Source organism: Lynx canadensis, chromosome B2 (genome assembly GCF_007474595.2).
Source record: "Lynx canadensis isolate LIC74 chromosome B2, mLynCan4.pri.v2, whole genome shotgun sequence".
In the NCBI taxonomy this organism is placed as follows: domain Eukaryota; kingdom Metazoa; phylum Chordata; class Mammalia; order Carnivora; family Felidae; genus Lynx; species Lynx canadensis.
The window spans coordinates 96,330,255-96,618,612 of record NC_044307.1 but is presented as its reverse complement, the minus strand read 5'-3'; the positions used below and the strand labels follow the sequence as shown (position 1 = coordinate 96,618,612).

The window sequence follows — 288,358 nt, the reverse complement described above, 5'->3', positions numbered from 1 at the left end:
AAGGAAAGCTCACCAATTAACTTTACGAGTCTCGTATATCTTTGATATCCAAAGCAGAAATGGGTTATAAAGTAAAGAACTATGGGCCAATCTCAATTATAGGCATAGTTATAAAAATGCTAAATAAAATAGTAGCAAAATGAATTGTTCAATGTGTAAAAAATATATCTTCACCAAGAATAATTTATCCCAGGAATTCCACCCTGGTTTAACATTAGACATACTATTAATATAACACAGGAGAGTAACAGATTGAAGGAGAAAAACTGTATGGTTTCCTCAATATACACAGAAAAATATCTTGATAAAATTCAATAGCCATTCATGTCAAAATCCTCTAGCAAACCAAATAAAGAAATTCTTATTGGGAGAGGCAGTCTGCCATGGGTTCCAAACATCCTTACACACCCTTTCTGAGTGAGTGGGTCAAACCTGAAGGCTTTAACCAGCCTGTCCTTGAGCCATTTCTGTAGCTAGCTACATAGGCAATGACATAGGTAAACGCAATGATAACATGACTACACTGTCACCACTCGCTCTACAGGGAAGGAGGATTGCCTTGCTCATTGCTTGGTATAAAAGGTGCTGAGCCCCTAGCTTTGGATTCCCTAGCTGTGGCACACTGGGCCATCACATCACACCATGGGAATTGGGGTAAATAGAACTACTGTTACCATGCTTATGCCCATGCTGTTTTCTCTGGTGAGAATAAAAAACTGTCTTCCTCTGATCCATTATCTCCTTCTAGCATCTATAGCATTATAGCAAGGCAATCTGCTGGCATGTGTCTGTCTCTTTTGGAGTCTTATTGGTTTTTGTAATTCTCAGTAAGGTTGGAGTTCTTCTCTGGAAAAACATATCACAAAAAAGCACACAGTGAGCATGATACAATAGCGAAATTTTAGGAACAGACTCTTTAAAGCTAAGAATAAAGCAATCATACCTTCTATCACTGTTACCTATTTATCAATGAACTGGAGTTTCTAGCTACTGCAAAAGATAAAAACAAGAAATGTAGTATAAAGATTAGAATGAAAGAAATAAAATTGTCCTTATTCATAGATTAAATGATTACCTAAGAAAATCCAAGGCAATCTACAAACTATTAAAAGTAAGAGAACCTATCAAGGTCACTATAGTAAAGATCAATGTAGAAAATCAGTAGTGCTTCTATATACCAAAAACTATAATTAGAGAATGTAAAAAAAGTTAAATCCTATTCACAACAACAAAAAAACTAAAGGTACCAGGATATTTAAAGAACAGATAGTTAAGGTCTTCAAGAATAAAATTATACTCTTTCCTAAAGGACATGAGTCAAGGCCTAAAATAATAAAGAGATATAATTATGGATAAGAATAATTCACATCATAAAGAGGTCAATTTTCAACCAAATTAGTCTATAAAATCCACTGCTTTCTAGTAGAGATACCATTAGATCTTTTCAATAAACTTATAAGGCTTACCCTAAATTTATACTGGAAGAGTAAAAGGCCAAAAATAGCACAGGCAATATGGGGAAGACTAAAAAGAAATCTCACAGGGAGATATTGATAAATGTTATTACATTTAAAAATGTAAACTTCATACACATAAATAAACTCAAAATGGATGAAAGACCTAAATGTAAGACAGAAAGCCATCAAAATCCTAGAGGAGAGAGCAGGTAAAAACCTCTTTGACCTCAGCCACAGCAACTTCTTACTCAACACATCTCTGGAAGCAAGGGAAACAAAAGCAAAAATGAACTATTGGGACCTCATGAAGATAAAAAGCTTCTGCACCATGAAGGAAACAATCAGCAAAACTAAAAGGCAACCTGCAGACTGGGAGAAGATATTTGCAAATGACATATCAGATAAAGGATTAGTATCCAAAATCTATAAAGAACTTATCGAACTCAACACCCAAAAGACAAATAATCCAGTGAAGAAATGGGCAAAAGACATGAATAGACACTTCTCCAAAGAAGACATCCAGATGGCTAACAGACACATGAAAACATGCTCAACATCACTCACCATCAGGGAACTACAAATCAAAACCACAATGAGATACCACCTCACACCTGTCAGAATGCCTAACATTAACAATTCAGACAACAACAAATGTTGGCGAGGATGCAGAGAAAGAGGATCTCTTTTGCACTGCTGGTGGGAATGCAAACTGGTGCAGCCACTCTGGAAAACAGTATGGAGGTTCCTCAAAAAATTAAAAATAGAACTACCCTACAACCCAATAATTGCACAACTAGGTATTTGTCCAAGGGATACAAGTGTACTGTTTCAAAGGGGCACATGCACCCCAATGTGTATAGCAGCGCTATCAACAATAGCCAAAGTATGGAAAGAGCCCAAATGTCCATTGATGGATGAATGGATAAAGAAGATGTGGTATGTATATATATGAGGGAGTATTACTCGGCAATCAAAAAGAATGAAGTCTTGCCATTTTTAACTACATGGATGGAACTGGAGGGTATTACGCTAAGTGAAATTAGTCCGTCAGGGAAAGATACATATCGTATGACTTCACTCATATGAGGACTTTAAGAGACAAAATAGATGAACATAAGGGAAGGGAAACAAAAATAATATAAAAACAGGGAGGTGGACAAAACGTAAGAGACTCTTAAATATGAAGAAGAAACAGAGGGTTGCTGGAGGGGTTGTGGGAGGGTAGATGAGCTAAATGGGTAAGAGGCATTAAGCAATCTACTCCTGAAATCATTGTTGCACTATATGCTAACTAACTTGGATGTAAATTTAAAAATTAATTAATTAATTAATTAAAGGTAAAAAATGCAAACTTCAGTGAACACTGAGCAATGTATAGAATTGCTGAATCATGTTATGCACCAGAAATTAATATAACACTGTATGTTAATTATACTTTAACAAAAAATTGCAAACTTCTACATTACATAAGGAATCACTAAAAAGTTAAACAAAAAAATGCTTAAAAAAGTTAAACAATAACAACAAAAATGCTATAGAGAGGAGCTATTTACAGTACATATAACAAGTAAAGGATTAGTGTTAGAATATAGGAATAACTTAATAAGGACAACTCAGTAGAAAAATGGGCAAAGGATAATTAATTCACAGAAGAGGATGTTTCTATAACTAATACACATAGTAAAAGATTTCAACGTTACAACATGTAGATTAAACTACATTAAAATTCAAAATGAAGAACATTCCACGAAAACATGAGGATTGTATTCTCCAAAAGAAAGACTGAGTGAAAGGAGACTAAAGACGTGCAGCAATCAAATGCTACACATGGTCTTGAATTGGATCCTGGGCTGGGGAGAAGAATGATATAAAGGACATGATTAGTCAATGGACAAAATTGTGGGTGGTAGATTAAAGTATTGTATGTCCAATTAATTGTCCTGAAGTGGACATTGTACTTGGATAATATAAGAGATGTTTTTATTCATAGAACATACACATTGAAATATTCAGGTATAAGGGGGCAGAATGCACACAGCTTAACCTGAAGTGATTCAGAAAAATACACACATATATATATATATATATATATATATATATATATATAAACATAAATAAAATGAGGCAAGGGGCCCCTTAGTGGCTCAGCTGGTTGAGCATCGACTTCAGCTCAAGTCATGATCTCACAGTTCATCAGTTCGAGTCCCATGTAGGGCTCTGTGCTGACAGCTCAGAGCCTGAAGCCCGCTGCAGATTCAGTGTCTCCCTCTCTCTCTACCCCTCCCCCGCTTGCACTCTGTTTCAAAAATAAACATTTTTTTAAAATGAGGCAAAATGTTAATAATTGATGGATCTGGATAAAGAGTATCTGAAAGTTCTTTGTACTATTTTTCCAACTTTTCCACAAATTTGAAAATATTCACACATAAAAAGTTTAAATAAAAATCCAACAACTATACTCTGATAACATTTTTCATGCATCATGTTGGCAAAAATTTAAGAGTTGGATAATACCAAATGTTGGTGAGGATGTAAAAGGTGGGAACTCGGACCTTTTGATAAATTTACATTGGAGAAGAATTTCATACTTTCTAATAAGGTTAAAAATTCAATATTCTATTACCTAGCAAGTCTACTTCTAGGTAAAAACCCTAGAGAAACTTTTATACTGTAAGGAGAGACAGACAAGGGTGCTCACTGCCACACTGTTTGCACATTTGGTCAAAAGGCAGTCCCTTAAACTTGACCTCTCCAATGACCCACACTAACGAGTGGCATTCAGAGATTTTAGGTGCTTTTTTTCATCACTTTGGAGCTAAAGTTGTCAAAGAGGATAAATGAATCCTTTCTGAAATGCTGGAACTGAAATTAGATATTCTGGCAAAATTGTAGAATTCTCCTTTGCTAGAAATTGGTTAAGTCAAACACATACAGATGATAATACCAAAATTACTTGATGTTTAAATGTGGAAGGATTGTGATGTGTTCTTTACTTCACACTGAATTTATGAATTCATTCGGTGTTCACACTCAAATAGAGTAGTATTTTCATATAGTGAAAAATTACAAAAACAGAAAAAACTGTATATCTATCAATTAGGGATTGGATAAAAAAAGTATGGCTTGCATAAAATGTAAATCTCTATAGCAGTTAAATAGATTAGACATGCTTATATCATCATAGATAAATCTCAAAACCCATAACATTAAGAATTTTAAAAAGCAGATTGTGAAAGATGGACAAAAGCAATATGATACTATTTATGAAACTTAAAAAACTTTTAAACAATAATATATATCATTTATGGGAACATACACATGCAATAAAAACATGAGTGGAAAGGATACACAATGATTTCAGTTTAATAGTAGCAGCTAGAAAGAGAGGAAAGGGAATGGACCAGATGAGGGCACTCTTAAAACAATTCTGTATTAATTTTTTTCTTAAAAAAAAAGGAGACAGATATGGAAAATTAACAAACTATTTTTTGTGTGTGAAATGCATAATGAATAATTTAAAAGAAAAAAATTTTAATTATTTTATTTCATTAAAAAATTAAAAAAATTTTTTTGTTTCTATTTATTTTTGAGACAGAGAGAGAGCATGAGTGGGGTAAGGGCAGAGAGAGAGGGAGACACAGACTCTGAAGCAGGCTCCAGGCTCTGAGCTGTCAGCATAGAGCCTGATGCAGGGCTTGAACTCACAAGCCGGGAGATCATGACCTGAGCCAAAGGTGGATGCTTAACCAACTGAGTCACCCAGGCACTCCTAATTTTTTTATTTTAGAGGGGGAGAGAGAGATTGAGTATGAGTGGGGGAGAGGGGCAGAGAGAGGAAGAGAGAGAGAAAGAGAGAGAGAGAGAGAGAGAGAGAGAGAGAGAGAATCTTAAGCAGGCTCCACACTCAGCGCAGAGCCCAGTGTGGGGCCCTACCCCCTGACCCTGGGATCATGACTTGAGCCGAAATAAAAAAATTGGATGCCTAACCAAATGAACCAGCCAGACACTCCTAAAAGAATTTTATTTTATTTTATTTTATTTTAATTTTTATTTTTAATGTTTATTTATTTTTGAGAGACAGAGACAGAGTGTGAGTGGGGGAGGGCCAGAGAGAGAGGGAGACACAGAATCCGAAGCAGGCTCCAGGCTCTGAGCTGTCAGCACAGAACCCGACACGGGGCTCGAACTCACAAGCCGTGAGATCATGACCTGAGCCGAAGTCAGATGCTTAACCTACTGAGCCATCCAGGCACCCCAAGAAAAGAATTTTAAAGAAAGACATGGATGTATATTAGCACTCTTTGGAACTTAACAGCATATCCATAATTTCAAAGGAGATCCCATATTTAAAGCTCTCCTAAAACAATAATATAATAGTAATAAGTAATAATTTTTCACATCTCTAGCAAGAATAACTCAAGGAAATAAAACTTTTTAGGTTTACTCTTTCAGAAGTTGATACAGGGAATTCTTTTTTCCTTAAATTGTTCTTTATAAATCATCAGGTATACACTGACCTACATTTAAGGTTTTAGTCAGATCTCAAGTGCTTCTGCACTTTTCCTTTGGAGTGTAAATATTTTCAGAAGGAGCATGTCAAAATATGATGAGTATCGATTATTGTTGTGTGTATTTAACACACGATTGCTATAAATTCCCTAAGGCATTGCACTTCCAATTGGGAGATATTCTTTGTGTTTTTTTCTTCTTTGAAAGATAAAGCCTGCCAAGTTTTTTTTTTAAACAATTCTTGCTTTTAAATGTAACATCCATAAGCAGAAATTACATGGTTCATTTAACTTGGATGCCCTATCATGAAACAAACTTAACTTGTTTAGAAACTGGTTTGCTTTCAAAAACAAGCTTATATTTTGGAAATAATTCATAATCACTTTGTTCATTTTTGCTAGACAGAATGCTTAACAAAGTCAGGAATGAAAATCAAGGTGTCGTGATGTCCAGTTTCCCTAGATTTAGCCTCTAAAAAAAAAAATCCCTTAATAACAACTTTAAGATAATCTTACAAAAACATAGGGGAAGCTTGGAAGTTGAAAGAAAAAATGTTGCAGAGCCTAGGTGGCTCAGTCACTTAAGCAACTGGTTCTTGGTTTCAGCTCAGGTCACAATGTCATGGTTCGTGAATTCAAACCCCACATTGGGCTCTGCACTGGAATTCTCGCCTGCTTGGAATTCTCGCCCTTTCTCCCTCTCTAAAATAAATAAGTAAACTTTAAAAAAAAAGAAAAAAATGTTTACCAATATGTTTTTAATTATCTGTGATAAATGTAAATGGACATGATACAGAAAACAATGATATTTAGTAAATGCTTAATGGGTAACAAAACCCTATGAGAGTAAGACACTGTTTTGTATGTGTAAGAAAGGTAGGGGGCGCCTGGGTGGCGCAGTCGGTTAAGTGTCCGACTTCAGCCAGGTCACGATCTTGCGGTCCGTGAGTTCGAGCCCCGCGTCGGGCTCTGGGCTGATGGCTCAGAGCCTGGAGCCTGTTTCCGGTTCTGTGTCTCCCTCTCTCTCTGCCCCTCCCCCATTCATGCTCTGTCTCTCTCTGTCCCAAAAATAAATAAACGTTGAAAAAAAAATTTAAAAAAAAAAGAAAGGTAGAAAAAAATGGAAAACGCTCCTTCAGAACCTGCAGAGAACATGACAGTAAGAGGACAAGGAGAAGGTTAAACAATGTTAGAGACACTTATTAACAAGCTATGTTCAGAGATGCCAACAATATATAGTGTCAGAGAAGCTGAATCAAGTGTACCTAAGGCTTTGTGGCCTGGATGAATTTTAATTTGTATGTGTTAGAGACTATTTCAGGCAGTTCTACAACCCAATATTGGTCAGATACCCTTGTACTGAATTTCTGATAAAAGTGCTATAGATCGGTAATCAAATATCTTGTTTTTAATTTTTAAAAATTTTTTTAGTGTTTATTTTTGAGAGAGAGAGAGAGAGAGAGAGAGAGAGAGAGAGAGAGAGAGAGAATCCAAAGCAGGCTCCAGGCTCTGAGCTGTCAGCACAGAACCTGACATGGGGCTTGAACCCATGAACCTGGAGACCATGACCTGAGCTGAAGTTGGACGCTCAACCAACTGAGCCACCCAGGTGCCCCGGTAATCAAATATCTTATAGGCAGGAAAAGACAAAAAGGAAGAGGAAAAGGAGCAGCAACATAAGGAGGTACAGCTTTATTATACACAAATGGAATGAGGAGGTAATCAACAAAGAGCAATAAATCTTTAGGTCTGAGAGCAGTGGTGATAGTGAAAACACTTAGCCCAGGTAAGGATTCAGCACCGTGCAATCCCTGCCAATCCTTGCAGGGTTCAGGCGCTGCAGGGACCCTTGCAGTGCCAGTGCAGGGAAGGTCAAGGAAATGGGGTGCAGAAGGAGCCCCCAGAGGGCTCTGGACAGCATCTGCTAGCTCAGGGGTGTGGTAGTGTGACAGTATCTTAACAGTGAGGCTGCACAGGTGCACACAGGTGGATGCTACCTGCCCCAACTAAAGGGGCTTTAGAGAGTACTTCTTCCTGCACTCCCCAGGCAGCATCATTCTGTGTCACCAGGCCTTGCTTTCTAGACAAAGGACCATAGCTCTGCTGGTCTCCCTCTCAGAATTCTGAGGAGATGGACCAATGTCTACAGTTTAGAAACTTTTGGCATATTCTTGAACTAGAGCAATACCTGTGAACAAACCAGATTCTGGTATAGAGACTTTGCTACTCTGAAACCTAAAAATTGCCAATGTGGTTTAAACAAAAAATTCAGTCATTAAATTACTATATAGCACTACAGAAGTCTTAGCAGTAAACATAAGCAAGCTAGTCAATGATAAAGAAAATGAATGGGGGAGGTACCTACTGTCCACTAATGTTCAGCATACAAAAGAATGACAATTATAATATTCATTTGACAAAAATAGTATAGTAACCTCACCTAATCAGTTTTCAGGGCTAGAATTATTCTGCATAGCTGTTTTTATTTTTTTTATTTTTTATTTTTAAAAAAAATTTTTTTTTAACGTTTATTTATTTTTGGGACAGAGAGAGACAGAGCATGAATGGGGGAGGGGCAGAGAGAGAGGGAGACACAGAATCGGAAGCAGGCTCCAGGCTCTGAGCCATCAGCCCAGAGCCCGACGCGGGGCTCGAACTCACGAACTGCGAGATCGTGACCTGAGCTGAAGTCAGACGCTTAACCGACTGAGCCACCCAGGCGCCCCTGCATAGCTGTTTTTAAAACAGATTTAAAAAAAATTTTTAATGTTTATTTTTGAGAGAGAGAGAGAGAGACCACAAAGCACAAGTGGGGGAGGGGCAGAGAAGGGGGAGACACAGAATCTAAAGCAGGCTCCAGGCTCTGAGCTGTCAGCACAGGGGCTCAAACCCACAAACCTGTGAGATCATGACCTGAGACGAAGTTAGATGCTTAACCCACTGAGCCACCCAGGCGCAACTTAAAACAGATTTTTTTAAAAAAACAGGCAATTGGGCATCTGGGTGGATCAGTCTGTTTAGCATCTGACTTTGGTTCAGGTCATGATCTCACCATTTACGAGTTTGAGTCCTGCAACGGGTGAACACGAGCCCTACTTTGGGTGAGCACGAGCCTCATTTCAGGTGAGCCCCTCTTCTCTCTCTCTCACGCTCTCTCTCTCTCTGCCCCTCATAGGATTCTCTCTCTCCCTCTCTGTCTCCACCCTTACTCACTTGCACCTTCTCTCTCTCAAAACAAAATTAAATTAAATTAAATTAAAAAAAAAACAGTCTATTACCCTGTCAGAATGGCTAAAATCAACAACACAGGAAACAACATGCGTTGGCAAGGATGTGGAGAAAGGGGAAGGAACCCTCTTGCACTGTTGGCAGGAATGCAGACTCTTGCCTCCACTCTGGAAAACAGTATGGAGTTTTCTCAAAAAGTTAAAAATAGAACTACCGTAGGACCCAGCAATTGTACTACTAGGCATTTACCCAAAGAACACAAAAATACTAATTCAAAGGGATACATGTACTCCTATGTTTATAGCAGCATTATCTATAATAGCCAAATTATGGAAACAGCCCAAGTGTCCATTGACTGATGAATAGATAAAGAAGATGTAGTACACACACACACACACACACACACACACACACACACACATACACAATGGGATATTAGTCATAAAAAAGAATGAAATCTTGCCATGTGCAACAACATGGACGGAGCTAAAGAGTATAATGCTAAGCGAAATAAGTCAGCCAAAGACAAATACATGATTTCACTCATATGTGGAATTTAAGAAATAAAACAAATGAGCAAAAGAAAAAATGAGAGAGACAACCAAAAAACAGACTCTTAACTATTGAGAACAAACTGCTGGTTATACAGGGAGGTAGGCAGGGGGAGAGTGAAATTGATGGTGGGGATTCTGGAATGTGCTTGCTGTGATGAGCACCATCAAGGGACGCTATCCAGAGAGTAGAGAAGCTATAAACTGGGAAAGCACATATACAGTCACGGCATATTTTTGCACATGCTTTCTTTATGCATATGTATCATTTATATTACAAAAGGGTATAATTTTATAAATATTAATGTGTATAATCAATAATTTGTAAAGAAGAAAGTTTCTTTTCTAAAATAGGTAAAATATTTAAACAATCACTTCACCAAAAAAGGATATCAAATAGTCAATAAGTTTATGAAAAGGTATTCAACATCATTAGTTAAAGATAAACATCATTAGGGAAAGATAAACCAGGGCGCCTGGGGGACTGTTGGTTAAGAGTCTGACTTCGGCTCAGGTCATGATCTCACAATTTGTGGGTTCGAGCCCTGTATCAGGCTCTCTGCTGTCAGCATTCAGCCTGCTTTGGATCCTCTGTTCCACTCTGTCTCTGCCCCTTCCCTGCTCAATCTTTCTCTCCCTCTCAAAATAAATAAATAAACTTATTTTAAAAAGATGAACCATGATGAGATACATCATCAACCATCAGTGCACACCAGAATGGCTAAAATTAGAAGGACTGATGAGCAACCGGAATCTAATATACTACTGATAGGAGTGTAAATGGGTATGGTCACTCTGGAAAATAGTTTGGAAGTATCCACTAAATGAAGCATATGTTTGCCATATGTCCCAGAAATTTATTTTTTTTTCAACGTTTTTTATTTATTTTTGGGACAGAGAGAGACAGAGCATGAACGGGGGAGGGGCAGAGAGAGAGGGAGACACAGAATCGGAAACAGGCTCCAGGCTCCGAGCCATCAGCCCAGAGCCTGACGCGGGGCTCGAACTCACGGACCGCGAGATCGTGGCCTGGCTGAAGTCGGACGCTTAACTGACTGCGCCACCCAGGCGCCCCTGTCCCAGAAATTTAAATTCTGTGTATACCCAACAAAAATGAATACATATTTGTGTTCCCCAAAGACATATATAAGAATGTTCATAAAAACTTCATTCATAATAGTATGAAACCGGAAACAATCCAAAGGTCCAATTACAATAGAATGTATAAATTATGACACAGTTGCATAACAGAATATTACACAGCAATAAACTACTATTTTGCAAAATATGGATAACTCTCATAGATGCAATACTGTGTGAAAGAAGCCAGATATATCCCATATGATTCTGATGATTTGAAGATAAAGATAGCAAAATTAACCCATAATAAACATAGGTCAGAAGAGTAGTTACTTTTATGATGGAGGGGGCAAGGACAGTGCACAAGAACGCTGTCTGGGCGTGCCTGGGTCGCTCAGTGGGTTAAGCATCCAACTTTGGCTCAGGTCATGATCTCGTGGTTTGTGAGTTGGAGTCCCATGTCGGGCTCTGTGCTTACAGCTGAGAGCCTGGAGCCTGCTTTGGATTCTGTCTCTGTCTCTGTCTCTCTCTTTCTCTCTCTCTCTCAAAAATAAATAAATAAACTTTAAATAAAACCTAAAAAAAAAGAAAGCTGTCTGGAGTGATGGTATTCTGTATTATCTGGGTTGTGGTCACATGGGTATATACATATATAAAAATTAATTGAGTTGTGCAATTAATATTTTTGCACTTTGCTCTGTGTAAGCTATACCACAATTAGAAATGAAAGGAAGGGGGCACTTGGGTGGCTTAGTCGGTTAAGCACCCGACTTCAGCTCAGGTCATGATCTTCTGGTACGTGGGTTCTGTCTCTGCTTCTCTCTCTCTCTCTCAAAGGTAAATAAACATTAAAAAAAAAAAAGAAAGGAAAGGAAGGAAGAGGAGAGGGAAGTGAAAGAGGAGCAATGGAGGTAAGGGAGGAGAGAGGAGAGATCAGACCTATTATATCATGCCATTGCTTTAGACACTGTGATTTCATAAGGAAGCACCAAAGAACCTAAAATAATATCATAATATTTTCAGCTTTGTTAACAAGTCTCCAACACCCAGCATTTCCAAACAGTAGAACATTTTTTCTTTGGTAGGTCTGAGCAGAACACAGTTTTCTTTACAGGTCCATCCTACAGGTGATTCATCTTAATGCTATTTGTCCTTGAACAACAACTGGCTTTATGGATAAAATTAATTAAACTATTTACCTAGACCTAGGGATTATTTTCAATTAAAATAAACTGCAGACATAAAATAACAATTTACTCAAAGGTTGCCTCAAAAATGTATCCTCTGCCAAAAGAATAGGCACCTAAGTTATTTTCATAGCTATTATAAAATAGTCATTAATGACAAGTTATAGCAGCTGAAAAAAGCCAAAATATCACAATCCAACAGAAACTTACCTCTCCTTATAGGACTCAATTAGACTAGAAAATTATGTAAAAACATAAAAGTGATAAAATATGCTTTTATGTTGTACATATTCATAAAAGGAAATGTCAGAAAAGACTCAACTGTCTCTATCACAGACAAAGATATCCAGCTAACATACGTTGCGTAAGTTACTTCAAATTCCTGCTCAAGAAAGAAAACCCACACTTCTGAAACAGGTAAATAATTATTATGTTCTGAAATATGACTTAAGAAGACAAACTAAAAAAAATGAGATTTCTGTTTTACCAGAATTCTTTGAATTTTGAAACAACTGATCACTTTATTTCATAGTATATTTTTTTTTAATTTTTTTTCAACGTTTTTTTATTTATTTTTGGGACAGAGAGAGACACAGCATGAACGGGGGAGGGGCAGAGAGAGAGGGAGACACAGAATCTGAAACAGGCTCCAGGCTCTGAGCCATCAGCCCAGAGCCCAACTCGGGGCTCGAACTCACGGACCGCGAGATCGTGACCTGGCTGAAGTCGGACTCTCAACCGACTGCGCCACCCAGGCGCCCCCATAGTATATTTTTAAAGAATAAATTAACTTTGACAAAATTTGGAACATTACTACGGTTGATAAATTTTTTATCAGGCATATACAATTGGATTTTGTAAAAAAAAAAAAAAAAAAGCAGTTCTACTTACTATCTTAAGAAAAAGCATATTGCCAATTAATACCCTCTACCCACTTTAATTTCATTCCAGAGTGCTAACAAATCAATAAGAAAACACAAACACACCAATATTAAAATGAGCAAGGGGCATTCGACAAAGGAAGAAACACAAATACATAGCCAATAGGCAATATCTACTTCCCTAGTAATCGAACAAATATAAATCATACGGCAAAAAGCAAATTTTTACCTAAAAAAGTGGGAGAGATTTTTAAAATTATCAAAGTTACAGATGCAACTATGAAGGGAGACTTGGGGAAAGGAATTTCAATTCCAAGTGTAACCTCAGGACTGAGCCGAGGATAAAAAGGTAAGCAGAAACTCAAACTAAACTCTGGCAATTTAGAAATCGATAAAATTGGTACCAGTTTTATGCCAGTGTTTACTTTTCTGCTTAGGTATTCTCTTTTTTAAAAGTTTAGATGCACTACAGCGCCTGGGTGGCTCAGTTGGTGAAGTGTCCAACTTCACCTCAGGTCATGATCTCGTGGTTCGAAAGCTCGAGCCCGGTGTTGGGCTCTGTGCTGACAGATTGAGAGCCGGGAGCCAGCTTTGGATTCTGTGTCTCCCTCTCTCTGTTCTCTCTCTTTCCCCCACTCGCACTCTGTCTCTCTCTGTCTCTCTCTCAAAAATAAATAAACAGAAGAGAAAATTTTTGTTAAGTTTAGAAGTACTAACTATTCCTAATTATCATGATAAGGAATTCTGTGTTTCTTTCAAAATGGATAGAACTGTCAAAAGCACTGGTTTTTCTCTTAGCTAGCCACCTCTATGGTATACAGCTAGTATTTTTACAAGATGGCTACAACCCAAATACTGTTGCTTATGTGGTGGCATCTTATTCTGATTGTCAGGAGAATACATAAAAAGAAGTGACTTGAGAAATAAATTTGCCAGTCTGAACTATAAAGTGAAAAGTGTAATTTACATGACCATATATCAGATGGTACTTTTCTCTGCACACTGATGGTTGATGCCAGAAATGACTATTCTACTATAGAAATGAAGTAGAATTGTTCCCCCTTTTCAAGAGGATACTGCTTAAAATGAAACTTTTTAATACGTATAAAATTCTAGATTCAACATATTTTTAAACCATAAGAGCCTTTGCTCTCTAATTGCTAATAACAGAATTAGAGGGAAGTAATTCAATGAAATAATCTCCCAACAATTCATGAAGAATACTTAGGTCCTAGGCTGGGCTGGAGGGAAGGGGCAGATGGGAAAAGGGATCAAATCTCTCTTCCTTTCTTCACATTTTAAGTGCAATGCAGAAACACACAATGATCTTGCATTAGCCCCAAGATTGTTCAGGACCCGGAAATATTTGGAGGTGCAAAGACAGAGATATCAAGAATATCCACAAAGTGATTTTCAGACTTTTAGGGAAGTTTTTCAATATATGCAGGAAAGAAGTGCATGTAATTTAACACTCTACCAACATGGCAGCAGGGGCTTGAGTTTAAACTCAGAAAAAGCAGTCACAGTGAACGGTCAGGTTCATGGTGGGGTGACCTTATAATTTGTTGTCCAAACAAGGATCTATTCAGAGTAAAAGAGGATGCTAGTAATGAGTGCCAGGTAGGAGGGGAGGGAGGGTGCAGGGGTCAGCTGTGACTGTAGGGGATGGTACCATAGACCTTTGCTCCATGCCCCAAGATGAAAGTGAGACCTCTTCCATCTCTCCAGCACACCAGAAAAAGGTTACGAGTTTATCTTCCTCAGCCTTTTCCCTTCCTCACCTCTCCTAGGTATTTACATCAAAACGTTTCTTTCCATCTAGAGTTCAAGGCATTTTGCAATTCCAATGATAATTAATCTCACTGTTGTGGAAAATTTGAAAGTTCAACCAACTCTTTAAATCCCTACAACTTCATGTTGCTATTTTATTAACTTGCATATCAATTCCTAGATGGCATCACATTGGCCCCCTGCAGACCGGCCTTAACTAAATTATATTCCAAGTTAATATTAGGAGCTATAAAAAGCACCCCCAAGAAATTTGTTAGTCTATTTTAAGAAATTCTCAAAACATTGTTCCTTAGATCATAGAATTCTCTTTATAAAGGTGCCTGAGGGAAAATTCTGATGTGAGTACAAAGAAGCGTTGTAACCCTCCTGATGGCTCTGTGCTTATCTTAAAGACTCAACTGAGTAACTTAGACCATTTCTTGTTTTACTGAGAGCATTAGAAAAGTTAGTGCCAGATTCGAGATACAGTCATTATGACCAGCAGATGTAGCCTTATCGCTTATTAACTTGGGTTCCAACTTTATTTTTTCTTTGTTGTTTTCTATATTTGCAAATTGCACTATACTACTTTGGCATATTTTATGTCCCCTGGAAAGCCCCCTGCAATCCTTGCTGGATTAAGACACAGTTCTAAGAATAAGACGGGAAGGGAAGAGAGGAGACAAAAGTAGAGCTACTGTTTCCAAGTTCTATTTTTACTTTAATCAAGGTCAAAATCAACCCTGTCCCAACTGCCTTTTCCAAAGAGGGCGTGGGTGCCCTGTGGCAGCTCCTGAAGGGCCAGTGGGTCACCGAGGAATCTCTGCAGACTTGTTCTGGGTCAGAGTTTAAACTCCTGCAGTTTCCCACCCTAAATAAAGGTGACACTAACCTCCCACCATCCGCAGGGAGTGCCCTGCAGGTTGCCTCCTCTTAGAGGTGATGTGTGTGCTAAGCTGAGCAACACACTGGCTCTCACCTGCTTCCTACGTGGCCAATACTGCACGTCTTCAGGAAGACCTGCCTTGTGAGAAGGGCTGTTTATGAACAAGGAAGTACCTTTTTTTGCTTTGTGCAAAATTGACTGACCACAAACAGAAATGAGAACCACAATCATGGCTTCATTAGTCCTAAGTACTAATCATGAAAACTCACCAGCTCAGACAATCATCAACTATCTGGCTCTAAGCAGTGTATTCACTGGTTGGAACATGTAGGAGACTGAATATGAAGAACTACAGGAGGAACTTAGGAACTTATCTGTGGCAAACTTGCCAAATATGAAACAATAGATGTGGAAATGAAGAAGTGATCAGAGAAAAAATATGTATGACAAACCATATGATACATTTATATCAGAGACTTGTTAGAAATCCATTCATACCAGAACTTTTCATTTGCTGTGTTGTGTGGTTTTGTTTGTTTTGTTTTGTTTTGTTTTGTTTTGTTTTGTTTTTTAGGACATAAAGCCCAGCCTTGCAAAATGATTCTTATGCTAGTCTGCATAAATTTTACTTACGTACTTACATATATAAAAGGTTTGAGTCTTTATACATCTGCTATATTTGGTACTGTAGTAAATGATTACTTATCATTACTTATGCAAGATATAAGTTTGGGATATAAATTCAAATATTTATAAAAATTATAAACATAATGTAAAGAAATGAACTTAAAACTTGGGAGACCTGGGTTTGGCCCCAGATCTGTCACCAGACATCTGGATGCTTTTGGGAAGATCCTCATGAGATTTCTGTATCTTAATCTCCACTGGGCTAGAGCCATGGTTCTCAAACTTTGATTACTTTAAAAAGAGGTTGATTAAAATGCAAACTCCTAGGCCCTACTCAAAACCTACCAAATTTCCATTTCTGGAGGTGGGGAAAGGAATCTGTTTTTTTCTCCAGGTGATTTTGATTTGGATATTTAAGCAACACATTTTGAGAAACCACAGACCTCTTCTTTTAAAGGCCCATAAAATTTTCATTCCATGATTAGGTCAAGTTGAATTTTCAACATCCTTTCCCCAAAAAGCTACTTAAAGAGTCCACCTACCTTTCATGGACATGGAGACAAAAGAAAATGATTGCAGGATTTCTGATTAGCTTTCCTGGATATCAATAATTTTGTAGAGTAACTGGTTACTTAATAGCAATATAATCATTGTGCCTTAACTATAATTTTCTTTTGCAATATGGCTAATTCAAGGACAATGATTCACCAGGTCATATTATTATTTTTTTTAATGTTTATTTTTGAGAGAGAGATAGAGCATGAGTGGGGGAGAGGTAGAGAGAGAGGGAGACACAGAATCTGAAGCAGGCTCCAGGCTCTGAGCTGTCAGCACAGAGCCTGATGCAAGGCTCAAACTCGCCAACCACGAGATCATGACCTGAGCCGAAGTTGGATGCTTAACTGCCTGAGCCACCCAGGCACCCCCATATTATTGTTAATAATACCTTTAAAAAAATAATAATCACAAGTGCACAGATTATCAAAGGTTTTCTGCTAGCTTCTGCATATCAGTAGTACAGAAACCATTTCTAAACACTTAGCTTTTAATTGTGGCATAAATATTAAAAATTAAGTCTAAATTATTTAAAAATATTAAACAAAGTTATATTTCTAACACATCTTTTCCACTGTATAAATAGCAATCCATAGAAAGATCCATTTTTAGAAGCCAATTTCACCAAGTTTGTATAAAACCTCGGGGGATGCTGAAGGAACAAAACCTCAGTGCTCACACCAAACATTCTATTTCAAATCTCAGACATTTCAAAATCTGTCAAGGATGTTACTGACAGCTAGTCTGATCCTACAGAGGAATTGATAGAAAATTCTGCATCTACTAACATGCTTTTACAACACATCAGAGAATTTTCTTTATAAAAAGAAGAGTTTCTACAAAATATAATCTATATTCCTCATGGAGTGTCACCCTTTGCATCACAAACACGAAGTCCTCATGGATGCTACTCTCTAGACGTGGCCAGCAATTAAGCCTGCAATTTTGACTCCACTGACTGCACGTGTACTGTCAACATGACTTTTTGCAACATCCATATCTTGCCTCCCAGAGCTAAGGCTAATAGGCACGGGAGCCTGCCCCTCCCTGGCTGCTACATGCCATTGTGTTTAGAGATAGACAGGAAGTTGCTGCAGCTGAGGACTGCTCATTGCTTCCTGCGGTACTGCTTCAGTGTCCCTTAGTGGTATTTCCTTCTAAGTGTGAATGCATAACTACCTTTAGTTGGTCACCACAGTGCAGTAGTTTGGATGTACTGCTCTGGCTATACTGCTGTAACCAGATTATACGAGCACTGTAACTGTCCATATCCACTCAGGACATTGTAGCCTGGGACTGATGAACTTCCAAGCACATGCGGGCTTCCTGGCCAGCAGGGGCCCATACTGTGGGAGGCAGGAAATACCAGGGAAACAGTGCCTACAGGAGCAGCCCTCAACCCATGACTGGCAGTACTAAAAGTTCTAATACAATACCCCTATTCCTCTCTCCAATGGATGGCATAGCTCTAACTTCTACAATGACATTCAGAATTTCCCATGGGGACTAACCTCCATTTAACCACAGTGGAAACTGGCGTGATAATTCCCCCTTTATAGGCTGGCTTATCTTTTCTTCTCACTTCCTATGAGTATTTCCTGAATTCCGTCCGTACTTAAATCTTTGTCATAGATTCTGCTTCTGGGAGAACCCATCTAAGACACCATCTTGTAGGCTGTCATCATCCTCATTAAAACAATCTTTCACTGGGCATGTATTTCTTTTAAAGTAATCTCTGTGAGCAACATAGGGCTTGAACTCAAAACTTCAAGATCAAGAGTTACATACTCTACCAACTAAGCTAGCCAGGTGCCCCACACTGAATGTGGTTTTTAAAATTTAGGATTGGATGGTATGTAACTGTTGGACATAACATTTGTCTTTGCTAATGCCCTTCAACCTCCCCAGGAGCCAGTTAGAATCTCTAGACAAATAGAATATAAAATCTGGAAAGACATTGATAAATATCACTTCATCCTTTCACTGGTTCATTTTTCATATTTTAGGGAAATGATTCACTTCCAAAGAGGTGAAGTGATTTACCTAAGGTAACACAATCAGAAAGTGGCTGAACCAGGAGCAGAATTTAGATATTTTGGCCACAAGCTCAGGGCTGAAGAGACTATGCTTCAATCCGGTAAAGAAACCAATATGCTCTTTTATTAAATCAAAGATATATCATGACTCTAGAAGCCAGACATCTTTCTCTAAATCTTTGCTTTCCCCTAAATTTTCCTCATTAGTAAGACCTTCTAAGCTGCAAAATAGTATGTGCACGTATCTTAGTTTAAATTTTATGATCCTATGCTGAATTAGTAAAACGATGATTGAACATAAAGACATAGATGTATATATCTTAAAAAAGTCCTCAAAACAGCACTTATATGTCTATGTCTTCACATTATATGTGTGAACTAACTTTTATAGTTTTCTCCTTTTATCTTTTGCAATTGTCCAAGTGGTGCAAGGTTTCTACTGGAAGTTTAAAAACCCTAACTTTGCCAACCTACTTCATGACTGTGATGGCTTTAACGTTTCACCAACAGACATTCCCAGTAAAAAGGGTGGAAACAACTACTTCACATTAGAACTAGTTCAGTTTCCAAATGCATTAGACATCACTATTTATTGTACTTACACCCTGACCAACTTTGCTGGAAAAGTTATAAACTCAAATCTGTGATCCGGTGGACTTTGACAAGAACAAATCTCGCCCCTCCTACTATAATTGAGGAATCTAAGCCCCAAGGAAATCAAGTGATTTTACTGGGTTAACATTGCTAGTAAGTAGAGATCCAATTCTTCAGATTTCTGGTTTACTTCTCTCCCCAAATTGTTATTATCAATCTTTTTTTTTCTGAAGTCATCTACAAAACTCCCGAAGGTTATGGGGCTATGATAGGAATAGCTATATCACCTGCTCACACTCCCCTCTCTGTGCTAATAAACCACCAACAAGCCCTCTGACCCATCACCAAGCTTTGATGCCTCAGGGAACTTGGATTGTAGCTACTGTGGGTTCCTGCCCCATGCCCAAGCCTTGGCTTTGGGGCACCAGAATCTCTTGATAATTTAATCAGAGACCTTTTCAAATCACAAGGGCCAAAAGGAAATTACCCTAGGGATATTTTTGAATTGTTCAATATTTAAATTTCTTAAATACATTGTGTTCAACGTTACTCAAATTTCCACTTAAGAAATAAAAGGCGGGGGCGCCTGGGTGGCTCAGTCGGTTGGGCGTCCGACTTCGGCTCAGGTCACGATCTCGTGGTCCGTGAGTTAGAGCCCCGCGTCGGGCTCTGGGCTGATGGCTCAGAGCCTGGAGCCTGCTTCAGATGCTGTGACTCCCTCTCTCTCTCTGCCCCTCCCCCGTTCATGCTGTCTCTCTCTGTCTCAAAAATAAATAAAGCGTTAAAAAATTAAAAAAAAAAAAGAAATGGAAGGTGCGTGCATGTTAGGACCTGAACATGAATAGCTCTGATGGAAAAAGTGTCTCGTGGGGTAACAATTGCTGGGGTTTTGCTCCACCAAAGTCGCACAAGTCAGGACAGTGTCTGTGGTTATCAAACTCCAAATATTGAAATGCCCTAGAGACAACTGTCTTTCAAAAGAACATAAAATAGGTAAGAGTCAAAGTTGAGAATTCAATAGTCGGCCATTTGTCACTAACAAAAATCCATTATTTTCTAGATACAGAATTTTCTTAGAAATGTATTAAAATTTTAATAGTCATAGTAGTGTTGTGCAAATGGGGGAGAGGCAGAGAGAGAGAGAGAGAGAGAGAGAGAGAGAGAGAGAGAGAAGTCCAAGCAGACTCTGTGTGGTCAGTGCAGAACCTGACTCAGGACTTTATCCCAGAAACCATGAGCTCATGACCTGAGCTGAAATCAAGAGTTGGACGCTTAATTGACTAAGCCACCCAGGTGCCCCAGTAGTGTGATCTTTAGAATGTAAAGATCAGTATCTTACTCTACTAATCAAATAAATATTTTCAATTTCCTCTTCTACTTCAATGTCATTTTACTCCATTAACATATAATAGAGTGTTAAATTTAAAAAAGGGAAGAAGAATAAAGGACATTGCAATAAATCAGTAAAGCTACAAAAGATTTTTTTTTCAATTTCTGTCTATTCTGGTGGTATATTTGTGGGTGTTATAAAGGAAAGAGGATTGGCTAAAATTCAAGAGTCCTGGGATATAGTCCTGACTCTCATTAAACAACTTCATGTCTCAATTACTTAATCTGCAAAACAGAGACATTCAAACCCGACTACCTCCCTGAATTCTCTGGGAAGCCCATATGAGCTTCCTCTGTGCAATAAATTGCATCTGTAAGAGAAAGGCAACCTGATGGCAGTGGCTGGGGAGGAAATATGGGCATGTCCATCCAGCTAAACAATTCCCACAGACATAAAAGGTAGTAGAAGACTCAGGCAAGTGGGGAAGAAAGCAGAGAAAGAGGGGGCCATGCAGAGCAGCAGCAACAGGGTCCACAGAGCCCCCCTCTTTCAACCCATTGCTTTGTGCAGGGACATGATGGGAGGGCCCCAGACCAGCTGCCAACCAGAATTCCAGAGATAAGGAGGAATGCACAGAGAGGAGATGAAGGTGGAGAAAAGACTGGGAAAAGCAAATATTGCCAGGTATCCACTCACTTCTGAAAAGACCACAGGAAGAAAGAAAAGAATGTACAAGGCTTCCAGAAAAGTAGTGGTGAGAGCCAGAGATGAGTCAAGGGGTGATGGAGCTCCCTCGACCTCATGGCTTCACAGTTCTCACTGGTCACTCAGATTGTTTCAAAGGAGCCTCTCAACAGTTTGGTTAGAGGGAGGGGCAGGCAGGTTGGCGGCATCCCCATCTTGTTCATAAGTACCATGAGGCACAAAGAGCTTAGATAATTTGCCCCAAGTCACCTAATTTGTAACTGACAAATCCAGGATTAAAACCCAGGCCCTCTCATTTCTATTTACCAGTGGATTTTTGTTTTCATTTTTTTTCTTTTCTGCTCTCAATGGTCATTGGTAAGTGGTAAGAATGTTATATATTGAATTTTAAGTGAATTATCCTTATCTTATACTTGCAGTAGAATAGTAATTGGCATTTTTAAGAGCTGAAATATAACCTATCAGATCAACAAGAACACTTCCTAAAATAGATAAAATTTATTTTAAAATGACACAAAACAAGGACTGGGCCTTTTGAGCAACCCAGTGAGTCCTTGGATAAGCCTCAATATTCTATCAGTCAGGGATCCTGTCAGTGATGACCCAGTAAGTGTAAAAAAACAGTATCATTCGATTTAAGTAATCTGTGAAATATTAACAACCAATCCCTGATTGCTTTGACTGCTTTGGCATTTATTCTGGAAAATTATAGACTTCGATATCTAGAATTGAAACAAACGCAAATGAAGTTAACTGCTACATGCTTTTTACTCTTCATTTAAAGATTAGGGGCGCCTGGGTGGCTCAGTCGGTTAAGCGTCCGACTTCAGCTCAGGTCATGATCTCACGGTCCGTGAGTTCGAGCCCCGCGTCGGGCTCTGGGCTGATGATGGCCCAGAGCCTGGAGCCTGCTTCTGATTCTGTGTCTCCCTCTCTCTCTGACCCTCCCTCGTTCATGCTCTGCCTCTCTCTGTCTCAAAAATAAATAAACGTTAAAAAAAATTTAATAAACAAATAAATAAAATAAAGATTAAGAGAAAGTTATCATTCACAAATGGAGGAGTGCCAAAAACATGGTAGTATCCATTCAGCTCACAAAATCCCGAGTGTGCATTCTATGAGGAAGAGGTTGTAAGAGGTTGTAAGCAAACGTATAAAGAAGGAATATATAAGAAGGAATATATGTATATATGAATATGCAAACTGCCAAGAACAGAAGGAAAAACATTAGGGGTTAGCCACAATGAAAAGAAATGAAACAATCGAACCAAGAATATCTAAATGAAACAAAACTGGGAACATGTGGCAGCTGAGGTATCCTTATCTATGAAGCACAGGAGTCCAGCAAGGTGTGGGGAAGAGTTTATTGCTCCCTTCTTTCTGTTCCAACGGCAACTTGTTGATACCTCCATGAGAGTACTTTAATTCAATCTATGGCCATTCTTTGCTAAGACCAGCTCAGACCTGACATAACTTAATGCCCCTGCCCAACTCTGAGTGGTCTTTTACCCTTCTGCAGTACAAAGACTCAAGCACAAAATGAAATAAAAAGAGCATACCACTTAGATTTAGATGATGTCGGTCAGCCAGAATCCCAGCAGGGAACAGATGGCACGGACAATAGAGATGATTGAGAAATGTTTAAAGAACTGACAGTTTACGAGATGTGGGCAGGTGAGGGGATATCAGTAGGAATAGTGGAGCAGCCAGGGCTCTCCACAGCAGGAAGCCTACCACCCCTGAATGAGGAGGCTAGGCGGGGAGAAGGTGCTGCAACTAGTGAGATCGGAGCTGTAGAAGAGGTCCACCCATCAGAGGCTGTAGCCTTGAGTGTCAGACTGAAACCTCCACCATGCTCCACATAAACTCCTGCTCCCGTCCTCTCCTCTAGAGCCTCCCATTGCCTAAACCAAACTAGAAATCAGAGGGCAAGCGAGCTTCGCCCATGCAGTCTCTAAATACAGTTCTCGGGAGCGCAGAGAAGGGTGAAGAGTGGACCTGGAAGGGCAGATAGAAAATATCCAGAGACTGAGGTTGCCCACAGTGCTGTTCACTGAAGTATTATTTATGATGGTGAAAAATTAGGAAGAACCCAAATGTCCATCAAGCAGGGCATGAGTAAAAAAAATATTTTACATACTTTAATGAGGTGAGAAAATGCTAATGATATAATACTAAATGAAAAATAAAGCAGGGGGTACCTGGGTGACTGAGTCAGTTGGGCGGCTGACTTTGGCCCAGGTCATTTTCCCATGCTTTGTGGGTTCGAGCCCCGCATCGGGCTCTGTTCTGACAGCTCAGAGCCTGGAGCCGGCTTCAGATTCTGTGTCTCCCTCTCTCTCTCTGTTCCTCCTCCACTTGCACAGTCTCTCTCTGTCTCTCTCTCTGTCTCTCTCTCAAACATAAATAAACATTAAAAAAATCTAAAAAAGAAAAAGAAAGCAGGATACAAAAGGCATCTAAATTGCTGCCTTTGTGGTGTCATCTTTAGTGCTAACTTATATGAAAATACACACAGAAAAAGAACAGAATGTTAATAGTGTTATTCACAGATAGTGAGATTATGGATTATTACAACTATATGGTAAAACTGCTAAAATAGCTAAGATAACGGCAAACTACATCAATCAATAAAATGAGAATCTCAATTATAAAAGAACAATCCCTCAGAATGTTCACTGCTCTGACCACCTCTATAAAAGTGGCATCAACCTGGGGCACCTGACTGGCTCAGTTGGTTAAGTGTCCAACTCTTGATTTCAGCTCAGGTCATGGCCTCACAAGGCCTTTCATGGGTTCAAGTCCCACATCTGGCTCTGTGCTGACTCTGCAGAGCCTGCTTGGGATTCCCACCCCCCCCCGCAACCTCTCCAGCTCATGCTCTTTCTGTCTCTCTCAAAATAAATAAATAAACTTAAATAAAATAAATAAATTCTAAATCTTAAAACAAAATTTAAATACATTGAAATAGCATTAATCTCCAGGCATATTCTGATTTTTTCCCTCTCTCTCTCATCCCTGCTTTGCTAATGTTGTAAAAACATGCTTAATTTAACAAGTGGGTAATCTAGCACAGAATACATATTCGGATCTTCCTCAATTTATGATGGGGTCACATCTCAATAAGCCTATCTTAAGTTGAAAATATAATGTCAGAATTGCATTTTTGTTGTCATTGTTAGAGAGAGAGAGAGCATGTGAGCAGGGGAGAGGGGAAGAGGGAGAAAGAGAGAATCTTAAGCACGCTTCATGCTCAGCATGGAGTCCAACACGGGGCTCTCTCCCATGACCCTGGGATCATGACCTGAGCTGAAATCAAGAGTCTGACACTCAACAGACCGAGCCATTCAGGTGTCTCAGAAATGCATTTAATAAACCTAATCTACCAAACATCATAGCTTAGCCTAGCCTACCTTAAACATGCTCAGAACACTTACGTTAACTGACAGGCAAAATCGTCTAACAATATAAAGCCTGTTTCATAATAAAGTATTGAATGTGTCATGTAATTTATGGAATACTGTACTGAGAGTGAAAACCAGAATGACCATGGGTGCAGAGTGGTTGTAGGCGCATGGGTTGTTTACCCTTGTGATCACGTGGCTGACCGGAGGCTGTACCTGCCCGGGGTCCCAAGAGAGTATCACACCCTGCACTGCTAGTCCAGAAAAGATCCAAATTCAAAATCTGATATACAGTTTCTACTGAATGCAGATCACTTTCACACCATCGTAAAACTGAGAAATCATAAGTCAGAAAAATCATAAACTGAACCATTCGTTGTAAACTGAGGACCACCTATATAAGTAAAATACTTCAGTGTTGGAATGCATGTGTGCATACAAATATAAATATAACCATCAATTTGGAGATTTTATATACCTTAACTGGATCGTGAGTATACACACATACCACAAATGTTAGCAGGCGTTCTTTGGAATACCATGATCAGTGATGGGGTGGAGAGCTCTCAGGGATTATAAATTCTCCATATCCTCGGAGGTTTAACCCACTGTATCTCTCAGCCTTTTCTTGTACCTGTTTGAATATTTTCTTCCTTATTAATAACAGCAAGTGTGGAAACTTTTTTATTATTTTAATGGTGAATATTGCAGCTTCTCCAAAAGACACGAAAGTGAAACTCAGTTCCCAGAGATAGAGCCTGAACTGGTTTGCCTGCCCACGCGCCACCAGCCTCCCACACGGCAGGTGTCCATGAGTGTTTTTTAAATAAATGAGTTACACCCGTGCAGTTTATTGTAAATGTGGTGACACTCACATTTACTTACCTTCCTGAGTGTGACACAGTCACTAACAGCCATTCATCAAGACTGCTTTTGAGAGAGGTAACATCTGCTCAATTGGCTGAACCACAAATGGAAGAAGCAAACCTGAGGCTTCAATTACATGATCACTGAATAATTGTTTTTAATATTAGAGAAAGTCTACAACAAGCAGAACTGTGGTTTAAGATAAAGTGGCAAATTTTCGGTTGTACTCTAGAAATTGAGCAGTACTAATGACTATAAGTAATTTATGCCAGAGCATGTTTTTAGTCTAGCATAATGGAAAAAGAAATGTACTCTCTTCTATGACCTACTGTGAATTAGTTCTGTGCATTTAATAAAACTCATAGAAATTAATGCGCTTTCTTAAATATAATTTTTTAAGTTTATTTGGAGGGGAGGGGCAAAGAGGAGGGAGAGAGAATCTCAAGCAGATTCTGTGCTATCAGTCCCCAACTTGGGGCTCAATCCCACAAATGGTGAGATCTTGACCTGAGCCAAAACCAAGAGTCGGACGCTTAACCAACTGAGCCATCCAGGCACCCCTTAAATATAATTTTTTTTAATTCCTCAAATATATAAAAGTTAAAATAAAATTCTATTTTCAGAGAAATGGGCACTAAAGACAAACTTACTATTTCCTATAAAGATAATTTAAAGGATTTTCATAATCTTTTTACATCAAGCTCTCTGGAGCTGTGTCTTTCAAGCCAACAGTATCTCCTATAAATTTGGAGTTTGGGTCACCAGCAATTTCCTTCCTCTTTTAGAGCTGTGATTAACTTTTATGAAGAGTGAAGCCTCAACATTTTCACCTTAGATTCTTTTACATACTCTGTGAATCATGCCAGCAACAGGTAGTAAGACTCCGGCTTTTAGAGTAGTTTGGAAATCAGGAGCAACAAGTTTAGTTAACACTTCAAGGACTGAGTCACTGATTTTTGGCAGAATTATCTCAAGTCAAGGGTTCCCAGGAAAACAAGAGTGCCCCACTGACTTCCCAACACATATGAACTCTTCATTCTTAGATATTCCCCTTCTCACAATGAGACATTTTAAGGAGCATGATTCTATTTTGGTTTTTGAAAGGATGATAGCTCTGAAAGCAAGTGGATAATTACATTTGTGTTGGATACTTCCATTCTGCAACTGACTACCTACCACACACAGATACACACATTCTATCAACTACTACTCATTCAAAGCTTTAGTTTTCTCATGGTTTGGTGAAAATATTATGAGCTTTGGAGTTAGAAAGACCTGGATTCAAATACTGCTCTATCACTTACTGACACTGTCAGATTCTATTTTCTCGATTGTAAATATGGGGGGGGGGTAAAACGACTTACTTAGCAGAGCTTTTATGAAGGTTAAATGAGATAGTGCTCGCTTCGGCAGCACATATACTGAAGGTTAAATGAGATACACTGAATATGAAAGCAACTGTCACATAATAGGTACTCAATTCATTAGTTCCTTTGTCTTAGTTATTCTTGAAAAAGGTTTTCTCGTGTTTACTTAACCCACAGGAGAGGTTAGAAATTAGGTGACTAAAAAGAATTCCCCTCGCCCATATCCCCATGCCACACCCATTTTCCTCAGAAAACATACCCCCTTCCCGCCCCCACACAAAAAAAGGAAACATGCCAAACCCAACTGGCTGTTACTTTTGTTGTTTGTTGATCAATTATTGAGTGACATTAAGATAAAAATTGGTGTTCCTCCTTGTTTAACATCTGCTGGCTGTGTACATTTATGGATGTGTAACCAGGGTGTAATTACACACTGAGGAAAGCAACCTTGTGAGCAAGGAAGTTGATGCATAAATTCCTGAGGGGCTTCTCTGTAGGAAGAAACTGCTTGATGATGAAGGACCCAAAGCCTCAATGCATCTTCAGCAGTTATCACCTAGATCTAGGGCTGGTTGTCCCCTTATGGGTATAAAAAAAGCTTTTAATAGAAGTGAAATAACAAGGGTACAATTCACTGCCAGCAATGTACTGGCTACTAAGATTTCTGGGTCAAAGTTCTTAAAACTTCTTATAGGATGATATTAGGACAATCACAAAATCAAATTGGTAAAAGTCAAAACTTGAGCAAGTGCCAGAAATTCAGTCATACTTTATTTTTATCTTGAAAAAAATCCAAAATCTAGTTTTAGGCTAGCTTGTTTAAACATGTTTACTGACACATACAGGAATACAAATGCTGTTGTTTCAATCTAAAGTATGCTCCAGTGAAAGACTCAGGACCGATGAGTGAATCTCTTTCAGACAAAATTGTTTTGGGTAGTTAGTACTAGGAGAGACTAGTTCTGCAATCCCACCTAGGAACAACTACATTTTCTTGTTGTGCAGACAACAACAACCTCTTAGTTCCTGGGAGCTAAACAGTGGGGAAGAAAGCCAACATTTGCAAGGCTGTAGAGCCAAGAAAGTCTGGCAATGCCTGGGGAGCCTCCACTGCACAGGCTTGAAAAGGACCAGTTCTTAGGTTTGCACGTGGCATTCAAGATAAAGGAGGCACTGTATTTCAACCTGAATGTCAACAGTTTGCTTCAACTGTTATGTCTTTTTCAAATAGCAGATGCAAATACAATCAAACTATGCTTTCATAAGATATTTATAAATCTACCGGTATTATCAAAACATTTAAATGACAAATGATGAATAAAGTATATTACATGTCATAGTACCAGCATTACTTCAAGCCCCATTAAGGGAGTCCTTGCTTGGGTATAATAGGAATAGACCTTATAATTTCAAATTGACATTTTGTTGTTATAAAATATGGCTGTGCAAGTTAAAAATATTTTTGTGAGAACAGGAATTCAGTTATTTTTAGTGGGGTGTTTTGGTAGTCGGTGAAATACTAATTCTAGCAGAAACTCTGAAAGTAATTGATATGTCAATAACCACACTATAGTGTATATACACTAGCTGAATAACTCGTAACTCAATCTTGCAATCCATCTCATGGTTGTTGGCTTATGAAACAAGGGGAAGATTTCCAGGGGAATAGTCATCACGAAGTTAGATGAATCAGCTGGGCTCCTATCAAAGGTGGTTACAGGCCAGGAACAGGGAGGCACAGTCTACAATCCAAGAGAACCAAAAACAACAGCTGCCCAGAAATCAGAAAACCTGTTTCAGGCCCACCTCCTTCACCAGCATTGCATGTTTTGAACTTCAATCTCCTCATGTTTAAAATGTGGTCATGGGCCTACTGCACAGAGCCATTATGAGCTTCAGGTGGGTTAAAATACCCGTAATGGTTTATAACCCTTCAAGTGTAGAGCCAAGATAAGGTAAAACTTGAATTCGTTGTCAGGGACCCCTCAGTGATAAGTCAGGAAGTAAAACCAAAGGATTCAAGCAGCAGGACTTCTGGAGACCAAAAGTTAGAAGTGCTCCTTGCAGCTCAGCTTGAGGAATTCTGATATACCCCCTTGGCCTGGGCAGCAACTGTAAATTTTGAGGGTCGCCTGCCTTGCCTTGTACTGCTTGAGCCAAGACTTTGGGAGATGAAGGAGGGTATACAAACTAGGCCTACATCTTGGTTATGTTGTTTCCTGACAAAGGCTGGGCAGAAGCCCCAAAAGCAGGATCTAGACACATTACTTTTGTATTACATACACTTTAAAATTTCTGCTTTAAAATTGTTTTTTTCTGGGGCACCTGGGTGGCTCAGTCAGTTAAGCATCCAACTCTTGGTTTCGGCTCAGGTCATGATCTCACAGTTCATGAGTTCAAGCCCTGCATCAGGCTCAGTGCTGACAGTGCGGAGTCTGCTTGGGATTCTCTCTCTCTCCCTCTCTGTCTCTGCCCCTGCCCTGCTCGTGCTATCTCTGTCTCTCTCAAAATAAATAAATAAGCTTAAAAATTGTTTTTTCTTCCAAGGTTTTAATGTACTTATATTTCTATGAATTTACATATTTCTCTCTCTACTACTTAACATAAAAATTGTCTAGTACCAAAATTAACTTGATTTCCAATATATATTACAATTTCTTCTTGTGAAACCAAAGGCCTAAATATACTCATTGTGGGAATATAAAGGAGGCAGCATCAACCACAGTGATTTCAATTTGCAGTGATTAACCTCAGGACTCAAGACCACCAGGTGAAGAATCCCAGCCCCAGATCTTATGAGCTCTGTGATGCTGACTAAATTACCATACCCTCGTGTGCCTCATTTTTCCTCAAAATGGGACAGTAATAGTACCTACCTCCCAGGGATGTTATTAATTAATTGCAGTGAGTTAATATTTGTAAAGCACTTAGAACAGGGTCTAATATATACCACGTATGTTAAATAAACTGCATCAAATCTTGATGGAAGACAATGTTTTCACAGACATGGTCTGAAGTTGTTATTATAAACCAAATGCTCCCTCTCATTTCTTATTTTATTTGGCATATGTTATTTTGTCTATTGACTCCAGTCACAAGATTAAAGAACATCCAACTAGAGAATCCAAAGAACTATCAGGAGCTTATGCCACTCATTCACTAATTTGAAAAAGATGAGAAGGTGTATTATGTATGGTGTCTTTATATAACTATTAGCCAACTCTCTTGTACAAGCTGTTGATACTAACTTCAGGATGCCATAACCCTAATTTCTAATAAATGAGATTCAGTTAGGGTTGCTGGTTTGAAATGGCAACAATACTAAATACAGCCAACACCCACTTTCTTCACCACAGAATATTTTGCCAAGCTTAACAGCAACTTACTTTTACTTGTTTAGTTGCCATCTATGGGAAGGCAAAAAACAAAAGGCACTTGTTAATTCTGTGTTTCATTTTTCCGAGTTAGCTACAGGTTCAGCCTTGTCTATAACTTGTTGGTGAGAGGAGCTGGGGACACCACAATGGACTTTGGATTCTCTGAGTCACTTGTACGTCCTTGGGGTCTCCTGGCACTTTGTCAAAATGTTCCCTTGTTATGAAGGGTCTCTGGTATTGCTTCATTTCCACTGAACAGGCCCATCCAGGAGATGTGCAGTGCCGTAAAGACAGCACTAAGCAAGTACTCATTCTCTAGAATAAGACTTTTCATAAATCTGAATCCTTGGAGGTATTATGATGAGGCATCTGAGTCAGCCCAATGCAGCTGTATTCTAAGGGAGCTACAAATGGCTTTTCTTACCACCCCCCACACATGTCAGACATTCATACACACTTTATCTTTAAAACTTACTTTGGGATAAGATTTTGAATTCACATTTCAATTCCATCTTCGGAAAAAGCTGAGAATTCATTTTTCTGAAGTGAATATGTGGAAAGACAGCTGTTGGATGTGCCAGGCAATTTAGTATGAAAATAAAGATATTGTGTGTGTGTGTGTGTGTGTGTGTGTGTGCGCGCGTGTGTGTGTTTTAAGGAAGAACACCTGCTTTGAGAAAATAGGCAATGCTGGACTCTCCTTGAAAGAGACTCCAGAATCTCTTGACAAAGATTGAGTAGACACCAGGTTAGCTCTTTGGATCTGTAAATCTATCTAAAGAATGTTAAGAACCACTTATTTTCAGTCTATAATTTTAGAATGTCAACATCATGTTTACTTATAATTTCAGCCAAGGTTTCAAATGAGTATGTCACATTTCAAGCCCAATCTTTCTTCCTAGATGTCAAAATATGACAGAAGAGCTGAAATAATACAGTCTCAGGCTCTAGATATTTTAAGGAACTGGAGAAAATTATTTAAGCATAATCCGGAATACATGATTCTCTTTGTCTTAAATGCTACTATGAAGATAAAAGTTTCCATGAGCACTGGGTATAGTTTAAGATGATTATAACCTCAAGAAGATTTGGAGCCTCTGATGATCTTCATATCAGAGGGAAAAAATTTGTCATTAATTATTCAATATGAGTAAAACATCTCCATCAGAGAAAAAAATTTCTGCTTCTTCAAATTTCTGATCCTTCTTCTGACCTCAGGACATTTGATTAAATCTTATTTTAAAACTTATTTTTGACAGAGAGAGAAAGCTGGGAAGGGGCAGAGAGAGAGGGGGGGAGAGAATCCTAAGCAGGCTCTGCGCTGTCAGCAAAGAGCCCAACATGGGGCTCAATCTCAAAACTATGAGATCATGACCTGAGCTGAAATCGAGTTGGACACTCAACCGACTGAGCCACCCACTTGCCCCTAAATCTTCTATTTCTGCCCTTCATGCATCACCATATGCTACTTTATTCATTTTCATCTGTATGCTCCATTCTCCACTAGTGTGCAAGTTTCTTAGGAACTATGACCACTTCTGATCTCATTGTTCTATTTCGCAGTACCTGATATAGAATAAGTGCTCTGTAAGTGTTTGTTGATCATAAGAAACTTCTCTAGAATTTGATTGGTAAACATTTCAATAAGAAGATACAAAAAGGGGCACCTGGGTGGCTCAGTTGGTTAAGCAGTGGACTCTTGATCATGGTTTGGGCCATGGTCTCACGGTTCATGGGATTGAGCCCATGTCAGGCTCTGTGCTGACAGCATGGAGCCTGCTGGGGATTCTCTCTCTACCTCTCTCTCTGCCCCTTCCCGGCATGTGCACACACACTCTTGCACTCTCTCTCTAAATAAATAAAAATTTTAAAAATTATCATTTGATTTAAAAAAAAAAAAGAAGATGCAGAAGGGAATTTGTGCCAGAGAATAACCTATCATTAATCCTAGAAAAATGATTTCATGAACAGAATCTGTAAATCTTTTGTACAGTAAGTACAACATGAAATGGAGATTAAGCATTATTTGATAAAAATTTCAAGGTAAACAGAAATACATGCAATTCAAGATTCAAATTGTCTTACCAGAAATCATTGTTTTAAATAAATAGATCAACTTTTTCTGCATGGACATCCCTGAAACACACTGACCCCTTAGGTGAACTCAACTTTAAGACAGACATGTGTTTTTCATATTCATAGTAAGATGGGCATTTTGAATGAATATTTGGAGTTAGAAAACGAATTTCAATATCTAGTATGTTTGCTGCATTGCTTTAATCATGGATGAATAGTAAAGCAGAGATTTACTGTCTTGTCCTTCCAAATAAGATTTATAACTACAAGCTAAAAAAGAAAAAGGAAGTGAACCCAAGCCCAGCAGTTCTAAAGGTCTCCAAGAGCATGTACATCACTTACATATGGACTAAGAAGATCATGACTGAAAGTATAGAAATGGATAAAGTACTACAACAACAGAGAGAAGGGGGAAAGAGTTAGTCTATACTGAACTCTGATGCCAAAATCACTTCAGGAGAAACTCCTCTAACTTCAAGTATAAAGTTTACCTTTTGCTTCCTCACTCAGAGGTATTAAGACTTTTAAGTCACCGAATGCATAAAGGGCCACTCTTTTATAGACTAACAGGCACATCCAGATATCCAAAGGTACTTCAGGGATTGACAGACCTAGTTACAACTCCTGGGCCTCTTAAGTTGCTTGACTCTACTTACAGTGTGAAAACAGATCTGTTAATGCTGCCTCCATTGCTCTGAAGACAAGAATCACAGCCATCACGGCCCTTGTCGCTCTAGCTTCTACCACCTTTCATCTGTCCAGTACCTGCCTTGGGCTAGGCCCTGTGCCCCGTTTTACATGTATGATATCTAATCCTCTGAAAGCCCCATAAGGGAAGTGCTGGCATCTCCGTTTCACAGGTGAGGAGGCTGAGGCTTCAGGAAACTTGGATCCAAATGGCAGAGGCAGACTTGAAACAGTCTGTCCAACACCACAGTCTCTGCCTTTTCCACTGCAGAGCTACTATTTTTAAGATATATATTTAAAAAAAATTATTTTTATTTTTTAGAGAGAGTGGGGCAGGGGAAAGGAGCAGAGGGAGAGAAAATCTCAAGCAGGCTCCATGCTGAGTGTGGAGCCCTACACAGGGCTCGATCCCACAATCCTGGGATCGTGACCTGAGCCGAAATCAATGGTGGGACACTCAATCGACTGAGCCACCCAGGCGCCCCTCAGAGCCACTATTTATTGGGCATCTATTCTCTTCCAGGCACCATGCCAGTTGCTGAAAATATATTAAGTCTCAAAAACAATGCTCAGAGGTAGGTTGCAGATCATGGACACTGAAGTTAGACCAGAGAAGTAACTTCCCAAGAAGCTCACAGCTAGTAAATGACGGAGCTCAAATTTAAATTCCCGGCTCATCAGTGGTGAAATAAAACCTATAATTTCAAATTCTTGCCTTTGGCATAAGCTAAATAAGAAAAGTAACCCAGTATTAACCGGTTTAGATATAACATTGGATAACACCGAACCAAACTAGCCATGTCCTTTATGTTAGAAAATAATTAAACCTGTTTAGAGTCCTAAACACCAACCCAGCCATAAAAGACTGAAAACTAGAATCCACTTTAAGTCATGAAGACTAACACTCTACAGTTCCGGAGTGCTTTCAAATAACATTTTAAATAATTGTTCCTTTTCTGAAGGAATCAAACATCACTTTATCCTCACAACATTCTAGTGATATATCAGGAAATAAGTTGTTTTCTCTCCAGAGAAGGGAAAGGTCCATTGAAGTACAGAAAAATGGGACTGTGTACTATCCAGAAACTTGAGCCCGCAAACCCTGACTTGGAGGTAGGTCTGTGCCCACCCAGTGAGGATGCTCTGCCCTCAGGCACTGGCTGCATTTTTCCTCCAAAGGAAATGAGGTCTGCAGATTTTCAGAGGATTACGAGGCTCCCCACCACTTGAGTTGGCTCTTTGGCAGACAGCATTAATGCTTGCTTCTAGGTTTGGGGTTCAGTTTAGTTTAAGGGTAATCATTTTCACTTCACTGCATTGACCTTTAGCTAAGAGCTAAATAAAGGAAATTATAGAAGGAAGCACCATTTCCATCATATAGCAGAAAATAAACACATAAAATTACTACAGACAAGGAGGTATAGGCAAGATAGTAGTTAGAAAAAAGAGAAACAACCTTCCATTTACTGAGTGCTCAAGATGTGCCACTCACTGTTCTGAGCACTTGACATGTATCAACTTGTTCATTTTTATAACAACTCTTATTATGCCCCTTTTATGGATGACAAAACCAAGGCACAACTTGCCCAGGATGACATGGCTGTTACACTAAGTAGATGAACAGGGATTTAAACCCAGATAGAGAATCCACACGCTGAACAAACTGTTTAAAAAATGGAGTATAATTCCAAACTTGATAAACACGTGCCACTAATGGCTGCTAAGGTTAAGTCCTGCCACAGGTCGCCACACCCTATCCATATCCTCTCCACTGGACCTTTTAAGGCAAGACAATAATGGACTAGACAGGGGATGGGCTGCCCTGGAGCAGGAGGGCAACAGCTCTATTTCTATGAAAAAGAACATATTAACAGGGGCGCCTGGGTGGCTCAGTCGGTTAAGCGGCCGACTTCGTCTCAGGTCATGATCTCGCGGTCCGTGAGTTCGAGCCCCGTGTCGGGCTCTGGGCTGATGGCTCAGAGCCTGGAGCCTGTTTCAGATTCTGTGTCTCCCTCTCTCTCACCCTCCCCGCTCCATGCTCTGTCTCTCTCTGTCTCAAAAATAAATAAACGTTAAAAAAATTTAAAAAAAAAAGAACATATTAACATGTTTTACCAAAAACAAGCTGAAAAAAAGGGTGAATTTTAGGAAGAGAGGCAGCGATGTTCAAATTATTTGACATTAAAGAAAATGACCATCATTGGTTTTTAGAACATCTACACTAAAAGCTGAAAATATTGGCAGAATACAGAAATCTGACCACAATAGACTTTAAACCTTCTTTGGAGTGGTAAGCTCTTCCGGGAGGGGAAGCATTTTTTTCCCCCACCAAACCTTATTTTTTTCTATTTCTTCCACTAAGATCTTGGCATTTATAATGATGATGATGATGACGATGATGATTTTACATTTACTGAGTTTCTACTTTGTATCCAGAAATGTGATAAAAGTTTCACATTTAAAACATAAACTCATCTGATACAACAGCTCTCCATAATCACTATTAACATTTTTCCATTTTCTGAATGAAGAAACTGAGACTCAGAAAGGTGAAGCAACTTGCACAAAGTCACATAGCCAGGATACAAATTCATTCTTGTTTGTTCTAAAAGCCCATAATAGTAATCATATATGTCCAGCAAAAACATGCGGCCACCTGACTGTCCCATCCCCATATAGAGACAAAGGCCACAGTGAGCGCTGCACAATTCGCTGAGTTCCACCACCTCAAGTCCTGGACAGAAGTGAACGGATGTGGTCCAGACGGCTCAAGAGAGCCACGTTGGCCAAGACTGACCAGAAACCTAAGTGTGCCTTAGACTAGAAACAGGTACACTCTCTCAGAAGTAAATACAATATTTATGGAGATGATCTAACTAGGAAAACATCCCAAAGACAGACCAGTATGTTTAGTTTGGGGAACATTTGTTAGTACAAAGTTCATCGCAGCTCTGAGGGAAAGAATAAAGCGCTTCAAGACTGAATGAAAATACAAGCTACTTGAGAAGAGAAGCAAAAGCTCCTATTTTAAGTTTTAGTCTAAAATGGATTTGCATTTGGGGCGCCTGGGTGGCGCAGTCGGTTAAGCGTCCGACTTCAGCCAGGTCACGATCTCGCGGTCCGTGAGTTCGAGCCCCGCGTCAGGCTCTGGGCTGATGGCTCAGAGCCTGGAGCCTGTTTCCGATTCTGTGTCTGCCTCTCTCTCTGCCCCTCCCCCGTTCATGCTCTGTCTCTCTCTGTCCCAAAAATAAATAAAAAACGTTGAAAAAAAATTAAAAATAAATAAATAAATAAAATGGATTTGCATTTGAAAATATTGCCTATGGCTGTGTATGATTCCATTTTGATAGACAGGAAATGATGGGAGCATGTCAGAGGGAAAAAACCATCAAGGAAATGTTTGAAGTATCTATGGAGGTAATTGGAAAAACACTTCAATGATGGGTACATCGTTATTAAGTAACATTTTTTCTAAAGAAATTTCAATTCGTAAGTGAGCACAGGAATTTTTCTTTGAATAAAGAAAAATATGTTCTATGACAACGAATTGTCACCGTGGATGATAAAAATATGAGCAAAAATAAAATGCCTTCTCTCTCAGCACTCCTCTCCCATCCCCTCCCTCACACATACTCAGAACATCCTGAACCACTTGGACTTCTCAGCAAGTGTCATGGTCTTCCCAGTGTTGGTGATGCTTATAGTGCATCCTCAGCCTGGAAGTCGTGGCTCCTCCCCTTTTCTGTCTGATTAAACTACTCAGCCTTCCTCCTCCAGGAAGCCTTCCTGGGTCCCCTCTTCTGTGCTAACATCTATCATAGGATTCATCCCACTGTTTACTTGTCAGTCTCCACAAGAGACTAAGAATCCTTTGATTACAGAGATCACTCTCATTGCTTTTTATATCCCAGCACTTAGTTAAGGCGCCCAACACAGTTTTACTAAGCCAAAAAAAAATACATTGCAAAGTTAAGACTCTTTTAGAAATGAAAGGAAAATATATCTAAAATGCGAATTTTGCACTATTTTATTCTGGCCCTCATAGTTCCTAAGGGTGTACTGAAAAAATACGCACAGCAGGATTTACTGGATATTGCCAACCGTCCTTCATTAAAACTATTTTATACCCCCAAACCACAGAAACATATTGGTACTTCAAACAGATTATTGTTCAACGAATGGATCAATTCACATAGTATAACAGTAATCATACAAAGTGTTGATAAAAATTTAAAGAGCATAGTGGCAGTTATTTTAAATAACTAGGTGCTGCCTAGAGCTGCCTAGTTCTGACACTGATTCCAATGGGGACAAGCCATTCACCTTTTGGTTTCAGGTTCTCCACCCATAAAAATGGGGATAATATCACTGCCACTTCCTCCTCCTTTCAGGTCCTATGAGGCCAATGGAGGTCTGTAAGAGTGGAGATCTTCACTATTAATAAAGGCACCATTATCAAGGTTCCTATTCACTCAGGTGGCAATAATCCTTCACTACCGCACCCCTTCTTAGCAGGTTAATAAAGTCTTTTCTTGCATAAAGTCTTTGCCAGTCAAAACAAAAGGCACATGGGTGGGCACAAGTTCCTCTCGCTGGTGCTTGGTCTGAGCCAGAAGCCATGAGGAACCGGAGGCCATGAGGACCCCGCAGAGGCCGCGTCTGTGCCCCTCTGGACCCCGTTACACCCCTGCCGGGTGAAACGGACTCTGGGCCTTTCCCCCGCTCCGGGTGGGGAAGAGCGCGGCTGCCGGTGGAGACGACTCGTGTCATGGGTCATCATAGCCCGGAGTAGCTTGGGGGAAAGGTCGTGCGACTCTAGGGCGCGGGAGAGGAGCTTACCTGGCTTCGCAGAGAGGCGCCGGGGGCGGGTGTGGAACGAACACCCCACAGTCCGACGGCGGAGGCTGCTGCTTCTTCTTGGAGCGCCAGATATGGAAAGGCGTGTGCTTCTTGGGGGTCCTGGACGGACCGGACTCCGCGTGGTCGCCCCGAGGTGGCGGCGACAGTGGCATCTTCTTGTCCGCCTCCTCCGCCGCCCGGCCCTTGTGGAAGAACATACCTGGGCGCCAGCTCGCCCGCCTTTCCCAGCGCGCCGTCGGACCCCGCCCCCTCGTCGCCGGTGCGGGGGACGGCAGAGGGTTAGAGGACGAGGATCGAGCAGCGCGCGAGCAGCCCAGCAGCCCGAGCCCTCCGGGCTCGGGCGACTGCTTGGCCGCGGCACAACGCCCCCACGCGGCGAGGGCGGCACCCGGCGCGAACCCAGGTGCGGCGCGCGCGGTGGGAGCCACAGGTGGAGTCGACACGCCCCCTGTTCCCACCCTGGGGACGCCCGGCAGCCGTGGAGCAGCGACACCTGCTGGACTCCCTGGGAACTACCTCTCCTGACACGGCATCGCCGGCTCTGGGCTGGGAGCCAGAGCTGGGTAGGATTTCGACGGCGCCCCTGGTACACGGGCCATCCGTCGCCTGCGGAATTGTTGGCCACTTGCGGCCTGTGTCAGGCTGGCGGGATGAGTGGCTTACCCAGGAGCCCCGCCTGAAGAAGGATGGGAGAGGCGCATCCCGTGGCCGGGCCACCCGGCAATTAGGACTGTTCCACTCTGACCTTTGGGTGGCTTGGGCAATGTCACATGTTGGCTGGCTTCCGTTCTTTTTTTGTAAACACGCGTGCCAACTCCTCTCCTCTCCCTTCAAGAGTCTAAGTAATTAATTTGTATTTGCATCTCATAAATCGCAAAAGGATTAAAAACAGAAGGGAATTGGGTATATTCCCCAGTTCCCAAAGGGCTCCCTCACGGTGAATTAAATGCCAGTCCCAGGAGGTTGTCATTATCTGCTTTACTGTTAATGGCTTTTCTTTTCTTAACCTCACAATTGTGCTTAAATAGCAAAGAACTGATGTTTAAGCAAAGGAAGCGCATGAGCAATTATTAGGGGGCACTATTAGAGTATAAAGAGCTCAAGAACCAAGCATTGCTGCTTAAAAATTAAATGCAGTTCCAGTCGTCCCTCTTATACTTCAATACCTTCTTTTCTCTTTACGGACCCAACTCATTCACTCCCTCCTTCATTCATTCACTCATTCTATTCAAGGAACATTTATTTTTATTTAGGTTTTAAATACATTCTTATCAAGAAACAACCTACATACGGTAAAGCAAACGCACAGATCGTAAGTATATAGCTCAAATGTTTACATATTATGTGGTTGGGGGTGTAAAATGATTTTAGTGAAGGACAGTTAACCTTGTCTCAGAAAATCCTTCTGTGTGTGGCTTTTAAATATACCATTATAAAAATATAGAGTATTTCCAAAACTTCAGAAGTCTCTTCTGTCACCTTCTAGTGCCTTAGTGTCTGTCTTACTTCTGCAAAAGATAACCATCATTCTAAACTTCATCACCAGAGGTTAATTTTGCCTCTTCTGGAAGTTCATATAAGTGGCATCACAATATGTACTTTTCTTGTGTCCAATTTCTTTTGCTCAGTATTAGTCTATAAGAATCATCCATATTGTTGCATGTAGTTTTTCATTTTGAATAAAAAATATTGTGCACTATTCTGTGATATGAATAGACCACAATTAATGTATCCAATCTGTGGTTGGGCATTTAGGTTGTTTGGGACTATTATGAATAAAGCTGATATAACATAAGCACTTTGGGGGGGATATATATCTAAGAGTTCAATCTCTGTGTTACAGGGTATGCGAATGTGAACATGTGTAAATTTTTTTGCTAATGCTCAACATTACTAAAGTTTGCCAAGTAATTTTCCAAAAAGGTTGTCAGTTTATATTCCTTTCAGCAATGTTTGAAATTTACAGTTTTTCCACATTTTCATTAACACCTAATATTATCAATCCTTTTTATTTTGGCCATTCTGATGAGGGCGTAGTGGTTTCTCATTGCAATTTAAATTTATGTTTCCTCAAAAAACATTTATTGAGTTTATTTCATGCTGATTAAATGCCCAGCCCTGACTTGGCATGAGTTGAGTGAGACTGACAGGTACACAGATGACATACATCAAAAGGAAAGAGAATTAGCAGAGGAATGTACAAAGCGTTACGGGAGTTTGGAAACATTACTAACACAGCCTGGGAATCTGGGAGGGAGGAAGAGGAGTGGTCTGCCGAGATTTATTATAAAAATGGTCCTTGAATTGATACTTAAAGGGCAAAGGGAACAGCAAGGAAAGGGGAAGAGAAGGAAAGAAGGAAGAAAAGGAAAGGGAAGCAAAGAGGGAGAAGGGAAGAGGGAAAAAGAGGAAATCTCATGCACAGTTGTTCAAATATTTTCAAGTTCAGAGATTCCATCTTTTATTCCTGACTCCCCCAAACAGCATTCTTCAAGCCACTCCCCCTTTGAGCCACCAGTTCCAGATTTGGTGGAACCAAATATTTTGGTTAACACATTGTGCACAATGTGTGCACATTATTTATTTATATATCTGTGTCTCATAGTAGCCTGAGAGAAACTTAAGGACATTTCTCATTAATTTTTATATTTTCAGGACATAAATGCTCATTAATTGAAATAATTACTCAAATAAATTGGTACACTAACTTAATTGGATACTTAGAATGTTTCAGGCACAGATCTTTTAGATTGTACACTTTGTTGTTTTCTTTTCTTTTTTTTCTTCAGGAGAGAGAGTGGGGGAAGGGGCAGAGAGAGAGGGAGAACGAGAGAATCCCAAGCAGTCTCCATGAGAGGCTTGAGCTCACGAACCGTGAGATGACTTGAGCTGAAATCAAGAATCGGACGCTTAACTGACTGAGCCACCCAGGCGCCCCTAGACTGTACACTTGGAAAAAGCAAAGATCCTGTGTGTCTTTTTCACTGTAATCTCTCCAATAACCAGCACAGTGCGTGGCACAGAGTAGGCACTCGATGTATAATTTTAGTTGAATCATTAAGAAATCAGGTCTATGCATAGAAGCATAACATACAGTACTCATGATGAATCTAATGAGGGAAGCAAGCACCTTCATACTATACAACTTGATTATATAAATTACAACTTGCACAATAAAACGCGCTAAGTGTTCTAACCAAAGTGCTTCACTGTTTTTCAGTCCTTGAAAAAAAGATCTACTTAGGCTTGTTTGGGCGACGAATTAATTTATCCCAGCATTTAGGTGGCTCATGGGATATCCCACAGAGCCAGAGAGCCAGACCTCCAGACCCTGAAACCCAGCCATGGCCAGCCACCACAGAGAGCCGGTCTAGCAACACTGCTCTCCCCTCTCAGCACAAGGAGCTTCACACAGACAGTGCTGTTCCTATCGCCCCAAGAATCAAAGGCCTGTTCCAATCACTCTCGATAGACGATCAGCCTCCCCCCCTCCCCCCACTTACACATGTACTGTGAAAGGAGTAAGAGTTTCTAAAAGAAGAGTTTTATGAAGGCATATCTGATGTGGGGGAGTCTGGGTCATTTAACAGCTTCCTAGCTGCAAGGGAAATTAAAGTTTTCTGGATTTTACTTCAGAGAGATGAAATTCATGTGGCTGAAAATCTGCCAAACGTAGCACATCCCATAGCACATAACACAGTCTAGGCCCCCAAAAGCATGAAAGATGGTCACTGCCAGAGGAAAGGGCAAAAGGCTATGGGAACACAGAAGTGACTAACTCTGTGTGGCTCAGGGAAGTCATTAGCAAGGAGGTGACTGGTTTATGAGCTGTGCTGATGAATAAGAATTTACCAGATGGAGAAGGAAGGGCTGGCAATCCAGGAAGAGTACACAACATGGGCCAAGTCCCAGGATTGTGAAAGGGCGTGCGTTGTTGGTGGGGAGTAGTGAGAAGCTTAGTGAGGTTGGGGAGAAGGAGGATGGGGTGGGGCAGGCAGAGTGGCAGGAGATGACGATGGTGGAATTAGGTGGGGCCAGATGGCTAAGCGCTCGTTAAGCCATGCTTTTAAGGAATTAGCTTTCAGGCAATAGGGACTGAGGATACATTTTTAAGTCGAGGAGTGACATAAACAAATTTGGGTTTTATAAAGTGTACCCTGAATGGAGTGGAGCAGGGTGAAACTAACTGAGGAAGACCAGATAGGAAGTTGCTACAAGAGGTCAGGTGAGGGCGATAGGAGCCCACGCCAAAGCAGTCGGGTGGGAATCGAGAGGAGGGTACGTGTAGGAGATGGAATCACTAGGAATTGTGACGAACAAAGAAGGAGAAGCAGTCACGGATGACTATGAAATTAGGTTTCCAGGTTAGGTAAACGGACGGAGGTGAAACCATTAACTAAAAAACAGTAAAACGGGAGAAAGAGTAGGTCATGAAAATAAATTTGGTTTTGAACATATTGAGGCTGAAGTGCTTGGTGGCTATATGAGCAGAGATTTCTAAGAACTCATTGAAAAAGATGGTTCTGGAGGTCACAGGTCGGAGCTACGCGTCATTGAACAGGTGGGAGTTGATGCCATGAAATTGAATAAGATCACCCAGGGCAAATGTGTAGAACAAGGAGGAACAAGGTCAAAACTCTGAATAATGCTAACATTTAACTAACACTAACATTAAGACGTAGGAGGATATCTGGCACAGAGTGTATCCCTTTGGCAAGGTCATGTTGTTTCTGTCTTTAGGATTTTACTGAATAGATAGAGGTGCGGTCCTCTTATCTATCTTATAATGCCCTTCACACTCCTCTCCCTCTATCCAGCAATTGGAGGTCCATCTCTAATCTCCTCTCACCCTCCAAGAGGCCAACTCCCTCTAACCTACAGAGATTATTTTTTTCTTTCTCTAGACTTCTGTTACACTTTCTATCTGATTTTAAGTTGACATTATGGTAGATTGTAAAAATGCCCACAATTCTCCACTCTTTCCATAAAGAAGCAGGGTCTCTTTTCTCACTCCCTAAATCTGGGTTGGCTGTGCCTTATTTTGGTAAATGAAACATTAGCACAAGTAATGCAAGGAGTACTTGAAAAGATCTTGCACACTGGGCTTACCTCCTTGCTTCTCTTGGAATCTTACTGCTATATGAACATGCCTAGATTAGCCTGCTAGATGATAAGAGATGCGTGGCGAAGTCACCCCCATCACTCCCTTCTAACAGAGAGCCACCTGTCACAAATGTGAGTGAGACCATTTGGGATCAGCCAGTCCCATTTAAATCACCAACTGGTCATTGACACATGGAAGAGACTATTAGAGATTAGTGGAAGCTGTCCCAGATCAGAACTGCCCAGCAGAATCATGAGCTAACCAAATGGTTGTTTTAAGCCACTAGGTGTTGTTGTTGTTTGTCTAAAAATATTCGTTGCAGAAAGAAAAAAAATAGTGACCTGGCATAAGGTCAGTAAAGAGCCAACTCAGTTGCAAACACCATTTGTATTTTAATGTCAGAGATATAAAATGAATGGAAGCTGTGGAAAATCCTGAGCTCTCACATAAATTAGATTCAATTATATTCAAACTACTTAGTAAGAAAATGCATCTCAGCCCAAAGCAGTCACAAAGTGTTTACTTGAATTGGACCGATTAAAATCTACTTAAAAATCATTTAAAGAGGTGGAACTGGGAATCCTCAAACTGGCCTTAATATCACCATTTTTACAGTACACTTGTACTATATTAGAAAGATAGTGTTCAATTAAGTCACTAAATTTTGAGGTAGTTTGCTATGCAGCAATAGGTAATAGAAAACTAATCAGATACTAGCAGATTAAAATCTGTTCCCTTCAACTACTATTTAGGTGAGGTCATATTCTTGAAGTCTCCAATGTACAAATTAGCTGTACTTTGTAAGTCAGTTATTTGAAATTTGGAATACATTGCCTCATGGAAACAGATTTATTTAGAGGTCCACTTCATACACTAGCCCACAGGAGTCAATTTAACATATGATGGAGCCCAAATACCTTATTTTAATGCAAAGCCATAGAACATAATTCCCTTATTAGTAGTGTTGACTTGGGGTGCCTGGGTGGCTTAATTGGTTAAGCATCTGATTCTTGATTTTGACTCAGGTCATGATCTCATGGTGGTGAGATCAAGTTCACACTAGGTAAGTGTCCATAAATAGTTGAATGGATAAAGAATATGTGGTATGTATACACAGTGGAATATCACTTAGCCATAAAAAGGAATGAGATCTTGCCATTCATGACAACCTGGCTGGACCTAGAGGGTATTATGCTGAGTGAAATAATTCAGGGAAACAACTACAAGATGATTTCACTTATATGTGGAATTTAAAAAACAGAACAAATGAGCAAGTAAACAAAAAACCAAAACAGAAACAAATTCATAAATACAGAGAACAAACTGATGGTTGCCAGAGGGGAAGGGGTGAGGAGGATAGACAAAGCAGGTAAAGGGATTAACAGGCACAAACTTCCAGTCATAAAATAAATAAGTTATGGGGATGAAAGGAAAGCATAGGGAATACAATAATATTGTAATAATTGTGTATAGTGAGATAGTAACTACACTTACCGTGATGAGCATTTTGTAATATAGTTGTCATCTCACTATGTTGTACACCTGAAACACAAATAATATTGTATGTCAACTATACTTCAGTAAAACAAAAAAAAACTTAGCACTCAACAAAATACAGTTTACAATGTTCTACATCCAGTAAAAATTACTAGACAGATAAAGAGGTAGGTAAATAAGGCTCATAAGCAGGGGAAAATTCAGTCAGTAGAAACTCATCCAGAAATGACAAAGACGATGGAAATAATATACAAAGCTTAAAACCATTATTGTAAATATTCCCAAGCATTTAAAGGAAAACATGAACATAACAAAAGAAAGGAAAAATAGAGAAAAGAATCAAATGAAATGTCTAAAGGTGAAAAAAAAATGTCATATCTAAAATGAAAAAACAGGGGCACCTGGATGGCTCAGTTGGTTGAGCGTCCAACTTCGGCTCAGGTCATGATCTCAGTTGGTGAGTTCGAGCCCGGCATTGGGCTCTGTGCTGACAGCTCAGAGCCTGGAGCCTGCTTCGGATTCTGTGTCTCCCTCTCTCTCTGCCCTTCCCCTGCTTGCACTCTGTTTCTGTCTCTCTCTCTCTCTCAAAAATAAATAAACATTAAAATAAAATTTAAGTGTAGAAAAAAAATGATTCACCTAGGATTTTTTATCCAGTGAAAATATTCTTTGAAAATGAAGACAAAAATTAAGATACACTTAGAGAAACAAAATCTGAGAGAATGTATCACCAGTAGACCTGCACTATAAAAAAATAAAAATATTAAAAATAATAAATAAATAAAATATCAAAGGAAGTTATTCAGCTGAAGGAAAATGATTATCAGACAGAACGTAGATCTGTGATTATCAGACAGAACATAGATCTATATGAAAGAATGAAAGCATATTAGAAATGATAACTATATGGGTAACTACAAAAGACTTTTTTCTCATTTAAAAATTTGTGCAAGAGAGCTGACTAGAGTAAAAATAATAGCAATGTACTGAGAAGTTTATGACATACTTAAAAGTAAAGTTAGGACAAAAATAGCACAAAGGAGCAGAGGTGGGAAATGGAGGCATGGGGGGAGGAGGAAGGGAGGAACAGAGAGAGAGAAAAGTACAATGAACCCCCATATACTTTTTACTCTGGCTCATCAGTTGTTCAAAATTTGCCACTTTTATTTTTTTCTCTCTCTCTCATGTGTTAATTCAGCAAATTTTCGTTGAATTATTTGAAGATAGTATGCTGACATGAAGATACTTCACCCATAAATACTTCAACGTGTGTCTCCTAAGTACACGGATAATCTTCTACATAACCATGATACAATTACCACACTCAGAAAATATAACATCATTATAATACTGTCATCTAATATAAGTTCATATTACATATTCCCAACTGTCCATAGACCACATGTTTTGAATCCAAAATTGAGAATCCCTCCCAGAAGGAAGTTCCCCAGGTGTCCATTTGCATTTATTTCTGTGACTTAATATTTATTTGGGTATTTCTTGGGTTACAGTCCACTTCTCCCATGAGAATGTTTCACAGGGTAGAGATTGTTTCCCTCTAACCTCAAATGTATTCCCAGAATTTAGCAAGTGTTTGTCACATAATAGGTGTTCAATAAATATTTTGGGAATGAATGAATGAATGAAGTGTTTAAGTTGGGGAAATACCTCTATTTCTTTTATGTTTCTCTGCATGCCATAGAAGGGGCCCTCCGTGGGAATGTAAAAGGTCCTTGTTAACAGAAAATATTCAACTGTTCAATTTCACTGTTCCTTTTGTACTTTCCTTCAACATTTAGAGAGCAGAAAAGGAATACAGGGAATATTGGATTTGATCTCCAAATCAGTACACCAAAATGTAAGAACTAGTTAACTATGGAGAGAACTTATTTCTGTGGCAAAGGAAGAAATTTTTTTTTCATAATATTGATATAGCCCTCTAGAACAATTATTTACTATGCATTTCCTAAGTGTCAAACACTGTGCTAAATACTTTACATGCATTTTCAAGTTTTATTGTTTTATTTTTTAAAGTCAGATTTATTGAAGTGTACTTGACATTCAGTAAAATTCATAGTTTTTTTTGTGTATACTTGTGTGAATTTTAACAACCTCACAAAGTTGTGTAACTATCATCTTAATCATCACCTCTTATGTCCCTTTTACACATGTTATTTAATCCTCCTGACTACTTTTTTTAGGTATTTATATTCACCATTCTTATTCTGGGAGGAAGAAAAACTAAGGCTAAATGCAACTGAGTAACTTATGTAGGATACATAGTAGGTGGCAGGGCTTGGACACCACACAAGGTCTGTTTGACTCTGAATCTCAGGATTCAAGTAGTCGGCGTGCCATTATTAACTTGTGGTATTCCATTTGTCCAGCGTTGAATTTCCCATTTTGTTATACAACGGAATGACCATAGAGCTGTGGCAACAAGAGGAAATTAAAGTGAACCTTTAAAACATACAAAGGATACAGTAAATGAATTACAAGATAAATATTATGTCAAATTAGAGATACACACTATCTTTTTAAAAAAAATTTTTTAATGTTTATTTTTAGAGAGAGGGAGAGCACACATACAACCGGGGGAGGGGCAGAGAGAAAGGGAGACAGAATTCGGGACAGGTTCCCTGCTGTCAGCACAAAGCCAGAAGCAGGGCTCGAATCCACAAATCCAGAGATCAAGACCTCAGCTGAAGGAGGATGCTCAACTGACTGAGCCCTCCAAGCGCCCCTGTATACTTTCTCTTCACACAAGATTAAAGCAAGTAAATTTTTAGCTCATTAATATGGTAGTAAACACTTGTTTAGTTTGAATTTTAACTTCACTTCACAATTGAGGACTCCATGAGTCCCTTGCATCTAGAAATGCGCTGGGATAAAATTTGGGGTTTGGTGACTGCCTGACATGTCGGACCCAGATAGTTCCTGTCCTCATGCAGCTTACTGTCAAGTTTCACAGATAAAATGATTATCTGCCTTATGACTTTATTCAGCATTCTGACATGATGGTAGTTATAGCTAGATCCTGGCTCTGCTCTGGACTCCCTGATTTCCAAAACCCTCTCTACCAACAGTGGCAGAAGTGAAAAAGCAGCGGAAGCCAGAGGTCAACCAGAAGGTCAGAGCCACCTTTATCACACCCTTGCATGACATCAGCCTCAAGCTGTCGGAAACAACTAAGTCGTTCACGGCTAAAACCTGGTCTGTTTTAGAAATACATAAGCTAATAATCCTTAAAACATGGAATATAAAATATGTTGTCCCTCCTCAAAGTTGAAACTCCAGAATGCCACACACTTGTTGAGCAACAATGTAATCACTCAGAGCATCAACAAAACTCTTTCTCAATTGCCTTTAAGCCTTTTATATTTTATCAAGAAAGCTTTTAACGCTAGAAGTAGACCAATATTTCCATTGCACGATCTAATGCCAAATATGTTGCCTTGAGCTAATTATATATCCATATTCAGCACATATGTTTGTACCTAGATGTTTGCTTATAGTCACAAAATTTTGTTATTCTCCAATCTCTTCTACATTCAATCAAGCCTCTGCGGTGTCTGGTGATGCTGTTATTACAAACATCATTGCCATTAACCGACTTTGAGTCCTAGGAGACGCCTGCTGAAGATTATCCCCTTCATTGGTATATTATGAATATTAATGCTAGAATAAATTTAAGAATGCCTAGAGAGAGTGGTTCATTAGTTAATCATAGACAATCCTCACTACATGAATAAAGCCTGAGTACATGATTTAGATATGGAGATTTAATGTAATAGAATGATCATACATCATGTTTATTTCAGTACATTTAGTGACAGCAAATTTATTTTTCAAGGATAATTTTTTTAACATAGAGTAGAGGTATCTAAAGCCAAAAATAGTTAATAAAGTAGATGACCCAAATAAGTTACTTGGTTTTTTTTTCCGGGGGGAGAGTATAAAAATTAGCTATGTTTATAAAGTAATGTGAATTGTTTTCCTTGTGCGTTTCTTTAACTAGGTTTAAAGGCAGTTGCAAAAGAGTTTTGTTGATGCTCTTAGAAATTTCATTATTGTTCAACAAGTAAGTTGTCTTCGGGAGTTTCAACTTTGCGAAAGGACAACATATTTTATATTGTTATGCTTGCTTGAAAAGGTCACCCAACTTTATAGTTATACCTTTTTTTTTTTTAAGTTTATTTATTTTGAGTGGGGGGGGGAGCAGAGAGAGAGGGAGAGAGATAATCCCAAGCAGACTCCATGCTGTCAGCATAGAGCCCAATGCAGGGCTTGATCTCATGAGCCATGAGATCATGACTTGAGTTGAAATTAAGGGTTGGACTCTTAACTGACTGAGCCACCCAAGTGCCCCTATAGTTATACCTTTAAGCTAATGGCCTTAATTCAAGAAACTAATTTTGTCTGTAAAGAGAATTGGGAACTTGGGAGTTAACCCTGGAATTTTTAATATATGCATCCTTAGTCAATCAATAAGCATGGTTCAGGGCACCATTAAGTGCTATGTGGGACCCAAAGTATCTTTTAGGAATTTGACATCTAGTTTAACATAGGACTAGTAAATATTAAATGATTTGATGACAAAATAAAGAAGTTGTTGCTTTGATGTGAGTTTTCAATTATTATTGTATCATTAGCTTTCTAGTCGAATGAATAAAACTAATAAATTTCATTTTTTTTTTCTATTCCTTGGGTGGACCTTGATCTACTATTACTCCTTCTCTCTTCCTTTCATGGCCTAAATAGCTAGTCAGGACAACACCCATACCTTATTTACTGAAACATTCAAATTGTTTGGACGAGGCCTATCCTGCAACTAACTAACATATGATAGATTTACATACCACATAGGTTAAGCATTGCCCTTCCATAGTAAATTGAGAACATTATGTAATTATTCCATATGAGTGAGGATTTTGCAAGAGAGGACATAATTATTATATGAAGAAATGAAATGAAAATAATACTTCTCATTTGTATTGCTTACTAACTTGTGTGAACTACATATTCCTGGATTTTTAATTCATATTTGCCATTTTCTGAAAAAGGATTTGAGACAGGTGAGTGAAGTGTAGATAATACATAAGCAATGGGCTGTGTAGGTTGGTTTCTGTACTCAGAACTTAGAATATAATTTTATACCTTATAGTAATAACATAATAAAAGTGGTTTAAATGTTTAAGCAACCACCTTCAAACACTGCCTACCTTGATAGTTGTGGGTAATATACATGAGTGAAGTTAATCCAGGAGTTTCTATAATTTCATGTCCAGAAAAATCCATATCAATGTGGGCTGATTGTTCTGACTAAAAGGACCAGGCAATTCAAAGCAAAAGTTAGTGTAATTGATTTTCCTCCTACTGAATTGACATTGGCTATGATGTACCAATTACCTAAATTATTGGACTCTGGATTCATGCCCATTATATCAGATCTGAAACAGGTTGTCATTTTGTTGTATTATTTTATAAAGATTTTTAATTTTTTTAAATGTTTATTGATTTTTGAGAGAGAGAGAGAGAGAGTTTGAGCTGGGGAGGGGCAGAGAGAGAGGAAGATACAGAATCAGAAACAGGCTCCAGGCTCTGAGCTGTCAGCACAGAGCCTGACATGGCGCTCGAACTCACGAACAAGGAGATCATGACCTGAGACACCTAGACACCCTAAGATTTTATTTTTAAGTAATTGCTGCCCCCAATGTTGGGCTCAAACTCACTATTCTGAGATCAAGAGTCACACGCTCCTCTGACTGAGCTAGCCAGGTGTCCCAGATTGTCATTTTAAAAAGTAGAATTAAAGGGCACCTGGGTGGCTGAGTCAGTTAAGTGTCCAAATTTGGCTCAGGTCATGATCTCACGGTTCGTGGGTTCGAGCTCCGTGTCAGTCTCTGTGTTGACAGCTCAAAGCCTGGGACCTGCTTCAGATTCTGGGTCTCCCTCTCTCTCTGTCCTTCCCCCACTGGTGCTCTGTCTCTCTCTTTCAAAAATAAATAAACATTTTTAAAAAAGTAGAATTTGGTGAGGTCATGTAGTAGACATGGTCATGTAGCCCAATATCCATGTTGCCTTCTTTAAAACATTACCCTGCTTATATCTGAGATCAGAAATGTACCCAACTAAAAATACTTGATATTCCAGTCTCTCTTCCAGATGGGAGTGTCCATTTGACACCATTTGGCCTAAGAGATACGGATGGATGCCCCTGGGCTGGGTTTGCCTTCCTAAATAAAGTAGTAAACCTTTAAGAGGAAAAAGTCTCTGGCCTGCATCCTTTTCATTTCCTTGTCTTCTTCCCTCCTGGGATATGAATGTTATGCCAAAGAAGCATCTTATAAATCCATCTTATGACCCAAGAGATGGTGGGGCGGGAAGACAGAAGTATCCTGCGACAATGATGCCATCATGGAGCCATTACCCCAGCCCTAGTTATTTACCTCTAGGTTTCTAATGTGAGAAATAATACATTTCTATTTTGGTTGAGTTTTCTGCCATCTTCAAATTACACAGGCTAAAAGCATAAGAGACTCTTAAAAACTGAGAACAAACTGAGGGTTGATGGGGGGTGGGAGGGAGGGGAGGGTGGGTGATGTGTATTGAGGAGGGCACCTTTTGGGATGAGCACTGGGTGTTGTATGGAAACCAATTTGACAATAAATTTCATATATTGAAAAAAAACAACAACAAATTACACAGGCTATAAAAGCGCCCTAACTGGTTGACCAAAAAATGGTAGCTATTCTCTGTGAGATTTGGTGAATAGGAAACATTTTAGGAAAGCTTTAATTAATTAATAAATTGATATGAAAACACGTGAGAGAGGGGAGGCTGGCTGGCTCAGCTGGTAGAGCATGTGACTCTTGATCTCAAGGTTGTGAGTTTGAGCCCCATGATGAGTGCAGAGATTACTTAAAAAATTAAAAAGGAAAAACAGGTGAGAGAATCTAATGGCAGGGAGGTAAAAGCAATGATATTATTAATAATTATTATTATAGTTAATCTTTATTGAGTGGTTACCATATGCCAGGCACTGTGTTACATGTTACATGTATGGTATCTATATCTCACTTATTACTTTCAGCAATCCTATGGGGTAGCACTAGAGTTATCCCTATTTTACAGGTAAGAGGAATGAAGCTTGGAAAAGTTAAATAATTTGCCTTCGGTTACACAGCTAATTGGTGGTAGGGCTGAGATTCTGGTTTTTTGTTTTGTTTATTAGTTTGTTTGTCAGGAGGTTGGTTCCATCTGAGACCTCTCATGGCTTCCTTCTCATTGTGTCCTCACATGTCATCTGTGTGTTTGTGTCCTAATATTCTCTACTAATTAGGATACCAGTCGTAGTGGATTAAGGCCCACCCTAAAGAACTCATGTTAACTTAATCCCCAAATAGTGTGTCACATCCTCAGGTACTGGGGGTTAGGGCTTCACCTGGCCTGGGATTCTTAACATCATGCTGTGTCTCTCCTTAATCTTCCCTACTTCCCACAACTCCATAGCCAGATGAGAAGATTATGCCCAAATATAAAGGGACAGGATGGGAATTTGAGTCAGTCCAGGAATAAGTGGGCAAAGATTAGTAGCAGAAGAGAGTTGCCCAAAAAGAAGTAGAGGAGAAAGCATTAGCTCACAAAACAACATCCTGCTTTCTAAATGAGTCTCAGATTATGATATGTAGGCAACAAAAAAGCAAGGCAGGAGCAATTCATGATGAACACAATTAACTGTTAATTCCTAAATGTGAGTAAATGAGTGCCAGGAACAAGAGAAATCTGAAAAGGAGGAGGAGTGGTCTGAAATCGTCACTAGGAGAGGCAAAGTTATAGACTGCCCTGCAGAGCTTCTTGATTGAGAAGGGTAGTTTACAGAGTTGGACTTGTACTTACACTGATGTGTATGCACTAAACGATAGTATGTGCTCACTAAAGTGTAGTTGTGACCAAGAGAATACCCCTCACAGACCTCTAGGTGTGAGTGAAAGTGGTTGACCAAGGGCCCAAGGTGAACTCTGAAATCCACATTTCCCACATGCTGCTCATGGCCAAGGCCAATGAATGAATGTGGCCCAGACTCTAAGGCAGTCCTAATCCTAGGAGACACCCTCTCCCCTGATTGATGACTTTGGCTTGAGGATTCTTCAACATTCTTTGCTATGCCTTCCTTAGTCTGCAATAGCTAACTGATGGCTTTCCAGGCCCCTTCCTGTGCCCCCTCCCCAATTTTCTATCGCAAGGATTTCTCCTCATAAAACCTTTGCAAATTTGATATCCTTTTATACTCTTTTGGTATCTGCCTCTGGGAGGACCAGACTAACACAAGTGATAAATGATTTCCTAAGAAAATGTCTTCAGTCTGGACTTAGCTCTCAAAATCTAGATGTCTTTAGATGTTACCAAAAATTTACACAAGGATTCTTCACAGGCAAGCTCCATTTTGTATGCTGTCTTGGCATGAACCATAACTGAAACCCCAGCCCCCCTCATACACACTCTCCATCTAATCAGTAACTATTTCTCCTTCCCATCCCACCCCCACTACCTTTCTTGTCATTTTTCAGTTGACCTTAGTAGCTTTTCAGGTGTTCCCATTGCCCCCAGAGGCATCTCTGTCAAAACACCCTTGGTGTTGTGGTCTGAGGAAGCTTCTAAAACCACAACTCTGATCATATCACGCCCTTAATTGAGACCCTTCAATACATCTCTGTGGTTACAGCGGCAGCTTTACAACCTTCTGGAGGTGACCCACTGGAAGAAAGAAATTCTACATCACAGCACAATGCACACATACTTATATAGGATATGCATGTATGTGCATAATATACTTGAAGTAGAAGTTTTATGAGAAAAATTTACCCTTGCTACTTGTGATGCACTCTGATATCTTCTATTTTGTGCTACTGTATTCTTTATAAAAATGTATTTCACACAAAAACAAGCATTGCAAACCACTAAATTGACCTCATTATCTACTAATAGATCATAACTTACAATTTGAAAAATCCTGGTCCAGAGGATAAAATCCTTATCTTGGTTTCAAGCCTTGTCCTGATAAAACCCCCCACAACAATTTTTAAAAAATATTTACTCATATTTGGGAGAGCACAAGCAGGAGGGAGGGAGAGACAGAGGGGGACAGAGGATCTGAAGTGGACAGGCTCAGTGCTGACAGGCTGACAGCAGGGAGCCAGATGCGGGGCTCAAACTCATGAACCACAAGATCATGACCTGAGCCGAAGTCAGAAGCTCAACCAACTGAGCCATCCAAGTGGCCCCGCAACAACAATTTTGGCTTCATTCATTTATTCATCTCACCAGTAAATAGCCTCCGAATGCCCACTACCTTTTAGGCACTATATGGGGAATTAAACAGTGAGTAAAGGCTCAGTGCCAACCAGAGAAGAGAGTATTTTGTGAAACACAGAGCAGTGAAAAGCCTATTAACATTCGATGATAAAATGAATGTTCGGGCAGCACATAGGAAGTGTTCTTAGGCCATTCCTGGGGGTGTAGAGAGCACTTCCCAGAAGAAAAGACACCTAACAAATTAAGTCAGAATTAGCCAGGCAAAGGGAGCAGTGAGAAGTAGTGTCCCGGGCAGAGGAAATAGCTTGCCTGTAGCCCCAGAGATGAAAGAGGGTAGGACATTTTTGAAGAGTGAAAAGTACCTCAGTGAGGCTGCCGGGCAGAGCCCATGGTAGGAGATGAAGATGGAAAGGCAGCTAACGACCCACAGACGCTGTTGAAAGCCACTCTTTCAGGTCAGGGTTTTCCAGATGTCTCGGAGATGCCTTGGGGACTGCAGAAAGACACAAGATAAAGGCCAAGCAGGTTGGGCTCTCCTTACCCCCTTCAACTTGAATAGCAGTGGCACAACATTAATATTGTAGGGGCCAATGGCAGGCCAGCCAAGACGTACCACAAGAGCCCGTTGATGATTTTGATTGAAGTTACTTAGGAGTCAACCAGGGCAAGGACCTTCAGCCCCTCCTCTACAGAACTCCCTCCCCGTACCCCCTCCCCCCCCTCAAAGCAGAAATCTTCCATATAAAGCACACCCTCCCTGTACTAAGAAGTAAAAGCACCAGATAGGAGCTTTGAAGCCAAGAAAACTACAAAACAAAAACAAAAACAAAAAAAAACTTGTTACTTTTTTGCTACTCTACAACCTCAGCCCAAACTCTAGTTAGAAGTCTTACTAATTGAAACTCCTAAACCCCTGTTTTCTTTTTTCTGTCACTTCCTCGTGAATATATTGTCTCTTTGTCTAAAAAGCATAAATACCACCTGTTTGGTCATTTCCTTAGGCCTCAATTTCATTACTGAGCTTCCATGCACACATAATAAGGCTGTTTTTTTTTTTTTTTTCCTGTCAATCTTCCTCAAGTAAATTTTAGTCCAGCTAGTAGACCTGGAAGGGTAGAGGAAGAATTTTTCCTTCATATAGCATTTGATATAGAACGTTCTGGAGGAAGTATGGGGAATGGATTGGAAAAGGGCCAGGTGGACAGGGGCCCCAAGCCAGGGTAGTGTCAGTAAGAGAGTAAGAGGAGAGAAGTGGAAAGAATTTAAAGTTGAGAAGAGAACTAGAGTGGGCTTGTGACAGAATTCTTGAACAAGCCTCATCATTTACACTTGCAGCATCTTCTGTTTCCTTTGCCGAGAACGTGGGTTCTTAACCTTATTTATTTATTCTTATTTTGGCGGTGGATCCCTTAGTCCAGTGAAGTCTATGGGGCCTTTCTCAGAAAAATATATTTAAATGCAGAAACATACATATTATTATAAAGAGACCCAATTATACTCATGTAAAATTATCCAAATATACAAAAAAAACCAAGTTTGTGTTATAGTATGTTTATTAAGGCAAGAAATAAGGTCTCACGGTGGGGTCTAAAACCTACTCTAATTTCAAAGTAATGATATGTGCAAATAATATTTCGAGACTATGAGTCAACTGCAATGTCAAGTTGACTGCATCTACGTTTCAATCAGTGGCAAGTTACAAGTATCGCTAATATTAACTTCAGTTTGTGGCCTGTATTTATGATTGAAGGAAATTCTAAATTTCAAAGGGAGGAGGTTAGTGAAAATAAAGATGTAGTGATCTTCCTATACAAATTCTTCAAACCCCTGAATTTGAACCACAGACTTCTTGGTTAAGAGCCCCTGGCTTAAAAATCCTTTGCTTCCTTGTCTACCTGTTGTATCCTATCTGTCCTGCAAGACTTCTTTTATACGTTGCTACTGGTTTGTTCTTGAAGCTAGGTTCCCATGATGGGTGTAAATAGTTCTATTACAGCCTGTTAGGGACTGTCGCAGTGATTTGTTTACTTATCAGTTCTCTGCCACACTGGAATGAGAGTTCTTTGAGGGAAGAAATTATTTCTGATGCGTCTTAGTATCCTGAGTACCTTGCATAGCTGCGCACAGGAAAGCCTACCCTAAATGAATGAACACATTGTTCTATGAGAAACACTCATCATTTTATAAATTGCTGGGAAAGCGTTGGGCGGGGGCGGGGGGGAGAGAAAATGATACTTTATTTGAATCTATCTTTCAGGAATACAAAAATTTCATGTTACGGTTAGTGGATGAAAAGAATGTTAGAAAATCTGCCTAGAAGAAGGCAGTGAATAGAATAAAGACGCATAAAAAAGTGCATGGAAATGTGGGGCAGGCAGGTGAAAGATTGCTGTTTAACTTTGCTCTTTGCTCTAATGGCAATCCAACAAACATGAACAGTTTTTCTAAGGAGAAGTTTAGATCATGGGCCGGAAGCAGTCTTGGATACCTGAGACAGGTGAAATATCAAACTACCTGAAGGCTACTTCTTAACTTCAGTCTCTGAATGGTTAAAGAAAGGATTTACAGGGAAGCTAAACTTTCAGAGCCCTACACTTGCATGAGCCCTTTCTGAGGCCATTCAATTTTGTATTTGTAAATTATTTATGAGCATGTGTGCTTTCTAAAGAGGACTTCCCAAACTGTATGAGCCTTGAGACCCTGGTTAGAATAGTAGAAAAATGTTACAGAATTGTGCCCAGCTCATGGTAAGCTCAGTCCTGTCAACTAACTAACCAGACAAATAATGGATACATGATGATGGTTCCAGCTTTCTGACATATAATATCTTACATTTGCAGAATAAAACACTCACGACACCCCAGCGTGACATGATTAGTTTGTCCCTGCTTTTGATCATTCTTTTATTCCTTTCCTGAAATACCTATGCCTTTTCCTTCTCTTTCAGGCTCTTAAGCCATGCCAGTTTTTTAAAGCCCAAGGTAATAGATGGATCTTAGAAACACAGTGATGGATAGAGAATGTTTCCGTTGTAGCGTTTAGAGAAACATGAAAAGTAAATCATGGCTTGTGTCTGGTAGTGAGAAGGCCAGAGGAGAAAGATAATGGAGAAAGATAAAGGAGGAAGGTGTGGGCTGGCTGTGCCATCAGATCTGGGAGGTGAATGCCAAAAGGTAATGATTATAAAGTGGACTTTTAAAAAATTCAGCACTTAAGCCACAACAAACTTTTTTTTTTTGAGGTAAACCTGAATACTTTAATTAAAAAAAGATTAGGTGGTTTAAACCATACTGCTTGTCCCTAAAATTCAGAGGGCCTTTAGAAACATACTATTTCTGGGATGGCAATTCTGACAATTAATGTATGTGGGCAAATTATCCCACAGAAAGGTCCCAGCACAATAGTTGTTGATACATCTGTATTAAATTTTACTTACATTTTAAAGCAAGAAAGTGAAATCATCTTAATATTCTGCTCTGTGTAGTTAAATGGCACTTATGCTTAACATTTAAAATTTTTATTTTAAAACATTGCACCTGAAAAGACTTGAAGGAAACTTAACTGCCTATTACTAAGTGAAAGAAGCCAATCTGAAAAGCCTACATGCTTTATGATTTCAACTCTATAACATCCTGGAAAAGAAAAAAATATTGAGACAAAAGGATCAGTGGTTGCCAGGGGTTGGGAGGAAACAGGGATGAAAAGGTGGAGCACAGAGGATTTTTAGGGCAGTAAAACTACTCTGTATGATACTGTAATGGTGGATACATGTCATAAATTTGGCCAAAACTATGGGATATACAACGCCAAAAGTGAACCATAATGTAAACTATGGACTTTAGGTGACAATGGAGTGTTAATATACGTTCATCAATTATAACAAATGTATCATTGCAGTGTAGGCTATCTGCCAATAAGGAAGAGACTGTGTATGTGTGTGTGCGTGTGTGTGTGTGTGTGTGTGTGTGTGTGTAGACAAGGGATGTATGTGTATATATATATGTATATAGATACACACACTCTCTGGACTTCCTGTTCAATATTGCTGTGAACCTAAAACTCCTCTAAAAAATAAAGTTAAGTAATTAAAAAAGATATATTACCTGCTCTTTAAAGTTGGGTAACCAAAGGCACAGGAAGGTCAGAGAGAGACCAGCCAGACAGGTGATGGGTAATGAAGCTGGAAAGCTGGATTAGGGTTAGACAGAGAAATTTGGATTTAAATCTGTTGGCAGCAAGGATTTGGTTTTTGTAAAAACAGGACAGAGGCATAATTAGAACTGTGCTAAAGAAGACAGCTCTGGAAGCAGATTGTAAAATGGGTTGGCAAGGAGGAATGGTATGTCCGACGAAGGACATAAAAACAACAGCTCCCATATGTTGAGAGCTCACTATGTGCCAAGCACTGTAGTAAATGTTTTATGTGCATCATCCTACTTAATCTTCACAATGAATCTCTGACGCAGGTGCTATCATTTTCCTCATTTCACCGCAAGGAAAACGGAGAAGTGGAAGCTTGGAGAAGTTATATAAGAGCCAGGTTCTCGGGCATGTGACCTCTTCAACTGCCCATCTCTTGGTTTAACCATCTGCTGTCGCCATCTTGTAATTCTTTTTTTAAACAAGAGGGCCTCATTTTGATCTTGCACTGGACATTGCAAATTATGTAACTAATCCCGGTTAAATCATTTTGTCTCTGACCACACGGGCAATAGCTGTACGATGTGGGATTTAAGAGCTCATGTCTCTGACTACTACACTAGTTTATGATCTAAGAACAAATAGAATGTGAAGGAGAGGAAATAGATTTGAAAGAGATTTTGTTTAGTACTGACAAGGCTTAGAAAGTGGGTTTTTTTCCTAATGAAAATAATTTTGTTGTGAAAATCTAAAAAGATTCGCAAGGTTTTCACAAGATCTCTTGACTAACCAGAGGTTTCCTGTTGGGAAACACTGTAACATCATTGAGGGTGCCCTTGACTGGCCCCACTGGCTAAGGAGCTCTGAGCTTCATGTCAGGTTGATTGTGACACCTGGTGACAGCAACGTGTTATTGCAAGGATTTATTTGCTGTTTCAAGAATCAGGCTGTGTGTGGGTTTTTTTGTTTTTTGTTTTTTGTTTTTTTACTTCCTCATAAGTTATACACTTCCCAGACTACTTTTCCTTCTGTACTCATTGAAAAATCATATTTAAAAAACTGATTTACTTGTCTGAGTTATTAATAAGAGCTTTTTATGGAAAAATATTCATATGGGAACAGCCAAATAATCTAATTCAAAGATTGTTTTAGAATAATATTAGTTTACGGGATGAAAAATTAGAACACAGATATGTATGAATTATGAGTATAAATATGTATATATTCTACAAAGAATATTTGACATATTGCTTTAATTCACTCCTGCAGAACTCATCTGTGTAGACAAGTAGATAGAGAGTTCTGAGTAACTGGAATCATACAGTCTTATAACACAATATTTTCAATAGAAATCTGCATTTTATCCATAGCGGTGATAGAATTACACACAGTAGTTATAGTTCACATGGTAGTCAGAAGAAAACTGTCCCAAACTGTGATTTTAAAATAAATTTTCATGAATGTATTTAAATTTGGGGGTCCCTGTAATGTTGTTCAAGAGGTTTTTTTTTTTAATTATTTTACCATGCACATGACAATGTAGCCTCATGAAATAGTTGATTGAATGAAGACTTGACACAGTGCATGAAAGGCTATCACTGGAGCAAAATGAGTCTATGTATCCAGCTCCTGGATAGATTTTAGAATGCCAGTGAAATAGATACAAATGGAATTCCCAGGATTGTTGAACACTGCAGGTCTTGAAATATTTGGATCCTCCAAATGCTTTCTCACTTCATAAGATAAGACATATATATATCTCCCAACTTTCAAACATATCTTTAGAATTGATTAAAAGTAAAATCTTAAAGCCATAAATATGATCATAATCACAATTAAATGTATGTTAAATTCTTCAGTGTAACATATTTTGTACTGGTTATTTAATTTTTTATTCAGCAACATTAATATCTATATGCAAAACTTGAGGTAGGCAGTGCCTTAGAAATATGACGAGCTATATAGGAGGATAAGCTCCAGTGCTTCCAGTGTCCGGGTAGGTAATCTAATGTCCACACAGGTGAGAGTGTGGAGACAATGGCGATGTGGGGAGGGCATGCCCAGCCCAAAAGGGGCCAGCTACTGCTCCACTCCAGCTCATGGTTGCCGTGTGGCAATGTGGGCCCACAATTGTCAGGTGCCAACATAAGCCAGAAGGCCAAATTGTTTGGTAAAAACTGTTACCATTAAATTTTTTTAGGGTTTTAAAAACATTTTAAGGGACAAAGAGAATGTATCTGCCACTATGGCTAACTGACAAAGACTAATTTGATCATGTATAACTCTTAGGTTCTTTTCCCTAGATAACTGTAGCCACCAGAGAAGCTGAGGTGGATAAGGATTAATTACTTTCCCAGAATCTGGATGTGAGATTATAATGTAAGCCAGTCTTAGACCAAGTTCCTTTGTTCATGCAGACATTTGTTAAACAAAATAGTACCTATAACCTGCTCTATAAGGTTGATGAGATCCCAACTCTCTGCCCTTTAAAGATGCTCTCATATCTCCTTGCAAGAAAGGTTCTCTTAAGGCAGGTATAACACCATTCCTGAGGTTGGATTCTATAACTTTTATAGAAGACATAAGAAAATTTATGGATCAAGCTTTAGGCTTCATGGATTTCTACAGTCTGTTCATCCAAGAGTGGTAAGAATCTCTAAAATATTTCAGTCCATCTACATATCCTAAGTACTGCTAATTTCATAAAGATCCCATTTCTAACACTTATCATACCTTTGAGCAAGCCAGAAATAAAAACCCAACTCTGACATTCACTATGCTAGCAAACCATGAGATGTTGATCAACATAGTGACAACAGACATCCTTGTGATACTTGCTCCTGGAGTGTGGTCTTTCCGATGTTGGTACCTGACCACCTCCGGAGCATGGAATTCTCAGTTTGGGCAATTAGAATTGAAACTTAACCTAGCACATGCATCTCGTCACAGTATGTATGCTAAGGTGAGAGTACATTCTAGCATCAAACCAGTGATCCAGTTCCAGCCTCTGGAACTCTGGTTTGTAGTCCTTCACATATAGGAGCTCATCCCTGCTTTCTAGGAGTTTCCATTCTAGAATCATTTGAGAGGAGTTATTTGAGTAAGGATAAAAACAGAAGAACAGAAATATGGTTGTGTTCTGGGAATACACTAGAGAGTGCGTAGTCAGATGGAGGAAGCAATGACACATTCCCCACACAGATCAGAAAACTGGCACAGAGACAGGATATGGCAGTGGTGGAGACCCTTACTGCCTGGTGACTGGGGGACACCCAATCTGCTGACAGCAGGGTGCCTTCATCACTTTCAACTTTCCTTGCTAATAATTTTGAAATTGGTAAAGTAATAAAGGAAACCACTTCTCTCTACTTAAACTCTAAGCTATGAGGAAGAATTTAGTTCCTCAGGTGACAGTGATGGCAATCATGGAAGAAAACCCATGTTCAGCTTAGTTTATTTCAACAAACATTTATTGAATCCCAGGCATCATGCTGTCATTAAGGATGCACGAAAAGATTGAGGAAAGTATGAAGAGTGCCTAACCCAGATTGGGTGGACCCGGGAAAACTCTCTCTTTTTTAATGTTTATTTAGTTATTTTTGAGACCGGGGTGGGAGGAGGGGCAGAAAGGGAAAGAGGAGAGAGAGGGAGAGAGAGAGAGAATCCCAAGTAGGCTCTGCATTGCCAGCGCAGAGCCCAATACAGGGCTTGAGCTCAAGAAACGTGAGATCAAATCAAGTCAGATACTTAATTGACTGAGCCACCCAGGTGCGCCTCCAACTCCCCACCGACCAGGAAACTTTCTAACACCTGAACAGAATGTTGGGGAATGAGTAGTGTATGGTAAATGGGGGAGAAGGGATCTGGGGGATAGAATTTTAGGGAAGAAGGGTCTGGTGGAGGATATCATTTCAGGCAGCAAGACAGAGGGATCAATGACACAGAAGCATGACATAGCCTGAGTGCACAGAACTGCAAAATGTTTGATACTATTAAAGTTTGAAGTGCAAGACAGGGAGTACTGGGAAAGGAAGGAAGGAACCAACTGATCATGCTAAGAAACCAGGAATTCGCCCAGAAGGAATCGTTAAAATGTTTAAGTATCAGAGTGACATGGTTAGAGTGCATAATAGTATATGGTAGTGCTCCCTTATCCGCAGTTTCAATTTTCAGTTTTGGTTACCAGCGGTCAGTTGAGGTCGGGAAGCAGATGATTCTCCTTCTGACATATTGTCAGAAGGTCAGCATAGGCCTAATATTACATCACAATGCCTGTGTCACTTCGTCTTGTCACGTAGGCCTTTTGTCATTTCATATCATTATGAGAAGGGTACTCACTACATGGAAGAAATTGAACAATTAAAAGTAGGTGCACTACTGTATGTTGAGAGAGACCACATTCACGTAACTTTTATTACAGTATAATTGTTCAATTTTATTATTAGTTATTGTTGTTAATCTCTTACTGTGCCTAATTTATAAATGAGACTTTATCATAGGTATGTATGTATAGGAAAAAACATAATATATATGAGACTTAGTACTATCTGTGGTTTCAGGTATCCGTGGGAGGGGTGGGTCTTGGGACGTATTCCCTGTGGATAAGTGGGGATGACTATAATCTACTCTGGTTGAAATCAAAGGCAAATACAGATGGAGCAAGGCTGGAATCAGGGAGACCAGTTAGGGAGGCTGTCTTAATTGTTTAAGTAAAAAGCGATGAAGGATTTTAATAGGAGGAGAGCACATTTGAACATGGCTATAGACTGAAGAAAGAAACCAGAAGTGAGGGAAATTGGGGAAGCAGGTCAATTGGTTGGGGCACAGTCAGAGGAGCTAGAGCTGAAGTAGAAGAACTAAATTTGGCTTAACTAATTCATCCTCTGAAACTAACAGGTTGAAGACAAAAGAGAGTAAATGAGACCTTTGAGCCAGAATGGCATGTTAGAGTTCATGGGGATAGTAGAGACAACCTAGAGTTTAGGAAAGCAAATTTAAGTAAATTTAGAGCAAAGAAATTTGTGATCCCATGGCTTTGAATCTTACAAGTTATGAGGCATACAAAAATAAAAACCAGACTTTACATGTGCAGACTATTATAGTGAGAAGAAAAGAAAACATGTTATTAACAGAGACTTCACTGGAATCTCTCCTTTCAATCAATAATTTTGGAGGACTTTATAAACAAGTTGACACAATTCGAAACAGCTGCCTGAGAATCATCCAGAATGAGTTGAGGTTTGGGGGAAATGGTAAGGTCAGCCAAAAAGAGCTCTTTAAAAGTTATCTTCATAGAACAAAATTTTGAAAGATATAGTGTCACTGACTGAGAGACAAGACATAATGTTAACCAATGGAAATGACAGGGAGCAAATATAGAATTCCTCTTATTTCCAAATTTTTGCTCAAGGAGAATAATCCTGAGATGGGAAAGAGTACAACTATTTAATAGGGACAGTGACAACTGGACCAGATCCAGAAGAGTGGTATGTCATGTGAATAATGGCTGAAAGAATCGACAGTTGTTAGCTCAAGTGAGTTATGGAGCATGAGAGCTATCTTTTAATATCTGAAGTGCTATTAGAGCAGGGGTTAGATATTTCTATTGCAGTTTGCAGGCACAAGGTTGGGAAAGGACAAGGGGAGAAAAGAAGAAAACAGGGTCAATACTTAAAAGTTACCGGAAGCTGAATTTCAGCTCAATGTAATAACTTTCTTCCTATTTGGTTCTCTTCTTTCTTCCTATGTGGGTTCTTCCCCACATTTTATTAGAAAAATTTTCAAACATATAGCAAAATTGAAAGCATCTTACAGTGAATGCCTATATACTCACCACCTAGATTCTATTATTAACATTTTACTGTACTTACTTGTATTATCACATATTTATCCATCTACCCATTCCTCTACCCATCCATAAATTCATCTAATATTTTGGATACATTTCAGAGTAAATTCCATACAATTTTGGCTATCATTGGGAAGGTGGGTGTTCTGTGAAAGGGAGGCATAGGCAAATGACCTCTAAAGTCTGAAGGAGCATTAAGACTGAAGAAAAAGGCCACAAGCCCAGCTTGATGAGAGATGGTTTATTAACGGATTTACTGACAGAAGTATGTCTTGTGTGGCTACAAGACCCCACCTCCTGTAAGACCTGCTTTTATAAACCTGGATTCCGGAGAGTATAGCATGATTAAACAAAAAGAAAGAATGTATGTGTGGAGAATATGCTCAAGAGGGCTTCAGGTCACAGAGTGGTCATCATGGTTGATTTGTCCAAGATGAGGTAAGTCTAGTTCACATGGTGGGACATCTCAATTCCAAGAGCTTTTTCACAAAAACTAATGGCTGACTACTGGGGATACTGTACAGGAGATTTCTGCATTAAGTAGGTGGAGTGGGCCAGACTATGGCTTCTAAATTTTTGGATTGTTATCCATACCAAGAAATGTATTTCGCATTCCTACCCAGTGTATGCATACTGAAGTAAAAAAATTCAGGAAACAAGCATGCCAGTATTTTCTACTATATTTCATTTAAAAATGCCAGTCATGACACACTAAATTAGATGACCCACCAATGGGTTGTGACTCATCATTCGAAATCAGTGGACTAGTCAATCTCCAAGATTTGTCGTTTTGAAAGAATCCTGTGGCTACTACTAGGATTTCCCTAATCTTTCTAATGATCAGGAACCTATTTTGAGTCCCAGCACAGTATTTACCTAACAGGTATGGCATGCATAATTACGAGAAAGACGTTAAATGCCCAATTAAATCTTATGGATAGATCAGATTCAAACGCTCTTTAGGAGTTTTTGAATTGTTTTTATTTTCACAAACAGAAAAGGTATAGATTTGGGTAGAGGACTTCAGTACTCATGCGTTTTAGTCTTCCTCTGTTAACTACGGCTATTAATCCCTGTTGTGGTTCCGCCAAAATTGAGAGGATCAAGAAGATCAAGTGAGAAAAGAGATAAGAAAACACGTTGATAACCAACATTTTATTACCATTATTCTGCGAAGCCAGGAAAGGGGAATGCTGCGGTCAACCTCTATGAGGCAGGGTCTCAGTATTTTTGAGACTCTCTACTTTTACAGCACTGTTACATTAGCCTCTCGAAATACCTAACCATGCAAAAGGCGTGAGCCTCCCCTAAAACGGAGTTAGCTGTAAAGTTGCCAGAGGCTCGACCCCCAAGCCACGCGCCCCGCTCCGTCTGCGCATGCTCTAGTGCAGCTCCCGCCTCCTCCCGGGGTTGGGCGGAACGCGGAAGGTGGGGCGCAGGCCACGTGGGTTCGGTGACGTCATCTCTGGGCGCCGAGGGTGACTGGACTTGCTGTGGGCTTCCAAGGCCCCGCGGCGCTGCGGGTTGTATTGGCAGGATACCGGAGGGCGGAAGTGCAGCAGAGATCGGCACCGACCTCCACGCCGCTGCCTTCTGCGGCTGCGCGGGCTCTCGGGACTCCAGGCTCCCGCGCCTCTGCGGGACAGTGTATCAAGCAGCCAGCGCCGCCGCCCTGCCAGAGCCCGGGATCCGAGCGTCTTCATCGGTGCAGGAAGCGGGAGAAGGAGCTGGCATTTCTGGTGAGTGTGAGTGTGCGTGTGCGTGTGTGTGTCTGTCTGTCTCCGTCTCCCTAGGGTGGGGAAATGCCCGGAGGAGAAGAGTTGGGGAGGTGCCAGGTAGGTGTGGTAAGAAGGAGGGGCGAGTGGTAGGCGAGAGGAGCGCTCCCCCGGGCGGCGGTGGCTGGTGAAGGTGGTTCCTCCGGGGTAGGTGGGGTTGGCCAGATGCCGCCCCCTGGGGACCTTGGGCAGGCCGGAGGGTGTAGCCTGTGTGATCTCTCTCCGGGAATCTGTCAGTTTCTTACTAAAGTAGGAAGCCTAGGGTCTTGTCGCAGGCTCTAGAGTTTATTTAGTTCAAGACGTGCATTTTTCGTGGAATAGTTATTTAAATCATAATTATTTCACAGGCACTTTGATTCTGTCCTAATTTGGTGGGTATTTTCTCCAGTTTATCTTCTCGATGGCATTCGTTAAATCTCATTTTAATAATAATATTTAGTGCTAACGAAGTCGTTTTCTGTTGGCAAAGAACTTTCACATCCTTTATACTTTGGATTATTTTGAAATCCTACCTGAAACTTGAGGAACGTAGGGAAACTGGATTGGTTCTAGTTTTTTCTGGTGAGACACAGCATGTCTTAAGCGACAGTCAGAACTCAAAGACTGTCAGACATCACTGAACTTCCAAGGCCTTCCAGAATCCACTTGATAAATCTCAAAGAGTCTTTTGGACTGGGTACTTGGATTTGAACTTACTTGTTTGTGATTTGCATAGATGGATTTGTTGGCTGAATTTAGAATTTGAAAATAAAGATATTGGGCTGAAGGTAGTAATTGAGGGGAATTTTATTTTATTTTTAGAGTTTTATGCTAGATTTGAGCATGTGCCATGATCTTCAAACGTATGCCGGTTAAAATTGGGGGAAAATGAGCAGAATGCTACTATCTGGCTCTGACTGTTTAGAATAATGTCCATACCTCAAGTGTAGGTTTGTTTTATTAATTTAGCAACTACCGAGTGCCTCTTATGTGCCAGGCACTGAACAAAAAGTAAATAAAACAATAAACAGTGAATAAAATAATAAAAACTCTTGCCATCATGAAGTTCACTTTGAGCATGTGACAGGAAAGACATTAATATAAAAATTAATTTAAAAATATGTCAGGTGGTGAAAGTGCTAGAGACAAAAAATAAAGTCATGAAGGGGAACAAGGACTGCTGATGGCCTGCGTAGGAAATTGCAGTGATGGCTTTAGAAAACATGATATTTGAACAGACACCTAAAAGTGATAAAGAAGGGTTTCATGTGGATGTAGTGAAATGAGGCATCAGACCTACTGCAAAGTCCCAAACGAGCATACCAGCTAGTCTGGCTGGAACTGAGTGAGCAAAAAGGGAGAGGAGTAGATAATCAGGTCAGAATGGGTCCAGGTCATATACCACCTTGTAGGCCTTTGTAAGAACTTTAGTTTTTACTTTGGATGAGCTGGTAGGGTTTGAGTAAAGGAGTAAATTGATCTGACTCATGTTTAGAGGGATCTTTCTGATTGCTATGTTGTCTGCAGCAAGGGCAAAAGTAGGCCATTTATCCAGGTGAAAGGTTAAGGTACCATGAATCAGTGTGGTAATAGTGCAGATGGTGAGAAATGGCCAGATTCTGGATTTGTGTCTAGGCTAGGGCAGTAAGGTATGAGGAAGGGTCAAGGATGACTCCAAGATTTATGGCCTTAGCAACTAAAGAATAGTTACCACTTAGTGATTTGGGGAAGACCACAGAGTAACAAGGGAGCTGAGGAAGGAAGGTCTGAAATCATTTTCTGTTTGGACGTGCTAAATTTTCAAATGAAATGTCAATATTGTGTGGTATATATAAAACTAGAGTTCAGAAGAGAAGTCTGGGTTGAAGACATAAATGGGGGAGTTGTTATTGTAGAAATGATATTTAAAGCCATGGGAGATCTCCAAAGATGTAGTTCAAGGACTGAGTCCAGGTGCACTTCAACATTTGGAAGAAGTTGGAGAGATTTAGGAACTATTCCCCCATGGAATTGGGCTGTTCATTAAAACCCGTTGATAACCACTGATCCTTAGTAACAGGATAGAAGGAAATAGAAAGCCAGTTCATTAGTTGCAAGAGAGTGAGGAAGGAGATATGAAAATTAGAGGAGAGAGGGGATATGAAATGGTGCTCTAGGATGTGGGAGAATAAATGGACTAGAGAAATGTAGGAACGCTGGCCAGTACTCAGGGCCTACTTTTGAGGTTAGTGTTCATGAATTTAAAAGGAGACCAGCCAGCATAGATTATTTTTAGATGTTTTCAAATTTACTACTAATGGTTATTTGATATTTTAAGTAATTTCTAGGTAGTTGGGGATTTTGTCAGCAGAATAGCTCCAGGTAATAGGTTAGCCTTTCTTGGTTTGTAGTGTGAAAGAGACTAATAATTGTACATTGTACCTTTGTCATATTGTGCTGTTTGCTAAATGTTGTTGGCTGGGCACCTGCTTTGTTCCAGGCTTTGAATTAGTTGCAGAGAATGCAGCAGTCAGGAAGTAGCCCCTGTCCTCCAGAGCTTACTTCTAGTAGACTGTGTGATGGGTTGTGATTTGTGTGCTTCCAAAACATTGCCTTCCAATTGGATGCATGGTGATGATAGTGTAGTGTATGTTTGAGAGGGGAAAATATTCTTGTAAAATAAGGAAGTTTGCTGAATTTAAAGTTTATTTATTTTGAGAGAGAGAGACACACAGAATGGGCACGCATGCGGTGTGCGAGCGGGGAAGGGGCAGAAAGAGAGAGAGCAAGAGAGAGAGAATCCTAAGCAGGTTCCGCGCCGATGCAGGGCTCAGTCCCACGAACCTCGAGATCATGACCTAAGCAGAAATCCAGAGTCACCAACTGAGCCACCCAGGCACCCCTGCAATTTTCCGAATTTAAAGTGTGATTATACTGATTTGGAGAAGAGTTTAGCTGGAAAAGTTTCTTAAGTAGCTAGTATTACTTTTCAGTTTATGAATTTTCTATATTTTCCAATCGTTTAATAAAAATTCCAGATTCTGCTATGTGCTAGTTATGCCAGTATTGAGGATTCAAAGTAAATATGACTCTATTTCTGCTGTTGGTGAACTCACAGTTCAATGTGGGGAGGGGCAAGAGGTGGATAAGATAAACATAACTGCAATGCACGGTTGTAACATGCTATTGTAGAAGTAATTAGACGGGAGATTGCTTAGTGGAAAGCTTCTCAAAAGGCTGATGTTAAGCTGACTCTTTTATTAAATTTTTTTTTCAACGTTTATTTATTTTTGGGACAGAGAGAGACAGAGCATGAACGGGGGAGGGGCAGAGAGAGAGGGAGACACAGAATCAGAAACAGGCTCCAGGCTCTGAGCCATCAGCCCAGAGCCTGACGCGGGGCTCGAACTCAGGGACCGCAAGACCGTGACCTGGCTGAAGTCGGACGCTTAACCGACTGCGCCACCCAGGCGCCCCTAAGCTGACTCTTAAAAGAGGATTGAGGGGGCGCCTGGGTGGCTCAGCTGGTTAAGTGTCGGACTTCGTCATGATCTCACAGTTAGTGAGTTCGAGCCCCGAATTGGGCTCTGTGCTGACAGCTCGGAGCTTGGACCCTGCTTTGGATTCTGTGTCTCCCTCTCTCTCTACCCTTTGCCCACTCAAACTCTGTCTTTCTCTCTCTCTCTCTCTCTCTCTCTCTCTCTCAAAAATAAACATTAAAAAAAAATTAAAAAAAAAAAAAGAGGGTTGAGAATTGACCAAAGAGGAGCAAAGGAGTTTAAACTGTCTGGACAAGGACGTATGAAGAAACCATGTATTAAATGCATATGCCATTTATTGAGTGGTTACCAGGTACTAAACACCCAACAGCCCTGTGAAATTAAAATTATTTTCAGTTTACAAATAGGTTCAAAGATGTCAGGTTTGTTATGCTAGGACACACAGCTTATAGCTGGAAGTCTGGGTGTAAACCCATGTCAGTCTGATTTCAAACCCCTTAACTATTTATCTGTATCGCCTGCTGTCAGCATTTAAATCTTCCCTGTCTTTGTTCTTTATCCCTCAGCCAGTTTTTCATCACCTTCTATTCATTCTTCCTTGGAAAGACTTCTTATCTGTCTCTTATCCATCTACTACTACGAGTCTAGGCCAGGCACTCATTATTATGCCTTAGTGCTGAAATTCCTTTCTGCCTACCCTCTCTTGGACGTGGGATCTCCTTTTGTGTACTACTAGGTAATTGTTTTTATTTCACCATTATCAAACCTTACAGGCTTTGTAGGTTGGATGAAATTGAGAACCCACAGTCTTCTGTTTGGTATGCTTCATGATCTAGTCTTATTTTACATTTACAGATTTGACATTAAAGGTATAATAATTGCTTTTATTTCCTACCACTTACTATGTGTCCAGTACCATGTCAAACACTTTGTAGATGTTTTCCCCCCTAGAACAACCTGGTGAATTTTATAGATAAGGAAATGTGACTTGCCTAGGATCACAGGTGATACTAAAACATGTCTCAGTGTCAGCTCTTTCATTATCTACTACTCAAAGTTTCCTAAAAAATTGGTACACATACTGCTTTTGCACATTTTCTGCCTCTGTTGATGTTCTTTTGCCCTACTTGTAATATTTGTCTTTATTCTCTATTCTATCTATGGAATATTCTACCCGTTCCGTGTATATTCATTCTTCTATATTCTATCCATTCTTCAAGTTCCATATCTTTTCAGTTCTCTGAACACCATAAGATATGTTAATATTTTTCTTCTCCCTTTCTACCTTCCTCCATTATGAAAGCTTTCATAAAATAGCACTTAATTATAACTATGGGCATTTGGAATTGGAAGGCATGTTGGCAACTGGTATGACATAAATGAAAGAATATGAGATTGGAAATCAGAGATAAAATTTTTTTTAATGTTTTAATTATTTTTGAGAGAGCGAAAGCGGTGGGGGGCGGGGGGGCAGAGAGAGGGAGACAGAAGATCCAGATCAGGCTCTGCGCTTCTTCCCTATGTGAGGCTTGAACCCATGAACCACAAGATCGTGACCTGAGCTGAAGTTGGACGCTCAGCCAACTGAGCCACCCGGGCGCCCCAAAAATCTTTACTCTAAGCCTGTAAGTATTGTAGTAGAGGAAAAGTAAAAGTGCAGTGAGGAAAGAGAGGTTTTACCTGAGTTATTCATAAAGGGTTATTCTGAGTTGGGTCCTAAAGGATATTTCAGTCAGAAGAAAAGGTAGGGAAGGCTACTTTAGGGTCAGGAACCACCAGCGTGAGGAAAGCCATGGAAAAGATGTGAAAGTGCGTGGTATGTTTAGTAAATTAAGAGACAGTATCTTCTGGACAATACCTGAGGTTTTAAAAAGTTGTTGTAATTGTTATTTTCACTACCATCATCATCTTATATGCTCTCAGCACCTGCCACAGAGCTGGGCATATCAAATGATCAAATATTTATTGACTCTGTATTGAGTGTTAATAGCAGTGTTCAATTCTGAGACATGCTCTTGTTTTGTAAATTATGATAGACACTTCGTAGTACTATATTAGAGGCATTATTCTAAGTGCTTTACGTGTATTAATTATCATATGTGTTTTATGGGGTAAGTGCTGTTATTCACATTTTACGGATGAGAAGACAGAGACACAGAGAAGTTGACTAACTTGAGGTCACAGAGTAAGTGATAAAGTGAATCCAGGCAATCTGACTCCATATTCTACATTTTGAATGTACTACTACCACATTGTAGTGCCTCTCAAGAGTTAAATTTTGATTTTCTGCCTCTATTTTAAAAAGGATGATTGAGGGAAACCTGGGTGGCTCAGTTGGTTAAGATTCTGACTTCAGCTCAAATCATGAACTTGTGGTTCATGAGTTCAAGTCCCGCATTGGGTTCTGTGCTGACAGCTTAGAGCCTGGAGCCTGCTTCAGATTCTGTGTCTCCCTCTCTCTCTCTGACCCTCCCCAAGTCTCTCTCTCACTCTCTCTCTCCAAAAGTAAATAAACATTAAAAAAATTTTGTTTGAATAAAAAGATGATTGAATATTTGCATCCTTTAGTTTTATCCATGTTTATCAGCTAGTTTTTTGGCACATTTTTTAGTTAAGTGTATTTGCATGCTTATATAATTCATTGTAGATGAATATTTGTTAATATTGAAAGACTAACATTTTATGATTCTATAAATTTAGACCTATTCTGAGGCTGTTAGTTGCCTTATTTGAAGTTTTCAGTAAATCTGTTTAGAAGTTTCTATGGTTTGGAAAATTTGTATTGACTACCACATTATACTTCAGCTGCTTTGGCTCAGTTAGTTCTTCCCTTGAGGTCCTGCGAGGAATATATACATAAGAAACAATGGTATATGGGAAATAAGATGCTGATTGATCTTTGACCAGTTTTGTACCTAAAATCTTACCTCAAAACTTTGGTAAAGTCTTCTGTTTCAGCCCAGTTTACCAAAATTCTGCAGTTGAATTTTAGGTACAGAACCAGTAAAAGATAAGCCCATGCTTCTATCACTGTTGGGCAGAGTCTCCCAGAAACAAAGAGAAAAGAGGGACATTTGCCATTTCTTTCTGTTGCTTCTGACACATGAAGAAGCAGAAGAACGTGACATGGAAAGAAATAGCAGCATGGTCAATGGCAGAGTAGAGGGGAGAGGAGGAAGCCATACCTAAATGCATGATATTTGTGTTTATGGTGACCCCTGCCTGTTAATAAACAAGGTTCAAATGGTGTCTTGGAATCTGACAAATCAGATTATTACTCTTTCTTGAGAGGACAGTGGCTGGAAAGAAGGGAAGTACTTGTAGAAATAGCCTTTCCTTAGGTGGCTGTACCCATTTTAATTTTTCATTTTCTTTTGAATTATACTGTCCACCTGTTTTTTCTGAGGCAGAAAAATTATCCAGTGTGACAATATTCGTAGTGACTTTCAACTTTAACATTGTATTTAAATGGTTTTAAAATCTTTTAGGAAAGTAGCTCTTTGCCTCATTTTTTTTGTAGGCAAGAGAGGAATTGAAGTTGTAGCTAATGGTTAATTGGGTGTGTCATGGTTACAGAAACCACTGCTTATCACCTTGTATTAGATTCAACTTTAGATTTACTTATTTGCCATAACTTAGATCTCGTTATTTCCTGTCACCAGTAAATTTATTCACAAAGAATGAAGTATTAATATAGTCAGGAGGTAGTGAGATGTTTTCTGTTTTCAGTGAGCTAATTGTACGTGATTTGTAAACTTGGGAATTTTCTGCAGAGAAACTCAGTGTATTGTTTGAATTTGAAGCCTATCAGGGTAGAATTATATGAAGTGTGAATGCTTGTATCATTTGCTTAAAATGGTGACTTTTATGGATATATGTCAGTAAAAATGAAAACATTGTTATATGTTGGAAAGAGCACTAGACTCGTTCAATAACTGTGACCAGAGTTGTTCTCCTGGTTTCACTGTTACTTAGTGGTCTTGTAATGTTTATCCTGGTTTGACTGTTATTTAGTGCTCTTGTAATGTTGGACAGAGTTTTTCACCTCTTTCGTTTATTTACCTGTAGATAACATTGCATCCATTTGACCTCCAACGCACATTTAAGTATAGTGATACAAGATTCAGAACTCTACTTGAGGTTTTCTGTCTTTGACTAATAAATTATGGTAGTCTTGATGTACTTGGTGTTGGTCAGTGGATGAGAAAAGAGAGAAAAAGCTCCTTGAATAATTCAGTGTTAGTAATTGGTATTTGGCTAAATTAATATGGTTATTTTAAATGTCTCCAAAGGATATGCCAACCTACGAAAGATAGGATATATATAAATAAATATATGAATACAAGGATACTGAGTCTCATTACTCAGGTACCAACAGGATCAATTCTGCATTTACTCATATGGTATATTGTATTGCTACCTAGTTGTGGAATATTAGTGCTGGAAGACACTTGGATATTACATAGGTCAAAAGCCATGTTCCTCTGTCATACCCAGACTATTTCAGTATGTGGTTTTAGTGCTATATGTGTGGTATAGGGAATATTTTAAGTTCACAGTAGAAGCATTTACTACTCATTGGGGCAGAGGATTGTGAGCTGGGTTTGCAGAGTGGGTAGGATTTGAACAGGTGAGAGATGAACATATTTGTCAGGGGGAATAGTAGAGAACAAGGTATTTAAGTTTCCAGTCTTGCTAGAGGGTTTGTAAAAAGAAATATAATGAGTAGGACTGGAAATATTGGTGGAATCAAACCATGGACACGATGAAATTTAGAATAGAAATAGGTCTATACAAACATTTTTTTTTTTTTTTTTCAGGGTGAGAGAGATTTTTTTTTTCCCCAGGAAGAGTGAACTATCTGGACAGAGTAGGAGAGGTTGAATACATTAGGTGGGGTAAGGATAATTGTGGGGATAATAGTTTAGAGTTGGACTATAAGAGACCATAAGATAGGGGAAGACTTCACTTTAGATGAGCAATAGACTCTTCTGGGACTTGAGAGAATGATACAAGTATAGCTTCACTTTGGCTGTGGTTCATTAGTTGCATAAGTTAGCATACATAATTTTGAACTGCTCACTTCTGTGATCCTTTTAAATAAATAATAGCTCTGCATTTAGAATTTGGTGTGCTGCTTTTGCATTCATTGTTAAGAATGCTGATCACACAAATTTTTTGAAATGAAAAATCTTTATGGCATTCAGTTTTTCCTAGAATCTTTGTTTTAGAGCAGGTTCATTTATCTTTGCAAGGATCTGACTAATGCTCTTCATTTTATTTTCAGTTTGGCTTTGGGTGAAAAAAGAATTTAGCCTATATGCACTGCTTTACCCACTGGAAGAATGACAGATGACAAAGATGTGCTTCGAGATGTATGGTTTGGGCGAATTCCAACTTGCTTCACCCTGTATCAGGATGAGATAACTGAACGGGAGGCAGAACCATATTATGTAAGTATGTTGATGGTAGAAAATGGGATATCTAACTTTGTCCATTTTTGTAAATAAACTCTAAGAACCTAAAGGCTGTTATCCAACATTTTATATACAATTAGTACTTGATTATTATGGAAAAAAATGAGAAAACACAGATCAACAAAGGAAAGGAAATAAAAAATTACCTCTAATCCTACTATCCAGACGGAGGAAAAAAATTGCTGTTGATATGTTGCTGTGGGACCTTCCTGACATTCTTTTTTCATGAATACATATGTATATAATTTGTGATAATGGAATCATAAGTTATGTGCTGTAGGAGTTATTTTGAAAATAATAGGTTCAGATTTGATTCTTCTGTATTTAAGTGGACCCAAGCAACTGTCAAATTCTTTTTTATAGCTCAATGAATATATAACATGTGTGTTTTCATCTGTTGATAAGCTAATATGTATTATATAAAACATATTATTTAATAACAGATTACTGTATGTAGACTTGTAGGTTTGAATTAGTGTCATTATCTGTTCTAAAAAAACAGTATCAAGTGTCTTCTGATTTTGGCCTGCTTTTTTTCCTTCTCTAAGTGCATGTATAATCCAAACATATGCATCTGTCAGTCAGAGATAATAATACTTTGCCTTTTTACAGAGTATTCAGGCCCTAAACAGCAAAGACGTTCTCAGTTGTCATTATTTTCGTTTTGTCGCAGATAGACAGAATATTGTGTACCTAGGGGGATCTGGAAAAGTGGAAATGTATTTGTGGTGTTGGACTTTCTTGTTTCACATGAGTAAAGCTTGCCCTTTGCTTTGTTTCTTGTCTGTGTGAGAGGTGGCACTGCTCCGTAGCCTGCTCTAGCCATGGGAAGTCAGGCTGGTGGAGGAAGCCACTTAAGGAGCCAACTCATTCACTATTTGGGTACAGGAGTGGTGTCATTTGCCTTTGTGTCTCCTCAGCACCTGGCATAGGTCATGCAAGTGGTGGTCACTCAGTGCATGAAAACCTCATGCATTCATGTTGGGATTTTGTTTTATATTTCTCTGTGGGTTTTCTCACTGAATATAATTTCAGAGAAATCAGGCAGCTTTTTGTTACTAGTACTCAGCTTATCATAACTGAATATATGCGTTTAAGTCATTTTAACTTTGGAAATCTTAACAGTTTTCTTTTCTGCCTTTAGAAGAACTTCCATAGTAAAAAAACAAAATGTGGTCACAGTTTATTTTTGGAAGAATTTCACTTGTTAGCTGTATTTTTTTTTTTTTTTTTTTTGCTTCTTCTGTGATATGGGTTAGGCTATCACTTATGTTTTATTTCCAAATTAGTTTCTGTTATTTTAATTCAAGCTCTTCACCTTAGGCAGCTTTCTAATAGTATCTAAACAAAGGAGTGTATGTGTCTCGTTGGTCAAAGTGGCAAAAATGAGAAATGTAATTTCAGCCTGTTTACTTTGAAATCAGAATATGATGGTTGACAGCATTCTGCAGTTAAAAAAATCTAAAGACTACAGTGTTTCTCCTTCTTTGTATATGAAACTTAAAGATGAAAAGATTGTTGTGAGAGTAGAGTGTAAGTTGTTTTCCAACAGTTTCTAATTGAATTGAAAATGGCAGCAAGTATTGGGGATGTCTGTAGGAGGAAGAAAATTGTTTTGTCTGATAATTGTTTTTTTTAATGTATTTTGCCCTAATTTTTCACCCAAAAGAAACTCATATGGTAATTATGATTATGTTTTTGAAAAGTGTTGGTTGACAGGCATATATACATTTTAAACAAAAACTACAGTTGAAAATCATGTAGCATAATCTAGATTTTGCTCTTTAAATACAAAAATACTTAAGCATAAGTTAATACATATGGGAAGAAAATATACAAAAACATGGTTAGTCTTAGAATTATAGGTGAGTAATGGTTAGTCTTAGAATTATAGGTGAGAATGGCAGTGACAGTATGGTTTTAGTTCACATGTGTTGTGGTTGTAAATTAAGCTTGAATATTTTTAATTGCTTTGGTTTATAATAATGATAATATTTTAAAGATCCTGGATAAAATGAGGTAAAAATACATAGCCTGAGGGCCAGTATGCCTCTTTCCTAGACATTCTCAAAACTCAGGTGAGGTGATATAACAGGATTGTTAGCATGGCCTGAAAAGTCCACTCATGTTGAAGTGGATGTGTGATAAGGATAGGTGAATGGGAATATACTTTGTTTTGTTTTGTTTTGTTTTATTATTTTTTTAAAGATTTTATTTTTAAGTAATCCCTATACCCAACGTAGGTCTAGAACTACAACCCTGAGATCAAGAGTCGCATGCTCCATGGACTGAGCCAGCCAGGCATCCCTACACTTTTCTTTTTATAACATTCATTCCTTATTTCTTAGAAACTAGATTTTAAATTATCTATTTCTACCACATTTATAAACTAAATTATTATTTAAAGAGTCTTTGCCATTGGAAAAGAATATTAATGTTAAATATATTCCTGTTTATTTCTGCATTTTGATTTATTACCTCTGCATAAATCTTTCAGCCTACATCCCATATCTATGTCAGAGAATTATATATTTTGCAGGGAATATAAGGAAGGAAATTTGTTGGAAACTAGGCAGTCTTTCATTCTGTTGTTGCTGTTGTATTCATTTAAACTGTTGCTTTTCATTTAGATTATCTAATATGAAAACATGATACTAATTTGCATTCATATTTTGTGACTTGTTACAAAAATCATGCAATTAGGCATATGGTCATAAATCTGAGTGGACTGTAAACATTACAGAGCAGTCCTTTTATGTTTCCTTAGTAAGCTTTCTCTATTCTTCTCCTCTATTTCTCTGAGGCCTGACCTTATTTTTCACTCTGAAGAGGTGACCTCACTTCTTGATTTCTTAACCTTCTGTCACCAAGTCTTCTAAACATATCTGCATTCACACATACTGACTTCTTCTTGTTTTAATGGAAGAGGTGTTCTTCCTCCTAGGCAAGCCCTATCCTTCTATCTGCTCTGGATCCCATCTGTAGTCTTCTCAGGAAGCTGGTGGTTTCTGATATTCTCCTACCTCTACCCCTGCCTTCTCTCTTTATTTTACTTTCAACTTCTACCTACTAGCTCCTTTTTTTTGCAGCATTTATATTATGTTAAATCCTTCCTATCCTGAAACCACCTTCTGTTGACTCCATCTCTCTTTCAACCTTTTGCTTTCCCTTCACAGCCAGACTTAGGAAAAAGGTGGTCTGTACTCATTGTCTCCTTCCCACCTTCCACTTATCTTACTGTAATCACATTTTCGCACTACTCCAACAGAATTGTTCTTGATAAAGTCACTGATGCCATCTTTTTTGTTAAACCTAGAGTCTGTTTTTGAATTTTCATTTGCTTGATCTCTCAGTGGTGTTTGCTATTGATTTGGATGTTTTCTCCACTTTGTGACATTGTTCTCTCTTGCTGTGCAGTGCCTCATAATCCTGGTTTTGCTTCTACTATTCTGTTTTTTTTTTTTTTTTTTTTTTTTCTGGTCTCCTTTGCCAGATCTCTCTCCTTTGCTTCTTCCTTAGTATTGGCATTCCTTGGAACTTTGCTTTTTTTTCCCCCTCCACTTCACTCTTTCCCCCCTGGAGCCACCATTTTAATCTCTTGTTGAGCATTTTCATCTTGACAACTCCCAAGATTTTTCTCCTGAGTTCTGTTCCTATATGTCTGTCTGCTGTATATCCTCACTGAGATGTCTTGAAGACACTCAAACTTTGTGTGTTTGAAACTGGACTCATCATCATTTCTTCCAGATAGCCTGGTCATCTGCCGTACTCCCTTCCTATTTGTGCAAGTAGATCTGTCACCCAGCTAATTAATTATTCTTACCAGTAATTAAGAAAGGACTCATCCTTTGTTGCTTCATTCTCTCATATCCCTGACATTCAGTTAGTAACTTAATCCATCTGATTTTACATCTCAAATATCTCTGAAATTTAGCCAGTTTCTTCCATACCCATTGCTACAGCCTAGTTAGGACTACAATTTATTTTTTTTCTTTTTTAAGTTTATTTAAATTCCAGTTAGTTAACATATAGTATAATATTAGCTTCAGTAGTAGAATTTTTTGATTCATCACTTAACATACTACACCCAGTACTCATCACAAGTGCCCTCCTTAATCCCCATCACCCAGTTAACCCATCCCCCCGTCCACTCTCCCTCCAGCAACCCTCAGTTTGTTCTCTACAGTTAAGAGTCTGTTTTATGATTTGCCTCTCTCTTTTTTCCCCTCATGTTCATCTGTTTCATTTCTTAAATTCCACATAATGAGTGAAATCATATGCTATTTGTTTTTTTCTAATGGACTTATTTCGCTTAGCATAATACATTCAAGCTCAATCCATGTTGTTGCAGATGGCTAGTTTCATTCTTTTTTGTGGCCGAGTAATAGTCCATTGTGTATGTATACCACATCTTTTTTATCTAGTCATCAGTTGATGGACATTTGGGTTCTTTACATACTTTGCTATTGTTGATAGCGCTGCTGTAGATATCAGGGTGCATGTGTCCCTTCGAATCAGTATTTTTGTAACTTTTGGGTAAATACCTGGTAGTGCAATTGCTGGGTTGCAGGGTAGTTCTATTTTTAACTTTTTGAGGACCCTCCATACTGTTTTCCAGAGTGGCTGCACCAGTTTGCATTTCCACCAACAGTGTAAGTGTATTCTCCTTTTTCTGCATTCTTGCCAACACTTGTTGTTTCCTGTGTTGTTAATTTTACCTATTCTGACAGATGTGAGGTGATCTCTTATTGTAGTTTTGATTTGTATTTCCCTGATGATGTGATGTTGAGCATCTTTTCATGTGTCTGTTGGCCATCTGGATGTCTTCTTTGAAAAAATGTCTATTCATGTCTTATGTACATTTTTTAAGTAGGTTATTTGTATTTTGGGTATTGAGTTTGATGAGTTCATTATAGATTTTGGATACTAACCCTTTATCAGTTACGTCGTTTGCAAATATCTTTTTGCATTCCAAAGGTTGCCTCTTACTTAGTCTTGTTGTTTCCTTCACTGTACGGAAGCTTTTTATTTTGATGAATGAAGTCCCAAAAGTTTATTTTTGCTTTTGTTTCCCTTACCTCAGGAGATGTATCTAGTAAGAATTTGCTATGGCTGACATCAGAGAGGTTGCTGCCTGTGTTCTCTAGGATTTTGATGGTTTCTTGTCTCATGTTTAGGTCTTTCATTCATTTTGATAATGAGTTTTTAAAAAATGTTTATTTATTTATTTTTGAGAGAGAGAGTGCACAAGCGGGGGGGGGGGGGGAGGCAGAGAGAGAGGGAGACACAGAATCCGAAGCAAGGCTCCAGGCTCTGAGCTGTCAGTGCAGAGCCCAACGCGGGGCTCGAACTCAAGAACCATGAATTCATGACCCAAGCCGTAGTTGGACGCTTAACCTTAGACTGAGCCACCCAGGTGCCCCTTTCATTCATTTTGAATTTATTTTCATGTGTGGTGTAAGAAAGTGGTCCAGTTTCATCCTTCTGCATGTCACTACCCAGTTTTCTCCGCACCATTTGGTGAAGAGACAGTCTTTTTTTCCCATTGTATATTCTTTCTTGCTTCTAAAAGATTAGTTGACCCTATAGTTGTGGGTCCGTTTCTGGGTTTTCTATTCTGTTCCACTGATCTGTATGTCTGTTTTGGTGCCAATGCTGTACCGTCTTGATCACTATTGCTTTGTAATATAAGTTGAAGTCTGGAATCATGATGCCTCTGGCTTTTATTTTCTTTTTCAAGATTGCTTTGGCTATTCTGGGTCTTTTGTGGTTCCATATAAATTTTAGGATTGTTCTAGCTCTGTGAAAAATGTGGCGGTATTTTGATAGGGATTGCATTAAATGTGTAGATTGCTTTGGGTAGTATAGACATTTTAACAGTGTTCTTCCATTCCATGAGCTTGGGATGCTTTTCCATTTCTTTGTGTCTTCAATTTCTTTCACAAGTGTTCTATAGTTCTCACAGTACGGATCTTTTACCTCTTTGGTTAGATTTATTCCTAGGTGTCTTGTGGTTTTTGATGCGGTTGCAAATGGGATAGATTCCTTGATTTCTCTTTCTGCTGCTTCATTATTGGTGTATAGAAAAGCCACAGATTTCTGTACGTTGATTTTATATACTGCGACTTTACTGAATTCGTGTATCAGTTCTAGAAATTTTTTGGTGGAGTCTTTCAGGTTTTTATATAGAGTATCATGTTGTCTGCAAATAGTGAAAGTTTGATTTCTTCCTAATGGTTTGGATGCCTTTTATTTCTTTTTGTTTTCTGATTGCTGAGGCTAAGACTTCAAGGACTGTGTTAAATAACAATTGTGAGAGTGGACATCCCTATCTAGTTCCTGACCGTAGAGGAAAAGCTCTCAGTTTTTCTCCATTGAGGATGATTAGCTGTGGGTTTTTCATAAATGGCTTTTATGATGTTGAGATATGTTTCCTGTATCTCTACTTTGTTGAGGATTTTTATTAAGAATGGTTGCTGTCCTTTGTCAGATGCTTTTTCTGCATCTAAGGAGAAGATCGTGTGGTTCTTACCCTTTCTTTTATTAATGTGGTGTATCACGATTGATTTGTGAATATCGAACCACCCTTGCAGCCCAGGAATAAATCCCATTCGATTATGGTGAGTGATTCTTTTAATGTACTGTTGGATTCGATTTGTTGGGAACAGACCACCATTTAAAAACTGATGGGATTTGATAATACTAATTTCCCTGTTTCATTCTTGCCCTCTTTCCATTTTTCAGTTTTTAGTTGGAATAAAACCTTTAGTAGCCTTTCCTCATCTTAAGATCCTTCCTGTAGTTTATCTGGTCCCTTCCTTATTCAGTACTCTGCTGTCTCAACCCTCTCTATTCCTGTCATATTCAACTTCTTATGGTTCCTCCAGCGTGCCAATCTTTGTCTTCTCATATTCACTTTATGGCTTCTTGTATTTCCTCTGTCTGGAATAAGCAGCAGTATCTCCTACTCCTACTCACAGCCAAACATTCACAGCACTCATGTTTGGTTCACTCCTGTTTACCTTCTGGCTGTTGCCTAAACATAGTTTCCTGTCATGGCTTTCCATAAGCCCCTAGATGAGGTTAAATTCCTTTGCTACTTGGTCTTGTAGCACTCTTTCCTTCCTCCTTGCATTTATCACATTTGTAATTTTGTTTTTGCTGACCATCTATCTAGCCTGTTAGTGCTGTGGGAGGAACTCTTGTCTCATTCAGTGCTCTGTCTTCATTGTCTGGTGTGATGCCTCATGCATTGAAATGGAACAGAATTCTAGTATATTTTAATTCTACTTTTGTTCTAGGTAAATAAGCCTCTAATTTTATAATTGAAAATTGTTGGACAAAATAGGATTTGGCACAAATAAATAATATTGCAGCTACCTTTTTCAAAAACATAAGTAATCTGTACAGCTATTCCTGTATTCCTTGCAAGCTGTATAGAAAAAAAAAATGAATCACTTGTGTAATACTCACTGAGTACTTGATAGTGCTACATGAGGAATAAGAGAATGATGGATTGATGCCATGTAGCTGACAGTTTCCCTAGAGAGGGATAATCCTTTTCATATTAAAAGAAGTTAACCTCAAAGACATTAATTAAAGTGAAATAAGCCAGATGCAAAAGGACAAATATTTTATGGTTCCACTTAGGCAAGGTACCTAGAATAGTCCAATTCAAAGAAACAAGTTAGGAAAGTGATTCCCAAGGGCCCGGGGAAGAGAAGAATAGGGGAGTTACTGTTTCATTGGTACAGAATTTGAGTTTGGGCTGATGAAAAATTCTTAAGATGGAGAGTGGTGATGGTTGCACAACAGTGTGAATGTATTTAATGCCAATGAACTATACACTGAAAAATGGCTAAAATGGCAAATTTTATGCAAGATATATTTTACCACAATTAAAAAGTAAACCAATGAAATACACCTAAGAAAATCAGTGAATGGTACAATCTGGATATAGAAGACAGGATTCTGTTATTTTACTGTTTTTTTTTTTCATTTTTTTAAATGTTTATTTTTGAAAAAGAGAGAGAGAGACACACACACAGAGAGCGAGTGCAGGAGGGGGAAAGAGAGAGGGAGACAGAGAACCTGAAGCAGGCTTCAGGTTTTGAGCTGTCAGCACAGAGCCCAACACGGGGCTCGAACCCGTGAACCGTGAGATCACGACCTGGGCCGAAGTTGGACGCTTAACCAACTAGTCACCCAGGTGCCCCTTTATTTTTACTTACTTAAATATTTACCAGATAAGTTGTATCTATACTTACTCTAATATAGCCATTCTCAAATCTTAGTGTCATTTTTTAGTGCTGCTGTAGATATTTATATTAGTTACAGATTACTCCCACAGACCAATTTAGAAAAGAAGATTCCAAGTACGTTTCGGTATAGATTCTGTCTTAAGAATGGGAATTCTTTATTAATTATCATTTTGGCTTTTTGTTACTTAACCTTTGGGATCTGTGTTTCATTCAGCAAATATATATAGTGTGCCTATTGTATAAAGCAGGCACTATTTTGGGCATTTGGAATGTAGCAGTGGACAGAACAAAAATCCCTGTATTATTGGAGCTTACATTCTAATACTCCTCATTCCTTATGTAAAGAAGTTTTCATTTCATGAAAATCATTTGTGAATTTTTCAGTAACTTTGAACCCTAGGCATGTGGTACGACACCCCAAAATCAGGAGATGATATCCGTGCTCATTAGTCCTGATGTGTTTTCTTTTCTTATAATATCCATAGGTTAATATTCTCTACAGAATAGATTATTACTTAATTACAACAGACATTTTAAATTAAAAGTTTTGGATTTACTAGTATAAAGCTTATTAGACTAATAGATTACAGTTGATTCTTACACAGGTTTGAACTGTGTGGGTCCACTTATATGCTGATCTGTTTTACAGTTCAGTGTTGTAAATGTATTTTCTTTTCCTTATGATTTTAATAACATTTTCTTAGCTTTCCTTATTTATTATAAGACTATATAATACATATAACATACAAAATATCTTGTTATTTGACTGTTTATGTTATTGGTAAGGCTTCCAGTCAAGAGACTATTAGTAGTTTAAGTTTTTGAGGAGACAAAAGTTATACATGGATTTTGAACCATGTGGGGGTTGACACCCCTAACTCCCACGTTGTTCAAGGGTCAATTCTGTACTTATTTATTTAAAACAATGGCTAATTTATTATGCTATTTTAATTTCTTAGAGATGCCCACATTACATTTGTATTTGATTCTGTGATTTCTGATTTTAATGAATCTTTTCTTTGCCATTTCTTTAATAGAATATGATTCTGCAAGTTGTTTAAACTGCATATAAAATAGAGTTGATAATTTCCTGTAAAACAACTAGTGTTTTTTCTTACATACTGTATTCATTTCCTTTTTCTTTTCTTCCCTAATCCACATTCTAGTTGTTTCTTTATAAAAGAGGAACTTAACATTTTGTTGAATCCACATTGCTATCCAAAAGCTTAGTTCTAGTATTAACAAGTACCTTCCATTCCATCCTGGAGCATGCCAGCTACCTCCTACCCCCTGTACCCTGTTGTCCCTAGGACCACTGTCATATTCTCTTACCCAGTTGGGGCTTGTTATCTTGATTTTCTGTGATTAAATATTAGTTCCTTTAACCAGAGTATTTCTCTTTGTATGTATTCCCCAGCCCAGTAGTTCTACTTGATTTACTAACCAAAAGACAACTTTTTCACTTAATTAATTAATTAATTAATTAATTTGTTTTCTTGAGAGAGAGTGTGTACATGTGCTCACAAGCAGGGGAGGGGCAGAGGAAGAGGAAGAGACAGAATCTTAAGCAGGCTCCACATCTCCTGAGGTTGAGATCATGACCTTAGCCAAAATCGAGAGTCAGATGCTTAACTGACTGAACCACCTGGGCACCCCCAAAAGACATAACTGAATAAACAGCATGAAAAATGCAGCAGAGTTAGCCTGTCAAAAGCAGCTGAAAGAGAATAACAATACAATTTTACCAGCAAAAGACAGAAGCTTAGAAAGTAAGAAATGGCTAGAGTATCTACTACAAAGGAGGGAAAAACATAAATTTTTGCCACTTTACTCCTTTAAAAAATTTTTTTTAACATTTATTCCTTTTTTGAGAGACAGAGTGTGAGTGGGGGAAGGACAGAGAGAGAGGGAGACACAAAATCCAAAGCAGGCTCCAGGCTCCAAGGTGTCAGCATAGAGTATGATGCAGGGCTCAAACTCACAAACCGTGAGATCATGACCTGAGCTGAAGTTGGATGCTTAATGACTGAGCCACCCAGGCGCCCCAGCCACTTTCCTCCTTTTATCCACTTGTGTGTTCTTCTTTATAAAAATTCTAACCAATTTTCTTACATACTATCATGTTTTCTTTCTGGGTATCTTTGGTGGGGGAAAAACAATGATGGCCATTATAACTATGCTGGTTGAAGGTTTACCTAGCCCAATATTCCCTCCCAGACTTTTCTTTCTCCAAAGTCCAAGTAGCCCCAGGCTCTGTGAAGACAGGATTGAAGGAGTTGATGGACAGTGGCAGGATCACCAGTCTACCGGCATTACATCTTAAGCTTGTGTCTTATTGCACTTCAAAGCTTTAGGGGTGCCTGGGTGGCTCAGTTGGTTAAGCATTGGACTTTGGCTCAGGTCATGATCCCATGGGTTCCTGGGTTCGTGCCCTGCATCGTGCTCTGTGCTGACAGCTCAGAACTTGGAGCCTGCTTCAGATTCTGTCTCCCCCTCTCTCTCTGCCCCTCCCTTGATTGCATGCTCGCTCTCTCTCTCTGTCTCTCAAAAATAAACATTAAAAAAAAATTAAAGATTTAAATGTGTACCTCAATAATCATCTTTAACTTGTTTTTCTCCTTCAGTTTTTTGATTAGTAGTAACCAAAATCTGTCTGACTGATTTCCAGACCTTTCTCACTTTTCCATTCCTTCATGCCCATCTCCTCATGTGATGTTTCCTTAACAGATTTCCAGTCTATAATCTTACCTTCTTTAAGTCTTTTATGTACAAACTGCTAGAATATTCCTCAAATACTGTTTCTCATTGTGCCATCCTTTTATTCATGCTATCATAGTGGGCCTCTCTTGTTCATTAAATGAGCTTCTATTTTACCTTTAAAGGCCTCTCTGTTGCTGCAATGAAGTATTTTTGTAAGTACTTCTTATGAATTTTTTTTTAGCCTCATATAGAAGAGGACAGATTATATCTTTGTCTTGGTGTTCTTCTTCATTGCGAGTAACCTAATACACAGTAGATTATCAAAACATGATGGACCAATTGAGAAGTCCTGATTGATAAGTCAAGATGTACATTAGGACTGAGTTGATTATCTTCTCAGAACAGTTTAATTAACTCAGGTGAATCATATTAATTTTTAAGTTAAATTTAATAGAAGTAAGAAGCATCCTAAATAGCATGACATCTGATTACATTGTATTTTTATTTGGAGAAAAGTATTACAGAAAGATTGTATGTAGATTGATTTGTGTTGTTTATTCTAGGTACTTATACTATAAGCTGTACTTTAAGTAATGACAAGAAATTTTAAAAGTTATTAACCTTTAGCCTATAAAGGGTTTGTTATAAAAAGCAGTTGACTTTGTGTGGAATATTCAAAATAATGCAAAAAACATGGCTGTTTTTCCTTAAGATTCAAAAACCTATTTAGTATATACATTTAAAAAAATAGTAAATAAATACGGTTTTACAAATTTTCATTTCAGTTGCTTTTGCCAAGAGTAAGTTATTTGACGTTGGTAACTGACAAAGTGAAAAAGCACTTTCAGAAGGTTATGAGACAAGAAGACATTAGTGAGATATGGTTTGAATATGAAGGCACACCACTGAAATGGTGAGTGAATTTTTCTGCATTTTTAAGCATTGAGTATATGCTAGCTTTAAGAAGGTATAGTGCCCTCTAGCAATTTTAAAAAAGTTATATAAAGAAATAAATCACTAGTCTAGCTCATATAATACAGTGCATTTTATTCAAATATTTTACTGAAAATATTTCTTCCTTCTGTTGGATGCATGGGAGACTGGACACATTTGTATATATTTTCAACAGTAGATTTTTCTATAGCATAATAGTAGTGTATTTGGTTATGCGGTTGGTTTTTTTTTTTCCTTTCTTCAGATACATTTAAGACTCCCCTAAGAATGTCACTCTGTGGCAGTATTCAATTTTGGTTCTATTTCCAAAGTTTTTATAATAGATCTTTATATGCACATGATTACCTAAAATGGCATCTTTCCAACTGATTGCCATATTTAGTTGATCACTGTGCCAATATGCACATTTTATCTAGCCTTGGTTTAGTATTAAAAATGTATTGATTTTCTTTTTATGTGAAAAATAATTTTGATACTATATCATTCTGAAGAAACATATTGAAAATAAATCCTAAATCTGGGCTTATCCATGTACAGATGATGTATTTTGTGCTTCCTCTGTTACTGTAGGGAGTTTTGTAAATTGTGCTTCCAAAAATGTTTAGTGAAACTGGAGAAATTACAGAGAGAGGCATATAAAAAAAAAAAGGTTCAAGGTATGCTGGGATATAGGTGTTGAAATGCTGCCATATGAACGTAGTTGAATGAAAAGATAATAGACTGAGTCAAGACTCGAAGGAAATATGAAACGTATAAATAGGTTAAAAGTAGACTTGGATTCTGAATCTCGGAGTAGTAAAATGAAGAGTTTAAAAAGAGTCTTATAAAAAAGGAAGCTAGTAGATGTTTAATAAGTGCAGTTGACTTAAATACAAGCATTACTTAGAAATAAGGAGTGAACTTTTGGAACTTACCTTGTGTTGATGAATTCCCACGAGTGAATAGATTTCTCATGATGGTTTAGAAACCTACAAGGTGATTTTGTATTGGGTTATGGTCACGTCTCCAACTTTTTGAGGCAATTCTGGGAAAGGATGACAAAGTTCTTTATAGCATTCATTTTTTAGTAAAAACCGTACTGATGAGCTTCATAGTCATATATCAGACTCATTATGACTCTTGACTAGTTCTAGATCTCAGACAGCACAGATAAGTCCATGTTTTCTGTTTCTTTTTATTTCTCAGAATTGGAGGTTTTGGAATGGGAAGGTGGCTTAGAAGAAGTGTAAGAGGAGCAAGGACCAGGAGAGTAGAGGGAAAGGAAGGAGGGGAAAAGATTGTGGCTGAGTAGCAATAGGATATATCTATATTCTTGGCAGTTCTATCTGTATTATAGTTGCGTATTGAAGTTACATTGCTTTATGTGTATTAGTTGCATACACATTATTGTAAGAATCCATGTGACTGACACTAGGCTTTTCAATTTTATCATTGTAAAGTAGGGCTTCTCAACAACAGCCCTGTTGACATTTTGACCCAGATAATTTTTTGTTGTGGAAGGGCTATCCTATACATTGCAGGATTTTTAGCAGCAGCCTTGACCTCTGCCTGCCAGTGCTAGTAATATTCCCTCTAGTCATGATTATAAAAAATGTTGCCAAATGTCCCGGGGTGGAGGGGTATAAAACCACCCCCAAATGAGAAACTCTGAAAGTGATGGGAAACCTCAATTTAACTTTTACAAGTAAATGAGTGCTTAGTCATCATCCTTCAGCTGCTTTTTAATCCATCCTGTATGGTGGTTGTTTTTGTATTTGATAGGATTTGTATTCTACACATTTATATTCTGTATCAGTAAATAATGTTTGGACCCATTTCTCCCTATTACTATGGAGTAATGATCTTGGCTTAAATATATCATGTCCTTACTTTGTCAGGATTTATCCCTTCTGAAAGTCTTTTATTAAAGAGTAAAATTAAAATTAGTTTTACTTTTAGAGAGCTTGTATGAAAGTAACTGTGGTCACATACTTCATTGTAGGTTTTGGGGTGATAACTTTTTATTATGCGTGATGTCACTCTCATAGTTATATGTCTTGTTGTAAGCTCATTGTGTTTAATGGCTTTTGTTAAAACTCTGCCTTTAGTGCAGTAGTCCCCCTTTATCCTGCGGTTTTGCTTCTGTAGTTTCATTTACCCTCAGTCAGCCGTGGTCTGGAAGCAGGTGATCTCCTCTGACGTATTGTCGGAAGGTGGTCCGTAGTAGCCTTACGCCGTGCCATAATGCGTATGTCATTCACCTCACTTCATCTCATCACGTAGGCATTTTATCATCTCACATCATCACAAGAAGAGTGGTGAGTACAGTACAGTAAGATATTTTGACGGACCACTTTATGTAACTTTTAATATAACTTAATGTAATTGTTCTATTATGTTATTGTTGTTAGTCCCTTACTGTGCCTAATTTATAAATGAAACGTTACCATAGGTACATTTAGGAAAAAATGTAAAATGTGTTGAGTTTGGTCCTATCTGTGGTTTCAGGCACCTGCTGGGGCAGTCTCGGAATATATCCCCTATAGATATGGGGGACTAACTACGATATTGTTAGGTACTCCATGTATTTGAGGAAGGAATAGCTTCCAGAGGTGTGAATGTAACCTAGGACCTCTGGGCTAAGTCTTAATCTTTTTCTCTTTTTCCTCCTAACTATTGCAGTTTTCTTCCACATTAAAGGAGTTATCTTCCCTGTGTTAAAGGAGTCATAGGGTATCAATATCTGGCATTTAAGCAGTGGGCTTCATATAGGATAATCATGTAGGGAAGCAGCTACCACTGAAGTTTTGTAGGACTTGGACTTTTGAGACCATGCAAGTGTCTTAAAGAGTAGAAGAACATGTATTTGAGTAGGATGATAACATCTTTCTTATACCTGATTCTTTGGAGTTTTAAATAAAGTCAAGTGAGAAAAAAATCAAACACAAGATAATTCATAAAAGAAGGAAGAAAGAGCATAAATTGATATTCTTTCTTACTCTAGAAGTCCTATTCGTATTTATTGTTATGATTGTTTAAATATCTGCACGAGATACTTCAGTATGGGCTTTGTACCTTAAGTAGCAGTACGTAAGAGGTGCTAAGTAAATGTTTGTTCACTGCATGAATGAATCTAAATTAAATTAGTCTCTTCTTTTTATTGAGAAAATGAGGCTCCAATCAATAAAATAACTTGCTCAAATGAGTAAGTAGGACCGGATTTTGAGTTCTCAGTTCAGGGCTCTTTCTACCACACCTGCTGATATTCTATTTGCTAGTTGTTGTTTTTTTAATTCTGTATGTTCTCTCTGCATTGCTTATGTTAATTGTCCGTCTTAGAATAGAAATATATTTAAGAGCAGTGGTATACACATAATGAATACTTAAGGTATTGTTGATTTATAGAGAGAATCCGAGGGGTCTTTATTTGATTAATGTTTTATCCTCTACAGTCCTTTGTTTTAAAAATTACATGGCAGGTGGAAAGTGCTGATCTAACTCAAATGTAAGGATCTTTTTTTTTTTTTTTTAAAGAGTGATTTGAGTTGATTAGTCAGCAGAGGGTGCTCTAACATTGCATTTTAAAAGGTGAAGTTACTTTTTACCATAAATCAAGTGTCCAAAGATTGTATTTGTTACTTTTGTATTAGACTTATTTTAAGAGAACAGTTTCTGGTTCTTCAAAAGAATACTTTGTTTGTATACCCTAATATTGGTTAGATCTTAGGCCTTCAGTATAAGTTTTAGAAAAAGTTTTCCTTTCTTATTATTATTATCTTAGGTAAACCGACTTATTTTCAGGACTGATTGTTGAAAGTAAGAAGTTGAAACTACCTTTTGAATAAAAAAAAAAAAAAAGCGGCACTGATTTTGATCCAAACATAAACGGAATGACCCAGAATTTAATACTATATCTGTGTGGTTTCAGAAGTAAATTTTAACAAAATGACATCTTAATCATAAACACTGTGCAGGCTTTTCTCTCTTATGGATAGTCATTTTTCTAAGGTTTTGAACTTCTAAAATTTTATACATTATTTTGTAAACTTGAATTTTGAAATGTGGCTTACTTAGCATTTTAGACATTTAGCATCCCCTTGGTTATTTTTGTAATTTTTCATGCATAAGAATAGGTTTAGAAAGCTGTGAAACACAGTGCTAGTCTACAGTTGTTTGTTCCATAGATGAAGCAGGGCAAAATTTATTGTAATCATTAAATTACTTTGGTGTACATTTGAGTTGTGCCCTTTTTTATTCAATGAAATGTAATCCTGTTTCTAGTGAAATCACTGTAACAGACTTATGAATAGGCTGCATTTATTTCAGTGACATGGAGTAGGATGACAGTTCTCTAGTATATGGGGAAGCTTTCTTTTGCTGCTGATGTTAGAATACTGCTTTATTATCCCACTGCAGATGTTTAGACTACTGTGAGCACCCTTGGCTGACTTAGGAACATATCCGTTATTGCTATACATGTGGCCAGTATGTGTGTATGTATTTTAGCAGTAATGAAAGGGTGAAGAAGAAACAGCTTATGCAAAGAATAATGAAAATATTACTCATTTTGAGAAATTGAATTTAGAAAAGACTAGATCAGTTTAAGGAAGAGAAAGAAAATGAATAAAATGTGAAAAATAGACCTCACACTAACTTCTGGCACAGTCAGTTGTTATGGGGCGGTAGATGGAACCTTTACTGTTGGGTCTCTTCTGGGATATATTCCAGGTTCATATCCTCACCGCTTCCTTTTCTGTTAAATTTAGGTTAGATTGGCAGGAGTAGCAACATAACAGATAAATGGCTACATTATGATTTACTTATAGTTATGGCTTATGTGGTTTCTGTGTTGTGGGTTAGCAGCCTCCTGACAAAACTATGTAGAATATCTATTTAGAGGAGTTGTACAAATTAGTACTTTTGAAACCCTTGATGTAAATCAGATTATAGTGTAAGAGAAATTCAGTACCTTTAATTTTTGCCAGTTCTGTTTTTGGTTATAGATTTTCTTGCATATTAATAAACTCATCAGAAATAAGCAGTCTTGGAACCAGTTAATTCAGATAGTATATTTGTTTGGAGGTGGTATCCTTGCATCAAAATCATTCTGACATAAACACCTGCTTTGAGCCGTATATAAGCTGTAGATGTTGACCAGACAGTATAAGGAAGTAGATAGTTTTTTTTTGGTGCAGTTTTATTTTTAAGGAGTGTTACAGGGTAGTTATTAGCTATTACATTTAGAATGCTTTTATATTAATACTTTACATACATTTATATTTAAATATAAGTATTAGGAACCATAATATTTAAATTTCATCCTAATATTTATCAGGATAAAGAGTCTTCACTTACCATCTGAGGAAGTGAACTTAGATAGATAGAGTCTTCATTTACCATCTGAGGAAGTGAACTTAGATAGATACACAGACAGACATATGTTTAAGTCATTTTATAAATAACTTAGAGACGAATAAAGGAATAGTGAATGACAACTTTATTAGAGATTTTAAGAAGTATTTAAATACAGCAAATTCAGATTTTCACTCCGTATTTTCCTGGTTTTGAAGGTACAGATACCTGAAATGGGCAGTGTCTTCTGAATGCAACTAACTACTCATTTGTTGTCATGTAAATAGACCTCTAAGAGGTTCTGGCTTATTGGTACTTTACAGCAATGCTTAAAGAAGTTTTTAAAACCTTTGACAGATCATGATTTTGTTGTAAAACTTGTGTTTACATTAGTAAGTACCAATTCGAATGATCAATACTTTTTCATTTCTACGTCATATGATTCCTTCCTGTCATCTTTGGTACAAATCTGCCTTTAGCACTTACCTGCTTCCTATCAGGTAAATTGCAGTGCACAAATAGCATACAAGATGTAAAAATACTATCACACATCTTTTTAGCAAAATGATCCAGATTCTTGTCATAAAATATTGTATAATGGAATTCTTGCTGTTGAACGACTAAGTGGATAAGAATGCCATCTCTTTAGAAATACATTGTTCAAAAACAGATGAACATAGGGGAAGGGAAGGAAAAATAAAATAATATAAAAACAGAGAAGGAGGAAAACCAGAAGAGACTCTAAAATACAAAGAGCAAACTGAGGGTTGCTGGAGGGGAGGTAGGTGGGGGGATGGGCTAAATGAGTGATGGGTATTAAGGGGGCACTTGTTGGGATGAGTGTTATATGTAAGTTGCTGAATCACTAAATTCTCCTAAAACCAACACTACACCATATGTTAACTAACTTGAATTTTAAAAATATGTATCTATCTATATAAGTATATACATACATATATATATATAACCAAAAAAATACATTGTTCATTAATTAGTTTTTGAATTCTTTAAAATTCGCCTAGAATATCATCTAATGACTCATAATCTGAGATTTCACTTAAATGATCAGTTTTACGGTCTAAAGTCTAAAGTACTGCTCTTTTTGTAAAAATCATCTGATTTATCCGATAATTGCATAACATCTTCCCTTGTCAGTGTTTCTTCTCTTTCCCACTATGCATGGAAAACAAGACATTTTTTTGCTTTCAGCCATGTTAATGATACCTAAAAGCAGATGGGGTCTGGATCCTTACTTTATGCTTTCTTGAAATATGATATTCTTGGTGAAACAGTGAGAAAATGGAAGGATGCATTATTGTATCATCCTTCTAGGCATGCCATTATTCTTCCAAATTGCTACTATTTCAGTCTTTGTTATCTTTAAAGCATAGATGGGAATAATTGATGAATAATGAAATAATTCCTAAAATGATGAACTAGAACTCCTAGAATAGAACTAACAGAGGTCTCTTTTGTAAAAATACAAGGCATTATATAGAGCTCATACAATTTAAGAAGTTCAGAGAGAAGGATGAGAATTGATAGAATCTGTAACTTGTCTATAAAGCAGCGTTTTTATTTTGTTTTTTTTAATTATTATTTTTATTTTAGTTTTTGGCAGGCTAGGGCTTTTTTTTTTTCTTTTTTTCTTTTTTCCCCTTCCATGGCTTCTGAAATGTTTCTGAAGGAAACGCTCTATTATTTAGGTAATCCAGAATTTCCTTCAGTACTCATACTTGGTTATGAAAGATTTGTGTTAGATGCTAACTTTCAAATAGAGACGTTCGGGGGTGTTATTAAGAGATATAACACATATGTGACTAAAACTACCTACTGTTTTATTTTACTAGCGGGGCATTCATTCTAAATTATTTCTAAATAAATACATGATCTCTAGTAATTGATGACTTTTTCACAGTTATGTTGTGTAGATGTAAGCAAACATAACTAGTATTAGTTAATATTTGAATCTTGGTTAGGCAATGTATTGGGTCACCATTTTGAGAGGAATTAGATGTATTTCCAAATTTTTCAGCTTTTAAATCTAGGCATAACTCACTGACATTCAAAGGACAGAACCGTATAGGATACCAGCTAGTCGTGTTTTTGCTTTTTTGGGGAGCATTATTTAATTCTATTTCATTATTTAAGCCACTTTAGATTCTTTGAAAGGATGATTTTAAAAATAAGGTTTGTTGAAATCTGCAAGGTTTGTATTATTAACCTTGTATTTATTGCTAAATAATTTGCTTCACTGTGAGTAAAGTTATATTAGGGAATGTTCTCTTATTTAGAAGTCCAGAATATATTTTTTCTTATTAAAAAAAATTTTTTTAATGTTTATTTTTGATAGAGAGAAAGAGACAGAACGTGAGCAGGGGAGGGGCAGAGTGAGAGGGAGACACAGAATCAGAAGCAGGCTCCAGGCTCTAAGCTGTCAACACAGAGCCCGATGGCGGGGCTCAAACTCATGAGCCTTAGAGCTGAGAGATCATGACCTGAACTGAAGTCAGCCGCTTAACCGACTGAGACACCCAGGTGCCCCATAGAATTTATTTTAAAAAGGGGAACCTGGGTAGCTCAATCGGTTGAGCGTCTGACTTCGGCTCAGGTCATGATCTCACAGTTCGTGGGTTTGAGCCCTGCGTTGAGCTCTGTGCTGACAGCTCAGAGCCTGGAGCCTGTTTCAGATTCTGTGTGTGTGTGTGTGTGTGTGTGTGTGTGTGTGTCTGCCCCTCCCGTGCTCACGCTCTGTTTCTGTCTCAAAAATAAACATTAAAAAAAAAAAACAACCCACTTTAGTTTGAGGTTGCAGAAAAATATTCAGTGACTTTGGAAAATGTTGACATGATGTTATATGAAAAAAGCAGGGTATAGTATTATGTAAAGGATAAGCTTAATCTATATTTAGATATGTATGCATAAATAGAAGGCTGGAAATTTATATGCTATAGTAATAACCAAAAATGGATGATTGTATGCTTTCTTAGGTGCTCTTCTTCTTAAAATTTTCTAAAATTTTAAGTTGTTTTAAAAATAAAAAAAGAAATTTAAATAAGCTTTAAAAAACTGGTTGCCCAATATGAACACTGGGATGATAATCAGGTATTGCAGTACTGTGATATAATAGTGGTCATGACTGATAAACGATGTTTTAGCACAATCCCATTATGTATATTGAGGCTTCGTTGGGGAATGAAATGGTTAGAAGAAGGACTAGTACCTGGCAACAATACCATATTAGCTTAGGCAAGTAACTGTGTAAAATGTTGTCTTCCTGTGATTTGTGGTTAAAGCCCCCTGATATTTGATGTTACAATATGTGCTGAAGTTTATTTTGTAGTTGTAGTTATAACTTTAAAATACTCTTTCTTAAAACGTACTCTTTTGTTTTTAGGCATTATCCAATTGGTTTGTTATTTGATCTTCTTGCATCAAGTTCAGCTCTTCCTTGGAACATCACAGTGCATTTTAAGGTATGGTTGAAGTAGCATTTCCCATTTATCCCACTTGTGGTATTTAGTAAGTAGACTTATGAGTAGAATTTTTGTTTTAAGCGAAGTTGTTTATTGCCTCTCCCATGATACTTTTTAATGCCTAAGCTGCCACTAGTGTTCATCCATATAGGTTTCGATTTATTCCTAACTCTTGGCAGATCCATTTAAACATCGTATGTATAAATGCCTATTTGTTGGAACTGAATGTACTACATTTAAAATCTGAAATATTTTGGAATATTTATATTCATTAAAAAAAAATCTCAAATAGGAAGAACAAAGTCCTGAGTTTAGATGTAGGCATAGGAGTAGGGAGGGATACAGCTTAACACTGTTGAGTAACTCTAAGGCTATTTTGATTGAATTGTGAGAAGGGTTAGGAGACAGAAGTCCAAAGACAAGATCTGAGTGTGTTTTGAGAAATTTTAATTCCTGTACTTTTTAAGACCAGTCCAGATTTATTGTAACTTAATTTTGTCCCAGTATTTTATAACATGGTCTGTCTTTCCCCTTAACCACCTTGATTTTTCAGCCCCTGCTCCCCAAGCAATTCACGAATACTATTGAAGGATTGAAATACCTCTATTAGTTGATCACTAGGCAGTGATTCTCAGAGGGTTATGGATTGTGGGAGGGAGGTATGTTAAAAGATTGAAAAGTCGTATTAAGTGTCTAATTTGCTTTCCTGTAAGCGGCACTCATTCAGAGTCACTGCCTAAAGGCTGCTCACCCATTCTTCCTAAGATGCTTTCCTTTCCATTTTACTAAAAGTGAGTGTGTGGGTCATTGGCGTTTATTTCCCTGTCATTTGCACTAATGTGCTTTGCACAGTACCATGTTACCACAGGTTTTATTACCACAGGACCATACAGAGTGAGGATATGGTTCTGATACGTGTGACTTTCAGTTACTATGGTACCATGCAAATCAAAGGCTGCCTGTATATATAATATTTTAAGTTTAGAATGGTCTGAAGATAAAACTACTCCAAGAATAATGAGGGTAAAGGTTCCATATTGCCTAACACATTAGTCTTTCCCATTATGTTGAAAAATAATTCCCATAATTAGATTATTTGCATGGGTGAGAAGGATGCACTCTAAGACTTTGAAATCTAGGTTAAAACATATCACAGCTACACTTTTATTTATTTATTCAGCAAATACCAGAAACCTGCTGTGTGCCAGCCAAACACTATTCTACAAACTTGAGGTACATGAGTGAATGACCCAGAGACGCTCGAAACACTCACACACTGTATGGTGCCCAGCTGGCACTACACACCAAGCCCTCTGTAATTACCCATTGAATGAATCAGTGGATTGTAATAATGATAGGAAAAGCTTCAAATTGTTATGATTGTTTTAGTGTAATGGTTCTCAAAGCAGTCTGTGGACCCATAGGGGTACCCGAAGCTCTTTGAAAAGATCCATGAGGGTAAATCTGTTTCTGTAGTAATAATAAGATGCTAGTTTCCCTTTCCTCTGTGTTTCCATTTGTACTCACCTGCAAAAGAGATGGTGGGTAAAACTGTGGTGCCATAGCACAAAGCCGGGCAGTGCACGCACCGCACTGTGCAAGTGGTTATCGTATTCCTCACTGCCACAGTCATTCACTTAAGACTATTCTGGATGAAGCAGTACAGGTTATTGATTATTATTGACTACATGCCTTTTCAATCTGCTTTGTGATGAAATGGAGAGTGTATATAAAGCACTTCTGCTGTATGTCAAAAATGATGGCTGTCTTAAGGAAAAGCACTTGTGCCCTTGTTTGAGGGCAGGCCAAACAAGTCACTTTGTTCGTGAAACACCATTTTTTTATTTGAAAGAGTGACTGACAGTGTGGTTATTCATATTTGGTCATTTGTAAGACAGTTTTTTAAAATAAATGAAGTGAATCTCTCATTGCAAGGACAGCAACTGACAATATTTGTTGCCAGTGATAACGTGAACTTTTAAGTGAAAATTGGAATTTTGGAAAACATATCTGCTACCATGAGCTCGACAGCTTTATTATTCTTAAAACAATTTTCTGATGAGATTGGTGGTCATTTTAACATCTGCTTTTTAAGAAATTTTATGTAAGAAATGTGTCAGCATTTGGAGATCTACATTAATTCAGTAAACAAATAATTCCCAAATGGTCAATGCATGATGTTACAAAATAATGATTGTGAAAAAGATCTGTTCAAAATACAAGGTCAGAATCAGGGATTTTAATGTCACAGATCAAAATGTTTATTGATATGTTTTCAGATTCCACATTAATGTTATAATAAACTGAAACTAGTAAGATAATTTATCTGTTTTCTACTAAGCCACACATTAAAAATATTTGTAAAACCATAAAACAGTGCCAGTATTCTCCCTAAGTTTTTATTGTTGTTGTTCTGGAAAATAGTTATTTTTCACAAAAAAAATGATTTTTGTGTTACATCTAATGGTATATTCTTGGTATTTTTAAATGAATTGCTTTTTGAGGTCTTTAGTAGGTCACACATTTTCTTCCCAGATGGGAAATTTATTAGAGAAATCCAAAAAAAGCGGAATCTTAGAGCTAATAAGGAAATTATGGAGGATGTTTTAAATTTGCTCAAACTACCAACGTGTTTCTCATAGCTGCCCTTTGTACACTTTCTGCCCCTAGCCTGTGTTGGAAGAAAATTATTGCCCAGATTTCTTTCTGTAAATTAAGTTCCCTTTATTTAGGGTTATAAAACTTAGCTTTCCTCAAAAGTTGTCCCTGAGTGTTTAATTGATGTGGTCCATTTCTGTTGCATTACTTTATGGCTTTTGATTGATTACAATAAAATTGAGTAAGCATTACATTTGCAGGTAGCAAAGCAGTGCTTTTAGAATGAGGGAGCAGAGTTTTGTTTTGTTTTTAGTTTCTAGATAATAGTTTATCAACAGATTGAATTTATCAAATAATAACTTTGTCAGTTGATATGAATGTATTTTATCTCTTATGATACTGCATTGAGTATGCCAGATGGTGTCTGTATTTTAACCATACAGTTTGCAATTTATTTCTTTTACAGTTGCTTTCAAAGATATTAATTGATTTTGATTAGGTTTTATGCAATAATAAGCTCTCCAAGAGACTCTGTCTGCATAAACACACACACACACACACACACACACACACACACACACACATATTGGATCATTTTGTAGTTCAGACTGAATTCTTGGTGGGGGAAATCTTTTAAAAAGCTTTCAGGTATTTTCTTTTTAACTGACTTTGATGCTTGTCATTTGAATAGATATATAATGTTCATAGTAAATGAGTTTTAATGTCTAGAGCAGTGCTCTTCAGACTTGTGCATACAAATTACCTGTGTGTCTTGTTAAGGTGAGGATTTTGATTCTGATTCTGTAGGTTTGGGCTGAAGGCAGAGGTTCTGCCTTTTTATTTTTTTAATTTATTTTTCTTTTTTTTCCATTGGATTTTTAGACTTTATTGCATGAGTTCATCATAACTTCACAGTCAGCATAGATGTTGACACATGAACATATTTTGTATCAGCTACCATAATGATTGCCGTTCCTACAAGAAAACGTATTTAGTTGACAAACCATCCTCCATGGAGGAAATATTAAATGATCACCAGCTGTACAATGAGCCTTATGTTTTATTTTCTTATTTACAGTAGGAGGTCTAGCAGGACTTAACTCTAGCTAATTGATCCTTGGGCCCTGTTCTTCATGATACATATTATGTAGTAGCATAATTTCATTACATCTTATCAATAGAAGCATTATTTGTCATTACAGGAGGATTTGTTCACTGACTCCCATTATTTTCAGGCTATACATTTAACTCAACCTGAGCAAAAATTTGTTTCACAACTGTATTTGTAGGTGTTAACATAACTTTCTTCCCACTACACTTTCTTGACTTTTCAAGAATGCCACCAGCTCACTTTGATTATCTAGATGCATATACAATATGAAATACTACCTCATCCATAGGTTCACTCATTTCATTAACAGCAGTGATATTAATAATTTTCTTAATTTTAGAGGAATTTGCATATAAACAAATACCAATAGTAGAATTAATAGCTACTTATCTCAAATGACTACATGGATGCCCCCCTCCCCCATATCATACATTTGAAGAATCTTCTTACATAAATGTAAAATAAGAAAGGAAGGAATCAAACCTGCTCAAACTGGTGTCAAGTCAGTATCATAACTCCTATGTCTTTCTAAATGAGTGAGGTATTAGTAAAAATTATATAACTTTGTCAAAGTGAAATTATAGGTTCAAACACTTTATATCTTGTTTTTATTTTAAGTTTATTTTGAGATAAAGTGTGCATGGGGGAGGGGCATAGAGAGAGGAAGAGAGAGAGGGACTCCCAAGCGGCCCTATGCTATCAATGTGAGCCCTCTGTCAGTGTGAGCCTGATCTGGGGCTTGATCTCCGTGAGATCATGACCTGAGCCGAAATCAAGAGTCAGACACTTAATGGGCTGAGCCACCCAGGTGCCCCTCAAACACCTCATATCTTGATGACATATCCATTCTGGCTTGGTTTCTAAGATGCAGCATCACCTATTGTACAATTTTTACACTTCATGATCATACATTATAATTGTTCTGAGTAGCTCCTTAGTGATTTACCTTATTTCATTGATGTTAACAGCTAACCTAACTCACATAAGTACAATAGACATGCAAGAAGTAGAAACAGCTTGAACTATTCTTCTAGCCATTATCCTAATCTTAGTTGTCCTGCCATCACTATGAATAGATGAAGTTAATAATTCTTGCCTTACTGTAAAGACTGTGGGTCATCAATGATATTGAAGCTATGAATATATACATTTTTATTTATTTTTCTCATCATGATAAATGTACTCTTGAATCCCCATCCCCTATTTCCCCCATCCCCTTACCCACCTCCCCTCTGGTAACCATCAGTTTGTTCTCTATAGTTAAATCTGCTTTTTGGTTTCTCTCTCTCCCTCTCTCCCTCTCTCCCTCTCTCTCTCTCTTTTTACTGGTTTGTTTTGTTTCTTAAATTCCACATGTGAGTGAAATCAAATGATTTATCTCTTTCTCTGACTGACATTTCATTTAGCATTATACTCTAGCTCTATCCATGTTGTTGACAAGGGCGAGATAATCATTCTTTTTTACGGCTGAATAATAATCCCATTGTATATTTGTGTGTGTGTGTGTGTGTGCATGTGTATGCACGCATGCACCACTTCTTCTTTATCCTTTCATCTATTGATATGGACACGTGGGCTGCTTCCATAGTATGGCTGTTGAGGTTCTGTATTTTTAACAAATTCACAGGTAATGTAATACTGTTGGTCCAGCAGACCACATGTGGAATAACATGAGTTTGGAGAACAGTGCAGATCTAAAAGTTAATGATATTGTGTAAAGAACCAAAAGGTTGTAAGGATGATTCAGAAAATTAAAATGTTTTTAGAAATTTTTACATTATTTTTGGAATTCTGAGAGAGAAATAATTACATAATTGTAAAGTGTTAACTGCTTTAAAACGTAGATCTGAATATTTACTTTGTTTTCTTTCTCTGTTTATCAAAACAAGAATGAAAATGGTAACTTCTTCAGACTTTTCTAATTAGCATCAAGAACATTTTTGATTCCTAAACTTCATTAGCTTATTGAGAAAATTATTTCTCTTCTTCACTTTTTTATTTAAAAAATTTAAATGTGTATTGGAAAAGTTGAGAGTTGTCAGGTGAACATCTACATATTTTTTTACCTGGATTTGCCAGTTGCTAACATTTTGCTACCTTTGCTTTATTTTTCTTTCTCTATGGTTTTTTTCATCTGAAATTTTCATTATTCCTATAGGCATACTGTTTGCAAAGCTGCATTATAATTAAAAAGTTGCTTACAGTGTGTGAAATTTTTAAAAATAAATTTGTAGTGTGATTCAAAAATATAGTAAGTAACATCAGGTGAAGATAGTGGGCTCTTTAAAATGCCCAGTTCTATTGCATATCCTAAGTAAGAGTTTCATGAGTAAACAAAGTCAACAGTAACTTGGTGTTTTTCTTTCTATCCTGATAATGTGGTACTAAATTGGTATAACTTGGTTCTGATAAGAGCACAAATTTTAATTCTGAATTTTGACCGTGATTATTAGGCGTAATGGTTCAAATTTGCTAGGTAAAAGAGGGTCAGCATTAAGGTAAGTGCTTCTGTGCAAACACTACAGAATGGTTGTGACTAGACAAAATTAGGTTTTTGGATCAAAGTATTCTCTATCTTTCCTACAATGCTTAAAAGGCACTACTATGGGTTTTGACTGTTCTTTAATTTGTATGACTGCCCCACACCCTTTTTCTGATGAACAGATCCTTTCTTGCTAGGCCAAGAGCCCCTCTGTCTCCCTGGGGAAATTTACTATATCTCTTGCTTCTTCACTATGTGTTGAAGACATAGGTCTGAGGTAGCTCTCCCTGTTCTTGAGTACACATCACAGTCAGCTTCTGCTGCAGGTACTTGCCAGCTCTAAATATTGGTGGTTGTTTCGTAGTATCTGTCAGTAGTGTATTATACTAGTTATTTGTTGCTGTGTAATACATCACCACAAATGTAGCAGTTTAAAACAACACAAATTTATTATCTCACAGTTTCTGGGGATCTTTCTTCTTAGGGTCTCACTGTAACCGTGGTGTTGGCTGAGCTACATTCTTGCCTGGAGACTGAGAATCTTCTTCCAGGCTCATTCATGTTGCTGGCAGATTTCATTTATTTGTGTTTGTAGGACTGAGGGCTCTTTCTTATGTTAGAAGCTGCACTGAGTATCTAAAGGCTGCTTGAAGTTCCTTGCCATGTGGACTTCCCTGGTATGGCAGCTTACTTCACTGAGTCAACAAGAAGTCTCTAGAGCTAGAGACATTGAAATTTTTTTAATGTTTATTTATTTTTGAAAGAGAGAGAGAAACAGACAGAGACAGAGTGTGTGGGGAAGGGCCAGAGAGAGAGGGAGACACAGAATCTGAAGCAGGCTCTAGGCTCTGAACTGTCAGCACAGAGCCTGATGCAGGGCTCAAACCCACGAACCATGAGATCATGACCTAAGCTGAAGTCGGATGCTCAACTGACTGAGCCACCCAGGCACCCTGTGATTGGAGTTTTATATAGCATGACTTAATCGTAGGAGTAAGATCCCATAGCCTTTGCCATATTCTTTTGGTTAAATGCAAATAAAAGTCTTGTCTATAGTCTAGGGGAAGGGATTGCAGAATGGTGTGAAGGAGGTGGAGATCATGGAGGGTCATGTATACTTAAAACTTTATAAAATATGGTTTGTTTAGCCATTAATTTATTCATTGAATATTTATTGAGGTTAACATCTGCTTTTCAGCTATGACAGAGTAATTGGATTGGATTTTTCCTCCAGCCATAAACAGCTATAAAACTGGACAAAATATATGAAGTAGAGCTCTTTTCAGGCACTGGACATTAGAGAGAAAGAACAAACAAGGTGAGCACCACATTTAGCCCATCTCTGTGCTTCAGGGCAGTTTCCTGACTGTGTCATGGGGAATGAAACTCAAATAGAGCAGGCAAGTCCTGATGAGTTAAGGATGCAGAAATTGGAGTTCTGAGCCACTGAAGCAGCTGGAATTTGCTAAGCAGGGTATCAAAGAAAGTATCAGTGTGACTTTCCCAAGAGTCCTTTACTGAGAGTTGGGCTAAACATGCATAGGCAATATTCCTTAAAGCCAACTAGAGAATGCATGTTAGATTGGGATAGGTCCCACTATACCTGGAGAGGTTGGATTCCAGCTCATCTGGAGAGAGACCTAGTTAACCTAACTAAACATTTATCTGAGACCAGAAAGACCATGCTATAGGAGTAAGAATTATATCTCAGAGCAAGATTAGCAGATTATGATCTGTGCTAAATCTGGCCTACTGATTGTTTTGTGTGGTTTGTGATCTAAGGATGGTTTTTATATTTTTTAGTGGCTGAAAAAATGATTACACAAGAAAAGTATTTTGTGAAGCTTGAAAATTATGTGGAATATACATTCTAGTGACCGCAAATAAATTTGTTTTAAAATGCAGCCATCAATGCTAATTCATTTACATATTACTTTTGGGCTATATGGGCAAAGTTGAGCACTTGCTATAGACACTGTATGGCCCACAAGTCTAATACTTTTACTGTCTAGCCTTTTACAGAAAAAGGGTGGCCAACTCCCATTAAAGAGCAAGGATTGCTTTGGATCTGTTCTAATAAAGCCTAAAATTAGGCCTTCTTGGGATCATACAGAGAGGCACGAGGCAGAACAAAACTCACCAAGAAAGACAATACAATCTAGAAAACCCACACCATATTTACAGGGTTCAGCATACAACTAATTATTACTATACATGCAAATAAACAGGAAAATTTGAACCATATCAAGGGGAAAAATGCTATCGATAGAAACTGGTCCTGAGATAACCCACATTTGAAATTCGGAAAAATGAATTAAAGCAACTATTAACTCAATGACTTAAAATAAGATTACACAATTATAGAACTGAAAAGAATAATATCTGAAATGAAAAATTCACTGGATGGGCTTAACGGTGAATTGGAGATGACACAAGATGGGTTCTGTGAACTTATAGTCAGATCCGTAGAAATTATCCAATATGAAGAATCAAAAGAAGAAAATCAGTGCTGGTGGTGGGGGAGACAGAGTTCCGATGACCTCTTGGATAATATCAAGCACTCTTACATATATGTACTTAGAGTCCTAGGAGGAGAGGAAAGAGGGAAGGATTCAGAAAAATGTTTTTAAGAAATAATGATTAGACTCCCATTTTTAGTTGTTTTTTTTTTTTTAATGTTTCCTTTATTTTTGAGAGAGAATGTGAACAGAGGAGGGGCAGAGAGAAAGGGAGACAGAACATCTGAATCGGGCGGTGTACTGATGGCAGAGAGCCCAGTGCAGGGCTTGAACTCATGAACTTTGAGATCATAACCTGAGGTGAAGTCTGATGCTTAACCAACTGAGACATCCAGGCTCCCCTTAACTGTTTTTTTAATGTTTATTTATTTTGAGAGAGAGAGCATGTGTACACGCGTTTGTGCAAGTGGGTGAAAGGCAGAGAGAGGGGGAGAGGGAGAATCCCAAAGCAGTCTCTGCACTGTGAGCACAGAACCTGACGTGTGGCTCAACTTCTCAAACCATGAGATCTGGGACCTGAGCCCAGATCCAGAGTCGGATGCTTGACTGACTTAGCTACCCAGGTGCCCCGATTAGACTCCCATTTCTTTATTTCAAAGCTACAGTAACCTAAACTCCATAGTATTGGCCTAAGGACAGACATAAATCAGTGGAGTAGAAGTGAGAGTCAAGACTAAAACATAAATTTGTGGGCAGTTGATTTTCTATATGGGTGCCAAGGCAGTTCAGTGAGGGAAAGAATAGTTTTTCAACAGATTGTGCTGGCAAACTGGATACCCACATGTAAGAGAATGAAAGTGACTGTATATTAAAAAAAAATAATACGTTGGAATGGATCAGAGACCTAAACGTAAGAACTAAAATTATTAAACTTTCAGAAAAATAAATAAATTTGTGACATTGGATTAGGCAGTGAATTATTGGGTATAACACTGAAACCAAAGCGGGGGGGGGGGCAGGTAAATTGGACTTGATCAAAATGGAAACCTTTGTGCTTCAAAGGACGTAAAAAGATAACCCATAAGAGAAAATATTTGCAAAATCATCTTATCTAAGAGGGGTCTAGTGTCCAGAATATATAAAGAACTCCTAGAATTCAATACTAAAAAGGTAAAGAGCCCAATTAAAAATGAGCAAAGTAAAAATGAACAAAAAAAAATGGGCAAAGTATTTGAGCAGACATTTCTCTAAAGAAGATATATAAATGGCCAACAAGCATGTGAAATGATGTTCAGAATAGTTATTAAAGAAGGGCAAAGAAAGACACCATTGAGTTTTCTCTTCGACCCACTAAGATAACTGTAATCAAAAAGCTGGATAATAACAGGTGTTAGAGTGTGGATTAATTGGTACTCTCATATGTTACATGTTACTATTAGAAATGTAAAATGATGTGGCTGCTTTGGAGACCAGTCTGACAGTTCCTCAAATGATTAAACATAGACTTGCCATATGACCCACCAATTCCAGTCATAGTTATTTACCCCAGGGAATTGAAAACATATGTCCACGTAAGAACTTGCACATGGATGTTCATAGCAGCATTAGTCATAATAGCCAAAAAATGGAAGCAACCCCAGTGCTTATCAACTGATGAATGAATAAACAAAATACATAGCCATACAATAGAATAACATGGATCAACATGTTCAAATAACATGTTCAAATAACAATTTGAAACAACATGGATTTGAACTGCGTGGGTCCACTTACATACAGGTTTTTTTTTTATATATATAAACATACTACAGTATTATAAATGTATTTTCTTTTCCTTATTATTTTCTATTCTCTAGCTCACTTTATAGTAAAATACAGTATAGAAAACATACATAAAATAGGTGATTGACTGTTTATGTTATTGTAAGGCTTCCAATCAGGTTATTCATAATTAAATTTCTGGGCAGTCAAAAGTTACATGTAGATTTTCAACTGCATAGGGAGGGATGTGAGTTGGCACTTCTAACCACTTGTTCAAGGGTCAACTCTATAATTTGGTCATGGAAAGGAATGAAGTATTGATCCATGCTATGGCATAGATGAACTTTGAAATGTCATGCTAAGTGAAAGAAGGAAGACACAAAAGACTGCATATTGTATACACATTGGGATGCATTTATATGAAATGTCCAGAATGTGCAAAATCTAGAGACAGAAAGTAAATTAGTGTGACTGCTCATAAATACGAGGTTTTTCTGGAGTTACATAATTTGATAGTAGTGATTGTTGTACAACCTTGTGAATATACTTAAAACTACTGAAATGTACTTTTTTAAATGGTGAATTTTAAGCAAATATCATCTGAATTATATCTCAGTTTCTAAAAAAGAAATAATGGTTAATGATTTTTTGTATTTGGGGGAGAAAACAATCTGTGTATTGGAAGAAGCTCAGGAAATTCTAAGCAAGTAAATATGTAGCATACCTAGGCATATCATAATCAAAATTCTGAAACCCAGTAATATATAGAAAATCTTGAAAGCTGCTACAAAAAAAGAAACATGACCTAAAAGAGAACAGTAAATGATGATGAATGATGGATGATGTCTTATGAGAAATCAAAATACAATACAGTGACATCTTAAGACACTCAAAGAAGCTACAGACAGGAGTGAAGAATACCAGAAATGGTTAATAAAATGGTAAATACAAAAGATTACCTCCTTTAACTGCTTTAAAAGGGATATGACTGTTTAAAATAAGAATGATAGAATTTTACAGAAGGGTTAATACTACCATTGAAATAAAATATATGACCACAGTTGTCTAAAGGATAGGGTCACTGAATCCTCAGTTAACTCTGGGTCAAAGAAGAAATCACAAGCGAAATTTAAAAATACTTCAAACTAAATGATAATGGAAACACAACATAATTAAAGTTTGTGAGCTTCGTATAAAACCAAGCTTAGAGGAACTTACAAACTTTCTGTAGTAGAAAACATAATTTATACTGATATCAGGAATGAAAAATGGAATATTACTACAGATCCTATAGCTATTAAGAGGATAGTGAGAAATAAGATGAACAACTTTATGCCAGCAAATTTGACAAATTGACATACTCAGTGAAAATACAATTTACTGAAACTGACACAATAAATAGCAGATGTGAATAACCCCTAAATGTGTATAGAAGTTGGATTTGTCATTAAAAAAACTTTCTTGTAAAGTGAAATTTGTAAAGTTTCGTTGGTGAATTCTATCGAATATTTAAGGAATAAATAGTACCAATCTTTACAGACTTTTTTTTCAGAAAATAGAAAGGGAGGGAATATTTCCCAGTTTGCTCAACAGGCCAGAGTAACTGATGCCAGAATGTGTAATGGGTATTAAAAGAAAAGAAAAAAAAAAAAAAAACAAAAACACAGACCAATATTCCTCATGAACATAAATGCAAAAACTCTCAAGAAAATACTAACAAACTGAATCTAGCAATATAGGAAAAGGACAATACACCACGACTGTGTTGAGGTTGTCCCAGAAATACAAGGGTGATTTAGCTTTCAAATATCAATGAATACATATAATTCAGCACATTTACAGACAAAGGTAGAAAAATCATACAGTCACATAGATCCTTGCTGAAAAAGGCTTTTGACAAAATTCAGTATCCATTTGTCCTCAAAACACTTAGCAAATTTAGGAATAGAAGGGAATTTCTTTGATTTGACACAGAGTAAGTATAAAAGCCTATAGCTAAAATCATGCTAAATGGTGGTTTACTGAATGTTTCACCCTAACATCAGGAAAAAGGCAAGGATGTCTATTCCCACCACTTCTACGGGCAGTTTCACTCTACTGCAAAATATGTATTCCTAAAAAGCAATATGCTGTTAAAAATCACAGGGCTTGGGGGAAAATTCATTAAGGGCACAAAACTGAAAACTTTATTAGTGACAAAAAAATACAGGGTCCTAATAAAAGCACAGTTTTACATATATTAAATGGTTAAGTACATAAATACTACAATAAATATGGCACTTTATATTGAAAAAGACTGGAAGTTTGGTTTGTAGAAATGAGCATTGGAAGAGTTCGCAGCCTGTCACTTATTGTGAAGTGGTGGAAGGAAAGTTGTCTCAAATCAGACAAAACCGTAACACCAGATGTGGATGAGTGTAGCTTGTAACGGGAATCGAGGAGGCAGGTGCATTGCCGAAGTGTGTGTGTTTTGTGTATTTTGTGGCTCAGTTTAGCTGGGTGCAGTTTCTTTATTCACCTAGTATTTCTGGTGGACAGTATTTACAAAAGTAAATATGAAGTTCACATTCCTCAAATTGTTCTCTAATATATCACTTGCTTTGGAACCAATCCAAAACACTTGAATGGTGTATATACACAAATGTGTATATACATACATGTAAATTATTCATATGTATTCACATAATATGTGTATGTGTATATATGAATAACCAATTAGCACATGAAAAGGCACTCAACACCTTTAGTCATCAGGGAAGTGCATATTAAAACCACAATGAATGCTTACTTTGGCAGTGTATAAATTGGAATTGGAATGAGAGGAGATAAGGATGACACACACAGTTGTGAAGCATTCCATATTTAAAACAAACAAAAAAAATGACTAAAATTAAAAAGACTGACTGCACCAAGTTTGAGGACATGGAATAACCAAAACTCTCATAACTTGGTGGTTGTGTAAAATTGTGATATCACCTTGGAAAATAATTTGGCAGTTTCTAAATAATGTTAACCATAAACTTATTCTGTGATCCAGCATTTCTGTTTTAAGGTAAATACCCAAGAAAAATGAAAACATGTTCACAAAATATTTGTACACTAAAGTTCACAGCAGCTTTCTTAATAATAGCTACAATCTGGATACAATCTTAATGTAAGATTTTTGGATGAACGGACCGGTTTAACAATTCAGTGGTATACTACTCCGCAGCAAAAAGGAACTATTTATACATGCAGTAACAGATGAATTTCAAAAGCATTGTGCTAAGTAAAAGATGCTGGATTATACAATACTGCATTTTATGATTCTATTTGTATGTGATTGTATTATAGGCAAAACTAATCTTGTGTTACAAATCAGACAAGCTGGGTCAAAATGAGGGGGAACTGATTGCAAAGGGCCCCAAAGAACTTTTTGGGTGTAGTGACGGTAATATTGTGTATCTTATTTGGGCAGATTTAACTGTTTATCTGTATACTTAAAATTTTTGCGTTTCACTCTGTGTGAATCAGTAACACTGACTTGATTTAAAAAGTTTACTGAGAAAGGACAGGTGAGAACAGTCATGGTCTCTGCCTTGTGGAGGTTAAAAGTGGTGTGACATAAGAACGTAAGTGACACAGAGTTAAGTATATGAACTTTGTGAACTTAACCCAGACTTGGGATGTAAAAAATTTCCTGGAGGAGGTGATGTAAATCTTAACCTGAAGAAGGAGGAGGATATTTTTGTAGTTGTGTAAGTGGTCAAGTGATAGGCAAGGAGAAAGAGGGTTCTAGGCAGAGGAGATGTTTTGTGTAGAGGCACAGAAATGAGGGAGTAAGGCTGAGAGAATGAGTAGGTGATGGATAATCAAGATCATTGGAGCAGAGAATATGTGTGTGGGAGAAGGGAAAGAGAATGGAGTATGTGAAGTGGGAGCAAGAGATTATGATGAAGAGGTTAGCAGAGATGTAAGTCTTTCAGAACCTCGAAGGCTTTGGGAGAAGTTTGATTTTTTTTCCTGAAAGTAGAGCAGAGCAGCTGAGTGTGAGAAGATCTGATTTGTATTTTAGGAAAATCACCGTGACTCCCAACGTGAAAATCGGATTAAAGGGCTTAGGACTTTGGGCATGAGACCCAGCTTCAAGGCTTCTCAGAAATATCAGATAGTTGTCAGTCTGTACTAGGAAAGCGGCTCTGGGGATGTTGAAAGTGAATGGATTCAGATCTATTGGGGATGTGGACTCAGTAGAACTTGACTGAATGTGGGAGGTGGGGAGGAGGAGTCAAGAGGACATTTCTTTTGGATTTGCTGAAGTCTCATATGCCTACTGATAATCTACTAGATTAATGAGCATATGCATCCTTGTCATGAGAAGGATCTTGGCTGGGACAGATATCAAGACTTATTAGTCCATAAATGATGTGGAAGTAGGAAAGCTTATGAGGGTGAGTATGGAATGAAAAAAGCAATGAGGTCCTAGGCTAGAAACTTGAAGAATACCAGCATTTAAGGAATGGTGCTGGAATAGGCTTTTTGCAAATGAGAATGAGAGAAGATCAGAGAAAAATGAGAAGTGTGGTATCACAGACTTGAGGATGACTGCTTCAAGGAGTGTATTCAAAGATGCTAGATGTTTGGTGAGAGCTTAAAACAAGGGCTGAAAGGTACCATTGCTGACCTTCAAGAGAGCAGTTTGCAAGAGTGGTGAGGGTAGCAGACAGATTACATGGATAATAAGAGCTGACTGCCAGCTTGGTCACCTTAAAGGTTAGTTCTGAAGGGAAGAAGAAAGAGGACTGTAACCAGAGGGAAGTTGGTTTTTTTTTTTTTTTTTTAATTTAAGTTTTATTTTATTATTATTATTTTAATTTTATTTTTTAATTTACATGTAAATAAGTTAGCATATAGTGTAACAATGATTTCAGGAGTAGATTCCTTAATGATTCCTACCCATTGAGCCCATCCCTCCTCCCACAACCCCTCCAGTAACCCTCTGTTTGTTCTCTATATTTAAGAGTCTGTTTTGTCCCCCTCCCTGTTTTTATATTATTTTTGCTTCCCTTCCCTTATGTTCATCTGTTTTCTTTTTTTTTTTTTTTTTTTAATTTTGCTTTGGGTGCATGTTTTATTTTTAGGAACAAATAATGGGAAACAGTGATTAGAGAGAAAATCGTTAAAAATGACTTCTAGGAAGAGGGGAATAATTAATTGCATTGAGTTTCAAAGATTCAAAAAGATGGGATATAGCAAATAGGGTGGTAGATACTCCTTAGATTGTACCAGGAGGGAAGGAGATGATTGGTTGAAGGTAAGTTTGTAGATTGGATTTGGTAAAATTAGAAGCTTTAAGGAAATTGGGGTGCCTGGCTGTCTCATTTGGTAGAATGTGCAACTCTTGATCTCGGGGTTGTGAGTTCAAGCCCCATGTTGGGTATAGAGATTACTTAAAAATAAAGTCTTTAAAAAGGTTTAAGAAAATCAAGAAAGTTTAACACATTTTAGTGCTGATTTTAGCATTGATTCCATTAACTTTCATGGCATATTCTTCTGTCATCCTGAAAATTATATTTTAAAAGATATATTTGAAAAATACCCTCCCTTTCGATCCCCACATGCACACACACCAAAGTGATCTTAGAAGGAAATTTTAAGATTTTATAAAAGTAAGTCTTTTAAACTATGGCCTTATATTTTCCCTGTAAGAATGCAGAGTGTGCTATTAGAGGTGACTCAACAGTCAAATAAAACAACATTGCTATGTATGTTATTTTGCCATAACAAAATACCACAGACTGAATGGCTTAAAAAGAGAAATTTATTTTCTCACACACGGTTCAGGAGGCTGGAAAATCCAAGATCAAAGTCCAGCAGGATTCAGTTTCTGGTGAGGGCTGTTTTCCTGGTGTGCAGATGGTTGCTTTCTCTCTGTGTCTTTATATGGCCTTTCCTCCTTGTGTGTGGAGAGTGAGTGAGCTCTGTGCTGTCTTTCTTATAAGGACACTAGTCCTGTTGGATCAGGGTCCCACCCATATGATTTCATTTAACCTTAATTGATTCCTTAGGGGCCCGTCTCCAAATACAGCCACATTGAGGATTAGGGCTTCAGCCTGAGAATATTAGGGGGACACAAACATTGAGTCTGTAACACTGTATTAGCAACTGCTGCATTTTTAAGGGGGTGTTTGATTCTTTTGGATCACATGGAGACTTTTTGTTTTCCTCTCTTGTCTTAATAGAGCTTACAGTATTTTTTAAAAATTGAGGTATAATTGACATATAGTATTATATTACTCTTGAGTGTGCAACATGATTCAGTATTTGTATAAGTTGCAAGAATATCACTAGTTAACATCTGTCACCATACATAGTTACAAATTTTTTCTTGTGATGAGAATTTTTAAAATTTACTCTCAGCAGCTTTCAAATATACAATACAGTATTTGTTTTGAGAGAGAGGGCGAGAGTGAGCAAGGGGCAGAGAGGGAGTGAGAGAGAGAATCCCATGAGAGGCAGAGAAAGAGAATCCCATGAGGGGCAGAGAGAGAGAGGGAGAGAGTGTGAATCCCACGCAGGCTCCACACTGTCAGAGCAGAGCCCGAAGTGAGGCTTGAAGCGGGGCTTGAACTCACAAACTGTGAGATCATGACCTGAGCCAAAGTCAGGTGCTTAACCGACTGAGCCACACAGGCACCCCTACAATACACTATTAGTGACTGTAGTTATCGAGCTGTACATTACACCCCCATGTAATTATTACTTATTTCATAACTGGAAGTTTTTATCTTTTGATCCCCTTCACTCTTTTTGTGTAATCCTCAACCACTGCCTCTGGCAACTACTAGTTTATGCTCTGTATCTGTGAGCTTTACCGCCCCCCGCCCCTTTTAGATTCCACATATAAGTGAGATCATTATGGTATGTGTGTTTCTCTTTCTGACTTACTTCACTTAGATAATGCCTCAAGGTCCATCCATGTCACAGATGCAGAGACCTTGTTCTTTTTAATGGCTGAATGGTATTCTATTATGTGTGTATATGTATGTGTATATATACATATACACATACCACATCTTCTTTACCCATTCATCTGTCCAAGGACAGTAATGTTGTTTCTATGTCCTGGCTACTATAAATAATGCTGCAGTGAGCATGGGAGTGCATATATCTTTCTGAGATAGTGATTTCATTTTTAAGTTTTGGAGAAACCTCCACATAGTATTTTCCATAGTGTCTGCACCAATTTATATTCCTGCTGTCAGTACAAAAGGGTTCTTTTTCTCAACATCCTCATCAACGTTTGTTATTTCTTGTCTTTTTGTTAATAGCCATTCTATTAGGAGTGCGTTGATATCTCACTGTGGTTTTGATTTGCATTTCTCTGATGATGAGTGATGTTGAGCATCTGTGTCTGTTTGTCGTATGTAGGTCTTCTTTGGAAAAATGTCTATTTTTTAATTGGATGGTTTGTTTTTTGTTGATGAGTTGTATGATTTTTTAAAATATATTTTGGATATTATTCCTTTACTAGATATATGATTTGCAGTTATTTTCTCCTCTTCCATAGATTGCCTTTTCATTTTGTTGATGGTTTTTGCTGTGCACAAGCTTTTTAGTTTGTTCTAGTCATACTTGTTTGTTTTTGCTTTTGTTGCCTTGGCTTTTGGTGTCAAGCTTGAAATATTAATAAGTTGAAAAGCCTTTTTTTTTTCACTTGTGAGTAGTTTCAGTTTAGTGTTGTTTGGTTATCTAATGTTTATGTATCTATTTTAGACCACCTAAATTGGATTAATATTTTAATTAAAGGACACTGACGATAATATCTAAGTAAGTGGTATTTTCCAGATTAGACTGGGATGCCTGGGTGGCTCAGTTGGTTAAGCATCCGACTTCAGCTCAGGTCATAATCTCACGGTTTATGGGTTCAAGTCCAGTGTTGGGCTCTGTGCTGATGGCTCGGAGCCTGGAGCCTGCTTCAGATTCTGTGTCTCCCTCTCTCTCTGTCCCTCCTCCACTCACTCTCTGTCTCTGTCTGTCTGTCTCTGTCTCTTTCAAAAATAAATGAACATTAAAAAAAATTTTTTAAGTGAAATTAGGTAAGTTTATCAGCCATTTTGACTTGAAAGATTAATGAAAGCAAGTAAACATGGTGTCAGACTCTACCTGTATTTGCAAGAATTTGTTTGGACTGAGAAGATAATACACTTATACACAACTGCTAATGTATGTAAGAAGATATTAGAAATGTAATGAATCAAGAATCTGTCTGGAATTTTATTGTGAAGCTTTTAAAAAAAGATTTCCCACCCCACCACAACCTAATCATGGAAGGAAGAACATCTCATGAGCAGGAGCTGAGGGGGCTTTGGCTGAAACATCTGTCACTTTATTCATTGCAATGATTGATTCAGTTGCTGTGACTGCCTGTGTAGATATTTCCTCTTTCTGTTACTGCTTTCATGTTTCCTTTGAGTTCATTTTATTAAATAGTTCCCTTTTCTCCTAGAGATATAGAATATTCTCTCGAAGCATACATATATAAAAACCTGCACTCTTGATAGACCCCTCATTTACAATAAAGACTAGTCATTTATGATTGTCAGCTATCAGTTATGGGTGTCTGCAAATTGGTTAAGTTTAGAAACATGCAGAACAATAGAAATCTGGGAAGAGCAAAGCTTCAGTATCTTTTCTGATTGCAGGAGCCATTGAGGGGATTAGCCGCCTATGCTGAAGCAACACTAGAAAATGGGGGATTTTTCCCTTTGATTTCTCAAACCATTGTTTTTGAGAGATCCTAACTCCTTTTTTCATAATCATATTGTACACAATTTTAAGAAATTCTAACACTATGTAAGCTTAAATAGGTCATAAATTCAAGCTACATGAAAGTAATATTTACTTTGGAGTATGAACTTTCTTATTTGCTGCCACTCATACATCACCAAAATGGACAGTTAGTGGCACAGAGAACTGTACAGTATCTGAAAAAGCCATTCTAAATTTAGAGACCAAATATAACAAAGTTAAAGTTTTCATAAATAGAAATAATTATTATAATGTTAATCCATTTGAATATCATAGCATTGATATGATGTACATTTTATTGTTTATCCTGGTCAGGAAACCAGGACAACTCCCTTCAATCTAGCCTAAGCAGAACAAATACAGTGGATTGTAAAGCTGATTAAGGCAGGGACCCTCCCTCTGCCATCCATACCCTCTCCCATCTTGTAGTGTTGCCTTTCTCTCTCTCCTATTCTCCTTTTGCCTTTTCATTTTTACAGAATTTTATATTTTCTCATCAGCTTTGCCTTTGTGTGCCTATGTCTGAAAATCCCTGTCTTTGTTCTTCATGGATCTCTGGTTCAATAGCACCATGAATCTAAAAATCCCTTTGTACCTAGAGAGACAATTTGATTGTCTCAGCTGGTCTCTTCTCCAGGCAGCTGTGACCAGTGGGGAGTTAAATAATGCCTTACCTTTTTACTCAGCAGATCTGTGCAGTCCAATTCTTATTAGAACAGGAGGTATGACTGACTATTTGCATTAAAAAAAATATATTTTAGGAAATATCAGTGGGTAGTAAGGTGCCTTTTCTTTTAGTAGGAGGGCATGTATTGTAAATTTCCTTGTCATTCAGGAGCTTTCCATGATTGGGGTAGTTGAATGTTGGCTGTTAATAGTATCCGAGTAGGCTATCGCTAAGTGCTTTTTTCTGCCATTATTACTTGTCTCAGGTTTTACCAAAGGACTCATACAACGACTTTTGGTAAAATAATGTTCGAATATAATCATTACCTTAAGTATTCAGGTCTTATGGAGGAAGTGGTATTGCATAGTGGTTAAAAACTGGGACTCTTGAGTCAGACTACTCCTCGCTTGACCACTTGCAAGCTGTGCGACTCTCTCTACTCCCTGATCTTTTTAATTAATTAGTTAATTAAAAATTTTTTAATCTGTGAAGTAGCAATAACAGTAGTTTTTACCTTAAGGGTGGTTATGAAGATTAAATTACATAGTCCATATGAAAAGTCTTGTACAATGTTTGTCACATAGTAAGTGTTCAATTAGTGTTGGCTCTTATTCTCTTTTTTTTTTTTTCAGTGAAAAGAACTGTAGTCATCTAATTCACATAACTGCTTATCTATCTAGTGATCTTTGCCTCACCTGCCTAAAAGATTCAGTGACATGTAGGATATAAATTTTGGTGTTGACCTTAAAAGCTGCATTTTAACCGTTTCATTAAGGTCTAATTGACATGCAGCAAACTGTACATATTAAAAATGTACACTTTGATAAGTTTATACTACAATTTATGTGTTCATTTACCTGTTGACGTCTAGGATGCTTCCTGGATTTTGGCTGTTAGAAATGAGACAACTGTGAATATTCACATGCAAGTCTTTGTATGGAAAAGTGTTTTTGTTTCTCTTAGGTAATTGCCTAGTTGTAGAATGACTGGATCAGATGGAAGGTGTATGTTTACTTTTCTAAAAAATGACCAAACTTTTCCAAAGTGATTGCACTGTTTTACATCCTCGCTAGCTGTGTATGCGAGTTGTAGTCCACATTCCTGTCAGCACTAGGTATGGCCAAGCCAGAAGGCTATTTTTGAAATTATTACTCTTTCAGAGCCTTCTTTTACGTTGTTTTAAACATAATGTTACATAAGGATTATTAGAAAAAGTACAAAATACACCAGGTAGCTAAATATTTTTAACTTAATTTAAAGAGTATTTGGAATTGTACTGAAATCTCTTCATTGGGAAGTTAACAGATGGTTTGCTAAAAATATTGGATAATTGAGGGAGATGCATTTCTTTATGAAGCTAATTTTGTAATATGTGTACCTGTTTTATATGTGTATTTTTTTCCTTCGATAGAGTTTTCCAGAAAAGGACCTTCTGCACTGTCCATCTAAGGATGCAATTGAAGCTCATTTTATGTCTTGTGTGAAAGAAGCTGATGCATTAAAGCATAAAAGTCAAGTAATCAATGAAATGCAGAAAAAAGATCATAAGCAGCTCTGGATGGGATTACAAAATGGTAAATATAACACCGTTTAATTTCAGAATACCACTTTTTAGAGTATGAAATAACTGTAACCCTGTGAATAGTTGGTGCGTTTTAGGATTGGTGGTACAAGTTTAAATTCCAGCCTCTACACACAAAATTTAGCTACAAAAGTAGCTGCCTTTACCCGTCCATAACATCGTATTCTTCCAACATCCTTCTCTTCATGGATTCGCTAGTATTGGGATGGTTACTTTGCCCATAACACCAGCTCGTATTACAAACCTCTTGTGTTTAGCTTCTGGAGAAAGTGCCCTCGTTGCTAGTCATCTTCCTGGAATTGCAACTGGACACCCTGTGTGCATACCAAAGTGCCTCCCCCTGCTAGGGCACAAACTCCAGCCCTTGCTTTCTCAGAGCAGTATGACTTGCTTCGTGCTTGCATTCTCTCTCCCCTGGCTGGGATTTAGAAAATACACTCAAGGAAAAAGCTGAGAGGAATCTGCAGCTCACCTCTGTATTCTCCCATCTTCTTAATCTTGCCTGCATTGATTGCCCCCCACAGTTGTCTTATTTACAGGCAGCCATTGTTTTGCATGGGTCCAGTAGTTAATATGCTTTAGTTAAATAATACTAGGTCCTTAACAATCTGGTTCAAATTTCACTTACTTTCATATAGTTACTGAAATTACATAAAGTACAAACTTTATTGCTAGCTCTTTAGTCCATGAATCATTTACCAGCACAGATGCATCATGATCAGAGACCAGTCACATCACTTCCTTCAGTGTCTGTCAGTGAATCATCATTACTCACTTGTTACTTAGTTTACTCACAGACAGCAAAGCATGTAGTTGTGTTCCCTCCTTGTCTCCAGTGATAAACCCATACATATAACATTTTGTAAAAGTGGATAATTGAAAGAGGGAATTGGCCAAGAAAGATCAAAGTGTAGCAAATCCACAAAAAGTGGTAATGTTGGTCGTGGGATTTTACAGGAATAATGGAATCGTAAAAGAAACAGCGGGCTGTGAGCGTGTTGACACTACCATCTTTTGAGATGCTAGATATGCAGCCACAGGAACTTGGCGAAGGTGAACGTTTCCGCGTAAATGGGGAAAGTGATTGTGACAAAAAGGGTGAATTTATCCCTGGCAAAATGATGCTGGCAAAAAACAGCATTACAGGAACGCTCACGTTTCATGACATTGGAAGTGCAAATGATGAAATGCAAATGATGAAGTCGATCCGGACCCAGAAAGGCATGTGACAGTTTGCCAAGGTTTAGGAAAGATGCTCGCTTGTAAGCTCTATGTCAAGAAAGCAAGCACTATTCAAACTGTGCTTTAGTTTTTTACAGAATAATAAATAAGATGCTGGAATTCTCAGCGTTTCTCATGTTTTAAATTCCAGTATACTAAATAAATTAATTTTGTTTACTTCATTTTCTTACGCATTTATAACTAAGAGAGTTTTTAATGTTTTGACAATTTTTAAAGACCACACCATTGATTATTAAGATCACTTTGCACGGTTTCATGGTGACTTTTCCAGTCCTGCACTACTATGCAAAGCAAGGCTTGCCTGTATTTGTCCATATAGTTGTTTTTAGATAGGAAATTAGTCCAAAATAAGCTGGAATTTAATGGCAATAATGAGAATAAAATAGAAGACCCACTTTCTCCCCCTGACTCCACCCTTGAAAACATAATTTTAGTAATTTTTAAAAACTGTGATCCATTTTTATCTTTGAGACTATACTATTACCATGGCAAAGAGGTGTTTGTTGTCATGTAGTATTTATTGAACTTTCATTATACAAAACAGGGCATTATCTGAGACTTCAGTAGTGCAAAAGGTACATACTTTATGACAGTGTGTATTGTAAATTAAATTTTGTCATTTCTCTTAATTTCTTAGATTTGAGTTACAATGAGTTGCTCCTTAGTTTTATATTTGTATGTTTGGTATTTCTTAATTAGATTGTAAGTTTTGCAAAGGCAGCCTTTCCCCTCCTTTATCTTACTGAGTATACAAATTCCTATTAAATATTTAAGAGAGTTTACAATCCCTTAAGATATATTTCTTCCTTTTTCTTGCTGGCTATTTGAAGATGAATTGAAATTGTAGGAGACTTGTGAATAAGAAGATAATCTAAGTCGAAGAAGCCTGGAATCTTGTCAAGAGAGCAGGGATCTGAGAATAATTTGGCTTCAGAATTGAAGTAAATAATTTAAATGGGCATTCAAGTAGGTGTTCTTGAAATCTGTTGCGAACTGGGTGAGCCTGCTGTAGAGAGAGCTCAAGGATTCAGCAGCGGATTCTAAAGATGATTAAAATGTTTCACTTGGGGCATTGGAGGCTTGGGTGTGAGGGGCTGGTTAGGAGTTGTTTAGTCTCAACTCTCCTAGCAGCTCCGTAGGGCAACTCATTCAATCCCTTTGAGCTTCAGTTTCTTTATATGTAAAACATGAGCATATCTGCTATGTTCTCTTATAGGTGTCTTTAGAGGCTTTAATGAAACACTTACACAGTTTATGGGAAAGTGTGTGAAAGGAAGTAAAGCTGTCTTGAAAAGAATTACTGAGAAGTCACTTTGAGACCCTAGAACAGGGGGTTGGCAGACTATGGTCATGGGTCAGCCACCAGTTTTTATAAAAACAGTCTTTATAATAAAGACTTATTAGAACCCTGCCACACCCGTTATTTGTGTATTGTCTGTGACAGCTTTCATGCTACAATGGCTAAGTTAATAGTTGTGACAGAGACCATGTGGCCCACAGCCTAAAATATTTACTCGCTCTGCCCGCTTTAGAAAGCATTTGCCAGCTCACAGAAGGTTGACTAAACCAACAGCTCGTATTTATCATTGACCTAAAGCATGACTCAGAATGTCACATTCAGAGTTTGGTATAACTTAATGTATCAGACTTAGTCTAATAACTGCCTTCATTGCTATTTTTTGGTGTAAAATACCTCTTTTCCTATTTTTGTCTTCGCTCATATTCTTTCTTGGACATATGACTGTTTTAAAGTTAGCTTTATTAAGTTAAATTTTATTAAATTACTTTTCAAATTAAATTTCATTAAATCTGACTGGAAATAGTATGTGGTTAAAATGTACTTTCTTCCATTTTTATTTTTAGTCCTAAATTATTTTTTGTAGCAATTATGTTTGGTCTGTCTTGCTTGTACTGGTAATGATTGAACTTACACTCAAAATCGTTTGTGTGGTATCCTGTGGGTACTGGAGACCTTGGTAGTTTATTTATTCTACTTTTTAAAATCTAAACTATTCATTTAAGAAATTTTTAGCTAAGTAAAGGCTGTTTGTAGGAAATCTATCTGGGGATAAAAGGCTGAATGTTACCTACATTAAAGTAAATTTATGAAAGATGGGTTTAGTAGTTCCTTCTGCCTAACATGCCCTTTCCTTCTCTTTTGCCTAATTCCTACTTGTGCTTTCGTGCTTATTTCTCTCATCACCTGCTATGTGAAGCCTTCTTTATTTTTTTAGCCAACAGATATTTAAAGAAGATCTAACGTGTTCCTGACACTACTAGGAGTTAGTGACCATCCAGCAGTGATAAAACAAACATGGACCCTGTCTGCATGAAGCTTATAGCCACATGGAGGCAGAACTACCCATGTTTTCATGTTGTCAGGGCTCCTTGTCTGTCCATATGCATTTTTGCTCTCCTATTTTATCATGCTCTGATACAGTTATGATTTATGTAATTCTGCTAGAATATAAATTTCTCTTGGTTGGAGTGTATTATACATTTTGTAATCCCTACCATCTAGTCCAGTCTTAGGCATAGAGCAGACAGAGTTAATATTGACTGAATGACTATTTATTCCTTTTTAATACTGTGAGGAAATAATATCAACAGGCTTTTATAAATAGTTTAATACTAGTGTAAAATGGAGGAAGTATTTTGTTTGAATTTATTTATGGAAATGGATTTTATGTTTAAGAACTTTTCCGTCCAAAAGAAGGTCCTATTAATTTGTGAAAACAAAGATATTTCACCTTTTGATTTGTATAATTGTAAATTGGTCAGAATTGAGACATAGCAGATGGTAAATGTATTTCATTCAGAACTGCACCTGTAGATCCTAACAACTAAACGATTTAAACAGTTTTTGAATACTTTCAAATGCTAATTTTAATTTTTCAGATCTGTGTGAAAGAGAAATAAGAAAAACTTTTGAAACCAAGAAAACTCATTTAAGACATACTGTGCCTTTCAGTGTTTTTTATGGGTTTTCATTTTAGATATAAGAGTATTTAACCTCCCTGTGAAACCACGTTAATGACCACAAAAAAGAAAAGAAAGTAACATTTTTATTATATATGAGGCTGTTGTCACTACATGTGCAGGCTATTTTCTATTAAATGTCAAGCTATTTTTCTTATAAGCTAGAGATTTTCTTATAAGCTAGAGATTTGAAGAAATCTCCAAAATATATTTTTAACATATGACTTAGTTTTCAGCATTGGTTTTTTGAGTACACTAAAAAAGAAAAGATAGCATTAAATAAATTCCATAGTCCTTCAAATAAATCTAAGTTTTGACTGCTAAATCTGTTGAAAATTTACATTGTTTCTGAAGTATGGTTAATCCTTTTGAGCTAAGTAATTTTTTAGAGTAATCCATTATTTGGTAGTGAGCCATTTTAACCTAAAACTGGTTTTTAAGAGGAAATAATGAATCCTGAAAGGTGATTTTTAAAACAAGTCATAATATTTTGGAAATACTTTTGTTTGGGGGCGCCTGGGTGGCTCAGTCAGTTAGGCGTCCGACTTCGCCTCAGGTCATGTCTCGAGGTCTGTGGGTTTGAGCCCTGCGTCGGGCTCTGTACTGATAGCTCAGAGCCTGAAGCCTGCTTCAGACTGTGTTTCCCTCTCTCTGCCCCTTCCTAGCTCATGCTCTGTCTGTCTCTCTCTCAAAAATAAATAAACATTAAAAAATTTTTTTAAAAAAAGAAAATACTTGTTTGGTAGGTGATGCAAAAGATAAATGCAATGGTTTTAACTCTTTGGAGGCTTGCATGATAGAGGCAGTTGGATTGTAATTGCATTGCTTTGTTTTTATCAGTTGCATGTAGTAGAATAAGTATTGGACTGAAGATCTGTTGGTCTGAGAAGGACCTGATCTTTATGTCTTATCAGTTGTGTGGTCTGGCAGATCACTTTCCTCTCTAAGCTGGAGTTCCTTATAAATGTGAATGCGGTAAGAGTTCACGAAACTCACATTCAAGGACTATAAAGTCGTAATCATATGTACCTGAATTCTCATGATTAGATCTTTTCAATTGATTCCAAAGGATTTCTTGGAAGGAGATTTACTATTGATGATCTCTCTCTCTTACCTCTCCTTCTTTCTTTCTTCCCCTTCCCTCCCCCTCTCTTTCTTCCCCTCCCCTCCCCCTCTCTTTCTTCCCCTCTTTCCCTTTTCCCTTCTTCCCTCTCCCTCCCTGTCCCTTTGAAGCAAGACTTGAGTGGAAGGTAACTTTCCAGAAATAAGTGTGGTGTCATAGAAAGAGTACTAAAGCAGAGAGAGAAGAGATTTTAAGATTGAGCTCTGTATCTTGAAGCTTCAATTTCTATGATGTTGTTACAGTGTCAGATGCTGTTCTAGGTGTAGGTGGTATGGAAGGAGGTTCCTAATAGGAGGCATAAGTACTTCTCTTGCACCTTTTGTCTGAACGAGAGGTCGATATTTGGTAAGCTTTCTGTTTGTCTTTAGCAAAATTCAGATTTTTACCACTTGTGAGAACACTGAGTTTACACTGTGTAAATAAGAGCAGAGTAAATAGTATAATGAGCCCCCACATACCTGTCACCCAGCCTCAGCAGTTATCAATACGTGGCCAATCTGTTTCCTCTATTACTTCTCATCCCTCCCCCACGTTCAGTTTATAGGAATTTTTATCCTTTCATACAGTGCCACAAATATTGTTTATAGATTTATATTCTTCATAGATTTTATACTCTGATATTTAATGAAGGCATGCAAACAACATTCATTATAGGAGAGTCATACCCAGATCCTGGTAGTTTGGTTCACCCAATTACAGGAACCTGTCATGTGCCTGGCACTACACTAGGCATAGGGGCCCCTGGGGTGGATGTGACAGGCAGAGTCCTTTCTTCAGAGCTTACAGTCTGTTAGACGAGCCAGACATTAAACGGATAGCCTTTAAATAATTATCACATTTATAAATTGAGTTGTGGAGGAAAGAGGAAGGGATAGAAAGCAGGGTGGTTGTGATGAAAGTGTTCCAGGCACAGGGAATGACCGGGTTGGGCAGAGAAGCAATAAAGAGCTTAATAAGTTCTGAGAGCTCAGGGAGGCCATTCTGACGAGAGCATGGTGATCAAGACCGAGAGTGGCTAGTAGGTAACAGTCCAAATTAGGCAGAGACCTGACAGTGCAAGTTAGCCGAGACCCTGTCTATTCAGGACCTTATAGGCTATTTTAATGATACGGAACTTAATCCCTAGAGAGTGAGGTGGGGTAGATAGGGGACCACTGAAAGATTTTAAGTAAGACTATAACAGATTTTCTTTTTAGAGGCATGTCTTTGAATGCAATGTGGTTAACGAATTAATTCCTGCTGTATAACTTGGTCCGTATTTTATGGGTATCATTTTCACGCTAATTCATTGAACAAGTAGTTAGTGAATCTATGCTGGTGATAAAACAGACTGAAATTCCTACCCTTATGCAGCCACAATTCTAGTGGGAGAGACCGACAAGAAGCATATATACATAAGTAAAATGCTTCATGTGACATATGATGATAAGCGCTGTGGGAGAAAAATAAAACAGGGAAAGGTGAGAGAGAACTGTGTGGGGATAGGGTGTTGTTATTTTAAATAGAATGGTTGTGGAAGGTGTCACTGATTGGGTGACATTAAATAAAGATCCAAAGCAGCATTATGCTTTATCTTGGGGTTAATACCTCCCTAGGCAGAGGGAACATCGAGGGCAAAGGCCCTGAGGTGAGAGAATGCTGGGCAGTTTCAAAGAATATAATCCTGTTTGTAGCTTTGAAATTACAGATAATGTAAGGGTTTTTTTTCTGGCATACCTCTTTTTCTCTAGCCTTCTTGTCTATTTTCCCTCTACCTTTATAGTCTCACTTTTGTTTTTTTCTGTGTAGCAAAAATGACACTCTTTTGTATCTACTTGTTTTCATAAGTCTCTTGGGATACAAAACATCCTTTTGGCAGTTGATTTTACACTATTTGAAAGCAATAAACAAAGTGTAAGAATGGATACCAGGAGGGATTGGACCTATTTATATTAAGGTGGTTAGGGAAGACCACTTTTAGGAGATGATATTTAACCTGAAGTCTTAAGGATGAGAACGAACGAACTGCCACTTCAGGAATAGCGTGCTTCAAGGACACGAGGCAACAAAGAGTTTGGTATGTTTTAAGGAACTGGAGGAAGGCCACTGTGTCGTGGATAATAGTGACCACGAGGGAAGGGTGACATGAGGTGGGGTTGGAGAGATGGGAAAGAGCTAGATGATGCAGGGCCTTGTATAGGCCAAGGAAAATAATTTAGATGTTACCTGCGATGGGAAGTCACTGGAGAATTTTTAAGCGGGAGAGTGATGAGATACAAAGAGGATGTAAGAACATTCTGGCTGCTGAATGGAGGATGGAAAAGAAGGAGCCAAGATTGGAAGTGGAGAGGCTGTAGTAGTAGGTCCAGGTATAAGATGAAATGGAGAAAAGCCGGTAAATTTGGGGTTTATTCTGGAGGTAGAATGGACAGAATCTGTTAGATTGGCTGTAATGTTGGGGTGAAAAAAAGGGAGAGAATCATTTCTGGATTCTGACTAGGACAGCTAGATGGATAGTGCTGCTTTATACTGTGATATGAAATAACTAGATGGGGAACAGGTTTGGGGCGGGGAACCAACCCTAACTGAGGAGGTCAGCTTTGAGGCTGAAAATCTGAGATGTCTCTGAGACATTCATGTGGAGCTGTGTTGTGTTAGCTATTGCTAGAGTTAGTTATTGCTACTGCGCGTGTGTGGCAGCGGATGGAGACGGCTTAATAAGTTTGCATTGAATGCCGCAGGTTCTCATTTCCTACTCGTTTACTTTTATGGGTGCCATCTTTATTATTTGTCCTTTAAGTCAGTGTCCCCAGTGACACACGGCCGCGAACTATGGAGCAGTTGCATGTATTCCTGATGTTTGGCAGTTCTTTATACCCACTAACCATTGTGTGCTTTCCTTTCTGCATACAGCTGACTTTGTCATTTCCAGTATTTTGCCCGCCATACAGTAAGGTGGGTAAGTTCAGCCTAAAGCTGTGTGTGTGGCATTCCAGAATCTACAACTTTGTGAGAAAGTTGCTTAAAGCAAATTTGTAACCTGCTTGAGCATTCAATTAAGTTTTACTGTGAAACAGTCAGGTATTTTTTACTCTATTATGTTACATCTTTTAAATCAGTCTCTCAGTGTTCTACTTTCTGCAATTAAAAATAATGATGGAAATCTAAAAAGGTTTTGTATTTGCGTTTTAATATAAAGCTATACAAATACTTTGTTAGGCTTTTGGAGAAAGATTGCTCAAGGAATTGCATGATTCCAATGAATAAATACATTTGGTAATAATTTGGATCATAGCCTCTTACAGTTCTTTGGGTAGTGTTGGCAGTGAATATCATGAATAGTAAAACTTGGTGAAAACATTTAGACAGTTACTTCATAATATCCTACAGATAATCCTAACAAAAGTTTTTGGCAACAGTCCATTAATAACAGTGAATGGTCATCTGTCCCAGCGTTCGTTGGTGGTAGAGAATACATGAGATGCAATTGATATATGATAAATCAATATGACTAGGTTAATTATCTAAACTCTGAATAATAATTGAAAATGTTTTGGTGAATTCCTAACATTATAGGAACACAAAGATTTAGTTTTTAATGCGCTTTTAAGTATAATTTCAAATCATCTACAATGAAATGATTGCTCTATCATCTCTTTTGTTTATATTTCGTCCAGTTAAAAAACTTTCTAAAAATTTATACCTGCTAACATACTATCATTTTTTTCCTATAATGTAAGTGTGGAAAGATTTAAGAAGCTTTTCCTCCACCATGTAGAGGAAATGCAAACAAACATCTGTCTCGTAAATGATTTTCACTTTTGGAGCCATGACCTGTCATTACTATTTGAATTTACAGCATGGTTTCTCTTGGAAAAAATGTATACACACACAATATATGCATATATAGTTCAACTTGTTTTTAAGTGAATGTTTTGTTTCGAAACTTAAGATATTTCATGACTTAAGAGAACAGAAAACCCCAGAGGTACTTACTTCCCTAACATTTTTTTGTTTTGTCCTTATCACTTTTCTTAAGAGTACTGTTTCTCAAAGTGTAGACACTTGGGTCCGAAGCATCAGCATTACCTAGGAACTAATTAGAAACGTACCCTAGACCAACTGAATCAGAAACTCTAGGGTTCCAACAAAAGGTCCCAGCAGTCTATGGATCCACAAGCCCTCCAGGTGATGGTGATGCACTGAAGTTTGAGAACCACTGCACTGGAGTGGGACTCCTCAGCCTTAGCACTATAGATATTTTGGAGTGGATAATTCTTGGTGTTGGGGCAGCGGCAGGGAGGGAGCTGTCTTATGCATTGTGAGCATTTGGCAGCATTCCTGGTCTTTCTCCCCACTCACTAGATGCCAGTAACACAGTACTCCCCACTCTCTATCATGACATTAAAAAATACCTCCAGACATTGCGAAATATTCCCTTGGGGGCAAAGTTGACCCATTTGAGAACCACTGCTCTAGAGAGAAGTGATGGATACAACTGCTTTTCCTTCAGAGTAGCATTGACCACTTATGGAATACCCAGTTTCTGTGCTGGGTACTTTACATGAATTATCATTGTCATCAGAGCAGCCTTGCAGGATATGTTTGAAGGTTCATAGCCTGGGCCAACCCGTTGATGAAGTTTCTCATCTGTTTCACCAGCCCAACCCTTGAGAACTATTATACTCAGTTGTTACAGGGACTCATTTAGGGTATATTTGGAACAAAAGGAATTTGGCATATAAATGAATTAAAGTTATTTTAACCAGTTAACTCTTCTTATCTATAAATTTATCTTTATATCTTTATAGATAAGATATCTTCTTATCTATAAACTTAACCATGCCCTATATATAAATTAAACTTAGCCCTACGTGTTTTTGGATGGCTCTCATTGTATTTTTGCTGTAGTGACTGTTAAGTGACAAATCAATCAATAGTATGCTGTCATTTCAGTAAGACTGAAGTGCTGACTTTTTTTAAATAACGTGTCTTCTATATTTTTCCTTTTCCCTCTTTTGCCTCCTTTCATCCCCCTCTCCACTGTGCAGCACTTGATCTAGTTCTGCATATCTTAGCCCTTTTTTCCTGTCTCTTCCCTCTCATTTAAATCGACCTAGTCTCTGACCCATTCCTTCATTATCTTTGTAGGGTCTGGATGGCCAGATTTACATTTTAGTTTAACAACTTGTAATTGCTACTGGCCAGTGTGTTACCTGTTTCCAGATACCTCTTTCATGCACTTTAAAAAAAAATTTTTTTTATGTTTATTCATTTTTGAAAGATAGAGAGAGACAGAGTACAAGCAGGGTTGGGGCGGAGAGAGAGGGGGACACAGAATCTGAAGCACACTCCAGTCTCTGAGCTGTCAGCTCAGACTCGACGCGGGGCTCGAACTCACGAACCGTGAGATCATGACCCGAGCCGAAGTCGGACACTCAACTGACTGAGCCACCCAGTCGCCCCTAACTTTTTTTAAATTTTTTTTTTTTCAACGTTTATTTATTTTTGGGACAGAGAGAGACAGAGCATGAACACGGGAGGGGCAGAGAGAGAGGGAGACACAGAATCGGAAACAGGCTCCAGGCTCTGAGCCATCAGCCCAGAGCCCGACGCGGGGCTCGAACCCACAGACCGCGAGATCGTGACCTGGCTGAAGTCGGACGCTTAACCGACTGCGCCACCCAGGCGCCCCGCCCCTAACTTTTTAACAAAGACCTAGACATTAACTTTATTGAAAATTTCAGAATTTCAAGCCCCTTCTCCCCCACTCTTCCACTCCCCACTCCCCTGACCTTCTGTTTACTCTGTGTCTGCGAATGCAGACCAGTTTTGGTTAGCGACTGTGGTAATGACTTCTGGATGTCAGAATTCTGTATATTAGAGATGTTCTTGTTTGAACCAGAGAAGTGACTATAGCTGTACAGCAGTGCTAATTTCTTATTATTCATGTCTCTTCTCTTTGATTGCTGTAGAAACTGTCAAAGATTCAGAAGTTCTTTTATGTGAAAATCACATTTACAATTATTAAACCATGCCAGTATTTTAATTCGTATGCAGAGAGTTGCAAGATTTTAACCCCAAAACTAGAATAGAAATAGTTAATTTAAGAAGTGAATGCAAAATAAACAAATTTTTTCATCTAAGATACAGTGTGTTCCCTCAAGTCCTGATTATTATCTTCAGAGTATCTTTCTGTATAATAAGCATTTCTTGTCACAGGGTCCCTTTAGAATTAAGGCTATCCTTGATATCTGGGCTTTTTTGACATATAGTTTATTTCTTTCCCACTAGAAGGATATCAATAAAATACCCCAAACCGTATTTTTAATTGGAGTTGATTTCATAAAATATTTAACCAAAAATACTTCATTTTGAATTGCTTTAAGCCATAGTGAAAGCTAAACAAGAAAAAGAGCCACAAAAACATGGCTCTTTTTCTTAAACTAGCTTCTTGGTTTTGTTAATATACACCTCAGATTTTTCCCTACAGTATTGTGCTGTTAGCCAGCATTTTTTTTCATTTATTTTAAGGTGAAAAAATTTTTTTAATGTTCATTTATTTTTGTGAAAGAGAGAGCAAGCAGAGGAGGGGCAGAGAGAGAGAGAGAATGAGAGAGAAAGAGAATCCCAAGCAGGCTCCACACTATCAGCGCAGAGCCTGATGTGGGGCTTGAACTCACAAACCATGAGATCATGACTTGAGCTGAAATCAAGAGTTGGGCCCTTAACCGACTGGGCCACCCAAGCACCCCAAGGTGAAATTATTTGTATGTAGGATTTTAAAACTCTGAGAAAACATCTTTTACATATTTTTTTTGCAAGATAAAAAGTATTGATATTTGTCCACTCAAAATGTAAGGAGAGGTTGGATGAGAGAGCAGTCAGTGCTCTCTAATCTCTAGGAAGTAGGAGGAGAAAGAAGACAATTCCATAACCTTATTGAGTTAAGGGGAAAAACTTTAAACTTAAAGTTTTCTCACCCATATTTTTATAATAATTTATTTTCAGGTGTTACTACACTCAAAAGAATACCATATGGCATTTAAATATTTGATTTATAGGGGTGCCTGGGTGGCTCAGTCGGTTAAGCGTCCGACTTCGGCTCAAGTCATGATCTCGCAGTCCGTGGGTTCGAGCCCCGTGTCAGGCTCTGTGCTGACAGCTCAGAGCCTGGAGCCTGTTTCAGATTCTGTGTCTCCCTCTTTCTCTGACCCTCCCCTGTTCATGCTCTCTCTCTGTCTCAAAAATAAATAAATGTTGAAAAAAAAATTTTTTTTAAATATTTGATTTATAAATCAGTAAGTTTAGAAACACTGCTAGAATAATTTCACATTTAGTAACTATTCTCATTGTTACCCTTAGGATTCTTAGAAATCCTGATTAATTTTTTTGCCTTGTAGGGTACATTATATATATGACTTGTCACTAAAAGCTACTGAATACATTTAAAATAATAGTATTTAGTCCAAACTAAACTCATTATAGGACATAATAAAATGTATAAAATACTGGGTGCACCCTATTTTGTAAGGTGTGTATATAATGTTAGGAATCAACTTTGTTTTGGCAATGAATGAGTTATAATTAATTTTGTATTAAATGCCACCTGAATAATCCTAGTAGCTAATAATTGAACTATGATTGAATTTTCCAGTTTCAGACATCATTGTCCTTGTCTCCTTTTAGGAGGTGGTTCCTAATTGAGTGACATTTTCCATTGGTTATCACAGTGCATATCTCCTTATTCTTTGAAAAAATTGTGCCTTCAACGAACATGTTGAAGCAAATAGTATTTATTTCTGCACTAGCTGCTGCTAAGTGTTCAGTATTGTCATCTGTAACTGTGAAAGGAGACAAGATTTGTTAAACTATTATACCTGACACTTCTATGAGTTTTGAAGTCTGGAACTCTGGAGTTTTTGATAACATAAACATTTCATTTGTTAATAATTTCCTGGATTCCTGTTAATTATAGGTCATTGAATATACTCAACTTGGAGTTTTACCAAGCAAGCAGTGTTCTTATTTATAGAAATGTAACTCAAAGTTTTCTGTGATATGGTATTGTATCCCTGAGGGTCTACTGGCTGGATGATATCAGGTAAATAATTTACTTGCTTTGAACCTCAGTTTCCTCCTGTGTAAAATGAGGTTAACTATTCAGTAAGTTGCTATGAAAACCAGACAACATGAAACCCATATAGGGTTTTAATATTTTCTTAATGTTTTTAAAACCCTAGCTAAATTCTGTGCAAGTATGTTTTTACTAATAAAACCCATCTCTGAGGTCTTACTATAATTAGAACCCACAACTTTTCACTCTAGCTTTACTTCAGTGTGTTGTGTTGTTTAATACTGCTTCTTTACCAGCCTGCCTTCAGCATGCTTTTTACTTACATGTCTGTCACATGGTCATCTGCCTTTTAAAGACATGGGGTTGGGGTGGAGAGGACTTGGGCCCTTAAGCACTGCCAGTGCAAGATAAAGGACAAATCAGACCTGTTAGAAGTTGTGATAATTTTACATGTGTCAGTTTGGCTTCTCCAACTACATATTAAGTGAAGGACAGAACCTATTGTGTACTTAATTTATTTTTTTTAATTCTTTACAGCTTTCAGTACTTAATGAAGTACATAGATAGGAGCAGATAGTTTGATAGATTTAACTCTGTGCAGATGCTACAGAGTAAAAACTTGTTTGAGCACTGTGTCACCTTTTCTTTTCTCTTCCATGCCTAGAATTAAACTGGAAACTCATAGAATGAACCATTTGCAAGTTAGGAACTTCTTGTAAAGGGATATTTTTCACGTAGTTACCATGGAGAGGTTAGATGGCTTTCAAATAGAACAGAATTTACCTGGAATTATATTACATTTACTAAACTCTTGTGATGTCCTAGGTCTGGATACTTTTACATGTAGTACCTCAGTAATTCTTCACATGAATTAGGTAAACATTATCAACTTTGAAAAGAAGGAAATGAGCTCACGGAACTAGTAAGAGATGGGACAAGGATTTGAACCTAGACCTCTGATTCTAAAATGATTGTATTTTCCATTACATCTGGGGGTTATTAACTCTGGCTTCATATTAGAATCATCTGAAAGCTTCCAAAAATTACAGTTGCCAGGGCATCTGAAATAAGTGGTCTGGAGTGAGTCCCTGACATTTGTAGTTTTGTAAACTCAGGTGATCGAAGTGAGCATCTGAAGCTGAGGAATGTTGCATTGAACATGGTGTCCCCCACTACCCCCCCCTTTTTAAAACTTTCGTTGTCAGTGAGTATTAATGGAATTTTTCTCATCAAAAGCACAAAGGACTTGCATTAGAATAAAGACAATATCCTGTGTAGTAAACATTGCACAGATATGGTGAACATAATGGATGTATGTTTTTCTCTGCCAGTCTTTCAAAAATTAAAATAGATTTTTGATTTTGTCTTAGGATTTTAGTGTGTTCTCTGAAGTGAAAATGAGCTTGCTGTATTTGTTTCTGGCCTTCTGACTTTAGGAAAGTGATAAGTTTTAATTTAGCCTAAGAGGAAGAACATTTTCTCAATTTACAGTAGCTTTGAAAGGTAATAAATCAGATTATTGGTTATAAATCTACAGGTGATTTACACAGGGATGCATTTAGTTAATTACTCTTGGCTTACCACTGTGCTACAGCTCTGTAAATCTCTGGCAAACAAGCTACTTTAAAGATTGTCTTTTAGATTAAATGAAGACTTAATTATAATTGAAGATCATTCTTTTTTTTATATTTAACATGAGCACATAGAATAAGTTTTTTTTAGCATCATGAAATTTTTGAGTTTTCAGTCCCTTTTATGTAATCATTGGCCCAATTTCAAAATAAATATGAAATAAACTTTTCTTAATTGGCCAGAATACAGTTATTGAATTCTCTCTACTTAAGAATAAAGTCAATTACTGGGATTGACTGTTGGAATACATTAGAGATGTTATAACCTGCAGTTATAGTTTATTGTGATGTTGAAATTAAAATTTACAGTCTGCTTTTTCCAGGTCCTAGTAAGATTAGTTTTCTTTAATTTCCAGCATTATATTTTAAGCCATTTTTAAAGTAACTAGTTTTTTCTGTCTCTGTTTATAGACCTGTGCTGTAAAGTATAACAAATCTGAGCCTCTCATCCTCCCAGATTAACGAGAAACCTCATTTTCCCCCCACCATGCCTGTCCCCTCTCTCATAATATTTTAAGACATGTTAGGAGAAGGAGGGATGAGGAGGAATTGTTATTAGATCTTACAGATAGTAGAGGTAGAACTCTGACTGACCTGCTAAGACTTGAGGACTTAGATGTTTACCTAGATGTTCTTGGACCACTGTTCCTGTCCCCACCACCATTTTATGATATGGCTGGAGATTAATGCAGTTGAAATTGATGGAAGGTGAATGATGACTAAATTGTTCCATAGAGTGAGAAGATAGGTCTTACATGGTAGCAGAAATGGTTGGAGGAAGCAAAAGGGGTCATGAGGAGAATTTGGTATTATAAAGTGTTACAGCTGGATTGTATTATGGCTTTCAATCCCCCACCTGGGTAGCAAAGGCCACTAAGTTGCGTAACTCCAGGAGGCAGCACTCACACAGAGTTGGATGTGAGTGGTGTGAACTTCCTGGCCCTGAGACAGACTGAGTGCTCTGGCAGTCTTGTGATGATGGGGTTTTGGCAGAACCATTTTCCCATACTGGGTTTGACACTTCACACACCTTGCTGCTGAATCTGGAAGCTCAGTGTCTTCTCTTGTTGACTCTGAAGCAGCCTAAGAGATCACTTAAATGTAGTACTTACTTTGTGCAGGATACTGTTGTATTTTGCATGTATTAACTAATTTATGTCCTGGAATGACTTTATGAATATGCACGGTTAATGCCTTCATTTTACAGGCAGTTCCATTCACAGGAAATGAGAAAACAAAGTTTGAACGTATCTTGTTCAAACTTCTGCAGCTATTAAATGACCAAGCTAGGGGGCAAACCCATGCAGTGTGGCTCAAGTGTCTGCTTTTCCCACCATGCTATGTTTCATTAGAGATTCCTTCTTTTTATTGTTCCCCATTCCCCTAAATCAGTCAGTCAGTTATTTAGTCACTTAAACATTGAGCATTTACTTTGTGCCAGGAACTTTCTGGAGCTGAAGACAAAAGGCCTTGCCCTCATGGAACCTATATTTTATTTGGGGGAGAGAGACAAGAAATAATAGACATGTGAATTGGGTGGTTTTAAATAGTGAAAAGTGTTTAGATAGAAAATAGAACATTGCTTTAGTTCTAATTGAGGGGATCTTAGGCGGTGGTACTTCTGTTGTGACTTGAATGATGAGAAAGCAGCAGCTCATATGTGAAGGTTAGAAAGGTAAGGATTCCAGGCTATGAGATGGTACATGCTTGGTGTTTTCTAGGGACAGAAAAGAAAAATCTCATGACTTGGAGCTGAGTAAGTAAACAGATTGGTGGGCAGTGAGATCTCAGAAGGCTTCAGGAGTAGCTGTGTTGCCAGGGGGTGAGAGGGAAAGATGTTACGGTTGCTCGCATGCAGTTTGGGCAGGGAGCAGTCTGCCCCTGTTGCAGGCAATAAGGAGGTTCAGTGGAGTTTTAAGTAATGATTCTAGTACTTCACAAACCGTATTGTTAAAGTATGTCATAAAGCATTGTTCCTTGTGGCCCTTTAGAAACATGGTTGGAAAATTATTCATGTGATTTGCTTTATGTTTTAAAAGACCACTGTGAATGCTATGTAGCAGGGATACAAGTGGAAGGACAGAGTCCAATTAGGCGGTCACAGTGGTTCAGTGAGAGATGACAGTGCTTATGAAAAGTTGTGGCAGTGAATACAGAGAAGAGAAATCATGCTGTCAATATATATGTATTGATTACCCTCCTTGTTGTCAGTTGCCTAGACGGTAGCACTTCTGTTGTAGAGCAGAGAACATGTCTCCTCACAGTTTATTCTAAGACAGTTGATAGTCCTGGTTGAAATTTTCCTGAGATCCAGGTTTTATTACTCTTTTGATTCACTCAAACAACAAATTCCCTAGGGTACAGTCTTCCTGCCAAGATGGGTGTTTCAGTGTGGGATTAGGGATTAGCCTTCTCCAGGACCAGCACTCCTCTCAGCCTTCATGCAGCGCCAGCCATCTGGTCCTGTCGTCTGTCTTCATGATGGATTCTCAGGGACCGTGAAGGCCTTCCAAGGCTTCTTTGCTTTGGTTAGGGCCTCCTCACCAGATCTAGCTCAGGACCTTTAAACCTCAAAGAGAAGGGTTCACAGAAATTGTGTTGAGCAGCATCCAAGCACCAGTGGATGTGTTACTGTGGAGAGATGCTCCCTGCCATGGCTCAGCCAAACACCTGTTAACCCAGGATTCTTTTAATTTGACTTGACTTAGAAGACAAATGAGTTTCAAGATACTGGTCACCTATTTAATGCACAATGTATTTGGCAACCTACCAAGTAATTATTAATTTTTTCCACTCTTGTTTTGCTTTACAAATGTGTTTCCGTATTCCATATGAAGAAATTAATTCAAATAGGTTTATACTTGGATATACTGTCTGTTACATATTTTGAAAGCCTCTGGTCAAAACACTACATGTATTACAAGGCCATTTGTAGTACTGATTTGAATTATACTGTCGATAAGTGCATAACTTTGTAAAGCTGTGATTTTCCACTATTTGATTTTCTCTTCAAGAAAAAGCTTAAAGTCTGTGTTTTATGTGCTGTGATGATCTGACACTTATTTGGGATGCTGTAAGTCTGTTCTTTTTCACATCACAGATGTTAAAAGACTAGGAAGTGGATAGTGTATGCAGGTGGAGGCCATTTCACTCGTTGCTGATAGTGTGAGGGTCCCAGCCAGCCATACCATAATGCTGAATCGAGGCTGAATAGCAATCCCTTAGATGCCCTCCACGTCTCTGGGGGAGCTTTAAGACACACACATTATTTGTGACATTAGAATGTTAAAACTTATTTTGCCTTGAGTTCTTAACTCTCATAAAGCTCAAGTGGAAGAACAGATACAACCTTTAAAACTGCCACTTTTTCTTATAGTTTTTCCCACGTGAGGAACAAAGAATACGAAACTTTATTTTTTAAGGTTCTTAGGGAGATACTTAATTTAAAAAATGTTTTTTTTTTTTTTCTTGGACACATAGGTTGCTCAGTCGGTTAAGCCTGAGTTTGGCTCAGGTCATGATCTCATGGTTTGTGGGTTTGAGCCCCGTGTCAGGCTCTGTGCTGACAGCTCAGAGCCTGGAGCCTGTTTCAGATTCTGTGTCTGTCTCTCTTTCTGCCCCTTCCCCATTTGCGGTCTGTTTCTCAAAAATAAGTAAACATTAAAAAAATAATAAAATAAAAAATGTTTTTCCTGAACTTTTAAAAATTCCTAAGACCAATGTAGAAGCTTAATTCAGTAAAAAGAAAGAAAAGTTGGTGGCCACCAGGATCTTGAGGAATTCTATTTTTAATGTCTTTATTTAGAAAATAGATTCACTTTCTGTAAGACAGTCCTTCAGTTATGTGATTCTTAATTTTGTAGCCCTCCTAAATGAGTAAGCTAAGTTTAAAAAACAGAAACTGACTTACCATATTGCTAATAGCTCTGGCAAGAAGGATGTTATCTTCCCTTCTCCCATTCTTCGAATAGGCTAAGTGACTGCTAGTTTTAATTTTCAACTATGCAGTTGTTGGTTTTCTTTTACAATTAGAGCTGAGTTAATTTGAAAGTTCTTGAAATTGATGTATATTTACCTATAAGGGCCGTTTAAAAAACAAATAAAGACCATTATGCTTCTTTAACTTGTAGGTACTGTTTTCATGACTGGTAATTAACTTTTATGACTTAATTATAATAACTAATGGCATAGTTATATTCAAAGTGTTGCTTGGTAACAGGTCAGTATGTTCTTGATTCATTATTATGTAGAAAGTTAGCAATGCATCCTAACTCCAGCTTTATTGTAGTTATTGACTAGGGGTTGGAAGAGATACTGATATTACAAAATTCAGTGTGAATGATGATTAGTTATATACTCAATCTCAGGACTGATTTTCTTTTAATTCCTTCTATTTGTATATTTCTTGTTAATAACTTTGGCTTATAAAAGATTATTCTCGGTTGGAATATTTTTAGTATTGTTAAGGAAATACCTGTTTTATGTAAGAACATAACAGTTTTATAAGAAGATTAAAAGCTACTATTAATACAGATCTTTCATTATGTCTTTATTCCTTTTAAACATAGTTGTATCAGACTGAGTCCAGTCAGGAGATAGAAACCACACAGAGGGTTAAGCAGGGTAAGTTTCATATGAAGAATTATTAAACTCTGATAAAAGAGTGACTGTAAGATATAAGAAAACTGCATATATGGTACTCTAGGGCCAAGGGAGGAAAGTCACACTTACATAGAGCCTCTTCCCCAAGGCTGGATTTAGAACTTGTTGGAAAAGGTATAGATCAGTCCACTGGACTAGTAGAGAAGTTCACTCTTTTGCCCACACTGGAGCTAGTCTGCAGTCACTGGGCAGTCAGGACAACCTGGAGCACAGTCCACTAGCAGCAAGTGGACTGGGCATGCAGACAGAGTGGCAGCTCAATGGGAAGCTGCAAGTAGGCCACCCATGTGGGCCTCCAGAGGAAACCAGGGGCTCACGGGGTCTGGAGGTCTTCAGTGTGCCTATGCAAACAGGAACCTCTTTCTCTGGCAGTGACCTTTTAGGACTCTACTGAGAAAGCTTAATGTGGCTGTCAGAGTGGAAATACTTCAATTGTGTCCATTATGGCAGGACATCCACGAAAGGGTGAGTTTGAAGCAGAGAGTCATTAAGTTGATAATGGGCACAATGATGTTCATTTTTTCCAGTTTCTTTTTTTTGCCATGTAGGTATGTAAAAACTTTTTTACTAAATTACCTGTCTGTACTTCTTACTGTTTGTGTTTGCTTTCCTTCCTTTAGCCCTATTGACATTTTGGGTCAGATAATTCTCGGTTGGGGGCAGGGGGGCTGTCCTGTGCATTGTGGTGTGTTTAGCGGCATCCCTGGCCTCTACTCAGTAAATGCTAGTATCACACGTAAACAGTTGTGACGACCAGAAATTTCTCCAGCAAAAATCTCTCCTGGTTAAGAACCACTGCTTTAAAAAACACTGTTAGAAACAGTCCATAAAGTTTCATAAAGTTTCATAAAGTCTCATAAAGTTTTGCTTGTGATTTTTAGCAAATTCTGTTTCGATAAAAGAAGGCATCTCAAATAATTATAAAATTGTGTTTTTGGAGGAGGTATCAGAAACTAAGTGAACCTCTTTATTTCATCTATAAATGAATTAGTCAATTTTCAATTGATTGTTTCTACTCGCCTAGCTATTTGGTTGTATACCTGGGATTGGAACCCAAAATGTTTTCAATAAAAGGCTATGCATATAGTATTCTCTTGTTCATTCTTTGACCCAAGAGCATATGTTATGCCTGCACTTTCCCAGGTGCTAGAGACTTGATGATGGGGTTGTGCATAAAATTTCAGGTTTGCGTGAAGAATCATTTCATTTAGCTATCACATTCTTTCTGGATACTTGATGATAGAAAGGTGTTTTTAAAAAAGCATTGAAAGAATAATTCATTCATATATGAAAGGACTGTGGTTAAAGGAGCTACTCTTAGCATTAATGCAGTTTTGTGGTTGCAACTGTTGAAATGGTTGTGGGCTTTGAATCAGAAGACTGAGCATCTGGTCTTGGTTCTTCATGAAACTCATAACCTGGGCCTTCGTTGTCATCTGTGAAATTATGCTGGACTAACTGGATTCCGAGTTACCTATCATACCTGTTCTGATATGGTGTGAACTCCCAGGTCGGAGTTGAGGATGAGAGTAGAGAAGGCCTAGAGACTGTCACAGTCCTCTAGGACAGGGATACGAGAAGCATCTAAGCTTTATTCTCTTACGGAAGTATGATGGCCTAAACAGTATTGACAGATTGGCAGTAAATTAGATTGAGATGAGTCTAGTAGTAGAGAATGTGCTTTAATACCAAGCTGATCCCAAATTCTTGTACTGTTCATGTGCTTTACAGAGATCTGATTCTGAGATAAATTTCTGAGTATAAAAAATAATTTTAAGGTAGGATTCTGGGTAAGTCGAGAGGAGTTACTTAAAAAACAACACATAGAATGGGGAAAAAATATTTGTGTAGATTTATCAGTAAGGGACTTGTATCCAGAATACATTAAAAAAAAAAATCTTACAACTCAACAATAAAAAGACAACCCACTTAGGGGACAAAGGATTTGATAGACATTTCTCCAAAATAAATATGTAAATGGCCAGTAAACAAAAGATGCTCAACATAGTCGTTAGAGAATACAAGTCAAAACTATACGGGGATACCACTTCAGACCCACCAGTGTGACTGTAATAAAAAAGGCAGGCAATAACAGGTGTAGACATGGATATGGACAAATTGGAACGCTCATATATTGCTGGTGAGAATGTAAAATGCATCGTCTTTGGAAAGCAGTTTGGCAGTTTCTGAAAATATTGTTATCATATAGCAGTTAAACAGTTATCATAGAACTCAGCATATCATAGAACTCAGTTTTCCAAGCAAATTGAAGATCCGCATCCAACACAAAAGCTTGTACGTGAATGTTCATAGCATAGTAGCATTATTCATAGTAACCAAAAAAAGGGAAACAACTCAAATGTCCATGAACTGATGAATGGGTAAACAAAACAAAACAAAAAATAGATCTCCATACAATGAAGTACTATTTGGCCATAAAAATGAATGAAATTTCATTTATGCTATAGCATAACTGAACCTCGGAAACAAGCTAAGAAAAAAAACAGATACAAAAGTCAACATATTGTATGATTCCATTTACATGAAATGTCTGGAATAAAGATTAATGATATCTAGGCGATAGGAAGAGAGGGAAAGGGGGTAACTATTAATGGGTATGGGGTTTTTTTTGGTAGGATGAAAATGTTCTGAAATTAGATACTGACAGTGGTTGTTCAGCTCTGAATATACTAAAAGCCACTGAGTTGTACACTTTAAAATGGTGAATTTTATGGTATGTGAATTATATCTCAGTAAAGTGGTTTTTTTTTAATTGAGCCTGAAAATTTTAAAAAGGAATTATTTAATCACTCTGAGATTAAGCTATAGTTGACAGTTATTTCTTAACTACCGGTTCCACATTTCTTTCAAACCCTTTCCTGTATTTTTGTCTTTTTGCTGTTTAATGTTTATTGTGTTTGGTGTTTTGGCTTTGTTTCTTTAAATAAGTTCTGGTTAAAATTTAGATCACTTGAAGTTGTCCTTTAACAGTTTAGACAGTAGGAATAGGACCAAGGGAATCTAGACATTCATCCCTATGTGATGTTATTTTGCCTTGATAACACAAGTAGTCATAACCTGTTCAGGGTTTCTTTTATGAGATAAAATGTCTATGCAAAAATCTAGGAGGAGGAAGCAATAATGTAGACAAAATTAATTTTATATTTTGCCTTATGTTTAGTTATGGAAAGATAAGTTTAAGAAAAAATAATATGTAAATGAAACTTTTTCAGAAATGTCTAAGGGTTTTTAATAACTTTCATTTCTTTATGTGAGGCTTTAAAGTTATAATGTTCATTTTTAATAATAAATAATTTATCATTACAGACAGATTTGATCAGTTTTGGGCCATCAACCGGAAACTCATGGAATATCCTGCAGAAGAAAATGGATTTCGTTATATCCCTTTTAGAATATATCAGGTAGGAAGTAGTGTTTTTAATGATACCAGCTTGTGAATGCCTCAGACATCTTACTTCTTGAAGTGGTGTAATCCAAAACTCTTTAAATTGGCATAGTAACTGAAGAGTATTGATTAGTCGATCTTCCCAGATCTTTATCTTTTGGTGACAATCACAGCAGAAACCACGCTGAGATATTTGGTTGATCCTCATTATTTGCAATATTTGCTTGCTTTCTAAAATTTATCTGTGACCAGAGTCAGTACTCAGCAGTGCGCTCATGGACATGTGTGGAACTTCAAAAAATTTGGTTTGCCCGGCATGCACATTTTCAGCAATGCCATACCTTCTTATTTCTGTTCTTTTCCCAGTTGTTGTTTTTCATGCTTTTGTGCTTTTTTTGGTGATTTGTTTAAAATTGCTCCCAAGAGCAGTGCTAAAGTGTCATCTTTAAACAGAAACACACATAAAACAAGGTTATGTGTTGATCAGTTGAAGAACGTGTTGTGACCAGAGGCTCACAGTATCCCAACCCTGTATTTCTCCCAGGGACAGTGGTTCAAATATTTGCTGATTTAGCGTTTGCAGTGATTTTATAAAATGTAGCTACCACAAATAAAGAGAATCGACCTATTTGTTTTAACAGTGAGGCTTTATTTAGTGTTGTACAACAAAGTAGATAGTAGGCTTTCCTTATAGCACAATTTCTTAGGTAAAGAAACTCCTTTTCTGTAGAGTACTTCAGAGCTTGTAAGTGCTTTACATATAGCAAATACTTTGTGAATATTTGTTGAGTGAATGGTATTCCAGAAAGTGAGTTACCTACTATCACAAAGAAGTCGTTGGGAATAGGAATTGGAACATAATATCATAGACATGGACTCTAATCTAGCAAGATTTCCATTCAAACTCAGAGAGATTATGTCATAACTTCCCCTTGGTAGCCATTTTCAGTATCCCACAGTCTTTACTCGTAGTTACTTCTGTAGTATTTTTTAAATATTTAAAGAGCCATCAATCACATAACTGTATTAAAGAGGAAAACAAATTATCTAATTGAAAGCAAGTAAAAGCCCACTACACTCAAAGAATGAAATAATTTAAATAAGGTTTCTTTTCATTGATTTCATTAACATAATGGCAAATAGGCTATTTTTAGATCATGGATTCGTAATATGTACAATAGAAATAAAATGGGAAAAATTCCTGTTGGAATAAGACCAGATGATCTAGTTAGCCACACATCTATGCTTTCTTTTTTTAAATTCCACAAGTCTTTGTCAAGCACAGATATTATACAGTGGGTTTGGAAATACTATAGTTTATTTATTTATGCATAATCCAGAATTGTGAAGAATCCGAAGCAATTTATACAAATATATAATCAAAACAAAAAAGAATTTGAAGTCAGAGCCATGCATCATAAAAAAAAAAAAAATCTGAGGGAATGTACAAGAATTTATAATCACAAAGTAGAAAAGAATTTAAAATCAAAATCACCGAAAATAAAAAATAGAAACTCAGCGTGAGATTATATAAGCTTTGACTGAGTGAGATACTCAAGTTTATTAAAATTGACCTGCAGATTTGACCCTGAGTGTCCTTGTATCCAAAACAAGGGAAAAGAAATGTGATAACATTTTTTTCCCCATCATACATAAAAGGAAAACTTACTAGGTCATTAGGGAAAGCTAAACTTTCTTGGGCATTATATAGGAAAGAAATTTCTCATGTGGCTTCATTTATAAGGAGTAGGGCAATGTTTTTTATAACCTCCCCACAGTAAAAATATAGTAGTTTTCATAAAGCTGCTTCCTAAAGTGTTATTCAGCAGTAGCTGAAGACAATGAATTATAAGTCACAGATCATCCACAGTATAATAAAGACTTGGATAAAGTAATTGGAAGGCTAGGACTGAAAAGATTTTTAGGTTGTTTTGTTGAAGAATGTTTTTATCAAATTAGAAGGAAAGTAAGCGTGGAGCAAAGCATTTGGGGATTGGTATTCACAGTAAAGGTTAACCTGGCAGAGGAGAGGTTTACAGAGAACTGCAAAGGGAAAGAACGAGAAAAATTATTGCTGCTCACATGGGAAAGCCTCAGTCTTTTCTGTGTTGCAAGGAATAAAGCCACCTGCTGAAAAGAGGGCTGGTAGCAGTTTTGGACACTGTTCTGTTTGACAGTGGGCAAGTAGAAGAGTTCCTATAGTTGCATAAAATGATGTGAGAAAGAAAGATGGCAGGAAGCCTAGCTATGTTGAGAGAAGAAATGTCTCATGTTAGATGACTCTGTACTGACCACCTGGGCATTCTATAAGAGAAACTTCTGCAGAGCTAGATTTAGGAGTGATATGCTTTAGCTCTTCCATAAAGAAAAGCCAAAATGAAGCCAGATTTTATGGACTCTAAGTATAATACTTTTAGTGAGTAGGATTCGTGTAGTCCATAATCTCATAGAGGGAGTCTGCTTTACTTCTTCATGGATATTGGTGGTTAAAGTACATTTTAAAAACAATAGCAGAGTAATCCTTAAGTTTTCTGAGTGGATTTCAAAAATTAAAAAAAAAAAGTTTAAGTAAGCCCTACACCCAATGTGGGGTTTGAACTCACGACCTTGAGATCAGGAGTCATATGCTCTGCTGACTGAGACAGCCAGGCCCCCCTCAAAAGTGGTTTTTAAGCAGCAGCCCACTTTAGGGCCAAGCTTGGGAGGGGACAAATGGGACTGGGTCAGGTGGCTTGACTCCTTTCCTCCTGGGACTGGACAGTCTGAAACTTGCCTTTCTATCTATGCCAAGACAGATTCAGGTGCTTTGCCCAAGTTAGATAGTTCTTGATCTAGCTAGCATTCTGGATACACTACTACCCTCAAAATGTTAGTGTTATCTTTGAAGGCAAGATTGGATTAAAAAAATCTGTGTAGTAGGATTTAGCACAGTCTTTCATATACTGTGAGTGCTTTATAATTACTTAATTTAAGGTGTTAAATTAATAGGGTGTTAAAAAGCACCAAAGATCATATAATTTTAAAGCTGAAAAATAGACTTTTTAAAAAGTTAAATAATCCCAAACTGAAATAGCTAGCTGTTTTCTTTGGATTTAAATGTATAACAGTGGAAAAGAGCTAGAAGCTTTGGAAGGGTTAAAACAGCTGTGTACGATAGAGCAAGATCACAGTTTTGCTTTATTCACTTAGTAGAGAATTATTTTGGCCTCTTTCTGCTTCGGTTTCATAGTCTGACAATTTGACTTACATGTAAACCTCACTGAGCTCAGAAGGTTCGAAAAGGTTTGAGACATAAAGGCTAAACTAAGTACTTTTCTTTAAAAAATAAAGTTGTATTTCCAGAAAGAGCACTGAACTAGAAGGCAGGGCCTCCAGGATTCTGGGAGGTCTGACACTGACCTTGGTGGGCCTTTGTTTCCTCATACATAAAATGAAAGGGGCATGACTGAATGAATTTATATATCTGGTTAAAGTTTTTCTCCAAAGAAGCCATATTACAGGTTTATATAATTCTGTCAGTGACACTCTTATTTTTTAAAACATTTTAAACTCCTCACTTCAGAGCAAATTTATCATTTTTACAGCAAACATAGTCCTTTCCTTTATGGGATTGCTTTGACTGAAGTCCTTTATTGTACTGTATGACTTTTAATCACTTCTAAAAATGAAATTTATACTCTCTAAGTGGTTTATCTTTTTCATGAAGGCAGGGCAGTTGTTTTGTTCATGCTGTGTGTCCAGGGTCTTAGAAAAGTGCCTGGCATGTAGTAGGCATTTGTGAATATTTGTTCATTCATTAAATCATTCCATCTGTCATTAGTAGTTGATTTCGGGCTATTCTGTTGTACCACGAGCTCCATAGTAACGTACCATAATGCATTCCCAGACCCTAGCAAATTATCTTACTTGTGGCATTTAGTTAAATAAAATATACCACAAACTCTAAAGGCATTCTCAAAAGAGGAGTTTCAAAACTATTTTGAGATTTATACCTTTTAGCAGTTACTTAGATAGGTAGGTTCTGGCTTGTATACTTTACTGTAGTTTCTATGCTGTGAATACTTGACGCTCTGATAGGGAAAGTATGTTATATAATCATCATTTATTGTGGGGTTATTACTGTTAGAATAATGGTGCAGATGTACAGAGCGGGAGGTGTGCCTTTCCGTGTGTATGTTATGTTCTGGGAAAAATTGTCAAATGTATTCATACCTTTTGTTGTGGTGTCACAACACAGAAGGATTTAGAGAAGGATTTAGAGAGAATGCGAGGGGGAGGGAAGAGAAAGAGAGAATGTGTGTGTGAAAGAGAAAATGGTTTTATAAAGTTCTATAATTAGATTGAAAGTGGGAAGCTCGAGAATTCTTGAAATTTGCTTGACGAAATGTGGCTGCCAGGTGGGGACTTTGTTAGGAAAGAGCTTGCTGCCTGATCTTTCCTGTGCCAACAAGTTGGCAGTTTCTCCTCAGATAGGAGGAGCTGACTTTCCTGTTGGTCTTACCCCTTTCCAGCTAGGTTCTTATTTGAATTTGAGTAAAATTTTAGGAGTAAGGTATGTAAGTGAATATAAAAATTTAGGAGTCTTAGTTTTGCCCATTCTTAGTTTTGCCATTCCTCACTTTTCCCATTTCTTTATATGTTTGAATCCTCATTCATGCCTTGACCAAAGGAAGATGGGTTCTGCTTCCTGTTTTCCTAATTGAACACTCTCGAGGGGAATACAGGTTATCTGTTGCGGACTCCTTTACAGCTGATATTAGTTCATATGGTAGGATATTCCATTAAGTGTAGCTTTCACTTATGCAGTGTTTTGATTAGTCTGAACCTTTCATTTCTTTCATAGTAGATATAAATCTCTGTACTGAGAACTTAAATTAGTAATAAGTTTAAGCAGTACCTGAAACTCTAGGTTTATTAAGATAAATGAAAGACATCATTTTTACTAAAATATTTTTCTTTGCAGAAAATAATAAAATTCCTCTGTAGCAAGGGGTGTGAAAAGGAAGGGGCACTGAGCATGCTTAAATCATACTCACTTCATCTTTTGAAGCCTCAGAACCACCATATGATGTAGGTATCATCATCTGATTTTACATGAGGAAGCTGAAGCCCAGGGTTTTCAGTCGCTTGCTCAGGGGTACACAAATGAAACACGGAAGAGCCAAAATCAGACCTAGGTGAGACTTAAAAAGTATAATTTTACGTATAAAATGAGGTTTACAGAATTTTCAGGATAGAATTATCACATAAAGTCCACCTCAACTAAATAAATTGATAGAAACCTAGAAGTCTTCTAACTGGTGATACTCTGTAAAGGCTGGCTTTTGTCCAGACTGTTGGGAAAACTCCGTTGTTTTTCATCTGTAGTTTGATTGTCATGGGCTCAAAATGACTACAATCTAGCGACAGACTTTTAGCGGTACAAGTAAAATAGGTACAAAAGTAGTCTAGAGAGCCATTATAGACCAACATGTGTCATTTCTGTCATTTACATAACAGTTTAGTTTGGTGTCTGAGTTTCAGGTCTGTGTTCCTGAAATCCAGGTGCTTTGTATTAGCTGGTATTCTAGAGATGAGGTTGAAGGCAGAAAGTGTTTCAGAAATGTAACCTAAATGTCATTTAGAATAGCACACGTAAACAGATGGTGATTAATGGAGATATCTGTTAAAAAGACTTGTAAAGTGACGGTGAAGTCCTTAGGCGTTGGTATTTAGGTTGTAGAGTGAAATTAGACATGTTTTGTTGTGTTTTTCAAGAAGCAATGGATTCATAAATGTTATCCTGCCAAAATACTTTGCATAAGAAAAGTTTATTTTATTCAGTTATTCGTTCATTCATTCAAGTTCATGGACTCACAGATATTTGCATGCCATGCCCTGTGCTACGCATGGGGGATACAAATGTTGGTTAATATCCTGCATCACCCTTTACAGAGCTTGTAGTTTAAAGGTGGAAGGTAATCAAGTAAGTGTACAAACAAATGTAAAATCACCACTGTCATTGGTGCTGGGAAGCAGAGGTAGGTATACAACAAAAGCCTCAATCCTCTAGGGAGAGTTTGATCTAGTTTGGGAGGGCAGAGAAGGCTTTGTTGGTGCAGTGTTGTAGCTCTTGGAGAATCAACAGGTGGGTGGAATTAAGGAAGGCAAAGAGTGATGATAAGAGCTTTGTAGGCAGAGAGGACCTTTTAGGTGTTGAACACAGAGTTGGGGGAAAATAAGGCTGCAAATGTCAGGGTTAGACTATATTATGGAGTGTTCTTTTTATTTTCTGAAGAATTTTAGTAATATCCATATTATCTGAATATCCAAATTTGTTCAATAAAGCTTACCTAATCACCTACTTTGTTCTTTATAGAAGTTATAAATAAACTTATTTATAGAAGTTACAAATAAATTCAGAGAATCCTCTTAGGAGCAACATAACTGTTTTTAGTTTTAAACAAAAACATGAAGCTGATAAACGATGCTTATTTTCTAATGAGGTTAATTAATGATTCTTAGTTGTTTTTTGGCAGTTGTTCATCAGTTAAATGATGTCAGAGTTTAACTTGGCAATTCCTGGACTGAAGAAGGAGTCAAAATTTTAGATTCTGTTTGCTTTCAGAAATGCTGATTTATGAATTTTGAAAAGTCAAAACAGCAGAAATGTGTGGCAAATTATGGTGGTGTTTATTCAGATTCCTTCTCTGGGGTTATGGCAGTTTGAGTGAGAAATTGCAATTCTGTTCTTTTGTTGTTTCCCATTTTAGTTGATACCTTGCACTAACATGCAGCAGAAAAGGCCAGAGAAAAAGAACAGGGACTTACTATGTGGTAAAGTGAATAGTAATTTTGTTTTTCATTTCAAAAAGAAACACTGAGTAATTTGTAATACATTTTGAACTGTGTAAAGATATTTAATATCTTTAATAGGATAGAATGTATTCTCTGTTCTGCAGTTGAACATATGTTACTTAGTTTTTTTTTTGCGAGTTATTTTCAGTACCTTTCCTTAAAATTAAAAAACAAACCTTTTGATGGTAGCAAAATACATGCAAAATTTACTGTCTTAACTATTTTTAAGTATATGCTTCAGTAGTGTTAAATACGGTCTCTAAAACATTTTCGTGTTGCAAAACTGAAACTCCATACCCATTAAACACCAACTATGAATTTGATTACTCTAGGTACCTCATATAAGTGAAGTCATAAAGTATTTTGTGTGTGTGTGACTTGCTTATATTACTTAGCATATTGTCCTCAGTGTTCGTCCATGCTGTAGCCTGCATGTATACACCATGTTTTATGTATCCATTCATGGGCACTAGAGTTGCCTCCACCTTTTGGCTGTTGTGAATAATACTGCTATGAATACGGGTATGTTAGGGTTTTCCAGAGAAACAGAACCAACTGGATGCAGGGAGAGAAAAAGAAATTTATTTTAAAGAATTACTTCACATGACTGGCGAGGTTGGTGAACCCAAAATTTGATGGAATAGGGTGGCAAGCTCGAGACTTAGGGAAAAGTACAGTTTGAGTCCAATGGCAGTCTTCTGGCAGAATCCCTTCTTGCTCAAAGGAGGTCAGTCTTTGTTTTATTAAAGCCTTCAACTGATTGGGTGACACTGACCCACATTTTGGGGGATACTTTGTTTTACTCAGAGTTCACCAATTTAAATGTTAACCTCATCTAAAAAACACCTCCACAGAAATATCCACAATAATATTTGACCAAATATCTGGGCATCACAGCCCAACCAAGTTGACACAGAAAATTTACCATCACAGTAGGTGTACGGATATCTTTTTGAGACTCTACTTTCTTTTCTTTTGGGTATATACCCAGAAGTAGAATTGCTGAATCATATTGTTAATTCTATTTTTAAATTTTTAAGGAGCTGCCATACTGTTTTCCGTAGTAGCTGCACCATTTTACATTCCTACCAGTAGTGCACAAAGGTTCCAATTTCTCTACGTCTTCACCAGCACTTACTACTTTGTTTTTTGGTTTTTGTTTGTTTGTGTTTGATATTATGTTTAGATGAAATATAGCCAGAATATGTGTGTGTGTATGTACACACACACACACACACACACACACGTATGTATACGTATACACACATATACATACATATATGTATGTATACATATATGTACACACATATATGTGTGTATGTGTGTACATATATAGGTATGTATGTATACACCTGCAGGTTGTACACTGTTTTCTGACCTAGCTTTTCTTATAAGATAGATTTAGAGAAATACAGCTTTCCCACCACCCCACTTCTAGCTGCTGACTTATTGATAAGATCATTTATTAAATAATGTTTGGTAAACTTCTTTCTTGAAGAGCCAGATAGTAAATATTTTTGGCTTTGCAGGCCAGATGGTCTCTGTTGCACCTGTATAACTCTGTAGCTAGAAAGTAGCCACAATTTACAGATGATGGACATGACTGTGTTCCAGTAAAACTTTATTTACAGAAACAGGTGAAGGGCACAATTTGACTTACAGGCAATAGTGATATAAACTATCCTTTTCTACTGGATAAAAATGCCACCTCTGCTTTATATTAAAGTATTTTGACTACTGGGATCTATTTTTGGGTTCCCTATTTTGTTCCATTGGTATATTTGTCTATTCATAAGCTGGTATTATTTTTATTTGATTTTATTTAGTTTTCTGATACCTACTGGGGAAATTCATCCCTTACCTTTTTTTTTTTTTTAAATACTTTCCATGTTTATTCTCTGTCATTACCTCTTTTTTTTTTTTTTTAAGTTTATTTATTTATTTTGAGACAGAGATAGCACAAGTCGGGGAGGGGCAGAGAGAGAGGGAGAGAAAAAGAATCCCAAGCAGGCCCTGTGCTGCCAGCCTGCATCCATTAAAGCCGTGAGATCCACCCACAAAGCCATGAGATCATGACCTGAGCTGAAACCAAGAGTCGGATGCTTAACCCACTGAGCCACCTAGGCGCCCTGTCATTAACTTGTTTACATGACTTTTATAATAATTTTATCAACTTCCCATAGCATCTTGTATGGTTGAAAGTGGAAATACATTAAATTTGTATTTTTAATTTTGGTAGGATTCACCTCTTCATGTTATTAAGTCTTCTCAGATAGGAACATAATACATCTCTCTTATTATTCAGATTTTATGTTCTTTGTAGATTTTAAAATTTTCTTCAAATAAGCCCTCCCTGTACCTTTCTTTTTCTTTTATTTTAGGTGTTTTATAGGTGTTATTTTTATTCCATTTCCATTTCTACATATTTTTACAGGTGTTTTGTAGGTATTGTTTTTCTTTATTTCATTTCCATTTCTACATATTTTTTACACTGGTTAAAAAAAAGCAAAAACAAAAACACCTTCCCACCAATTTTTTTATTGACCATTTCTTTTTCTTGCTTTATTGCATTGCTATTATTACATTGCCAAGATACTATTGAACAGTAATGATCCTAGCAGACATTTCTGTTTGGTTTCTGGTATTCATTGATATGGTTTTAATATTTCATCATTTAGAATGATACATAGCCTTTATCAAATTAAACTAATTTCCTTCTAGATTTTAAAATTAGAAATGGATGCTAAATTATTGACTAATTAAGTTACTGCTTTTTCCCCTTTTTGTCCTTTTTAATTTGGTACTTCTGTTTATGTTGACCTTCTCTTTCCTGAAGTTCATAATCATATTATTATAAGATCCTACCCATTTTCTTCACTGTGACACTCTCACTGCTTTTCCTTTCCATAAGATGAAACCTTTAGAATTTCTCTTCCCTGTATCCTCCAGTCTTCTACTATACAGAGACCTTTATACCACTTTAACTTCTGGGTTTCTTAATGCCTGGTTTTTTCCTGAATAGTTTAGAATCTTCACTTTTACGCTGTTACTAGATTTTCCGTTGCAGGTTCTGCCTGCCTTTTCAAGGATACTGTTTAACATTTATATTTCATATCCCAGATATTCTGTCAATATTCAAGGTATCAGTTTCTGATAGAGCTTTTGGTAGAAATCTCTGCCTGGTCATCTCTTTCTTTCCCTGCCTCAAGAGTAAAAAGGATCCAACCTTTTAATCAGCTTTTCCTTAGCTTTTGGAGTCTTTATGCTTACTGCTCCATAGTCTCTTGTCCACCCAGAGAGAACACTGCAGAGGTTTATAGTTCCCTCCATGTAGTCCCTGCCTGGCTACTCACCCCAGCAGCTGCTTTAGCCCAGGAGAGCTGTGGTATTGGGTGGGAGTCAGAGGTGGGAGTAGAGGCGAAAAGAGGAAGTACACTAAGCTTCCTCACTCCCAGAATACCCTTCATGTATAGTGGCTAATATGTTATTTTTTATATAAAGAATTATATAACAGTATTCCTTGGGGAAAGTGTCTAATACTTAATTCATATCCTAGCTGTGGCAGTAGCATGCTAAGATATATGTTGAAATATCTGTGCTTAAAAAATAGGATCTGTATGTTGTAGGTAAAGAAAGACAAAGTACAGAATGGATGCTCAGTTCTTAAAAATAACTTTTGGGAGCACCTGAGTGGCTCAGTCTGTTGACTCTTGATTTTGGCTCAGGTCATGATCTCCCAGGGTTATGAGATCAAGCCCAGCATTGGACTCCATGCTCACAGCATGGAGCCTACATGGTATTCTCTTTCTCTTTCCCTCTCTCTCTCTCTCTGTCTCTGTGTGTGTGTGTGTGTGTGTCTGTCTGTCTTCCCCTCTCTCTCTTGCCCCTCCCCTGCTTGTGATCACTCCCTCACTCTCAAAATAAACATTAAAATAACTTCTGATCCAAGTGAAGATAACAGTTATAAAATAATAAATAACTTGGAAGTTGAAGACCTATCATTCATTTTCACAGCCATCACCACTGTCTGTTTTCAGAATATTTTCATCACCTCAAAAAGAAACCCTATACCCATTAGCAATGCTATTATGGACATATAAATAGAATCACTTAATGTGTCCTTTTTTCACAGGCTTAATACTTTCAGGGTCCAACCATCTTATAGTATGTACCTTATCCTTTTTTATGACTGAATAACATTTCACTGTAGTGGTATACCATATTTTGTTTATCCATTCAATCAGGTGATGAACATTTGGGTAGTTCCTACTTTTGGACTATTATGAATAATGTTCCCATGAACATTTGTACATAGGTTTTTGGGTGGACATATTTGCAGTTAGTTCCTGAGTACATACTTAGGAGAGGAATAAGTGGTAACTGTTTAACCCTTTGAGGAATTGCCAAACTGTTTTCCAAATTGGCTGTACCGTTTTACATTTCTGTCAACGTTGTGTGAGGTTTTCAATTTCTTCATGTCACTGCACCTCTTGTGACTGTTCATCTCTTTGATCACAGTCATCCCAAGTAGATATGAAGGGCTATTTCCTTACGATTTTTTTTTGCGTTTCCCTAACGAGTAGTGTCTTATTGAGCATCTTTTCTTGTGCTTACTGGCCATTTGTATATCTTCTTAGGAGAAATGTTTCTTTAAATCCTTGCCTCATTTTTAAATTAGATTGTCTTTTCATTGTTGATTTATAAGAGTTCTTTTTATATTCTCGATACTAGACCTTAACTAGATTCATGCTTTATAGATTTTTTTCTTTTATTCTGTGGATGTCTTTTTACTTTCTTGGCAGTATCCCTGAAACACAGTAAGTTTTTGTTTTGATGAAGTCCAGTTCATTTTTTCTTTGATTACTTATGCTTTTATGTTGTCGTATCTAAGAAACCATTGCCTAAATATAGGGTGATGAAGATTTCTTTCTCTGTTTTCTTCTAAACTGTTACAGTTTTGGTTCCTTCAGCTAGGTCTTTGATCCATTTTGAATTAATTTGGGTGCGTAGTACAGGGTGGGAGGCTCACCTGCGTTCTTTTGTACGTGGATGTTCCAGGTCTTCAGTGTGATTTGTTGAAAAGAATTATCCTCCTCTCACTGGATTGTCTTGGCACTCTCGTTGGAAATGAATTGTCCACAAATGTATGCTTTTTATATCTAGAGTCTGTTCTGTTGCACTGGTTACATGTCCAGCCTCTACCACTACCACACTGTCTTGAACTCTGTAGTTTTGTAGTAAGTTTTGAAATTGAGAAATAGGAGTCCTCTATCTTTGTTCATTTTTTCAAGATTATTTTGGCTATCCTGGATCTTTTACATTTCCATATGAATTCTAGGATCAACTCATCATTTTCTGCAAAAAAAAAAAAAAAGGCATCTAGGATTTTGATAGGAATTGTATTGAATATGTAGATCAAATTGTGTAGTATTGCTATCTTAACAAACAATCTTAAGTCTTTCAGTCCTTAAACACAGGATCTCCTTCCATTTATTTAGGTCTTCAGCTTGTCTCAACAAGGTTTGTAGTTGACGGTATACAAGTCTCCTACTTCTTTTGTTAAATTTGTTTATTCCTGTGTATTTTTTTGATTCAGTTGTTTTTATCATTTTTAGATTATTCATTGTTAATATATATAAAGAATATTGATTTTTGTTTATTGACTTTATTTTCTGCAACCTCATTGAACTTGTTTATTACCTGTATTAGTTTTTTTCTGGTTCCTTAGAATTTTCTTCATAGAAAATCATGTCACTACAAAAAAAAGATAGTTTTACTTCTTCCTTTCCTATTTGAATGCTTTTATTTATTTTTCTTGCCTAATTTCCCTGGCTAGAATTCCCAATGCAGTGTCAAAATAGAAATGACAAAAATGAAGGATTGGTGTTAAATCTTTAAATAATTGGTGAAATTCTCCTGTGAAGCCATATGGTCCTGGGTGTTCTTTGTGGGAATATTTTAAAATGACTAATTCCTTCTCTTATTTGTTATAGATCTGTTCTATAGATTTTTTTTTACAGATTTTGCCAGTGTTCTTATTACTTTTATGGAGAAAACAGTATTTGAAATTCTTATTCCACCATTATTGAGGACATCACCATTTCATAATGATTCCTAACCTTCAAATTTAGATAGGTGGATTTTGTAGAAATTTGGAGAAAGAAAAGGCTGAAGAGTTTTCTGAGGTGTTTTTTTTTTTTAAGGGGATCTGTTCTTTGTAATTATTTCTAAATACAAAGATTTTAACCCAGTATATAGTTTGAGAGCATGAATATTGCTGTAAATTATTATGGAAGATTACTTTTTGTAAAGTTGTACATTCTTGATTTTTTTTGGAAATTTTTTCCCACATAGTTCTCTGATACATAACTTTGAAAAATTTGAAAGAATCAAATCTGTAGCATTCATTGATATAGCAAGTGGTTAAGATGGAAAAGTTTTCATTTAGGCAACTTTACTAAGTTTGTATGTGTGTGTGATTTGGGGCATTCATCTCACATCTCTGGACCTCAATTTTATCATCTGTAAAATAAGGATAATAATCTCTTATAGAGCTGATGTGAATATTAAATGTAATATTTTAAATACAGTATTGTGCTTGATACATAATAAATAATTTACAGATTATTTGCTGTTATTAGTAGTAGATGTTATTGATATAGGTCATTAGTTCTGTTGTGAGTTATTTTATCAGCAACAATGATGGTTTGCTATGCCTCCTATGTTCTCTTATTTTTATGATTGGTAGGACATATTGGACAAATAGCTCATTCCATTTATTAATGTATTTCTGGTCTTAGCATAGTCTTCTCTGTGAGGCTTTATCTGGCTCCCAAAATCTATTTCTCATCACTACCAAACACTCATATACCCTCTTTTTTTGTTTCAGTTCCCTATTTCTTTACCACTTTCATTCAAGTTCCTAGACCAATACCTTGGAATCACTTTTGATCCATTTCTTAGAACTGTACATTGTAATGTACTAGAACCATTTGCATTTATCCCCTTCTGACCATTTTCACTAACTTCTAGTTCCTGTTACTTTGATTTTCGTAAAACACAGCTAGACTCTAATCAAATAGTATCACATGTTCCTCAAAACATGCTTGATGTTTTATTTTCTTACACTGTTCACTCGTCCTGGGAATAGCCCTTACTCCCAGAATGCTTCTAAACTCAATTCAAATGTCATCTCCCCCAAGAAATCTTTCTTTATTTCTCCATATAGGCTTCAACCCTTCGTACCATATAAAAATTATTTCTTCTTTCTCTGAGTTTTATTTTAAAACATTTCCTTCTAAAAATGTTTTCCTTCTACCTCTTATTATGACAGATACAATTATAGAATATTAGAGCTGAAGGGAGCCTTAGGAGTCATCTAATTAAAACCTCTAATTTTAGAAACAACTTGCACAAAACTCTTCCCCAAAGTTCAACTGGATATTTGATGGCAGAGACAGGAGTAGAACTTGAGTACTAGATTTCCAACCTAGTTCTTTTTCTATACACAGCATTGTGATATAGCATAGATATTTTTTTTTAATTTTTTTAACATTTATTTATTATTGAGAGACAAAGACAGAGCATGAGCATGGGAGGGGCAGAGAGAGGAGGAGACACAGAATTCGAAGCAAGTTCCAGGCTCCGAACTGTTAGCACAGAGCCCGACGCGGGGCTCGAAGTCACAAACCGCGAATCATGACCTGAGCCGAAGTCAGATGCTTAACCAACTGAGCCACCCAGGCGCCCCTAGCATAGATACTTCTTAAGCCATTTTGTAGTATTTCACTGTGGTTCTGTTGAAGTCTGTGTAGTTTAACTGCAAGCAGTAACCTATGAATTCTTGAAGGAAAAGGAATTGTTTGGTTTTTCACTGTATCTTTATAGATGTTTCTCAGAGACTATTTCCTGCTAGAATGAATGAATGAGGACATAATACTTTGCTTAGTATTAATATTCTTTCTTTTATGTTTGTTTATTGGGGGGGGGGTTGGGGAAGGGCAGAGAGAGAGAGAGACACACACACACACACACACACACACACACAGAATCTGAAACAGGATCCAGGCTCTGAGCTGTCAGCACAGAGCCCAACATGGGGCTCGAACCCACGAACCATGAGATCACGACCTGAGCCCAAGTCGGACACTTAACCGACTGAGCCACCCAGGCGCCCCTGGTATTAATATTCTAATGTTAAAACTCAGATGATATTCTTTACTTACACACCTTTTAAAAGAAATTGATGAATTGAGGCCTGTAGGGGGCAGCCCAACACAGCAAGTTTTGATTGCCTTTGCTAAATCAGCTAGCTACTACTCTGAGATCGTTTTAGACTTAAATTGCTTCGTCTGTGGATTTTTGAAAAATGAAAGCAACTATAAATTATAAGCTTATGTGGTAGGTGTATTTTAAAACAATTGTCATTTATAGGAATAGTAACTGATGCAGATGATTTGCTGTTTTATTTTTAAAGCATTGGATGAGAGAGCAAATGATATTTATTAGAGCTTTTTAAAATTTTGCTTTATTAATTTCTAACAGATAATCTGATGGCAAATATGTCTTATTTTTTCATAGAGAAACTAAAATATGCGAAGTTGTTGTTATCCCAAACTCCTAAAGTTATTTTTAAATTAATAATTAAATTAAAGTCAACGTTTTCTCAATATTATTTTGTTGCACTAAGCTAGGTCATTGTTTCATTTAATATTTTCAAGATTAAAAATACTGCTGGTAATTAAACTGTAGACAATATAACAATTAATAGCTGACATTTATTAAGTACTGTATACCAGATACTATCTTAAATATTTTACGTTTTTAAATTCATTTAATTCTCTCTACAGTCCTCTAGGATATATGCACTGTCCTCGTTGTGTAGATGAGGTAACTGAGATAAAGATGGGTCATTGAAACTTGCCTAACGTCAGTCACCTTAGTAAATGGAAGAGCTGGTAGCCCGGCTCCAGAGCCTGTACCTTTAATCACTGTTCCTTTTGATATATGTTAAGTTTATTTCTTTTATTTCCTTACTCTGTTCTAGTGTAACTTTCCATTTGAGACTGTTTTCCAGTTTTTACACATATCAGGCTGCTTATTACCCCACCCTTTTGGTTGTTTCCTGCCTACAGTCCTTTTTTTCTTCTACTAGAGAAAATGCATGGACAGAAAGTAAAAACATGACATCCTTTAGTGTGAAGAGATTGAAACAGCTAAAATTGTGTGGTCTTCTTTCTCTTTTATTTATAGAATGTTCTTTTTCTAATTATCAATTAGGCAATTTTTAGTGATTACATGAAAACCTGAACTCTCAAATTTAGGAATAGAATGAACTTCACTCCCCATGCTTAAGCATGTAGTAGTATGGGATAATTTTAAAAGCCAACATATTCAATACCTCATTTTAAAAGAGAAATGGATTGTGTAAGGTGGTCTTAATTATTTCCCCAAAAATGATTTTTTAGCTTCCTCCACAAAGAAATTCTTGATTGTCATAAGACACATAGTGTTTTTATTGTAATATTCTAACATATGTAAAAATTAACCTTATTATCATCTAATTGGCATATAACCCATTCTCTGCTTTTGATCATTTCATCTCTCTTTAATACCTCTTTGAGAATGTGAATAGATACAGTAAAAATAAGTTTGTGTGGTGAGTTTGAAATTTGGCAAAAGCTTAGGTTAAATGTGAGATGGCTTAAAAAGTTATAACTATTGGCTAAGATGAAAATAGAGCTGTTTCATACCTAAGTTCAGTAGTGTTTATATCATAAAATATGGTCTTTGTATATAACTCTTTTAAGAAAATATTTTTATGTCAGCTTTACTCCTTGATTATTAGTATGCATTTATTAAGGCACCTCAGATGATAGTTAATGTTTGAGTTTCTTGGAGGAATTGTCAATCCTGGTAATAGATACCAGAAACAACCTATACTTTATGATGGTCAGCCAGAGTCTTCCTGCTGCTTTACAGACTCACTTGTCTTCCCATCTTTCCCCAGTTTACTGCTGGCCTAAGAGTGTTGGCAGTTGCAAGCCTAAGCTTAGTCCCAAATAATGTTCCTTTAACCTATTATTTGAAAAGATCTCTGAGACCCAAATTAGTTTCTTTGTGTCACTACCACATTTTTCATTCTGTCCCTTTTCTTTCCATCTCAGAGAGTGCCAACATCCAGAAATGATGCCCTGTATGGTGGCCATTTAATCTGTTGATAATTTCACAGTGTAAGAAAATTTGCTTAATCATGTATCTATTCCAATAGTGAAAACTACCTTCTGATTTTTTTTTTCTGTTCTTCTCATAAATGATTTTCATATAACATGCCAGAACACACAACACCTGTCTGTTAAGAACAGAATTACTAGGCTTTGATTCTTAGTAGTGGTTCCTTCTTTTGGGTAAATATGATAGTTGCTTTTGGTTTACTCATACTTTTAAAATAATGACTAATAATTTCAAGTAGGTAACAAATAGGATGATTATTTAGGAATACTAGAAGAAAAAACCAGGGGGAAAAAGTGCAAGACTAATATCCTGTTCTTTTTGTCTGCCCTGGGCCTGGCAAATTTTGTTTGACATTTCATTTCCTTGTATCATAGTCTAATGAGGTGTATATCTTAGTTGTTGGGTCATACTTATTTTTGTTTTGTTTTGTTTTTAATTTTCAAGGCTTTGTGGGAGATTATATAGTCTTTGTGATCCATGCAGATTGTTTATAGTAATAAGTTCTAGGGAGATAATATAAATTTAGAAAAACCTGTGTAGATATACTGATGTGTATATTAGATAGATAGAGATATTGATGTATACGTATTTGAAACTCCTCAGATCTTTAGGCAAGTTACTCCTTTAACAGAATTCATTGTGATAAATTAGAATGTTAATTCTCAGTTAAGAAATATGATCTAGTGTAAACATTCAGTTGTATGTATTATCTCAATTTGATGCTTTAAGGGCATTTTACACAATATATCTTGTCTTAAACAGGACGTATCATTCAAAGGTCTGCTTCTAAAAAGGCTAAAAATTTAAAGGGAAGTCAGTGCTGGTTCAATGTGCCACTGTTCGTGTATTGCTTGAGGTGGGTAGGTGGGAGGCGGGGGTCTCTATCAGTGGAACAATGTATCTGATCATGAGTTCAACAGAATTGGGGTACATTTGGAAACCATATTTGAATAGACCATAGATCTACCTTGGATGTGATCTTTTCATTTAAAGTCATCTGTCCACATACATACATTGTGACACAATTTTATACCTAATGTAAATTTATAAAAATTGTACTAGCTGTGAAATGATAATGAATTAGTACTCTGAGGATTTCACTTGATTATTGAATTCACTAATGAGTGATTTGTGTATGAGATACGTGGCTAAGTTAATATGCACAAAACGTTGAAGAGTCAAACTAATGTGTGTTACTTACTATTGAGTTTAATTTAACCATGTTTTACACCATATTAAACTTGTCTTTAAAACATTGTTGTAAATGGAAATTACATTTGCACTGTAGACAATTAACGTATTTTAAGAAATAGCATGCTTTCAAAACTGGACTCAGAAATCCAGTGTAGTAAGATTCTTAACATTTTATTTGTCTAGATTTTTCAAAGCATAGATAAGAGGAACATGAGTTATTTCATGTATATAAAAGGAAAGAATTTCTCCTGCTAGTTTCAAATGAGAAATAATATATTTCATATAATATAATATAATATAATATAATATAATATAATATAATATAATATATAACATATATAGGTCTTTCTATCCTTTTACTCTTCCTGTCTCTTTTCTTTTCCTCCTTTTTCTTTTACTTCATCTCTATGTCCTGTCCTTACTTTTCCTCCTTTCAGAGTCCTTCCTTTCTCTGCCTCACTAAACTAAGAAGTGTTTTTACTATGTAGTAAAGCATTTCCTATTTTAATTAAAGTTTTGAAGTTTATTTTTAAAAGCAGAGCTTTGCTATAGGAAAAATACCTCTATTAGCTTACATTGAAAATCCTTTTCATCATGATGAGGTTAATTATCTGTTACTTCTTAGAAGTAAGCCATAGCTAATTTCTGACTCTGTGTACATGTTTAAAGCAACTTAGAATCAGCTTGGGACATTTCTGACGTCTGCTTATGTAATGCAGCATCCATACTCTTCACTAGGTGTTCATTTTAGCTACAGATGCTTCATATAAAACAGGGTAGAGTAGCTTTCAAAAGGATATTCACATCAAAGTGTAACTTGAACTTGATTTTTACGTTGCTTGAGGAATCCTTAATGAAGTAGAACTAACAAATTTGCCTTTCCCCCTAACACGTTATCATTATAAAGTTTAAATAAATTTAGACTTCTGTGACTTCTTAAGCCGTATTATATATAAGTGAATAGTTTCATTACTTTGGAGTATTTTAACAATGCCCACATTAAATATTATTGAAATCCTATACTGTGCAATAAGGAAGGTTTCCTTTAATTAGAATTAATTCTGGGGACCAATGATGCTGCTTTTGGAAGAGTAAAAAAATTACTTAAATTAAGCACTGTATTTTAAGTTGGGATCCACACTCTGACTCATTTTGTAGTTTGGCTGATACCTATTCATGAGGCCAACCAAGTTTATCATTTTTTAAGGCCTAGTTCCTAAGAGGGCTTCAGAGTAAGTACGGTGATTGTTGCTGTTAGCCACAGTGCATCCTGATGCTTTTCCTAGTGAATTCTTTGAAGCTGACTGCTTCTTGCCTCTCCTTACCTCCATTTCTCAGTTAGATAAACTCACCTAAATTATGCAGGAATTAATCTTTGATGTATATGATCCTCTTAGTCCCCTATTTAAAAATCACCATTTCAGTGTACTCAGTAACAAAATGTTTATTCTGTTTTAAAACTTCCATTGTGGAAAAAAACCCCTGTAATTTGACTTGCTGAATTGGTGGTATTGGATTATTGCTAGCTTGAAATAAAATACTGTTGGGATACATAAGCCTTCTTTGGATTCTATAGACCATTCTCTATTCAGGTATTGTATTCCCCAAATTTCGTATTTTGGGGAAGATAGGGGCTTGTATTATAAATAATAAAATTCTTAGGAAAGGCCGTGTAAATCATGAGACTGAACTAAGACACCAGTACTCTAGACCCTAACTTGTGTTTATGGTGGTGTTCCTTTACCATTCTGGATTCAAAGCCAAGAATCTGCAACAGGAAGAATCCCTCCTTGCTACGGAGTCCCTCCTCCCCAGTCAGGTCACAGTAATGTGGGTGGGAACCAGAGGTTCCAAGCTAGTAAGGGAGTAGGAAGGTGAGCAGCTCCTTTGCTACCCTGACTGGTAGAGAGGTTTGTGAGAAAGCTCAGAAACAGTAGACATAATGAGTCCACAGTCTCGGTAGCCGCTTATCAATAATGACATTTTTTATGATCTAGACACTGTATTTGGTGACAACTTCTATTTTATATAACCCCTTATTATTAAATTCTTTGTCTATTTTAGTAAGCCCACCCCTTTTAACAGCATTTTTAAATTTCAGAACCGTTTGGCTTTAAGTATCAGAGCATGAATTTGAAATGAGTTTTGGTGAACATTTAAGGTAAAGTTATTGAATTTTCTACAGACAGCTTTAAAATTGCCATTATGCTATACAACTTTCTAAAGAAAAACCTGTAATTTTTTTAAAGTTTATTTATTGAGGGGCGGTGTGGAGAATGAGCAGGTGCGGAGCCCAGTGTGGTACTTGAACCCACGAACCTGGGAGATCATGACCTAAGCCAAAATCAAGAGTTGGATGCTTAACTGACTGAGCCACCCAGGAGCCCCAGTGATTTTTTTTTTTTTTTTAATTAGAGTAGGAATCTAATCCTTATTCTTTGGGGGCTTTTGACCTCCTTTAAAAAAAAAGTTTAGGGGTGTCTGGGTGGCTCAGTTGGTTGAGTCAATTTCAGCTCAGGTCATGCTCTCACATTTGTGGGTTCGAGCCCTGCGTCAGGCTCTGTGCTGACAGCTCAGAGCCTGGAGCCTACTTTGGATTCTGTGTCTCCCTCTCTCTTTGCCCCTCCCCTGTTCATGCTCTGTCTCTCTCTGTCTCAAAAATAAATAAACGTTAAAAAAAAAATTTTTTTTTAATAAAAATGGCAGTATCTATTGGGTCATCCAAGTTTGCTGGTACAAAGATCTTTATATTTTATGTAACTTTGTTCTTCTAATGGCCATCGACAGAAATTGAATGGCTGTTAGTATAAAAAATCCTTTTGAGGGTGCCTGGGTGGCTCAGTCAGTTAAGCATCCGACTTCAGCTCAAGTCATGATCTCAGGTTCATGAGTTCGAGCCCCACATCGGGCTCTGTGCTGACAGCTCAGAGCCTGGAGCCTGCTTCAGATTCTGTGTCTCCCTCTCTCTCTGCCCCTCCCCTGCTCATGCTCTGTTTCTCTGTCTCTCAAAAATAAATTTAAAAAGTTAAAAAATTTTAAAAATTTTTATTAGAATATTCTAAAAAATAAAAAAAAATTATTTTTAGACTATTCAGAGAGTTGATGCAACTGTCACTTCTATATAATTCCAGATCATTTTCACTCCAAAAAGCATCACTCCTCATTTTCCCTTTTCTCCAGCCCATGGTAACCACCAATCTACTTTCTGTCTGTTCTGGACATTTTCAGAATAGAATCTTATAACATGGCTTTTTGTGTCAGGCTTCTTTTACTTGCATTAAGTTTCCATGTTTCATCAATGTTGTAGAATACTTCAGTTCATTTGTTTATGGCCAACTAATGTTCCATTCCATGGAAATACTATATTTTGTTTATTCACCAATTGATGGACATTTAGATTGTTTCTACCTTTTAGCTATTATGAATAACTGCTGCTATGCACATTAACATACAAGTTTTAGTGTGGACATATATTTTCATTTTTCTTGGGTAGATACTTAGGAATAGAATTGCTGGGTTATGTGGTAATTCTGTGTTTAATCTTTTGAGGAACTGCTGGACTGCTTTCCAGCGCATCTGTACCATTTTACATTCTCATCAGCAACGTTTGACGGTTCCCATTTGGCCACATCCTTGCCAATATTTGTTATTTTCTATCATTTTAATTATAGCTGCCTTAATGGGTATAAAGGGGGTATATATTTTTGGTTTTGATTCACACTTCCCTAATTACTAATGATGTTAAACATCTTTTCATGTGCTTAGTGGCCATTTGTATGGCATTTTAGGAGAAACATCTTCAATTTCTTTGCTCATTTTTAAATTTGGTTGTCTTTTTCTTGTTGATTGTAAGAGTTCCTTTATATATTCTGGTTATGAATCCTTTATCAGATACATGATTTGCAAATATTTTCTACTGCACTGTGGGTTTTCTTTTCATTTTCTTGATGGTATCTTTGAAATACAGCGGTTTTGAATTTTGATGAAGTCCAGCTTATTTTTTCTTTGGTTGTTTGTGCTATCGGGTTGTACATCTGAGAAGCCATTACCTAATTCAAGGCCATAAAGATTTCCTCCTGCCTTTTCTTCTACGAGTTTTATAGTTTTACTACATTGCTTTTTTTTTTTTTCATTTATTCTTCATAGTAGTCAAGTGCTGGGTTTTTTAAATTTCTTAATCACCAGATTACTTCAGCAGTGAGATCATTGAAATATTTGTCACTTGTTTTCATTTGCTGCTTCCAAAAAGAAAAATCACCAGAATTATGGAATCTGCTTTTTCTTTCTTTTTTTTTTTTAATTTTTTTTAACGTTTATTTATTTTTGAGACAGGAGAGACAGAGCATGAACGGGGGAGGGTCAGAGAGAGAGGGAGACACAGAATCTGAAGTAGACTGGAGGCTCTGAGCTATCAGCACAGAGCCTGACGCGGGGCTCAAACTCACAGACTGCGAGATCATGACCTGAGCTGAAGTCGGACGCTTAAGGGACTGAGCCACCCAGGCACCCCTCTTTTTTTTTTTTTTTTTTTTTTTTTTTTTTACAGAAAACCAGCATGGAGCTCAAACTCACAGCCCCCTCCCCACCCCCACCCCCCCACCCCCGATCAGGAGTCACATGCTCTACAGACTAAGCCAGCCAGGCACCCCTACGAAATCTACTTTTGATGATACTTCAGTGAGATGAATTTTTTAAATTGTGTCAGAAACCTAACATTACCCACATTCCTACATTATCCACTTTATTTAGCAGTCACTGTAAACCCACAGACCATGCTCACAGGGCTGAGGGTCTTTGTAGAGCTTCACTAGCTCCCGGCCCAGAGTGAGAAGCACTTTTCTAGTGGATGAGACACTTGACTGAGCATCAAGAGAACAGAATTTCAGTTCTGTGGTCAGTACAACCTCTTTGACTCAGATTTTTTTCTTGCTACTTTGATTTCTTTATTTATACAAATTAAAAGCTGCACTTAATTATTTTACTGAAGTATCTCATAAAGAAGAAATAGTCTGCATACAAAAGTGCTCTTTTTTTCTTCAGTAGAAAAATCTATTAATTGTGTCACTCTTGTACGCACCTTTTTAGTGTGGCTTTGGGTAAAATTCACAAAGATATTTTAAAGCTCTTATAGATAATGAAATTTAAACCATGATTCCCTTGGTATGGTTTTGAAATCTTTTGGAAGAAATCTTAGAAGAAGTAAGATAATTATTACTAAAAACATCAATCCTAGCACTTTTGTAGGCAGCTTCTCATTTGGTCACTCTACTGATAATTTCATATAAAAAATTAAAAGCCATAACTTGTTTTATAGTTCGGCTCATAAGTAGCATTAAATTGATCTCAGTCTTGAGTGAGGGAGGTAGTGCTTCCCTTTAACACATTTTATTCAGTGAACGCATACGAGGAAGACACAAACTGTTGCTTGTATTTGAAGAAATTTCGCCTTAACCATTTATGTGACAAAGTATATTTGGCATTGTCTAGACAGAATTATAATAAATATAACAATTTAAATAACACAAAACACAGACTTCAAACCAGATGTGTGGATGTACTTCTGATGAGTGCTTTCATTTAATCATAGTCTCAATTAAGATACTACTGCTTTGAGGATGAAGTGTCCCTGACTATAATAATGACAGCTTTTCAAATGCTAATTATTATTTTTTAGTGTTGTTGGGAATATTAAAAGTGGACTTCAGACTCTGGTAGCATAACTACAGAAAGTGCTTATTTTCAAGTCTTCTATTTCCCTACATAAAGGATAAAAGTAGTCTGATTGAGTGGCACAGACTCCCTTCCTCCCCAACCCCCAGTAGCTCCCCTCCGGGTTCCCACCACCAAAAGGACTGTTTACTGTAAAGGTCCGAAAGCATTCATTTGAAAATAGTCCGTTCTTTCACTTAATGAGGTATTATAAATGTGTATATTCTTAAGCTAATTTTAATATGAGGCTTCTTTTGTAAAGCTTGTGATACAAAATTTGACATGCATGAATATATCTTGGGCCAAATATGCATGTCACAGTTTGAAGCACATATCATGTGTCATTGTTGGTAATATCTGGCAGCATATCCTGTGCAAACCCCTGTTTGCTTTTTCTTTCTGCCACATATTTATTCTAATAAGACTTCAAAGGGAACTGATGCTTGAATACCAATTATTTTTCATTCTCTCTCTTATTGATTCTGTGAAGACTAATGTTACCCTTTTTTTTTTTTTTTGGTTCCACAGTTAACAGTGGTTTAAAAGAGAGGAATGAAAACCAACCCTTGTTAAGCACCTGCTGCAGTAGATGTTTTATGTATCTCATCTTATTTCATTATCACAGCAGTAATTCAAAGCTATATATTTGTTCCCATTTTTCACATTCAGAAACAGGCTCCTGAAGATTGATGTAATTTGCTCTAGGCACACAGTCAGTCATGTTGTGAGCTGGGATTCCACCAAGCCTTTGTTAATTTCACTACATTTGACATTTCCAGGCTCTGTATGCTAAGCTCTTACCCCACTTTTGTCTCCCCCCATTCACTCATTTCTCACAGGTATCATCATGCTGCAGCTGCACTCTGCACCCGTTAGTGAGCAGGGGACATAGGAAAGAAAAGATTGGTCCTGGACTCTGCCTGAAATGGCTTTATCTCTTTCTCTATTTAAAAAGCTACGTATTTCAAGTTGGAAGCTTCAAGATCTTCTCTAGTCCCTCTGCTGTTTTCATCCTCTTTTGAAACTCTCCTGTTTTCATATATTACATTCTACCACATTTAGCATATTTTACTTTATACCTACTGGTGTATCTTCCAGTCTTAGGAGATGAAATCATGTAACCACTTACAGCTTTTTTGGTTTTATTTTTGTTTTTGCTCTAGCTGCCCAAAAAATGCAGAGTTAAATTTTGTGTTCATGCTTTTAAATTTTCTCTCCACAACACTTTGTACATATTTCTGTTATCGCTTACTTAACACCATGTTACTATTATTTATGTGTACTTTAAACATTTTGTTTCTACCAGCAGCGATGCTGTAGTAAGTGCTCAGTAAATGTTTAATGAGTGAAGATTTCTGAGGTAAATTACCCCCGACCCTCTCTGGTTGTTAGTCAGAGGTCCTATATGTGGGTACTGCTATTGGAATAATTCTGTTCAAGCTCCACATTTGTTCAGTAGTTTTTGTTGTCACCATACACATGCTTTTATTATAAGCATTCTTCATTTTTTTGTTTGTTTGTTTGTTTTTTGAACATAGGCACGGAGTGCCTAGTTGGTTGGGCGTCCAACTTCAGCTCAGGTCATGATCCCACGGTTTGTGAGTTTGAGCCTGGAGCCTCCTTCAGTTCTATGTCTCCCTCTCTCTCTGTCCCTCCCCCACTCATGTTCTGTCTGTCTGTCTGTCTGTCTGTCTCTCTCTCTCTCTCAAAAGTAAATAAACGTTAAGAAAACTAAAAGAAAAATAAACTTGGCAGGAATTAAGTACAGTATTCTTCGTTGCAATGTATTCATCTTTATATCTTTGTAATGCCTGTCACTGCTGTTAATGGAGTATCAGTGACTACATGATTCTATAAAATTAATTATATTGTGGATTTGTTTTGTTTTGTTTTGCTTTTTTACCTACGGATCTGTAAAAAAAAGTTATATTGGTCTTCATCATTGTCACCATTTTGGTACAATGAAACTTTTGCTACTTGTTATGTAAAGCTCTTCAAAATATTAAATTTAGTTCATATTTTAAAATTGTCAAATGAAAGTTCACTGATTTTGTTGGTGAGGTTTTTGATATTGGAGGCACTTTGTGCATGGATGGCATATTTACAGTTAATTTGTGTTATATTAGAGTTGTAAATAGTAAAATCTAGTTTTTGTAATGCTTTTCAGTATAATTTATGCTGGTTAGTACATATATACAAATGAAAGTATATTACATAAGTAATTTTTGTATATAAATGAGAGCAATCTTTTTTACTTCTTGGTATTTGTCTAATCCATCCCTTTTCTAGATTCAGTTCTTCTAAAAGACAGTGCTACTTATACAGTTAATGAAACAAATCAAATTACATTCTTTATTAATCAACAAATTGCTAATTTCAGTTACAGTTCAGTATAGCCGATTTAAAAAAAAATACCTACAAATCTAACAAAAGAAATCCTTTGCTATACTTACAGAACTCTTGTAAATCAAATAAATTGTACTTACACATGTAGTGAGTCATCCTATTTCAGATGATTTATAAGCAAAGTATACACACAAAGTTGCTGATGATATCAGAAATTGTTGCTACACCTAGGAATATGCAACATATATATAGTATCAAGAAAATATTTGTTTCTGTAACCCAACCAGCCAAGGGGAATAGAATGCCCATCTAAGACTCACTATAGCAAATGATCAGTTGACAGTGATTCAAGTCAGTGGTTGGAGACCCTGAACGTGGATACTACTACTTGGATGATTCTGTCCAAGCTTTTTTTTAACAACCAGGGCCCTTATCCTCATCAAGTTCTTCTGCTGGCTGTTTCAGTAGGAGACCCCCAATCTACAGTACTCCTCTCCTCCTTTCTGCCTTTTAATTAAGGCCATTTGTAAGGTTCACAACCTAGTGAATCATGCATCTGCTGGGCATTGTTGAGGTTGTATCCTTGCTGAATTTTTGTTTTTCTCTTTCATGATTTTTAATCTCACTTTGTTTGAGTGAATAGAATCTCCTTTTACTATCTGATGGGATTTTCCCTCCTCTTTATGGTCATTGGTTGGCTCCATGGTTTGACTTGCCCTTCTAGCTGTAAATTGCCATTTTTGACAAAACCAATGCTTCTAATTCATATTATATGTTGATACAATATATATGACCAAAACAATAAAATCATCACTAATGCTATGTAGTGACAGGGTAACTATAAGATTAGTGTATCTTCTTATAATCCTGCATGTTTTGTATTATGACTCAATACAAAAAATACATACTCGTATTCAACAAATTTCTATGGAGTGTCAAGTCACATTTAATGAGAACATTAATAGCACTTACTGAACATTTACCATGTGCTAGGCATTGTTCTAAATGCTTTACATCAATTTCACGTGTATAATTTTCATGTGCAGGTTTAAGAAATAATACTGAAAGATCTTTATACCCCTCACTCAGTTTCCTCCATTCTTGACATCTTGTATAACCATGGTATGATATCATATCCAGGAAATGGACATCAATACAACCCCCAGGCCTTATTCACATTTCTTAGCTGTGTTCCAACATAAGCATTTCTTGGGTTACCTACCCTCTTACAGCCACAGCCACCTACCTCGCTTCTTCCTCTCCCTAACCTCTGACAACCACTGATTTGTTCTCCATTTCTACAATTTGATCATTTTACTAATGTTATATAAATGGAATCATACAGTATATATGATTGAGATTGGCTTTTTCTGTGTAACATAACTCCCTTGAGTTCCATACGAGTTGTTGCATATATTAATAGGGATGATGATGATGATGATGATGATGATAATGATGATGATTGCTGAGTAGAAGTCTATAGTATAGATATACCACAGATAGTTTAACCATTCACCTGTTGAATGACACTGTGATTGTTTCTAGTTTGGGTATTACAAGTAAAGCTGCTGTGAAGATTTATGTATAAGCTTTTGGAGAATGTTAAGTTTGCATTTCTCTGGGGATATTCAGGTGTAGAGCTGCTGGGTCATATGGTAGATACATGTTTAGTTTTGTAAGAAACTACCATACTGTTGTTCAGAAGGGCCTTTGCCATTTTACATTTTCACCAACAGTGTATGAGTGGTCTAGTTTCTTCACATGCTTGCCAACATTTTATTTTAGACATTCTGGTAGGTGTGTGGTAATACTGCGTTGCGGATTGCAATTTGCATTTCCTTAATGGCTAATGACGTGTGAGACATTTCCATTTGTGGCGTGCTTGGGTGGCTCAAGTCAGTTAAGCGTCTGACTCTTGGTTTCAGCTCAGGTTATGATCTCGCAGTTTGTGAGTTCAAGCCCACATTGGGCTCTGTGCCGACAGTGTCGAGCCTGCTTGGGATTCTTTCTCTTTCCCTTTCTCTCTGCTTCTCCTACTCTCTCTCAGAATGAATAAACATTTAAAAAAAAAGTAAGAGAAACTTAAAAAAGTTTTTTCGTGTGTGTGTGATTTTTTTGTTGTTGTTTGTTTTTTTGTTTTTTTCCATCTGTATATCCTCGTTGGTTAAATGTCCTTTTAAAATATTTTAGCGTTCTCGGGGCACCTATGTGGCTCAGTCGGTTGAGCCTCCGACTTTGGCTCAGGTCATGATCTCACAGTTCAGAGCCTGCATGGGATTCTTTGTCTCCCTCTCTCTCTGCCCCCCCTCCCCCACTTGTGCTCTGTCTCTCTCTCTCTCTCTCTCTCTCTCTCAAAAAACAAATAAACATTTAAAAAATTTTAAATAAAATATTTTAGAGTTCTTCATATACCTAGATTAAGACCTTTATTGGATATGTGGTTACAGATAATCTCTCCCAGTCTGTGGTCTGTCAACATTTTCATATTCTTCATACTATCTTTTACTGAGCAAAAAAAAATTTTTATGAGGTCTCCTGTATCAATATTTCCTTTAAACTGAATTTCATGATTATGAATTTCATGACTTAGCATCCAGACAAGTGAACTTAAGAGAAAATAAGATTGAATAAACTTTAAGTCTGCTAAATTGGGATAAAGCTTAAAGTGTTGATCATGGTGGCAGGGTATGTCTTAGGATGTGTGTTTAGGTGGTCCTATGTACTGTAACTGTGCTGTGCTTATATTTTATTATTTCAAAAACTCTTCAGTGTAGATATTATCTCTGTTTATACCCGTGTGTGTGTGTGTGTGTGTGTGTGTGTGTGTGTGTGTGTGTAATTATTCCTGTTTTACAGTTGAGGAAACTGAGGTTCAAGAAAGTCAGGTAACCGTGCCCATGGACCTATAATAAATGACAGAACCTGGACTTAGAGCCAGTTCTTTCTGGCTGCAAAGCCTGTGCTCTTCAACAACTGCCTTGCATGTTTGCTGCAGTATGTACTTTATGTAAGCCATAACACTCAAAATAACTTGGTCTTAGCGATTTTATCTGTTGTGCCTCTTACTCTTAAGTCTATACATTGTCTGGTCATTCAGCCTCACGTAATAAGTCACCATTTCTTGTTTTATCAACTTTAACGTTAACCTGTCTGGTTAACCTGTTTGGCTGTGTTGGAAATAAAGCTTTTCTCTATATCTTATTTCTTGGATGTAAATTTGATTCCTGTGCTTCTCTTCAGTATATCTCCACGGTAAATCAGCCGCATAACTTTTCCTGTACAGGAAAACTTTTCCTGTACAGGAAAAGTTATTATTTCATTTATGAGTAGGGGAAGGACGGGGAGCAGCCAGCCAGTAGCAGCCCAATTTTATATTCTATTTGGTGTATTTAAGAAATGAGTAACATGCACATTTTTTGAAGTATGTTCAAAGTCAAAGGTGACTTTATGAAGTCATATTATTTCTTTTTTTTTTTTTTTTTTTTTATTTTTTATTTTTGGGACAGAGAGAGACAGAGCATGAACGGGAGAGGGGCAGAGAGAGAGGGAGACACAGAATCGGAAACAGGCTCCAGGCTCTGAGCCATCAGCCCAGAGCCCGACGCGGGGCTCGAACTCACGGACCGCGAGATCGTGACCTGGCTGAAGTCGGACGCTTAACCGACTGCGCCACCCAGGCGCCCCTGAAGTCATATTATTTCTTACAAGAGAACAAACAATACTACTTCTTGGAAGTCACTGAAGTAGTTTGCATATTTATAAATAAATGGCTAGATTAAGTAAGCATTGTATTATATTCCTGTTATAGTGGCTTTCTTGTGAGGCTAAGATTCAGGTAATGTGGATATCGTTAGCATCATCCAGTTTTATGTATACTAAATCAAAGTTTGCAGAATTCATGTTTGTGGAGTTTTTTGTATTTTTAAAATTCTGTCTGTATTCAGAAGGAAGATAGCTTTTAAATACTCTAGCATAATTTAGTCTTCTCTGCTGAACTTCAACTTAGGTTTAATGAGATCTGCTAAGAAATTTGCATGAATCTGCCCTGCATACTGATTGTCCTTCAGAACCTTTGTATTGTACTTGAATGCATGAGCTTTCTGTGAGGAGCTTTTGTTTTAAGGGACAGTAACTCCCGAAATTAAGTTGTTTTCATGATCTTGGTTGTAGCTTACTCACTTAACTGTTCTTTTTTTAGAATACTAGATTTTAAAGAATAACAATATGAAGGCAGTCTAATGAATATTAAACAAGATATTTATTGGATTTTTTGATTGAGGTATTTTGGGGAATTGTTCTTTTAAAGTAAGGTTTTTGTTACGTGAGAAATATCACTTTACTTTGATGAGAGTTTTCTTAGTTGCTATTCTACAGAATTTACTTAGAGTATGGTAATAGTACAAGGCCTTCCCCATCCCCCACCCCTCCACCAAGCAAAAAACACCATTATAAAGGTTGTTGAAGTCATACCTTTATTATAACTGCTCAGATTTGGGAGAGTAGGAAGAGGAGAGGTAAGAGAAATAGGTAAGAGAGGTAAGAGAAGAGGTAAGAGAAGGCCATTTCCCTAGGAATAGGAGTGGAGAACACTTCCTGTTTTTTAATATCTTGCTAAGCCCCCTTGGGGCCTTTTAAAAAGTATATTGTTTTCAGGTTGTTATAATATGTATTATTATAGCTAACCACTTCACAGTTAGGTCACCAAGTAGGGGGTGAATGAATCCTGAAAATGTTTTTTGACTTTGCTGAAAATCTTAGTATTTTCAGATCAGACTGGGGATGATACATTTTAACTTTATTTTTATTAATTGAGGGTATCGTCCTGACCCAGCCCCAGTTGTCATCACATAGGCTCGTGTTATTCAGACAGCCTCTCACCCCTCTTCCAAGTCACCGTACACAGTGCTGCTTTCCATTAGTCTTGAGAAAAAGCCTCTTGCGTCACGTCACTTCCTTTGCTAAAAAGTCTTAAAAGCCTCTCCATCGCCTGGAAGATAGAAAGCCCTAAGTGGGTAGTGGCTATTTTAAATTATTACTACAGCCCTCTATTATTTATTTATTCTTTGAACTCCCCTAACCCTTATTATTTTCACATAGTTAATCCTTGATTTTACATGATATTGTTCTCAGTTTCATCTTGGGTGAAATGTATGTGCTTCCTAAATTGAAGGATACCAGTCATACTTTTAGAAAAATCCAGAAAGAGTTCAATTAGTGAAGTGAATTGCATTATAGTCAGTGCATATTAATTATCAAGATTCTTACCAATTATCGAGGTTTTTTTTCATTGCCACAGATACTTAACTGTTATTGGAATATAATTTTTAACATTTGTTACGTATCCACTAAATACACAGTATAAAGCTGGGAAAGGTAGCTCACATGCTATATACCGTGTCTGTTTTTTCATACATTTTAGTTTAATATCCACACTTAAAAACAGATGTTTTTTTAACCAAATTTATAATAGTTATGTTGAAGAAATTGAGATATACCTCTGTGATTAAAAAACAAGCAAACTTGGTTTTTAATGGTTTAATGTCTTTAATGGTTAGGTATTTGAAGTAATTTTTTTAGAAAGCACTGTATGTAAATATGAGTATATTTACTTACAAAGTTATTCTTTTGTACGTTTTTATGATTTTTCACCCCTGGAAACTTAAAGTAAAAACTTACCATCTTAAAATGAAATAACAGTTAAGGGGAGAGGTATTTATTCTCTTTAACATTCATTCATTCATTCATTCATTCAGTGTGTCTCTCTGTGTGCTTGGCTAATTCTTAACTCATTTCTATAACAAACTTAAGAGATACCAAATGTCCCAATGTTCCAAAGAAACCCAGGGGCAGAATCACTTAGCACATAAATGATAGTGCTATTCAGATGGGGTGATTCCAGGGCCTCTGCACTCTGTGTCATGATGAGGCTTTCCTCATCGTTGTTGTGCTCCTTATAGAGGCAGTGTAGAAAAATGAAACCACCCAGGCACCTTGGTGGCCCAGTCGGTTAAGCATCTGACTTCACTCAGGTCATGATCTCGCATTTGTGGGTTCAAACCCCGCGTCGGGCTCTGTGCTGACAGCTCAAAGCCTAGAGCCTACTTCAGATGCTGTCTTCCCTCTCTCTTTCTGCCCCTCCCCCGCTCACGCAGGCTGTCTCTCAGAAATAAATAAAACATTAAAAAAAAAGAGAAATGAAACTTAGTTTTAAAAGTGGGCAATACATTGAAATTATTAGCAGTAAATTATAACATAGTGGTAATAACAGTTGTCAGAGGATATTCTTTATCTGCTATTTTGAAATTTTTTTGGGTTCTGATTTATTAATTTTTTTTTTTTTACTAAGTGATTTTATTTTATTTTTGAGAGAGAGCGTAAGTGGAGGAGGGGCAGAGAGAGGGGGGACAGAGGATCCCAAGTGGGCTCTGTGCTGACAGCAGAGAGCCTGATGCAGGGCTCAGACCCACAAACCATGAGATCACAACCTCAGCTGAAGTCGGACACTCAACCGACTGAGCCACACTAGCACCCCTGTTTTTAATTTTTTTAATAGAAGTATATATAGTTGATACACAGTGTTACGTTAATTTCAGGCATACAGCATAGCGATTAGACAAGTCTATACTTTATGCTGTGCTCACCACAGCCATAGCTACCATCTGTCACTACACAATGCTGTTTCAGTTCCACTGACTGTATTCCCTATGCCGTACCTTTCATCCCGGTGACTTATTCATTCCATAACTGGAAGCCTGCATCTCCTGCTCCCTTTCACCCATTTTGCCCCCCATCCCTCTGGCTACCATCAGTTCTCTCTTTATGAGTGTGTTTCTTGAGAATTTTCAAACATACATAAAAATTAAAATACTATAACAACTAAGCCCATATACCCTCCACCTAGATTCACCAGTAGTTAACATTTTCTTACATTTGTGCATGCTCTGTCTCGCACACTCTTTCTCTCTCTCTTCGTTCTCTCTCAACCATTTGAATATATGTTTCAGACAGCTTGGCACCTCATCCCTGAATATGTGAGCATGAATTTCTTAAAGGATATTGTCCTTATAACCATGATCACATCTAAGAATTTGACATTAATTCAGTAATATTATCTGATGTTCATTCTGTATTTCCCCAGTTATTCCAAAAATGTCTTTTATAGCTGATTTTTCCCCTCCGATACAGTATTCACTCAAGATTTATTTTTTGTACTTAGTTATTATATCTTGCCAATCCTTTTTAATCTTTTCATATTGATGTGTTTTGCCTTTGACTTATTTGAAGAGTTGAAGCCAGTTGTCCTTTTTTTTAAAATTTTTTTTAAACGTTTATTTATTATTGAGAGACAGAGAGAGACAGAGCATGAGCATGGGAGGGGCAGAGAGAGGAAGAAACACAGAATCTGAAGCAGGCTCCAGGCTCTGAGCTGTCAGCATGAGCCCTACGTGGGTCTGGAACTCACAAACCGTGAGATCATGACCTGAGCTGAAGTTGAACGCTCAGCAGACTGAGCCACCCAGGCGCCCCTCTGGCCCAGTATCTTTAGAATGTCAAACATTTTGGATTTGTCCGATTGCTTCCTCACGATTAGATTTACTTGAGGTTGTGTTAAACATTTCTGGTGATATTACCACATTGGTGATGTCATATGCTTCTGATTACACTATATCGGAAGGCATCTGATGGTAGCTTGCAATTTCTGATCTATAAATTTGTAATTCACAGCAACAAAGATGTAAATGTTTGAATTCTGTTTTCATTTTTCAAATAGACAACGACTGAACGACCTTTCATTCAGAAGCTTTTTCGTCCTGTGGCTGCAGATGGACAATTGCACACACTAGGTGATCTCCTCAAAGACGTTTGTCCTTCTGCAGTGGCTCCTGAAGGTAACACAGTCAGCAGCACTAACACGTTTCTTTCATGTCTCTTTGTGACTGAGGTGTAACATAAGCATTCTGCATTTATAAATCACATTTCCTGGTTCCTTCAGGAAAATGTTTTCATTATCTTGTAAGGGAATAGTCTTTTGAAACAGAATCACTTAATGTTTAATTTATTACTTTATGTATTTTTGACACTAACAAAGTAAGGAATTGACTATCTCTGCTTTTAAATTACTCTCTGACATCACACACTCTCTTACCTCATCTCTGGTGCTCTGGGTCTTTCATTTCTAGCTTCAGTTCTGGTAAATACTGTTTTAAATTTTACATTGTGTTTCTTCATTCTCTAGGAACAACAGATGGTAAAAAAATTTTCTTACCTTTGGTTGAGAATTTAAAGTTCAAAATACTGAATAATGGATAACCATTTTATTTGAATTTTCTGCCACTTCCTAAAGTTTCACTCAGCATTGTTCTCTTTGACGTTGACATTTCACATGTGCGATTGAGAACTTGTCCTATTTCATAGTCCTCATTTTGTAACGTAGGTTAAAATTATTTTCCTGTAGGCAAAGGAAAAATAGCAAAATTACTGAATTCTGTTTTCTTAATTGCAATATAAGGAATGCAAAGAAAGTGCAGAAGTAAAAAAAATAATAAATGCTATCATCCCCCTACCCCTGGAGACCACAGTTGACACACACATGTGTATGGACACTAGAGTATTTGAGAGGGGTGTGCGTGTGTGTGCGTAAAATTGTATGTCCTGCTGTATCTTTCACCTAACAGAACATGAGCATAGTTTCAGTCATTAAAAATTCTCTAAAGCTATTTTTTTTAATGGCACTGTGGTCCTTCATATCAGTGTACCATAATTTGATCATCACCCTGTTATTGAATAATGACTTGCAACCAAGCAATTGGTTACCAAGCTAAAGGGGAAATTTCAGTGGACTATTATTATACTTGTTAATATGTTACACAGACTTATATTTATCATGTAGAAAAATTTAAAGCTTGCTACTTTGTATCCCTTATGGAAAGAGGTAAGGCATTTATAAATATATTACTATTATTATAACAGTATAACTTCAGTGGATAATGGTATGTTTCTTATTAACATATTTATTCAAAGTTGGGATGATTATAGTATTACTTACATGACTAATAACTCTTATCACACAGTTCAAGAAGCATGTAGTGTCTAAGGAAATAGTTTGCCTAACAACTAGAATTGGAAACAGAATAGGACTAGGGAAATGTTGATATTTCAACCTAAATGACTAAATAACGAATATGGAACTCAGAATAATTGGTGTGTGAATGCGACTATTTTCCTTAACCGAATGTGTTTGCCATCCCTGGCATTCCTGTGTGTTATCAGTTCTTCTAAAATGCACGAATGCTGGAGCACCTGGGTGGCTCAATCAACGTTGGACTCTTATTTCAGCTCAGATCATGATCTCACACTTGGTAGGATTGAGCCCCACCTCAGGCTCCCTGCTGGGAGCCAAAGCCTGCTTGGGGTTCTCTCTCCCTCTTTTTCTGCCCCTCCCCCACGCACACGCTCTGTCTCTCAAAATAAATAAATAAACTTAAAAATTAAAATGCACGAGTGGTCAACAGCAAGGGGGAAGGGGGGCATCTAAAATATCATCAGAACCAGTACCAGAAAGGATTGATGAGAAAGATCATTGACTGGTACTCAAAATTGTCGAAGTTAAAAAAGTTTCATTGGTGTAAGAGGTTATAAATATTATTGTATAAGGTCATACTATATCATCTGTCATCACTGTGCTCTACTAGACTATGCAGTCCAGAACGTTTGATGGTGTCTTACACATCCTCGTATCTCTAGTGCCAAGGTAACAAAGTTTACTCGGTATTTCATGTACTGAATTGTTTCTTTGTGTTGTTACCTGAAACACTATTTAGGATCATTAAATCATGGCATAATTAACATTAACTTTATTATAATACTGTTGCAGAATCATAATCTATCTTTATTGGTGTATAATTTTAGTCGTCACTAAGAGTTTCAGTTAAATAGTTTTTTGGCGCTTCAATTTTTAGTTTTAATAAATTTGTAAGTTGAACAGCCATCACCATAATCTAGTTTTAAAATATTTCTGTCACTTCCAAAAATTCCTTTATGCTTCTTTGCAGCTGATCTCTTTTCCCACTGCCAGTTGTAGACAACTCCTGGTCTGTTTTCTGTCTCTGTAATTTACCTCTTCTGGATATTTGCATAAATGCAATCATACAAAATTGCAACTGGTTTTTTTCATTTAGTGTAGTGTTTTGGGGTTTCATCCATATTGTAGCATATATCAGTAGTTTTTCCTTTTTATATTGCTGAATAATATTTGATTGGGTATATATATATTTTGTTTATTCATTCACTGATTGATGGGCATCTGGATTGTTTCCAGCTTTTCACTCTTCTGAATAACGCTGCTATGAACGTTTGCATACGTGTCTTTGTGTGGACATAAGTCTTTATTTTTCTTGGGTTGGATTCCTAGGAGTGGAATTGCTAGGTCATGCGGTAGGTCTGTGTTTAATTTTTTAAGAAACTGCTAAACATTGGCAAAGTGGCTGCATCATTTTACAGTATTACCTGCTTCACATCCTCGCCAGCATATATTTTTTTTTGTCTTATAGCCATCCTAGTGGTTGTGTAGAGGTATCTCTTGGTTTTATTTTTTTATTCCCCTAATGACTAATGATGTTGAGTGTGTTTTCATGTGCTTATTATTATTTGTGGATGTATTTGGTGAAATGTTTATTCAGATTCCTTTGTCATTTTTTTTCTGGATTTTTCATCTTATTACTGAGTTTTGAGAGCTATTTATATATTTTGGATACAAAGCTTTATTTTTTTTTTAATTTTTTAAGTTTATTTATTTATTTTGAGAGAGACAGAGCCCCTGTATACAAATCTTTATTACACATATGATTTGCAATTATTTTCTCCTAGTCTGTGACATGGCTTAATTTTCTTTTGAAAAATAAAAGTAGGGGCACCTAAGTGGCTGAGTCAATTAAGTGTCCAACTCTTGATTTCAGCTCAGGTCATGTTCTCATGGTTGGTGAGTTCAAGCCCTGCATGGGGCTCTGCACTAGCAGTGTGGAACCTGCTTGGGATTCGTTCTCTGTCTCCCTCTGTCTCTGCCCCTTTCCTACTCACACACTCTCAAAATAAATAAATAAATAAGTAAGTAAATAAGTAAGTAAGTAAATAAATAAATAAATAAAGACATTTTAAAAGAGTATACTTACCTAAAAAAAAAAAAAGAAAAGTAAAAGAAAAGGATTTAATTTTGATGGATCCCTATTAAAGTTTTTATGTATTACCTTCAGTTAAATAATTTTGTTTATTAAACTTATTCTTTTGAACTCAGGTTACAGAAATTTTCACTGAGAAATTCCCAGTAACTTTTATTGATTCAGGAATAACCTTACCATTCTGTTTCATTTTCTCCATGCTATAAGGATTTTTTCTTTTTTTAATCTGTTTACTGTCTGTTTTTCCACATTCTTGAAGATTTGGGAATATAGATTAGTTTTTCTATTTGAAGTACAATTAAAATGCTAATAATCGTTTTTATTGCTGACAGAAACGGAATTCATATACCTCATACCTGCCCCCACTGCAAACATTGGCTTTCAGTTATTCATTTCTCTGTACTGTATTTTTCATTCTTTTTTAGTACTTTGTAGTGTTTTAAAGAACAGTGAAAAACGTTCTTTATATCAACTAAAAGCAATTGAAATTACTTTATATGGTGGCAGATGGTACCTAGACTTACATAGTGATCATTTCATGATGTATGTAAATGTTGAATCACTGTGTTGTACACCTGAAACCCATATAATATTGTATGTAAACTCTTCTTCAGTTTTAAAAAAAAAGAGCAATTGAAATTTAAAATTTAATATTGAAATGTCTACCTTGCTGTTCTTTTCTTAGATACTTTTTGGCAGTCCACTTTGAAAAACATTATGTCATTTAGAATTTACTTCTTTATAAGATCCTTGACTTCTGAGTGAGAACATCACAAAGAAACTCAAAACCTTGGTAGAAGGCTGTTCTACTGCAATATGTGCCCTAGCCAGCAGCACAATTAACAAAGACACAGAGTGATGAAAGCTTTTTCTAGAGGAAAGCAGGAAGAAGATTGTTTGGGTGTTAATTTTGTATTTGACATCTTTAAAGAATCTTCAATTATCCAACCTTAAAGTTCAATTATCCAACCTTAAATTATCCAACCTTAATGTAGTTCAGGCTCTTGACTTCTTTTCTTTTTTTAATGATTATTTATTTTGAGAGAGAGCTTGCGAGCCGGCGAGGGACACACAGAGGGAGAGGGAGAATCCCAAGCAGGCTCCACACTCAGCGCTGAGCCCAATGTGGGGTTAAATCTCAAGAACTGTGAGACCATGACCTGTGCCAAAATCAAGAGCTGGACATTTAACCGACTGAGCCACCCAGGTGCCCCCAGGCTCTTGATTTCTTAGATGAGTAGCTGAGGGTCTCTTGGCTACTTAGTGGCAGAACTAGGTTTAGAACTCGAAGTCTCCTTCTCCTGGTTTACTAGTTTTTCTGCTTTTCTCTGCTTCCATTTGTTTTCATTTTCACTTTTCCAACCTTTTAACTTTTTTATTTAGTTTAAAATAGCATTCTGAAATGTTTGCTTTTTCCCTCTTTATCCTATGATTTATGTTTTAAGATCTCATCTTGCTTGCTTACAGCGTATTTACTGCTAGGATCTTAGGAACCTGAGCTTCTGTTGTTATTTTGTCCATGTTGTTATTTTAGTGCTCCTGTGTATAATTCCAGCCACTTTTCCTCTTAAACTTCTTAAAATGGTGGCTCTGACATTCAGGCAAGAAAATGAACAGCAGTCACGTGCTTTGAGCTGGTGCACTCTGTCGAAATGCACCTCCGTGCTCTTTTGCCATTCCTACATCTGATCACAACAACACGTACAAGATTAGCGTGACCCAGCACAAATTTGTGAGGTCATCTTATTCTTTTAAAGGCTCTTTATTCTCTCCTAAATTTGTGCCTGCCCAACCTGCACATCCATCCCTAGAGAGTACGCGGTGTGATTCCCCTTACATTTTTTGAAGGGGCCAGTGAGGTAGCCACACTCACAACTCTAATCCACAGACTGCCTCTTAGGCAATTTCAGATGTTACAGGTGGATATCTTTGTGATAGGTTTCTTCCCAGCTGTCACTAGCTTACACCGATTGGAGTGCACACACACACGCTATACACACACTTCATTGAAATGATATAAACAGCATCTGTACTTTTGAGGTACTTTTGATAGTACCTTTCACACCAGGGGAGGCCACGTTTCTAACACCAGTATCTTATCTTTGGAAAAACTTTTATTTGCCTCTTCCTTTGGTAAGCTCATATTGGAAAATAACTGTCATTTCAGGATCTGTGGGGAGTATCCAAAACACCAAGTCACTGTTTCAGTAAAGAACTGTTTACTGTCTGGTTCAGTCCACCTGTGGTATTATCTGACAAATGGGAAGCATTTTGAAACACCTGCCCTCGACTTAAGTTGAAAGCGAAAGACTCTAAGACTGGGTGTGTGTGGATAAGAACTGGCTGTCATCACATGACGAAAAGAGAAAGTGCTTCATAAATGTTATGTGGCACCATTGTCTACTGCTCCTTACAGCAAGTGATTCATGCATGAAGGAATTTTGCCTTATTTCATCATATGAAAGTAGAGTGTACTAATATTTGTGAGGATGTGCTTTAGGTCATTGTTCTCGTGGAGTAACTAATGATGAGCTGCTTTGTGTGTTTCTTTTTTTGTTTTGTTTTGTACGTGGCTACAAGAGTTAGCCAAATTAGAGGTAACAGGAAATAACCAAAGGTGAGCTCAGGTAAAAATTTTTTTGTGGTGTCAGCGGTAGTTAAAATGACTCAGGGCTAAGCTACGTTACCAGACCTGAAGTGAAATATTTCTTTCTTCATTCATTAAAGACAACTTACAAAAAAATAACAAAAATTTAAAAATATAGCTTTTATTCTTTTACTTTGGGGAATACAAAACACCTATAAGCTTTGTCCAATCATAGTTTATTTCCCAGTTTTCTAAGGTGAAATAGAAGAACCTAGTCAGTTAGGCTTATGAGAATGAAAATGTCTATTTTCACTTTTATAAATTTATTTCAGGGTTCCAATTGATCAGTATTCTGTCACACTTGTGTGCTGGTTTAATCCTGAATTCATATGTGATATTGTACAAGTGGAGTGTATGTGTAGGTAAAGGCTTATTTACATTCTGTGGCAAATCAGTAGTTTCCCCACATCTCTCTTACCAACAAGGACGATCCCGTAGCCACTTACCTTTTTCCATTTCCATTTCTGCTGTTTCCCGGGGTTTTTTTTTTTAACTCTTTGAGACCCTTCCCAACTACCATTTAACTTTTGGTTTCCATTTGATGTTATGTATTTCATTCGTTATCAATCAGTTCCTTTGCATCATACTGTCTGCTGGCACTGGATATAGCAAGAGGTATGAGACATAGTTCGTGCTTTCAGGAGACTTGACTACAGTTGGAGTGGGCAGAAAGATGCCCGGATGTGGTGTGTGCAGGAATGGAGACATGCAAAGAATATTAGGAAGCGCCTGGAATTGCCCTTCCGTATTCTGAGCTGAGTCTTAAAAGACGAGCAGAAATTAGATGAAAAGGAGTGACCAGGTCATACGTACCACGTGGCCACCAAAGAAGTAGACTCCTTCACCAGCTACCCAGGGGCTGGTTACTAAGTGTAATATTTGGTCTAAAGCGCTCTTCTAAAATTTCCGTACTCTGTTTGCTGAGGGACTAGCCAATTTTTTTCTACTTCTCTCTCACAAATGTGCAGAAGATTTTCAGTGATGACAGAAATGTGGGAAAAGCATTGAGGAGCTAAGTGGTCTATTTGTTTCATTAGCATGTTGGAAGATAACAACTGAGACTAGAGGTAATTATAGACCCCATTTAGGTGGTCTAAGTTAAAGTTACAGTGCCCTAGGGGCGCCTGGGTGGCTCAGTCAGTTGATTGTGGTTCAGGTCATGATCTCAGGTTGTGGGATCGAGCCCAGGTTGGGCTCCGTGCTGAGCTTGGACCCTGCTTAAGATTCTCTCTCCCTCTCCCCCTCTCGCACATGCTTGCTCACTCAAAAAAATTATATTGCTCTATTGATATATGCTTTACAAAAAACAGTGGTTTTTACAAAAAGTAAAAAGAGATGGTGCATTCACCTTTTTTCTCCTTTGCTCTGTAAACATTAGATTGTGTTTATATGGTGAATTAACTGTTGGATGTTATAATAATTTTTTTAGACATAAAGCAATTAGAGAAAAGAAACATTTAAATTTCATGTTATTCATATGAGTCAGATCCTTTGAGTGCTAGAATTGAAGCTGGTTGATTGATGTCTTGTGATTTGAGGTTTGAACCAACAGCAGTCACTTTTGTCAGCATGATGACACTGACACGTATTCGTGCCACAGAAACATAAAACCTACAAACCCCCAAACTTCATCAGAACAAAGGTTTAGGAGTAAGAATAATGGGTTTTACAATTTTGGTAACTTTTTTTCATTCATTTAGAATTCATTTTCATTGTAGTATCCCTTTGTACCTTCACACTGGGTTGGAAGATCATTTGGTTGGTTGTTTTCTTCTTCCTTCTTTTCTTTCTCTTTCTTTCTTTTTTGTTTAATGCATCCAGGTTTCTTACTCTGAAATAAGGATGACTCCTGCTATCAGCCTCATAGAATGGTTGTAGGGTTTAAGGAAACAGAGTATTTGTTTAAAAGTGAGATTTCATGAGGTGCCTGAATGGCTCAGTCAGGTGTCCAACTCTTGCTTTCGTCTCAGGTCATGATCTCACCGTCAGGGAGTGGAGCCCCTTGTCAGGCTCTGCACCAGGCCTGGAGCCTGCTTAAGATTCTCTCTCCCTCTCCCTCTGCCCCCCCTTCCCCCATCACATGTATGCACATCTGCATGTGCTCTCTCTCAAAAAAAAAAAACAACAAAAAACCTCAGGCGTACCTACCTGTGTGACTAGGTCAGTTAAGTGTCTGACTCTTGGTTTCAGCTCAGGTCATGATCTCACAGTTCGCCAGTTTAAGCCCCATGTCAGGCTCTGTGCTGTCAGGGCAGAGCCTGCTTGGGACCTTCTCTCTCTGTCTCTTTCTCTCTCTCCCTTCCTCCCTCCCTCCCACTCTGCCCCTCCCGTGCGCGCTAAAGTAAACATTTTAAAAAACTGCCAATAAATATTTGAAGAAAAGTGTTTAAGAAGGAACACTAAGAATTTGTAAAGACATGGGAAGATGTCCACAGAATATTAAATTTAAAAAATAAATAAAAGTGATGGGGCACCTGGGTGGCTCAATCGGTTAAGCATCCAACTTTGGCTTGGGTCATGAACTCATGGTTCATGGGTTCAAGCCCCGCGTCAGGCTCTGTGCTGAGAGCTTAGAGCCTGGAGTCTGCTTTGGATTATGTCTCCCTCTCTCTCTATCCCTCTCCTGCTTGCGCTCTGTCTCTCTCTTTCTCAAGAATAAATTAACATTAAAAACATTTTTTTAAATAAAAAATAAATAAAGGTGAGATTTTATAATCGTGTTTTTCCAGGGTTTTACAATTAACATTTTTTTCCTGCAGTTTTGTTAATATTTTTTTTTTACAAATTACTGTGTTTATAAGAAATTTACAAAATAAAGTTAAAAGGAAGCAGTTTTTTCTTGTTGTTTGTTGATAATCCCACTCTGCAGAGACAGGTACTTGTTGATATTCAACATATGTACAGAAAGTATAAATTTATGATGACCTTTAAATGTAAATCAAAGGGCACCTGGGTGGCTCAGTCGGTTAAGCCTCTGACCAGCTCAGATCGTGTTCACGCAGTTCATGGGTTTGAGTCCTGCATCAGGCTTTGTGCTGAGAGCACAGGGCCTGGAGCCTGCTTTGAGTTGTGTCTCCCTCTCTTTGCCCTTCCCCTCCTGCCCTCCCTCCCTCCCTCTCTCTGTCTCTGTCTCTCTCTCTCATATAATAAATGTAAACCAGTATTGTAACTTTTTTTTTTTAATGCTTATTTACTTTTGCGAGAGAGACAGAGTGTGTGCTGGGGAGGTGCAGAGAGAGGGAAATCCAGAATCTGAAGCGGGCTCCAGGCCCTGAGCTGTCAGCACAGAGTCCAAAGTGGGGCTCAAACAGAGGAGCTGTGAGATCATGACTTGAGCCAAAGTAGGACACTTAACTGACTGAGCTACTCAGGTGCCCCTGTAACGTCTTATATATCAGATTATGGCAAGAGTTCTATGCCACTGATTTTTTCCTTTTTAAAAAAAATTTTTTTTAATGTTTATTTATTTTTGAGAGACAGAGACAGAGTATGAGCAGGCAAGGGGCAGAGAGACAGGGAGACACAGAATCTGAAGCAGGCTCCAGGCTCTGAGCTGTCCTTTTTTTTGGTAAGAAATGAACTTCTGGACATGATTAGAATATACCAGAACTCTGGCTCTGGCAAGAAAGAAATAAGCTTACTTCACTAGGGCATCTATTTAATCATTGTGGCCAGCTCAATTATCATACACTTGTTAAAATATATTTAATGTAAAAATCTTAAGGCAAGGGATCTGACAGTGTTGCTGTTAGTGAAAGCTTTTCACTGAAGACTCTAAGCAGTGGTTCACACATTTATTTGAAGTTTCAGCTATTCACAAGTAACCATGGAAGGCCCACTCATAACTTTGCTGAGATACTGTGGGTCTGACGTGTGGGACTGGGTCACTGGTCGCTTGCCCTCTCAGCCTCATCCTGACACTCCCTGGTCTTCGTTGTTCTCTCTCCCTCACTGGATGCATGTGCATATTTTATATTAAAAGATGATGTAGTGTCATTCACAATGGGAATTCAAAAAGTTATTTAAATATAGCCCTCATGAGCAAAGATCTTCACTCCAGTTTGGACACAAGCAATTTGTTAGGCTCAGTTTAAACTTGGTAATTATAATAGAGTTTCTTTTCTTAAATTTATCATTTTGCCATCCAATTCTAAGTGAAAATGAGTGAAATTCTTTGCCTTGATTGTTTCATTCTCCCTCCATCTTTGTGCTTTGTCCCAACACATGGACAGTATGGACTAATCTTGGTCATACAGAATCTGTTCATGACTTAATTCACTGGCATATGCCTTTCCTAAGGTCACTGAAATAATAAAGTGATAATTTTCCTCATTCTCCATGAGTGAGGATGATGACATTACTGTGCCTGTCAGAAGATGCTTCTGATTTCCTCTCAATTCTTGTTCTTTACCTAAATCTCAAGAAGTTAAATGAATTAACCAGACTCCTTAAAAGTGGGTGTAGACCCATCATCTTTAACACTAGAAAACAAAATTCCCTTAACAAAATAACGCATGCAGGTGATTAAAAGCTAGTCATCTCTTCATTAAAAACTTCTGTGAGACCTCACTCTGGCCATATATAAACAAGTGTAATTATTGCTTACATTTTAAATAAAACAGTGAACTATCCTGTAATTCATACTTGACAAATATTAATGTTCCCTATTACACCCAACTGGAATTACTGGGTCATTTTATGAAAGCAGATCAAAAACTTTTGAACCTATATTTCCAAAGTTTTATTTTGTTTTTGGTTTTTTTTTTTTTAAATGAACAAGTTTTAATGTCTAACTTTTATCACATTTTAATCTAATTACCAGGAGGCTTTTAATCAGTTTATTAAAATGGTCTTTCAGTCTCTTAATTTAATACAATATCTTTTTATAGCTAATTGTGGGGGTTTTTTGGTTTAAACTTTGGTTTATGTTCTCATTAAGAAATATAAAGATTATAAGCGAAAGTCAATGAAAGAATTAACATGGACATGTTTTGAAAATCTTGTTTAAAATGTTAAGAGTCTAGACTCTGGGAATATTTGGGGCAGATACAATTTTTAAAATACATAAAATATAAAAATTATGCATGGAAATAGATATGTGGTATGTATTAATTGTGATATTATATGTTCATTAAGACCTGTACTACTAAGTGAGTATATATCAGGAAGAAGTTAATGTAAGTATTTTTAAATGGGTTTGTATTTCTCTGATAAACAGCACTCTCCTTCTGTTTGTGATCACAGGATAAAAGCTCTGTAAGCTTGTATATGTTCATTTTTACTGCTACATCATGTAGTGTGCTCTTAAGATTGAGATCTCATTCCCCAGGAAGCATTTCTGTCTAAGATTAATTGCCCTTTTAAAATCAGCGTTTGATGTATTCCTTTGGCTATATCCTGGCTTGGTTTAACCCTCTTTGACCTGACCTCACTGACTATTACCGCTGAGGCTGAGTCAAAATCCTTCAGCATGATGTATGCACTTCAGATTTCTGCCTGTGGTTTTTCATGTTGATGGATTCAATTAGTTGGCGTTTTACTAATGAACATATCAGAGGTTAAAGAATTTATCAGACAGAACCAAATTGTTCAGACTAGTGGTAATCCAAAAGCTCATCTCTTTTATTTGTTTAAAACTTTTTCAGAAGTATTATTTTTCAGAAGTTTTACTTTCAGCATCACACATTCCAAGATAACAAATCAAGTCATTTTCTGCTGAATTATAAAATATAAATGTGAAACCACAAAGCTAAACACAATGGTTACAGCATTTGGTCTTAGATTTCTGCTATTCCATGTTCACAAGTATGAACTAAAAATAAAAGCTAAACTGAAATTTTCGGATTAAAGCATTTTCCTTTGAAGGAATACCATTCATTTCTCTAGCTTCCTTTAAATTCAAGGAGATTCACATATTTAATATGCTTATTAATGGTAAAAATGAAATTCATGCATCTCTAGAATCTCAGCTAGCCTATTTTTAAAAACATTTAGGTCATATTCCTTATTGAAAATTGGCTAAAAAGTAAGGACTAAATGCAGATTGAGATGGGGAAGATTTGAGCCATTGCTAATAGAAATCTCTAAAAGGCAGATCTGTCACATACTGTCAGTTCTCAAATAATGACCTATTTTTAAATGTATAACAGAGATACTGGAAGGCTTTTTTCTCTACCTGAATGTTCTCATCTTTAAAAAAAAAAAAAATTACCTAAAGTCTACTAAATAACATAACAATAGTACAGCCTAGCTCATTGGACTTGTCAGTGATATGCTTTACTAAGTATATTTGTTGAGAGTACAACTAACTTAATTCAGAGGGTTTACAGTCCGGAAGGAATTGTTTGAACTGTCATTCCTTCTCTTGTTTGCATAATAATCAAGTCTTTGGGTTTTCGTTGTTGTCATCTTTCTTTCTTTCTTCTTTTTTTTTTTTTTTTTTAGCACGTTCATGAAATTTGTGTGCCACACTGACACTGCATAATAATGAGACTGAGTAATTCAGAGTCTGTATTAACATTAAGCCAAATTCTCACAGCCCTTTGCATGCTAATTACATAGTCAAATTCATGGTTTTTATATATCTTTTGATATATCTGGTACTGAAAGAATTACCGCATTCCCATAACTTTGTGTACAGGAAGTACAGGAAGAGAACTACAATGAGTGTTTACTTTTTGTTACTATACTATGATCTTTTAAAAACTAGTCTTCTGTCTTCACCTACTCTGTAATATTTTCAGCATTCTTGTGTTTTTAGGGAGTGAGCAGGAGAGAGGAGTGGGGAAGAGGGTCACTAATTTTACTGAGTACCTACTGGGTCTAAGCCCTGTGTAGGACTGTGTGCTGAGTGCTCTACTTGGATATGCCACTTACTCTCCATGCAACCCGGGAAATTAGAATTCTTTATCCACACTATGACAGGAGGAAATTGAGACTCGGAAGATGAAGTGAATTCCCTAATAATTTAAAACTAGCGAATTATGCTAATTTGAACTCTGAAAGAAATATTTTGCTGTTTAAGCATAGACAACTCATACTAAAACTGGAAGATATGTTAGGGATCCTCTGTTCTAGAATGTGGTTTACAGACTGACCCATGGAGTCCTATCAGGAATTCCCATGGGTCGTAAGTCAGCAAAGCAGCAGGACTTGGGAGAGGCTCAGTCCCAAATCAACCAGAGCTGCCCCTCCTTCACCTGTATAATTCTATACCCTTATTGTCGTAAGATTTATTCAAGGGAACATTGAAAAACAGACTTTATCCCAGAGATTGATTTAGAAGGTCTGGAGAAGAGGCCAGTTTATACATATTTTTAAATCTCCCAAATGATTCTAATCACCAGCCAGATTTGCAAACCATGGATCTACACAGACACCTTCATTTTATTTATAAGGAGACACCCTGAAAGAGATCTGAGGCCTGCTGAGTCCTTCATTACCAGAATTAGAATTCAACTTGCCTGCCTCCCAATTCATCTTTCAGTAGCACCTTGTTAACCAACGATTAACCATACTTGTTCCTTCATGTCTTGTTTATATTATTATGTCTATCATTATATTCATGGTGTATATTTTATATATACACACATATATAATACATATATTATTACTACATACATAATTTATATATATATACACACCGTTATATAGGCATCACTTTTATATATACACAAGAAGTTAATATTGAAAACTTATAGTTTTCATTAATGACTTGTGTGGCTAATGCAAATTTTTTTTGCTTCCATATCTAATTCTTACCATTCTAATCATACAACCAACATCTGTCTGAATGTATTTTTCTTTTCTTTTTAATTTTTTTTAATGTTTATTTATTTTTGAGAGAGACAGAGATAGAATGTGAGTGGGTGGGGCAGAGAGAGAGAGGGAGGCACAGAATCCAAAGCAGGCCCCAGGCTCCGAGCTGTCAGCACAGAGCCTGATGTGGGGCTCGAACTCACGAGCTGTGAGATCATGACCTGAGCCGAAGTCGGATGCACAACTGACTGAGCCACCCAGGCACCCCTGTATTTTTCTTAAAATGTCACACAGCTCTAAAAATGCTCACTTTAAAGTAGATACTAGTTAAGAATTGAGTTTATTTTTATTAGCCTATTGGTGACAATACAAAATTATATGATACATTTACATTTTTATCTTTTATAGTATTTATAAGTAAGATAAATATAAGAAATGAAATTTTATTGTGATATTCTTTGTGTTGATATAAGATCTCTTCGGAATTACTATCTGACTCTTAAAGTGAATTGAATTCTACCTTTATCTAATGAGTATACATATCTATGACATAACTTTCTGTCTTTTTCCTTAATTTACAAACCCAAAGTATTTATGAATGACTGTCCTTATATTTACAAGATGGATTAAAATAATTAGGTTTAAAATTGCTATGCAGACATTTTACAAAATAATGATGCACGCTGTTCAAAATTGTCAAGGTTAAGAAATTGAAAGAAAGGCAAAAACTAAACAAATTAAAGAAGAGTATAGAACAGGAAAATTCAATACAATGTGTGATTCCTGGACTAGATTCTAGACAGGGGACAGCAGTAATTGGGATAGTTGATAAAGTTTGAAATGATTACAGAATAGCATTATATCAGTGTTAATTTTTCAATTTTGATAGATGTATTATGGTTATGTAAAAGAATATCTTTATTAGCGAGTATACACTAACATTTGGGGGAAAGGGCATAGTATTTCTAATTTACTATCTAATTATTCAGAAAATAATTGTATACACACAGAATGATAAAGCAAATGGGGCAAGATGTAAGCAGTTGATGAATCTCGGTGAAGGGGAATCCTTGTACTACTCTAGAAACTTTTCTAGAAGTTTGAAATTCCATCAAAATCAAGGGGCACCTGGGTGGCTCTGTCATTTAAGCTTTCGACTCTTGATTTTGGCTCGGGTCATGATCCCAAGGTTTGTGAGATTGAGCCCTGCATCAGACTCCTCACAGATAGCATGGAGCCTGCTTGGGATTCTCTCTCTCCCTCTTTCTCTGCCCCTCCCACACTTGCACTTTCTTTGTTTCTTTCTCTCTCAAAATAAATAAACATTTAAAAATATCAAAGTTGCCCCCCCCACAAGAGCCCTTTTCATAGAGAACTACTCCACTTGATTACTGTCTCAAATGTTTGCCTACTTTAAAGCATCGAACCACCTTAAAAAACATCTGAGTGGGTGAAGTATGGTATAACATTTTTCTCCTGAGTCATTTGCTTTGTAGTGATATATTTCTTATTTCCAAGTATTAAATTCTAGATTCCCATTTTGAAACACAAAGACATATTTACCAAAAACATTTACTTTAACAATATTATCAAGTGTTTCCTTTCTACTGTTAGGAAAACAAGAAAATCTGCTAAGTTTTCCCTGCTCCATTTTGTTCTGATATTACCAAAATGTCCAATCATGCTCTGTAGTTATTTGTGGTGGCATGAGTTCAGGTGATAGCATATGTGCTGCTTGGCTTATCTGGAAACATTTAGACTTTCTAGTGTTTTAATAACCAAAACAGTTTTTATAGGTAGAGCTCTTCTCTCTTCTGCATAGTAGTGCCAGCCATCAGAAATTATTCTCTCAACTTTAATTTTGGCGGTGTCTTCTGGTGGTGTTTTCTACCAGCAACAAAATTATCCAAGTTCTGAAAACATTTATTGACCAATTACTAAGTGTCAGGCACCAAACTGGCACTGGGGATACAGTGATGAATAAGAGAAACTTTAATAATTCCGAGGGAACTGCTATTCCATTCTAAGAATTCCTCTGGTGGCAGTTGTGTCATTGGGGTAAGTCAGAAAACAAGAAAAATAAAAAATGTAGGTATGGACAAAATATATATTTAAAAGCTTAAACTGTTGTGTTAGGGAATATGACAGTTCCAGATGCATTTTTACAGTTGTCTTAGTTAGTGACACTTTTATGATACATATTAAAAGTGGCCCCAATTTAGGGCTGGGTGGCTCAGTTGGTTAAATGTCTGACTTCCGCTCAGGTCGTGATCTTGTGGTTCACAAGTTTGAGCCCTGCATCAGGCTCTGTGCTGACAGCTCAGAGCCTGGCACCTGCTTCAGATTCTGTGTCTCCGTCTCTTTCTGCCGTCCCCCACTCACACTCTGTCTCTCTCTCGCTCTCTCAAAAATAAATACACATTAAAAAAAATTTTTTTTTAATAAATAAAAGTGGCCCCAATTTAAACCAGAGAACCGGTCCTGCCTGTTCAGATCTCTCATAATGTGATTTATTAGGTTTGTTATACAAAGTATTTGAATAGTGCTTATGTTCTCTACCTTATATTGTACAACTCAGACTCCCTCCATCCTTTTTGTGTAACAGGGTTGGTCTTTAGCCTTTCAGACACACTTATGCATATAAGTGTGCCATATTGTATTCTCACATTTAAATACCACTTTAGGTACAATGTTTTGGATTATTGAGTTGAGACTTGTTTCTTATATTCTGTTTCAGTGTATCCACAGGTAGCTCTGGCTTAAGGAAAAACTTTACAGATAAGGAACTCTTACACCACTGTTCTTTCATTTTTTGACTCAGTGCTAAGTAGGAGGAAGATTCTGAGAATATTAAAGTATTTCAAAGAAATATACATAAGAATATGAAAAGAATGATACCGGAAATGTTTTCAAATATTCTAAGAAAGATTTAATGCAGTAAAAATTTGGCAATCTAGAACTTACAAAGAATGAATCATTCCAGATACCTGAGGGTTTGTCCATTTGAATACCAAGAGTTTAAAATCTTAGTACTAATACGATACTTTCTATAGTATTCTGTACATTGTTTAATCCTTTATTTATAGATGATTCCCATCATTATGAAAATTAGTCATTGTAGGGGCGCCTGGGTGGCGCAGTCGGTTAAGCGTCCGACTTCAGCCAGGTCACGATCTCGCGGTCCGTGAGTTCGAGCCCCGCGTCAGGCTCTGGGCTGATGGCTCGGAGCCTGGAGCCTGTTTCCGATTCTGTGTCTCCCTCTCTCTCTGCCCCTCCCCCGTTCATGCTCTGTCTCTCTCTGTCCCAAAAATAAAATAAAAACGTTGGAAAAAAAAAAAAAAGAAAGAAAGAAAATTAGTCATTGTATTAACACTAGAGATCACAGCTGTGTAAAAACACAATGCAACAAAGATTGTCAGAAAAATCAAAACAAAGCATTTTTTTAGGTGAGAAGTATTATGAGGGGATACTTTTTTCCAAAATTATTTTAAAGTATGGCAGTGATTCAAGGGTGTGTTTTGGAACTTCTACATGGTTATATTTGGGATTGATAGTGCATTTGTTAGTTTTTTCTCTTTGGCATCATTGTATCAATTCTGTGTAGTGTGTTTGTGTCTGCTCCTATTGTCAGTCTGTTGGCTGTCACCTCCCAGGACTCGTGCTGCCTCTAACAGGAAGTTTAAATACTACTTTAAAAGGGTCTCTTGTTTGAGGTGCCAGCCAAGCCATTATCACCATACATCATCAGCCCGTTTTGCCTGGACATTAGAGAACTAGGGATGAACAGAGCACAGAAGGAAAAGGAGGGAGGGTATTTCCCTCTCATATAGTTCTCTGAGTTCCCTGTTTTCCTTGTTGTCTTCTGTGTCCAGGAAGCTGAGAGCTTTAGACATTGTATTTTGGAGAGATTAAAAGAGACAAACCAAGAATTGTGCTGAAGGAGTGACACAAAGTTTCTTGAAGGTGGTTTTGTTTTGCTCTCAAAAAAGGATCTCAAAAAAATCTCAAAAAAGGGTTTTGCTTTCTTTGTCTTCCTATTACTACCAAGGAAATGGTTCTGAGGGAATCATAAACTAACAGTTTCAAGGAACCCGCTGTTTTCTTTACAGGTTGTCAATACAGCATATCAGAAGCATAAAAGATATAAAATTAACCCTAAATTTGTAATACAATTTGAATTTGAAAGAAAAGTGTGAATTGCAGCTCTCTTTCAATTAGCCAATGGGTGTTAACAGAAATCAATCAGTTTTCATGACTCTAAAACAGGACTCCTGAGTCAGACTCTTCGTTCCTTGTCTTGAAAACTGTAACTCCATGTCTCTAAAACTTTCTGATACATATTTGAAAAACTTGATTGAAAATGAACCTACAGCTCCCATCTGTTTCATTAAACATCTTCCCAAACACCAATCTTATTCTTGATGATTTCTAGTCATATTTCTGTCTTACATATTTCAGATATATATATTGACCTATTTCATATATCTGTCATATTTAATAACCATTTAGTACAGTTTTTAATGTGTAACTAAAATAAATTTTGGTCAGTGGGTACATTGGGCTGTTTTCTCCACTATGGTTTCATTAACGTCAATCTTAGGTAAGCACAGTAATTAAGAAAGAATGAATACTTTCACATATAGCAACAGAATTTTTATCAGAATTCATTGCAACCCTCAGGTTTCTGTTTTGGGTGATACATATTGCAACATTTCAACTTTCTCCATGTCCACATTTCCTGCTCAGGAGACAGACCAGGTTTAACTGTTCAAGCTGTAAAATCCGTTTAACTCACCCCGGACTTTCAAAAGGCAGCAGAATATTTTTTTTTTCTTCTGTTTTGGCCCTTCCTGATTACTGTTGGATTTCTTTCTTGGAATAGATGGGGAAAAAAAGAATCAAGTGATGATTCATGGAATTGAGCCAATGTTGGAAACACCTCTGCAGTGGCTGAGTGAACACCTGAGCTACCCAGATAATTTTCTTCATATTAGTATCATCCCGCAACCAACTGATTGAAGGATCAAGTCTATGCCTGAATGGAATTGCCCTTAAACAGGATTTACCAGAGCATGCCACCCTTCTGCTTCAGTCAGGTTTAGTGGAGGCAACCTGACCAGAAACACTGCTGCAAGCCAAACAGGAAGATGATTCCATGTCAGATAAGGGCACTCGGGCTGGTCTTACTTTGCATCACCACCACTGCTTTCCTCCACTGCCGTCATTAAACCTCAGCTGCGGCATGAAAGACTTCACAGGACCACTGCGAGTCTTCTGTTTTCTTGTAAAATATAATGAAGCCGAAACCTTTGGCCTAAGAAGAAAATGGAAATATGTGCCACTCGATTTGTATTTCTGATTAACAAATAAACAGGGGTATTTCCTAAGGTGACCATGATTGAACTTTAGCTCGAGGGAGTGGAAACATTGGTTTAATTTTCTAGAGAATTCGACTTAAGAAAGTAAAAGAGAAATTCTGTTATCAATAACTTGCAGTAATTTTTTGTAAAAGATCCAATTACAGTAAACCCATCTTTCCTTAATGAAAATTTCCTATGTTTACAGTGTCTATTGGTATGCAAACAATCTTGTAACTTTGATAATGAACAGTGAGAGATTTTTAAATAAAGCCTCTAAATATGTTTTGTCATTTAATAACATACGATTTTGTCACTTTTCCAGTACTTTCTGACTCACACACAGTAGATCACTGTTTTTACTCTGTGTTACCATTCAGGCGGGTCGTCATTGACAAGGAGTGGATGGAGGGCATAGGATAGATAACTTGTCTCAGGAGCTGTTATAGAATTTCTTGCTGCCGATTTTTAAATCTATGTGCTTTACATGCTAAAGGTGTAAATGTTACCAGTTATCTTTGCTGTTTTATCACTGTAAACACTGTCAAATCATAGTATGCTAAGTATCTGTATAAGATAATTTTTCATTATTTGGAAAAAACCCAGTCCTTTCCAAGCAAGTGTTTTTCATTGGCTTCAAGTCTGATATTTCACTGTGGCCCCTGGCAGCCAGTCTTTGAAGTCTAAAGATTACCAATCTCTTGACTTAACTTTACCAAAAATATTCAGAGGTTCCTGGAGTTCTTTTTCAGCATAAGGAAGGTTTTGCTGCACTTTATTACCATGCTGCTGGGATTCTACCAGCTGAACGTACTTGTGCATTACAGTGTTTCTTGTGAGCTAGCTTGCTATCCATATTGAATGTCGACCCATTTGAATATGCTAAAAGACATAGTATCATACAATAATGATTTTAGATTCCATAATAAAAATGAATGTTCTTCTTATAAAAAATTGTGCGAATGTCAAAGTGAGATCCTGCTAGTGCTCACTGCTTCCTTTTTCCTTTTGCGATTTTCACTGATTAATAATAACATATTTATTCACAGAAAGAGATGAAGTTAGTCAAAGAGCAGATATTCTGGAATGAAATGTATAAGGCTCAATCAAAAAGAAAAACATAGGGTACCAATGTGAGAAAATTTGACATGATTATCAATAAAATGAAAAGTGCCATTTTAGTAAAGGCAGAAAAAATAATATTTGAGTTACTTAAGGACAAAAAACCCACTGACTTGTATTTTTTCAAAAGAGGTTGATCTGAATATGATTGTTCACATTAAAAGTGTTTATTCGTCTATTCAGTTTGGGGGTTTTCCCCCTTGATGTTTTGACAGACTGAAGTGAGCTTCAGTGAACAAAAGGATCAAAATGCCAGGGAGTGCTAAGCTATGAAGAAGAAAGTGTGGTAAGAACGGTAAGCTGTAGTAGTTTTCCACAGACAAGACCAGTTTGAGGTTTCTGCAGTGGGCTCAAGTGAGCTACTGATCTTGACTTCCAGATTTGAAAGTAAATGTTATCAAGCCATTGCCCGTTGTTACTTGTTCATTAGTACACCAGCATCATAACGTATTACTCTACTCTAGTCCCAGGTAAGTCAAGCCCCGGTCCCCAGAGGAAGAATACAAACAGAAATTAGTGCTGGCTTAAATATCTATTTTTGTTTCTTTTTATTTGAATATTTAAATTTTATGGTTTATTAAAAAATTAAATACAATTTTGTGTCTGTCATTATTTCCAGAAGTTGGAAATGAAATTTCTATAAAGCAAGTTACCTATTGGGGAAATTATTAAAATTTCCTTAGTCTTATGCTTGCCTGAAAGTCTCTCAAAGCAGTAAAAAATATGAGGAATAAAGGAGAACGTACGAAAGGGCCATAGATCTCTACGTGCTTGTTTCACTCACTCTTGGTAGTGACCCACCACCAAGAAAATGACAACATGTTTTTAAATTATTGGCATTGTTAACTAGGAAGGTATAAATTCAGCCTAAATAAAGTAAATCACTGCTTGTCTGTCATAATGTTGTTTTTCATTTGGATGACCTAAGTTCTGACCATGGATAGAGTTGAATTGACAAGCACCTTCTATATCTAGAAACCCAAAGTAGCCTGCTCATAATTAAACAGAGTTGACCTCCCAGTCTAGAGCGTGGTGATGTATAGACCATACTCCAGTCAGTTGAAGGTGAACCCATAAACGCATTAAGTCCTGTTATATTGACCCCCCCCCCATTCAACTGCAAACCAGGTAGGAATTGATCATTTTGCTAAGAAAACAATATACAAGATTTGATATTGAGTGATAGTAACTTTAAAAAAAATTTTTTTTAATGTTTATTTTATTAGAGAGAAAGACAGAGCATGAGCAGGGGCGGGGCAGAGAGAGAGGGAGACACAGAATCTGAAGCAGGCTCCAGGCTCTGAGCTGTCAGCACAAAGCTGACGCGGGGCTTGAACCCATGAACCATGAGATCATGACCTGAGCCGAAGTTGGACGCTTAACCAGCTGAGCCACCCAGGTGCCCCATTGAGTGATAGTAACTTTTAACTTTTAATGGTTATCTTCCTATAGTGTGTTTATTTTTGATAGGCTATATGAGATAACTTTTTCTTTCAATTTTCAAAAACTTGGTTTATGTGGGTCATGCCAAAGAATGACAGTCTCACTTTTTATTTATCATACTATTGATATTTAGGTCTGAGGTGAGTCGGGTTTCCTGTTAGATTATTGAAATAGAAGTGTAGAACCTTGAGGTATGATAGGAAAAAATCAAGTGTGATGATATTTGTAGTCAATCCCATTCATAGTCATTGAGATGGAATCAGTCAAAATACTTCTCTGTCTCCTTTGAGTTATATCCTCCCAAGTGTTTTCTAAATATATCCCTTTCCTGGTCTGAAAGTATTAAAAATTACCCATGGGGGTCTTGGATAGGAGAGAAGCATGGCTCTTTTTTCAGATCATTGAGGTGAAATGATAGTTTGTAATGATAAAAGTTCATTTACCATATAGCTTTATTTGATACAAGAAGCCTTTAAAGTCTCTCTTGTGAATTACAAGTTTGATTCTTTATTAGCAAAAGTAATACTACTATGGAATCTAGGAAGCACAATATAGTATAACCATGGAGTGAAAAGGGGCTCAATTTTAGATCCTTTAAGTGTGTTCATTAAGTGTTTAGGTTTTTTTGTACGTGACTATTTTTGTTAACTGAGAGTATGTTAGAATGATCCACAGTGAGATACAGACAAATCTGAAGATACAGGAATATCAGTGTGCTTTGACATACCAGTTGATTGTTTTGAAAATGTTAAGTTTGGCTTTCCCTCTGTAGCATCCTCCCCCCCCCCCTCACTTCACAGAGACAAATAAAACACAACCAGGCTATTTCCTCTTTGTTTTCCTTGGTTCTTAGCAGTGTCTAGCACATAGCTGGTGTTTTGCAGATGTGTATGAAAAGAAGAACAAAATGAACTCAGGATTATTTAATGACACTTTAAAATCAGTGTTGTATTTTTCTGTTAAAAATACCCACTATAAAAATAGGAAGAACCGAGTCGTTTAGAAATCAACAAAGTACAGTTAGTTCGGGTTTGCATTACTGTGAAGACTTGCTTACTCAAATCAGCTACTTTCAGTAGGAACCACTGTGGATCAGATCCTTGCGTCAGTCCACATTCATTTTAGCTGCAGAGTAGACCGCAGTACATAGCTTCTGTTTCAACATCACTGTAATGGAAGCAGCCCCTAAAGCTGGAGCTATTCTCATCAAGCATCTGGGGGTATTTATTAATTTTGACCTTTTCATAAATGAGTGGTTTGCGTCTTGCTTTTGCCTCCAGTCTTTACTTCTGAAAATGTAATACATTTTTAGCAAGGAGAATGTGTTAGACCTGTGAGCAAGGTAAACAGAACACTGTTCATGAAAAGCTTTAAGAGAAATATATGAGTTTCAATCTTTTATACTGAGTGAAAGAAGATGTCTACCTACTTTATAGAGTGTTACTTAGAAAATGGTGATGTCTTTATATATATATATATATATATATATATATATATATAATATTTGCTGTGGTTTTTGATAAATACTTGTGTGGAATCTGTTTCTCACACTAAGCATATAAACTCCACAAGAGCAGAGATCCAGTCTGTTTGGTTCAGTATTGTATTCCCAAGACCCAGCACCATACCTGAAACAATGGACTGCACTAAATACTTGTTGAATAAAAGGAAAAAGCTGTATGACATATCTCCCTTTTAGAGTCCAAAGCACATTGACATATTAAAGGCACTGAAAAGTTGTAAGGTCATGAGAGCTATTTGATCCCAGCATCTCCCAAACTATTTTCAGTATAGGATTTTTTTTCCCCAGTACCACATCATATTGAAAAGTAGCTTGAAAATGCTACATTGAATCATTAGGTCATAATGACCCAGAGTTTATAGCAGAACCCTTATTCCTGCTTTTCTGACAACTCTATTTGAAAGAAGTTCTCAAGCTTCTGACTCCAAACAAAATATCGCCATCCTGTTCATTCCTTGCTCCAGATATGCCCCACTTTGTCAGTATTGCTCTTAAGAACTCAGCACGTGTATAGTGAGCATCTAAAACATGCTAAGGGATGTGCAGAGGATGCAGTAGTTTAGAATTCATAATGCCAGTCTCGAGTGGGTAGTGCACATGCCCATCAGTGCTGTAGTTTAACAGGGCACACAAAGCTAGATTTAGTAAAAGGGCTGGGAACCACAAGTCCTTTATACAAAAGGTTTAAATATTGAAACGGAGGCAAATGATTAATGGAGTGGAGGAGACTCACTTCTCAGTTCTTAGGTATGAGATCAAGAGGAATCAGATGTGAATAATTGCTCTCAGGGCACCACAATAAAGCTAGCCAAAAGAGCCATGGAGCTGAAATGTGGCATTCTAGGAAAATAATCACCAACGGCCCCAGTGGGAGTGCCGAAGGCCACGCAGAGAAGGCCCGCTTCACGGGTAGGTGATACTGGTGAGTGTGTGTGGCAGGCACTTCTGATTTCTGTGGGGGTACTGTGCTTGTTTGGGATGGGTAGCCATCTTTTTGGGCTGTCTAGTGGACATTTCCCAGATAAACATGTTGCTGAAAGTTTACATCCATTAACTTAGACGTTGATATTTTTGTTACTCAGAACTGTTGGTTTTTAGCTTTCTTTTCCAGAGAAAGCAACTCAGTGACCTATTAACTCTATCTGATCCACTTTGTGCTGGCCTAGGGAAAAATTTCATCCCCTGACTGCTGGCCTTTTTCTGGGTATGCCACCTCAACCACACCTCCCTTAAGAATTTGGTCATTTCTAGTGCCTATATTTCTGTAGCTCCTTTTGTCATGGTTTTGAAATGAATTGCCATGTAATATAAAATACCAATTTATCCTGATACCTGATCACCTGTGATGATGCTAGTATTCACATGTGACAGGGAAAGTTAATGGTGACTTCTGAGGGTATCAACTGGAGCCAACTTTAGATGAGGGATAACCATGTTGGGTGTGTGTGTGTGTGTGTGTGTGCGTGCGCACATGCACACGCATGTGCCGTGCACATGAATGTACATGTATATGCATAAAGATCATGGGCGAGCAAATCAGATAAAGGCTAAGTTACTTTTGAACTGCACCATGCTTGAAACAATAGAGTAAAACAATGGAAACGCCGGATAAATTGTGATTAGCAGTAGTCCAACTCAGATGTATGGTAGTCCTATTTCTTTCTAGGGAGAACAGAGCCCATACATTAAGTCTTTAAGAAGAACTTTTAGGACATCTCGGTACAACCAGCTCTTAATTGCTAATTCTGTATTAAGTGTTTTAGTCTCCCAGATTTTATAGAACTCCACATGATTCATTCATCTATTCAAACATTTTTCGAGCAGTTAGAGCTGTGGATATTCTGGGAGGAACAAGACACGGTCTCTGACCCTAAGGAAGCTCTGAGACGAGAGAAGAGAAAGATCATTACAGAGCATAATAGTTGGAAATTGCAGGGAGAAAAGTACAAGCACTGAGAAAATAGAGCTGAGAAAACGATTTACTTTGAGCTAACTAGATGGTATCTCACATGACCTCTCAGAAACATTTGGCAGTTGTTGATCACACCTTCATTCCTGAAACACTTTCTTCATTGGACACCACACCCTCCTGGTTTTCCTCCTTCCTCAGTCCCTTTCTCGGTTTTCTTTGATGATTCTTCTTGACCCCTAAATATTGAAATATCTTGGGCTTTGGTCCTCTTCTGTAGCCACATTCAATGCATGAGCTCATCCCATGGCTTTTGACACCATCCAGATGTTATCTGCAATATTAACTTCTCCCATGAGCTCCATACCCATAACACCAAACCACCTGCTTGACACCCATCTTGGATGTCTAATATACAATTCAAATCTTATTTGGTCAAAGCAGAACTTCTGACATTCCCCTCAAACCTGCACGTCTCCCACTCTTTCCCATCTCAATAAACACAACCCAAAAGCCTATATTTTTACTTTCTCCCTGCTCCTCACACACAGCTAGCTATCAGCAAGTCCTGACGCGTCTACCTTAAAATATATACTGAATGTTACTTCTTATCGCTTCCATCATTACCAGCTAAGTCTAAGTAAGCATTTTTTTCACTTGGACTACTGCAGTAGCCTTCCATGTGGTCTCTCTGCTTCCGTTCTTGCTCTCTTCAAAATACGGTGACCTTCCGAAAACATGAGTGACATCATGGCTATTCCTTGATCAGAATGTTTCAGTGTCTTTCTGTGCCGCACAAAATAGATGTAAAATCCTTACCAAATTCTGCTTGACCTGGTCCCTGCTTCTGACCTCATCATTCTGCCTTTGCTACTTTATTATGTCCACACCAGCCTCCGTGCCCATCTTGTCCTTTGAATATGCCAAGATCATTCCTCTAGGCAGTCCACACTATACATGGCTATGTAGTTAACAGTTTTTGAATGTTTACAATGTCCCAGAGACTGTTTTTCAAGCATTAGCTCATTTAATTTCAAAGCTATATGAGATACTTACTGATAGTATCCCCATGGGGAAACTGAGGCATGGGACAGTTAAGTAACTTCACTAACATTATGAGGTGAGTGACAGAGCCAGGATTTAAACCCAGCAGAATGGGCTCAGGGTCCACTTCCCGCAGAAGCTTTGGCTTACTTTTGGTCTCACAACAGAATGATCTTCGTAACTCTTAACAGTGCCTGACATCACAGGACCTTATTAAATATGAGTTGAATGCATAAGTTTCTATAGTAACCATCTGAGTGGTTTATGAAAAGCTTCACTGAAGAAGACTTTTTAGCTGGAGCTTGAATAAATTAAGGGGCACCTGGGTGGCTCGGTTAAGTGTCCAACTCGATTTTGGCTCAGGTCATGAATCTCCCGGATGGTGTTTGAGCCCCAAGCCAGGCTCCATGCTGACAGGATGGAGCCTGCTTGGGAGTCTCTCTCTCCCCCATTCTCTCTGCCCCTCCCCCACTTGTGCTGTCTCTCTCTCTCTCTCTCTCTCTCTCTCTCTCTCTCACACACACACACACACACACACACACACACACACACACACAAGAAATATATACAAATTGGGAAGAGAGGGAAGGAAAATGAGTGACAGTGAGCTAGGTGGAATAAAAGCTCAGAGAAAATGGCCAATTGGGCAGGAACCTGTCACTTGCAGGAAAAAGGGAAAGATAAAACAGGAAAGATATGTTCTGCTCTGACAAAATTAATTTCTTTAATGTTTACTTATTTTTGAGACAGAGCATGAACAGGGGAGGGTCAGAGAGAGAGGGAGACACAGAATCTGAAACAGGCTCCAAGCTGTCAGCATAGAGCCCAACGCAGGGCTCAAACTCACAGACCGCAAGATCATGACCTAAGCCAAAGTCAGGTGCTTAACCGACTGAGCCACCCAGGCGCCCCCCTGCTCTGACAAAATTAAAGAAAGCCTTGCATACCATGCAAAGGAGATGAGGCGGGGTCTTTTTGTTGCATTTGTTTGTTTGTTTTGTTTTGGCGTGCAGTAAGAGCCACTAAATATTTTTAGGAGTTAGATCATACATTCAGAGCAATATTTTGAAGTTTTGGTGCTGGTGGAAGTGTGTAGGGAGGTTTAGAACAGGCTGGGTCTGGGGACCAGTGAGAGAAAGCTGCTATGATCAAGTCACTAACATGTCTTGACTATCACAGTAGCCTCAGAAATGGAGTTCCTACATCTACTCTTGCCCCTTCAATTCCTTTCTTCATCTGGCAGCCAGAAAGATCATTCAAAACATTAGCTCTGGCCCTGTGATATTGTGATTTATAATAAGAAATATGTTTGGCCTTCCTCCTCATTCCTGGCACAGAGCTCCTAAAACCCTTGGAATTTCTTAAGTGATGAGAGCCATAAAGGTGTCTTTTGTTATGTGAGGTGACCACACCTAAGGATGGGGGCTGGTTGCCAAGAGAACCAACCATGTGATTAGAGGATTGGAACTTTCAGCCCCACCTCCCTTAACTTCCTGGGTGGGAAGAGGGGCTGGAGATTGAATCAATTGCCAGTGGCTTAGTCAGTCATGGCTATGTAGTAAAGCCTTCATAAAAACCCAAAATGATGAGGTTCGGAGAGCTTCCACATTGATAAACTAATGGAGATTGGGGGAGAGAGGCGCCCCTTCCCACACACCTTGTCCCATGCATCTCTCATATTTGCCTATTCCTGAGTTATATTACTTCATAATAACTGGTAATGTAGTTAGTAAAATGTTTCCCTGAGTTCTGTGAGCTGCTTTAGCAAATTTATTGAATGCAATGAGGAGGGCGTCATGGGGACTTCCCATCTATAGCTGGTTGGTCAGAAAAACAGGTGACAACCTGGCTTTATGATCTGAAGTCAGGGTATGGGGGCAGTCTTGTGGGAGTAAACCCTTAACCTGTGGAATATGATGCTATCTGACACAGTGCGGATAGTCTCAGAATTAAGTTGCCTTACAGGACATCCTGTTGGTGTCCAGAGAGTTGCTTCTTGGTGATGTGGGTAAAAAAAACCCTCACCCAACACCACCACATTGGAATTGGTACTAGAACCATTTCAGATTCATTTTCTCCTCTGTTTGAAATTCTTAAATGGTTTCCTATTGTCTTTAGGGTACTCCAAAAGCCTTACCATGAGGCAGGCTTTGCAAGATCTGACTTCTCCCCACTAGATTAATTCCCAATAATCTTCTTCTTCATGATCCAACCATACTATACCTCTTTCAGATCCTGAAAAGCATGAAACTCTTATTACACACTCTTGCCTCAACTATTTCCCCTTCCTCGAATGTCTCCCCTGTCCTATCACCATTTGCTTGCTAATTCCTACTCAACTTCTAAGGACTTTTCTTTCCAACTGACCAGAATTTTCCTAGTAGGGTTGCCAGACGTAGCAGATAAAAATACAAGATGCCTAGTTAAAATTGAATTTCAGATAAACAAATTATTTTTAGCATAAGTATATACCATGCAATATTTGGGGCATAGTTATAATAAAAAAAGAATTTGTTGGGGCGCCTGGGTGGCGCAGTCGGTTAAGCGTCCGACTTCAGCCAGGTCACGATCTCGCGGTCCGTGAGTTCGAGCCCCGCGTCGGGCTCTGGGCTGATGGCTCGGAGCCTGGAGCCTGTTTCCGATTCTGTGTCTCCCTCTCTCTCTGCCCCTCCCCCGTTCATGCTCTGTCTCTCTCTGTCCCAAAAATAAATAAACGTTGAAAAAAAAAATTAAAAAAAAAAAAAAAAAAGAATTTGTTGTTTATCTGAAATTCAACTTTAACTCAATGTCCTGTATTTTATGTGGTAACCCTATTCTCTAAACTAGATATGGTTAGGGGCGCCTGGGTGGCTCAGTTGGTTTTGGGCATCCGACTCATGATCTCATGGTTCGTGAGTTCAAGCCCTGCATCAGGCTCTGTGCTGACAGCTCAGAGCCTGAAGCCTGCTTCGGATTCTATGTCTCCCTCTGCCCCTCCCCCACTAACCCTCTGTCTCTGTCTCTCAAAAACAAATAAATGTTTAAAAAATAAATAAACTAGATTTGATTATGTAGTATTCCCCCTTATCCATGGGGTATACATTCCAAGAGCCCCAGTGGATGCTTGAAACTGTAGATAGTACCAAACCCTATATATACTGTTTTTCCTATACATACATACCTATGATAAAGCTTAATTTATAAAGTAGGCACAATAAGAGATTAGCAATAATTATAATCAAATAGAACAATTTTAACAATATTCTGTAATAAAAAGTTATGTGAATATGGTCTTTCTCTATCTCTCAAAATATCTTAATATACTGTACCTACCCTTCTTGTGATGACAGGAAGATGATAAAATGTCTACATGGTGAGATGAAGTGAGGACAATGATACAGGCATTGTGATGTAGTGTTAGGCTACTATTGTCCTTCTGAAGATAGATCAAAAGGAGGATTGGGTGCCTGGGTGGCTCAGTCATTAAGCATCTGACTTTGGCTCAGGTCATGATCTCATGGTTCATGGGTTCGAGTCCCATATAGAGTGAGCTTGAGTCATGCTTCAGGTGAACACAAGCCCTGCTTCAGGTGAACCCCGCTCCTTTCTCTCCCTTTCTCTCCCTCTCTCTCTCTCTCTCTCTCTCTCTCTCTCTCTCTCTCTCCCTGCCTCTTGCTCACTTGTGACCTCTCTCTCTCAACAACAACAACAACAACAACAACAACATAAATAAATAAATAAATAAATAAATAAATAAAATAAGAGGGTTATCTGCTTCTGGACCACAGTTGACCACAGGTAACTGAAATCATGGAAAGGGAAACTGTGGATAAGGGATTGATTACTGTACCCTTTCCTGGCTCTTTGGTATTTCTCTCACTTGTATCACTTGCTCCATATCGATGTTACCTGGTGGACTGTAAGTGCCATGAGGTCAGGAATGTATCTGCTTTCCTGCACAGTGCAATGGCATGTTATAGGCTCTCAATAAATGTTAAATGAATGCAAACAAGACTATTGGAGTGCTAAAGAGGTCAGTGCTGAAGACACTGTCTGGGAAGTTTGCTGCATGGAGATGACCTTTGAAGCAGGAGGGAGTTGGGGGAAAGAACACACAGCAAAGGTATAGGGTTAGAAAGAGAAAAGATGCCCTTGGGCTAAGCTGAGAGAAATGCACCTGCTTGAGTGGCAAAAGGAGGATGGAGGACAGATGCTGGAGGCAACGGTACTAAAGAAAGAATTCATACACTACAGAGGGATCCAGGGAGGTAACCAAGGCCAGGCCTATGGATTTGGCAGTTAAATATTCGGGGCCTTCAGGAGAACTGATTCAGGTCTGACTGCCCTCTGGTTGCAGACTGCTCTTGAGAAATGTAGTGATGGGGAAGAAAAGATTGTAGCTGAGCTGTTAGCATGGTGAAAACGTGTGTGTATGTTTTATGCATAAGGGAGACCTCTGTGTCATCGGTGAAGGGGAAGGAAGCAGTGGAAAAAGTGGTCATCCTGGCGGAAGGGGTAATAGATGGTCTAGGAAGACGTGAAGGACATGGATTCAGAAAAGAGGAAGGATGTTTTCACAAGTAGGTGGAAGGAGGGAACAATGACTATTACAGTCTTTTCTGATAAGTCTGACTCTCTGGTCTCAAAAGAGTAATTTGTCTTCACTGTTGAAGATTATATAGAGTGTTCACTAAAGAATATAACCTGAATTTGGACATCATTAAGGTTTCTTCACCCAGAGCTTCTCAAACTTTAACAGGATCATGATCACCAGCTGGGACTCTTGTTTAAATGCAGATTGTAATGCATGTGAGACTCTGCATTTCCAGCAAACACCCAGGGGATGCTATTGCTGCTGTCCTCAGACCTTCCATCTTTGTTTCCTTGTTTCTGTGAAAGCTTTTTTTTTTTTTTTTAATGGTAGGTGAATGTGTTTTATATCTGGCTATTCCTGATATCTATCCCAGAGAAATTGAACATCCTTTCTCCTGAAGTTGGCTGAGATGTGATTGAAATACTTCTTCTCACGAATGTTTTCTAGTTTTAAATGATTCACTGTGGTTATGTGTATCTCAAACATGAATTCCCTCAAAACTAAGAAAGGACTTATCTTTGGAATTTGAAACCATATTGCTTTGGAATGTGAGAAAACAGAAATTTGCTTAAAAGTACAAAGTGATGTTGGTGAAATACCTATCTATGGTAAATTATCGATCAATTATTTATTTGAGGGATCTATTATGTGTTGATTCAAAGGGAAGTGTTCTGCAAATGTTTTTAGGGTATTAGTTTGATCAGTGGTTGAGATGATTTAAATGCTTATGCTTAACAGAGTAATGCTTTTTAACAGAAAACCACAATATAATACAAGTGTGCTATTCACAAAGTAACTATAGGATTTTTTACTTTTATTTATTTTTTGAGAGAGAGTGTGTGAGCAGAGGTGGGACAGAGAGAGAGAGAGAGAGAGAGAGAGAGAGAGAGAGAGAGAGAGAATTCCTCTGCCAGCGCAGAGCCCAATGAGGGGCTTGAATTCATGAACCATGAGATCATGCTCTGAACCAAAACCGAGTCGGACACTTAACTGATTGAGCCAACCAGGCGCCCTGTAGGATTTATTTTTAAAATTAATTCCTAGTTTAAAATAAATTAACTATGAGGAACGCTGCCCTTTTTCAATCCATTCATGTACTACCACATCATGTAAAGCTTCACTGGAAGAGGATGTTAAAAGCGAGACCTTGTCAGGCAGAACAGCCTGCCTATCACCTGACATGTGATATGATAGATCCTGCAGAAAGCAAAAGGCTCAGAGAGAATTCAAGCATAAATCAGAAAAAGAGATTATTGCAACCTCTAGCCAAAACTCAAAATTTCTTCCTCTGGAATCATTTTCTTTAAAGTTCTTTTTTAGTTTTGAATACATTGAACATGTACAAAATTCAGAAGGTTCCAAGAATGTCCAGTGAAAGTCTCTCCTCCCTCTTGTGTGTCCTTCACAGAACTCCCCTCTGTTCACCATTTTCTTGTGAGGCATTTACAACATCTGTGTGTGATACACATCTCCCACATACAGTAGAGTGACACACTACAGTCACTGTTCTGTAATTCCTTTTTTATGTATTTGGAGACTGTTTTATACAAATATACACAGTCTGCTCTATTATTAATAGGTGCATAATTGGGTATGCGTTTCCATAATGTTCCCCAAATTTGAGTCTTTTCATAAACAAGGTTATATGCAAGTTAATATATTGAGCATTTAGGACCACTAAGGAGGAGTGTCCAAAGATGCCTATGGGGACATCCAATATCCCTCTACACTATCTCCTCCCACTCCCCGAGTCCATATTGAAAGTCTGAAACCCCTGCTAACTCCAGCCATTCCCCACAGTGCTATGAGCCCCTGCCGGCTGCAACAAGACACTAGACAGAGCAAGGAGAAGATGGCATTCTCTCCTGCTTGTCCACAAACCTACCGGTTAATACCATCAAGACAGGCTTCAAGGAACTAAGCTTACACCCTAGCACTTAAATGTCTGTGGATGAACATTAGAACCATTCAAAACCAGTGCTAACATCTGCATGTTTGACAGAGGCCCTCTGCTGATGCAAACACAATCATCACCACGTACAAAAATGCAAATCTACTAGGCACCTGGGAGACCTCACTTGACAACAGTGGTTCTAGAGGGTTCACGTGGAGTTCTAGCAGGACCATCCTTGTCCATGTATCTAGTCACTCATCTATTCCCCACGACCCCAGGATCACGACATGAGCCAAAATCAAGAGTCAGACGCTCAACCGACTGAGCCACCCAGGCGTCCCGCTACAGGATTCTTTTTAACTGTTTAGACTGTATTTCTGTCTCTGTGCTTAGTCATATTGGCCAAAACTGGAAATAACAGAATTTTTCAAGAGAAACCAAGATTGAGTAGCATTGCAAAACCAGTTCCTATCACAGATTTTCAGACCCCTGGGACTTTATAATCTTCGATGCCCAATCTCTGAACTTCTGTGAGAGTCAACCACTAGCAAATAAAGATCCTCAGAGGGGTGCCCAAATTCCTTGGGATTCATTCAGCATTTTGACATGAAGCTGGTGAGAAGATCATGTATATAACTGTGTTCCAAAGAACCTTCCACTTGATTTTACATTCTATTAAAAATATGCTGTGGCAAAATCCAGTCTTGACACTACTTTTCTTTATGGTGCTCGTACCTAAGATCCTCAGCCGGCTGCCTACTCCCTTGCTGGTTTCCTCAGCAGAGTGCAGGCATCTCTCGTCACTTTGGAGGGTGTTGGAAAGGATAGGCATAGATGGAGACAATATGGAGCAGGAAACTGAAAGAGCCACATCCTGGGAACATAAAAATGTGAGTCCCCTCTGGAGAGTGTGGCCCCAGAGCTGGGCATGCTCCAGAAATGCTGATTAATTTGAACCCATTTGGTTGAATGGGTTTTATGCTATTGACTGAGATGCCAAAGCAATAATCAGATGTTACTGGGAGTGATGCCAGTGGTATTTGCGTTGGTATAACAGGATAGCAAACTCAAACTGGCTTAAGCAAACAAAGGATCGCATTGGCTCGTAGCGTGAAAACTCCAAAGTGCAATCTATGATTTACACCCTCCTCATGCTACCAGCTCCGTACTGTTTTGTTCATGGCAATGCCCCATCTGTGTGCTGGCTTCATCCCCAGGCCAGCACAAACAACTGAGGGAATTTGGGACTTTGTATTCTCTGATACGCCATCCAGGAAAAGAGGGATTTTTTCCCTCTGGTTGTCCAATGGAAGACTGAGGAAGCTTTTCCCCAGAAGTGCTAGCAAACATTTCCTCAAAGCCCATTGGCCCAAATTTGGGCATATGTTCACCCCTGTGGCCAGGTGATGGGTGCACTGATTGGCTTAAGCACGTCAGGGTGCACACCTGGGAGCTGGATATATGCACTTGTTGGGGAAAGGGGAGGAATTGAGGAAGGGGGGTTCCCTTAAGGCAAAATGTGGGTACTGTGTCAGAAGAAGGGGGAGATGGACGCCGGGGAGGCAACCTATGTATTTTTACCACATCAACATCATTATTATTGTGATAAAGGCCAAATTGGAGACAATGCAGATATAGATAAGAAAACTTTTGTGCAGAACCCCAGTTTGCCTGCTTCTAGGTAAGTCACTTAACCTCTTCAAATCTCAATTTCTTTATCTGAAAAGATGTGGATGACAACACCTCAGGGAAGGTCAAATTCATATCTGAATATGACGTATATATTTATATATATATTTACACACACATATACATATATACATATACATATCAAAATATATAAGGTTACATATTTGAAAAAATAAAATATGAGGTACTTTTCTTATTTCCTTAAAGTGCCAAATCTAGTCAGCCCTGTCAAGGCCAAGACTGAACTGACGTTTGCCTAGCAGAACAGCAGATGGAAGGGAGACTTCCCTGGCCACTATGAGTGCTGGGCAAGTCAGGGCCCATCTCATATCTTCAATGCAAGAAAGAAGTTTCACTGGTTCAGAACCAAACTCAAGCAGCAGGTGTTCAGGGCTGGGGTGTTGAAGTTTCAGCTTTGATTTTTCTATGAAATCGTTCAGGTTATTAAAATGTCGGCTGTATTCTCTTGTTTAAGAACTGGTTTCATTTCTAATGACACAGCACCATCATGCCATTCCTTGATTTAGTCACGAGAACCAAAACTAATGTGTGGCTAGTTTCATGTCGTTTTTATAGCAGTTAGTACAGAGAACAACAGGCTCCTGTGAAAACAGATGTATTTGCTATCTATTTCTCTATCTGCTACCTCTTAGACTCAAAACCCGATTTCTGAGTTGGCTTGGTCCCCTGGTTTGGCCTTTGTGGGAGAGGCTTCGGGGAGGACAAGAACCCGGCTATTCTTCTCAGTGGGGAAACTTTTTATAAGCATGCCATCCCCTAAACCTTATAAGAATTGTAAAGGGGTGTCAGAAAGAGACCTTTCTTCTCCTGAGAGAAGATTCCCTTGGCATTATTGTCTGTTGTGAACACGGAGGGTTCTTTATTTGATGAGCCTCTAAATTTCTTAAAGGCCTTGTGGTATTGCATGAGAAAGTGAGCATGTATTCATTATCGCTGGAAAAAGCATTGCCTTAATAATAATGCTAATACGTTCAAAATGCCAACACAGCCAGGCTCTTCACAAAGGCTTCATCATCTGCGGGGTGTCTGTGAACGGGTTAGATAACAAAGGTTTACAGATGAAGAAACAGAGACAGTGAATTTTCCATGGCTTCAGAGAGAGTGTTGTAGCATTTAATTGGAGTCCTGGGCTAACTTCCATTAGGTAATTGCTTGATCTCTCTGTGTCTGAGTTTCCTCACGTATAAAATGCAAATAACAATATAATAAATACCTCATGGGGTGGTAGTGAGGGTTGTGTAAACTAATGCATGTAAAGTGCTTAGAACAGCACCTGGCACACAGTCTGCACTCAATAAATGTTGTTGTAATTATCGTCACCTTCACTATCCATTTTTCTCAATTGCAAGTTGAATGCCCTTGCCTCTTTGAGTCACACGCATACAACCCACCCCCTCCCTACCTGGCCCCCCTCCAACCTCAGTTACTCATCTGATCTTTAATCTCACGTTGTCTTCCAACATCTGTCTCAGACTAAGGCAAGTCTTACATCCATGCCAGCAGGCTGTCCCCCTGCAGGGTCCTGCTCAGCAACGTTTCCCTGTTGCCTTTTAATGCTAAATATGACTCTTAGGGGTGCCAACTAAAAAAAAAAGAAAGAAGATGTTGAATATTGAATTGACCAGTATGTCTATGTAGATCCAGCTCACCTGGAAGATGGGACTTGACAATCAGGCTGCCTGTTCTCTGCTTGGATCTGGAGCCTGTGATAGGCTGTCCACGAGCCCGGGTAAGCTTCTTGGCCCAGTTTAACATTTTTCATGCAATTTAGTCAACATGGTTTAACTTAATTCCTGCTTTTTTTTTTTTTTTTTTAATTTCCACAAGGGGACATTGTCAGGAAAGCCTTTCTGTATTTCATCTTATACGTTTGTTCTTTCTTTCAACCAGTATTCTCTTACTGTGTTCATCTGAGCAGTGCCAATAATATTGCTGCTATCTATTGCTTTGTGTATGTGCATCTTGTCCCTTCTCCTGGGCTGTGAATTTCTTGAGGCCAAAAGCCGGGCTTCTATTTCTTCTCATCACCCACAAGATGACAGGACGCGTGGGGATTAGCTCAGGGAAGGGCTGTGACTGCATATGCGGCTCTCCCTGACCTTTTTCCCTTGCTTACATCTTTCTTTTCTTCTAGGCGTCTCACGGGCCTTTTTTGCCTGAATGTAGTAATGCCTTGAACAAGCTGAGGCCCAGATTTCATTGTCAGGGGCTCATCTGTCCTGTATTTGAGGCTTTGAAGCTGATGCACCCAGGAGTGTCCTTGGACCTGACCTCCCAGACACTCTGTTGGTGCAGGTGTTGTCAGATTACCTGCCCTTTCTTCAGACAAATGAACATGTTCTCTCTTTGGGTCTCATTGTGCTTTCCTTGTTCTGATTTCTTTCCTCCCTGATTATCATCCAGGCCCGTCCCGGACCTGGCCTCCGTTCATGCGTTGGCCGTTACTCGTGCTTGATCCTTCTCTGGCTCACTTTGGTTTCTGTTCCCCCTCTTCTTTTTCTTTCACTTTCCCCCACCCACCGGTCGTTTTTAACAGTGTCATCATGACTTTCAGTGTGGGAACATGGCACTCACCGTCTCCCACATCACACAACCGCCCTGGCCTTCATGTGACCAACGCTCCTTCCCTGAACCATCAGGCAGGATTTCGGAAGCTTAGCCGCCGCCAGAGGCCAGAGCGGAGCTCTCACCGTGAGTCCTGCTTCCTGCCCAGCTCAGGAAGGAGGAGCAGGGCAGAAGAAGGAGGCCACAGAGAGGTCCCCCGGACCTCTTCTCACCTTCCGTTGGGCAGCGTGAGCTGGGTGTCACCCAAGACACCACTTAGAACAGCTTCGCCCTGTGAAAGCGTGAAACAGGAGGGTTCTCTTAAAGGAATGGTATGGGCTGCGGGGAAGAGGTGGGGTAGCGCAAATGACTGAGACCTGGGAGGTTTCTAGTGCTGACATGACTTGGCCTCCTAATCCACAAAACTCAGCTGAAACACCCAAGCCAATGAATAACAGGGTCCCAGTCATAAGCAGAAAACACTCTTCCCTTTTTCTTCCCTTAACCTCACACATGCAGGCTTGTGCAATCTGTTCTTATGCAAAGGTTTGCAAAATTGTCCAAGCGGAGGACAGGTCTGGGGCTTCTTGGCCCCACGGTCCCTCCTGGACGGCCGGTCGGTCGGTCAGTGGCCAGCCGTGACAGCTGGAATAACCAGGACTGCCAGAGCTGGGGAGGGCGTCAAGGCTGCTGGGAATGGGGCCTTCTAGGACTCTGTTTCAGAGATCGAGAAATGGTCTTATTTCAAACATGCAAACCGGATTTGGTCAAAATACTCTCCCTGTGAAGCAGCTGCCCTTTGAAGCTGTGGACCAGGGTGGAAGTAAAGCTCCTGTCTGAGAAAGGATAGGTTTCTTTCTTACCCTTCCTGCCGACCATTCTATTTCCTGCTGGTTTGCTGCACTGACCCTCTGCCGGCAGCACCGGGGGAGCCTGAGCCGCCAGAGCAAGCAGCAGCAGCAGCAGGGTGAAAGTGATTAACACCCTGAGCTCTGCAGGCTCACTTCTCCAGCACAGCACGACTCCCCCCAGCCAGCTTGCTGCTGCTGCTGCTCTGTGAGCCAGGCGGAACAGGCTGGTGGGGGAAAGGAGTAAGCCAAGTCTCCTGGCAACCTTCTCGAGTCCCAGAAGGGAAATGCAGACGCAATCCCGGTGCCCTCTTTCTTTTTCTTCAGGTGCAAGTGGTTAAAGCCCACCCACGGGTGCAGCTCAGCCGTAACACAGGTGGGGAAGCAAATACCCTAAACTGAAGAAGGTCATTTGTATGTAGTCAGAGATCCGCCTACATTACCTAGCATGGTGCAGAGAATGCATTCAATGCAACATTTAAGTATGGCCTGACCAAGGTAAAGGGAAAAGATAAAGGGAAACTTGCCAAACAGGATCAAGGAATTCCATTTTTAGGAACTCTATTTTTTAAATTATTTATTTATTTATTTTGAGAGAGAGAGAGGGAGAGGGAGAAGAGAGCAGGGGAGGGGCAGAGAGAGAGGGAGAGGGAGAGCATCCCAAGCAGGCTCCACACCGTCAGCACAGAGCCTGACATGGGGCTTGAACCCATGAATCACAAGATCATGACGTGAGCCGAAACCAAGAGGCAGACCTTTAACCGACTGAGCCACCCAGGTACCCCAGGAACTCTATTTTTAAAGAACTATCCCGGGGCGCCTGGGTGGCGCAGTCGGTTAAGCGTCCGACTTCAGCCAGGTCATGATCTCACGGTCCGTGAGTTCGAGCCCCGCGTCAGGCTCTGGGCTGATGGCTCGGAGCCTGGAGCCTGGAGCCTGTTTCCGATTCTGTGTCTCCCTCTCTCTCTGCCCCTCGCCCGTTCAGGCTCTGTCTCTCTCTGTCCCAAAAATAAATAAATGTTGAAAAAAAAAAATTAAAAAAAAAAAAAAAAAAAAAGAACTATCCCTATAGAACAATGGCTTTAGTTGGTCTCAGCCAAAGTACGGTCAGGCCCTATTTCTGACCGTCTTGTTTTAGAACTAAATGTAAAATGTTACCCATACCAAGTATCTTGGATATCTTTTTCGACTGATTTTGATAGTTCACAGAGTTGGACCCCTGAAGTCCTTTGCTCTGGGCCTGCAGTATACATGGAAAATCCAATGAGGCGCAAGAAGAAAATATTTTAATTTCTATTTATATCTGTGCTTTAAGGTAAAAGCAAAGAAAGAAATTAAGCTTTACCATTAGTAATAAATATGACTAATATTTATTATACTTATCCACAAGTATATATGTATATAAAATTTGCAAATAAATATAAATATTGGGATGCAGTTTCTATTTTTTTTAACTGGATTGGATTATCAAAAATGTTGGGTGGGACTTCTCCTTCTGACCCATATGGAATACTAGAGACCAAATTTACCCTCTGGTCTGGAAAAAAAAAAAAGCAGAAAAAAACACAGAATATAGGAAACAACAGTTTCTAAGATGCTGTGTGTCAGGCAATGGAGAGATCCCCAAGATTCAGAGAACTAATGAGGTGAGCCCTCCAGTTATCTCGGCCTACAACACTGAGTTCACATTTTTAATAAATAGTTGTACATGTTAAAAAAATAAAGTTTGGTGACTTTTTTACTAGACTATAAACTCCTTGAGGACAGGGCACATATCTTGTTCACTGGACGTAGCACAGAAATTGTCACATAATGATTGCTGAATGAACATGTGTTGAATAACTGAAGGTCTCCAGGGAAACCCCAGAATGGTTAGATCATAGATGATGGGATGTTAGGGCCCAAATGCATCTTAGAGCTGATCTAGTCTGGTTTCTTCATTATCTTGATGAGGAAATTGAGGTCCAAAGCAATTCAGTGACTTGTCCAAAGTCATGCAGCCCCTTAGTAGTGGAGTTAATACAAATATCCTTTCCTATAAACAAACCTTTGAGTTAAGCTTGAAAACCAGAGCCTCAAGCTGCAGAAGGGCCTTTTGTTAAAAGATGAATTCCTGCTACACACAGAGCTGGGGCTTAATAGAGTTCTAGATGTCAAAGGCAATGTGTTCAGAAACAAAAGCAGGCACCAAGAATTATTGCAGGCAAAACCACTTGGAATGGAAGATATGGCCAGACACTGCTCAATTCTAGAACAATACTGAAAGAAACTCCAAGGTTGGGCAGAGAGGCCATAGGGGGATCATTTCTGACATATGCTCTGGCTGTCATCAGAGATTCCTTGAGAACCCACAGGAGGCCTTGGGCAATATTGGATCAGGACAGGCCTGTCTACCTGGAAACCACAGGAGATTCTGGACAGGATCCAAACCAATCAGTACTTCCTCAAATGGTCCTGTAGGCTGTGGGTCTATCCTGGGAGTGGGGGGAAGGTGGGCCCACAAAGAGCAGTTGCATGTTGGGACCCCAGTACCTCATTACTTGGCCTGACTGTGCTCTGGGACCTCACATGGAGAAGACCAGACCTGAGGAGATACTTGTCAGTCAGTGGGGCACCTTCAGGCCACAAGATGTGTACTGTCACAGAAGGATCTTTCTGCTTAGGACTGAAGGAGCCCCTGACAGATGTAGCCTTCAGGTAGGAGCAGAATCCCATGGGTTGGTTTTGACTGCTCTCTGAGGTTTGGTGCAGTGTCAGGCAATCTCAGTTACATCACTTCTTTGCCAGGGCTTGCCCTGGGTTCTTCTGGAAAGTGGCAGCTCTCACTGCACCCTTTCACTTTGGGTTTCTCCTCAGTTCCAATCACTGTCTGCTCTTCAAAGTCCTTGAAAAGGCAGCCCAGCTCTTTCTAAGCACTTAGTTGGGGCCAGAAAATGCTAGGACGTGGCAATAACTTTTTGATATTGTCTTGAGAGTTTTAGGATTTGATCTGGGCCTCATGTAAAAATGGGCTTCTGACTGCCTATAGATACCTACCAATACTGTAACTGATGTCCAGAGTACGTCTATGGGACATACAAGATGGAAGCTGGTGCTTGGCTCTCATGTCAAAGACTCTACAGTAGCCTCGCAGTTTGACACTGTTTTCAACAGTGACCTTTGGGCTTCACTTGACAAAATGAACGGCAGGGTCTGAAAGAGAATAGTGATGTAAATGTGACTTATGGAGACTTCTTCACCCTGGAAACCCCAGAAGAGTTCCTCTAGAAAGGAGTCTAACAGGAGATTATTATATGGTATAAAGGGAGGATCCTGAACAAGAATTACTATCTGATTTACACCAGATTTGGATGTGACTCTCCTTGGGCCCAGGGCCCCTTTTGTGAGGCCTCTGACCCATAGGTGGGCCATAACAGGCTAAGCTGCACCTATGCTGTGTCCCTCCTCAGCCTTAAATCATTAATTCACTGGCAGAAGCCACAGTGCAGAGTCCTGGGATGGGAAAAGGCATGTTCCCAACAGCCAGGGATGGCGAGGTGTTTCCTATGCACTAATTACACTGAGCAGCCAGCAGGGTTGTTTTTCATTTTCATTTTATAGATCAGGAAACAAAAGCATTGAAAAAATCCAGCAAGGTGCCCACTGTCACAGGGTGAGTCAGCAGTAAACTGGGCCCAAGAATGTAAACTTTGTGCCTCCTGGGCCAACATTTGGCTCTGCCTTAGACTCTGTGGTCTCGGAAAATAATTCCTGCTTTATCCATAGCAAGAGTCCTTTGTCAATCTTACCTTAATAATCAAACGTAGGTTTGTCAATCTTACCTTAATACTACCTGTTCTATGCAGGTTTGCTCAACAGCCAAAGGTCTTGCCTTCTTCAGTGTCCCTTCATACCACCCCTTGGCCATCTCATGGGCTGTGCAGCTCCAACTGACCTCTTGTAGACTCAACCCATTTGGACTCCCCACGTACTCCAGCATGTCCACCAAAGTAGTCTCCTTTGCCCTTAACCTCGGCCATGCCAGTAACTTCCTCAAACACAATAGCTCAGAATTACAGCTCTGACTGGGGCTCCAGGCAGGTTTCCTTCCTTATTGCTTCTGCTGTCTTCACTGGTCTCTCTGGTTCGGCAGCTACGTCGTTCACTCCTGCCCCCTCTTTCTCACGTCCTTTCTGTCTGGAAAGCTCTCTGCTTCTCAGACAACCAAAGCTCTTCAGGAATTCTAGGCCTCCCCCAACTTTTCCAGAATTCCTGTTTTCCCATCTCTGTAATGTTTTTGTATACTCATTAAAGAAACATGGTGGTCTCTCCAGCCACCATTTGCCCACAAAGTTGATTTGGCCTCAACTCTTACCAAGGCCTCAAATTGATATTTAAGGTGATATGGTAGGCAGGATTCTAAAGTGGACCCTAGTTTTCCTGGGTCCACTTGTGTGGACATCCACTGAATATGAAGGATTTTACTCCCGTGATTAGATTATGTTTTATGGCACAGTTGACCTTAAGAAAGGGAGATTTAGGGGCTCCTGGGTGGCTCAGTCGGTTTAGCATCTGACTTTGGCTCAGGTCATGATCTTACAGTTCACGAGCCCTGCATTGGGCTCTGTGCTAACAGCTGGGAGACTGGAGCTTGCTTTGAACTCTGTGTCTCCCTCTCTCTCTGCCCTTCCCCCGCTCATGCTCTGCTTCTCTTTCTCTTTCTCTCAAAAAATAAAATAAAATATTTTAATAAAAAATTTAAAAAATGAAAAAAGAAAGGGAAATCTATCACAGTGGCCCTAACCTCATCATAGCAGAAACCTCAGTCCTATGACCGCAGGAAACTAGATTCTACCAACAAATAAGAAACCGCTAAAAGTGGACTATTTTCCCACAGCCTCCAGGCAAGAACTCAGTAGGGCTAACAACACCTGGATTTCAACACTGTGTTATCCTGAGCAGAGAACCCAGGCATGCTGTGCCAGACTTCTGATTTATAGAATTGTGAACTAATAAATATGCATTGTTTTAAGTCAATAAGTTGTTGGTAATTTGTTATGCAACAGTAGGAAACTAATGTAGGTGAATACTCATTCAATTGTGTCAGAGTTGTGGATTTTCCGTGTTCATCCAGACACCAGAGTCTTAGCTGAGGGGCTGCAGCCACACTTGTGTTGACTGTCAGCCATAGATTATAGGCTGCCAGTGGGAAGAGAGCCTGGCCACTTGGTTTCCTTCTGAATATAATTCAGCTGCAAGTGGGATTGCTTGGTTCCTAGCACTCTGTTGGCAACTCTGAGGCAAAGATGAACTTGTCCTTCCTGCCTGCAGGGGCTTCTAATCTAGTAATGAAATAAGTACATAGTCTAATACAAAGGGAGAAGATGGGGAGCAGAATAAAGATCAAGAGAATGGAAATCGTACCCAACAGGTGAAATAGAAAACGTCATGAAGGAAGTGGCATTTGTCCTGAGCCTTGAAGGTTGAGTGGAGTTTTACCTTAGGGATGGAACTAGGAAATCAAAAATGAATTTTTATAGAAACTGTGTTGGACATTTGACTCATCAGGGGGGTAGTTTGTTAGGATGGAAATAGTATTCTGGGTCCACAATGTGAAGGCTCTTGAATCATTGGGAGTAGTGTGTGGGAGTTATTTGATGATAAATGAGGGTCATGGAAAGCTTGGAGGCTAGAGTAGGATAGAGATAGAAACAAGGTAGACTGAGTGTGTAAGATGGATGAAAGTAGAGGCAGGTAAGAGATGGGGATTATTTGTAGACCATGAGAGTAGAAGAGGCCAAAATTAGCCAAGAGCCTGCCTCACGGCTCTGGCAGTAGGGACAGAAGGAAGGAAGAGCTAACAGTCACTGGGGAAGGTAGAACTTCCACTGGCCAAGCCACAGAATGAATACAGCACCCAACACCGGTCCATCCACCCCTTCTTCCTGCCTCTATCCATTCCAATATTTAAGATGTGTCATATGTCTGTGCTAGCCAAAAGTCTGTATGAGGTGCTGGCAAAAAGGCAAAACATCAGTACATCTGAGGAGATAAGAATGACTGCAGTACCAGGGATAAAGGGTAAGTCCTATAAGAGAAGTATGGCTGATGAACCACAGGCTCAGGAGGGAGAAAGATGGCACCCAGTTGCAGCCATGGCCACAGTCTTCAGGAAAGAATGACATGGAGTCATTATTTTGCTTGTAGGTGGAAAATTCAAAAGGAGAAGGGTCTGTGCATTTCTCCTCTAAACTACCAACAAAACCTCATCTCATCCCAATACACACACACACACACACACACACACACACACACTCAGAGGAAACCTGCTGACTCATGCCTGTATGACTTTCACAATGACAAACAGAGCAACAGTTATTCCTGCAGATGCTTAGTTGAGTTGTTCTAGAAGACAAATTGGTAGCCATAAAATAGTCCTTTGAGCCATTCCTTAGACACTGGTTTCCTTCGTCTCCCTCCCTGACTGCCCAAGCTACGGTTGTTATCGTGATTTTATAGGGTAAGAGACATACAACATGGTTTTTGTTCAACCACCACCAGACCAGTCAAGGGCAGACTAGGCCAACAGGGCTCTTCCTCCTTCCCCCTCGGTTCTGGGTAAGCACACATCTTCCACCCTTACTTTAAAGGCAGACAATTTGTTTTTATCATTTGCCAACACAGCTGAGGATGATTATTAATTAATCAAAAACACTGACTTTTAACTTCCCACGCTCTCTCCAGAGATGCTCCAGTGACAGCTTGCATCTGGACTTCAGAGCTGTTTAGATAGAAGTGGGCACCATGCAGCAAAGACTTGTTTTTTCTGGTTTATTCTTTTTAAAACACAACTCTAGCTTAATCCTATTTAGCCAGTAAACTTGATTTTAAGGTGGTCTCATTTTGTGGGGTTTCTGTTGGTCTTTTTACACGGCTCCCTTTGAAACCAGAAATGCTGTGTCAGGATTTCACCAAGAGGAAAAGAAGTTGGGAGCACATTTTCTGTTCATCCAAAGCTCAGACTGAAGCACACCAGCAGCATGTTTCCATGAATAATGAAACACCATTGTCTTCCTCTGCTTGAGATCTTATGTTCTGGCATCGCCCGCCAAATTCAAGGTCTCAGCAATGAGTACCTAACCGCTTCTCAGAGCAAGTTTGAAACATCACATTTGAAATATCACAACAAAGGATTATCTGATGCAGTTGGCTGAGGTTTTCTCTCGTTCTAAGATGGCGCTGCTGGGCAGCCATCCTCCCCTTTGTACCTCAGCTTTGTGGCTATACCGTGGTTTTCAGTGAAAAAAGAAAGGGGGGGCAGGAGATCGCTTGCCTCAAATTACACATCAAAGCCGAATGGCTACCTCTAAAGTGAGATGGGGGTACGGCGCTGGCTTTACCTCATGGTAGAGTCTAGAATAAAAACTCCAGTGCCTTTAGGGGCTGCACAGACTGATAAAAGATTCCAGGCAGAACCAAATTTAAGAGGAAAGCGAGCTTCTCTTCCATTTAGTGAGAGCCTCACCTGAAGAATCTCAAATACCTGGAAGGAGTGTGTTGTCTTGTAAGTGCAGTGTTCCAAACTCGGGGAAAGTATTTTGTGAAACGTGGAGCAAGGCTCCCAAGGCAAGATCATACTCTGGGTTCCTGTCACTTCTCTTCCCCACCTTCAGTGATGGATGTTCCCAAAGCCCCCCCCCCCCCCCCCCAGCTTCCTTAAGACAAGTCCTGAGAGCTGTCCGGCTAGTGCTCAAACCATCCGGGCTTTTGTTTCTTCTCTTTGCCCTCCTGCCACCTGTCTTGTTTTCCTTGTCATTGTTCATTAGCATCTCCACTGGAGGCGTGTGAGGGAAATAAAAGGAGATAAAAACTCAGCTTGTCACAGTCCATTTGCTTCTTGTCCACAGCTCTGGTAAAAGGCTGAAGAGGAAGCTATTGGTCAAGATAAGAGTTTAGATAAGACTTGGGGATTATCTGTAAAATTCATTTATTCCTGGTTACCCTCCAATCACCTGAGGATAATGGGGAGGGGAGGAATCTTTATCATCCATTTTTTGGGAACGTAAGAGCAAAATCCTTCAGTCGTTTCTAAGAGCTGGTCAAAATAAACGGATGAGGTAAAATTAGTATAGCAACTTTATACCTCGATGACATAAAACTAGCAGCTAAATATCCAGTCCATTTGTTTAACTCTCTGAAGGCAGCTGCCCATGGAAGTGGAGAATTTCCTATCCCTAGTTAGGCAGGGAAAGAATTTAACCCATTCTTTGGTTAATAGGGGTCCCTGGACAGCTCTGCAGTTCTTTTGTATGGCTAGGAAGAAGCAAATTGAATAGACAAGTTAGGGTTTTTGATTACAAGGAACAGAAAACAACTAAAACTAAGTTAAGCCAGAAAGGTCAATTTATTATAGAACTTCAGCAGGGGCATCTCGTGGGACCCAATGGCCAGACCTCCTCAAAGGGCTGGGGCTAAAGCCTGGCTTAGCTTAGACAGGCTTTGGGACTCTTGGTCCACCCCTCCACCTTAAAAAAAAATCCTGTCCATCCTTTTCAGTCCTGTCATTGATACTCTAGCCCTTACTCCTGTCCTCCTCTTCCCCTCCATACACAGGGTAAGTCTTCCAAATTTCAACTTTCACTGTGCCAACCACAAAGAAACAGAAATCACTCTCTTTTAATACTAGCTTAAAATTCTCTAGAAAGAGCATCTGATTGGCCTGGCTTCAGCTAAGTGTCCTCATCTGGCCCAATCAGCTTTGATGGGAGGCTGGGGTCATGAGTATAAATCTGACTGCTGGGCCAGAGAGAGCTAGTGTTCGGAAAAATTATGTGGCTGATATAGTAGGACCACTCAGTATTTATTACTCCAGACAAAGAAAGGGAACTTGGTACCTGGCCTCCTCATGCTCACAATCTGGAGACAAAACCTGCACATGTAGAAGACAGACAATTAAAATCATTTAGTGCTCATTACTGTGAGGATAAAAAGCCTGATTAGAATTGAATGGCCCATCTTCAGTAGAATAAATACATTAAGAATGTGCATAGAATGGGACCCACAACACAGCAGTGAAAATTAACGAGCTACAGCTACATATTTCCGTATGGATGAATCGCAAAAGTATAATGGTGCATGAAAAAAGCAAGTCACAGAAAAATACATACCAGATGATTTTACTTATGTGAGCTTCAAAAACATGCAAAATTGGACAATATATTCTGTACAGTTGCAGATGTATATGGTGCACTCTAAAGAAAAGCAAGAGAGTGAGAGACTGAGCACAGTGGTTACCTGTGAGCTGGAGAGTGAGAATGTTGCTCAGGAAGAGGGCAACAGAGAGCTTCAGACGGGTTGGTAACATTTGATTTCTTATGCCCGGGGGGAGGATTTGATGGCATTAATTTTATTATTATTCAATCTACCCTTATTTCCCTTTTTAATTTCTATGATATATTTTGGAATTTACTAAAATATAAGCGAACGCCATTTCTAAGGAAGACATTTCCCTGTCTTGGGTGATGGCCAACAGTATTGTGCTTGCGTGATCAGGGAAGGATAGTGAGTAATTCTGTTTGTCAAATGATTTTCTGGTTTCTGTCCATGTGACAACCACCCTGGCAAGGGAAGTGCCTGGGGTGGCCTGTCAGCACTGCAGGCTGAGAATGCTTGAGGTACAGCCATGCTTTTCACAGGTCCTTTGGCCTGATGTCAAGCTGCAGCGATTATTCATGTCTCCTCCCAGCCCAGACCTCCTAACTATCTTTGTCCAAGACAGCTACCCAACTGCTGAGCATTGCCATCAAAACACAATACAAACTGATGGTTTCTCAAAAGGCTAGACGTAAGCTAGCGTATGGCCCAGCAATTCTACTCCTGGTATGTATCCAGAACTAAAGCAGGGACTTGAACAGATAATTGCACACCAATGCTCATAGCAGTATTATTCACAATAGTCGAAAGTGGAAACAACCCAAGTGTCCCTCAAAACATGGATGAATAAGCAAAAAATGGTATATCCACATAAAGGAATATTATTCTGCCATAAAAAGGAATGATGTTCCCGCCCATGCTACACATGGATGAACCCTTAAGACATTACACTTAGTGAAAAAAGCCAGACACAGAAGGGTAAATACTGTACGATCCCACTTATAGAAAATACCTAGAATAGGCAAGTTCATAGAGATAGAAAATAGAACGGTGGTTTCCAAAGGCTGGGAGAAGGGAGAAGAGGACGTTATTGTTTAACAGGTACAGAGTTTTTGTTGGGGATGACGAAGAAGCTTTGGGTATAGATAACATGTGGTTACACAACTGCAAATAACTGCAAATGTATTTAATACCATTGAGTTGTATACTTACAAATGGTTAAAATTATAAATATTATGTTATTAAATATTATATAAATACAGTATGTATTATATATTAAATATTATGTTACGTTATTACATTATGCCTATCTTACCACAATTAGAAAGAAACACAATTACAGAGCACGAGGGAGGACATATACCTCGAGGAAAATTATAGTGGGGAAAGGTAGAAAAGTGCATGGCATCCTGCTTCCTTTTTGAGGTTTCTTTCTAAATTATCTTTGCTAATTCCCTGCAGAGTATCTAATCGTCAGTTTATTTCCAATTTGGTCCTGTAGTCTGGGACCATCATTTCCAGCAATGTTTTCAATGCAACAAAATAAGAACATATGTGTGCCTCATGGAGCATGGTATCATGGGGTCTTGTCTGTGGTGGGAACAAGCCCATGGGGACAGAGCTAAGCAAGCCCCCAACCTTCCACCTGCCTGGGTGTTGGAGGTAGGCTGGGGAGGTGAGGTGAGAGGCCCAGAAGGTGTTAGGACAGTAGAGCCCACTTCGGAAGTATGGCAAGCACCTGTGGTCCCATATTCCCACCTACTGAATGTTGCATTTGGTGGCTGGTTGATGTTCAGTGTTTCAGAGGGTGAGAAGAAGGAAAAATGTATGTGGTCAAGTCCATCTTACATTTTCTTTTAGTTTGCTGAGAACGAGTGGTTGCCTCTGACATGGAGAATGTCCTGCTTTTTCAAAAAAAAGGCCAAGATCAAATAAACATTAAAAAATTTTTTTTAAAAAACGGGGCACGGCGCCTGGGTGGCTCAGTTGGTTAAGCATCTGACTTCAGCTCAGGTCATGATCTCGGAGTTTGTGGGTTTGAGCCTCCTGTCAGGCTCTGTGCTGACAGCTCAGAGCCTGGAGCCTGCTTCAGATACTATGTCTCTTTCTCTCTTTGCCCCTCCCCTGCTCATGCTCTGTCTCTCTCTCTCTCAAAAATAAATAAACACTAAAAAAAAAAAAAAAAAAAAAATGCCAAGATCATCTCCAGATCCACAGAATGATGATAGGTAGGTTAGGAGTTGGGTTATAAGTAACAGTGCACAGCTGCGGCCAGGCCTCAGGCAGAAAGGGATCCCCAGAGAGAGCCAGGGTGTGGATGCAGCTGGGCCTTACCACAGGCCAGGGCCACGTTATGACCTTTGAGGGCCTTGGGCACTGTTGCCTTTGTGGTCCCCTCCCACCATAGTAATATGTATATAAAAATTATTTTTAATATAACTTTAAATACTTCAACATTTCTATCTCTTTTAGACAAAATTTAATTGATTTTTTTTTTATGTGTCCACCCAGATGTCCAATCTTGTGACCCAGTCCTATCCTATCCCCACACTGCCCGGACCGGGCACCAATGGATGCCTGGATGCTGAGTCACATGGTATGCACATGCTGGGTTCACTTCCTCTCCCCATGACTCCTGCCCCCAGCATCCAGGACCTCCAGGCCTACGTGAACGAATGCCCCAGCCCAGCAGGCCATCTTTCTGGGGACAGTGGTGTTCTGCTCTGCACTCCTAATGTGAAGCTGGGAATTTCATTTGAAGTAGATCAGTTAACAAAATTTAATGGATTTTTGTGAGTCCTAAAATTTTCTTTTTTTTCTGATATGAGAACAAAATTAAAACAGTTTCATAGGCCTCTACAAGTATGCGCTGGGCCTATTGTGCATAACCTGAGATGGACTGGGACACACCGTCTTATATTTCTTCCTCTGCGGCTCATTCTCCTGGAGTAGGAAGGGATTTTCTGGCCATCTTGTGCCACCTCCCATGCAGGTAGGAATCCCACTAAGGCAGCCTTGAGGTGGGATCATGAAGTCTCTGCCTCTAGGCGTGGGATCCAAGCAGCCCCTCTATGAACACACAAGTTCCTGATACTGAACTCGAGCAAAAACCTGCATCCTTGCAACTTTTTCACCAACTGCTCCAATTTCTGCCCAACGGGACCAACACAGAAAAAGTTTTAAGTCCAATTTTTTTTTTTGTTTGTTTGTTTTTTTTTTTTTCAACGTTTATTTTTGGGACAGAGAGAGACAGAGCATGAACGGGGGAGGGGCAGAGAGAGAGGGAGACACAGAATCGGAAGCAGGCTCCAGGCTCTGAGCCATCAGCCCAGAGCCTGATGCGGGGCTCGAACTCACGGACCGCGAGATCGTGACCTGGCTGAAGTCGGACGCTTAACCGACTGTGCCACCCAGGCGCCCCAAGTCCAATTTTTAAAAAATGTTTATTTATATGTTTTGAGAGAGAGTGCGTGTTCGTGCACACATGCGAGCAGGGGAGGGGCAGAGAGAGAGACAGGGAGAGAGAGAGAGGGAGAGAGAGAGAGAATCCCAAGAAGGCTCTGTGCTATCAGCACAGAGGTCTGAGTTGGGGTTTGATCCCATGACTGTGAGATCATGACCTGAGCCAAAATCAGACACTTAACCGACTGAGTCACCCAGGCACTCCAAGTCTAATTTTAAATATTCGAAGACAGGGGCGCCTGGGTGGCTCAGTCGGTTAAGCGTCCAACTTCGGCTCGGGTCATGATCTCACGGTCCATAAGTTCGAGCCCCACGTCAGGCTCTGTGCTGACAGCTCAGAGCCTGGAGCCAGTTTCAGATTCTGTGTCTCCCTCTCTCTCTGCCCCTCCCCTGTTCATGCTCTGTCTCTCTCTGTCTCAAAAATAAATAAACGTTAACAAAAAATTTAAAAAAAAATATTCGAAGACAACTCCTATGCATCACTGCCTCACCTCAGCTCAAGTTCTCTGCCCCAGATTAAGCACCCACGATCTTGTGTGATAGGATTTATACTTCCCCTGTTTACCAAATGCCCTCCTCTGGACAAGGGCCAATGGCCAGTAGATGGGGTCTGATCTGACTACAGTTACTCCCTCTGCTGCAACAACATCGTCCTTCTACCAAGATCACCTATTAGGAGATAGATCCCACAGCTGGCATGCGCTAATCTTGATCAGTTAAACCCAATAGTTCTTTGTTCCCCTGCCAAAAGGAAGTTAAGCCCGTCTCTCCCAATCTCTACCTGAGCCACTGATGATCTTGTCAGCATGGAGACATAGTGTGTCCTCTCTGGCTTAGTTCATGATGATTAGGTCAAGATTTTTATTCTGTCATTCAGGACAGAGGTTGTCCTTTCCATGCTTGGCTATCTACAGATTTGGCAAGCACACTTTTTTTGTCTTCACCTTGATGTGACGGGAACCAAAAATTCTATTTTCAAATTTCCCAGTAGTCTTCCCCATTACTGAAAGTTGAGTCTGGCCTCAGACATGGTTGAAACCAAAAAATTTCCATTTTGGATTTGTGAGTGATTTTTACATTCTAGGGGAGAAGGGAATTAGTCCTTGCACTTAATTTGTCCTTTTGTCTGGAAGGAACTCTCTCTTTTTTTAAAGTTTATTTATTTAGAGAGAGCAAGTGTGGGGGGGAAGCAGAGGAGGGGGAGGGGTACAGAGAGAGAGAGAGAGAGAGAGAGAGAGAGAGAATCCCAAGCAGGCTCTGCACTGTCAGCGTGGAGCCCGCCACAGGGCTTAAGCTCATAAGCTGGGAGATCATGACCTGAGCCGAAATCAAGAGTCAGACCCTTAACCGACTGAGCCACTCAGGCGCCCCTGGAAAGGACTCTCTTAAAAAAGGGTTTTCTTTTTTTTTTAGAAAGATATACAGCCACATGTTACTGGACAACCATCTTTCCTGGACACTTGGTGGTGGACCAGTGCTTCAGTGAGAGGTAGCTAAGAAAAGACGGTGGCAATGAGGAAGGCCAGTGGCTCAGGGCAGCGATGGACTTTCAGACAGGTTACTCGGGAAAGGGTACCCTGCAAGGACTGGAAAAACATGGGACACCCAGGATACAGGAGACATCCCTGACAGTGAGCAGGTGGGGGCCGAGGAGCTTGCCACAAGAGGACAGCTTTCAGATGCTATCAAGGTAACCTTCACGTTTAACAGGAGCATTTGAGTAACATGCTTTGGGTGTGGATTCGCACCTGCGTTTTTCAGCCCTGCGTTCCTCTAGCTACATCGTTATCATCCTACCCCACGACACCTTTATTTTCTGTGGATTTTTTTGGTTTCTTTTAAATTGCAGAAATACTCCGTGCTCCTCATGAAACCCTAAATGACGCAGATGTATATTGGAAAACACTTTGCCAAATGTTATGTTAAAATCAAGATGCACCTAGCCTGTGGCATTTGCCAGATCTCTTAGACAGTGAGACACTTTTTGGCTTTACATGCTGTGTGCCCTCTTCTTGTCTGCCCTCTTCTCTGCCTCTCCAAGCTTTAGAGTGTGGTCCCGAGGTCCATGACCATGAGCATCCAGAGTAGCGGGGGATACCTTTGCTTTTAAGTTCCTCAAGACAGTTGTCACTTAGCAATAGTATTTGAGGGCCAAGCTAGTATTTCATGAGGGAGATGGAAATACCATTTAGAAGAATATGTTATTAGTATACATGGTAAAATGTTGGCTTTGAAATTTCTACATGTAAGGCAGTAGAGATCTGTTTCTTTCACCTGCCTTACTTCCTTTTCCTCTTCTTCTGTAAGCAGTGCCCCAGTTTTCTTTTGGGGAACCACTCCTCCCCCATACTTGACCCCAATGTTTTATGAGGGGCTACCCCCACGTCCTGGCTCCATGAGCAATCATGTGGCCTGTCTAGGCCTAGATAACCAGAGTGACATATCCACCTGTCACAGTGACCTCAGAGAGGGCCTGGAGTCCAGTGGGCCAGCCGTGGTCAATCGCAGGACTTTCTGCCTGTGCTATCAGTAAAGAAGGCTCTCTGTCGATAGGAATGCCCCACTGGAGGAAGTCAGCCCAACGCAAGTGGCTGCCTTTGCCTCCAAGCAGGACAATCGATGTCAGGCCGAGAGAGGGAGAGATGTAGTTTTCTTATAAGAAATACCTGAAGCTGTCCCTGGAATTCTTTAAGCCATTTTAAATGGTGTTCCTGTCACTGACAACTAAGAGGCCAGAATAAGGTTATCCTTTTAACAAGTGCACTAAAAATTATCTTCCTGGAAAACATAACTGGTTGGTATCTTTATTTTATGTATTCTGTGTCGACTTGATCAATTAGTAGATATATGAACATGCGAGTGGCATAGTTCAAAGGAGTCAGTTCTGAATTATGGTACAAGCAGTATTTGAGGTTTTTAAGTTGAAGCAAGGTTTGTAATGCTCAAGCAACAATTGGGCAAAGTAAGCACAAGGAAAGGTGATTCCCATGTGGTGTCTAGATCATCAGGAAAACATCTCCAGTTGCTTAGCGTATAGTAAGTAAAGGCAACCAACAGCTCTATCAACTCCTTAGACCAACTACACAATGAAGGAGGCAAAGAAGGCAAGTATAACATACCGGTGATATTTACATGAAATTGCAGTTGTCAGGAGCACCTGGGTGGCTCAGTCAGTTGAGCATCCAACTTCAGCTCAGGTCATGATCTCATGGTTCGGGGGTGCCAGCCCCATTTCGGGCTCTGGGCTGACAGCTCTGAGTCTGGAGCCTGCTTTGGATTTGTGTCTCCCTCTCTCTCTGTCCTTCCCCTGCTTGCACTCTGTCTCTCTCTCTCTCTCTCTCTCTCTCTTTTTAATGTTTATTTATTTTTGAGAGAGACAAAGAGACAGAGTGTGAGCTGGGGAGGGGCAGAGAGAGAGGGAGACATGGAATCCGAAGCAGGCTCCAGGCTCCGAGCTGTCAGCACAGAGCCCGATGCGGGGCTCAAACCCACGAACGGTGAGATCATGACCTGAGCCGAAGTCGGATGCTTAACTGACTGAGCCACCCAGGCACCCCTCTCTCTCTCTTAAAAATAAATAAACATTTAAAAAAATCGCAGTTGTCAGGAGTACAGCCTTTCCTTACAGAGTGGACATAGTGCTGCCAGTTTTTGTCTGTGGTTTAGAGGCTGTCCACTAACGGCAGGTGATTGGCTTGATCTGGACTAGAAGGCCAATGCCACACTCGCCTATCATTTATTCCCCCTAAACTCCCCTCCAGGAGCCTTTCTAGTCGTGTAAGTTTGATGTTGTTCTCAAGTCTTTGTTGACACAGAGGTGTGATCCAAGCCTCAGAGCAGGAGACAACAGAGCCCAAATTTTAATTTCAGGTATGATACTGAGTCTCTGTGTGGCCTTGAAAAAGCCACTTAACCTCCTGGCCTCAGTTTCCCTGTCTGCAAAATAAGGCTCATAATCCAAACTTAGATGTCTCGCTGGACTGCTGTGTGCATTAATTATTGTTTATGGTGCAAGTGGAAATTGAGCTGTGTTAATTATTATTATCATTTCTGGGTCCTCCAGCCCAGTTGAAGCCAAGCCCTTGCCTTCCTTTTAGTTTCTGAGATCTGACAAGGTACAGCCCAAGGCCCCGAGGAGGGCCATAAATCAAGGCTAATCAGTAGATTAGGCCTATCTCACTGCAAGGGACTGGCCACAGAAGGCTCTGTCAGCCACAGGCCTTTGGTCCTGGGGTTCTGGGGCAACCCGGAGATCTACAGGCTTTAAGAACCTCACTTTAACAGAGCAAGAGTGTGAAGCTGCTGCCACACTCCTGTCCCTTGCCTCTTTGTGTACCTGCCATTTAATTTACTAAGAAGTCTGAAGATCAATAAGGGGAGCTCACCCTGTCATTAGACAAGGCCCCAAATTGCAAGTTACAGGTGCAGAAGCTTCGGGAGTACTGCGATCACTCATGAAGAAAGATGACTAACCGCTTTCTTCTGGTCACTCGTTTGGCTTATGACTTTGGTTTCTACTCTCTAAGTACAACAGTTATCAGATTTCCATGTAAGCAGGTGGCTGACAATCGGCACTCCAGCTCTACTGAATACACTTGTGGCTTCTGCCACTTCCCTCCCGTCCACGGTTCTGCATTTTCCCCCCAGCTTCATTTGAAGCCCGGGAGACAGATGACGGGGAGAAAGCTTACCTTCATCTCTATGTATCTGGGGCAAGTTGGGTGAACAGTTCCAGTGGGTTCGGATCTCGGCTGCACGCAGAACCCCGGACCTGAGAACAACTCCCAAATTCACTAACGTTCTGAGGAGTGAGGGAATCTGTGTTCTGTGGAAGGCTTGACACTGACTGTCCATGGCCCGGGTGCCACCTATTTCCTGTACCGGCTCACTCGACAGGGGCAGGAGCGATCTGCTTTTAGGGAGATCCTCAGCCGCCTGTGAGGCCCCATCCGTACCCACCCAGGACCGAAGCCAGTTGTTCAAGGGCTGATCCTGTCCCTGCCTTTGTGCCTGGCATACTTATCAAGGAGTATACCCACATCTACTTGCACTGATGCTTCCCATCTCCTTCCAGATTTAGTCTTTGATGTTCATACCCCTCCACCCCCACTCTTCACCTCGCTTGCCCTCACTTTCCCCAGCTCTGCCGTCCCCCTGGCAAACTGGCAGGTCCTGCCAGCCTCTTTTGTCTGCTCAGCACAGCGGCAGACGGTGGAGTGGTAGTGAGTGCTAGTTAACTAATTAATGATTGTAAAGCACTTTGAAAACATAAAGAACTAGATAAATGCCAAGTATTATTGTTATTAATGATGAGGAGGCTGTTTAGTCATCCTTTGCCGTGAACTCAGCTCACTGCCCCCACTGTGGCCGCAGGCTGATCTGTGAACTAGGATGAGAAGTCTCCTCCTCCCTGCAGGCGCTGTTTCACACTGAGTCAGTGACCAAGGTGAAGGGCAGGGGCCAGGAAACCTCTCCTCATCTCCCACCTGCTCTCGAAGCACTGCCTGCTTTGCGGCTGTAATGCTAGCATTTACCGAAAGCCAGGGTCTGAAACTGCCTCTCTATTTCCCATTCACCTGTTTAGTAAGTTCGCTGATGTTTGAGTTCTTGATTGTGGTGATTAGGCTGTCCCTATCTGAGCACAGGATGGAACCTAGAGTGGAGCCCCACTTTCCATTTAGCGGACGGACTCACTCACACACCTGATCGTATCTCTTTCACATGTTTTTAGGGCTGTATTTTTTTTTTTTTCCTAAATGCTTTTGTGCACAACTGTTGATTTGATAGAGTAACTCTCTTGGCTAGGGAAGGCAGACGTTATCATCCCCACTTTACAGATGAGAAATCTGAGGCTCAGGGATGTTAAAGGCCTTGCATAAAGGCCCCCGGGCATCTGGAATCTGGGGACAGGGCCAAAGTTCACCCCAGCTCTCCAGAGCCCCAGGCTGAGTGATGCCCTCCGACACATGAGGTGATTGTGCCAGACTTCAGACACCTGACAGGATGTGCAAGGAAATGTTAACGAGGCCACTATGTTCAAGTGAAGCAAACACTCTCAGAAGCACCTGGTTTCTGCACAGTTGTCTGACCTAAAGGCCCAGCCACTGGCTAACATGGAGGAGTTCTCCATTCCCTACCTGAGGTCTGCGATCCTAGAATCTGACATCTTGTAAAATGTGAAGACCAGAAAGACCTCAGCATCCCTCCCTCCCTTCACACATGATGCAACTATGGTCCAGAGAAGTCCAATTACTCGTCCAAGATGGCGTAGCCAGTTCAGGAGAGAGGACTGAGGCATACTTTCCCACATACCACAATCATCCAGCACTCGTCCTCTAAGGCTGGGCGGTGAAGCTTCAGGTGGCTTCATGCTCTTTGTACTTTTCCAAAATTTCATTTTGAAACAAATGATAAAAGTAATCAGAAAACAAAAGATGTGTCATACGTGTACAAATGTGAGTATGGATGCAAGTGTGGAGTACTGCATTCTTCTTCCCCAAACACATACTTCTTCATTGTATTGACAGATATTCTCTCCACAGAGGCTCATGTGAGAGTCCCTATGTTGCTGGTTGTCTTAGCAGTTCCAGCAGCTGTAACAAAACAGCCTGCTGTGGGTGGCTTCTAACCAACAGAAATAACACAGTGCTGGGGTCTGGAAGTCCAAGGGCAGGGTGCCAACATGGTCAAGGGCAGGCCCTCTTGCAATCTGCAGACTTGTCATTTCCTATTGTGGCAAGGGGAGGGGCAAGGGAGACCTGTGGGGTCCCTTTTATAAGAGCATTAATCCCATCCAAGTAGGGCTCCGCTCGTGACCTAAGCATCTCCCAGGACCATCCTAACGGGAACACGTTGGGCATTAGGATTTCCACAAATGAATATCTGGGCACACAGGCATTCAAACCATCACACTGGTTATCTTCTCTCATTTTAGTTCCTCAAAAGCAGGTATTTCAACAGATGTCCAGCTTGGCTCTAGCTCTAAGCCATCAAAGACAAGGCTGTGGGGTCTGGGGGTGGCAGGGGTGGCTGATGTGAACTACAACCTGGGGGAGCAGCCTCTCCTGGCAGGAACCTTCTGCTGTGATCACAGCTGCCTCAGAAATCATTTCAAAGGCTCCTCCATGACCATGGGATCCAGCTAACCCTGTACGCGGTACAGGCTTCCGACCAAGACCTGTGGCCTAGCACTGTGGCCGAAGGTGCTGTGGGATTTCTTTTTTTAAGTACTGAGCTTAGTATGTAGCTAAGTTTTAAAAAACTGCAGCTTCAAAACACACCAAAGTTCAAATGTGCATCAAGAGCGCAGCACTGGCCTGGATTGGAGCTCGAAAGCAGAGCAGCCCTGTGCCAAGCCGCCCTTGCCCCCTCCTCAGTTTACAGCTGCTGCCACTGGGGCCACGGGCTTGTTCACAGGGATGGGTGAGTGAGGTGGGTGCCGCCAGCAGAGTTGATTCTCTTCACTGGCTTTTGAGCAGGTCCTTTACCCTGAAGAGTTCTGAAGTGTCTGCCTGAAAGGGGAGAAACACCACTGACCAGCGAGGCTGACCTGGTCCGTACGAGGCAGCAGACGCACTGGTCACGTGGACGTAAGGCAAGCATGTCCCAGACAAACCAACACCCCCTTTGGCATTTTCTGGCATAAGCCTAGCACAATTCACATGGCAAGTGATAAAAAAGGAAATTAGCTTGGGCGCGTGGGGGGCTCAGTCGGTTAAGCAGCCGACTTCTGCTCAGGTCACGATCTCGTGGTTTGTGAGTTCAAGCCCCGCATCGGGCTCTGTGCTGACAGCTCAGGGCCTGCTTCGGATCGGATCCTGTCTCCTTTTCTCTCTGCCCCTCCCCCACTCACATGCACAAAAATAAACATTAAAAAAAAAAGAAAATTAGCTTCTCAAAGCTAGAATCATAGCCATTCCACCCTTTCTTTCTCTGCAGGGCTAACAGGGATTGAGCACTTACAACGGGCCAAGCACCATTATGCAGAGTGTCTCATAACCCTTGTAGCTCAGTTTCACAGAGGGGGAAGAGTAAGGCACAGAGGTCAGGGGCTTGTCCAGGGACACAAGCCAGTGTGGAAAGCCGTGCTTTCGAGTTGCATCCTCCTATCTCCAAAGCCCACACTCTTCATCTTTTTGGTATTTAGACACCGTAATCCCATCAGAAGCTCTGTAATTACAGAAGCCCTCTCAGTCTAAGGGTTGATTGAATGCGAAAATATTCCAAGATCTCTCATAATCCTGCAAGAATGGCCCCAGAGAGGTTAGCAAACAGGCTGGTTGTTGGGTCACCTGATAGGGGCTTTCTTGCCAGGGACCGTGCTCTTGGTGAAAGAAGGAAGTACACCCAGGGACTCTGCTGCTAGAAGAGCAGGATCCAGGTGGGTGTCTGTGTATCTGTGTGGAACCCCCACATGTGGGACAGAGAAAGCCAGGCTTTTCCAGCAAGTCGAAAGACTAGTTGAGAACAGCTTCAGCTGCCCGTGATTTGAAAACCTCAGTATGATTTCCACTCCCATCAAAATCCACTTATGGACACAGCTTTAATCAGCCTAACTGTACAAGAAGAAAGGCATAGAAAGATCCTGGGAAAAAGGGATTTCTGCAACGATACCCCCACATTTGAAAGGTTTTATGCAGGCTGTGGTGCTCCTGTTTGACTTTACCTGGCTGTGCCTCCACCAGCTGACTCCCACCCAACTACTCAGTTACCATGCACATTCTATCAGTGGAAAAGGCTGCACAAGTGCATTAAGAATTTTGGACCCTGCCCTGAATATTGGTCTTATTTCACATCTACCTCATCAACGCGATAACACCTCCTTTCCCCTGGAGAGTGACTTTGGTGGATGTCACTAGCTGGGAAGCTGAGAGCCGAAAAGAAGAACCATGCTCATTACAAGGCTTACCTTCTGAGGCCTTTCATCTGACCATCTCAAAGCCCTCATGGACAGTAATTACTCCTCACAACACCTGCACTCGGAGGGTAAGTGTGATTATCTCGTTTTTATAGATTGGGGTGTGGAGGCACACGGTGCTGATAAATGACTTTTTTTTCGGGGGGCACCTCCCCGAAGAGCCGGGACTAGATCATGGGGCAGTTCTGCCTCTGAAGTGGGGTGGTAACAGAGTAATGCCAGGCCCAGTGAGTGGCAGCCAGGCCCTTGTCACCTGGCTACCTTTCCCTCCTGGTTGGTTACACATGTTCCCCTGTGCATACTAAATGTGGCTACTAGCTGGGAGGGGGGTTTTAAGAAGAGTCTCAAAGACTCAAGAAACCAAAGGAGGTGTGTGTGTGGCGAGGAGCAGAAGAGAAAGAGAATGACAAGCAATAAATAGCACAGAAGGAGGTTAGAGGTTCTCTCTGACTTCCTGTAAGTACGATCCTACCGGCCACATGTGAGGGAAACCAAATGTCATGTAAAGCAGTGAAATTGTCACCCTCAGGAGGTGGGCCTTGTAGGCAAAAGGTCAGAATAATCCCTTCTCTAGCAAAGCAGAAGTCCCAATGCTATTTTTAGAAACTCCTAGAATTTGCCACCTATTTTTAGAAGCTCCTAGAATTTGCCACCTCAACAAGATATGAGGACATGAGAAGCACCAAAGAATTACAGTTCATCACCCCGGAGTGCACTGTCACACTTCTCTCCACCTGGGCTGATGGGTTTCTGAGAAGTGTATGTAGAACAGATGTTAGTAAAGGCAATCGCACCTTGAACACACTGGAGCTTGTAACGGTTAAGGACTTGCATAGAAAATCAAGGCAAACAGCCATCACCCCACCTATGCAGCTCACACTTGGCCTAGTGGTCAGGAGTGTAGGCTTTGAAGTCCTGCAGGGTTGAGCTCCAGTCTGGCCCCACTTCTCACCTGTGTCACCTGGGCTTGGCCTCCTTGAGCCTCAGTATCCTCATTTGTTAATTAGAGCTAGTCGTTCCCTTCTTTCTGGGGTGTCTGGCTGGCTCGGTCAGTAGAGCATGCGACTCTTGATCACAGGGTTGTGAGTTCAAGCCCCATGTTGGGTGTAGAGATTACTTAAAAATAAAATCTTTTGGTTTTTAATGTTTATTTATTTTTGAGAGACAGAGAGAGCACAAGCGGGAGAGGGGCAGAGAGAGAGAGGGAGACCCAGAATCCGAAGCAGGCTCCAAGCTCTGAGCTGTCAGCACGGAGCCCAATGCGGGCCTTGAACCCATGAACTGTGAGATCATGACCTGAGCCAAAGTCGGTGCTCAACCAACTGAGTCACACAGGCACCCCTAAAAATAAAATCTTTAAAAACAAGTAAGAGTTATGTGTGATAACACTAGTTCCTAATAAGCATTCAATGAACAGCATCTATTATCATGTGCCTAAATCTTGCATATTGGTTTTTCCTTACTAAAAGGATACTCTTCCGAATGAATGGAGTGATGACTGGAACAATGTGTTTCTTTCCTTAGAGTTCTAAAACACACCATTCCTGCAATCTGGTTTAGCATGCCCTCCAAGTTTATTACACATGACTGATTTGGCTTGGTCTAGAAGGTCCCCTCCCCCCTCCCTTTTTAAAATTTTTTCGTAGGATAAGCACAGATTGAGAGGCCAGCCAGTGTGGTCTTAGGGCTGAGCCATCTAGTCTCTGATTCTATCCCTTGGATTTTCAAGAGGATCAGCATTATTTGTCTTTTAATAGAGGGTCTGAAGCAAGACTGGCCCTTTTTCACTGCTCCCTTAAGAATTTGGTAAGTCATGGTTCCCTCCCTATCACATGTACACAAAGTTTATACAGTCAATTCTCATTTTTTTGGTGGTGGTTATGTTTTATAAAGTTGCCAAGGGCACTGAATGTGAGAATAGTGAGCCATTGCGCCTACAGAAAATACAGAGTTATGTTCCTGCAAGCCTCTGGTCACAACATTTTCATCATCTGGTCAATATGCAATGGTTTTATGTGTGTTTCTATTTAGAGACAACTTATTTAATATATATTGTTAATTCATTAACATGGAACTCACAGCCAAAAGCAACTCTAATTCATGCCTGATGGAAGCTTATCTAACACACATATTTTCTCTGTAAGGCATCACAGCCTTCTCACTTAGGAATACTAGACAGTAAGTACTTCAGCACAACTCTTGGCTCCATTTTAAACAAAGAAATCACAAACAAAAAACACAAAGAGGCAAATAACATGGAATTAAGCAGATTGTGGAAAGTCGGTTGTTTATAGTATGAGGGCTGGACCAAGAACGCAGAGCGTTGCTTCATTCAACCTCAGCTGGGAATGCACATATCAGGTGACTCAAAGTTTTCGTTGTTCTGCAAGAGTCCATGCCCGCAAATGACTGCAAAAGTGCCATGAATATTGACTTGGGGGTTACAAATACATTTTAGCAAGTAGACAAATTTGTAAATACAGAATCTGCAAAAAGTGAGGATTGACTGTATATAGTTTCTGGGCATTTAAAGCCCATGGAACCCAATCCAATGGGAATTGGGGCAGAATGGAGTGTTTTATCTTTTGCAACCCACAGGAACTTGTCTACAATAGGAACAAGTAAAATATCTTTCTATAATGTATGGGTATCCTTTACCCAGGTACTTCCATTCTTATCTTCCTTGATATTGTATACCACTGGACTTTGTTGAAGGCCCAGGAATTTAAAACCTAGGCATTTGGGGAAAATGAGCATATTATTGTAAAAACTAAGAATATATATTTGATGTTTTCTTACATCCACTGCTATTGGCCTTAGCAGTAAAATGTTTATCTTTCTCAAACAAGTCTGATTATAACTATGTGAAAAAATATGCATAGGCAGGAAGATTGGAAAGAAACATGAAAAAATGAAAACAGTTGTTGGGGTGGAAGAGTATAAAAAACATTTTTTCCTTCATAATGTGCTCTTCAATGTTGATGTTATGTGGTCTCAGACACAAATAAACTTAAGAAAAACCTTCAATTAAGACAATATGTCTGTGAGTAGAAAAATGACCAATGAAAATATATTTAAACACAAGGGACTTAATAATCTTTCATCATTTCTCTCTTGGAAGTTTGCCCACATTGGCAAGAAAAGACTCCATCTTACCCATCATTTCTGTTCTTCGGGATTCTCTGAGGGCTATGCTATTCCTCTACAAGATGGATTGTAACATTCTAAGCCCTTTATATGCTTTCATTCCTGCAGACACATAGTGTTAAGACAGAGAGTGGAAAACCCTATAACCCTAACAGAGAGTAGTAAACAGCACAAGTAACCAGCTCATCATCAGTGTCTCTGGGAAACAGGAAACTCAGCAATGTGTGATTTGGTGAAAACTCTCAAGGAGAAGGCCAACAGGGGCACAAAGTGGCCTATAATGAGGCAGATTGGCTGGAGGTGACCCCAAAGCCTTTGAGCACCAAATCTGATGCATTCCATGCGCCCAAATGCCTTAGTAAGATTCCTCTTGAAGGTCATAGCAATCAGCCAATCCAGGTTTTAATGAGCCCACTTTATATGCCAGGCTGGACTATATGTGGTGGGTACCTGAAAAATCAGACCCCATCCTTGGCCTGGTGTCCAAGTCCCCTTGGGAAGATAGGATTCAGTCATCAGAGAAGCCTTGTTCTCAATGGGTGCACAACGCTGAGCCCCTTCTGGTGCCAGACCATAGTCTAGGCTCTGGAGACACACTGGTGAATAAGAGACAGTCCCCCTGTCTTCAGGTGATCAGCTTCTTGGGGGAGAGATGCCAATAAACATGAAAACAAATATATAAATGGGACCACTCCAGACAGAGATGAAGTGCTATGAAGAAAACAGACAGCAATGTGATAAAGAGGGTGTGGTCTCTTTGGGGACCTAGCACTTGAGCACTGGATGATGGCAGGTAAGCCAGCTGCAGCATATTTAGGGGCAAACCATCTATGGCATGTGTGGCAGATCAGGAGACCAGTCCAGAGGAAGAGAAGGACACCTGTGAGGAGGGAGACCTATGGAGGTAGGAGGCATGAAGTAATGCTGGACTTTATTCTGTAGGTCAGAGATGCTGTTACTCTACTTCTGCCCCCATAACAGACATTGCTAATCGAACCCAGCACTCCTCTACCAGGCCCAGGGGCAACCTCTCAAACCGATACTACTAATCAGTTGGAGTTGATATGCCACTCATACTATTTGCCACTCATACTGTAAACAGACTATTTGCCACTCATACTATAAACAATGAGAAGCCTTTTTAAGGTTTTGATCAAGAAACGATTAAGACAAGTGTTTTAAGAAAGATTAACCTAATCTATTAATTGTGGACATTTATTGAGCACCTACTATGTTCTAGTACTTTACAACCTTATACATTTTCACCAACATCAAAGGTATTATATTATTACATAATATTATATATTATTATATATATTATATATTATATTATCTCCTTTAAGCAAATAAAGAAACTGAGGTGCAAAGAAGGGAAGTCATTGGCCCAAGTGAAGAAACCAAGATTTGAACCTAAGTGATTCAGATACAAAGCCCTTGCTCATTTCACTATGTAATGCTGATATTCTAAGTGTAAGACAATAGAAATTTGGGTGGAAAGAGGGACAGATGTGAGAAACATAAAGGAAAAATTAGTCAGAGTTCATGACTTATAGATATTAGAAGGAAGGCAAAGTTGGGGTCAAAGATAACCACAACAAAAGAAAATAGGTCTTGGTTGCACAGAGAAAAGTCTAGAATGATACTCACTAAACTATTAACAGTGTTACTTCTGAGGGGTGGGATGGAGAATTGGGGAAGGCACATTTTTACTTATTACTTTACAAGCTTCTGTATATTTCTTTTTTATAATGAGCAAATAATTTTTTAATTAAAAATTTTAAATTATTTTAAAATAATTCTAAGTGTTTTTCTCCTTGGTGGCTGAGGGATATGCCACTGACAAAATTCAGTAGTAGATGCTGTTTTGGTTCAGAAGTAAAAATCCATTCGATTTGGGCAGGCCGAGTGAGGCGCTCCAGGAGAGCCATACCACAGAGGCCTATAGTGTTTTAGTTGCAACTGAGTTCCAACCACATTCGTGGTTCTGGGCTCTGCCTCTTCATTTTGGGAGGGAGCCCATCCAGGCCATCTTGTGTGCCACTAGATGGTCCCCACCAGGCAGGTCCCTCAAACCAAGAGCATGGGAGACTGAGTGCATGGGCCCAGGGCTGCAGCCGGAACGAGGGCACCCACACAGCTCTGGGCATACTGTGCTGCTTCGTTTGCTCATGTTCCCAAGACTGGTCCCAGCAAGGTGGGTATGGGGAGGAGGAGAATGCCTGTGGCATCGGTGGCCCCTGGCGAAATCATTGTGCTCTAGTCTAGATGAGCTCTTGCCAGGAGAGAACTTTCTGGGGTGCTTGACCTCTCTGTGCCCTGTCTGGGCATCACCCCGTATCTGTTTACCTCAAAGCGATGGGGTTGTGAGCAATGGCTAATAAAAAGCGCTATTTGACAACTAGCAGTTTACATAATCACAACCATAACAAGAACAATAATAATAATATGTCCAGGAAAAACAACAGTGCACTGAAAATTTGAGAGTAGATTCCTGAGGCGGGAATAAGGTGCCCCCATAATCATCTTACTCAAGATGCCTTTTAATAGAAGGTAATAACCAGAAATGAAACCATCAACATAATGCATGCCGTGTCATAAAAAATAATTGTCGGGTCAGCCAGGCTCCCTGGAGCAAGCCTTCTTCTGCCCTGCTTCTTGGTTGCCAGCTCCCTTAGGAGTGACCGGCCCTCGGCGCGCAGGCGTTCAGATTCAGAGCAGAGGGAGCCCATTAAGCTGATACATATTGTCCCAGCTTCCGAGCAGTCTGGTAGCTTTGAACTCCAGGAGTGGGCCGTTTCCTCTGTGGGAGAGGAACGAGGGGCAGAGCCAGGATGAACACATTTCCCTCCTGTTTGTTTACCATATGTGTGGCTTCCGAGAAATCTGGCCTGGAATGGATGCATCGCTAGCACGGCCCGGGTGGGCCTCCGTGTGAGACCCCCAGCGCTGCGAGACGGGAGAGTCTCCTTTGGGCTCTCAGGAAGTCGGTCACGTGGACATTTGCCAACCCCCAGGGCCCAGAAATGTGACATTTCTTCAGAAAATGACCTGAAAACAGCTACCTAAATGTCCCTCCCGTCCGAAAGTACCGGTGCCCCCGCTGGCACTGGGGGAGCCAAATGAGTCACGTCCTCCCTGCCAGGCCCGCACCGTGTGTCCGCTCCCCAGTTTATGGGCTAACATGTGACCTGAAGTCTCTCTGTCCCCATGGTCAAAGCTTTGTGACCCTGGAACTCTACTTTCATTTTAACAGGCACACTTCTAAAGCACTGCTCCACATTTGTGGCCTTTGACAGGGAAGTTCCACCCAAGCAGCAGAAGGCAAATCTTGTGGTTGCAGGGCATGGTGTGGCTCTCTTACCTGTGCGGAGGTCCCCGGGGTGAGCCCGTGAAATTTGGGAAGGATCCCTGTTCACTGAGGGAAACGGCGGCCCACGTGTGGGGGCCCTGCCCTGCGTTACTCAGAGTCTCAGAGCTGATTCACTCCGGTGACACAGAGAATGGGAGAATCAGGCAGCCACTCTCTGTTACACACCTCTTTGTCACATTTAATCACTTACAATCATCTGACATAATTTGGATTGTTTTACAATGCGTTATTTTCAAATACTATTTATGAAAGCCGCAGGGGAGACCAGACCTGACGCCACGGCCTCGACCTGACAGGGCACTGGGAGCTTTGGCCACTGGTCAGCTGGCTTCACCTGCTCCCCCGAGTCAGCCCTTTCCCTCGGGTTGTTCAGTGGCATTCTGGCATTCTTCTCAGCCCTCAGATGAGTGTCTCTCTGGTGCAGTTGGTGGCTTCTTCCTTCCTTGTCATGCTTTGTGAGCCCCAGGGGGCAGGCTCATCTCTAAGGACGCCCTGAAGTCAGTAATGCCTCCCTAGCGCTTTCGGGTGTAGCAAATCCCCTGTCGCCTGCCTCATTTCCTCTTCCTCTCTTGGTTCTGCCTGGGCCTGTCATCCTCCTCCCTGACTGCCCAGAGTCCTAACAGCATGACTTAGATTTGCAAAATCTCAGGATCTCTGAACCGGTAAAGGGCGCTCACTCCTTTTCTGTCCTCTCTCTGCCCCAACACTTCTTCCATTGGTGACCCTTCTGTACCGGAAGAGCATTCATTCTGCTCATCTGGCACCAGCACGGACAAGCACTGGACCTTTTTTCCCTACTTTGCTTCCCAGTACTAAACTCCTGTGGTTGGTGCCGGAAAGGGGCCTCCTCAAGTAGCTGGTCCGCGATGTTCCCGGCTGAGTGACACAGCAGCATCTTCCCGGAGGGGCTTGGATGGCACCGTCCACTCCAGCAGCTGTAGCCACACTTGCAAAGTGGCCGGTTCAAGGAGAAAGGTGCTATAAGTATAAAATATGTAGCAGATTTCCATGACTTAGAACCACCACAGCCGAAGAATCCCAAATGTCTCATCGATCAATTTTATGTTGGTTATATGTTGAGATGATATTTTGGACATACCAGGTTAAATAAAATATTAGGATCACTTCACCTGTTTCTTTTTACTTATTTAAATGTGGCTACTAGAAAATTGACAATTACATGTGTGGTTTGTATTATATTTCTTTTGGACAGTACTGATCTAGGGTGAGACTTCACAGGGCTCCTGGGACCACAATGCCACACCTTAGCCCTTTTGAAATAGTTCCAGAACAGGCCTTAAGGTTAAGTCTTCAAGTGGTGATTTCCACCCACACAGTGAAGATTGGATTAAGGGGGAAAGTTTTTTTAAAAAAAAAATCCTTCCTAACTGCCTGATTAGCTTATGTTATGGGTCCCTGGGGACTATGTTTTCTTAAGCTTTAATTGCTATCAGTGTGGTGGCCCCCAAGAAACATGTTAATTACCGTGGATATTATTAGACCCAATATTAATAATAGTGATAATAATCATCTGTTGATCCGGAGTGAGTAAAATATTCCATGAGAGTGAGATGTGCACCATTAACTCAGGGCACTGGAGTGTGTGTGTGGAACAGTAGGGCTTCTAGGAACCAAATGATACCTTGAAGTTGGAAAGAGTCCATGTGGAAGGAGTGTACCGCCAGCAATGTTATCCTTAACTCCAGGTGGATGTGCATAGGCACACATGCATGGATGTTAAAATTGCTATAAATGTGTCTACGCAACCCATTTATTTGTTGTATCAAAAGTAGCTCCAGTACGGGCACCTGGGTGGCTCAGTCGGTTGAGCATCCGACTTCAGCTCAGGTCATGATCTCGCGGTTCGTGAGTTCGAGCCCTGCGTCAGGCTCTGTGCTGACAGCTCAGAGCCTGGAGCCTGCTTCAGATTCTGTGTCTCCTTCTCTCTCTACCCCTCCGATGCTCATGCTCTGCCTCCCTCTGTCTCTCAATAATAAATAAACGTAGCTCTAGTAGTGGGGTGCCTGGGTGGCTCAGTTGGTTAAGCATCCGACTTCAGCTCAGGTCATGATCTCATGGTTCGTGAGTTCGAGCCCCACGTGGGGCTCTACCCTGACAGCTCAGAGCCTGGAGCCTGCTTTGGATTCTGTCTCCCTCTCCCTCTGCCCTTCCCTGACTTGTGCTCACTCACTACCTCTCTCTCTCTCAAAAAATAAACATTAAAAAAAATTTTTTTTTTTTTTTTAAGTAGCTCCAGTAGTAACATCCCTTCTAATGCAGAAGTGGCTGAAAACCTGCCTCTGTGGCTCACAACTCTACCACAGGTCCTGGGGAGGTTGGGCAGGAGTTCCTCTTGAGGCTTTCCTCCTGGAGTAGCCCCCCCCCCCGCCCCCCCCACACACACACCCACTGTTGCAGTCTGCAGACCCTCCTTTCTTCCATCTCTCAGCCTCATTGCATGTTCACCTTCCTGAACAGCAGAAGGCCCCGCGTGGCTCCCTTGCTAAGAAACTTTCAATGAGTTTTTGCTGTCCAAAGGATAAATCCCAAACTCCATAGGACTCAAGGACCTCATGACTCTGATCCTCAGATCCTTCTCTCACTTTTTTTTTTTTCCAACCGCTCCACACACAGTCGAATCCAGTTGGAGGGGTCATTCATTCAATTCCACAGACGTGGCTTGAAGGCTGAGGAGGTGTCTTGCACCTTACCAGACTTTGGAGACACAAACAGATCCCATTCCTACCCACTGGAGTCTACTGTCTAGTGAGGACGTAATTATACAAATAATTGTTTTCTTGGAAACTGCTGTGAGGAAGAAGAACAGGGGCTAGAGAAGCATAACTTTGCTCTCCTTAAACTCTTGTCCTCCACCTCAGGTGGACACTCCTTGATGAGAGTCACGTCTTTACCTCCCCAAGAGGACCTATCACGTTGCTCAGCATGTGGTAGGTGCTCAGTGAATTGTAGGCAGAGATTATTGGTGGTGACTAAACATCGGAAGCGGGTGGGCTGTTCCAAGTCACCTCGTCACTGGTTTTGCATGTCTATACTCAGTAGTTCAGGACCCAGAAGTGACCCGCAGAGCAGCAGCACAGAGTCAGGGTGCGGGATGTGGCACACCCAGGCAGGCTTTGTGCAAGGCATTCCATGGCAGTAGCTTTCCTAAGAATTCCACCCAGTACTGGAGAGACGAGTATACTCAGTAGAGTTCTTTGAGGAGCAACATATTTAAAAACATGTTTTAATTTTTTGTGTGTGTTTATTTATTATTTGAGAGAGAGAGAGAGAACACGTGGGGTGGGGGGAGGGGCAGAGAGAGACAGAGACATAGAATCCCAAGCAGGCTCCAGGCTCCCTTTTGTCAGGGCAGAGCCTGATGCAGGTCTCGAACTGGCAAACTGTGAGATCGTGACCTGAGCTGAAGTCGGATGCTTAGCCCACTGGGTCACCGAAGCGCCCCTACAAACCTGTGTTAGATCTTCTAGCAAGACCCTCCTTCCAGAGGGAGGGCCCTGAAAGGGAAATGATGGCTCCTCTCCTTTGAGGGACTCAGACACCACCCAGAAGGTGTCCTGACGGTGAGCATATCACCAGGGGAGTATGGCGGGTGATACCTGTCAAAGTCACGGTGTCCCGCCCTGGGTTGTCAACCCCGGAGCATGTGGAGCGGGAACCAACGTGACACCATCGCCCGTCGAGACACAGCATTACGTCATGCAAATCCATGAGGAGTTTCTGTGTACCCAGAAGAAGGGGTGAGTTTCCTGCTAGCTGCTGTGAGGCGTTTCATGGGTTAAAGTGAACACGAGCTTATGAAATCATAACTTGCGTTTTCTTCTTCCTACTGTACTCACCGGGCTGTGCAGCAGGTTTTAAAGAGAGGCCCTCAGGCTACTTTCAGGCCAGAATCATCTGGGGATTCCTGTGCCTCACCCCAAATCTTCCAAACTAGGTCTGGGGTGAAACCCAAAACCTACACGCTGCCTACGCGCCCCGGGGCACTCACGCAAACTCAGCCAGGGTTCAGAACCGCTGCTGAGCATGCGCAGCCCCGACTTGCCTGGGATTCCTCCCTCTCCTTCCGGTGCTGTCAGCCCTGCCTCCTGATCTGCCCTGGAGATGGGGTTTTGCTTTGTTTGTTAGCCAGAGCTTATGGTCTGCTAACAAAACTGCCCACCCTGTTGTCACCCGGAACTTTCAAGAGTCGTTAGAGTTGCTTGTTGGTGGGGAGTGCCCACTCTAGTGGGGGCTGGGCTCTGCTATGGCCTTGGAGAGGGAGGGTACAGGTGCCATGATGGGAGAGGTGGGTTCCACTGTAATAGAATGCTTCGGTTAAAAACACAAAAATCCTGTTGTCCTTTTATTTCCTGAATAGAAAACAATGCGTTTGTATTGTAGAAAAGGTGAATTTAAAAGGCCCAAAAAAGAATAAGGAAGAGAACAAAAACCTCCCACAAACTCACGCTATAGATGTAATAATTAACATATGGAGAAACACCCAGAATCTTTTTTTTTCTTTTTCATGTATTTGTGACCGTTATGTTCTGTCTTACCAGTTCAAACTACAAAATAATCACAGCTCTTTTAACATTAAAATTAACCAGATTTGGGCCTCCATCCTGCCTACACGTCTGTTGCTTCCTATGATCATTTTAAGAACCAAGACGCTTACTCAGTGCTATTGTTCTGGTCTTTTTCCTTGATGCCGAGCTGTTGGGAGGTATTGTTGCTGCCTGCAGTCCCCTTGGTTTTTTAAAAAAAAATTTTTTTAATGTTTATTTATTTTTGAGAGAGAGACAGAGCACGAGCGGGGGAAGAGCAGAGAGAGAAGGAGACACAGAATCTGAAACAGGCTCCAGGCTCTGAGCTGTCAGCACAGAGCCCGACGCGGGGCTCGAACTCGCAAACCATGAGATCATGACCTGAGCCGAAGCCAGACGCTCGACCGACTGAGCCACCCAGGCACCCCGTGTCCCCTCGGTTTTAAAAGGTGGCCTCTATTTCCCTGCCGGAACTGGAGCTGAGACATGCACTCTGAGGCTGGAGGATCCTGTAACACCCCTAGGAAGCCAGTCAGACCTACATCAGTCCATCAGAGATGTTCTTACAATATTGGACCTGAAAGAATAACATCCAATAACTGAATCTCTTTCCTCTTTGGCAGTTCTGATGATGCTTCCACTCCCTGCTACAGGAATGTCCTAAAACGTATGGAGAGGGTCCCCCTCCGTTCAAATGCCCTACTAACCCCTTCTTATGGAACATAAGTGGAAAGGACCCTTGAAATGATTCTTCCTAAGGTGACCAACCCGTTGACAGCTGGTCAAGATAGAGGGCTGGACACTTTTGAATGTCATCTTACCTTGGAATGTATTTAAAGTGATGTGGATTTAAACATTTTTTTTTTTTTTTAGTGATAAAAGGACTTTCAACTTTATCCTTTTTACCACTCCCAAATACTGATTGTTGATAATAAAAAAGTTTGCATTATAATTTTTCTTTTTCCAAGGCAGCCTCTTAAAGGAAATACTACCAGGGCTAATCTGTAAATCTGATTGTCTTACCTGACATTATTTTATTTCCCTTCTCTGTTTTAGGGCCTGTCTATCTCTAGACTATAGGGATGGTAGACTGTCTCTGCCAAGTCTTCTGTTCTAGAAAATACAATTTCATAAAAACCAGCTTACTCTAACAAAACCAACCACTAAAAGATTTTGGGACTTTCCCGGCAGAAGGGCATTTTTAAAGAGAATGAGAGGGAGAGACAGAGACAGAGACAAAGACAGAGGGTTGGAGAGAGACAGAGACACAGAGAGAGTATAATGGTTAGCATCAAGAATGAATCACTAATGATGGCATTCATCATCTGTGGGGTAAAGAGCCTTTGACATCCTTTCAATCACACTTTGTGGTTGTTTGGACGCCTGGTTGCTCTGCTTTGTTGGAGGCTAAGCCCCGGATATTTCTGCCTACTGGAAAATTGAAACAGAGGGAGTTGTATGTAGGCACGCTGATGCAGACTGTTCAAGACTGACAAAGTATTGATAACAGTCGAAGCTGGATGATGAGTGCATGGAGGTTCATTACACTGTTGTCTCTACTTTCGTGGATGCTTGAAAATTTCCATAATAGAAAGTTTTAAAAACGTTCTTTAACCCAAAACTAGCTTGGTGGTTATGTTGGGCTTTTGACTGTGCGCAGATTGGAAGAGTGAACAGAAAGATTTGAAAAAAGAGTGAAATATATCATTTCGTTTAGTTAGTTCATAACTGACAAACTCACTTTGAACCTGAGGAATTAAGTTAAATCATTGCACGCAGCTATGCCACCAATCCAGTTCCTGTCTCTTTAGTAAAATAATATGTATACAGTCCAGGAAGTAAAGTACCATTATGCAGAGAGGGAGGGATCTATACACGCAGTACAGGCCCTCCAAAAAGATTACCAGACTTTTCACGTATGAAAAATCACCACAGTTCCAGGCTGACTCCAACTCTTGTCACAGTCATTTATGAAACCTGGACTAGCAGAAATGCAGGATCTTCTGAAATAATCATTCATCCTTTAGAGACTCATGAAGTTAAGGCTAATTATTGTTTCATAATCTGAGAACTTGTCACTGGATGATATAGAATTATGGTCATCAGAAACTAGTTTAATAGTGACAGTGCGGCTTATCTCTGGGATAACTTGCATTATAGATATACAAAGTAAAACTTGATTATCCTGAAATCTTGGGGAATGAGTCATTTTTGCTATTTTGGTGAGGCTGATATCCTTCCGGTAAAGAGAAGAGTTTAACCATTATGTATAGGAATTCCTTGGGAAAGTTGTGAACCTCTTCATCATGTTATGGTTGATCATGGTCTGTCCTTGTGCCGGTAACTTAGGGATGTGGTGATGAACACCGTTACTGCATTTCTCAATGTCAAGGAGGCTGTGGATGGGCTATCGTGTCCTACCTACACTAAATGATCTTACATTTATGCCTTTGTAGAGCTCTTCTGTCTGTTCAGGTATCAGCTCCCTCTTCTACCCATTCTAGGATCTTTCTCTCTGGGCTCTGCCTTTTCATTTGTTGTTTCTGGCCTTCTATGGACCAGAAAGAAGATCCCCAGCCCTTTCAGAACTGTGGAAAAACTAGGAGTAAATAATATCTCAACGACCCTGAGCGAGGGGCCTGACTAATAAGCCAAGTACTCGGTTTTAGCAGTGAACTTCTATGAAACACTTTGTGGTGGATCAGAGGCTAGTTTACTGAATGAATAGGGTCCCACCATCAAAATCACTTATATGGTTTTAGTAAGCATAACATTTCTGTGTCAAATTTTAGGCTCTATGTTGCCTTTTCTCATTTATCAACAATGTAGTGTTATCCACACCAGACTTCACCACAGTAGACCATGCCCAGACTCAAAGATGTCAACTTACTGAAGGGAATTAATAACCATGGATCCAAATCACATCAAATAAATTATTTTTAAATTTAAGGGTGTGTGTGTGTGTGTGTGTGTGTGTGTGTGTGTTTTAATTGCCCAAGAGGTGATGAGGCAGCGCCTAGGTAGTTGGGTGCCATGTGAGTTGGTATTTGTAAAGCATTTGGTGAACATTAACTCTTCTTTTCAGGCAGGGAACAGAATGAACCAAGACTGAAGACTGATTTTAGATCAGAACAAGAGTAAATTTGCCCCCTTCATCCTGCTACAGGGAAGGAGAAAAGAGAAAAAAAGAGGATAGTGAAAATGGAGACGAAGGTAAGAAACCATGGAGGCACTTTGTGACTCGTCGTGTCTGTGAGGTGACCGTTGCCTGAACAGAAATATAATGGAAATGCTGACTCACTGGTCCACCAATATCTGGCAAATAACCTGTAGAAATGACAAAGGTAGAGTGAGAAGACCGTGAAAATAGAGGAACAGAAGCAAGGAGGCAAATACCCCACAGGGCCCGTGTAGCAGTGAAAGCTCCCGACTTCTTCTGGGATCCTTTCCTAGTGTCTGGAGGGAAGTCAGAGAGAAAAGGAGTCAGACATGAAAGTAATCAGGGTCAGGCCAGGGACAGGGGCTGGGGAGCCGTGAGCTTGGCAGACTTTTTCTTTAATTTTATGATCTCATGAAATGCAAACTCATCTGCAAGGAAGTGCAGTCTTGAGTTGTTAATTAAACACCGATTCAGTTTCCTTTAGAAAAGCACAAAGCCTAAAGATGTGGCATAATTAATTTAGTGGTGCACTTTTCCCCCCATCTGGTAGTTGAGTCATTTCCAAAGATAGACAGCAAAACCCTTGAGCTGTGGCTGGAAATGAAGAATGATTAGCTTAGGTATGGATGCTTTTTTATTCAGCAAAACCTGGGACACTAGACATAGGGTAGAACTTCCAAAGCTTTCAATGAAATAAAATAATAATAGTCAAGGAAAGTCAAGAAATAAGAAGACCGCTGCCTTCTAGACACAAATGGAGGCCCTCTCCCTGCTTCTCAGTTTCCAGGCTGTCATAACATGCAAAAACAAGATGGTTGGTGTTTTTCATTGTAAACATTCAGTTCCAAACAAACACCTCAGTTCGTTAAGCAGTCAGATGAGGAGGATGATCCATTTTGACTCATGCTGCCTCGGTGGCAGAAGTCCCACTGCAAACAGCAGAGGAATTAGACGAGACTAAACTAACTCAGGTGTCTGTGGAAATGGGTGGGAAGAGGCAGTGACTCATGGCCAGGATGAAGATAAGCTGCTTCTTTTCCTTATAAACTCCAAGTCCAGAGTCCATTTTCTGAAGTCATTATAAAAGAGGGTATTTATTTTAGCCAATAGAAAGTAAAAGGCGTCAGAGCCCCATGGGTGAGACTGTCAGTAGGATTTGAGGTGATGAGCCCCGGCGTGATATGCATTCACACCCCACCCAGTGAATTCTGATGCCCGGATTCCCGATCCCACAGATTATGGGCACAGGAATAGCAAACAGAGAAATGGTATCAAACTGAGGAGGACATTTGGCCCTTATTACATTGTTTAAAGTTAGTTCAATTATTGAGGTTTTATTTCTTTCTTTATTTTTCTGCAGAAAAAGGGAACACAAGTTGTCTGTTTTCCTTAGAGCTTTGGTCCTGCAGTATATGGTTTCCAGGTCTGAGACTGTAGGAGATTTTATATAACCCATCAGTGATAAAAATCAAAATAGTATCCATTTTGGGGTGGAGATTTTTGATGCTGGAAACTTCTAGGTTGGACTTGATTCACTGTGGGAGGATTTGGGTATCCCGAAGTGTACATGTCCTGGCTGTGTGCTGGGAGGTCTGTGTGATTACTCGCCTTCTCTCTGGCAAGAAGGGGGAACCTCCTGGTCTCCCCACTCCTACCCCCAAAAGTTGTCTCAGCAGCCTGGACTTAGGGAATCCCTGAGCCTGACTTATTGAGTTTGCCTTCAGTTTTTGATCAGTTTGGGCGGAATAGCTGTCATGGCCTTAGCATTGCCCCAGCTGAAAACCCAGGAGGACTGAGACCATATGAAGGCTCATAAAAAGAGCACTGGACTCAGAGTGAGAAGACCGAGGGTATCGTTCCAGCTTTGCACCCGATGCCTGATGTGTGCATGGGTGGGTCACTCTTCTTCATGGACTGACTGTAAGATGAGAGAGTTGGGGATAATTTCCACAGTCCTTCCCCTCTCTCAGGTTCTCCTAGTCTATGCGGTGCCATCATCGATGGTGGCAAGGGTCTGACAAGCTGCCGTACCCTCTGGGAATGTGCTAGGAAGAGCTTAGAACCAAAAAGAAATGACCCCCGCCCCCCACACAACAGGAGCTAGGGATGCCAGTCCCTTTTGTGAGCACATGTGTCCAGGTGACTGAGGACACCCACGAGTGTGACAGAGCCAGCAGAAGTTTTCAGGGAAGGAACTGCTCACAGCACTTGCAGCTTGCTCTCCTGTGTTCCCCAAATCTCCTCCCTCCCACGTCTTTCTGAATAATCATGTTGAAACGATGACCTATAACTCCAAGTTTCATGTACTGTTAGGATGTACAAACCCTATTCTTCTGTTCTATTCCATGTGTCAGAAACAACAGATTGGAACTGATTTGAAAGGGATGGCGCTGTAGAACTTCCAGTAGAACTCTCAATACTCCTTGCAGAGAATTTACTTCATTTTCAGACCTCTATGAAAAAAGATCTCTATTTGTCCCTCATTTAATATTTACCAGCCCTCACTGTAGAGATAAAGGCACACTTAAAAAAAATTTTTTTAATGTTTATTCCTTTTTGAGAGAGACATAGAGACAGAGTATGAGTGGGGGATGGGCAGAGAGAGAGGGAGACACAGAATCCGAAGCAGGCTCCAGGCTCTCAGCTGTCAGCACAAAATCCGACACTGAGCTCAAACCCATGAACCCTGAGATCATGACCTGACCTGAAGTCGGATGCTTAACCAACGGAGCCACCCCAGTGCCCCAATAACGGCACATCTTAAATATTATTTTTTATTTAAAAATTTGGTAATATGTGTATCTGGTGCAAAATTCAAAAGAGACAAGAAGATATTCCACCAAGTCTTCCTCCTACCCCATTCCTTGGCTTTCCATATCTTCTCTAGAGGCAATTACTTTTTCCAGATTCTTATGTATATGCTCAAAGGTATTCAACGCATGTGTTGGACTTTGCAGACATATTCCTGTGTTTTCTTTTCACTAAGGATACAGAACACATTCACACACTTTCTTTTTTCCCTTAAAGCTATAGTTTAGAGCTCTTCCATTTTAGTACATGTAGAGCCACCTCATTCTTTTTTAGTAGCTGCATAGTATTCCATTGTATGGATGATCATAATTTGTTTAACTAGTTTTCTATTCATGGACATTTAGACATTTTCCAAAATATTGTTATAACAATGATGCGGTGAATATTCTTGTACACACACGGTCTCGTTGGGCATTATCACATATTGCCTTGTGCTGTTACTTTTCTTTTCACGTGTAAATGTGAGCACATTTCGATTAGATGGTAAGTTCCTACAGAAGAGGAGCGGGCATTGGGCTATCCTGCAACTCCAAAAACACCAAGTGCAGCATCATTGCACATAGTTTGGTTTCATAAATACTGGATGAATGAATTAAAGCTCCTCAGTTGTGCCAATGATACTTCAGGAAAGAAGTAAACGGTAATAATTCAGAGCTTAAATGACTTGCCTAAAATCACAGAGACCATCAGAGGAAACACCAATAAAATAAAATAAAATAAAATAAAATAAAATAAAATAAAATAAAATAGATGGAAATAATATTTTAGATATTTAGAATACATTCCAAAAGTCAATATTGTTCTAAATTTAGATGCACACTTGGAAGAGATAACTCCATTGGCTACCTCTGCAAGGTGAATAAATAACTCCTCTGGAAAACCTGGTCATCTTGAGAGGTAGGCATCTCCAACTAGTAGAATTCTGCTTGGTAAATGTTGACTCCAGTTCATCAAATGGTGTCCCAGTGACCTGGAAAAGTTCAGCATCACCCAAAGTGCCTGACTGGTCAGTAGGGAGACATTTCCTCACATGAGGAAATCTAGCTCAGCCCGGAGGAAGATTTAAAAAAAAGAAAAAAAAAAAAAAAAAGGAGAAGGAAGAAAAGAAGGGGAAAAAAATCAGGGGGAGGAAAATTGTTCTCTGACCATATGACAGCTCTGGAAAAAAATCAGGAAAAAGGAGAGAATGAGTAGATGACTTTAATTGTGCAGCACCAGCTGTCATCAGTGATACATGAAGAGAATGCCCCTTTGTTAGCAAACAAGGAGGGCGTGTTTATCATGATGTTTAATGAACACTCATTATAAGCTGGTAGTACAAAATGTGTGGTCTGATTGGTTATCTCAAAACAATTATGTCGACATCTCATAACTTAAAGATTATACAGCTTTGTAGTTTCACAACTTATTACTCCCTAAAAACAAAAAGTTTTCCATGCAGGTGAGCGTTATATTACTCTTTATGAAACTTTCCCAGGATTTCTAAGACCCCCATCTACCTAGAGCAACTCTAGTGTTGACATCAGTGCTTTGAGGTAGGAAGTTTTCTTTGCCATCAAAATAGGAAGAGTGCTGGAGTGCTTATTTTCTTTGCCCTTTCTCTCTTTCTATCTTTAGTGACCTGAAAGAACAAACTCGTTGGGTCTAGGAAGAATATCCAAATTCGCCCTCATTCCCACCCCCAACCGATAAAAGCCTTGTCATCGGGTTTATGGGTTGGATGACAAGCAAACTACACAACACCAGGGGATAGGAAGGATGGATGTCACATGGCACTGAGATGCCAGAATCATTTGAGGAGCATCAATTATCCAAGGTGGCACTTTGGTGAAGGGATGGAAGTTGACACTCCTAAGCTTGAGTAAAGTGTCCTGGAATCTGAGTGGTTATGAATGGTCTACATTTCAAGTTCCTGCCTCACCCCAAAGTGCTGGCAGCTCGCTCATAACAAGGCCCACTTGGGCACCTGGAGCCCTGACCCACAGGCAGACAGCCACGTGCCGAGTCATCAATAAATATTTCCCAAAGCTCTGGGCCAAGAGCTGCAGGGCAACACCACCCTGTTTTCCTTGGCCACCCTGACCAAAACACTGTGCTGGGCAGAGTGGCTAGAAGGTTTCAAGAAAACCCTTAATGTTAATACAGCTTTATTAAAATAAGCAACACACTTTTATATTCGTTGATTTGTAGAAATGGACTTAGAGGGCGTCTGGCTTAACCACTGTGTTTTACAGATGTGGAAACAGACCTAGAGAGGTTGCACCTCTTGCTAAAGTCACCCAGCTGGCCAAACCAGGAATAAACCCAGGTCTCTCAATGACCTGTCCCCTGTCTACCTGCTCCTAGTAGAGTACTCTTGCCATTTCATGACACCAACAACCCTCCCCACCCCCATTATTGTTATTGTTCTAGGAGTAAATTCTTCTGAAATAATGTTCTGATATGATTTTGTGAATCCTTCTAAGATGCTTGGATGGTTGAAGAAAATACCCAGGGCATGTCAGCATAGAGTGCTTTATATAATTTCTTTTCTAACCCATGACTTAGAGTTCTTCTTGTTTATGATTTTATCCAGAAACTCACATTTCTGAAGACCTATATTGAAATGATACTGTAGTCCTATTTCAAGGATCTGACCACCAACTAATAAATTATTACCAATTTACAATAAAAATTTAGGGGCACTTGGCTGGCTCAGTTGGTTGAGCATCTGACTCTTGATTTCGGTTCAGGTCATGATCTCACAGTTTGTGAAATCGAGCCCCACATTGGACTCTGTGCTGACAGCTTGGAGACTGCTTAGAATTTAGAATTCTCTCTCTCTCTCTCTCTCTCTCTCTCTCTCTGCCCCTCCCTGCTTAAGCGCGCTCTCCCCAAATGAACTTAAAAAAACCCATTATTATTATTATTTTTTAAATTTCCTTGCAGGCATAGCTAAACTTAGCAATGCGTTTTGTTGATATTGCATTTTATCATTGCCCCCTGGGGGCAATTCCATGGAATTGGCAATTCCAATTTTGGAATTTTCTATTGGACATCTAAACCCAAAGATAGTCAGAATTGTACACTGTTCTTACTTAAAATAATCTTTTTGAGCCAAAGGTGCATTAAATGCAGAAGATACCTAAAATACCTATAAAATTAAATGCTACAAAATGAAAACTAGGAATGATTGTTTCTAATTCAATTTGATCCCTCTTAGTAGATAATAATAGAAGTAATTTATTTAAAAGAGGTCAGCAACAGCAATCAAATTGTACATGGCTCTCGCTCTCTCTCTGGAGGCAAGTAGCTCTTTAACACAGCTTCTTGGTCTTATTTATACCTGAACATCACCCTCAGCTTGGCCCAATATTTGAGATATAGAAGGTAGGCAATACATGTTCTAAGAATGAATAAATGAGTGAATGCATGAGTAAAAACGCTAGATTTATCTCTTATTGTTAGGATAAAAACCCCACAATTTGAGACAAGCTCAGGATTTGTCTATGGGATCACCTGATGAATGGATTTAAAAACAAGAGGAACAGTAGGGAGGATTTTCTAAGCATTGTTTCTTGGAGGAAAATGGGTCACAAATACACGAGACTGTATGAATTACATCTAGTGTGTCTTTGGCAAGCCCCCTAATTCTGTAGCTAGTAGATGACAAAGTGCAGTTTCCAGATCATGTTGAAAACTGTATCTCTTGTATCTTGTGGACTAAGGCTACTTATGCTGAGGTGCAGAGAGAAGTTATCAGCAGTGGTTTAAGAAGGTTCAGGTCATAGTTACTAGTTGAGTGACATTAAGCAAGTTAGTTACGAATAGTAGCTATTTGGGAAGACTTTCTGTGTGCAGTGGGTGAAAGTATTTTCCTGCATCATCCAGTTTATTTGATCTCCCTGGGTCTCTTCTTCCTTGTATGTAAAACAGAGATAGTGGACCTACCTCAAAGGGTATTTGTGAGGACAAAATTAATAAATGACCCCAGCAGAGCATCATAACCTATACAATATAGATCAAATGCAAGGCATTATTTTCATAATTATGGTTGTGTTACAGAAGCACCTAAGTTAGTATTTAGGGTGTATTTTTACTTTCTGTTTCTTCTGCTGGAACAATGCCATTAAAATGAGTACTGTAGAAAAAAATAGACATGACTCATGAATCATATGTTCTTTGGAACCTTAATCTGTTGCTTTCTTCATTTATCTCATGAAGGAAATGAACCAAAGAAGGAAAAAGTCAAGGTAAGAGTGAGAGGAGACAAAAAGGTACTCTAAGAAGTGACCAGCTAATTTCTAGAAAGCTTCTTATCAGCAAATGGCGTGGTCAAATTGTTCAGTGCGTTTTAAAGTATCTGCGTATCAGGGTATGATTTGTAATCCTCCCCTGTATTGTCTTCCCCTGAATTTCTATGCTCTCAGGAGTCTCAGAGTAAGAAGTACATCGTAAAAGCCTGGAAGCTTTGTTCCGGGCGGGAGAAAATGGTCTCTTGAAAAACAAGCCAACCTCATTCTGGGCCTTGAAGCTTGACAGTGTCATTTATGGAGTGACACAGTCACGCTGTAAATGACCAGAGACATTCCAGAGTTCATGACTGTTGTGTAACACAACACTTCAAGGGTGGCTGCAGGCAAAGAGGCACAGCAAGCAGGGCCCTCCCAGTGCAGTGAATGCAGAGGAACCACTCCCCCTGGAATGTGGCCTTGCTCCCCATCCCCACCACCAGGCTCTGGGGGCCGGAACTGGACAGACTGGAGGGACAACTCTATTTTCAGGGAATGACAAATTGATTGTGCCGATTGGGTGAGAGTTCTTACCAGCCTGCTCCAGCTCCAAGGACAGCTCATAGGGAGGATTCGTTTAGAAGTAACTTGTATGAGGAAGTGTCTCAGCAATGAGAACCCAAACAACCTGCTACCAAAGATGACTGCAACCCAGGCTCCATTAGAAGATGGGAGGTGAGAGCCCTTCTCCTCATGTTCCTACAGCCATCGCGTTGCTAGAGAGGACATTCCATTCCACTGAGAGAGAGAAGGAGACAAGATGGCGGCTCTAAATTACATGTGCAATAGCCCAGGAGGCTTGTAAACATTTAAGGAGTTGATTGTTATTTTCATTCCCGACTGGTTTGGTGATGCAAATAACAACTCCATAAACTGCTGAAGCCCCGCAGGAGTGCTGAGGACATGCATTTGTGAATGGGATCCATGGCCAGTGATGAATATTCATGGCAGAGTGAATCTGAACTGCTCCCCAAACAAGTTGGCTGGTGTGTGAACTCAAGACAGGTCTTGGTATGGAAATCAAGTTTACAGATTTAACCAAGGAAAAGCACTCGTGATTGTAACATGATCAAGAAATGTCACTACTCAGGGGCTGAGGGGGAACACGGAAAGGGGAGTTGTTCAGCGGGTATCGTTTCAATTTTGTAGGATGAAAAAGTTCTAGGTATTGGCTGTACAACAAAGTGCATATAGTTAATATTACTGAACTGTACACTTAAAAATGGCTAAGATGATAAATTTTATGTTATTTTTTTTACCACAATGAAAAAGGAAAAGAAATGTCACCACAGAGACTGCCCTAAAACAGCTCAAACCAAATATAGAGCTCACCTCTCACCTCACCTCTCCCCTTACCCTTCCAGTCCATCGGGACAAGTACTAAGGAGACAGGTACCAGCTAGTCTCAGAGGTCACTGTGGCCACTCTTCGGGCATCCCAAACCACGGAGCTCTTAAAGTGAATACTCTTTCCTGAGTCTAATGATCTCTTCCCTCATCACCCAAGATGATCAGTGGCGTTAAAGACATGCTTTGCTGCTCTGAGGATTGGAGATCCCAGCCAGGGTGGGTACCCTGTCTAGGCCAGAAAGGAAACCTTAATGATCTCTCCTCTTCTCCCCTCTCCCCACCACCCCCCTGCCTGGCCCCCAACACCTTCTACCCCCACATGCACCAATGAAAGGGACTTTCCCTCTCTAACCACCAGGGTCTCCAGTGGTGAGCAAAGAAGATGACAAAAGACATGATGTGGTTTCTACTCAGTTAGAAGCACAGGAAAAACTTTCAAACACCCCTCTGAAGGGAGAAAAACCCAAGTACGGAAGGAAGTCTGTGCACCTTCAACACAGGCTTTACCCTTCTTCCCCTCCTCCTTCCTCTTCTCCTTCCTCTTCTTCTTCTTCTCCTTCTTCTCCCTCTCCCTCCCTCTCCTCTTCCCTCTTCCTCTCCTCCTCCTTCTTCTTCTTCCTCTCCTTTTTCTTCCCCTCCCTATTCTCCTCCTCCTCCTTCCTCTCCTCCTCCTTCTCCTTCTCCTTCTTTTTTCTTCTTCTTCCTCTTCTTCTGTCATTCAGAAATATATGCCTCTCTCTTGGAGCAGCCTACCACATGCCCAATGACCCTCAGCAGGACTCCCAGAGAGCTAGGGCTGGAGGTCTCTCCCGGAAAATGCCCATCTCCACTCTCTCCACTTCAAACCCTCATTTCTCTGATGTGAAAAAGATTTGGACCTGGACTCGAGAGATGCTTCTCTCATTTGTAAGTTATATAGCTAGTTTTAAAAGATTCCTTCCTTCCTTTTCTCTCTTATTTTTTTTTTCTCAGCCAATCCTCTTAAGAGCATATAATTCTTCGGGCTATAGATGAACCATAATATATTATGTTCTTACACTGAAGTTGGAGGGAGGGTTGAAACAGCTGTAATCTATCTAAAATGGGCTGAATGGTTTGCTTCAGATAATGCGGTTTTCAGTCTGGAATCCACGTGTAGGTCAAAACGAGAGAAGACAAAAACTACCAATTTGGAGCAGTGTGACTATAAATCTTGTAGGGTTTCTGTTGGTTGCAAAAGCTGTCCAACAGGTGGGCATACTGTAACTCTGCAGAGAGTTCCTAGAGGAATCGGGCCTTTGGGGATCACATTGCCTGGGAACAGAGAGGTGGTGCAGGCTGCTCTCTCTCAACTTTCATCTCCGCCTTCAGGAACGTTGGTTAACAATGTACTGGTGATATTTAAAACAGAGAACATACCTCTGTAAACTCAGAAGCAACACACTTCTCATGTGCACTTGAAGCAGAAAATATGTTCATTTGTAGGTTTCCTTTCTTGTAGAAAACACATTCTCTGTATTTTGAAGTGGGATGAACTTAAAGCCACTTTATCCCAAACAACATCTGAATTTTTGCAACTGCCCAATACCTTCTATCTGAGGATCACTGTGCCCTTCAGCTGCAGTTGCCAGGTCTCTCTGAGGCATGCTGTGATAGAGTGGGATCAGCTCTGTGCCTCAGTTTCCTCTTTGGAACACTGTTAGCCTGAGGCTGACACAGAACTGCTGAAGTCTGACACCCACCCTTTTGGTAACACACAAGGAAATGTCAACTCAATCTGGCCCTTTGCAGGGAAAATGGCCACCCCCAGAGTGATGGGAACCGTTCAGTGAGGAGGCATCTAGAAGAAGCTTGCCTTCGGAGACTGAATGGTCTTGTGGAGTTTGAAGTGGGATGGGTGCAGAATAACATCGGGCCATTTGTAGGCATGGTTCTCCCAAACTCCCTATCCCCTCCTTTCTTTCCTGAAATGTCTGCAGAACTCGTTAAGAGTCAAGCTCCTGACAAGGCAGAAGACAGTAATTTAATGCTATAAAGCTCTGTTGTTTTGGCAGGCCTGCCCTAAGTTTAAGCGACATCAGTGACTCCTGTGGGCCCTGCCCAACTCGGCAGTAGCAGCACTGACTAATCTGCTAACGTAGGAAGCAGAGTCAGGAAGCTGGGATTTGGTTTCCAGAGCCAGCAGGAACTTGTCAGGCAGCTTGGGTGTTGACCTCCCATGCTTTGATATTCTCATTTCTAGGATGGAGATACTCAAAGGCCAACCCTACCTACCTCCTTCATGAACACACTCAAAGAGGAGAGAAGGTTGCCTTAAATTTTCCACTGGCACAAGACCAGGTCCCTTTTGCAATAACAGCAAGAGTGAATACCAAGATCTGTGTGGGGCTTTGAGGAAAACCTCAGTCCCATTGGCCAGATGTACAGAACTACAGTCTTACCCTGGTTATTAAGAATGAAACAGATTCATTAAAATTGGACCTCATTCTTTGTGCAGGCGGCTGTGTGCATGGGCTAACTGCTCCGTGGGTCTCTTGGGTCAAATGTTCTTCTGGAACGCCTTACCTCAGCCCCCCGAACACTGCCAGGCGACCTGCCTCCCCGGAGTCTGCCAGAGATGAGGGTGTGCTCAGACGGGGTGAGTGTCACCCGATGTAGCACTGCCACACAAATTTTCTTGGAATTTGTGACCCCCCATTTTCCACTTCCTTTCTGATGGAACAGATAATCAAAAGTTGGCTGTGTGCAGGTGGCTCTGATATAGAAACGTGTTCTACACTTGGAATGAGCAGGAGGGGCGGCCCTGCAGCTTTGGAAATGGCTCGTTCCATTTATACCAGCTGTTCCTCATGATGCCTGATCTACCTTCTGGTGGTGCCCCATCACTTCCCTTCTTCAGCCCTCTTCCTGGAGGATCTGAGGACACGGTCACACTGGGAGAACTGGTTTACTTCTTGAGGCTCCTGGTGCTTCCTCAAGGATCCAGGGGGAGGGGGCAGTCCTGCCATGATTGGCATTTCATATGTTAGCCTTGAGCCCAGATGTGCTCCTGAGAAGGGTATTCTGTTGGCTCTTGCCCCAGAAGACATTTGTGGGAGGATCACTGTGTCCCTGTGGGAACATACCACTGGGAATGGCAAGGAGCACAGAGTAGGAAATCACGTTCTGATTGTCAGCAAAGGGCAGAGGCAGGCGGAAGCTGCAGGCCTCAGGAACATCCTGGCTTCTCCTTCCCTCAGAAGATTTGCTCACCTTCCACAGCCCCCCCGCCCCCCCGCCCCCTCCACGGCTTGCCTGTGTCCTATATGTCCTCTGGAGGATATCACCTGCCTCGTAGCATCAGCAGGTTGGAGAGATGACCAAGTTGTGTTTTCTGTGTTCAGGGTGGTAAAATGGCCCACATGTGTCTATGCGGGAGGGTAATCACAACGAAACTGACACTCAAGTAGAAAACGGTGTCCGCCCACAGGAACTGCCCTGCACCAACTGCTGTGTGTAGGCTAGCCTCCCAGTCACTGCTCAGGTCAGCCTCTGGCTTCCACGAGCTCGTGATTCAGTAATAACTGGAAGCACAATTGCTTTTTCACTCACTATTTTTTAACGGTTTATTCATAAAGCAATTTTTCACTTTTCACTTATTTTCAGCCCCTTTCACATCTATCTACTCACAGTTTCTATCTTGGTTTAACCTTTCCCTCTCTCCTCCTCCTTCTTTCTGCTTCATTTTGCTTTATTCCCTTTTTTAAACCTTGAACCGTTAAAACAGTATTGAGGCCTCGATCGCCCTGCTAACCAAAATGTTTCCTTTTCAACGTCTTCCTGGGTTCTCTTTATTAGGTTCTCATCTTCTTTTTTAGCTACCAGTATTTTTGTCCTTCTTTCCTTCTAGCGGCAATGAACTTAAATCTTTCCCAGTCTTCTTACACGTATGCCTTTGGTTTAAAAAAAAAAAAAAAAAAAGGATGAAAACAAACAAAAACCCACGAAACTAAACATCCTAGAATTCCTGGTACTTTAGCAGAGGTTTGATTTAAGCACAGACCATTATTTCCATTAAAAGAATCTTGATTCCTTTCAGATGAGCATATTAATTCCTGGGGAAAGTTCATGGTTCTCACAAATTAGCAGGACCTTTGCGAGCCCAATCTTTTTGCCAAAAGAAGCCACAACAGTTGTTTCCATACAAGCCTTCACCTCATTTCCATTTTCTCTGACATCTGCTCTCTAAATTACAAATATCTGCCTATAGCAACAATCAGAGTTCCAAGGAAAACAAACCAAAAGGAAATAGGAGAAAACGATGGAGTTTTAGCATACAAAGAGATACAATATTTCTGAAAGAGGGCAGAGACAACCCAGGACTGACCCCTTCATTGTGTGGGTCAGGAAACTGAGGCCCAGAGAAGCTCCAGGACTCTGTTGAGAGCACATGGTTAATTAGGGGCTGAACCTGGGCTAAAATACAGCATCTCTGGGCCCTGGTTCACTGCTCTGTCCACCAGAGTAGGCACTCATAATCTCAGTTTGGGTATATTTTTAAATTCTGGCCTAGGGAAGCACGGAAGGAGGAGTCAAATCACCCCATTAATCATCCTTGGTTGGTCTTACAGCAAGTCACTACCAGGTTACTTGTACTAACTTGGGGGTCAAGAAAGAGTTAAATGGAAGGGTGTGCCCCACCTCCTTTGCCGTACCTGGGTGAAAAATGGTAATCAAGGGAAGCTGACTGACCAGAGGAGTGGGGAAGGAATAACTGCACTGCAGTTGCTTTGCAGAGTGCCAGGTGAGAGTGGCACTATGTTTTGTCTTCCCTCCCCTTTCAGAATCCCTGAGAAGAACTCAGGGGTGGAATGTATTTTCAAGTAGTTAACAAAATATACAGAAGACTTCGTTTCGCGGTATCATGGATTCTTCCTCGGAATTGGGCAAGCTCTCCAGATCTGCCTTCCATTTATATATATAGAAACTTAAGTTCTCTACTAAAGCCTTCTATCTTGTCCCCAGCCCTTCGATCGTTCTGAAGGTCAATAGAAATCTTTGAATTATAGACGTAGGAAGGGTTTGCCAGAGTATCTCATACATCTTGCACTTTCAAACAAGTTGATTTCTAAGTCCTCCCAGGAAGGAGATCTTACTCCTTCTTCCCCCCATTGGAAAGGAACCTTTGTGATACCAGCCCTAAAGATAAGTGTTAGTCCCTGTGATTTAAACCCAAGTCCTCCTCTGCTATGGTTTAATTTTATCGCCTTTGCTCTGCTCCTCGCTTGCAGTGCAGAAGAGCTGATTGCTTTCATGTACAGGTGAGTTCTTCAGATCCCTAAAGATGGGGAGTTTGTTTCCACAATTCCATGGAAACAACCACCTTTTGTTAATACACTGAAGAATTTCTTATAAAAATTACCCATTGGCACTTACCTGTCGCTTCCTCTTTCTTAATGGAGGCAGAAGAAGATGATCAGGTGACTATGTTTATACTAAATAAAAGCTTTTATCTTAAATCCAGAGAGAGGGAAATCTACATGTGGCCAACTGGTTCACTACTTGTCAAACCTGGAAAGAGGAGCAAACTAGGAGAGGGTTTGTTAGTTTACAGTATTTTGTGAAACTGGGCATGGAGAGTATTTGCATAAATCAGGTTAAAAATAACTTTTTGGAATCTTGCTGTGTTTTTTTTCTTTTTCTGCCTAAATGCCTAAATTACATAATTAAGGCTGTATTGAGATTAAAATCACTTCTCATTTAAGCAGCAGCTGTCAGCAGCGTTTTGAGCAAATGGACTGGGGGGTTCTGAGGACTTGAAGTTTGGAAAAGAAAGTGATGGGAGAATTATCTAGGAGTCCTGAAACATTTCTTGCAGCTGCTGTACACCCAGAAGTGGACTCCAGAGAGGTAGCCAGTGCTCAGAACGATCTGATTTCTTCCGGCCAGAAGTTGACAATGAAATGGACATGTTATGGACAAAGTCCTCATGATCTCCTAAAGGAAATGAAGTGTCTTCCGGTTTGGTGCAAGGATCACATTCTATGTAACCTCTCTCCTATTCATTAATTTTTTAAGCTACTGCTCTCTGTGGGACACCCTTCCTTTCTAGACCAGATTATCGTTGAGGCCTGGTTTTACATTAGAAGTCTTCCACCATGTGCCTCTGATTACTTTCATTTCTCTACTCTGGTCTTTTCTCATTATCTCCTTTGAAAGAAGACTTCACACATACACACAGACACACACACACACACACACACACGAAGGAATGAGCTCATTTATACAAGTTTATGGGTCCTATATAGATTGCCTGTCCCTCGAGGGAAAAAATAATCTAGAAATGTGCCCATAAACTCCCATGGAACCATACATTCTGTATATTCCCTCATGGTGGGGAATTGAATCTATTATTTCTGAACAGAGCTTTTATTTTAAGGAAAGACTCAGAAAAAGATGACTTCTTCACTCTTGTCTTGCCCTGAAAACAGCTGCATGAAGCCTTGATCCAACTGTGTGGATGTCAGCTGGGTGGACTTGAGCTCCTAGTGAATATTATCTTTTCATGTAATGTTTCATTAAACAGCTAAGTCCACAAGAGTTCCCAAGATATATAACTCTCAAGAAAAAAAAAAAAAAGGTATGCTTTGCCAAGTAAAGAACTATGATTTATGGCAGTAACTGTTACACTCTGAATCTTATTGGGCTTTGTTTTGAAAAATTATTAGCACAATGGTTCTGTAGAATTTAGTAGTGCAACCAGCACCATTTGGCACGTTTATGACAATAGGGTTCTGGTTTTCTTAACTCCACAGTTACATGTTGGCAGCATTTCAAATTCTTGGCACAGATGTTTAAGTGAATATAAAGAAGAAACATAAAAAAGAACATTGGGCAGTTTTGAGTATCCAAATGTAAGGAGCATTATTCCTAACATGCGGTTAGCATGGACATGGGACCATGAACTTGGTAATAGATGACATGGCAAGCATGAGCACTATTTGCAAAAGACTTTTAGGTTTTTTTCACTGAGGGCACTAACAGTTGTCTCAAAGCACCTCCTATTCGTATCTGCCAAATAAGACTCAAATTTATTTGTGCCTGGAGACAAGTTAGTTTTTAGAACATCGATGGACAAGCAAATAGACCCATTCCCACCACATGACCACTGGGACTGCATGGCCAAACCACCATGTCCCTGGGTTTCATCCGAACAATGGCCAGATTCTGGTAAAACAGCTTTCTTGAAATTTGTTTTCAATGAACAAGTGGCAGATCTACTTTCTGGGCTAAATGTGAAGGGACAAAAAAATACCACAGGATGTAGGGCAGGAAGACTATGCAGAAGCACAAAAGAACTTATTCCCTGTGGCATGCTCAGTGCTCGCTACTGAAGCAAAAACGTGACTGGGCAAAGTGTTATTCCTCAACCTGGTTTCCAGGGCTTCCCTAAGGGCCCCTTACCCGTGAGTGGGTTGGGTACACACACACACACACACACACACACATTGGCATGAGGCTAGGAAGGCATTTCCGGAATTGATCTAAGCCTTCCTATCCTCCCCACCACCCCATCCCCATCAAGAAAGTAAAACAGACAAAACCCAACAAAAGCAAATAAATCTTCCCCCATTTACTGGCTAATGTTTGAAATGCTTTCCTTAGAGAACACTTTCATAGCTCATAATTGAAAAATCTTACACTTATGAGAGAAGACAGATCAACACTGCAATCACTCACAAGTGTGGTCTCACATGGAGGTGGGAGATGAAGGAATCATTTGCTGGCAGGGAGGGTGGACAGGGCAGGAGAGAGGCAAACTGTGTCATGTTCAAATGTGTTCCCTTACAGTTCGGTCAAGATGTCGCTTCACTGGCCCTTCACTGAAGACACTACACAAGTACCGGTAAAGCATGAACATTTATATTTAATTTACATTTTGACAATTTGCACATAAATAACAATGTAAACCAGTACGTAAACATAAGATAGTTGGTTGTTCTAGCAAAGTAAAAAGCCAATAACTTTGGTCAGTTTTAACTTTGATTAGAGGAAAAAAAATAAAACCACTGTTGATTGTGGGCTCAACATTCACATGTAAGAGGCCTACGAGGGGAAGTCAAATGGTAAAAGAGAATCAAGAAGTCGCAAGCCACACAGGTCTTGGTAAAAATTCCCACAAATAAGAAAGCACAAAAGGGAAAAGAACAAAGGAGAATAGGAAGTATTTGGTGTCCATGTCAAGAGTGTGATGCTTTGGTTTACCTACGGTTAAGGACTGTGTTTGTCAAACCCTGATCCATAAAGAAATTGTCAGTTTTGCTACTTACAGGAACAGATCAGTAAGGCTCTTAGGTTTCCCTGGATTATCCTAAATTTGTTGTTCTTTTCTGCAGGTTGTCATTAGTTGCCATCAATAAAAGGCTGAATATATAAACCAGGTTGATTAGTGATGCATCAGTTATTTAGGAAGGAAGGAAATGAAGAGAGAAAAGTTAACAGTGGTAAAGGGAGTAATGGGACTATTTCTGTGACTTGGGTGTGACCAGACTCATAACGTGGCCAAACAAAAATAAAGCCATCTTAGATTGTCCTTATTGGTGAAAAATGACTCTCTCTCCTTGGTTGTTATGCAGTCCCCCGCCTTTGCACCAAGGTTTTCAGGTCTCTTCCAGTGGCGAGGGGGTGCCCAAGCTCACCAATGTGATTGTGAGGTCATGTGTGAAGCAAAATCTTAGAAAGGATTGTTTTGTGTTTGTTTTTTTTTTTTTTTCTTTTTTGCCCTTAGGAAGCGTAGGTTCTTTTACATGGTTTGGCTCACAATTTAAGTGGTTATAAATATATTATATATACACATGGCATAGTGGTATAAATAGATTTATAAATATACATCATTCTTTGCTACACCTTGAATGCTGACATGTAATCTTTGGGCTTAGCAGAGTAAAAGACAGAATGGCACACATTCGATCTTTCTGGAGCACACTTCGTTTCTCCTCTAGAGTAGCAAATCATTAGATAAGACATCATTTCCTGCACTACTGGACACACTCAATGAGGTAATTGTTGTGAACAACTTTGCAATGCCCTTTCATCTTAAATTAACCATAAAATGTAAAAAGACAAATACTGAGGAAAATCTGAGTTTTACAGAAAAAAAAATACAATTGATGTGTTGGGACTAGGAACATGCATTGCCTGCTTTTACCCTAAGACAACAAGAATACCCGTTTTTCGGTTTTTGTTTTTTAAGTGTGGCCTGAGCCTATCTACCTCAAATCCTTCCTGGTAGAGCACCATGTTTGTGCAATTTTGACATAACAACAACAAAAAACCCAGTAACAACACCCAGACTCAAGCCCCCAAACCTCAAACATACGAAACCACCTGTGCTTTGGGAACATTTTGCAGTGGTTTGAAACATGGCATTTTGTCTTCTTCACATTTTCAGATAATACACTGGGATGCAGAAGTCATGTGACCACTCTGAATGGTCACATGACTTTGGGGTGGGGTGTCCCTGCATTTTGGAGAGGGAGACGGGTCAGCAAAGCCTTGTCTCCTTTCTGGTAAATCCCTGGCTAGGGAAGAAAAAAAAAATCTGAACTACCTACGGAAGCACACAAGATTCCCTTTCTTGTTTCTTCTAAGTTATTGTTGGGTAATTCTGCACACATTCCCCCCAAGGTATACAATGCTGTTCAAATGACAGATCTTATGAATTAACACATCAACTGTCTAACTTTGGCAATACCAAACCTCGTTTTCAAACTGTTATCACAGAGGGAGGTCAATTGAAGTAATGTATTTCTTTACCAAATCTTAAGTACTTAGACGGATGTGCAGAAATTATCTACAAAGAATGGCCACAAGACAAAACTCTAACATTTATAACTCAAATTACAAGGAATTTTTCCAGTCATTGTAAACTTTTTTAATTATTGCTTTTTGAACGATAAACTGTATAATAAATTATGAAGGATTATCATTGAAAAAATAATTATGGCTAGGCAATAGTCTTAGCAACGGGAAGGCTATGCAAACATATCCACACAAATAGTCAAAATACACAGGTTCAAATATATAGATGGGGTGTAAATAAGTATATATAATATGTATATATATATTGTCTTTGCCTCATTTATGCCCTGAGATTTCCGTAACTTTGGAGTTCCTTCTTTTATTCCAGAGAGGTGAGGGGAAACCATCTGCCGTCAGGAGAGCTTTGCAGCACTGGAATTATGTACAAGCATCTGCTACAGGCACCCTGACTTGCCAAGTCATAAGTTACGAAACAAAACAAAACACTTGTTGTTTTCTGAAAATCTTAAGGATCCATTGGTTCTACTGTTTCCTGTTTGACCTTTACAGGCCCCAGAGGTAGTGGGTTGCTGTGAGCCAACTTCATGAGGGACGGGTCTGATGACTCATAAAGGCTACACCCTGAGAGGAGTCCATTCCCCATGTTTCTTTGCAAAGACACTTTCAGGCCAGTCTCTTCTTTCTCTTTCCTGACCATGGCCAGAATTTCTTTCTCCACCACAGAGGTCACATCGATGTTGTCCTCCACGTCCTCGAGCCGGTCGGCGTTGTCACTGATGTCAAACTTCTCGATTTCTTCGTTGATCCGGGTCAGGTCCTCCAAAGGAATCCCCGTGGCCGGGGCCACAGGACAGTTCCCCTTCAGGTGGACCTTGAGGCTGCAGAGATGGATGTAGCTCTTGTGGCAGTGGGCACACTTGTGGGGCCGCTCCCGGGTGTGTAGGCGCTTGTGGAGTTTCAGGTGCACAAACTGGGTGAACTTCGCAGGGCACACCTTGCACTGGTACGGCTTCTCTCCAGAGTGGAGTCGCAGGTGGGTCTTGAGATTGCTGGTGCTGCTAAATCGCTTGTGGCAAACCTACAGTGCGGGGAAGAGGGCAGAGACAGGAAGACCAGAAGATTAAGAGCTGCCAATGGGAAGGGCAAGCTCACATACCAACGCCCAGCAACCTGTGAGGCAAGAAGCCTCCCTGTGGCACCTACGGTGTGGCATTAAGCAAACAGGGAGATGTGGGCACACTGCACACCAGGATGCGTTGACTCCCCTGCCATTTTCCACCCACTGGAAGCTGGCTGTGTCACCATCTCGGCTCATCAGCAGATGCAAGGCTATGGGCCGGTGGCAAGGCAGTATTCTCGTGTTGCTTTAAACTGCGGGCTATATGACAAAGGGTGGGTACGCCTCAGACACCTCCTACAGAGCTTAATGCTTCTACCAAGAGACACCGCCCACCTGGCATTCGTGTGGCTTCTCTCCCGTGTGTACCAGGTAGTGTTTCTGCAGGTGGGCCAGCTGAGTAAAGCCCTTGTTGCAAGTCTGGCATTTGAAAGGCCGTTCTCCGCTGTGCACTCTGAGGTGGACCTGGAAAGAAGCCACGTGGGTTAGCCGTGCTCTGCATTGGCCAGAAGACCTCACATGTCTGCTCAAGGACTCGGGCATTTATGATGCAAACATCTTAAGAAAACCATCAGGATAAAGCCCAACAAGCAGAGCCCCGAGGTTTTCGGAACGCTGTTTTGTTTGAACGAAAGGAACAAAAGTCACGGGCCAGCAGGACTCTATAAACTGATCTTCCAGCCCAAACTCCACGGTCTCATTATTCTGAGGAAAGTCAGCCGAGGAGATGTAACCAGGTCAAAGCCACACAGCCAGCGATGGCAAAAGCAAAGTAAACCACCCCCCCGCCCCATGGGCTATTCCCGGGCCCGGGTCTCCAACTGTTGAAAACGCAAAGCGAGCAAAGCCCAGGGGCGCGGGGGCGCAGGCGGGCGCACCGGGACGGCGCAGGCGCACTAGCGGGCAGCCCGACGCCGCAAGGCCTACCTTCAGGTTGGAGAGCTGGCCGAACGTCTTGGCGCAAACGTTGCATTCATATTTAATCTTGCCGTTCTGCTTTTTAAGGGGGTAGGGCAGCGTCTTGTAGCCCGTCATATTTCTTTTGTTTTTAATGAGATTCATGGCTTCGTCACTGCCGGGGGCCGCCAGCGCCGCTGAGGTAGCTTTGGGCTGCACCACGTGCTCCGCCGAGGCGGCCGTGCCCGCCGTGGGCGACCCGCTGGTGGGGCTGCTCGCCCTGTCCTTCATGCTGGCGGCCGCCCCGGGGAGGGAGAAGGCACTGTGCGGCGCCGGGACGAGCACCTCGCGCGCGTGGTCGGGCTGCAGCGGCCTGCGGGCTCCGTCCGAGGGCAGCGAGCTGGGCAGGGAGGCCGGGCTGAGCAGGGGGTGCGGCAGGCTGCCGCCGCCCAGGAGGCTGCTGTAGACGGGGTAGAGCCGGGGGAAGAGGCCCAGGTTGCCCACGCCGCCCATGTTGCCCATGGCGCCCAGGCCGTTGCAATTCACGCCGTAGGGGGGCAGAAGGTACTTGGAGTAGTGGGCGTTGTAGGAGGGGATGAAGGCCGGGGGCAGGTGCGGGGCCGGCGCGTACCCCGGGTAGGAGCCCAAGCCTTCCGGGCCGTAGGGGGCGTTCAAGTAGGCGTACGAGTCCCGGTGTTCCGGAGGGCAGGGCGCCAGGGGCGACACCGTGTTCCCCGGGCTGCTGTGCGGGCTGCAGCTTTTGAGGCTTTGGTCGGGGCTGCTTCTCGCCGAGGGGCTCGGGGTCGTGGAGGACGGGATGGGGGAGTGAGTGATGTAGGTCGGCCTCTCCATCCCATAGGCTTTCAAAAAGTTCTCCGGCAGAGGGGCCCGGAGCGGGTAAACGACCCGAGGGTAGAAGGGCATTTCGGGGCTCCCGTTTTTTCGGAAGTCGTCCGCGTCCTTTTCTGGGGCGAGGGGGGAAATGTTGGAGCGGTAGCAGTCCTTTCCTTTGGAGGGGTTCGAGTCCAGTTTCAGGATCTCCTTCACGCTGTACTCTCTCTTTGGGACATTCTTGGGGCACAGTTCATTTTTCTCGGTGCTCAGCTGCTTTGGATGGCTCTGTGTTTGTGCTGAAATAAAGAACGGACGGTTACTCAGAAGGTTAGAGAGAACTGAAGTGAATTTCCAAAGCTGCGCTCTCCTGGAGAAAACCTGAGTGCCAGCTGGCCACAAGCGAGAGACACCTGGCTTCTCAACGCCCTTTCATTCTAGAGGGCCTGGGGCCACTTGCTTACACACATCACTCGGTTTCCTTCTCAGCAGAGTGGGGACAGTGGCAGCATCTCAAATGAAGAGCACCGTCTGGATTTTTCTGTTTCTACTAGTAAAAACCGTATGATGGCAAAGTGCTGTTCAAGCTAGAATAGGAGAGCTTCCATTAAAATGGGGGTGGAAAAATCCTGGGGTGGGGGTGTCAGAGGCTAATAAAAGTCATTCTGATGTTCACAGTATACAGAAAGGAAATCAGCACACCCTGCGAACTAGATGTGAAAGATTAAGACTCATTTCAAGTAACAAGCAGTCATCAGTTTTCGCCTCGATTCTTGTTTAATACGAATTTGATAAAACCCTGTTCAAACTGCCTGTGCCAAATTAGCAATGTGGATGCCACCCTTTCCCCTCCGATTTGCTGACCGCACAGGAACTGCACCAAGGTTCTGTCTGGTCTAACCAGGCTCCCAGCAGTGCTGTCCCCTGGAATCACAAGGCGTGACCTACTCTTCTCTGCCAAACCACAACAGGCACTTCCCGAGCCAGTTCAATTACTTAGAGCACCAAAGAAAACAGGCAGCTAAGATGAAAGCATTTATTCTATATTATTACTCGGTAAATACACTCACTACTTAGGAACAGCAGCAATGAGGACAGTTCCAGACTCTTCGGGCCATCGCCAGCCCTGCCCCTCTGAATACACTGAACAAACGATGCCTTTGGGAAAACACCAGTGAGAGCAGGGAACACCAAAAACAACCCGTTCAGCCTTCCCTGGAAATCAAAAGTAAAACTTAACGCTCCTTTGCTGGAGCTCTGGTTATCAGAGGGGCGATCATTCCAACCCAACATCTGCCCCATGAGTAGGAGTAGGTTGACGGCATGAACCCTCCCATGTGTGCGGATGCTCTGGGAGGCAGGAGAGCTCTTGGCCTCTGCATCGTAAGAGGACAGGTTTGGGGGACCATGCGGAAGCCTCTGTAAAAGTATCATTCGTCGTCGCCTTAAAAAAAAAAAAAAAGTTTCCGTTTGATTTCACTGAGAAAGCACTCCAGGCCTGATATCTGATAGGTCTAGAAATGAACTCTGTGGAAGTCCAGACTCTGAACTCTTCAAATCCATTCTCTGGGCTGACAGACTTGAGGGATTCGATTCCAGTGTGAGAGGCCCTCGGAGAATGTTATCTCCTGCTAGCTGTTATCAGTTACTCCAGGGTGAGCCAGCAGCCCCAGAATAAACACAGCCAGGACACTATCAGGGAAGATGCTGATGGGGGCAGTGATGGAGAGCTTGTTGAGGGAGAGGGATTTCTGAAGCCACTAAACCAAAATAAATAACCCCTTATCGGGCCAATATCAGTCTTTCAGTGAGGCCCAGCAGGCAGGAAGTTCAAATTGTCACTTTTGTTTTTTAAAGCTGAAATGGTAAAGGAAGAGAGACAACGAAGTTGGAAAACTGATAGGCGAGGCATCTCACAGCCACAGGAAGGAATTTTATGGAGGTGAAAAAGAACCATTTGAAGGCACCCACGTAGGACCACATTTAAAAAAAGATGTCACCCTCCTAAAATGAACATACAGAAACCTCACCGTCCTGTTTCTGCCATTTTTATGTGGCAGATTACACCTGAGTCTCATAATGTTTCCGGTGGCTTCAATACTCTCTTGGTTCTAAAATTCAACAGATTAAAACCATAAGCAAGAAGCGGGAGTCCATCAGTAGCACTGTCCTCGTATATTTAGTCAGGTGTTCTCACTAGGCACCCCGATAATTCAGTTATTAAACTGAAAACAGAGGGGCGCCTGGGTGGCTCAGTCGGTTGAGCGTCCGACTTCAGCTTGGGTCATGATCTCACAGTCCGTGAGTTCGAGCCCCGCGTCGGGCTCTGTGCTGACCGCTCAGAGCCTGGAGCCTGTCTCAGATTCTGTGTCTCCCTCTCTCTCTGACCCTCCCCCGTTCATGCTCTGTCTCTCTCTGTCTCAAAAATAAATAAACGTTAAAAAAAAATTAAAAAAAATAAAAAAATAAACTGAAAACAGAGCTAATGATTAGGCCGAATGATAGGAAAATCAGAATTTATCATTTTCTATGCAAAATACTTATTAGCACAGGGCCTGGCCTAGAGTAAGATCACAGTAGATGTCTGCCTTTATAGAAATCAATTTGTATCTTCTTCCAAAACAATATCCAGAGGGAAACGTTAGTCCCCTAAGATGTTCTAAGGTGGAAGTCATGGAGTCTATCTCTGTGAAGGTACATTTTAAAAAATCATCCTTCAGCAGCTGAGTAATCAGTAGAGCTGGTGTCATTTCTGACTCTCCCACTCAGCAGCAGCTTGAGTTAACATGAAGAAGAAAATCAAGATCTGTTTTTGTTCTTAAATCTTAAATGGCTGTAGGCGGACGGAGTCATTTCAAGAGTGAACTGCTTCTGAAGGCTCTGAATGGCTTAATTATGCCGACTCACATTTTCGATCTATAATAAGAACCCCCAAGACTACAAGAAAGAACCTAGAAGTTCTGCAGTAGGCAAAACAAAGTCTGTTTTCAACTGAAACTGAGAAAGCAGATTAACATTTAGAAGTCTATAATTTGGTCAACTGTTTTCTAGATGGGTTGGTTAGATACATAGGAAAAAAATACCAAAAAACTTGGGAGGGGTTAAGAGTTAAATTTAATAGTTTCTACTCTTTTAGTTTTAAAAAACGCCAATTTGTGATTTCTGGCTACTTATTATTTTTTTTACCTCCGTTTAATTAGAATCTCTTCTCAAAATTCTCCCATTGGAACCATCACTGCCATTTAAAGTCCTCACAGAGATTTTGGCACAGACCTCTTATTGTGCTTGAAGCATGGAAACCCAACACAACTCACTTGAAGACACAATCTACCTATTAGGCCTGATGAAATAGTGGAAATTTTCCTGATCAGAGGCTCAATCATCAGCTACCACACCTAGGACAACTGGTTTCACAATCTGCAGCAGGAGTCTTGGCTTAATGTGACTGGTTATTGTTCACTCTCATTCTTGACTAGGAATCCTGGACAAGGAAAGGGTATCTGAAAATGTTAAACCTCCATTTAGAAAAATTTCTGCACAGACGAAAAGGGACATTTGTGGGAACGAAAGTGTCATTTCGCGGTATACACACAAGTTGCTCTGTACACAAAGAGTTAAGCACTTGAATTTTAGATACTGTGAAAAGCCTTTCGTCAGGGAAAAAAAATGCAGGGCCTTTGCAACCACACAGGGTGAAGGATGTATGTGAGAAAGCTTCTTCATGGTTGGGGCAAAGTCACTGGGGTGGGTCACTTCAAACAGAGTTACTGTTTAAGAAAAAGAAGAAGAAGAAGAAAAAAAAAAAAACCCACCAAGGTCTTTCTCTGAATCCATGAATGATTAAGATCAAGGAGTATAAGGAGACCGTCAAGAAGTGACTTGCCATGCTGAGAAAGTCAAGAGTAAGCAGCACACCTTCCTCACATCTTCTCTAGTGAGAGGAGCTGCTAGAATAGAAGTTGTCTTTTACCACCAGGCCGTGGGGAGTGGCCCAAACAGCTGAATGGCTCCTGGGGTGCTCAGCACATGTGACAGACTCTTGGGAGCTCTAAAGAGACATGAGGGAAAAGAACGGACACCTTTCATCAGGACCTGATTCCCCCCTCATGCTCAGGTTGGAAGCCGTCTTGTTTCTAAGGAGTCCAAGACCTTTTCCTGAAGCTCAAGGGTGCAATGATTGTGTGTGTGTGTATGGGGGGGGTGCAGCTTGGGACCACGAATGCAAACCTAAAAGGTGATCCTATGAGGGAGGTTGGTAAGTTTTTACAGCCCCACCTTTTCAGAAAGCGACACAGTATTGAGATCCTAGGGAGATCAAGTAAACTAGACAGTGTGGGATGAGCACCAAATAGCTATAGAATTGGCTTACACCTGAGTAGGATAGGTAATTGGTTTGTTAACAGGTCCCAAAATTAAAGTCAAAATCCAAAATTCTAATTTATGTTAACATTCATTCCAAATGTTTCAAAGGTGAAAACGTGAACTAAAGTAATTCAGCCTTCAGATGAAGCAACTGAGACCTCATTATCAATTGTTGGTATATCTGGGGAATGCTTTGTACTATTCTTGTAACTCTTCTGTAAGTTTGAAATAATATCAAAACAAATAGTTACAAAAATTTCAGAATTTAGATGCCAAAACTTTAAGCCAGAAGGATTTAATGTTAAAAACTTCCTTAAAACTTAGCAGTCTAAGAACATACAACCATAATTACAACAGATTGGAGTTTTATGGCAATTCTTAAATTGTTCCTAGAGATCACTTGAGAATGACTAAAATGAGGTAGCCCTTTCCAGAGAGGTTAGGACATTAACTATAGTCAAATAAAAAAGTAAAAGCTTATAAACCTAAGGAACTGAGAATTTGTTAAAATAAAGTGATAGGGGTGCCTGGGTGGCGTAGTCAGCTGAATGTCCGGCTCAGGTCATGATCTCATAATTTGTGGGTTTGAGCCCCAAGTCAGGCTCTGTACTGACAGTGTGGAGCCTGCTTGGGGTTCTCTCCCTGCCCCTCCCCCATTTGTGCCTTTTCTCTCTCTTTCAAAATAAATAAGTAGGGGCGCCTGGGTGGCGCAGTCGGTTAAGCGTCCGACTTCAGCCAGGTCACGATCTCGAGGTCCGTGAGTTCGAGCCCCGCGTCGGACTCTGGGCTGATGGCTCGGAGCCTGGAGCCTGTTTCCGATTCTGTCTCCCTCTTTCTCTGCCCCTCCCCCGTTCATGCTCTGTCTCTCTCTGTCCCAAAAATAAATAAACGTTGAAAAAAAAATTAAAAAAAAAATTAAAAAAAAAATAAATAAATAAGTAAACTTTAAAATAAATTTAAAAGGTTTAAAAAAATTAAAGTGATAGGTGGCTTACTGTAATACGGATCAGGAGATTAGATAATTAGGATTAGGTTTCTGCCATAAGGAAGGAAGGTATGATATAAAATATTTAGAGTTATCCATTTAGAAGAATATTTTTAAAATTGTAGCTGTGAGTTTTTCCAGAGACAATCCTGGATGTTCTACATCAGACCGTGAGTTGATAAGCAAATGTGCATCTCTATAATATTTCAACACACATTTTAAGCACCAACAAATCACCACAAACAAGGGCTATCCCTTAAAGACTAGGCATGTCAGGACCAATCCCTTTTATACTACTACCTGCCCCCTTTTGGAAGGATTACAATTGGATATATATTTCTTCCTCCAATTTTCTGAATTAAACACTCAAAATAGCTTTTAATAGTTTACATGGTCGAGTTTCATAATGGAGAATAGGGACTCAAAAAAAATTGTTTTCCCTTTTCCTAGTCCCTTGTTTAAGCCACCTACTTGGCCCAACAAATGAAGCCATATAATTAAACAACATGTTATTAGCTCATAGGGGCAGAACTGACATTACTGGCATTTTTTATTTTACTTTATTTTTTTGTTCTATAATCCACTTACTGAGATTCATCATTGTCAGCTCTCCGGGATAAGGGTAGTGAAGCCTTTCTGCAAAGTCCCGACAATACCACACAAGAAGCTCCTGGTTGGCAGGGATGGGCTTAATGGTGTAGAAGTAGATGTTCATCCCGTTCTGACACGCAGCCAGATTTTGCTCCCGGGCAGAGTGCGCCGGATTCACATAGCGCATCCAGTTGCTTTTCTCCTCATTGAAGCCATCGATGAAGTGGTGAAGCTCCCCTCTGGAATAGATCTGTCCAAATGAAAAGATAGACGTGTGAAAGAAAGTCAGCCCCAAAGCAATGGAAAGCTTCCCCGGCACCCTGAAGAACAAACACAGCAAGTACGGAGGAGTGTGCTTTCTCGTTCCCTGTGGCCCAGTTAGAAAAAAGAACGAAATCGGTTTAGCCAGAGTAGTCTTGAATCAGCATAAGTAAGGGCAGAAACAGGTAAGGCACACTTTGTCAGTTACCTTTTCCATTTCAGTTTTATCGTCTTTTCATGTTTGGGGAAAAACAACAGAAGAATGAAACACAACATTTCATTTAAGGAGCCGCCTCAGGCGGACCAAACCACCAGAGAGTATTACTTTTGCTACAGCCGTGAATGGCAAATGGGCGATGCTACTAACTTTAGTTCCGATTATGCTGACTTTTAATGCTTTGAGTCACTGGGTAGAAGACCAAGTCAACTGAATACGTCAAACTGAGTCTCTCAGCTTTTTCTATGGCCTCTGTACTTGCCGTTTCCTACACCCCCGCCCAAGGCTTAAACTATGCAAACATCCTCCACCCCCAAGCCTCCAAGTCCAGAAGTAACACTTGTTCATAAGAATACTTGGAACCTTGCCTTTTTGTGGAAACACTGGGTGGGGCAAAGGTGAACTTCACCTGCCATAACAAAGTGAGCACCGGGACAGAAGCCAGAATTTGACAGTCTACTGAGAAGTCACTTTTCCTCTTGATAAACATGTTCGGCCTTGCGCTTGTCTTTCAAGCCAAAGGAGAGGAGAGGGAACCCTCTTATCTGAAGGGTGGTTGGCTAAAACACCACCCACAGGGCCACAGGCACGCGTTTTTCAAAAAAGAACAGGAATAAGCTATGCTGTTCTTTAAAGGCAACGCATAACGAAGAATTCAAAGTTTGCCCCACAGTACCACTACTTTCTGGTTAACACACGCACTCAGGCTCCTCAGTGAAAAGGCAGAGGTAAGAAGAGGAAAAATTAAAACCTACAGTCTTGCTGAAACTACTTTATAAACAAACTCCTTCCGCTTCCACAGAAAGCTTTTCTCTCCCTCTTTTCAAGATGGACCATTTTTTCTTCAGTCTTAAGAAATTTCCTTATACATCTATAATCAATACCTGGTTATCTGCAACTTGTAGTCCTCGCGTAGTAGGGCACTGTTCATAGCAGAAATTTTGCTCTAACCGGACAGCAGGTTATTGCTTTGTTCCTAGTCACATACTGACTATGATAGTCTATAAATCGTTTCTGTATTTCACTCAAACGTTATCAGAAACAAAAAGGAACTCTGTCCCTTTAACACGGGCAGTAAACACCAGAATCACTTTCTTTTAAGAGTAACTTCCTGTAAATTGTGAAGGGGGAAATACATGTGGCTTCATCAAAGCAGCTTGTGAGAGCTTTTGCGGTGTGTTTTGTTAAGAGAAAATGGAACAAGGCTGGGTGAATTCTGCTATCAAGAGGGGTTTTCAAGTTTGTTTACTCTGATGTGCAAACTTCCAGGAACATGGGGTTCCATCGCTCTGCACTCTTCGCTGGGCGGAGACTGCTTTCTAAAGCTACGGGTATGAGATTCCAGTCAGCCATCCATGGACTACAATTTACTGTTATCCTCATTTAAAAGACAGAAATGTCAATGCCATGAAGTCATACACACACACACTCGAAAATAAAATAATGCATACGTCAAATGAACACTGCTCTCTCTTACCTCACTACATTGCCATATATTATCAGGAAGATTAAAAATGTGCTGACTCATAGTACAGTTACAAGAAATGTCACTCACTGGTTTCTCAACTTGAACATCCCTACTCTTCTTTGCCTGTGTAATCTGGATGGAAGTTTTTCTTTCCTTACAACAGATGTTCATATTCCTGCCAGCAAAATCAGGATGCTTTTAACAACATGTGGGGAGTTTTCTCCTACAATATCCTTTGTATGTGAAAGACTGATTCAAATAAATCCTCCCAAGGAAAGCATTTCAGTTACTTATAGAGAACCTTTAATGAACCAGAGAATTGGGACAGAGACAGGAGGTTCTTAGGTATTTCTTGCCTTTTAAAAAAAATGACCACACATCATTAAATCTTATGCTGGCATGTGTTAATTCAGACCTTTGACTCCAAGAATTACACACTTCTGTGGCTCATTTCTGAGAAAATTTTATTGGCAAGAAAGGCAAAAATGCACTCACTGACATTTTGCCCATTAGAAGTCATGAAGTAAATATATTTGAAGCATGTGTAATTATTTTTTTAAAGATTTTTTTAAAGTTTATTTGAGAGACAGACAGACACAATGAGAGCTCACGCTTGTGAATGAGTGGGGGAGGGGCAGAAAGAGAAGGAGAGCGAGAATCCCAAGCAGGCTCTGCACTGTCAGTGCAGAGCCCGATGTGGGGTTCAATCTCTCAAACTGTGAGATCATGACCTAAGCTGAAATCAAAAGTCAGTCCCTCAAATGACTGAGCCACCCAGGTGCCCCAAGCATGTGTAAATATTAAATAAAAATTGTGAGCACACAATTCTTAGCATTTTCTCACGTTTGGAAAATAGCAAAATAAATTTCTAAAAACACAAAACTTCTTGAATTAAAAAAAAAAAATCCTGTTTCTATGGAACAGCTTCTGACTGATCCCCAAATGGAAGCCTTTTATAAAGACACTTGTCCAAAAGATATAGGCATCCTCGGTAAATACTGGCCAAAATAAGTATAATCCAGTTTTTGTTGTTATCATGCAGCTGTTTCATAAAAGAATTCAAACCATGGTTCCCCAGTAGACAGGATCATTTTATGCAAGTATGTATAAAAAAATTACTTTTAAATTTAATAAGCATATTCTCATTTTCTAATTGAGAAAACTGAGTATCCTAGAAATCTACGGGAAGATGGAAAGCAGTCCAATTTTTTTCTCTGTTCCCTTCTAATTCAGAGCCTTTTATTCAAAAACCCATCTAATTAGTTCATCTTTGAGGTCCTTTCTAATCTTGATATTCCAAAGGAAATTGTATGGGCCAGACCTTTATGCTCTCCCATGATTGTAAGCATTTCCCTTATGCTATGGGAGCAATGTGCATACAGTCACATCCAACAGTTTTACGTGTAGATGCATGACTAGTCCTAGTCATCTCCACTCCCCTAGTGGCATCTTCCACGCATCCTTCCTTAACTGCATGTATTTTCAAGCTAATTCATTTACGATTGATTACTCTTCCATTCAATTAAAGTTAACTCAGCAAGAAATCAAGAAGGGGTGAAATCTAAGGCTTGGTGACTCATTACTACTTCCTTGCAGAGAAATGCAAATGAACCTACCCTTGAAGCAAGCAGCAAACTGTTTCCTTTCATCACAAAGCTCTAATGAATTGCAAAAATTAAGATTCACATACAGTCCATATCTCCATCCCTAATCACCTACAGGCTGCTTTTCTAGAGCCACATATTTAACCAGTTTCAATCGCATTTGCTTACAATGCCCTGCGTCCACAGGGGCCCCAATGTTGTGGTGAGCCCTAGTATAGGTTGAAAAAGGAAGTGACCCAGCAATTCTAGCTCCATTTTTTTCCCCTTAATTCTTTTTTTTTTTTTTCCAACGTTTATTTATTTTTGGGACAGAGAGAGACAGAGCATGAACGGGGGAGGGGCAGAGAGAGAGGGAGACACAGAATCGGAAACAGGCTCCAGGCTCTGAGCCATCAGCCCAAAGCCCGACGCGGGGCTCGAACTCCCGGACCCGCGAGATCGTGACCTGGCTGAAGTCGGACGCTTAACCGACTGCGCCACCCAGGCGCCCCTCCCCTTAATTCTTAAAGAGTCTGAAACAATTTTCTCTACTTACCCGCCAAAAATATTTCCTGTTGGCGTTCTTAGGAACAGTATCATTGGTGTAGATTTCGCCTATTAGAGGTCCAAAACGTGTTCCCTTTGGTATGTATTCTTTACTCACTACTCCAATAACCTATAGGGGGTAAAATATGAGACAATTACTTCAACTGTAAAATATTAACTAACTTTTTCATTGAATTGTCAAGTGGTAGTACAATCAACAATGACAAAATTATGATATGGAGAGCAGATATTAATGGTGCCTACATAATTTTAATAACAAGCTTCATCTTAGGGGGAGGCCATCCTTCAAACTCCCGGATCGTAAGCAAATACCCAACCAAGCGTGAAAATCATCTAAAGGATTATTCTCTGGTGACTGAAGGTCCTTTATTTTTATTATTACTTTTCATGCTAGAAAAACAGAGAAGATAATCATTGTTTTACCTGATTTTAGAATCAGATATTGCAGAATTAGACTGTCAAGAGTAAACTACTTCAGCCTGCTCCTAGTTTCTTATTTCTCCTTCTCCCTCAAACTATAAACATAGCATGCTTGAGGGGAATAAAATAGTTTTAACCTCAGAAACCAAAATAATGCCCTTTGGTTGTTCCACAAAGACCTAAGGAACCAGAAGCAAAACACATTATATGTTTTTTCATTCCAGATGAGGTTTTTCTTTTTTTTCATAGCTTGTAAGTTCTCCTTAATAGAAGAAAGATCTTCAAGTAACTTTGTTCTCCTCTAGCATCTTCTACTCAACAGTGGTCAAAAGTTATCCTTTGAAATGGAATTTATACCGAGGAGAGCTGTGGGTTCTAAGATCTGAGGAAATGACCTTCTCAGACTGGATGTATCACACCAGAGCCTTGCTAAAGAAACATGTTAACTATGCCAGTTCCTCCTTGATCGTAAATTTCTTTAAGGGAGTGAAAAAAATCACCAACCACGAATCAGGAAGCAATTCATCACTATTCAAAAGAATTCTGTAAGTGGTCCTCTGCAACGTTTTGCAGTTACAGTTTTGTTTTGGTTTTTATTCAGTCACTTTCCCATTTTTATTTTTTCTTGTCCAAAACTGAATACTTTTTACTTACTGAATACCTTACTGACATGGACCAAGAGGAGAGGTAAAAGAGAATATTTATTTCCAGGTTTTATGAAGCCCGGTGGCTCCTGTGTAATTGTGTACCCGCAATGGTAGATCCCAATATATGTATCAGTGAATGTTCACAGGGGATTCTCAGATTTTGGTTGTGATGTACGTGGATACCTCAATAAATCTCCATCAAGAATTTAAATCTGTTTAAATGGATATGGAATAAGCACATCTACATGGTTGTAAAGTCCAATCTTTCTCGTGTACATTTCTCATCAGCCAATGATTTTTTTTTTTTTTTTAACAATTTGGTATTCAATATAAAGCCTCAATGGAGCGTACCCAGACTGAAAAGACAGGAAAAAGAAAGAAAGAAAGAAAATTTCCTACACCTAACACAAGTTGAAACAAGGTTGTGAGCTAAAGTGTTATTTTTGGTACTTTATGAATTTCTGGCAGAGAGCTGAAAAAAGCAGATGTTCATTTCATCCTCCTCCTCTGCCTTCATTTACATCTACGTGCCCTTTCAATACAGTTCATCGTTATTGGTATTTGTTGGCAGTAAAATGACTGGGGACAGGAGTGCCTCAGAACAGTCTTGAGATAAAAATTTGTACTAAAGCTGAAGTAGACTTACTTATTCAGAGGCTCGTTATTTACATTATTGCACCTAATTAATTTGAAAAATTCATGGAATTGACTTCTATGACACGCAAATCATTTGGCATTCACATTTGAGTGATTATTCCATAATATTAAAATGACAAACAGGAAAAACAAATAATGTCATTTGTTGGTGAGCCAATAATTAGTAGTTGATATTTTCAACATATCCACTTTAAAGCAGTAATTTAAAGAAAGGTACTCAACTGGTTCATCAACTTTGTTTTAAATTATAGTCTCTTGAAGACAGTGTCTTGGGAGTCAGAGCTTGATTACCAACAAGTAGCATTATATTGAGGTCAGGTTTTTTCTTCTGAATTGCTCTTTTTTTAACCAATGAGGTCTCTTGCTTCTCATCTATCAATCTTATACTAAGAAAACACACACAGTTTTCTTATGGCCAAAAAACTCGACAGAATCATGTTCCCACAAAAGAATTTTCAGAAGACATAGCCACCCAGCACCTACTTGAGTACAAGTATAAGAAAGTCACGAGGACGCTATAAGACAGTATTTGCCATTTATAACTTTACAAATGCAATTAAGCAGGAGAGGAGACAGGAGAACAATTAAAAAGAGGAGGGTCTGTGGAAGAAGAGAGGTCTATGAAAGTTTTCTGATTTAAAAAAGAGCCAAAGAGCCTTCAATATTGGATTATCTTTACAAGTGAGACAGAACCCTATTATTTTAAGTTCCTATTATACAAGAGCTATAGGAAACATATAAACACAAAAGTGGATAAACAGTCATAGAATTTCTAAGATTGGAAAGAATTGTATGGCTTATATGCCATCTATATCCATTCCCAGTCCAGCATTTTCATATGGGATAAATACCTTCATCTGAAATCTGTGTCTGAGACATTATTCAAAGAGGACATACAAGCTGCAATTTTAAGATTACAGTACTCGGCTAGGTAACTGTGGAGGGGCAACAGAAACCAAGGTCATTTTTAATGGGAAGTGGAAGACCTAGTCATTCTCCCTCTGGACCTAGAAAGATCCAGCTGTGAACCTGAGCCAACAACATTCTATCCTTGGAGCAAGCACATGATACAGAGGAACCTGGTGTGTGCCTTGGATTTCACAGTGCTAAAAAGACTAATTAAGAATGTGTTCACCTATCTCAAGAAGGAAACTTCACAGGAACTGACCAGGGTCCTAAAGAATTACTACTAGGGGCAGGCTGCTGTGTGCCTCCCATTAACCTATCAGGGACAAGACCCTGGCCTCTACACATCCTTGCCCCTCTCTTGCCTCCGGCCAAGCTCTTCCATACCATGCATTATGTTGGGGTCCAATCCTTCCACCATTTGGGCAGATCTGTCTCTGTCAGCGGCCTCGGTTACAGGACACACCCTGATGTCTGAGGCTTCCAGATAAAAAAAAAAAAAGGGCTTGTTTTTCATCATACAAAATGAAGATTTCACAACTTAGGATGGGGGTTGCTAAATCAAAGTCTGATATCGAGGAGAATATAAACTTTTCTGTGTGTGTGTTTTTAAGCAATTCCTCCTTTAAGGAATATACAGATACACACTCATAGCAGCGTGCTTTAAGCAGAAACCTTATTCAAGTTTAAATGTGGTATGAGCGTCATCACCCCAAATTACATTAAGATGATTTAAATTACTAGCTATCTCTCCCCCTCCCCAGCTTTGCCCCTATAAAAATGATTTCTTCGATTAAAATTCTATTTTGAAGACAAGGATATTCGCATTGAGATAACTAGAACTCTGTAGTGGACTAGGACTTCAGCTTGCAATTCACTTCATTTTTTTAAAAAGGGGGTGGGGAATGGATGGGAGATGTTTTTGGAAGGTTTCCTCCATAATTATCTTCGTATTAAAGGAAACATGGTACATTGTCTCACAAATAAAAGGCACTATGAAGAAGAGGGAATTGCATGTTATGGAGAGATACTTTTTACAGATGGCTTGAGTTAATAATGGACTTCAATCAAAACAGACATTCAGCGAGTCCCCATCATTGGCCTGATGTTTATCACCGCATGACTCTGGGAGGTCAGACTCAGAGCCACTGTGCCTCTTGAATACAAGCAAACTCAACACAGGCTACCGCTTCTAAAATATAAATGCTTAAATTGATCTTGCTGTATTCAAGTATTCACAAAAGATTATTTCAGGAGGACAAGGGGAAAATCCCCCTAAAAGAATAACCCATCAGTTAAAAAAAGTTCTAAAAGTTTTGAATAGTAGGTCTATATTTGGCTTCAGTTCTGGAAATAGGAAGTAAGAACAGCCTCATTAAAGGTGCAGAATGATTCTAAACCAAATCTAAAAATGAGGGTCAAGATCAGAAATATGGTTTGTATGTTTTGTTTTTAAACCCAAAGAAAAAAAAAAAGGTGCTGACACATAGCACAAATTCATAATGAAAAATGGTCTTGTTAAAAAAAATCCCCCAGTATGTCAGCACAACAGTACATAATGTAACATCTTCTGCTATTTAAATGAAAACATGTAAAGAAGGGCAAGATAAATCAGTGAGATAAAAACCCCACGTAGAAAGCTTTTTTTTTTTCCTCTTTCCATGGCTGGTGGGACTGAAAGAACTAACTGAATAATGATAATGTAAACATTTCATCAATCCTGAAGGTTTCTGTTCTAGAACTGTCTGCAGGTATCACACCCTCAATGGCTCAATTCCCCAGGCTTCTTTCACCACCTTAAGGAAACTGTCCTCTCCCAAAAGGGCAAAAAGGAAGAAAGAAACAGAAAAACAGGTACAAATTCCAGAGTGAGTGTAAGACAGTATTACATTTAAGTTGGCTTCCTGGTTGCTTTTATGATTAGGAACGGATGTGGGAAAATAGAATAGAAGGCCCTGATCTCTCATTAGGTTAGTTTTGAAAAGACCCTCTTTAGGGATACAGATACTGCATGAACATACTGAAATAGGAAGTTATATGTTCAGACCAAAAAAAAAAAAAAAAAAGAACACCAAAGAAGCTCAATAAAGGATTGGCTGAAAGATGTAAAGACGATAAATAAAACCACAGTGACACCAAGAGGGGCCAGTGTAGCATAATCAAGAAGCAGTGGCTGGGGAAGTCAAGAGAACTTTGCTCCTAGTCCTGGCTCACGCTTCTCACAATACATCTTAGGTAAGTGACTATCGTTCTGAACCTTGGACTAATAATCTGAGGGCATTCCTTTATTGAGCTATGATTTTAAGCAGAATGATGGAAATTGAAAAACAAGCTAAGAGCTGAACTGACGATAAGAACATTATAGAATTAAAAGCCAAAGATGAACCACAGAATAGAGGTCTTTATTTCAAAACAATGGGCAGGACAGGGCAACACAGCACAAAAATGAACCCTGAGAACAGACCAATATTTGGTCAAATGTGATATGGGAAAAAACACACTACACCTTTTAAAACCACAGCCAAACCTTAAATAGCCAAACAAATCCCACATTGATTCCACGGGCCACATCTTATGAGACTTTCAATGAGAAGAGGGTTACTTTCAGAAAGAGGTATAATTAAGGCTGACCTCTGGGGGTTAAATTTTTGGTAACATTCATGTACAACTACAATTTAAATTTTGCTTTTAAAAAAAATCTGCCTCCATTCTTCCAGCAGGGGGAAAAAAAAAAAGGTTAAGCTTTAATGAAACTCAAAGCAGAGTTGCTCTATTTAATTTTAGACAGCTGTGTCTCCCCCTCACCGAAAACACTGAACTCAGACACAAACAGGAAAGAGACAAAGTATTTCCCAAACAGGCTCCCCGACTCCTTCAAATACTGTTCCTTGGGGAAGGAGGAAAGTGATCTGACATGGCTCTAATGGATTGTCCCAGTATCAAATTATGGATTCCTACAGCAAGGAATCACTTCTTTCTGAAGACAGTGACGGAAGTGACAGTAACCTATGGGAGTAGTGGTGGTGGGAAGTCTGTTGGGGGGCTGATTCCCTCAAGTCAGCTCAGCTTATGGACTAGTAAGAACAACTAACCGCAGTAGCTGAATTCTCAAAACCAGAGGTGGTTCTGCAAGTTATTTCACAGCTAAACATCACGCCTCACTATAATCGTTATATAAAAGGGTAAACACAAATCCTTTGCTCATTCCAAGTTTGGGTTTCCAGCCCCTTTGAAACAACAAAGGGTGTACCCACTTCAGAGGCCAGTAAGGAATCGGCCTGCCAGCCCAGCCAGAGCAAAGGAGTTGCCGCAGATAAACACAGTGGTTAGCTCTGAAGTCATCCGGACAGAGGACACTTTTACACGAACCTCTTCTTGGTCTACACCATCACTTCAGTTCATAAACACGTCAAGGTTTTGAGAATAATTTTAGAAACCCAGCTAATAAAGCTGGCTCATTAAAAAGAATAAAGCCATCTCATGACCAAAAGGAGACAAAAGAAACATGAAAAACTTTTTTTTTTCCCCCTGAGAAAAAGTTTTCTCCCTCAGAAGCTACCGTACAATTGGAGGACCAGGGGTCAGGGAGTCCGGGGGTGGACAGTGGCTTTCTCCAAGGTCACTGTCAATTTCGCCCACCTCCTTCTGCAATGCAGCTTTCCCAAGATGTGTCAACTCACCAAAAGACTGAACTGTTTACTAATTAGTAGGGAGCAGCTGAGAGCCGCAGGAAATGAGGAGGACAGACTTGGGGAAAGAGAAAGCAATGAAAGAAGGGAATTAAGGGATCGATTAAGTATTGATACTTACAGATTCTCACGGATATACGAGGCCGCAAGGGCAAGTAGGGAGATTTGGCGTCAGGTGCCAATCTTCTCCAGCAACAAACCAGAGGCTTACCTCTTTGCTGTTCGTGGCATATTTGAAAAGCAGATTCCTTGGTAGAGACGCCTCTGCCTGAACTGAGGTCCCTCCGTCGGCCCCACAGTCCCAGGGGTGGTCGTTCACAATGTATGTACACTTCTCTTCAAAGTCAGCCTCTGTCCACAGAGTCATGTCTGCGTCCTCCATGTCCATTTTCATGGTCCCGGCGGTGACCCCTCGAAACCTCACAGCACTGGAGCTACACTTCGGGGCAGCCTGGAAGAGAAGGGAAAGGCCTTTAATCCCCATTGTCCTGTGGCTCCCTGTGAGAGGCTATGACTAATACAGTAGTCTGAAGACTTTAAAAGCAGATGCAAGAGTGCTTGGTACAGTTGAGTAAGAGCCAAAAAGCCGTATAAAGAAGACTGCCTTGAAGAAGCGAGGTTTTAAAATGCCACTCTTACTTAGTTTTTTAAAAAAAGAAAGACGGACTGTGGCAACCTCATGGGGGGGGGGGGTGGAAAAAAGAAAAGAAACACCTCCAAACAATCCCTGCTTTACCTCTCACAGCAGAAAAATGCTGTGGGCGCTGGGTCCTATGTCCCAGAACGCCTGGGGTCATGGCCGCCAGACCCTCCGCGCTGTGGAAAAGCTGCCTCAGAAAAGTGTCACAAACAAGGAGAGGAAGAGGAAGGAGCTCTGTCTGCCTCTGAATGAAGCTAAAAATGGAAAGCGCGTGTGGGGCAGGAGCGGAACCCAGCCGGCCTTTTCCAAATGGGGAAGACTGAACTTTCCCACCAGCTCCCAACGCAAAACAACTTTCAAAACAACTCGCCGCCCCCCCTCCTCTGCTGCAGGGCTCCCTTTCATCCTCTCACACGGGAGACTGGAAGGGTTGCATCCTGCCAGCATCCCTGAGCTGCAGCTTTTCAGAAATGATTTGGAGCACAGGAAAAAGAGGAGGAGAAATGGGCGAAAGGGGAAAACTCCTGGCAGTTTCCTCTGACTGGTGGGCATCTCACGCCAAATTTTGAAAAAGCAAAACAACAAAGCATAAAAACTCTTCAATAGCATTCCCTGGAGAGAATTCCTTCAGGAGCCCTCAGCTACAAATAGCACTTTCCATTTAAATCTGAAAGTGTACGAATTCCCAGAAGTCACTGATGTGCTTCAGTTTACTGTAACTAAAGTTATAACAAATATAGAAGCTCCGAGGACAGACACTGCTTCCATTTGTAAACTGATAAGGATATTCCCGCAAATCCCCCCCTTGCACTCAGGAAAAGTGCTTTCCAGAGAGAGAGAGGAAAAAAGGTAAACAACTTCTGGAATGTTTTCCCATATAGACAAGGCTTGATAAAAAAAAAAAAAAAAAAAAAAAAAAAGTAGAAACGCGGGTATCATTTCCATGTAAGAACGTGTCCTCCTTAGAATGTAAACACAGCACTCGGCGGAAGTCCTTCAAGGTGGCTCTCTTTTACATTCTTCTATTTCTTCCCTAAACATGATGCTCTTTTAAAAAGAAGTCAGATGCAAAGTTGTCTTTCCCCTGTTAGGACTTAAGCAAACTTGCTTGTGTTCATTTAGTTCCCACATGGACAGTCATGATGGTAAATAAATGTTAAAATCTAGCGAAGTTTAAAAATAAAGCCAACCCGGAGGAGTTACTTTGACGGGGGTGGGCAGGAGCCACTACCGAAGTTTCAATGAATTGACAATTATGCCTAGAACTGAAGGGGTTAATGATTCATAAGGAAAAAGTCTTATAAATGTTTGACAGTTCTAAGCGCCCTAAAGCAGAAGCAGTTCTGGTTTCTACTGCGACTACGCCAACAGCAGCAGCAACAACAACAACAACAACAGCAACAACAACTTCTGATCAATTTCAGGATGAAAAACAACATCAAGTTCCTTACCAAGGTCGTACCCACACGTTTTTCCAAGCAAATATCCAACATCGGAGAGAAGTGTCGCTCATCTCTACACAGTCCACATTTCCTCCGCGTCCCCTGGCGGGCTGAGGACTGACGCGCACCTCGGCGATCCCTCCTTTTGTACGGCCGCCCCGGCGCCCGCGTCCCGGCTCTCTCGGCCGCGGACAGGTGCCGCGCGCTGCTCTGCCTCTCCGCAGCACTGGAGGGCTGAGTGTCACTGCAGCACTTTCAGTCTGTGTTAACCAGACCGGAGGCTCCTTTCCCCTCCCTGCAGCAGATTTCCCATTCGTCTGATTCACTCCCACCAGCTGCTGAAGGGGGGCGTGGCCATACCTGAACTCGCCGGGGCCGCGCAGAGCTCGGCCCAGGGCTTTCCCCCCGGATCGCCAGCCGCCCCGAGCTTCCTCTCTTCGCATGTGAATTTCAACATTTACTTGGAATCTTCTCACTTCCCTTTGAAAGCACTTAACCTCAACGTTCGCTCGGGCTGTATTGTATTCTAAATACTCAGCCCGCCCTCCTTCCTGCCGAGACTTTCTAAGGGGGCGCACATTCCTTAAATTAGGGGAACCTAAAAATTTTGTAGTTCCTCGGCTCGAATCCACACTTTAACGAACGTACACCATTTACCTGAAAAGAGCATGCGAAATTATTTTTCCATGTGATGTAATAAAATGAAGCTGACTAGTCCTCCGGCTCTGGCCCGTGAAATGCACATTTCCCCTCCAAAACTCGTCAGCTTCCATTTCTCCTGCTAACTGAAATACATCCACATTCGGCAGAACTAACTTCCCTCTTTCAACTCTTTAGTAAATAGGGAAATAGGGAAGACTTATAATCCTACAGATGAAAATTTTTTTGCCTTTGCTCTCCTCCCCAAACCCACAACCAAACTCTGAGGGGCGCGTGTAAGCAAAGTGTAGGGCATTAATCTTTTCACAGTTCAAGAGAATGTTGAACTGATCACTGCAAGTGGAGGGCAGACGGAGGCAGTAATTAGTGGGGCTCGTTCTACTCCCTGTCCGGCTTTTCCTCCAGCCCCAGTCAGTCCTCTGTTGAAGGAAGGACATCCTGTGATGATGGCATACAATGTCCTGTTTGTTTATTATTAAGAGCGTGGACCTTGCATTCCTGCTTCTCATTACAAAACAAACCAGATGCTTTACTTCCTTCAATGGTCTTGTGCCTTCAGCAAGGAATCCTCTAATTCAGAGAAACAATGATGCAAAGGGTCCATTTATAGCAAGCACCCCATTACAATTACTGTTTAGATCACTGAAACACCAGTCTCCCACTTTTCCTGCTTGCCTCATATAGGTGGTTGTT

At 39.5% G+C, this 288,358-nt stretch overlaps 2 protein-coding genes across 6 annotated transcripts; one reads left to right on the top strand and one right to left on the bottom strand.

Moving 5' to 3' along the window:
* The first annotated feature begins 65,386 nt into the window (after positions 1 to 65,386).
* On the top strand, positions 65,387 to 193,478 carry ATG5 (autophagy related 5). 2 transcript variants are annotated; one of them, XM_030316050.2, is made up of 8 exons: positions 65,387 to 65,676; positions 74,458 to 74,623; positions 86,394 to 86,521; positions 95,291 to 95,369; positions 116,649 to 116,811; positions 139,840 to 139,934; positions 174,009 to 174,126; positions 192,699 to 193,478. In XM_030316050.2, the coding sequence occupies exons 2-8, from the start codon at positions 74,516 to 74,518 to the stop codon at positions 192,833 to 192,835; spliced, it is 828 nt and encodes a 275-aa protein (XP_030171910.1). In that variant the 5' UTR covers positions 65,387 to 65,676; positions 74,458 to 74,515; the 3' UTR covers positions 192,836 to 193,478. The 2 variants fall into 2 exon arrangements, with proteins under 2 accessions (XP_030171910.1, XP_030171911.1); XM_030316051.1 differs by lacking the exons at positions 65,387 to 65,676; positions 86,394 to 86,521 and having other exon boundaries at positions 74,564 to 74,623.
* A 70,331-nt stretch (positions 193,479 to 263,809) lies between these two features.
* PRDM1 (PR/SET domain 1) lies at positions 263,810 to 287,410 on the bottom strand. Of its 4 annotated transcripts, none has more exons than XM_030316046.1 (7): positions 287,015 to 287,410; positions 285,135 to 285,374; positions 278,594 to 278,713; positions 274,506 to 274,758; positions 267,770 to 268,869; positions 267,179 to 267,307; positions 263,810 to 266,803 (listed from the first exon to the last, which is right to left on the bottom strand). In XM_030316046.1, exons 1-7 carry the CDS (start codon positions 287,054 to 287,056, stop codon positions 266,231 to 266,233), a joined length of 2,457 nt encoding a protein of 818 aa, XP_030171906.1. In that variant the 5' UTR covers positions 287,057 to 287,410; the 3' UTR covers positions 263,810 to 266,230. The 4 variants fall into 4 exon arrangements, with proteins under 4 accessions (XP_030171906.1, XP_030171907.1, XP_030171909.1 ...); XM_030316047.1 differs by lacking the exon at positions 287,015 to 287,410 and adding an exon at positions 285,660 to 285,731; XM_030316049.1 differs by lacking the exons at positions 278,594 to 278,713; positions 285,135 to 285,374; positions 287,015 to 287,410 and adding an exon at positions 275,871 to 277,021.
* Between the last annotated feature and the right edge of the window lie 948 nt (positions 287,411 to 288,358).

Bases quoted from the DNA above. Each gene is read 5' to 3' on its own strand.
- PRDM1 (XM_030316046.1), bottom strand. From the start codon at position 287,056: ATGTTGGATATTTGCTTGGAAAAACGTGTGGGTACGACCTTG. The intron at 278,714-285,134 runs GTAAGCCTCTGG...TACCCCCTATAG, and splicing joins ATGCCACGAACAGCAAAGAG to GTTATTGGAGTAGTGAGTAA. The intron at 267,308-267,769 runs GTAGGCCTTGCG...GCTTCTTTCCAG, and splicing joins GCCAGCTCTCCAACCTGAAG to GTCCACCTCAGAGTGCACAG.
- ATG5 (XM_030316050.2), top strand. From the start codon at position 74,516: ATGACAGATGACAAAGATGTGCTTCGAGATGTATGGTTTGGGCGAATT. The intron at 116,812-139,839 runs GTAAATATAACA...TTATCATTACAG, and splicing joins CTGGATGGGATTACAAAATG to ACAGATTTGATCAGTTTTGG. The intron at 174,127-192,698 runs GTAACACAGTCA...TTCTTGGAATAG, and splicing joins TTCTGCAGTGGCTCCTGAAG to ATGGGGAAAAAAAGAATCAA.